This window comes from Megascapheus bottae, chromosome 19, assembly GCF_031878675.1.
Source record: "Megascapheus bottae isolate mThoBot1 chromosome 19, mThoBot2.hap1, whole genome shotgun sequence".
Lineage (NCBI taxonomy): Eukaryota > Metazoa > Chordata > Mammalia > Rodentia > Geomyidae > Megascapheus > Megascapheus bottae.
Window position 1 is genome coordinate 11,379,344 of NC_143527.1, and position 240,506 is coordinate 11,619,849.

Genomic DNA, 240,506 nt, shown 5'->3' on the forward strand with positions numbered 1-240,506 from the left:
CAATGAAATTGGGAAATTCCTTTGTTAGGGAGAGCACATGAAAGGTATGTTCCTGGAGGGTGCAGGGAGGGACAGAAAAAAACAGCATTTTCTTTATCTCTCCTTAGGAGATCTGGTCCTGAGCTGCTTTTTGAGCTCAAAAGCAAGCAAGGCCTAGATGTTTGTAGAGTTTAACATTTTAAATGTGTTAACCTTAAAAAAAAAAAAAAAAAAAAAAAAAGGACTGTTACAATGTTCTATCCTAGCACAATAATTTTAAGATTTATAGCAGGGTAGCCAACAAAAGGAAAAAGAAAACAAGCTATTGTTTTCTTTTTAAACTCAGGGAACATCTACATATTTCCAATACCAGTCTGATGAAAGAAATCATAACCAAGCTTCAGAAAGAGAGGAAAGGAAGATATCTGAGGATCTTTTGTTAGTGACTTCATAGATTTTCTAGAACAAAAGCACCTCTTTCTGAACCTCAGTCTGAAAGCACCCACCTCTCTCCACAACCCAACCCAAGCAAAGACCCATAGGGGTGAGAGTTGAGCTCAGAATGGGGCATTTCTCCAGAGGCCCCCAGATATTTGAATGAACAGTTGGGCCGTGACTAGACCCATGGTTTTTTGAAGCTTAAATACCTGAGAACTGACTTTATCCAAAGATTACCCTTATCAGAAGGAAGAGAGGGTGGGGGAGGAAGGCCTGTGGGTGGGTGGTTATCTGAGCAGTACTTTAGGAATCCAAGGAGAGCTACAAGTATGGGGTTTGGGAATAACAACCAAGAAATATTTCCAGAAACTGTACCCAGTGGAGAAATCTGTGTCAATAATCCTTAAAGCCTTCTTAGCCCTTTCTAGCCAGGATATCTCTCACAGGAACTGTGTTTTGGTTTATTTCCCATTTTCCTAAGTCCAGAAGGGAAAGAGGAGAAGCTGAGAAGTTATCTTGGGAAAAGAACACCACCAGGTTTCTCATTTTGAGGGCCACCTATCCTAGCCAAAGGTCTTTGCAAGGAGCTGGGGAATCGATCCCTCCTGAAAGAGATATCATGCATCCGCGGGTACACAGACTGCCTGGCCATCATTCCTGGCCAGCTCAGCCTCCAGGTGACCACTGGGAACTATCTACAACATTTGGCACAATGTTTCACTTGTCACCTAGTTGATGTAAACTAATTAACCCACGGGGCATTTGAAAGTAACTAAGTCTCAAGTGAAGATTTGCTTATTTATTTGTTTATTGCTACTATAGCTGATACAGGAGTGCTTTGTCTTAGTTCTGTATTCAGGATGTATAACTTCAGCCTGGAGCTACTAAGAATATTGACAGCTGGATCTCTCACTGCAAATTACCTTAGTCACTGTCTTGTGACATTTCTTAATTGTATCACCCTTCCCAAGGAAACAGGCAGGGTCTGACTTAAAAGATAGAAAGGCACCGCCTTCAGCCTGAATTTGAGCCAACTCTGAAGGCCAGGAAGAACCAGAGCTCCCAGCTCCCTTGGTTCCAGCCTCAGACACCATGGCATTATGGGTAATCTTGTTTCAAATCCTGTCTGCCTGAGTCCTTCAAAGGTGAGATTACTCAGTTGTTTCTCTTCAGGTCATTCATGCAGTCATATTCATCTGCTCAGTGACTGCTCTCACTATTGAAAATGGAGTTTGTACCAGGCACTAGTGACTCACACTGGTAATCCTCGCTACACAGGAGATCTGAGATCTGAGATCTAGGATCATTGTTTGAAGCAATCCTACACTGGAAAGTCTGTGAGACTTTTATCTCCAATTGAGCACACACACACACACACACACACACACACACACTTTCTTACTCAGGTAGTAGAGCAGGAACTACACCCAGGCTCTGAATTCAAGCCCCAGGACTAGCAACAAGCAAAACAATTAAAACGTCAGTGCCTGTGGCTCAAATCCTAGCTACTCAAGAGGCTGAGATCTGAGGATTGTGATTCAAAGCCAGCCCAGACATGAAAGTCCCTGTGAGACTCTTGTCTCCAATTAACCACCAGAAAACCAGAAATGGCATCATGGCTCAAGTGGTAGGGAGATAGCCTTGAGCTGAAGAGCTCAGGGACAGTGCCCAGACTAGACCAACCAAAAACAACAACAAAAACCCACGATGAAACCTCAAGCTTCTTCAGATGATTCCTAAACGGAGTTGCCAGGCCTGTCTCTCTTCTAATTGCAGGTGATAAAGTGTTGCCAAATGATAGGATCCTGCAGTTGCTCCAACCCAGGAGGTAGAAAATCCATGCCCTTTTTCCATTCTCCCCATCAGCTTTTTTCTTAGTCTTCTTGGCACGCTTGCTCTGTTCATGACCCTTCCTGGATCAAACAGCTTAGTCCCACCTGTGCGCTTCTACAGATTCCTGATGGAATCACACCCCTGCCCAGGCACTGGGATTTGAACTTTGGATCCCGAGACAGCTCAGGTTTGTTTGGTCAGCTGATACTCTACCACTTGAACTGTGTCTCTAGTCTGACATTTTGCTTGCTACTTTTTTTGTGGGTCATGGAGCTTGAACTTCGACCCTCAGATTTTAGCCTCCTGAGTAGCTAGGATTACAGGTGTGAACCACTCGTTACTTTAAAGATGGTCTAGTAGATACTTCTGCCTGGACTAACTTAGAATCACATGCCTGGCATCCTAAGAACAGGGGATTACAAGCAGGAGCTACTGGGAACCAGACACAAATCACACACTCTTTTCACCCAATATTTTCTGTCAATAGCCCTTAAGCAGCTAGAATTTGTATATTAAATGTGGGATGGGGGCATAGCTCCCTTATGGTACAGTGTATGCTTGGCATATAGGATGTCTAGGAGTGGGGCCCTGGCATATAAAACAAATAAAACTGATCCAGTGCTCGTGACTCACGCCTATAATCCTAGCTAGTCAGGAGGCCGAGATCTGAGGATTCTAGTTTGAAAAGAGCCCAGGCAGGAAAATCTCTGTGACTCCTATCTCCAATTAACCACCAAAAGCCATCAGTGGAGCTGTGGATCCACTGGAAGGCAAACTTTCCAAGGACAGAATCATTGTGTGTTGAACTCATGCCAGTAAGCCCCATCATCCAGTGTCTGTACATCCAGCCGACTCTGAGTGTTGAGCACTGAAGACAAACAGTAACTGGAGTTAGCCCAGCAGTGGTGGAGAATGGAAGTGCTAGCTGGACCATGGTAATCCTGCCACATTCCCATCAGGAATGGTCTCTTTGGAAATTGTTCAATTGCAATGGAAATTCCAAGGATGCAGATATTTGCCTTCTGGTCCAGATGTGAGATTAAGACCATCCGTATTGAGCCATCAAACCCCCTGGCAAATGCCAGCCCACAAATTCCATTAATACCAGTCAGAATGGAGCCATAAATTTGCCAGTAAAACCATGCCCTTCCCCCCTTTTCAACACTGCTCATCCATCCCTGTCTCATTGACAAAGTTGTTACCCTCTCCCCCTTAAACATCACTTTATTTTCCTTTCTGGAGCTGCCATTCCTTCCCCTGCTCTAGTGAGTTCTGTGCCTTTAAGCTAGGAAACAAAACTAAGACTATCAAATACTGTCCTCAACAGCAAGTCTTTAAAACACTTGGGCACATGGAGGGGATAGCTGTGGCAGTTTCATCTGATGTTCTGACAACTGGGTATTGTTAGTTCTGATTCGGTTACTTAGGGAAGACTTTTGTAATTCTCTCCCAATCACTCATGTGTATTTACTCAGCTAAGTAATTCCTTTGACCCATGGCATTCTTCACGTGAACAGTTTCCACAGGCAGGAAGCCAGAAAGACAGTGAAAGCCCCATAGACACACCTCTTTCTTCACAGCAGAAAATAAATGTGTCTTGCCACCATTTGAATGTTAAAGAATTTTCACCTAGAAGGATATCAAGGTTGCTTTTTCTTCTTCCTATTCCACATCTCTAGAGGGACAAGGAAAAAAAGAAAAAAAATGAGAGATATGCCAAATATCATTAGCCTCTATGCCAATAAATTATCCTGTATGCTGTGTGTGTAAGTATTAGAGCTTTAACTCAGAGCCCTGTGCTGTGTGTGTGTGTGTGTGTGTGTGTGTGTGTGTGTGTGTGTGTACTAGGGCTTTAACTCGGGGCTCCATGTTGTGTGTGTGTGTGTGTGTGTGTGTGTGTGTGCTAGGGCTTTAACTCGGGGCTCCATGTTGTGTGTGTGTGTGTGTGTGCACTAGAATTTGAACTCAGGACCCTGTGCACTCACTTTGTCTTTCCTCTCAAGGCTGGCATTCTACCACTTGAGTCATATCTCCATTTCTGGCTTTTTGTTGGTTCATTGGAGATAAGAGTCTCAGGTACTTTTCTGCCCTGGCAGATTTTGAACTCATGATCCTCAGGTCTCAGCCTCCTGTGTAGCTAGGATTTTAGGTGTGAGCCACCAGCACCTAGACATTGCTATTGTTTTTGTTTTTAACCTTAAAATTTTCTTTAAATCAGTGACTTATTCCGAGGGAGTAACCGTGAGCAATGTATATCTTAGTATATCCAAAAGTCAAGGTGCAATACCAACAGAATATGAGAAAAAGGAAGTTAACTGGGAAAAATAACTGAAACCCAACAAGAAAATTTCAAGGATCTCAGAACTCCCCACCATTAGGGGGAAAAAAAAGAGGGGAGGAGAGGTCAAAACAGGTGCAATGCCCAGGGGCTGGATGAGGTGGGGCTGTGGCTTGGAAATTGTATACATAGAGCTGGTTTGCACTAAATTCCCTTTTATGAAATTTCTGTCTGTTAGAAAATACTTAGACTTTGCCAGAAAACCAAGCAGATGTCCAGGTACAGAGAACAAAGGAAAGGTTTACTGCCAACCAAGGATTCAGCAAGACCCCTTCTCACAAGAGAAAAGAAGCACTGCCTGTTGTTTAGAGTGATCTATATAACCTGCAGGGTTTAGGGGGTAGAGACCCTGGGGTGGATGTGAGAACTAGGGGCTTCATCATGGTGGACTAGGATTTATGACTGCTGCCCAAATGGTAGATAAGAGTATCTATAGCTGCCTATGCCTGAAGGTCAGCTGCCCCAGAGAAATACCATCTCAAGGTAAAGGGGGTAGAAGCTAGCTATTTACTGCCTTAATCAAAGGACCTAGTGTTGCCTGTGTAGGGAACGCATTAAACTATGGGAAAGGATAGACCCTGGGCCAGCACTAATTATTTATTGCTTTAACCAAATGGGCCTAGTATTGCTCGGGAAAGGGACATGCTAAACTACGGGAGAGGAAGCCACTGGGCTTACACTATCACTGTCTAATATATATTTTCTGTTTAATATAGCATTCTTCCTTCCTCCTTCCCTGCTGTTTCCTGGTATTGGGGATTGAATGCAGGGCCTCACAAATGCTAGATAAGAGCTCTAGCACTGAGACACATCCCCAAACCATGAAACATTTCTTCTTCTTTCTTTTTTGCCAGACCTGGGGCTTAACTTGAAGTCTGGGCACTGTCCCTAAGCTTCTTTTTGTGCAAGGCTAGCACTTGAGCCATAGCATCACTTCTGGCTTTTCTGTTTATGTGGTACTGAGGAATCAAATCCAGAGCTTCATGCATGCTAACAAGCACTCTGTCACTAAACCACATTTCCCAGCTGAAATATTATTTCCTTTTTTTTTTTGTCAGTCGTAGGCCTTGAACTCAGGCCTGAGCACTGTCCTTGGGCTTTCTTAAGGCTAGTGCTGTACCACTGGAGCCACCGCACCATTTCCAGCCTTTTTCTATATATGTGGTACCAAGGAATCGAACCCAGGTCTACGTGCATGCTAGGCAAGCAATCATACCACTAGGCCAAACTCCAGGCCCCCGAAATATGATTTCTAAATTAGTAAATCTCCAACTTTAATGGATATTTCCTCCCCCCCCCACCCCCTGCCCCAGTATCTGCAGCTTTGAGAACTTTTTAATTCCTTCAAGTTACAGTCCAAGTTTATATTCTCAGCCTTTTTTTTGGCTCAAGTCCCTGGCAAGCAGCACTCCTTGTAGTTCTTCAGTATTTCATTGCATTGTAAGATGAATCCAGTCAGTGAGATACAGAGAAATCACATTTTGAGAGGTTGAACTGGGAGTCTTTATTAAAAGGCCAGCATCTGGGGCCAAGGGTTTGGCCTAATGGTAGAGTGTTTGCCTAGCATGTACAAAGGCCCAGATTTGAGTCCTCGGTATCACATACATAGAAAAAGCCAGACGTGGTGCTGTGACTCAAGTGGTAGAGCTCTAGCCTTGAGAAAGCCCAACGCCAGAGCCCAGACTGAGTTCAAGCCCCAGGACTGGCCAAAAATAAATAAATAAATAAATAATAAACGGCCAGCATCTGGAGACTTCAGTCACAAAGACGTTCACCACCCACCCCACTCCCCATACACTTAACACTGTTGTAAAACTGAGCTGAGAGAGCACGAGAGGAAAGAAAGAGCAGAAAAGCAATAGCAACAACCCAGATCAACCCTAAAGAAGAGCTGAAGTGGAACCCCATATTGATCAAGGCAGAGCAGGAGACAGCACACAGCACAGGAGGCCTGGCATAATGGCACCTGCCTTCCTCTGACCCTAAAATCATGTCTAGTTGGGGAGTAAGGTCACAGGAAACTCCAGTCTCCCAAGTTCCAGGCACAAGATTGACAGGTCCAGTAACCTATCATCCAAGTACCTGCCTCTGCCAGGTATACCCATGACCTGGGGGGGGGGGGACTTCTCTGCCTCCACCAGGAAGGCAAGATGGCCCTAGTAAAATACACCACCCTAACATCCATCACGTGGCCAACATGGCACTGGTTAGTGTCAGCATCCCTACTTCACTTCAATTGTTGGAAGAAAGTCGTGCCTGAAGCCTCACACCAGGATAGTCCCTTAACTGGGGATTCCAACTACGGAAAGTCTTCCACCACTGCCTGGCCAGCTCTCATGGACATAGTGTAGCTTGGAGCTCTCTTTCTCTGATGCCCAGTGACATTCTCTATTTCCTTGCTGGGTGCATTTCTCTTGAAGATTGCCTTTCTTGTTTCTTTTCCTCACTGATATATGGTAGGCTCCCTGAGGGCAGGGCTTCAAGTAAATGCCTAGAATAGGCAAAGTCCCCATAAGAGTCAAAGCCTCAGCCAAACCAATCTAGACATTAATCTAAAGGAAGTTAGTAGCACATCCAAAGAAAGAATCTGTCCATCAGAGGAAGGTAGGTTGGTTTAGAGCACCCGGAAAATAAACTCCAATCAGAATTCAGCTTGGTCTCACTGAAGGTCCACAACCTTCATAAGGCGGGCAGGGCCAGCTGGTAAGACAGGTGTGGCCAGCACCGGAAGGATGTGGAGGCAGTGAGTCACCTCCTGCCTCTTCCCCACCCCCATCCAGATCCCTGGAAGCTGCAGTTCTGCTCCCACCCACAGGGATTGCCTAAGAATAGCTCCCACGTGTTGGTTCCCTTCCACATGGGGCACTGGGCTGTACCCCTCACTGCCTTTTGTCCTTCTACACACCAGCTTCTATCCATGGAAGCCTGGAAAGCAAGAGAGACCATGCCCAAGGTCAAACTGCAGATGCCAAGAGAAGCTGACCCCTGCCTCAACAGCTGCAGACAAATAAGCTGGACTAGGCTGCACATCCTGGTCACACGAATTTTTCTGGACACTTCCTAGGAAGTAACTCTGGTTGTCTGCTGCTTCTGCTGGGGAGGGGGGGGTGGAGTGTCCATCTCACATGGAGACACTCTCAAAGTCATTCTTCATGTGCCCCCCCCACCTTCTGAATGCGTGAAGCCTCCCGGGTGCTGTCCCTGAGCTTTTTCACTCAAGGCTCTACCACTTGAGCCACAGCTTATGTGTGGGGGGTGTTTAGGGGGCTGGGGGAGGCATTAATTGGAAGGAAGAGTCTTATGGAGTTACCTGCCCCCGCAGGATTGGAAGCAAAACCTTCAGATCTCAGCCTCCAGAGTAGCTAGGCTTATAGGTCTTTAATACCCTCACCATTCCACATTTGGCAGTGAAAGGGGCAGGCAGTAATCATGACAGAACAATAGGGCTACCCTGAGAATGACCCCTGCCTTGCAAAGGAGCTGCTTGTCTCTTGGAAGAGACCAAGAGAAGGACCTGAAGGCCTGCTTTAGCAGCCCAAATATAGTCACGTGCCCTTGAAAAAGTCATTTAACCTTCCAGAAAATCATATGCATAATCTTGGAAACAGGAAGGACTGAAACGCCAGACACTTTGGGGACCTTCTCTTCCCCCACACAGCCGAGACCAGTGGTTATCTATGCATGGGTAGGCAGCCCATGTCTGATTTTAGACATTTCCCTTCAAATTCATGATGGACGGAACAGCAGGGATCAGAGGGGTTGTGCCACAAGGAAAAAAGAAAAAAAAAAACACGCCTAAGGGTCGTGACCCACATCCTTCACTCCCATCTCTGCTTTAGCTTGCCTCTCCCCCACTCTTCAAACACACGCCCAAGCCTCATTAAAGACTGCATTAGGTGCAAATGCATGGAAACATATTCATGATTATTCAAATGAAGCCCAGTAAAAATAATCAGGGAGGCCTTCATAAATATTCATTGTCACCCTGCTAATCATCCTGCATCTCACTAGAGGGTGTGCCCCATAATCCTGCTCCCTTCTGCCCTCTCTCCTCCCTTTGTCTGCGATTATTTTTTTTTTCTCCCAGCCTAAGCCTTTCTAAGTCTTCCTAGGTCCTCACAACCTCATTCAGGGTGAAGGATATTTCTGGTTCTGAGCCCAAGCTTGCTTTATTTAGCTCCCTCAGAAGAGAGTCTACCAGAAGGTTATTCTTTTGTAAAATGTGTCTGATTGGGATTCAACAGCTTTGAATTCTCAGGCGTCTGCACTGCGCAAAGGAAGAGGCTAGGAAGGCCTGTACACAACAAGGGCCTCAAGGCCCAGCGTTGCTGGCGTGAGGACCACCCAGAAGGATGGCGCCTCACAGCTCTGTGCGGGGTAGGGACAGGGAAACCGGTCCATAATAACATGCTGGATAAAATGCTCCTAAGCAGATGTACAAGGAAAGAGCCCTGAACACTTAGGGAGCAGCTGGCACCAGACGGAGCCTGGAGATCTGGAGAGAGGACTGGGTGTGGCATTCAGAGTCTCCCTGCCAGCTTCCTACCAAACCATTTAGACTCATGATGGTTTCTTGTTTGTTTTACAGCACTGAGGATTGAATTTACAGGCTGAAGGCCAGAGCCTCACACACGCTAGGCAAGCACTCTACCTCTGAACTACAGCTCCACACACCCTGTGGACATTTTATCAGTATTCAAGTTATCTTTCCTTTTCTTAAGCTGACATTGGTCATTGATTGCATCAACTGTGCAGGAAGCTAGAAAAGAACTCTGAGTTTAAAGGAGATGAGGAGAAAGATCCCTAGAAGATTGAAGTGGCCTAGCCAGTGGTTAAAATCTGAGTTACTCTGGAGACTGAGATCTGGAAGACTAAGGGTCAAAGCCAGACTGAGCAGGAAAGTCCACAAGATTCTGTTTCCAACATAATGAAAAACCAGGCTAGAGACCTGGCTCAAGTGCTATAGTGCCAAGTAGAGCTGGCTGAAGGCCTAAATTCAAACAAGAGACTTTATTGCAAAACAAACAAAAGACTGAAAGAAATTAAGCCTTTATCTTTCACTCCTTTTTTTTTTTTTTTTTGTCAGTCTCATGAGAGGTTTGAACTCTGGGCCTGGGCACTATCTCTGAGCTCTTTTCCTTAAGGCTACTACTCTACCATTTTGAGCCATAGCACTATTTCTGGTTTTCTGGTGGTTAACTGGAGATAAGAATGTCATGTACTTTCCTGCCCCAGTTGGCCTTGAACCTCTACCCTCAGATCTCAGCCTCCTGAGTACATAGGATCCTAGGTATGATCCATTAGTGCCCAGCTTTTGGGGGGAAAGGAAGGCTTTGTACCTGGGCTTGAGCTCAGGGCCTGAACACGGTCCTTGGACTTTCTCAAGGCTAGAGCTCTACCACTTGAGCTTCAGCACCACTTCTGGCTTTTTTTCTATGTATGTGGTGCCAAGGAATCGAACCTGGGTCTTCATGTATGCTAGGCAAGCACTCTACCACCAGGCCAAACTCCCAGCCCTGGCTTTTTTTGTTTTTAATGATTAATTGGAAATAGTGCCTTCTATTTTTTTTTTTTTTACCCAAGGTGGTTTTGAACCACAATCCCAAATAGCTAGACTTACAGGCATTTGAGGAGTGTGTGTGTGTGTGTGTGTGTGTGTGATGGAGAAGGAACCTTCTAAAAGTTAGGAACTTTGGAAATTCTAAAATGGAGATAAAAATCACAAAATTAAAAGAGAAAATACAAGATAATAACAGTTACTACATCTTATAGGCCCAGAAAATATGTCTATGCTTTTGATAGTAGATACCACTCAGTCAAATACAGAAGTGTCATTGCTGTATCTAATTTTATATAAGAAACATTATACTTTTCAAGCTTTGTGAGGTTTAAGGCAAGTCTTCTGCTGCTTATGGTTTGACTAACAATTGCTTTTTTTTTTTTCTCATCAAATAAGAAGCAAATTGTTCCTAAGTATCAAAAAAGGTATAGGATGAAAATGAATTGAAAATGGGTTCTAAAGCAATATTTCCAGGAGTTTCATTTGTCATCCTTAAAGGCCTGAAAATAAAATAGCTCTTCAAAAGAAATCTGTGTGTATTCCTCTTCTATTATGCCTGGAGAACACTCTGAGGCTAGAAAAAAGGATTCTGGGTGACAAAAACCATTATCAATTTTTCATGGTTGATTTGTTAGTGATTTCAGAGAGAGAGAAATAATATTACTTTCTAATCCAAAGAGGTCTCATACCTCATATTTGCAACATTATTTCTTAAATCAACATAGCTTTCTCTTCCTACAAATTGTCTCAAAAACCGGGAATCACTGGTTTAATTTAATGAGATTTACACAAAGGGAGTTGTCAGTCACCAAGGAAGCAAAGCCAGCAGAGCTGGGGTTTCGTGATGATTGTGCTTGAATTGTATTCCATTCCTGAAAAGAACCTTCTTAATTACAGGGTTTTGGGGTAGGGGAAGCAGGTTTTGAGAGAGAAGGGCCTGTGGGGTTGGAGTCTTTTATCTATTTAAAAGGCTGGCAGGTGGGCCCACTAACAAATTTTAACCCTGGGACTTGGCTTAACCCTGGAGAAAAAGTGTTTTATTTTCAACTCTGTACGTTCTGCTTCTTCCCTTCTGTAAATGGCTAGGGCTCTGAAGGCCTGGGGGAGTAGTTGAAGGGCCAGGCTGGGCCAGGCCTGCTTAGAGGTGGGGGAGACCCCTGTGCACAGGTCCTGCAGATCTTCTCTTAGGTTAGCATGCTGCCCTGCTCCTGGCTGCCCAGGGCAATTTTGAAGCTGGTAGACATTAAAGCCTAGTACTCTCTCCTGTCACCACACAGTCACTGTTTTGTTTTGAACAGGGCTTGATAATTTCACTCATCTGAATTTTCTGTTTAAGCATCTTATGTCAAATCAACTTAACGGAATTCATTCTAGAAAGCAACCCAAACTGGTTAGTAACGTGCAGCACAGAATTAGATCTTAAGTTCACATAAGCAGGCTGGGGCCTTTCCCCTGGTAAGCCTGCTTGGGAGAGTTAAGGGAGCTGGGCCACCTGTGTGTGTGTGTGTGTGTGTGTGTGTGTGTGTGTGTGTGTGTGTGTGTGTGTCTTTGTGCATGCACACACACTTAGTACTCTACTGGAGCTTGAATTCAGGGCCTCATGCTTTCACTAAGCTTTTTTGCTTAAGACTAATGCTCTACCATTTATATAGCTATATATCATGGCTTTATTTGTTGTTGTCAGTCTCACATGAGGCTTGAACTCAGGGCCTGTGCTCTGTATCTGAGCGTTCTTTGCTCATAGCTAGCACTCTGCTTTGTCCTTGGTCTTTCCTCAAGGCTAGCGCTTTACTACTTTAGCTACAGCACCACTTCCAGCTTTTTTTTTTTTTCCCAGTCCTGGGGCTTGAGCTCAGGGCCTGAGCACTGTCCTTGGGCTTTCTCAAGGCTAGAGCACTACCACTTGAGCCACAGCACCATTTCTGGCTTTTTTCTATGTATGCCGTACCAAGGAATCAAATCCAGGTCTTCGTGCATGCTAAGCAAACACTCTACCACTAGGCCAAACTCCCAGCCCCAGCTTATGGCTTTTTGATGGTTAATGGGAAAGAAGAGTGTCTTAGATTTATTTCCCTTGGCCTGGCTTCAAACTGAGATCCTTAGATCTCAGCCTCCTGAGTAGCTAGCATTATAAGTGTGAACCACAGGAGCCCAACACCCTCTGGGGCTCTTGTTATCTCAGATTCTAGCCTTTTCCACCATTCATTTTAGTTTTAATTAGGTTTATTGAATATAATTTACAGACTGCTTAAATGTTTCCCCTAACTATTGCTTGGACCAATGTATGTAATAGACATACACTCATCAGTGCAGTATACAGAAGAGCCCTAAATATCCTCTATACTCTGCCTGGCCATCTTCCCTTCATCCCAGCCACCAGTGATCTTTTCACAGTCTTCATAGTTTTCCCTTCTCTAGAAGCCATGCTGAAAAGGCCATATATTGTCAGAAAGAACAGCACAGGCATCACACAGTATGTAGTCTTTGGAGATTGAATTCTTTCCTTTCATAACAGACCTGATTTAAGTTTAAGCCTTGTGGGGATTTTTTGTTTTTGTTTTTGGTCGACTGTGGGGCTTGATTACTGTCCCTGAGTCCTTTTGCTCTACCACTTTGAGCCACAGCTCCACTTCCAGTTTTCAGTTGGCTAATTGGAGATAAGTCTCACAGACTTTCCTGCCTAGGCTGGCTTTGAACCTCCATCCTCAGATTTCAGCCTCCTGAATAGCTAGGATTACATGTGTGAGCCACCAGTGTCTGGTGCTTGTGCTCTTTTATCAGGAAGTGAAAATCTTTTCTAGAAAACTCTCAGCTGCTTTCTGCTTGTGTGTGGTTGTCCCACACTGACAGCCATACCTGCAGGAAACTTTGAGAGAGTGGTTAATTAACAGTATTCTCCTCCCCATATTTGGATGGGGACAATATAAAAATCTCCCTCTTGTATGTACATATGTAGTTCCAAAAGGGCATGCATAAAGAGTTCACATATGTCACACAATTTAGGATGCTAGCATCATGAGTTGAACAGTTGCAAATTGAATTTAACCAAGCAAGAAATTCAGCAATGTCCCAGAAATGAGATGCCTTGAATTTCCTCTGTTTTGAGATGACATTTATACAGCTCATTAAAAAGCCATCAGATCTAAGTATGTATTATTTGTAGATGCAAATAAGCAGTCAGAAAACTCCAAAGGTAACACTGAGCACAGCCAACACATGTCTGTTTCCACCCAATAAAATCTGATGTGAATGGATGACCTCAGGTCTGCCATGCTCCAGCCATGTCCTGTCTGTGAGCTCAGCCCTGGACTCACAGATATAGTATTAACATTCTGTAGCAGCTGCCTTGAGAGTTTATATTTCTTCCTCTCCTCCGCTACCACTAGTGTGCTATATGAAAAATTCATATATACAGTAATGAGATTAAAAAAATTAAAAACATACATGCATTAGGACAAAACAAACGCTTTACTCATGTTTTCTGAGTGTGTGTGTGTGTTTCATATTTCACACTTGGTTTATCGCTGACCTGTACCTCCAGTTTGAGGACCAGGTCTCAGCAAATTTGTTAGGAAATATCTGGTCACTTGGGGAAGTGAATGGAAAGCACAGAAATTGTGGGACAAAGGATGAACTAATTGCTGCAAATGAACTATACAACTTGCTGGGGAGGGGGTGAGTCAGGAGGGAAAAAAACAGAGAAAATGAGAGAGGGTGACACTGTTCAAAAAGAAGTGTATGGGACTGGGAGTTTTGCCTAGTGGTTAGAGTGCTTGCCTAGCATGCACGAAGACCCAGGTTCGATTCCTTGGTATCACATACATAGAAAAGCTAGAAGTGGTGGTGTGGCTCAACTGGTAGAGTACTAGCCCTAAGGAAGAAAAGCCAAGGACAGTGCTCAGGCACTGAGTTCAATCCCCAGGACTGGCAAAAAAAAAGAAATGTACTTATTACCGAACTATATAAACTATAATCCCTCTGTATATCACTTTACAATAGTTTTTTTTTAAATATGATTATTTCTGGATAAACTGATAAAAGTCCACAATCCAAAATGTTTAGAGCTGGTGTCTTTCTTTTTTCTCTTTCTCTCTCTCTTCTTTTTTTTTTTTTTTTTTTTTGTGGGTCAAGGGGCTTGAACTCTGGGCCTGGCTGCCATCTCTTTTCCTAGTGATTAATTGGAGACAAGAGTCTCAAGGTCTTTAGTGCCCTGGCTGACTTTGAACCGTGATCCTCAGATCTTAGCCTCCTGAGTAGCTAGGATTATAGGTATGAGCTACTGTGCCCAGATTGAGAGCTGACGTCTTTCAATTAAAAAAAAAAAAAAAGGTTTTTGTGTCAGAAGCAGGATATAAACTCAGGGCCTACCACTCTTGTTCAGCTTTCTCTGTTAGTGTTGGTGCTCCATTATCTGAGTATACCTCCAGCCCAGTCCAGTTTTTGTTTTTGTTTTTTGTTAGCTAACAGGAGATGGAGTCTTTCTGCTGGGCTGATATTCAACTGAGATCCTTGGATTTCAGCCCTCTGAAGTAGTTAGGATTACAAGAATGAGTCGTCAGAGTCTGGTTTGTTTTTGTTTTGAAAAATATTATCCGAGTGGGTGGTTATATTCTGCATTTCCCTATTGTAGAAGTAGGTAGATACCCGTATACGATTCTTAAAACAATTACAAACCATAGATATTCTCTGCATTTTACAGATAAAGAGGTGTCAGCGTAATAGGGATTGTCATCCTCTTGCTGGGAGACTGCTTTAATTCAGAGTATATTGGTCTAATTCCAACTTTGCTTTAATTTCCCATGGGTGTGGTAAAGTAATAGGTGTTTTGACTTTCTGTAAGCATGGATTCAATTAAACACGAAATCTAGCAATGCAACGGGGGGTCAGAAAAGCAGCTCCCTGACTTCATCTACTAGAAACATTTTCAAACACAGAACAGGTTCACTGAAGGCATTCCAGCCAAAAGTACTGGTTGCTTTGAGGAGAACAAACAAATCTAGGAAGATTTAGTGCCAATTTTCTTCCTAATGAAAAGGAAGTGGCATAGTGGAATGTACCAGTAGCCTTCAACAAGACAAAAGATAAAGAGACACAGTTGTTTTGCACACAATTGGATCCAATGGATATTTTTGACAAGTAACAAGAATTTCTAGGGATAGACACAATAGTTCGTTTTCCTTGACAGAGAAATAGTCTCAATATAAAGAGAAAAATTGCCAAGTGCTGGTGGACCATACTGATTGGGGCTAAGATCTGAGGATTATGGTTTAAAAAACTTGCCTGGGCAAGACAGGTCTAAGAAGCTCTTAGTTCCAATTAACCAGCAAAAAGCAGGAAGTAAAGCTGTGGCTCAACAGGTAGAATACCAGCCTTGAATGAAAAAGCTAAGCAAGGTAATGATTTCAAACTCCACACAAAAGAAATGTCCCCTGTGGATGCCCAAAATTCCATCTTACTAATATTTAAAAAGATATTACTGAAGGAAATTTAGCTGGGCACTGCCTATAATCCTAGCAACTGAGGAGGCTGAGATCTGAGGATCATGGTTCAAAGCCAACCTGGGTAGGAAGGTCCATGAGACTTAACCACCAGAAAACTAGAAGTAGCGCTGTGGCTCAACGTGGTAGGTGCTAACTTTGAGTAAAAAGAGCTCAGGGCACTGCTCAGGCCCTGAGTTCAAGCCTCACAACCAACAAAAAGAAAGAAAAGATTGAAAAATGGCCTTCTTCCCATTCACCTCAACTTTCAGACTGGTAACATGGAGATACTGGTAACAAAGGACTGACCAAGGAGTGGAGAGAGGATGGCTTGGCCCAAGGAGGCAGTGGAAAGATGTCAACTGATTTCACTGACATCTTTGGAAAGGAGAGGATGTGCAATCTCCATCCATCCTTCTAAAGGAGATGCTGTTGATATCTCCCCTTAACCCTTCAGTCCACCTTGAGCTCATCCATAGATCGGAGAGATAGTTCGCCTATACCCCATGGCTTCTTGGCTCAGGCCCTTTGTCTCCCACCCTGCAGGCATATGCTTGGCCAACACACACACAGCTGCAAATGCTGGTGGGTTAAGGCTGCCAGAAGCACTGTGAGCAAATAGGCCCTTGGGGACATGGCCAGGGGTGAGCACATCCTTAGTGTAGTCAACCCCCCAGCACTACTGAAAAAATGAACAATCCAAACAGGATGTAGGACTTAGTGGATAGTCCCCCAGTTTTCTTTCCTTCTAGTTGAATGATTCTGGAGTGAGATCTCTACCAACTTCAGAGGGTACCCAAAAAGATCCCAGTTGTCCACAGAAGTAGGTCTACCTTTTAGCACTCATGTGACTCACTCCTCCCCTAGTCACACTTCCCCATCCGCACACAGTGCTTCCTGAAATCATCTCCCAAGCAAACCACTAGCACCTGGAGGGATCCCTAAACAAAGACACCATCCTGTAGGTCACCCAAGCAAATAAGAGCGGAAGGAAATAGAATGCTTGCTTTGCAAAGACAGCTCAAAACTAGCTCTCTGTTCCCTAACCATCCTCCACAGAATTTGGTATTTGCCTATGTCAGGATATGTGCAGGTCATGCTGTGTGGGGTGGAAGATTGAGGGACAGGGAGGAAGCAAAGATGATCCCTAGGGCGGGGGGGCGTAGTCTAGTGGTAGAGTGCTTGCCTAGCACGCATGAAGCCTTGGGTTTGATTCCTCGGTATCACACAAACAGAAAAAGCTGGAAATGGTGCTATGGCTTAAGTGGCAGAGCTCTAGCATTGAGAAAGCCCAAGGACAGTGCTCAGGCCCTGAGGTTAAGGTCCAGGACTGGCAAAAAAAAAAAAAAAAGGTGATCCCTAGGTTTTAGACCTGCACATCTTGGAGGGATGATGGATGGAGCCATTTGCTAGGGAATGCTGGAGCAGGAATAGTTTATTGTGGTTCCAAGCTTATAACCCTGGCCACTCAGGAGGCTGAAGTCTGAGGATTGCCAGTTCAAAGTTAGTCTGGCAGAAAAGTCTGGGAGACTTATATCTCCAATTGATCACCTAAAAAGCCAAAAATGGAGCTGTATGTCAAGTGGTACAGTGCCAACATTGAGCAAAAAAGCTAAGGGACAATGCCCAGGCCCAGAGTTCAAGCCCAAGTTCATAGGCGGGGGGGGGGAGAGATAGAGATAGAGAGAGAGAGAGAGAGAGAGAGAGAGGAGAGAGAGAGAGAGAGAGAGAGAGAGAGAGAGAGAGAGAGAGAAAGAAGAGAGAGAGAGAGAGAGAGAGAGAGAGAGAGAGAGAGAGAGAGAGAGAGAGAGAAAGGGAGGGAGGGAGGGAGGGAGGGAGGGAGGGAGGGAGAGAGAGAGAGAAGGAGGGAGGGAGGGAGGGAGAGAGGAGAGAATTTCAAATGGCAAACAGAGCAGTTATCCTGAGGAATAAGTTCTATATAATGTACAGGTCACCTGCCTGCCATTGGGCCACACCTAGCTATGGCTCTGGAAGAGAAAAAGCCAGGAGGATAAAGCCAGTTCATACAGAGCTTACCAACTTTGGGTTTGAAAAGAAATAAACAGTTATAAGAATTATCTTGGGGCCAAGAGTTTGGCCTAGTGGTAGAGAGTTTGCCTAGCATGCGCGAAGACCCAGGTTCGATTCCTTGGTGCCACATACTTAGAAAAAGCCAGAAATGGTGCTGAGGCTCAAGTGGTAGAGCTCTAGCCTTGAGAAAAGCCCAAGGACAGTGCTCAGGCCCTGAGCTTAAGCCCAGGACTGACAAAAAAAAAAAAAAAAGAATTATCTTGATCTTGGGCCCAGGAGGTTGGACTAGTGGTAGAGTACTTGCCTATCATGCATGAAGACCTGGGTTTGATTCCTCAGTACCACATACATAGAAAAAATCTGGAAATGGTGCTATGGCTCAAGTGGTAGAGCTCTAGCCTTGAGAAAGCCCAAGGACAGTGCTCAGGCTCTGAGTTCAAGCCCCAGGACTGGCAAAATAAATTGTCTTTATCTTTTAGACACACATTAAAACATTTGCAGATGAAATGATATAACATTTAGGCTTAGCTTTAAAATAATTCAATAATTCAATAAAATGGGAAGTACTAAGATCATCTTAGCTGAACTACCATTCCAATAATTGGCTCATTGAGCCTGACCAGGTATAAGCTGCAGCAGAAAAACTCTGAGCCCTCAGAGTTAGAAGAAGGTAGCTTTTAGTTCAGAGACGATGAGCAAAGTATTTATTTCTGTGGCCTCCATAGTCATTATCATGAGGATCAAAAAAGAGAACATGAATGTGAACCCACATTGGAATTAGAAAGCACAAGAAAAGCAAGCCATGCATGGTAACTGGGGACTGAGCTCAGGGGCTTGGGTTTGCCAGGGGCCAGTCCTTCCCTCAAGCACTCATCATTGTTATAGCTGCTCTGGTCTATATGGTGCCACCTCAGCTAAGCCAGGCAGGTATTACTTTCATTACCGAGTGTCACCTACTAGACTATTTTACTTATACCATTTGTCACTGAATTAGTAATGATTCGATTTGGCTGTGAGTGACAGAAAACCCCAAATAACAGTCACTTAACAAGACAGACAAATTGAAAAATAAGCAATCTGCTCCAAGAAATCTTCAGGAACTATTTCTTATGTTCCAACATGATGACAAACACCTCTCAAGCATCCAAATACAGGGAAGGACAATGAACAAGAGGAGAAGAAAATGGTTGCAAGCCATATAAATTGCTTCCATCTGTCCTGTAGTCCTGGACTTGGTCAAGAGAAGCCAGCAAATGCATCATTTCTAGGTGGCCACAAACTCAACTAAAATTTTTTTACTATCAGGAAAAATGAGAAAAATAAATATTGCTGGGAATTGGTGGTCTCCATAATATAATATGCTCCTGAAATTCTCTGGACTCTGTAGTTACAAGAATCAATCAGTAAGATGTTGAATAACTAAGTGATCTGGCAGGAAATACATTTTTTTTGGAGGGGGGGTTGTCAGGGGGCTTGAACTCTGGGCCTGGGTGCTGTCCCTGTGCTCTTCAGCTCAAGGCTACCACCCTACCCTTGAGCCAAAGTCCCACTTCCCCTTTTCTAGTGATTAACTGGAGATAAGAGTATCCCGTTCTTTAGGGATGAGCTGGCTTTGAACCTCCATCCTCAGATCTCAGCCTCCTGAGTAGCTATGACTACAGGCGTGAGCCACTGCACAGACTTAACAGGAAATATTTGACGGATAGATATAATTTTATATTAAAAGTGATTTTAAAATCTTGTCTCCGAGTCCACAGGTTCCCAAGTGAGCTGCAACAGATAAGTTTACGCATGTAACTATAAAAATATTAGTACATAGCTGGCAGTAGTGTACATATATAATATATATGTTTATATGTAATATAATATATATGTATGTAATAGGTCAGGTGCTGGTGGCTCACTCCTGTAATATAGGTTACTTTGGAGGCTAAGATCTAGAGTATTGTGGTTTGAAGCCAGCCCTCCCAAAAAGTCCACTTCGGCTCTGTCCCCAAAATAATCTGGAAAAACCAAGTGGATGGCATGGCTCCAGTGGTATAGCACCCAGCAGAGTGCAAGGCCTTCAGTTCAAACCCCAATACTTCTTTATTCTATTATGATAATTATCATAATAGAATAATAGATCCATGAAAAGCAGCAATTCAGACGCCTCCTATGTCGCTTCCTCCATGTTTCAAATCAAGGCATCCATTGTTTAGAAGTCTTGTTTGAGGCCCCTCTCTGCATAGAGTCTTACTACTTCCATGTTTTTCATTTCACCTTTAAATAAACTGTTTATGAGAGAGAGAGAGAGAGAGAGAGAGAGAGAGAGAGAGAGAGAGAGAGAGAGAGAGAGAGAGAGAAGGCACTACAGTTCATGAAGCTCATGCTTCATCCTAGCTACTCATGAGTCTGAGATCTGAGAATAATGGTTTGAAGCCAGCCTGGGTAGGAAAGTCCTTGAGACTCTTATTTCCAATTAACCACAGAAAACTGGAAGTGGCACTGTGGCTAAGTGGTAGGATGGTAGCCTTGAGCTGAAGAGCTCAGGGATAACACCCAGGCCCAGAGCTCAAGTCCCACAACTGACCCCCCCCCCCAAAAAAAGTTGGAAATGGTGCTGTGGCTCAAGTGGTAAACTACTAGCCTTGAGAATGCCCAAGGATAGTGCTCAGGCCCTGAGTTCAAGCCCCATGACTGGCAGAAAAAAAAAAAAGCTCAGGGGCAGTGCCCAGCCTCAGAGTTCTCAGAGTTCAAGCCCCAGGACCAACACAAAAGAAAAAAGAAATATTTTTATCTGAAATCATAAAGGGGCCTATCATTCTGGAACAGATAGAAACTACCACAAGGGAACAAAAGTTACGTACGGTCTGGGACCTTAACCTGTTACCCATCACAAGCATGCTTTCTGTAGCTTTGTCATGAAACATGAACTCAGGACAAGAATGTTGATGGACTAGAGCTGTTCTGACTCACCGAGCTAAGACTAGTTGAGTGTGAGAGGGTGACACAATCTCAGACAAAGGCGAGGAGAAACTGTTCAAAAGGAGAGAATTCGCCTCATAAAATGTACTTGACAAACTCCCAGAACGAGCTCAAATATTAGGCAGTCGAGAGCTCATCATTTGTTCTGAGTCAGCTTAAAAAAAAAGAAAGAAAGAAAAAAAAAGAAAAAACCCTCTAAGTCTGGAGATGACACTATGAACCACCTGGCGATAATACCTGTGGGCTGTGGCAACTGTTACCTAGGTTACCCTGCAGGCACTCAAAGGCCATTTTTGTTAAAATACTAGCTTTTTGCCAGAGCCTTACAGATATCTGATGCACGGCTAAAATGAAATAAAAGGCCTGGCATCTCTGTCTTCATAGTTTGTCTGTTTGCTGTCTTAACTCTTGGGTTGTCTGCACATAGACTTGTGGATCACTTCAAATGTTTAGAAAGATTACAATGAACGGTTAACTTGGCCTCTTTCCTACTGGAGTAGATTCACATTTCACCCACCGCACCCACTGCTTCTTGGCAGTAATACCTAGAGTTCTTCAGCCTTACTGTAAGACCCTGACAGATCTGCCCAAGAAGCGGGGGCACTTACACAAGAGCATGGCAGCAATAAAAGGAGAAAGGCAGAACTTTCTGGCTTAATTTTTCCCCCTTGCTCCTCCAAGCCCTAAAGTCAGGATATTTGTATACAAGAGGAAAAACATCTTTTGAAACCATGTCCATCACAAATGGGCAATGACCAGACTTTAGCTAACCTAGAAGAATCAATAAAAGCCTGCTACATCTCTGGCACAGATGGCATATGCCTATAATCCTAGCTGCTCAAGAAGCTGAGATCTGAGGATCACTGTTCAGAGCCAGCCCGGGCAGGAAAATTCATGAGACTCTTATTTCCAATTGACCATTAGAAAACTGAAAGTGAAGCCGGGTGCGTGGCTCACAGCTGTAATCCTAGCTACTCAGGAGGCTGAGATCTGAGGATCACGGTTCAAAGCCAAAGCCAGCCTGGGCACTAAGAAGTCTGTGAGACTCTTATCTCCAACTAATCACCAGAAAACTGGTAGCAGTGTTAACACGTGGCCCAAGGGGTAGGACTGTACCCTTGAGCTAAAGAGCTCAGGGACAACACCCAGGCCTAGAATTCAAGTCCCATGACTGACCAAAAAAGAAGAAAACTGGAAGTGGAGCTGTGGCTCAAAGTAGTAGAGTGAGCTAAAGAACTCAAAAGGGTCGGGAGTTTGGGTCTAGTGGTAGAATGATTGCCTAGCATACACGAAGACCTGGGTTCGATTCCTTGGTACCACATACACAGAAAAAGCCAGAAGTGGTGCTGTGGTTCACATGGCAGAGCTCTATCCTTGAGAAAAAAGCTGAAGGACAGTGATCAGGCCCTGCGTTCAAACCCAGGACTGGCAAACAAACAAACTCAAAAGCCTGCTGCAAGCAGTAGCAGGGGCCTTCTTCGTCACTGCGGTGTTCCTTCGGCTAGTGGTGAAGATGGCCAGCTTAGACAGAAGTCTCCACAAAGGAGCCTGGGCCTATCTCGTTTGTGATAGACAGCTTAGGTAATTTTCCAAGCCACAAGATTCCCCCTGTTACTCACAGCACTCCCCAGAGACACAGGAGGAAGGAATGCTGGGCTTTGTTCAGCGACAGAAAGTAGGGATGCGAAGCCAGTCAAGGGAGAGCCTGAATTGGAATTTCTAAGGGAAGACAACTTCAGGCTACACGACCCATGTGGGATTAGATGGGTTTAGTAAGTTCAGCAGGCCTTGGGCTGCAGTAGTGGTTGCTGGTTGGGGTCTGGATTTGACATGAGTTAGGGTAGAGGAAAACTGGTTTGGTTTGGGAGTTGAACAGGAGTTTGTTGGGATGGGCTTGAACTGGGGGCCTGAGAACTGTCCCTGAGCTTTTTCAGCTCAACCACTGCCGCCACTCCAGCCACAGTTCCACTTCCAGCTTTTTTTTTTTTTTCCTAATTAATTGGAGTTGAGAATCTCATAGACTTTCTTGCCTGGGCTAGCTTTGCGCTACAATCGTCAGATCTCAGCCTCCTGAGTAGCCAGGATTAAAGGTGTGGGCTTGGCCTGTAGTCTTTATTCCTAGTAACTTGCTACCCAGCAAGGACAGTATAGTTCCAGACCTAGAAGTTCCCCTCCCCCCATGTCATTATATCATGGGATACAGAAAATAAGAACCAGATTAACACAAAAGTTAGAACACATGGAATTTTCATCCCCAGGAAATGTGTTCATTATCAACGGACAAAGATCAGTGGTGGCTCCGACTGGAACAGTGATTTGCAAATTTGCTTGTTGGCAAGGAGATAGCAAGGAATGACTGAAAAAACAAAACAAAACAAAACCCAACAGACTTTGGAGTTCAGCTTGAGCTTAGCTCTGCTTACTCCCATGAGACTTTGGGAAATAGGCAAACGACCTCTAAGACTGGGTGCATTCATCTACCGAAGCAGTCATTGCTATGCAGAAGTGTTGCAAGAATCAAGTGGGGTAATATGATATCACGGAGTCTCCATTGCTCTGATTAAGCTGCTCCTCAAAAGAGGGGATGGCGCTGATGGCTCACGCCTGTAATCCTAGTTACTCAGGAGGCTGAGATCTGAGGATCAAGTTCAAAGCCAGCCCAAGCTAGAAAGTCTGTAAGTTTCTTGTATCCAACTAACCACCAAAAAGACAGGCAGGGAACTGTGGCTCAAGTGGGAAGAGTTCTAATGTTGAGCAAAAGAAATCAGGGACATGCCAAGGCCCTGAGTTCAAGCCCCAGGACTGGAACAAAAAAGAAAAAAAGAAAAGGATTAAAACTGAGAAATGACAATGCCAACAAAGAGCCAAGTTAGGAGGTCTCATCTGATAGCGCTAATACAATGCTATCCACCAAAATTATTATCCTAAAACACCATATGGAATGAAAGTAGCCAGACTTTTGTCAACTGTTATTTTTCAAAAAGTTAACCATAGTCTTGCGAATTTTTGTTGTAACGGTTTGGATCCTTCTCTAACACATTCATAAACCTAACACATGAAACACAATTTTAGACAGAACTTTGTGTGTGTCTATACACCAAACCTAGGGGTTGAATTCAGGGCCTGGATGCTGAACAGTGTGGCTCAGCTCAAGGGGAGTTTGTCAGTCTAGCAAGCACAAGGCCCTAAGTTTAATCCCCAATATTGTCATGTGCACACACACACACACACACACACACACACACACACACAATGTGTGTCACACAATGTGACAAAGATACATTTGTGTGTATGTATTCTGGAACTATGACTTGAACTCAGAGCTTAGATGCTCTCACTTTACTTTACCTCTCTTTCTTTTCTTTCTTTCTTTTCTTTCTTTCTTTCTTTTCTTTCTTTCTTTCTTTCTTTCTTTCTTTCTTTCTTTCTTTCTTTTTTGCCAGTCCTGGGGCTTGAACTCAGGGCCTGAATACCATCCTTGAGCTTTTGAGCTTTTTCCTCAAGGCCAGCACTCTGCCACTTGAGCCACAGCACCATTTCTGTTTTTTTCTATGTATGTGGTACTGAGGAATCGAACCCAGGTCTTCATGTATGCTAGGCAAGCACTATCACGAGGCCAAACTCCCACCCCCCCCCTTTCTTTCTTTCTTTTCTTTTCTTTTTTTTTTTTTTTTGCCAGTCCTGGGCCATGAACTCAGGGCCTGAGCACTGTCCTTGGACTTTCTCAAGGCTAGAGCTCTACCACTTGGCCACAGCACCACTTCTGGCTTTTTTCTGTGTATGTGGTACCAAGGAATTGAACCCGGGTCCTCGTGCATGCTAGGCAAGCACTCTACCTCTAGGCTAAACTCCAAGCCCTCTTTCTTTCTTTCTTTCTTTCTTTCTTTCTTTCTTTCTTTCTTTCTTTCTTTCTTTCTTTCCTCCTTTCTCTCCTTTCTTTCTTTCTTTCTCTCCTTCTTCCTTCCTTCCTTCCTTCCTTCCTTCCTTCCTTCCTTCCTTCCTTCCTTCTTTCCTTCCTTCCTTGCTTTCTTTCTTTTCTTTTTTTTCTTGCCAGTCCTGGGGCTTAAACTCAGGGTCTGGGCACTGTCCTTGGACACTTTTTTGTTCAAGGCTAACACTCTCCCACTTGAGCCACAGCACCACTTCTGGCTTTTCGTGTGTTTGTGATACCAAGGAATCAAACCCAAGGCTTTGTGCATGTTAGGCAAGCACTCTATCACTAGGCTATGCTCCTGGCCCTCCCTTAGCTCTTTCTTTTCCAGGCTGGCTCTCTACCACTAGAACCACAGCTTCACTTCTTGGTTTGTTTTGATTTTTGGTGGCTAACCATGATCCTCAGATCTCAGCTTCCTGAGTAACTAGGATTATAGGTGTGAGCCACTGGCACCTGGCTAAGATACTTCTTATGGTTAGTTTTCTTGCTCCTTAGGACATTCTCCTTTTTTCTCTGTGATCGAGAAGGCATACTTCAGGGTGTCTTTCCAGAGGTATCACGTGGACTTCTATTCATCCTGTTTTCCTTGGAGCTAGCCTTGCCACCTTCCTGAGAGCTCTAGAACTGGTTACGTCTATAATCCACCCATGTTCATTCCACCGTTGGATGAGAATCACTTTGCAAAGAATGCTTTGATTTGATAGCCCAAGGTCATGTGGATTGAAAGGAAACAAGAAAGTCATTAAAGTCCTGGCTATTCATGGAAGAAAGAAATTTGAAATAATTCAGATTTTTAGAAAGGATGTGGATGGTTGCAGTATTTTGAGAATAGATGGCTTTTGAAGGGTAGGAGGAGAAAAGGCAAAAACCACTGCCAGGAACAGATACTAAATAATATTTTGAAACTAACCACATGAAAGACTAGAGATAACCTCATGGCTTCACTGATTTTAAGGTATCAAGATGCAAAGCAGATCTGGTGAGGAGTTTATATATGTGGCATTTGTTTTGTTTTGTTGTTTGGTTGGTTTGCTTTCTCAACCTAGGGGAAGCTAAAATACAGTCACTTGGGTTTACAGTCTTGCTCACATCTGCAAAAGACTGCATGGGTGGCCTGTCATGGGTGGCATTCAGAAAGGAAATGAAACAGTGCTGTTGGTCATAAAGTTTTTATGTTGATCCTGGGTCCTGCAGAGCAAGCAAGTACGGAAAGCCTGTATGCATGCAGGAGGGGTTCAAATTACCATCCTGACTGGTAGAAACATGTTTCCTGGTCTTGAAAGAGTTTCTTTTGAACTAATGAGTTTTTAATTCTGTACATTAAAGAATGACTAATGCTGGTGCATGATGGCTCATACCTGTAATCCTAGATGCTTAGGAGGCTGAGATCTCCTAAGGATCAAGGTTCAAAGCCAGCCCAAGCAGGAAAGTTCATGAGACTCTTTTCTTCAATTAACCACCAAAACCAAAAAATAACAAAACACTAAAACTCACTGGAAACACACACACACACACACACACACACACACACACACACACACACACACACACACGCATGTGCGCGCACAGCAAGGGGTGTCTAACTATAAAGGTTGGCAAGTCAATCTACTGGCCAGAACAGGGCACCCTGTTTGAAAAGAAACTCCTATCTTCTCCCTTTTCAGATTCTTTACTGTGCTTCAGGCCTCTCTACTTTTGGGCAGGTTGAGTTTTGTTTCTTTCATAGTTTGATAAACAGTACCTAACATGAAATGTACTGTTATTTTTTCCTGTTTTTCCTTTGGTAGTGCTAGATATCAAACCCATGTGATTTGCCACTGAGACATACCCTCGGCATCCCGGCATGAGCCACTGGCCTCTGACAATTTCCTATCTTTTTAAGGTTCAACAGTATTTAATGGTACATGCAGACCCTGTGTCGTCTATCAACTTACCCATCAACACACCCTTAGATTGCTTCCACCCTTGGCTGTTGTGGTTAATGTTGCTATGAACACAGATGTGTGAATGTTGTCACACTGCTTTTCATAATTGCTGCTGGCAAATCCAGCATGATGGCACACATCTGTAGTCAGTTGGAAAGTTGAGGCAAGGATTTCTTTTTCTTTAGTTTTCTTTTTCTTTCTTTCTTTTATTTATTTTTATTTTTATTTTTTTTTTGGCCAGTTCTAGGCTTGAGCACTGGGCCTGGGCACTGTCCCTGAGCATTTCAGCTCAAGGCTACTACCCTACCCCTTGAGCCACAGCTCCACTTCCCATTTTCTAGTGGTTAATTGGAGATAAGAGTCTCTCAGTCTTGGGGCCGGGAGTTTGGCCTAGTGGTTAAAGTGCTTGCCCAGCATGCATGAAGACCCGGGTTCAATTCCTCGGTACCACATACATAGAAAAAGGCTGGAAATGGTGCTGAGGCTCAAGTGGTAGAGCTCTAGCCTTGAGAAAATTCCAAGGACAGTGCTCAGGCCCTGAGCTCAAGCCCAGGACTGGCAAAAAAAAAAAAAAAAAAAGAGTCTCTCAGTCTTTAGTGACTGGGCTGGCTTTGAACCACAATCCTCAGATCTCAGCCTCCTGAGTAGCTAGGATTATAGGCCTGAGTTACCGCACCCTGCTGAAGCAAGAATTTCTTGAGCCAAGGACTCTTGGTTAGCATAGAAATGCCTCATAAAAAGGGAATAAACATCCATTGTAAATAAAGTAACAGTATTCACAAGGCCAAAACATGTTCAGCCCTTATTGTTATTATTAATTATGTTGGTTGTGAGGCCTGAACTCTGGGCTTGGGTGCTTCCCCTACCTAAGCTCTTCAGCTCAAAGCTATTGCCCTACCCCTTGAGACAAAGCCCCATTTCCAGCCCTCCTCATTTTTGTTTCATCTTGATCCTAATCAGCCGTTTATGAATTTTCCTGAAGAATGATGTAATAGTGATGAGTAGCAACTCAACATGACATCACTGTGTATTACTCCTAATACACAGACGTACAAACCACAGGGGGTGATTTGGGGTTGTGGCTACATTCCTGCCAGCAATATTTCCCAACTTTCCTGGGGGTTCGCTGGTATCAGACTTAGCCTCTGACCACAGGAAGTGGGCAAGTGACGAAGCCAAAACAGTCAGGCTATTTTTCCTGGGAATACCAGTCTTGAGCCAAAAAGGTTAGCAAGAGGGCAAGGTCCTGAGTTCAAGTACTAGTACTAGAACTCACTGAACATAAAAATGATCTATTTTATCATGGGACCCTCCCTTTCAATGTGATATGATCACAGTTTTAAAAACAGGCCACAACCAAAGGAAAATCTGTTCTCATTCCTCTGTATCGCCCTGTTTCTTTCATTCTGACTGGACTCTCTCTTTTAGAGGGGAAGAAGGACAGATTAGAAAAAGGAAGCTAAGGAGAAATGTCACAGGAAGGTCTAATGATGTAAAAATGCAGCCAGTTCCACGAGGGCGTCTGGTTTGTGCTCCTCAAAGCAGATGCCTGTGAACAGGAGTGTGTTTCTAATCCAGGGCTTGGTTTCCTGTCTTCAGAGCCTGGCAGAGGCTCAAAGTAAAGGCCCACTAGGATTGGAAAGTTATTCCTATTCAAATAAAGCATAACCATGTCTGCCTTTCCCACTGTTCACTTCTGTGTTTTCCTCCAAGGAGAGCATGGCGAGGGGTGGGAGATTCTCCACATTCTCTCCCTGAAAACAGCTCTCATTTGGGCAACAGCTCCCAGAGCCCTGAAGGGCTGCTTTGGGTCTGGATGCTTCACTACAAAGGGTTTCAAAATGTGGTATTACCCTTCTTTTCTCTGAACCACATCAAAGTGCCCAGATTGTTTCCTGTCTCAGAACAAAACTCTTTAATGACAAGAAAAAAAGATAGAAAAAAAGAAAAAAAAACCCACCCAGAAAGCAAGCAGTCAACCCTATCAGAAAGTCACCACTAGTCTGAATTATGACAGATGATCCACTTATGTCATCTCTACCCTGTTTTGAAGTTCATACTTGAATACAGTAAGCATGCCTTAATATGTGTATCTAAGACAGAATATATTATTCTAGTCTTAAAAACGCTTTTGGAATTTGGATTCATAGCTAATCTCCACTGGGAAGTTCAGTAGTAGCTATCAAGTATGCAGCATAACTATTTAGCAAATTTAGCTGGGAAAATTTTATGAGATTCTTATCTCCAGTTAACCAGCAAAATGCCAGAAGCAGAGTTGTGGTTTAAGTTGTAGAACATGTCAGCTTTGAGCAAAAAAAAAAAAAAAAAAAAAAGTGAAACCAGGTGCCAGTGGCTCATGCCCATAAGCCTAGCTATTCAAGAGGCTGAGATTTAAGAATCATGGTTCAGTGCCATCCTGGGCAGGAAAAATCCATGAGACTCTTATTTCCAACTAACCTCCAGAAAACTGGAAGTGGCACTGTGACTCAAAGCACCAGCCTTGAGCAAAAATTGTTCAGGGATAGCCCAGAACATGAGTTTAACCTTATAATTGACCCAAAAAGCAAACAAACAAAAAATAAGTGAGAGATGTAGGCACTGAGCTCAAGCCCTTGGTGCCAGAGTTCATACCCACAACAAAAATAAATAAAATAAAGCAAATCAAAGCAAACAAGATAAAGAGCACTATGAATGCATTAAAAAATCCTCTGGGGAAAATCTTTTTAAAATACTGACATCTGGAATCTTCCACAAATTATGGTTTATGTTTTCTGGAAAGCTACTTCAAATTATTTTAATTGAAGTGCCTGTTCTTTCTGATTTACCTAGAAATGTAGCTAGGTTATCCTGACTGTAAAGGAGGAGAAAAGCAACAATTCAACTCAATTATCATCTGTCCATCCATCCGTGTGTGTATACATGCATGCATGCATGTATGCATCCATCCATGTATGTATCTACCCACCCATGCATCCATCCACCCATGCATTCATCCATCCATGCATCCATCCATCAATCCAAAACTTCAACAAAGCATCTCCTGAAACACTTAATATATGACAGATACAATGTCTCTGCTGTCAAGAGACCTAGGTTGGAGAAAAACAATTTTTATTTTTTGCCAGTCCCGGGGCTTAAACTCAGGGCCTGAGCACTATCCTTGGGCTTTCTCAAGGCTAGAGCTCTACCACTTGAGCCACAGCATCATTTCTGGCTTTTTCTATGTATGTGCATGCTAGGCAAGTACTCTACTACTAGGCCAAACTCTTGGCTCTCAAAAATAAATTTTAAGTATTAGCCATAATGCCACAATAACAATAATCTCAAGTGATAAAAACAATAAAAATGACTACAGACTATTTTGTTTACTTGTCTGGTGTAATAATTCACACCAGCAATCCCGGCATTTAGGAAGCTAAGTCAGGAAGATTGTGAATTCAAGGCCAGCCTGAACTACATAGTAAAACCCTATCCCAAAAATGAAATAAAGGACTGTTAATTCAGCTTAGTGGTAGAGTGCTTGCCTAGCATGCATGAAACCCTGGTTTCAATTCCTCAGTACCATATACATAGAAGAAACAAAACAAAACAAAAATAAAGTGCTGTGGCTCAAGTGGTAGAGTGCTAGCTATGAGGAAGAGAAGCTCAGGGACAGTGCCCAGGCTCTGAGTTCAAGCCCCAGGACTGGAAAGAAAAAGAAAGGGAACAAAAAGAATATATTTCTTAATTCTTGGGGAAAAATATATGTGCAGGTTTGTTTGTTTGTTTGTTTGTTTGTTTGTTTTTCTAACCTTGCAAGCTGGAGGAAGAAGAACTAGGAGAAAGAGGAAGAGGAGGCAGAGGATGAGAAAGAAGAAGAGGAAGACGAGGAGGGAAAGGAGGAGTTGTAAGTCAGGGTTACTGGAGATGTAGAGATTTGATGACCACAGACATATCAGAGCTCAAACAACAAAGAAGAGCACATCTGAAGGGAAAAAGAATTATTCTGCTTCTGATTGTGTTGAGTTGGCAGTGTTAGTAAAACGTCTAGGAGAGGAAAATGAGAGGTTCATATAGAGATATAGAACTCACACCTGGAATTCTCACTATCAAGAGGCTGAGATCTAAGGATCTTGCTTCAAAGCCAGCCCCAGTGAGAAGGTACATGAGATTCTTATCTCCAATTAGCCATGGAAGAGCTGGAAGTGGAGGTATGGCTCAAGAGGTAGTGTGCCAGACTTGAAAGGAAAACACAAGGGAGAGTGCCCTAAACTCAAGCCCCAGTCCTGCAAAAAATAAGTAGCCAGGCACAGTGGCTCATGGCTGAGATCTGAGGATTGAGGTTCAAAGCCAGTCCAGGCACTCAAGACCATGAGACCCTTATCTCCAATTAACCACTAGAAAATGGGAAGTGGGGCTGTGGTTCAGGGGTAGGGTGGTAGCCTTGAGCTAAAGAGTTCAGGGACAGTGCCCCAGCCCAGAGTACAAGCCCCATGACCCCCCCAAAGTAAGTAAATAAATATATAAATAATCAAATATAAGAGTTGCAGGTTATCCCCTACCACATGTATATAGGACACAATGAAAACCTGGCTCTAGCCAGGCCCGGGTGGCTTGGGCTACTCAAGAGGCTGAGATCTGAGGATTGAGGCTTGTAGCCAGTTTAGATTTAAAAATAATGTTTGAAACTCTACTTCCAATTAATCTGAAAAAATATTGGACTGAAGAGGTGACTCAAGTGATAGAATGATAGATATTCAAAGAAAAAAATCTATACATGCTGAGTAGTAGTGGCCCAAGCCCGTCATCCTAGCTACTCTGGAGGCTGAGACTTGAGAACCACAGTTCAAAGCCAGCCTGAGTAGCAAAGTCCATGCAACTTTTATCTCCAATCAACTTCTGAAAAAATAAAGCCCAATGTAGAACTGTGGCTCAAGTGGTAGAATTCTAGCCTTGCGGGGGAAAAAAAAATCAGGGATGTCACTCTGACCCTGAGTTCAAGCTCCAGAACCAGCACACAGGACGGACACACACACACACACACACACACACACACACACACACACACACACACACACACACACAGTCTGTTACTGAGGTAGGAGAACTGCAAGACCAGCCTGAGTTACTTGCATAGCTCCATAGAAACATCCTATCTCAAAACAAAGAAGTAAGACTTAAATAACAACAACAAAAAGGTTAGAGTTGCCATGATCTGGAGTCCTCATATTCCCACCAGACTCACTTGTCAGCTCTAGACATGGAGCCTCCCAAAAGAAAGGTGACAAGTGATTAGATTGGTAAAAGATAGGGTAGAAATGGAGTATGAAAATTGATGTTTGCCAACTGGAGCGCTGATCTACAGCAAACCTAAGTGATGAGTAATGTTTGCTTACAAAGAAACCTGGATTACCTGGGGTGGAGCTTAGGAACCGGACCAACAGACAAATGTGCCTATTAGATGCTTTGGCAGGGGCCATGGCAAGAGAAAAGCTATGCTAAGGATACCTGTGCCTTATTAGTACAACTGGCTGTCTTTGAAATAGGTGCATTCAACAAAACATGGTCATATTTGTCAAACAGGATGCTTGTCATCTTTATGCAAGATACTAGGGAATCTGTAGAATAAAAGTTAATGAAACTAACTATCAGCTAATTAAAAAATTACTACGTGCAATGTCCAAGTAAGCGGGAAGTAGAACTGTGGTAGAGAAACAGAGCAGAAAAAAAACCGAAGTGAAAGCTCGAGAGCCTGAGTTCAAGCCCTAGGATCAACACAAGAAGAAACAAAGGCTGTTCATAGATGTGGAAAGTGGAGCATACATACTGGCTCTCAAATATGGAGGTCGTGACTCCTGAGCTCCTGTGTCACTGGGCTCTAACCTGCTCAGATGGCTCAGGAACTGTTCAATCTACTGGCCGTGGAAAAAGAGTCATTAGGAAATTGGTCTCCCAGCTTCCCCAGGGCTCTGCCTCTTCTCTGCCTTGTCACCAGGCTCCTGCTGGCTTTCTTCACGCAGAAAAGTATGAAACTCATGATAAATAGCTGAGAGAGGTTACAAAATTGACCTTGGAGGGCAGGAAAGCGAAATCCTCAATGGCAACGTTCAACGCATAGAGCTCTCTGTTAGAGAAAATCTAGAGAGTGTGTATGTGTATGTGTGGAGGGAGGGTGGGGAGGGGAAAACAAGAATATGAATAAACATCAAAATGAAACAAATTTCTAAATGAGGATCATTTCTCAGATGTATTCCAATTGTGTGGGGGAGGACTTTGAAATAATAAACCAAAGTCTAAATTAGGAGGACTGGCAAATGTAGTAATTTCTACCTAAGAGGCTTTGTGTCCAAACATGTCATTTGAGATCTCAGGCAGACAAAGGAGAATGTGCTAGAAAACAAGGCCACCATTCAGACTCCGTCCTGGGCCATTGAGTTTCCTTTCTAGGCTCAAAACATTTTCAGTCACATTAGGCACCAGCTTCAAACCTGGTGGGAAGCAAATTTAAGTGTTTCTTTTAGTGGCAAACAATGAGAATGCTGTAGTTCACAAAAGAAAGGAATTCTATCGCTCACTGTTGGCAGACCTGGAGTCTCAGTAATTAAATCTGACAGTAGCTTGTACTCTGAGATGGTGATGTTTTAAAGATGTCTTTAGACTGGGAAATCTTCTTCCAAAGGAAGAGAATGCTTCCATTTCATTACTGAGCACAAATTCTCTCTTAAAAAAATTGTCAGGGGCTGGGAGTTTGGCTAGGAGCAGAGTGAGTGCCTGCCTAGCAGGCACAAAGACCAGAATTCGATTCCCCAGTATCACATACATAGAAAAAGCCAGAAGTGATGCTGTGGTTCAAGTGATAGAGCTCTAGCCTTGAGAAAGCCCAAGGACAGTGCTCAGGACCTGAGTTCAAGGCCTAGGACTGGCAAACAGAAAAAAAGAAATTGTCATCTGTGGATTTTGAACTGGGCCTGGGTGCTGTCCCTGAGCTCTTCAGCTCAAGGCTACTGCCCTATCCCTTGAACCACAGAGCCACTTCTGGTTTTCTGGTGGTTAAGTGAAGATAAGAGTCTCACAGCCGGGAGTTTGGCCTAGTGATTAAAGTGCTTGCCTAGCATGCATGAAGACCCAGGTTCTATTCCTTGGCACCAGGTACATAGAAAAAAGCCGGAAGTGGTGCTGAGGGTCAAGTGGTAGAGCTCTAGCCTTGAGAAAGTCCAAGGACAGTGCTCAGGCCCTTTGCTCAAGCCCAGGACTGGTAAAAAAAAAAAAAAAAGAGTCTCACAGACTTTTGTGCCCAGGCTGGCTTTGAACTGTGTTCCCAGATCTCAGCCTTCTGAGTAGCTAGGATTACAGGCATGAGCCATGGCACTGTCTCCTTTTTTTTTTTTTTTAATTATTTTTCCTCCTTATTTTTTTCCTTACATTTTAAAAAGATATTTTTTAAAGTTGTTATTATAAAGGTGATTTATAGAAGGGGTTCAGTCACATAAGTCACTAAAGATAGTACATGTCTTTTTGGATAATGCCATCCTGTTTTTCATTTTTTGTGTTGGTAATGAGATTTGAACTCAGGTCCTCACATTCTCACTTGGCTTTTTCACTTTAGGCTAGTTCTCTACCATACCTATATTTATGGCTTCAATTGATTAAGTGGAGATAATAGTCTCATGGACTTTTCTGCTCAGTTGGCTTTGAACGGTAATTCTTAGATCTCAGTCTCCTGAGTAGCTGGTATTACAGATGTGAGCCATCAGTATCAGGCTGTAAGAAAAATGTTTGTTTGTTTGTTTATTGTGTCAATACTAAGGCTTGAACTCAAGTCCTGGGTACTTTCTTGAGTTCTTTTGCTCAAGACTAGTGCTCTACCACTTGAGCCACAGGTCTACTTCTAGCTATTTTTTTTTCTGGTAACTAGAGGTAAGTGTCATGGATTTTCCTGCCCAGGTTAAATTACGATTTTCAGATCTAAGTAACTAGGATTACACATCAGAGTCACAGGCACCCAGCTGAAAAAGTGTTTATATATATGACTCTTAGGTGGTTGGCTCTGTTTGCTATTGCCCTGTAAAAAAATTTCATAGACATGAGTTGTCTTATCCAACTTTGACTCACAAGCTGATAGTTCTGGATGTCAGAAATCCACACAAGCTCAACTGGGTTCTTTGCTCTGTGCCTCAGAAAGCTGAAACCAAGATGGCAGCCAGGCCAAGTCAGGCCCTGGGGAAGAAAGAATCTCCGAGCCCCTTGACATGGTTGGAAAATTTCGTTCTTTGCATCTGTATATAAGCTTGAGGCCTTATCACTTTGCAGGGTGAACGCTGCCACAGAAATATCCTAAGTACTGGGATTACAGGTATGTGTCACCATGCCCGGTGGTTTCATGCTTGTTTTATGACCAGAAATCTCCCTACTTTCCCAATCTCTACCCACTTCTTAGCCTCTGAGTCCCATCCTTCCCCCTCTGTGGGGGAAGGTAGCTTGAAAGTCTTTCTTCTTCATGGATAGGCACGAGAGTATCCACACCTCACTCCAGACACCACTTTTCTGCTAACTCACATCTTCGGACCTACCGCGTGGGAGTCACCAGAGATCAGTTCTGGTAAAGAACAGTCAGTGGACTGATGAGTGAATGAGCTGGCAAATTTCAGTCACCCGTGCTTTTCTTCTTTCTTTCTTTCTTTTGTTCTTTCTTTCTTTCCTTCTCTCCTTCCTTCCTTCCTTCCTTCCTTCCTTCCTTCCTTCCTTTCTTCTTTCCTTTCTTTCTTCCTTCCTTCCTTCCTTCCTTCCTTCCTTTCTTCTTTCCTTTCTTTCTTTCTTTCTCTCTTTTTTTTTTGCCAGTCCTGGCCCTTGAGCTCAGGGCCTGAGCACTGTCCTTGGGGTTTTCTCAAGGTTAGAGCTCTACCACTGGAGCCACAGCACCACTTTCAGCTTTTTCTACATATGTGGCAACTGAGGAGCTGAAGCCAGGTCTTCATGCATGCTAGGCAAGCCCTCTACCACTAGGCCAAACTCCTGGTCCTCATCAGTGCTTTTCTTTGTGGTAGTTTTCTTTAGCTTCAGGGACTTATGCTAACTGGTTAGCCCTTGAGCTTTAGTTTTTTTTTAAGTAGGTCTCTCTCTGTCTCTCTCTGTCTCTGTCTCTCTCCCTTTTTGGTCAGTAATGGAGCTTGGATTCAGGGTCTTAAATCAAGGAAAAAACAGAGGGCTAAATACTCCTTGTTGCTAAAAATTAATGAGCTATTTCCCCTGCGGTGCTTATTACAGAAGTCATTAATAAAGTGGAGCTGCTTGAGCTGTCAAAGACACTGCCCCTGCCCCATTGTTCAAAATTCTGTTTCTTTTCAACAATATTTTATATATATAGAGAGAGAAGCAGCGCATTTAACTAAAAGCAATGGTGGAAACCCCGGGGAGATGCAGCTGTCAGCCAGCTGGGGCCGGCGCTCTTGGAGGATCACATTAATTCCATCTCTTTCTATCTTGGCAGTCTCTTCCCTGGGAATTGGGTTGAGGAGTGTGCCGGTGAGGAAAATGTCCCTGCAGACTCCTGTGAAGTGGACAGGGGGCAGGGGATGAGTGGAGGTGGACTATGCAGACGCAAGAGGGGAAGAAACCCAGGCTCACTGAACTGTAGCCATTGAAGATGGCCATTGAATCCTGCCAGTTAGCATCTCTAAAGTCTGTTGAATGGGTGGCTAAGACACTCATGGGTTTGTATGTATGTATGCATGATGTATGTTTGTGCGTGTGTGTATCTAGGTGCTATGGCTTAGACCCAGGGCTAGGGTGCCCTCCCTTAGCTTTTTGCTCAAGGCTGGTTGGTGCTCTACCACTGAGCCACATTATTTTGTCCCCAAATTCCTGTTTGTTAATTAGAGATATGAGTTCCTTGGATTTGTCTTCCTGGGTTGATTTTAAACTGCAGTGTTCAGATTTCAGCTTTCTGATAGCCAGGATTATAGGTGTGAGCCACTGACACCTGGCTTGCTTGCCTATCTATCTATCTATCTATCTATCTATCTATCTATCTATCTATCTATCTATCTGACACAGAGTTTTACTGTGTACTCCAGGATGGCCTCTTGCTGCAGCCTCTTGTGTAGCTAGGATTATAGGAATGGGCCACCATACCCAATCCCTTCCTTCCTTCCTTCCTTCCTTCCTTCCTTCCTTCCTTCCTTCCTTTCTTCCTCTCTCCCTTCCTTCCTTCTTTCTTTCTTTCTTTCTTTCTTTCTTTCTTTCTTTCTTTCTTTCTTTCTTTTGTTCGTTCTTTCTTTCTTTTTTCTTTCTTTCTTTCTTTCGTGGATCATGGAGCTTGAACTCTGGGCCTGGGCGCTGTCCCTGAGCTCTTCAGCTCAAGGCTACCGCCCTACCCTTTGAGCCCCAGCCCCACTTCCACTTTTCTAGTGATTAATTGGAGATAAGAGTTCCACTGACCTTAGTGCCCAGGCTGGCTTTGAACCTTGATCCTCAGATCTCAGCCTCCTGAGTAGCTAGGATTACAGGCATGAGCTACTGCACCTGCCCAGCTGTGATGAAGGAAAGTAAGATGACAAACAAAACAGGCTTGTCCTAGACAATTCTATGTCCAAAAACAAAAACGAAACCAAATCCCCCCACAAATCTGTCATTGTCAGGTGCTGGTCAGTCATACCCACAATCCTAGCTATTCAGGAGGCTGAGGATCAGGGGTCAAAGCCAGCCTAGGCAGGGAAGTCCATGAAGCTTTTATCTCTAATTAGCCTCCAAACAACTGGAATCGGAACTCTCTTCTTTGGGGCCTTTCCTCCATTTCTCTATGTTAAGAAATTTTCCTGAGTCCCGTCTTTCCTGGATTCCAAGGTGATTATAAAAATGATTACCAAGGGGCCGGGAGTTTGGCCTAGTGGTAGAGTGCTTGCCTAGCATGCACGAAGACCTGGGTTCGATTCCTCGGTACCACATACATAGAAAAAGCCGGAAGTAGTGCTGAGGCTCAAGTGGTAGAGCTCTAGCCTTGAGAAAGTCCAAGGACAGTGCTCAGGCCCTGAGCTCAAGCCCACGACTGGCAAAAAAAAAAAAAAAAAAAATGATTACCAAGAAAATGACTTAGAACAAAGAAGACACAAAATGGAGGTGAGACATCAAGCTTTTCTCCCGCTTGTAGTTAATTTGTGGACCTAAGTAATCAATGCACTGATTCTATGATGACAATCCCACCCCAGTGTCGTCTCAGTGGACAAGATCCCAACTTATTATCTCGAGTCTTTGTAAAAAAGGTGTTTCTTTGATGGGGTTCAGGACATGCTTTCCTAAAATGTACATCAGTGAAAGAATTTCAGAAAGAGAATGTCAGGAAGGTCTCTCTGACCTTCTCCCTCCTCTGCCCTGAAACAGGCTAGAAAACCCACGAAGGATGTTCTGGACTTTGAAGTGGGTCATAGATCTTCACATGTGACATTCCCACCAGCACAGGGGGAAGATTCTAAACCAAGCAGGCCTTGCTGATTCCCCGGTTTATTAGCATGAGATCACACTGTGGTACTTAATCATATTTTGTCACAACTGCTCATTCTTCATTAAAACCATGTAGATGCTCTGATTTAATCATTTCTTGGGGCTTTTGTGCCTTAGAAGGTACCTATATGTTATAAACTTTAGAATGAAGTTTGCATGCTTTATCAGTCTTTTGTTAGGAACTCCCCATTCTTGAACATAAGATATGTAGACAAAAGATACACCCCTTTTTTTGTAGTGGGACTTAAGCATATATATATATATATATATACACACACACACACGCATAAGTATGCATAGGTTTATATGTATGTAGGCAAATATAATATATATATATTATATATACATATATATATAATATATATATATGAAGTGTGTGTGAGTGCCAGTCCTAGGGCTTGTCTTCAGGGCCCTGATCATTGTTCCTGGTTTGTTTGTTTTTGTTTTTGCTTTTTTTCAAGGCTAGTACTCTACCACTTGAGCCACAGTTCCACTTTCAACTATTTTTGTGGTTAATTGTAGCTAAGAGTCTCAGACTTTTCTGCCCAAGCTGGGCTTTGAACCACCATCCTTAGATTGCTAGGTTTATAGGTGTGAGACACCGGTGCCTGTTTTTTTTTTTTTTTTTGTTTGTTTGTTTTGTTTCCAAGTACCTGGGATTGAACCCAGAGCTGGGAGCATACTAAGCACACTTCATTCTATATCTGATCCGGAGAGACATCTTTAAGTCTCTTTGATTTAAAAAAAAGAAAGAAAGAAAGAAGGAAACCATACACCTCTGTTTGTGCAGTAAATGCTGTGTACAAAAATATCCCATGACATTTTCATGACATACAACAAGGATCAACGAACTTTGGCCTTAAAGGGCCAAGCAGTCATTTTCTTAGACTTTGTGAGCCACATATGGTCTCGGTTACATATTCATTTTATTTTCTTTACAACCTGTAAAAAAAATGTAAAAGGCATTCATTCATAGCTTGTGGACTGTATATAAAATAGTCTGCATACCAGATGTTACAGATGCCTGCTTTCCACAAACAAGTATTTGCCTCTGAGACCATTTAGTATTGGCTTCGTTCTCACTAGAACGTTGGGTGCGGCCATGTCCTTGCTGGGCTAGTAAGTAGAAAGTCAGTCAGCAACTGTGACCCAAGGATAAGCCTTGGGTACTCACAGGTCCGAGAAGGATGACAGACAAGTGGTGAGCAAACTTGAACTTCCATCTAAGGCTGGCTGGATCCAACCTCAGGCAACCTGTGGTATCACACAAGAGGACTGACTACTTACTTGAAAGCACAGTGGGCCGGGGGGTATAGCCCAGGATGCATACTCAGCAGGCCCAAGGGGCTGGGTTTGATCCCCAGCACAGCAACATAAAGGGATGAGGAGAATGCCTAAAGAGGGGGAATTCTGTAATTGCAGCTCTGTTTTGTTCCAGAAGATTTTAAATAAGTATTTCTCAAAGTGTGGTCAGTGACCTCACCTGGATTCCTATCAGAGTCCCCTGGGGGGGGGGGTCGCTACTTACGGACTAATGGAGAAAAGTTAGCAATGAGTATTGTTTGTTTGTGTTTATTTATTTATTTATTTATTTATTTATTTATTTATTTATTTTTGCCACTACTGGGTCTTAAATTCAGGGCCTGAATGCTGTCCCTTAGCTTTTATTTTTGTTGTTGTTGGTCATGGGGCTTGAACTCTGGACCTGGGTGCTGTCCCTGAGCTCTTCAGCTCAAGGTTACCACCCTACCCCTTGAGCCACAGAGCCACTTCCCGTATTCTTGTGGTTAATTGGAGATAAGAGTCTCACGTTCTTTAGTTCTTTAGTGTTTGGGCTGGCTTTGAACCGTGATCCTCAGATCTCAGCCTCCCCAGTAGCTAGGATTATAGGTGTGGGCACGTGCCCAGTTGTCCCTTACCCTTCTGACTCTGGCCTAGTGTTCTGATACTTGAGCCAGAGTCTACTTCTAGCTTTTCGCTAGTAAATTGGTCATAAGAATTTCACAGACTTTTCCAGCCAGGGCTGGTTTCAAAGCACAATCCTCAGATATCAGTCTCCTGAGTAGTTACACTGCTTCTAGTCCCAGTGGTAAAGATGGAATCTAGTACCTAAGGCATGCTGGGTAAATGTTTTACCACTGAACCCCAGCTCCAACCCCCTGTCTCTGACATTTTACCAGTTCCTTGGTTTCTGTGGATACTAGCCACTTGGGGGTGGGGCCTTACTTAGACATGTGGCATCTGTTTTTAATCTTGTCACATCCCCATCAGACTGGTGGGACCATCACCATTTTTTAAAATATTTTAAAATGTTTTTCATATATTTTTATTGTAATTAATGGAAGGGTTACATTATATTTGCCAGATAGAAGGTGCATTACTTCACATACATTGATATCCTTTCTCATGTCTTGGTCCCCATTTCCCTCCCCCCCCACCCCCACCCCTCATCTTGTTTTCCCCGTTCCCTATCCAATTTCAAATAACCAAATACAAATATATCCAATATATCAGATAACAAAGTGAGATACTGTAACAATATGAGATAACCAAGGGACAGCAAAAGAGATGAGAGATAACATAGTACATTAAGAACAACAATCACTCATTATATGGCTTTTGTTTCTATATCCTGACCATCACCATTTTATATCTGCGTTTACATCGCTTCCCTTGGGGTCGCATGACTAGTGAACACAGAGAGACTCACCTTGTGATTCTTAGATGTCCATTCTCTGCTGGCATCCTTGATTTGGCTGGCAGTTTCTTTCTTGGAATAGGTAGTTATGCAAATGAGTCCATGTAGTCCGTCCTAATCAGAAGAGCTTAGTGAAGCAAAGCAGAAATCCAGTGTGGGATGTAGGGATTCTAGAAGCTTCCCTCCAGATTACAGGCCAGTGACAAAATTGATAAGCTTCTTTTCATTCCTGGGACTTTGGAAAGGAGAAAAGGAAGGGAAGGGTCAGTTGGAAAACAGGCCCAAGACAGAAGGGCTGAGTGGTCATTCCCTGCCTCACACTGGACACATAGCCTTTGAAAAAAGACTGGGTTGTAATAGTAAAGAAGAGGCCATGCCAGGGTGGTTTTGTTGAGCTGCAGCCTCTATAGAGGACAGTGATCCCCTAAGATCCCCTAAGATTGCATCGTCCACTGACACTGCCGTCGTCTTCATTACACAGCCGTATACATCTACAGAGATCAATGACGAGTTGTTTTTTTTCTTTCAGAACATATCCTGGAAAGAATGTGACACGTGACACACACTTGTGCCATAAACTGGGAGTCTCATAAAACTACAGAAACTTATTTCTCTGCTGGCACTTGTGGCTCATGCCTGTAATTCCAGCGACTCAGGAGAATTACGTTTTGAAGCCAGTCCAGACGGGAGTCCCTGAGACGCTGATGTCTAATTAACCACCAAAAAGCTAGAAGTAGAGGTATGGCTCAAGTGGCAGACATGAGAGGAAAAAGGGATAGTGCCTAGCCCCTGAATTCAAGACCCAGTACTGACACCAAATAAACATATGGAAGAGATTTTTATATCTATCTATATTTCTCATGGTCCTGTGGGGCTGAGGGTCAAGGGCAGGAGGCCAGCAGGGTGAGTTTGGACAAGAAATTTCTTTTCGGTTGTGGAATATGTCTTTTCTCTGTCTTTATGATAGCAAGAGAGCTTGCTGAGATCCCCTTAACCTTTCTGTCATACTGATTTTCGTTTTTCTGGCAGTACTAGGATTTAAACTAAGGGCCTCTTACTTGCTCTATCATTTGAGCCATACCCCTACTTCTTTTTAAAATTTTTATTATGGGTCCTTATGGTTTTGTCCATGAGTGGACTCGGGCAGTCTTCCTTATGCCTCTCAGGTATGAGATTACAATTGTACACTCTCATACTTGATTTGTTGATTTAGATGGGAGATCATTAACTCTTGGCCTTTTGCAGCTTCAAACCTCAGTCTTCTCCATTTCTACCTAATAAGTAGCTAGAATTATAGGTGGGAGCTATCTACATCTATCATCTACCAGTGCTGGGGATTGAACTTGGGACCTTGTGCTTGCACAAATGCTCTACCACTTGAGCCACATATCCAGCCCTTATTTTTCATTAATTTCTCTCTTCAGTTCTGGGGCTTGAACTCAGGGTCTCTTTCTTGGCTTTTTCTCTTGGCTGGCACTTTACTACTTGAGCTGCACCTCTACTTCTTGCCATTTTTTTCCCCTGGTTAATTGGAAATAAGAGTGTGAGGTTTGTCACCTTGAGCTGGCTTCAAACCTTGATTCTCCTATCTCAGCCTTCTGAACAACTAAGATTATAGGTGTGAACCACTTTGGCCCAACTTACACTGGATTTTATTTTATTATTTTATTTTTGTGCTGGAGCTTGAATTCTGGGTCTGGGTGTTGTCCTTGAGCCTTTTCACTTAAGGCTAGTTCTTTACCATTTGAACCCCTGCTCTATTTCTGGCTTTTTGGTGATTAATTGATAATAAGAGTCTTACAGTCTTTTCTGCCTGGGCTGACTTCAGACCACAGTCCTCACATCTTGGCCTCCTGAGTAGCTAGGATTACAGGCATGAGCCACTGCTGCCTGGTGTCTCTGCTTTTTAAAGCCAACAACAAGAATAAAAGCATAATGCTCTCCTAACAATTGGGTGCATAAATACAAAGGTGTAAGCAAGTGTTCAACACAGCAGAGCGGATTAGTGACTGGAACATCAAACAGTGATTTGAGTGTAGCAAGAGTAGGAACATTTACCACAGATTGGTACTGTGAAAGAGCTTTGCTCTCCCAAGCCAACCCTCACTCTGAAGCCTAGGGCCAAGCTCCATCATGGAAGTGGAGGGGTGGGGGATTAAGATTCAACTGGCTAATTCTGGGAGCACAAACATCCCCTTCCTCACAGGTGGACTCGGTGCCTCTGGAATGGCCAGCAGACACTCTTTAGGATGTCTTCTTTTCCAGCCTTCTGAATCAGATTCTGCTGCTTCTCAGATTTGGTTTAAATCTAGCCTGGAGAGAGAAGTCCATGAAACTCATATCTCGAATACACCAGCAAAAATTTGGAAGTGGTGTGGCTCAAGTGGTAGAGTGCCAACCTTAGTGAAAAAAGCCAAGTAAGAACTTGTACACATGTATACACGCACACACACACACACGCACGCGCGCACGCACAATTACATAAGAGATATATATGAACCAGGTATCCTAATACCTTTCCATGTCCATAGGCAAAGCAGACATCACATTTGGGGTGGAGATACTGTCTGAGTGTACCCTGGGGACCTTCACTTCCTCTCCAGCTCCCACTCTAGCAAAAATCCCTCTCCCTTTGAGTGAGGCTAGAATCTGGGTTCACTTCAGGATGACAGTGCCCTGCCATCAGTGACTCTTCACAGAGTGTTGGCTGGAGCAGGAAGCTAAGAGCGCTTGGCTGGTTCTAGACTTAGGGTGGTAGGGGGGGGGTGGGGACAGGAGCCTTGCCTGGCTCTGGTATTCTGGATAAATGCTCCTAGGCCTCTGGGTTTATTTTCAGCCTCTGATGTTGATCCCGAGGGTCTTCTGACTCCAAAAGCACCATGAATCTGCTCTGAATGACAGTGTGTATCAGCAGACCCACCCCCACTGCGCAAGCGCACAGAGGACAGGGTATATACAGGGCTCACTTAAAGACGGAGACCTTAAGCCCTGTGAAACCAGAATGACAGTCTTTGAACTCAGCCCTCGCCTCCCAGCTGTGTCCTCTGTGCAGGCCCAGGCCTGGAGCAGCAATGCAAAGTTCAAATCTACTGCAGAGCGCATTTGGCAACCATTAGACAGCTCCTGACCTCTGCCCTCCGACATATGACCCCAAGCTGTTCTTCCTACCATAGAGACTGAATGTGCATGCCTGGAACCAAAAGAAAAATTGTGTGTCCTGTTTTTTGGGAAAAAGACATGAACTTAAAATACAATCTTCAGTAAGCCTTTTTTTTTTTTCCTTTTAAGTAATTGGGATAATTGTCTTCATGGCTAAACAAACAACAAAGCAAATCTTTTAACCTCCTGTTCAGGGTTGTAAAGGGGCCTGCATTTGTATTTCCTTTTTTTTTTTAATGACCCTAGACTGGCCTCTCTCTGCCGCTGTACTGGGGCCCGGCACAAAGCCAGGCTAATCACAGAGCACTTTCGGAAATGAGGGTCTTGCATGGAATTTCCTCAACACGCCCTCCACTGTGGGCAAACTCCTCACTGAGCTTCCCCTTCTGGAAGGCTGGGGGCCCAGCTCTGAGCCAGGCTGATGAACAAAGGCTGGTTTCTCTCCGTCTTCCCCAGAGCCTGCAGTGCCTGGCCTTGTACACAAATTCCGTGAAAGCCACTCTACGCTCCCTTCCTGGTCCTGGGGCTGTGAAAAGAAAATAAATCAGGCCTTGCATATTTATGGGGAGTTTACAATGTGTAAATCTCCATGGGAGGGGGGTGGATAAAATATTGTATATTGTGGACGGGAGCCTTGCCCTCAAAGAGCTTAATGTTGGGTTGGACAATCATGACAAATCACAGCAAGAGGGAAAAGTCAAATCTGGTCTGTGGCAGTCATCCAAACCATCTTGTGACAAATGACACCTATAGGCGCTTGGTGAAATATGTGTTCTATTAGCCAAGACAGGGGTGGCAGAGACTCTAAGATGGCATCTTGTCCCAACAGAGGCTGTCATGGAGTCTGTGATGATCTTGACAAATAGAAGAATAGAATAGAATAGAATAGAATAGAATGATGCAGCCTTAATCGTGATCTTCAGATCTCAGCTCTCAGATCTCAGCCTCCTGAGTAGCTAGGATTACAGGTGTGAGCCACCAGCTGCTTCTCTTTTCTTTATCTGTTTGTGTGCTAGTTCCAGGGTTTGAAATCAGTGCCCTGCATCTCACTCTACTGAAAGTCTACCACCTGAGCCATGCCTCCAGCCTTGCATTTTTCTGATTACTTGAGATAGCTTCACAGACTTTTCTGCCCAGGCTAGTTTGAACTGAGATTCTTCAGGACTTAGCTTCCTGAATAGCTGGGGTAACAGATATGAACCCCTGTGCCCAGCATTTCTCATTGTTTAGGTCCCAGCTAATGTGTAGTAAGAAACCCTGCAAAGCTATCTTGGAGAGCCCAATGGAGACCCGAGCCCAATGGCCTGGCCTGGCACAGACTTGCCAGCTCTGTGGGAAAATCTGCTTCAGTCGGCTCCTCCTGCCTCTGGCCCAGGCCAGCTAATGTTACTGGGGTAAGGATGAGCCACCCTCGCCAAGGTATACTCCAGTGGCAGTATTACAAGGAAATAAACAACAGTCACTCCATTTACACGTCTGCTTGGTTCTCAAGACAGTTCTCTGAAGAGGCTCTGTTATAATCATCCCCATTGTATGGATAAAGGACTGAGGTGGAAGAGGTTATGGAAATTAGCCAAGGTCAAAGGAAGAGCCAAGGAAAGTCTTAGGGTTAGAGGTGGGGTCCTGGGCTTGGTGCACCTGCTGATCTGGCAGGGGTTCAAGGCATTCAGGAGGGAGTTTTGTGACTCAAAACAACAAGATGGCTGGATCAGGATCAAGTGAAGGAAAGATCCATGTTCTGTGATAAGACAATGGTGCTTTATTTCATAATGGTCTGTGTGTGTGTGTGTGCATGCGTGTACTTGAACTTTCGGGGTTTGAACTCAGGGCCCTGCCCTCTCACTTTACTGTTTTGCTCAAGGCTAGAATTCTACCACTTGAGACATACCTCCACTTCCGGTGTTTCGGTGGTTCATTGGAGAAAAGTCTCATGACTTTCCTGCCTGGGCGGGCTGCACGTGGTGATCGTCAGACCTCGGCCTCCTCAGTAGCGAGCATGACAGATCTACAGATCGATGTTTTTCTAGCAGAGTGGTAGGATGCCCAGACCCAAGAAGGGTTAACAGAAGATACGCTCTAGAGGCAGATGGCTCAGCATGCACAGAGCTGGCCAGGAGGCAAGCCATGGGGAATTGTGGCCTGGAGTGGTGGCCAGGGGAGCAGAAAGGAACATGTGGCCAGACCTTAAGAAACCCCAGTGGGAGGCTTCCACCGTCAGCAACTCACAAACATTTGAATCTGGTGTCTCAAAGGAGATTTGGTTACATTGGCAACATGGAGCCAGTTGGGAGAGTATTGTGCATTCAACTGTGTGTGTGTGTGTGTGTGTGTGTGTGTGTGTGTGTGTGTGATAACTAGAACAGAACAGAGGAAAATCAGTTGGGTTGCAGACATGCTGAGACTACAGACTGTCCTCAAGCAGACTGTAGTCCCACACTCTGTGTTCTACACACCTGCACTGGTCACACAGCTAGGCCAGAGTGCACACCTGGCATACCAAGGGAGAACCACCCAGCTCCACAGGGAGAAGCTGCTTCCAACCCAAGCAAACAGGCGTAGTCACACATGCACACATCCATCCAGCCCGCCTGCCCCCAGGTACAAACCAAAGAGCAGGGAAGGCTGTTCTTGCTAAGTCATAAAGCACACAGTGAGTCATTCCCGTAACCCCAACTACTCAAGAGACTGATCTCCTGCTGGGCCCTGGTGGCCGATTCATATCTCTAATCCCAGCTTCTCAGGAGGCTGAGATCTGAGGGTCGTGGTTTGATGCCAGTGCAGGCAGAAAAGTCCTCATGAGGACTGGAGCTTGGCCTAGTGGTAGAGTGCTCACCTACCCTGCATGAAGCCCTGGGTTCAATTCCTCTGTACCACACACACAGAAAAATCCAGAAGTGGCACTGTGGATCAAGTGGTAGAGTATTAACCTTGAGAAAAAAGTGTCCAAGGACAGTGCTCAGGCCCTGAGTTCAAGCCCTAGGACTGGCAAACAAACAAACAAAAAGAAAAAAAAAAGTCCTCATGGAACTCTTATGTCCAGTTAACCACTCAAAAACTGGAAGTGGCACTGTGGCTCAAAGAGGTAGAGCTCCAGCCTTGAGCCAAAATAGCCAAGCAAGACTCTAGGTCCTAGGTTCAAGCCCCAGTATTGCAAGAAGTTTTTTTTTTTCTTTCTTTTTTTTAAGGACTGCAATGAATAAATGGATAAGGTGTTTGGGACTGAGAACACACGCGTTGTATGAGTGAGGGGACACTTGTGGGTCCTGGCGTACCCAAAGGGTTGCAGTAGATCAGAGCGGGATGGGAGAGTCCTGAGAGACATGCTCAGCTTAGTATCCCAGGCTGGGAAGAAAGATGATCACAGCATGACACACTCCTTGAAACACACAATGTTCAATGAGCAATGAATATTCCATTTTATGAGTAACCACAACTTACTAAATCCTCAGATCTCAGTCTCCTGAGTAGCTACGATTACAGGAATGAGCCACCAGTCCCCGCTTGTTTTTAAGATAGGGTCTTAACTACATAGCTCACGCTGGCCTCAAACTCAAAGTCCTCCTACCTTTTCTCTTCCCCTCCTCTTCCATGCCAGATGCTGGGTGTATATTACCATGTCTTGCTTTGGAGCTGATTCATGAAACAACCACCAGTGTCTTAAGTCAGAGACTCACTCAAATCAGGGGACACCTACGAAATACCATTCCCTGAGTCCCACCCAGGGTCTCACTGAATCCTGGAGGGGTTGCTTAAGAATACACAGAGGTCACTAGTGCAGTGGAGGAGAGCTGGGGAAGATAGCTCTCTATGTGTCTGGTCGAGTGACTCACACCCATCAACGGGCCAGAACTGGTCATAGACCACCACCAGAGAAAATGCCAGCTCTCCCAGCAAAGCAGCCATTCTGGCTGTGTGTGTGTGCCATCTGGGGTGAGAAGCACTCAGGCCTGGCTTTGGTGGCCCTGTCCTGTACTGGACAGCAGAGCTGGGGCTTTTGATTGACAGCAGGCAGACAATTGGGTCTGTGGCTTCTGCTTCCGCTTCCGCTGGGCCAATGGGAAGCTGCTCCTTCCCCAGTGGCCTGGCTGGCCATGAGGGCAATGTGATCCCTGGCTGTCCCTAGGCTGTCTGCGAGGAGCTGGGGGGCTGGGCTGCTGCAGCTGCCAGCGCCCCAGCCACGGGGCCTGGCTCAGCTCCATTGTGCAGAGGCCCTGCTGGGAGCGGCAGGGGGAAGGAAGGGAGGAGGCAGCGTTTCCAGGGCCTTCCCTTCTCCGAGGTGGAGTCTGGAGGCTCTGGGGACCTCTTGTCTTCCTGGGCAGAGCAGGCCAGAGGGCGCCGTGTGCACAGAGCTTGCTATTTGTTGGCTTGTTCTGTCCACGCAGCTGGGCGGAGGCCTGAAGGCCTGGCAGCCTTCTGGGCCCTTGTGCTGCCCAAGCAAAACTACTTCTAGACAGTTCTGGCACCAGTGGCTCATGCCTGTATCCTTGCTACTCAGGAGGCTGAGATCTGAGGTTCAGAGCCACCCCAGGCAGACAAAGGATGACTAAGTTCAGTTAACCAGCAAAGATGTGGAAGCGGAAGTGTTGGTCAAGTGGTAGAGCACCAGCCTTGAGTGAAAACAGCTAAGGGAGTGTGCTCTGGCCTTGAGTTCAAGCCCCCACCCAGTATTAGTGCCCAGACTAAATACACAAAAGAAGACAAAGCGAAAATTTAAAAATCAAACCAACCACTGTTCAGGCCTGGGACCAGTGGCTCACACCTGTAATCCTAGTTACTGCAGAGGCTGAGACCCAGAGGATGAAGGTTCAAAGTCAGACAAGGGCAGAAATTACCAAGGGACTCTATTTCCAAAACAATCAGCAAAGGGCATGATGGAGGTATGGCTGAAGTAGGACAGCACCAGCTGAGCAAGTGTGAGGCCCTAAGTTCAAAGCCCGGTACCAGATAAAATGAGGATGATGATTAAGTAATAATAATACATCATACAGTCTTTATAGCATCTTTGTTTTCTGAGCGCCTCCTTTTTCTCCACCTCCTCCTCCACTTCTTCCTCCTCTTCCTCCTCCTGGCAAGTCCTAGGGTTTGAACTCAGGGCCTGAGCTCTGTCCTTGGGCTTTTTCTCAAAACTAGGGCTCTACTACTTGAGCCACAGCACCGCTTTCGGCTTTTTCTATGTATGTGGTACCGAGCAATCAAACCCAGGTCTTTGTGTGTACTAGGCAAGCACTCTACTACTAGGCCAAACTCCCAGCCCTTTTTGAGCTTCTTGAAGGCCTGCCTCCTAAGTCCTCCCTATAGCAGTGACTCAAGCCTTTATCCTCTAACTGCTCTCTATACCCTACCTGGCTGGGGTCCTCTCTCCCTCTCCCCCTTTTCTCTTCCCTCTCTTCCTGGCCTCATCTGACTCACATTCTTTCTTCCTATTCATTTTCCTCTCCTGTTCCAAAAACAACGGAAATCTCTTTCCAGTGCCAGTTTTCACTCAGGATAATAAAAGTACATGTTGTCCTGGTCAGTAAAACTATCCAGGCTGAAAAATGTGAGCAAGCTTCATGAACTCAGAGATGCTAGATAACACACAGTGCACCGGCTTTCGTTCATGCCTTGGTACTTGCAGAGTTGAGCTTCCATACCTACAAAACAGCGCCAGCACAGCAACCACCCTTCTGACCACACTCCACGAAAAGATGCTAATGGGCCTTACAAATGTGGCATAATTAAGTCACTTAAAAAGAACATCGTTGAGCCTGGTGTGGTGGCACACGTCTATGTCCCAGCGTTTGGGAGATTGATGAGATCGGTGCATACAGGAGGATGTTGAGTTTGAGGACTACACTGAGATTCCACCTGGAACAAAAGAGGAGAGAGAGGGGGAGAAAAGGGAGAGTGAGAGTGAGAGAGAGGACTCAGGAAGGAAGGAAAGGAAGGGACAAACCAACGAAGGAGGGAAGGAAGGAAAGAAGGAAGGAGGATGGGAGGGAGGGAGGGAGGGAAGGAGGGAAGGAAGGGAGGGAAGGAGTGTAGGTCTTCTGAAGGGGCCCATGGCTGTTTTGAGGGATTGCCACAGTGCCATTCTCCTGGGGACATTGCTTTAGCCTGCATGATGTCATGATAGTCTGTGTCACGCTGAGGTGACAGTCCTCATGTTGAAGGCCTCATCACTTGGGATGTTAATGGCACAAAGCCTGTGAGCCCAAATCGAAGCCCTCCTGGAACCTTCTTGCCCCACCCCCTAGATAAAAACATTCCATTTTTTTTTCCCACAGGAAGAACCTGGACCCCTGGGCCAGCTGATCTTTCCTCAGCTCTCCAGCTCCGCAGTCCCCTAGCTGCACAGGCCCACTGAGGAGGAGGGTTAGATCATTTATTTGTCCTGGAACAGGAGTGCAGAGCATGTGCTGAACCTGTGTTCTAAGTTCAAGCCCAGCACCAAGACCAGGGAAGGGAAATTTAGGTGGGTGAAGCAGAGTGCCTGGGGCTCAGGACACAGGCAGACCGGTCTTTGACCTTTCTGCTTTGTGAAGGTGTCTATGTCATCTCTTACAGGACTCACAATCATCAGGACTCCCAGTAAGCTGGCGCCCTCTGGTGTCCACAGATAGAAGTACAGCCAAGTTCAGTAACACCTAGGATCACCTAGCTGTTTAGATGGCAGAGACAAAGAGATTAGTTTTCTGTTGTGGCTGTTTTTTTAAACTCCTGCTAGCACTGGAGAATGAACTGAGGGCTTGGGCACTGTGCTTTAGCTTTTTCACTTAAGGATGACGCTTTCCTAGTTGATGTACAGTTACATTTCTGGCTTTTCTGGTGGTTAATTGGAAGTAAGAGGCTCATGGACTGGGGCTGGGGGTTTGGCCTAGTGGTAGAGTGCCTGCCTAACATGCATGAAGACCCAGGTTTGAGTCCACGTATATAGAAAAAGCCAAAAGTGGTGCACTGGCTCAAGTGGTAGAGAGAAAATCCTGGGAAAGCCCAAGGACAGTCTCAGGCCCTGGGTTCAAGCCATAAAACTGGCAAAAAAAAAAAAAAAAGAAAAAAAAAAAGAAAAGAAAAGAAATACTTTCCTTCCTGCCCAGGCTGGCTGTGAATCATGACCCTCAGATCTCAGCTTTCTGAGTAGTTACAGAGTCTAGATTTGAATCGAAAGCTCTCACCAGAATTAACCCAAAGCCTTTTCTGGACCCTCCCTCTCCCTCCCCCCTTCCTGCGCATTCCCCTTGCATGAGGCTGGTATTATACACGTTTTGTTTATCCCAAGTCTCAGGAGGGTTGCTCTGCAGCCCAGTGCACTGTGTCCAGGCTTCTGAACATGGCTGCAGGTGCTTCTTCTCTATGTGGCTTTTAATGGCTGTGAAGCGGGGGGGGGGGGGGGGGGGGAGGGGAGGGGGGACAGCAGGAACTGTGTGTCCACACCTCTGGCTCCTAGGAATGGCTGGGCTAGAGTCTAGGCTCCTGAGATGTATTTACACAGAGACAGGATGTGGGTCTCTCCCCCACCCCCAGTGGTGTCAGGGACAAGGGAAGTGAGACCAGCACAGAACTGTCAGAGAGCCCACAGGCAAGGACTCGTCCTCAGGTCACCTTAGCCAGAGATCTCTTTGCTAATGCATGTTCCAACAAGGAAATCTGTGCAGTGGAGAGCTGGGGAGCCACAGCGCATGCCTAGCTGCGGTTGAGAAGCGCAAGGGAGGGAGCTGAGGAGGCCCCGAGGTGGGGAGGCTGGGTATCTGAGGACCACGCTTTTCCCAAGGCATCCTGGGAAATCATCTCTAAGGTGTTATTGGTTCTATGACTCTTTCTGGACTTTTGTTCCCTACAGCTAGTTTCTGCCCAAGAATGAAAGGGAGAGATGGGTGATGGCTAGAGGAGGGCGTGGGGGTGACTTGGTACAGGATGAGGAGGAGGAAGGCTGTGTACTTAGCTCACAGGTGGGGGTGATGGGGAGCATACTGTCTCTTTGCCCCATGCATGTCACACATGAAGCTCACACCACTTGCCACATATGACACACTTATATCACACACCTCACATGCATATACCACACATACGCACACTGTACACCATGTACGCACACATCATATGTGCCACATGTATCACCCTACACGCTGACATACACACACCCACACCACATCCACACACACCAGCTCATATTCACCACAACCTGCCATGCACCTTTGTTGAGGAGAACAATGACGCCACCTGGTGGCTATTTGCACACACAGCGCCCTCCCTTAATGGAAGAGGTCACACGAATTGAGTTCCATACTTATTTACTCAGGTTCCCCACAGTTTAGAGTCCCTGATTTTTTCTCCAAAATGATCCAAACCAGAGATGCGCTTGTAAGAAGTGGCTTACAGTATTCCAGGAGCATCCTGGATGAGTGGGACAATGATCAGAGCTGTCTTCCCAGCTTCCAGAACTCCCTGCCCTGGGAGCCTCGGTACTTCCAACGCTGTGCTTCCTGGGAGTGAGAGGAGGCTGGGAATGGGGAGGCCAGGAATGAGAGGCCAGGACCTGATTCCAGCCCCTGTCTGCACACTTTTAGCTTTTGTTTTAAGCTTAAATCTTTGTCTGTTTGTCCGTCTGTCTGCCTCTCTTTTTCCTTCTTTCTTCCTTTATTTGCTTTTGTGCCAGAAGTGGGGCTTGGACTCAGAGCTTCTCATTCTTGCTTGGCAGCTCCCCCTCCTCCTTCCTTCCCCCTCTTCCTCTCCCTCTCCCTCTTCCTCTCCCTCTTCCTCTCCTCCCTCCTCCTTCCCCTCCTCCTCCTCCCCCTCCTTTTCCTCCTTCTCCTTCTCTTCCTGAAGGAGTTCAAGTCCTACTATTAGTACCAGCACACACACACACACACACACACACACACACACACACACACACACACACACTGAAATGGATATTTAAGTGGATCCAATAGGAAGTGAGAAAATCCCAAGAGGACAGAATCCCCTTAGCCCAGAAGTCACATACATTGTCTGCAAAGCCTGGCCTTGGACTTAGTTGTACCTGGAGTCCTGGACCAGGTTGCACACCGTAGCTCTTCCTGGTCAGGGGCTCTCAGAGTCCAGGGGACAGGGATACCATGTAGGCGCCATGCGCAGGCAGGCAAGCGTGTACCACGTGAGGAGGGGGGTTCACAGGGGTGTGCCCCACTTACTCATAAAACACCCAGAAGTTCCCCAGCCACGTAAAGTAGCCAATGGACAGTCAAGTACCACTATCTAGCTGTTACCCAGAACCAGATGCAAACATAGTCACGGAGACAGGATCTACACCACCATTGATATAGAAACACTTCCATTCCCCGGCACTCAAATAGCACGCCCTTACCTACACACAGGAGAGCAGCACAATTACAATGAATAAATAAAAAGAGGAGGAGGAGGAGGAGGAGGACGAGGACGAGGAGGAGGAAGAGCCCTGTCCTTGGACTTTCTCAAGGCTAGAGCTCTACCACTTGAGCCCAGCACCACTTCCAGCCTTTTCTATGGGTGTGGTACTGAGAAATGGAACTGCATCTTTGTATATGCTAGGCAAGCACTCTACCACTAGACCAAGTTCCTGGCCAGCCCTACCACTTTGGTCCTCTTCCAGTTTTCTAGTAGTTAGTTGGAGATAAGAGCCTCACGGGAACTTTTCTGCCTGGGCTGCTTTCAACTGTGATCCTTAGATCTCAGTCTCCTGAGCTGCACAGTTCAATTTCAAACTTTTAAGCCCTATTCTTTTCACCTATTTTGTGCCAGTACTGGGGCTTGAACTCAGAGTCTGACTGCTGTTATGTAGCTTTTTTTCTTTCAGGAATGGTGCTCTGTCTCTTGTTTCTGCCGTTTTGCTGGCTCATTGGAAACAAAAGTCTCATAGGCTTTCTGCCCGTGACTCACTCATGGTCTTTAGATCTCAGCTTACATGCGTTAAAAAAAAAGTCTAGGAAGACAGAAATGTTTTCTGTACTTTGGATTCTATTTTTCCTTCTTCTCTGGAAGATCCACCACCATCCATAGCTGTGTCCTTTAAAGAAAGAGACAGCACAATTTAGGATGACAGACAGAGAAACAGGCAAAAGGAAGTTCTCCCTAGAACCACCACTGTCCCAGAAAAGTGGTGGGGGATTAAGACAGTGTAGATTTTCTCAGGTCCTAGGGAGACTTCGAAACAAGTGTTGTGGGGTGCCAGTGACTCACCCCTGTAATCCTAGCTACTCAGGAGACTGAGATCTGAGGATCACAGTTCAAAGGCAGCTCAGGCAGGGAAGGCTGTGAGATTGTTATCTCCAATAAATGACTTAGAAAAACCTGGGAGTGGTACTACGGCTCAAGTGGGAGAGCCAAAGTTCATGGGCAGAGCCTAGAGTTTAAGCCCTAGGACCAGAAAAACAAGCAAACAAACCAAAACCAAAACCAGTGTTATGTATCAAGATAGAAACAGAGGGCTGGGTAGCATGGCTGGTGAGAGTGTACGTGCCATCGTGCCATCTGTCTGTGCTTGCAAACCTGTTAAAGGGGCAGTGTGAAAACTGAAGTTCAAATGGTCAGATTTAGTGTGTTTATGCCTTGCCAATGCCCGGTGACTGACAGCATTCAGAAGTAATGAACTCTTTTCCTAGGGCAGGTCTGCCCCCGTGCAGCTGTCCACCAGTCGCAGAATCCCCCAGGCCTTCTTTCCCAGCAGGGCGAATAGGTGACAAGGCTCAGTGGGAGCTCTGGTTGTTTATTATTATTATTATTATTATTATTATTATTATTATTATTTTACTTCTGTGTCTCCACCCTTGCTCTCAGATGGGCCCAGAGGTCTCTTGTTGAGCACTTTTCAAGCAGGAGTCTCTCACTGGACTCCGTGGCTTCTTTCCAGCTCTGGTTGCTGGAGTGAGGGGGGAGAAGGAAGGAATGAGCCTCTATTGTGGCTCATTCATGGCTGGCTCAGTTCCAACACAACCCAGCATCCTGGCTGCTTCCCCTAGACTTTCAGTCCTTAGGGTCCCCTGGCCTTCCTCGAGTCTCTTCTTCCTCACGCTACTGCTGAGTTCTAGAAGCACAGGTGCCTGGGCTAGGACTTTGGGAAGGTGCAGAGATGAGCACAGGGCTGCAGAGCCAATGAGGAAGACAAGCCCCTGCTGCCCCCTGTTGGGAATCCTGGTGCACAGCCATCCCAGAATGGGAGAAGCTGAGCCCAAGGCCAGACCCCACCTTCACCTTCCAGTCAGGAGTAAGGCCAAGGGATGGGAGGATGGCAGCCGTCCAGAGGAGGGAGCCTCATATCCTGGAAGACGCCCTTGTAGGTCCTCAGCCAGCCCATCCCTGCTGGGGCCCCCAGGGTTTTAGCCCTCCCTCTGTGCCTTGGCCTGATCAACAGCAGGCCATCAGTAGGTTTTTCCGACAGATGCTTTCCCTGGCTGGCCAGGTGAGCTTCATTCCCCAGCAGTTTTGTGCCTGCCTCATGTATCCCACCTTCCTCCTGTCACTGCCACCCTCCACCCTGCTTCCTTTCCAAAAACAAACCTGGAGGTTCCTAGACTTAGACTATTAGTTTCTGTCATCTCGGAATCTCTGGAGTCCTTCTGCCTCCAGGCCATGCCAGCTTGACTCTGAAGCTAGACTGATCTACTCAGAGCTTTCATCTGAGCCTGTCATATTGCCTGAGCTTAAAAGCCAGCCGATTGCCAAGAGACTCATTATAAAGCTTAGCATGAAATCCAAAGCCCTTGGGGTGGAGTTCTTTGCTTTCCCCTCCATGTTTAATTACACGATTCCCGCTCTGTCTGTCATCGTCCTGTCATTCAAAGAGTCTATGGACTTCTGAGCTTGGATTTGATCTATACTACAAGCTATCTGTTTGACCTTGGATAACTGACCTTTCTTGCCTCAATGCCTTCATCTATAAGATAAAGACAAAAATAGGAATACTGTGCTTCTGTTAAAGTGGTTAAGAAATGAATAATAGATAAAGTACTTACAATAGTGCCTGACACTTTGTAAGTGTCATTATTATCCATGGAAAATGTTGGCCACGATTTTTTTTTTGACCCCCAACTTTTACTGTCAATCTGATGACTTGAATGTTCGAACAATCAACCTGTCCAGCTGAGTCAGAGCGGTGCCTGGACCTCAGTTTGGGGGAATTTGTCTTCTAATCGACCTGATGCACTCACGGCTTAGGACCACCCCTCCCCCCAAGCCATTAAGCACTTGAGACACTCAGCATTGTCTTAGAAATCTTGGGGTTTAGCATCTACCCTCAGCAGCGGGCACCCACCACTCTAGTTAGTGCACCAGCTTACAGATGTGCAGAGCCTTTCCTGGCTATTTTTTTTTGTCATTTCTTTTTTCTCATCCTGGCAGATCCTTCTAGCTTGAAAAATCCTAACTAGACATAATTTCTCTGCTTAATTTGTGCCGTGTGTGTGTGTGTGTGTGTGTGTGTGTGTGTGTGTGTGTACTCATACATGCACACGCTGGCCCTAAGGGTTGAACTCAGGATCAACGTGCTATCCTTGAGCTTCTTTTGGCTCAAGACTAGTGCTCTACCACTTGAACCATAGCTCCACTTTCAGGTGTTTTGGTAGTTTATTGGAGAGAAGAGTCTCACAGACTTTTCTGCTTGAACTGGCTTTGAATCCTGATCCCCAGATCTCAGCCTCCTGAGTAGCTAGGATTATAGGAGAAGCCCAGCTAATTTCTACATTAAAAGTATACATTACTTCATGAATTTGCTATCATTCTTGCACAAAGACCATGCTAATCTCTATCAATCCAAGTGAGCAGTGTACATTCTTGATGATTTGCGTTTTCATTAAGATTTTTGCCTCGCGTCTTCATTCTTTTACTCACTAAGCATGCCAGGCACTACCTCAGGCCCAGGCAGACGATAGGCCCTTGATTCCTACTCACTGGTCTAGAGACTAGTGGCTGGCAGGATATCAAAAACAGCAACAACAAACCCTCAAACAAAATAACAGGACCCAGCCCCCCCACCCCGGCCCCTCATTCTATAACAACTAATTGAGAACAGTACTAGAAAAGCAATCAGTAGCGTCCAGGATGGAGAAAAGGAGCCCAAAGAGGAAGGCCTTCAGGGATGACACTAGAAAAGCATTCGTTAAATCTTAGGAAACCGAAGCCATTGGAAACTCTGGTAAGGGTGTTTTCAGGAGCAAACACTGGCAATTGGAACACTTTCTGAGTTCACCCAAGTAAACTGAATTGAGTTAATGACGTGAGAGAGAAGTGGAAGGCGCAACCATGCATGGCTGCTTCACTGGTAACCGAGAGAGCGGAAGCAGAGAGCAAGGCAGATTCTCCCACTTCACAAATACACGAGCCCTGAGGGACTGCTGCAGCTATGTCCCCGTGCAGCTGGCTCTGACACAGGCTTGTGTGTCAACTGTTAATAAAATGATATTGCTGATAATGAGGAAATGAAGTCTGGGAAAGACAAAAAGGAGTTGGAATCCAGAGTGTCTGTGGAGAGTCTTGTCGCAGGAAGAAAGGTCAATGTGGCTGTGGACGCAAGTGGGTTAATGATGAGGCGTAGATGGGTTCTGCTTCCTCCGCAGGTGGTTTCCATTTTCCTAAGAGCCGGCGAGGTTATGGCTGACCACCAGAAGCCAGATGGGAGGTGGAACGAGGGGTTTGAAGAGCGAAATGTGTGGAAGACGGTCAGGCCTAAAGTTTGGCCCATGAACAGAGCCTACCGCCAGTCTCATGCGTGTCATCTTAGCGACTTAAGAGGCTAGATCTGAGGATCACGGTTCAAAGCCTGCGGGGCACAAAAATCCATGAGACGCTTATCTCCAGTTAACTTTCCCCCTCAGAAAAATCAGAAGTGGAATTGTGGCTCAGGTGATGGAACACTAGACTTGAGCAAAAGAAGCTCAGGGACGGATCCCAGACCCAGCACACATACAAGAGAAAAAAAAAGAAAATGGAAGCCATTGCTAGGTGACTTGAAGAGTCTGGATGAAGCAGGAAAATAAAACAGGATCCCCGCTCCCTGCAGCGGCTTTAAGACCAGCTTACAGGGCCATCCCCAAACTCTTCTCACCTCCCCACTTCAGGCCCACCAAAAAGTACCAAGCATCTTGCAGGCTAGACAAATGAGCATCGCATCCCAATCACAAATGCCCCGGCTCAGCAAAATAAAATTCCCCTGAACAGCACACATGCATTACTGCATGCAATTGTCCTCATGCGAACTTTTGGGGAGAATCCTCTAATTAAGGCCTCATGTTTATGCGTCAAATACCATCCTAACAGAATGCATTGTGGGAATGGACACACAATTTAAAACCGGTTAGATAACTACCACCTGCCCCTCAACACCATCCATCCTGAAGGCCCCCTTCCGTGGGTAGCGCCTCCCCGGCTCTCTCCTCAGCATCAACCAACCTTGAATTCTCCAGGACACCACTCCTCGGGGCGGTGTGCTCTCTTACTCAGGCAGCTCCCATTTCCACTTCATTCTCTCCCTGCTCTCACTTCAACAAATCAGCGCTCCTCTCATTAAGCATGTGTTTCACTCGACTCTTTGAGATGCCAAGAACCTGGGATACCTAAGTAAGGCCACTATCCTATAACAAGGGTAGCTGTTGGTAATAGGAATATTAAGAACAATATTAAGAGTAATAGAAAGATGAACCAAGGCAAAGAATATGAATCAGGTTAAAGAAGTCAAGAGAGACTGAAATTTGAGGAAGCATTGGGCTAGCGGTCCTCATTCAGTTGTTCAATTTAAAGTCATAGTTAAAAAAAATTATTTGGCCATGGGGCTTCAATTCAGGGCCTAGGCTTTGTCCCTGAGCTTTTGTGCTCAAGGCTAGTGCTCTACCACTTTGAGCCACAGCTCCACTTTTTCTTTTCAGGTGCTTAAATGGAGACAAGAGTCTCGTATACTTCCCTTTGTGGGCTGGCTTTGAAATGTGGCTTGAGTGGGTTGCCATTTGGACATTTAATTTCCCCAGAATTAAGGCTTCAGGACAAGAACTAAGAACTGATCTCTCTCAAAATAGAAAATTGTGGCCTTTTTTTAACCCCATACAACTGTGGTTCTAAGTTTCGAGATTCCCTTCCTGCTCCCATTTCATTGGAAAAGTCACATAGCTGCAGGATTAAAGGGATATGGGAGTGGAGGAGTGGGGAGGGAAAGTACTGAATCAGTTCCAGCTATCCGATTCTTGAGCTAAACTCGTAATCATAATTTTGTGTCATTATTATGATAGGTAATGTGGTGTTTTCAAAGAAACTTGTTACACATTGTTACATTTATTAATTATGTGATCACAAAAACATATGAACAATTGTGTCTTTAATAACAGAAAAAAATGGGATACGGACCAGCAGGGGGCGCCAGAGACAGTGACAAAAGGTCCTCCATCCAAGGAAAGCTTTTTGGAAACAGAAACGGTGGATTTTATGAAGAATCCCCACCCTTACCCAGGGCTAGTATAACAATGACCACTATTTAAAGCAGTTTATTCTCTCATAGATCCCTGAAATCCAAAATAACTTTTTATTTGGTACTAGTACCAAGTAGATTCTTGAACTCAAGACTCTTGAACTCAAGAGTCTACAGTGCTTGCTTGACTTTTCTTGCTCAGTGGTTTGCTGATTAATTGGTAATAACTCCAACTTTTCTGCTTGGGCTGGCTTTGCACCTGATCATCAGATCTCAGCCTCCTCAGTAGCTAGGATTGTAGTTATGAGCCAGCAGCATCCAAGCTGGGATGTTAGATTTTCTTGAGTGCTTTTTCTGCATTTATTAAGATGTTCTACATGTGTGTTGCCTTTTTTTTTTTAACACTATATAGTTAGATCCTCTCATTGTGGACTGGTGCAGATAAGAGGGAAAAAAATTTTTTTGGCCAGTCTTAGGGCTTAAATTTAGGGCCTGAGCACAGTCCTTGGGCTTTCTCAAGGCTAGAGCTCTACCACTTGAGCCACAGCATTACTTCTGGCTTTTTTATGTGTATGTGGTAACCAAGGAATTGAACGCAGGGCTTCATGCATGTTAGGTAAGCACTCTACCTCTCGGCCACACTCCTTCTCCAGCTAAGGCTGAATGAGGCAGTTCTCTTCCTGTTTCATCTCAGAGAGAAGGGGATAGAGATGGAAGAAGCCGTTCTGTGTAGTTTGAGGCACTGGCTGTGGGGCAAGTCAGACAGCTTGAATTCCAACTGCCTCCTCTTGGGGGTGACCTCAAACATGTCACTTCAGTCTTCTGAATCTCATTTGCACTTTGGAAAAATAAAAAGTACAATATACCAGTTTTCAGGATTCAAACTCATGACCTATGCGGCATGTCCACATACATGTGTCCACACACACACTGGGAATGAGTCTGAATCATTCATTCAGTGTTGGTGTGTCCTTACAGAATGTAACCTCACTGAACGGCAACAACCTTCCATGTATTTACCTGAGTTTTGGATATAACCAACTTTATTTCAAGGATAAATCCTTTTTGATCTTAGTATAGCATCCTTCCTTTATAGGCTGCTGGATCCAGCCTGCTAGAATTTTGCTAGTGTTTTTACATCTGTATTCATAAGGGATACTGGTGTGTAGTTTTCTTGTGATGTCTTTTCTTTATTTTTCTATATCTTTATTGAAAGTACTATGTGCCTTCTGCTCTGCTTTGTTCCTCGATCTTCACATGATGTCTTTGGTTTTGATGTCACAGTAACTGGCTTCTTAGCATGAGTTGGAAAGTGTTCTCTTTCTAGGAAGAGCCTACAAAGAGTTGGTGGTCATTTTCGTGTCTGGTAGAATTCCACAGTGGAGTCATGAGGGCGATTGTCTGTGTGAGTCTGTTAAAATTAGAATGGGCTTTGGGACATAGCTACATGGGAGATGCCTGCCTAGCACTGCAAGGCCCTGGGTTTTGTCAGTCTTTTTATTACCAGTTGCCTTTTAAGGCTTCTGTTAGAACCAAAAGAGATAAGGATATTATCTCCTAAGGCTAGTAAAATTCTCAAAGAAAAACAGGCAATTAGAAGACAATGTCAATGTTTGCGAGATTCAGGTAAGTAGCTACAAAAGGCATTTCTATCTTTGTACTTTAAACAAATATTTCATCACCTCATGGTGGATTAATGAACTTAACAAGCAAGAAATTTCAGCCTTTTCTATAGAAGACACACAAGCCTCCTACCTTGCAGCAAAGTCCTGTAATTATAAATGATAGACATGCCTGCCTGCCTGCCTAATGTAGATGAACTATCCATCTACCCACAAAAGGTAATGCATCAGAAAGGTAGCAGTACGTCATAGGAACCCACTGGGCTGGCATTCTAGAGATCCCAGTCCTGGTGGCAATTCCAATTTAGATGAGATGCTTCTAATTCCTCCCACTGCTTGTTTTTTTGGGGGGCTGGGGAAGGTGTGTCATGAGAGAGGGGAGAGAGAGAAAGATCTTCTGGTATTAAAGACAATCATTTCTTTTTATAGAATTCCATTTTCATAATTTTTACTTTTTTTTTCCCCCTTCATTGGGGCGGGGTGGGGGGGCTTGAACTCAGAGCCTGGGTAGTGTTCTTGAGCAGTTTTGCCCAAGGTTAGTGCTTTACCACTTTGAGCCAAATGCTCTACCACTTTGAGCCACTGGCTCAAACGGACACCACTTCCAGTTTTCTGTGGTTAACTGGAGATAAGCATCTCATAGACTTTCCTGCCTGAGCTGACTTCAAACTGTGATCCTCAGATCTCAAACTGCGGAGTAGCCAGGCGGAAGCCTGGCTCATGGCTTTTAATTCTGGTCATAATAAATTTTGTGGTAACAGAGGTTTATAAAAGTATTTTATTTTATTTATTTATTTGGTCCTGGGGCTTGAACCCTGGGCCTAGGGCTGTCCCTGAGGCCTTCAGCTCAAGGCTACCACCCTACCCCTAGAGCCACAGCACCACTTCTGGCTTTCTAGTGGTTAATTGGAGATAAGAGTCTCATGGTCTTTAGTGCCCAGGCTGGCTTTGAACCATGATTCTCAGATCTCAGCCTTCTGTGTAGCTAGGATTACAGGTGTGAGCCACTGGGCCCAGCTTCATAAATGTATCTTAAGGTATACACGTATATAGTCATCCATATTTCATTTCCTAGTTTCAGTGCTGAGGACTGAACCCAGGGCCTCACACATGCTAGGCAAATGTTGTGCCACGGAATGGGATTCCCCAATCCTATACTTCATTCTTTTTTCTTTTCTTTTTTGGGTCGGTTATGGGGCTTGAACACTGGGCCTGGGCATTGTCCCTGAACTCTTCAGCTCAAGGCTACCGCTCTACCCTTTGAGCCACAGTACCACTTCTTTTCTGGTGGTTAATTGGAGATAAGAGTCTCATGGACTTTCATGCCCGGGCTGGCTTTGAACCATGATCCTCAGATCTCAGCCTCCTTCGTAGCTAGGATTACAGGTGTGAGCCATGGGGTCTTGCCCTATACTTCATTCTCACAGAACAAATCATCTGATTGATAATGTGTTTCGGGGAAAGGGAAACAGTGCTGGGTTATGAACTCAGGTCCTTCAGCTTGCTAGGCAGGTGCTTTACCACTTGAGCCATGTTTCTAGCCCTTTCTGCCTACTTCTTTTTCAGGTCTTGTGTTTTGTTGTTGTGTGTTTTGGGGTTTTTTGTGCACAGTCTAGGCTGGACCATGATCCTGTTTTGCATCTCCCACACGGATAGGATGAGACCACCACAGCCAGCTTCCTAGTTGACATGGGGGCTTGTTCATTTTTGCCCAGGTTGGCTCCTACCAGCTCCCCAATAGCTGGGATTACAGGCATGAGCCTAGAATGCCTTAGCCTCTTAAAAATCGACACAGAAAACAAGTTGGAGGAAGTCTGTGGTTCAGCTGAGCCGCTTCTCTTCATACACACAGCTGACTCTTCACGATGTCTCATTTTCTTTCAGGTGAGGTATGGAGTCATTAGGATAATGCTTACATACAAACACGGTCATTGTTCAGAAATCCGGAGCCTGTCGGAGAAACTGAAGGGCATTTCATCAGTCGTCTCCACTGGCACATTACTTCCACCAAACTGACAGGCGTAGTGGTGGGTGGGGTACGCGGACGAGAAGGTGCTGGGGGTCCGGCTGCAGTGGCACCTGTCTGTCGGCATGACACTGTCTGAATTGCCCACATGCGAGTGGTAGATGCCCTGGAAGGAGTCCTGCGGTGGGTGGTAATGCCCAGCTCCCCCGCAGGGAGAGCAAGTCCCATCGGACACGAGACACATCTGAAAGCAGGCCCTCCTGCCCACGCCGCGGTGCATGTCCAGCTTGGCGATGAGCGGCTTCCCCACGCTCACCTCCTGCTTCTCCTCCACAGTGTCCTCCAGCCCCGAGTACTGATAGGACAGACACACGGTGAACACCAGGTGTTCCTAGAAAAGAAGTATCACTTTATTTTTTTAATCAACTGTGATAACGCATCTATCTTGAGATATCATTCTTTCCCCAAGAGCCACAAAAACACACTTAGCTCCCACCACCACACCAAAAACGAAAGGCTTCCTTTCCATGGCCCTCAACCCATCAGGTCAGCTGCAGTGATCTTTGTGCAGCTGGAGGAGTTTAGGAGAAGCTGAGCTCTTATGAAGGTAAGTAATCAAAATCAGAGCCCTTCTATCCTCGTCCAGAGGCTGGGATTTGGCCATGTCCTCCCCTATTACCAGAGGAGGAGAATTGTACTTTCATGTAAAAATGACCTGGCTTTACACTTAAGGTAAGGGTTACAAAAACACGATGAGGCTGGGTGCCGCTGGTTTACACCTGTCATCCTAGCTATCTGGGACACTGAGATTTGAGAATTAAGGTACAAAGCCAGTTCAGGTGGCCTAAGCTGAAAGACTCGTATCCCAGTTAGCCAGCAAAAAGCTGGAAGTAGAAATAGAGCTCAAGTGGTAGAATGCAAGCTTTGTGCAAAAAAGCCAAATGAAAGTCTAAGGTCCTGACTTCCAGCCCCAGAACCAGGACACAAAAATAATAACTAAATCAGATAGTGGGTTACTCCCTTACTGAGAAAGACTTTCAGAAGACTGGATGTAATTGACTGACAACAGGTGTACTTCTTGCTATGTGCACTTTCCATTTCCTGATTGTTGACGGCATTCTTTTTTTTTTTTTGCGGGGGGCGGGGTTGTTGTTTGTTGTGAGGGCTTGGTTTGTGGGCCTGGGTGCTGTCCCTGAGCTCTTCAGCTCAAGGCTACCGCCCTATCCCTGGAGCCTCAGTGCCACTTCGGCTTTTCTAGTGGTTAATTGGAAATAAGAGTCTCATGGACTTTAGTGCCCAGCTGGCTTAGAACCGTGCTCCTCAGACCTCAGCCTCCTGAGTAGCTAGGATTACAGGCATGAGCCACCGCACCTGGCTCTGTGGACTGCATTCTAGGATCCTATAGCTATGGGTAAACTAAAAACTTAATGTGCCTGTATTAATACAAGAGCTAGCTTATTTACAAGTCAACTAAAATGAAAAAAGATTAAAAAGAAATTTTACTTCTAATTTGCTGTAGATTTCATAGAGTCACAAAATAAACTATTATTTTAAAATGCTCATGTTTAAAAAATAGAATATAGTCTATCGTCCTGATTTCTCAATGACAAACATTCTCCCAGGCTGGTTAGCTCCTGCTTAGCCGGATAGCTCCTACGTCTCATCCTAGATCCTCAGGAAGCTCGTTCCAGAGGATCATGGTTCAAAATTAGCCAACGCAGAAAAGTCCTTCCCAGCTTCAATTAACTAGCGAAAAAGCTAGGTCAGAGGTGTGGCTTAACTATGAGTGTGAGGCATTAAGTTAAAATCCTAGGACCAGCACCTACACAAAAAAATATCCTAAAACAGAGTCCTCAGGCTACAATCAAGTAGAGGATTTAATATAAAAAGGATATCTGGGAAGACAGATCAGTTATCAATGTTTCAGCTGAATACCCAAGGAGCCGCCTACCTATCCATGAGCCACAATGCCACAATCCTTGTTCAGGGTCACATTGTATTTTTTTTTTTTTTGCCAGTCCTGGGCTTGGGCTCAGGGCCTGAGCACTGTCCTTGGACTTTCTCAAGGCTAGAGCTCTACCACTTGAGCCTCAGCACCACTTCTGGCGTTTTTCTATGTATGTGGTACCGAGGAATCGAACCCGGGTCTTTGTGCATGCTAGGCAAGCACTTTAACCACTAGGCCAAACTCCCAGCTCGTCACATTGTTTTTTTATTAACAGTTATAAGCAGGAAAATACTAGCCTTTAACTTCTGCAGTGAACTGAGTCTAGTGTACAGGCAATGCTTGGGAAGCTCCTTGGATACTAAATAGCTGCCAGTTTCTTCAGGAGTTCCTTTATTTGCATCTTTTGGATCAATATCTAGGTCCTGTAAAAAAAATAAATCAGTGAAATGTTAATAACAAAACTGATGAAGGTTTCAACATTGTCTATAACACCAAAACATTTTAACACTTTTAGGATTTAATACTTATATTTAACACTTATGAGATATTTAAGTCTCTCATGAGTTTTGGCTTGAGTACAATCTCTTATCCAGAATCAATGAAACAGGAAATCGACATTCTCTGGCCATACAGAACCCTAAATTCATGTATTTAAAATGCAAAGTCAGCTCTGAAAGTCCTTCCAAACTGTGCCTTGAAACACAAACTGTGCCTGTTCTACTCAAGTTTTCTGCTGAGTAGAGAGCCACATTTGTGTTTGACTCCTGGATTTTCTCCATTTCTTACCATCACTTTGGAAGGTGCAAGATTCTTATGTTTAGAGTATTTGAGAGGAAGAGGCCCCATTGCAAGTCCTAGGTTCAAACCCTAGTACCACCAAAAATTTTAAGAATTATAAGTAAGCAACACAAAGTCGGCCATTCCTTTCTTCTTTTATATCCTCCCCACAGGTGGAGAGAGAAGCTGGTGGCTCTAGAGAGGCCCAGCACCCAGGATGATCTACCCCATGCAGGGATGGTGTCTTTGGGGGCCCAGCAGACCTATTTCTTGGGGTTCCATGCTACATCATTTGTTCTCACATGAAGTAATGTCCTCCACAAAGCCTCTTAAATAATAAAGGTCAAATTTATTTTTCACTTAGTTCTTGTTTGTCTGTTTGTCAAAGCTATACAGGAAAGAGTAAAAGTATCTATCTATTGGCTTTTTTCTATGAAGAGAAAATACATATCATGATAGAACTAAATTTATATTCTTCCTATAATGCTACCAAAACTTGAGTCTTGCCTTTTTTTATTTATTGGCCTGGGCTTGGGCTCAGGGCCTGAGCACTATCCTTGGTTTTTTTTTTCTCAAGGCTAGAACCTTACCACTTGTGCCACAGCACCACTTCTGGCTTTTTCTATGTATGTGGTAGTGAGGAATCTAATCTGGGTCTTCATGCATGCTAGGCAAGCACGCTACCACTAGGCCAAACTTCTGGCCCTTAAGTCTTACATTGTTATAGTAACTTATACTGGAAACAATAGTTTCTTTAAAAAGAAAAATTTGGGGTTGCCCTTGCCTGGCAAGTGCAAGGCCCTGAGTTTGGTCCTCAGCTCTGGGGGGGGGGGGGGAAAGAAAAAGAAAAATGCTCTTAGTTGGGTGCTGATGACTCACATCTGGAATCCTAGCCACTGAGGAGACTGAGATCTGAGGATTACAGTTTGAAGCCAACTCCAGCAGGGAAGTCCATGAGATTCTTGTCAGTGCTGGGGATTGAGCTCAGGGTCTGAGCACTGACCCTGGGCTTTCCCAAGGCTAGAGCTCTACCACTTGAGCCACAGCACCACTTCCAGCCCTTTTTATGTATGTGGTGCTGAGGAATTGAACCCAGGTTTTTGTGCATGCTAGGCAAGCACTCCACCACTAGGCCAAACTTTTGGTGCAAGTCCATGAGATTCTTATCTCCAATAAACCATTCAGAAAAAGCCACTAGTGCGGTGGCTCAAGTCGTAGAGTGCTGCTAGCCATGCACACAAAGAGATTCAGTCCCTGAAGGAATGCAGGGTATTCCATATGCTAGGCAAGTGCTCTACCACTGAGCTACATCCTCAATGCAAAAGGGGAGGCTTGAGCTGGTAGCCTGGCTTAAGTGGTAAAGTGCTTGTCTAGCAAGTGGAAACCCAGACTTCAAACCCCTGCATTGCCACACGCACTAAAGATCCTTCAATAGGCAAGAACTTATCATTGTACTTAAAAAGAAAAAGACTTACAAGTGGGAAATCGGTAACATAGGCATCACACATGATTATCTCAGGTGGTTTGTGGACTATACTTGTATAGATTATCATGACATTGGAAAACTCGGCTGCAAATCCTAATTGAATCTGAACACCACACTGAAATTTAAGGCACATACTTTCTGGAAGTTCTGGAAGAGAACAAGAAGAACTCATAAAAATTACTTAAGAGGAGTTTTCATTTACAAGGAATATAAGTACACTAGTTTTACTAGAACATTTCCAAAAGAAGATTTCATTAAAAATTAAATCTGATGGAATAAAAAAGAAATATACCATTTAAATTATTCTTTAATGACTATTTACAGTTGCCATCTCCTGTATTTCTTTCTTAATTACTGATATATTTCTAACTGTAGAGATTACTGTCCTTGTGATATTTCCTTGTTTTCTAAATTTATTTAAATGGTTTGATAACGTTGAGGATTGAACCTGCAGCCCTGCACATGTTAGGTCAGTGTTCTATCAACTGAGGAAAGTCTTAAGCCCTTCTGTATTTTTGTTTTTGAGACAGGGTCTCATTAACTATGCTTCTATTGGCCTCAAACTTGCAATACTCTTGCTTCTACCTCCTGAGCAGCTGGGATTATAGATGTGTGCCACCATGCCCAGCTAATATCCTTATTGGTTAGGGGAGAGAGTCTAGTATCTTTTTTCAAATGCTTTCTCCCGACCCTGATGACGCAGGGTCTTACTCTGTAGCCTCTACTGGCCTTGATTTCTAGGTCTTCCTCCCCAATCTGCTGAGTACTGGTACTTAAATGCAGGGTCTTGTACTCTGGCTCAGCTTTTTCTGCTCAAAGTTAAGAAGGATATTTTAAGAACATTTTTATAGGATTTCAATAAGCACAATTATTTTTCTATTAGTTTTTTTTTCTATTCCTGGGACTTGAGCTCCCCCCTCCCCCCCAGCTTCTTGAGGCACAGTGCCACACCCAGCCTTTTCTATTTATGTGGTACCTAGGGCTTCATGCATGCTAGGCAAGCACTCTACCACTAAGCCACATTCCCAGTCCTCTATTAGTTCTATTCTAATAGAAGATTCACAGTATAGATATCTGGGGACTAAAAAAAAAACAACATCTTTTTTTGGGGTTGTGGGCCTGGGTGCTGTCCCAGAGCTCTTCAGATCAAGGCTAACCCTTGAGCCACAGCGCCACTTCTCGTTTTCTGGTGATTAATTGTAGACAAGAGTCTCCCAGACTTTTTAGTGCCCCAGCTGGCTTTGAACTGAGATCCTAAGATCTTCGCCTCCTGAGTAGCTAGGATTACAGGTGTGAGCCACCATGCCTGGCAAAAAACATCTTTACTTCAGTCAATAATTAAACTTACTTTTCACTAAACTCACACAGAACTGCCCAGCGGTAACTAAGGTAGAGACTGATCTTTCACTTCATCTTCTGTTGTCTATCATTCCACACATGGGGAAAAGACAGTAATATTTATAAGCCATATTGGTCTCCATAGGTGAGCTCTACTCAGCCTCAAACTCTCTGCAGTAGGGCTACAGCTCACCCCAATGTATCAATGACAAGTTTACATCAGGGCCCAGACCTATCTGAGTCCCAATGGCGTCACCTACAGTGACAACACAGGAAAAGCTGAAGACTAAGGACTAAGACATTTAAAAAATTAATTCATTTAAAAAACACATTTAAGAACACAGTTATTTCAATTTTACTAACAGTATAAATAATGAAGCAAATAATCTGATAGGTCTAACATCAAATAAATAAACATGTGCTTAGATTTGGATAGGCTAAAAATTTGTCACCATAAAATTGGGAAGAAAGCTATTTAGTCAGAAGAAAAAGACTTCATGATTTCATTAAGTTTATTGTAGAATAATCTCACAAGACCCAGACTTTACCATACCATGAGCCTTGGCCCACTGCAGGTTCCGCACCAGAGACTCTGCAGAACAAGCCATCCCCTGAATTGGATCCGTGAGTGCTCTCTTTTCAGATAAACTGCTTCGTATCTCCAGAGCCTGTTTGCCTTTGGTAAGGTGACACTTACCCATATCTAAAAGAGAAGGAAGTAAGTTTTAACTGTTGGGGACTCATGCCTGTAATCCTAGCTACTCAGAAGGCTGAGATCTGAGGATCATAGTTCAAAGCCTGCTTGGGTATGAAAGTCCATGAGATTCTTAGCTCCAATTAACCACACAAACAAACAAATAAACAACAAAAAAACCCCAAAACCCCCCAAAAACTGGAAATGGCTCAAGTGGTGAATACTACCCTAGAGCTAAAAAAGCTCAAGGACAGGGCCAGGAGTTTGGCTTAGTGGTAGAGTGCTTCCTAGCATGTAAAAAGATCTGGGTTCAATTCCTTGGCACCACATACATAGAAAAAGCTGGAAGTGGTGCTGTGGCTCAAGTGGTAGAGCTCTAGCTTTGAAAAAAGCTCAAGGACAGTGTTCAGGCCCCTCAACTGGCCAAAAAAAAAAAGTCAAGGATAATGCCCAGTTCCTGAGTTCAAGCCCCAGAACTAGTGCATGTGAGCTCCCCCAAAAGTAAATATTATCTTCAAGACAAATTTTCTATTTTAAGTATCTAGTGTAGCCTGGCACCACTTCTAGTTCACACCTATAATCCTACTCAGGAGGTTGCAATCTGAGGCTTGCAGCTGAAAGCCAGCCTAGACAGAAATGTCTGTGAGGCTTTTGTCTCCAACTAACCACCGTAACACCAGCTCAAACTGTGGCTCAAAGAAATTGAGCATTAAGCTTGATAGTCTAAGATCCAACATAATATCTTTCTTATAAAATTTAAACAACTTATATTTGAGGAACATAATACAAACTCAATAAAACAATGTAAGAAGAAAATAAAGGGAATGATCAACAAAACTGAGAACATTAGAATTTAAGGGAAGTAGGGAAAATGCAGGGGAAACACATGCTTAGATATAGTTTACTGGCAAGGCCTCAGATTTATACTAAACATCCATTCATAACAAAAACTCCAAAAGTACTTCTATGGGTATGTAAATTATTAAAAATAATTATGCAGTTTCTGTTAACAAGTCTTAAAAGTTTATATAGCAAGATGGTTTACAGATACCTAGCTTTGAGAAAAAGAATCTCAGGAACAACACTCAGTCCCTGAGTTCAAGCCCCATGACCGCCTCCCCCAAATAATGATCAGAGCAAAAAATGGCTACAGGTATGGCTCACGGAGTAAAGGGTCCACCTGGAAAGTGTAAAGTTGAGTTTAAACTCCAGTACTCCCACCACCCCCACCACCCCCAATTACTAATCCCCAATTCAGAGTACCCAGCAAGAATAAAGGAATTATTAAGCAGAGGACCCTGACTTGGCTTATATCCCCTTTATCATTTTCCTAGTGCTTTTTCTTTTTAAAAAATGTTACCCTCTGCAACTTCATCCAGCAACACAGTAATTTTCTTGTCTTCTAATAGCCTCTCTTTCAGAAATTTCATGAAAATTCCATTTGCCAATCCAGAATGCTGGATTTCAAAAGCTTCTGCTCCTTGACACCTTAAAAACACCAAGAGAAAGGAGTGAAATCATTTGGATACAGGTAAACAGATATCTTTTTACTTCAAAATGAAGCTAAAAAGTTGAACACATAGGAGCAAAGGCTGAATAGTGATTAGTGGGACAGGAAGAAAGGGGAGAGGGGAGATGCTAGCAGAAGAGCAAAATGCTTCTGCTACACAGAAGGACTCAATTAGTACCTAAGGTGATTAATCTGTTAATTAGCTTGAATCAATCATTTCACATGATACATCTCATCACTTTGTATCCCACCAATATATATATTTATAATTTATCAATATTCAATAAAACAAACATATTTTTTAAAAGGGAAAATATTCCCTCCATCCTGGGGCTTGAACTCACAGCCTGAGTGCTGTCCCTAAGCTTCTTTTGCTCAAATCTAGCACTCTACCATTTGAGAGACACAGTTCAAGTATTAATTTATTTGGAGATTAAGAGTCTCATGGATTTTCCTGCCCAGGCTGGCTTTGAACGGTGATCCTCACAGATCTCAGCCTCCTGAGTGCATAGGATTATAGGTATGAGCACTGGTGGCCAGCTAAAAAAGGAATTCTTAAAGAAACAAACACTTGCCAATAGAATGTCCATAAACACTACCTTCCTATGGTACTCTAGTAAACGAGTTGATCTTGAGGCAGGAGTAAACGTTTTTTTGGTGCTTTGTGATAAGATACCAAGAGTAGAGAGCTAAAGTCAACTATTTATAGGTTTATTTATAGGTTTTTAGAAAGAAGGCAAATGTATGCCTAGATATCTGTGGATACCTCAAAGATGACTAATCTGCAACAAGAAGACATAAGCAAATACTAGGAATCGCAACCAAGTTTCCTTACGTGGCATATCCAAACACAATATTGGCAGTGACTTTTAGTGCATCCAAGATTGGGATGGTATCATCATAGTCATTTCTATTTGAAAAGAAGAAGGGCAGACAAAATAAAACAGGTTAAAAAAACAGGTTAAAACCAAGTTCTTACACTAAATAATGGAAACCAATACTATGTGTACACATAATTTAAAATTACAGATGCAAAATTCTTTTCATTCAGTCAGCATCGTACCTACCAAAAAGAATCCAGGGGGGCTGGGAGTTTGGCTAGTGGTAGAGTGCTTGCTTAGCATGCACTAAGACCCAGGTTCAATTCCTTGGTTACCACATACATAGAAAAAGCTGAAAATGGTGCTATGGCTCAAGTGGTAGGGCTCTAGCCTTGAGAAAGCCCAAGGACAGTGCTCAGGCCCTAAGTTCAAGCCCCAGGACTGGAAACAAAACAAAACAAAACAAAAGCCAAATGAGGTGGTTCACGCCTGTAATCCTAGCTACTCGGGAGGCTGAAATCTGAGAATAGTGGTTCAAAGCCAACCTGGGCACTAAAGTACATGAGATTCTTATCTCCAATTAACCACTAGAAAACTGAAGTGGTGCTGAGGCTCCAGGGGTAGGGTGGTAGCCTTGAGCTGAAGAGCTCAGGGACAGAGCACAGGCCCAGAGTTCAAGTCCAAAGACCGACAAAACAAGCAAACAAACAAAACAAAAAATCCCTGAAGTTACGTTTGAATATTGGCATTGGCTTTTGATGATTAAAAGCTGAGTAATAAAAAAAAATTAGTAAACTGGTGAGGAATAATCATTGGTTGTGTTCCTTAGGGATGCAATAGCAGACAAGTGGGATCCAAGACTTCAAATACCCATTTTAGATGTATTCTCTACCTTTGCAAGAGCAGGCCATGGCTGTGGTTTTGTTACTTATTGAAGGGATAGCTGCAGAGGCTGGAGGAGCCGTGCAGCAGCATTTTAGACAGCTCACTTCTTGTGTTTGAATTCTTCACCAAAGAGGCAAAGAGTTAAAATAACCACATATCCATAGCAAAAATATATTGTCCTCATCTACCTTTAGTTTCAATGTGAAATCAGAAATTCATAAATTCATATGGGTCTTAGTCTCTCACAAGCTTGCTGTAAGGTCATCAGTTAATCTATATCCAAAAATGATTTAATAAAGATTAGATGTTTTACCTTTTCCTACACATATCCAACAAGAACACATTGAGCCCAGTTTCTTTTTCTTGCATTAATTTCAATATACTTTGCACACACAGACAATTTTCGGACCTATATGGATTCGGAGCATCAACAGGGACCATAAAACTATTCCCAAAGTTTTCATAGCCATGTCCTGCATAATATAATAACCCTGGGAATAAGAGGGAGAAAGAGGGCAAGACAAGAAGAAAGGAGAAGGGAGAGAAGAGGTAAGTGTTAATTCTATACATGCTCTTAACATATACATAGCACATTTGAAAACTGGCTTACTTTCTTCAGTCAGATACAAGCATGTTTTAAGAAATAACTAATTATAGTCAATGTTGATTTGCATCATAAGTTATTTTGGCAATATTATTCACTTAAATTCTGTATTTTAAAACAAGTATCAATGTTTGTGAAGTTATGCACCTTTTATCTGGTGAATATAATGTAACCCTTCTATTAATCACAATAAAATATCAAAAAATAAGTAAAACAACAAGATGTTGTCTTAAGTATAATCTATTTCATAAAGTAACATATTTATTTGAATTGCAATTTTATCTCCTTTAGTTTAGAGAATCTTTTTTATTTTTTTGGTCATGGGGCTTGAACTCTGGGTCTCGGCGTTGTCCCCGAGCTCTTCATCTGAAGGCTAGCATTCTACCACTTAAGCCATAGCACCACTTCCAGTTTTCTGGTCTTTAACTCTAGATAAGAGTCTTACGGACTTTTGTGCCAGGACTGGCTTTGAACCATGATCCTCAGATCTCAGCTTCCTGAGTAGCTAGGATTATAAATGACCCCTGGCTCTAGACAGTCTAATTTTTATCCATGCATTCTTGGCACAAGGAAGAAGCCTAATAAATACTTAACAGATGACCATGGTAACATAATTTAAGATGCTCAATGAAATTCTTCACTAGCAAACCAAAATCATAAGATATAATTTCACACTTAACTAGAATAGAGAACAATGACAAGTATCAGTAAAGATGTATTTCTGGAGGAAATATGACGTAAGAACTTTGAAAGAGTTAACATAGAATTACTAAATGCATCAGTAATCCCACTATCAGGGAGATGCCAAAATGACTGAAACTTTGTCCACACATAAGAATGTACATAAATGGTTGTATAATATACATGTGTACATATATATGTATGTCTATAAAGTACAAAGTATATATATATATACAAATAAAACAAGTTCAAATCAGTGTAGATCTGATATTCTATCTCTAGTATTGCTAATTCACGAAAATAGTAAAAGATAGAGGACAAAACTATGCTTAGAAATGTCAAGGAAGGGGCCGGGAGTTTGGCCTAGTGGTTAAAGTGCTTGCCTAGCATGCATGAAGACCTGGGTTTGATTCCTCAGCACCACATGCATAGAAAAAAGCCAGAAATGGTGCTGAGGCTCAAGTGGAAGAGCTCTAGCCTTGAGAAAGTCCAAGGACAGTGCTCAGGCCCTGAGCTCAAGCCCAGGACTGGAAAAAAAAATTAGAAATGTCAAGGAACTAATTATTTAGTTAAAATATTCTGAAAATTAGAGAATTTTATTTCTTGGCAACATGACTTAAGGTCTTGTTTGTCATAGCTATTTATTATTTCTGAAAATAGAGGGAATACATGAAGAATTCTCCGCCAGGTGTGGTGCACGTTTTGAATGCTAGCCCTTAGGAGGTGGAGGCAGGAGGATGCTGTTTGAGGTCAGCCTGGGACTCACAGGCTTTGCCTCAACAAAACAAAATTAATGACCAAAAAAAAAATCCCTTAAATGCATTCCTCTCCTAAGAATATCTTCCTTTGGTATCACTGTGTGTAAATGCCTTAAGACAAGTATAATTTAATTGACAACTTGTGGGTGGGTACAGGAGGGAAAAACTGGGAGAGTGAGGAAAGGGGGTGACATGGCATTGTTCTAAAAGAAGTATACTCCTTATCTGACTTACATAACTACAGCCCCTTTGTACACCACCCTTTACAATAGCAATTAAAATGCATTAAAAATGTTCTGTCCACCTTGTCGGTTCTGTAACAATAAAGTCAAGTATTTGTTCACCAATCTTTACTATACAGTAGTTTTTGTAGTCAAACAAAATTTTAAAAAGTAAAATTACAAATGGCAGGTAAGAATCCCAGTAAAAAACATTTTGATAAAACAAAAAACAAAAAGTCAAGACAGTAAGAGAATTAGTTATTTGTATGAAATTAAGATCACGCCATACCACTCCTGGGCATCTCTCCTGAACATCATAACCCAGGATATGGTAAGGACACCTGCTCAGCTATGTTCATCTCTGCACTATTCACAATAGCCAAGTGATGGAAACAACCCAGATGCCCTACTGCAGATGAATGGATACAAAAAATGTGGTATACACACACACACACACACACACACACACACACACACAATGGAATTCTACATAGCCAACATACACGCTGGGAAGTGGATGAATCTAGAGCGAATCATGTTGAGTGAGACAAGTCAAGACCAAAGGAACAAAATGCACATGGTATCCTTAATATGTGGCTATTAGATCCAAACAATACAAGAGTGAGGACTCAATATTTGCATACCCAATGCTATGGACATGGTACTGGAAATATAAACACAACTACATAGACATAAGAACCTCTGACTCTATAGACATAATGTTTTATTTCATAGATTAATATGTATCTATGACATAAAAACCTTCAGCCTAATTTTACTTATGTTCTAAAATCTAAGTGCCAGTGATTGCATATAGAGATTCCCTTCTTGAATACCTGCTTGTTAAACACGTCCTTTGAAATATGATATAAAAATCAATGTTAATAAATTCTTTAATAAAAAAAGAAAAAAAAGAAATTAAGATCAAACTTACCTTTTTTTGGGGGGGGGAGGTCATGGGGCTTGAACTCTGGCCTGAACTCTTCAGCTCAAGGCTACCACCCTACTCCTGGGCCTGGGTGCTGTCCCTGAGCTCCTCAGCTCAAGGCTACTGCCCTACCTTTGAGCCACAGCTCCACTTCCTGTTTTCTAGTTTTCTAGAGCTTAATTGGAGATAAGAGTCTCTGACTTTGTATTGTCACGCTCCCCCACAAATCTGGCTTTGAACCTTGATCCTCAGATCTCAGCCTCCTGAGTAGCTAGGATTACAGGTGTGAGCCACCGCGCCCAGCTAAATTTAGCTTTTTTATGTAAGAAAAAAATTCAGTTTGACAATGTATTTACCTTGTTTTTTGTTGTATTTTGAATTCTTAACCTAGCTTGAATGATGGGAATAGTAGGCAATTATGAAAATAAAGACCAGAAACATCTCACCATATACTCCTTTGTCTAAAAGCAGCAGGAATTCATCCACAGCATTGCACATCTCATATTCTGTGAGGTCCAACAGCGAAACCACTTTGAAGTCTAGCTGCCTCAGTAGGTTGGTCAGTTCATACACATCCACTAGAGGAGCTTTAAGCTTGGGGTGCTCCCAGTAATTCATATTTCCTATCAACAGAGCAACCTTGTCCTTTGCTGCAAAAAATGGGGAACATTTAATGGAGGACTTCTATAAAGATTAAGCTTGTGGAAATGATATCACAATGTATTTTTTTTGTTTTTGTTTTTTCATTGTGGGGCTTGAACTCTGTGCCTGTCCCTGAGCTCTTCAGCTCAAGCTAGTGGTCCACCACTTGAGCGACAGTGTCACTTCTGGTTTTCAGGTGGTTAATTGGAGAGAAGAGTCTCACGGACTTTTGTGCTTGGGCTGGCTTTGAACCGTGATCCTCAGATCTCAGTCTTCTGAGCAGCTAGGATTATATGCATGAGCAACCCGGGCTTGGCTCACAATAAAAAACCTTGAATTATTTCAAGTTAGGACTTCCTCTCTCTCTCTCTCTCTCTCTCTCTCTCTCTCTCTCTCTCTCTCTCTCTCTCTCTCTCTTTTTCTTTTCTCTCTCCCTCTCCCTCTCCCTCTCCCTCTTTCTGTCATGGGGATTGAACTTGGGGCCTGGGTACTATCTCTGAGCTTTTTTGCTCAAGGCTAGTATTCTACCATTTTGAGCCACAGCGCCACTCCCAGTTTTCTGGTGTTTATTTGGAGGTAAGACTCTCAAGAACTTTCCTCCCCCAAGTTGACTTTGAACCACAATCCTCAGATTTCAGCCTCCTGAGTAGCTAGTATTACAGGAATGACCCACCAATGTTTGGCTTCTATTAAATTTCATTGCAGAATTATTACTTTATGTAGGAGACCAATACATTGAGGAGAAAAACACTGAATAATTCAAAGCCAGCTGAGGTATGAAAAGTCCATGAGACTCAATTAACCACCAGAAAACTGGAAGTAACACTGTGGCTCAAGAGATAGAGCACTAACCTTGAATTGAAGAGCTTAGGGACTGTGCCCAGGGCCAGAGTTCAAGCCCCACAATCAACAACAAAAAATGGAACAAATGAAATTAAAACTAGGCAAAAGATACTTATTAACTATATGAGAAGCGCAATGTAACTAATAAAGAATCATAATTTTATTAAATTGCAGCAAAATAATGTAATATCTAACCAGATTTTTAAAACAAATTTAAACAAGGAATGTTTAGAATTGGGTTTCCGTAAGATGAGGTTTTGTTTTGCAGAGGAAAAGGACAGGAAGAAGTCCTGTGAGCAAGCTCAGGTAAGTACAAGTAAGGGGAAACAAGAAGAGAATGGTAGGAACTTCACAGGGATTACGGGCTTCATTTCTGTAGTAGCTATTTCTTAAAACGAAAAAGCAAAAACACCATTTCCTGTTTGGGATGAGGCTCTGAGAGGTACGTGATGACTGTGTGAATGTCAGTTAACAGTTCACATTGTCCATTGTGCACCGAGCCTTTCTCAAAGTTCGGGTTTGTGGCCTCTCCTGAATAGTCCTGACAGCTGGATGCAACTTACTGCTTAATACGCTTCTGTCTTACACTTCTAATGGTCTGAAGTAGGATCAAGGGTTTGAATAAACCTACTGCCCTGCCACTGATATAAAACTACAAACCCAATTAGATTACACACAGGACAGTGGCTAATGATGAGAAACCACTGCTACTGCTCAGCATATCTACTACATTATACTTTTCATTGTCCTTTTTTATTGTCCTTTTATTTAAAATATTACACAGTATACTTTCCACTTAACAATCCTCTGTTGAACGTCAATAGCAGCCTATCCATTGTGCTTACTTCATTGAAAAATGGCATTGGGCTGTACTGTGCACTTGACGTATGTAGTCTAACAATGCATTTCTCAAATTCTATGCCCCCCGCAGAGTCCTGTATGACTCTAGTTAGGAAATAACAGCAACTTTACAGAAATGCAAGGATCCAGAAATATGTGTGGTAAAATGCATGAATCAATTGCCTATAACTCTTGTAAAACTTTTGCTTGTTTGCTCATCTGGCACTCTATCACTTGGGCTATGACTCCAGCATAGCTTTTTGCTGGTATTCTGGAGACTTGAGTCTTGCAGACTTTTATGCCTGAGTTGACTTCAAATCTCCATCTTCAGACCTCAGCCTCCTGAGAAGCTAAGATTACAGGTGTGTGCCATGGGTATCTAGCAATGTAACTGTTGATGGCTAGTTCCTAAGCTGTCTCTTGGAGCACTTTAATGATAAGAAAGGTGGTAGTTAAGTAAATCTTACCTTGTCCAATCTAGTGGTAAAGCAGTTCCTGGGTAGCAGGAGATCAGGGATGGGTTTAGAATATGGGAAAGTAGAGGCTCTGGCTGACAAACATCCATTCCAGGAAATTAAGTTTTAGAAAAGGAAAGGCAGATATTAGAGTACAGAGAAAGTGAAAGTATTTGAGGAGATAAAAAGGGGGAATAAAGAAAAAAATTTAAGAAGCAACTAAAGCAATTTATGATGGTTTTCAGGTGATAAATGCTAAGAATTTTTCTATAAAAACACTTACTGTAAGAGCCACCCACAAATTCTTGCACACCAACTATTTATTGGAAGACAGAAACATGAGCCTGTGTTTATCAGGTGAGGGTCCTGGGTTTGATTCCAGCACCCTCCACCTCGCCCCCCCAAAAGAACAGGAAATAAAATTGCCAGTTGTTTATGTGCAAGAACAATGAAACAATTTCACAAAGACAGAGATCCTAAGTATCTTCCACAGATTAATAGTATATTTTACAAAATTGGTTCTATTATGTCATTGTCTAATAATTCTGTCACATGTCCAAATGAGTTCATTTTCTTAAGCACCTGGAAAAGGACCTGTATACTGTGTGCATGTGGGGAATTATCACAATAAGAATCTTTCCTGTTACTAAGCATGCTCATTTTTAAAAAGCATTGGTCAATTTTTGGATAAAAATTGAGTATTAGTTGAGTGCCAGTGGCTCACACCTGTAATTCTAGCTAGAGGCTGAAATCTGATGACTGTGACTCAAAGTCCATGAGAATCTTATTTCCAATAAACCGCAAACCTCTTCCCCCTAGAAGTAGAGCTGTGATTCAAGTGGTAGAGTGCCAGACTTAACCACAAAAGATCAGGGATAGCATCCAGGCAATAAATTGAAGCACCAGGACTGGCATGTACACACACACACACACACAGTATTAGTATCAAATTTTATTGGCTGAATATATAGTCTTTGTTATTCTGATGCATTAAATCATTCAATCATTTGGTCCCAGTTCTTCAGGCTATTCATATTCTGTGCTTATCTGCTATGTAGCAAATGGCCCCCAGTGTAGTTAGTTCCAACTCGGAACAGGGGTACTGGTAATTTTTTTTTTTCTTTTTTTGGTGGTCATGAGGCTTGAACTCTAGGTCTGGGAGTTATACTGGAGCTCTTCAGCTCAAGGCTAGAGTTCTACCACTTGAGCCACAGCATCACTTCTGGTTTTCTGGTGGTTAACTAGAGATCAGAGTCTCATGGACTTTTGTGCCTGGGCTGGCTTTGAACTGTGATCCACAGATTGCAGCCTCCTGAGTACAGGCGTGAGCCACCAGTGCCAGGCCCATGATTCTTTTTTTATTTCCATATATCTTTTATTATAATTAATAGAAGGGTTACATTATATTTAGTTTGTGTAGTTCTTGAAATAACAATGCACAGCTTTCTGTGTAGCACTGAATGTCTTGGGACCAAATGACTGAATGATTTAACATATCAGAATAACAGACTATATATTGAGCCAATCAAATTTGATACTAATACTGTGTGTGTGTGTGTGTGTGTGTATGTGTATGTGTGTGTGTACATGCCAGTCCTGGTGCTTCAATTTATTGCCTGGATGCTATCCCTGAGCTTTTGTGGTTAAGTCTGGCACTCTACCACTTGAATCACAGCTCTACTTTTGGGGGGAAGAGGTTTGCGGTTTATTGGAAATAAGATTCATCAGATAGAAGGTGCATTACTTCACATACATTGATACCCTTTCTCATGTCTTGGTCACCATTTCCCTCCCCACACCCCTACCTCTCATCTTGTTTTCCCCCTTCCCTATCCAATTTCAAATAACCAAATACACATACATTCATTATATCAGATAACAAGGTCCATGATTCTTTTTCTAACCAAAATAATGTGGTGTGTCATTGCCAATTCTGGTTCTAAGCATTAACAAGTCCAGCCACCATGTAAAGAAAGCTCTTTAGTAAACACATTTTTCTGGAAGGTCTTACAAATACTGTTCCAGCAAACTGGCTTATAGTCTTCCAAGTTCCGAGACCCTTCTTGGTCATGGGCCTCTTCCAGCTCATCCACCTTTCTGATTCCCGAAACTGTAGATACCGTCACACTTCATGGATTTCTCTATACAATCTACAAATTAGTAGGAACATCTACATCATGGTTCTCTACACTGTACCAGGAAAAGAGACTCCAAAAATAGATCTGAGACTTGAAACATCAAACTGAGGCATCCTGATAGGGCTTCTTTTTCTTCAATTGTGGGGGGGGGTGGTGTCAGTCACTGTGCTTGAACTCAGGGTCTGGGAGGTGTTTCTAAACTCTTTGCTCAAGGCTCTACCATTTTGAGCTACAGTACCACTTCCAATTTTCTGGTGGCTAATTGGAGACAAGAGTCTTCCTGGGCTGGCTTTGAACAGTGATCCATAGATCTAAGCCTCCTGAGTGGCTATGGTTACAGGCATGACCCATACGTGACTGGCTGATGTCAAGTTTTTTGGCTTGTAATTATAATTTTCCTTATTCATGCTTTTCTTCTCTGTTTTTTTTTCTTTTTTTCTTTTTTGCCAGTTCTGGACTTGGGCTCAGGGCCTGAGCACTGTCCTTGGACGTTCTCAAGGCTAGAGCTCTACTGCTTGAGCCACAGTACCACTCCTGACTTTTTTTCTGTGTATGTGTTACCAAGAAATCAAACCTGGGTCATTGTGCATGCTAGGCAATCACTCTACCACTAGGCCAAACTCCTGGCCCTGTTTTTTTTATTTTATTTTATTTTAAAATCCTTTTTGCCTTTTATAATGAGAAGCTGGGTATCTTAGGCACATGGATTCTCTTGGAAGGACTTCCAGCCTCACCCCCTGAGCTGTTTTCCTGACAGACAGCATGGCCTTCAGTCATTTCCCCCCCCTTCTTATTAAATTATTTCCTCTTCTCTTCCCATGTCCTTTCTCACTATTAGACACTACAGCAGAGGCTTGTGTGAAGGCGAGGGCTCATCCAGGAGGTCCAGTATGGGAAGCACTGTTAATTTCTTCAGAGCTGGCATCCAGCTCAGCCTGCTGTTATGCTTCAGTGTTCACTGTGGCTGCTGGTGGGGGCAGGAAGTGCCCGGTAAGGTTAGCACCCTGGCAAGAAAGGGAAGTGGTCTTCTCTGTTACCTATCTATTACACGGTAGTCATACAGCAAGTGGAAGGTAAAACGGGAGCTTTTCAAGTCAAAACCCAAGTTCTTCTACCACACTGCTTTCATATACACACTCAAAAAAATGGGGCAGAGGACCAGCTGGTGAGACACAGCAGCAGCACGTGGGACTTAGGAGAAAGCTGGTCTGAGCACAGTAGCTCCCAGATACCTGTCCCCATTGGAGCACTGCCTCATGCTCAAGCTGCCAGCTGGCACAGCCTCACTCCCACCTGCCCCGACTCTGGCCAGACAATACCTTACGACTCCACCTTCCAGCAACACTGATCCGCTTGTAACCCACCATATCACTTATGCCTTTTCCTTTCTGCCTCAAAAACACTTTCTCACTTTCTGTAACCAGGACCTCCAGTTTAACTTTAAAAATCCTACCTGGACTTTGCCTTCCCTGACTCTCCTAGATAAAAGGTTTCTACTATAGCATGCTACATTATACCAGCCACGGTCTCATGTGAATCAATCTTTCTTTTCTTTTCTTTCTTTTTTTTTTTGTTTGTTGGTCGTGGGGCTTGAATTCTGGGCATTGTCCCTGAGCTCTTCAGCTCAAGGCTACAGCCCTACTCCTGGGCCTGGGCATTGTCTCTGAGGTCTTCAGCTCCTGACTAATGCCCTACCCCTAGAGCCACAGCACCACTTCTGGTTTTGCAGTGGTTAATTGGTGGTAAGAGTCTCATGGACTTTAGTCCCCGGGTGGCTTTGAATCACAATCCTCAGATCTTAGCCTCCTAAATAGTTAAGGATTATAGGCATGAGCCACTGTGCCCAGCTAACGTTTATTTCTTGATAGGATGAGATTACATTGAGTAATCTATATAGTTTAATAACGTATTTCTCAAAGTATATCCCCATGATTAAATGACAAAGTGGTTTCCTTTTTTGTGCCAGTCCTGAGGCTTGAAGTCAGGGTCTAGACAATGTCCTTGGACACACTCTGCCACTTGAGCCATAGTGCCACTTCTGGCTTTTTCTGTGTATGTGGTAAGGAAGAATTGAACCCAAGGCTTCACGCATACTAGGTGAGCTCTTTACCAATAGGCCACATTCCTGGCCCGTAATGATTTCTATTATAGGGCATGAATCATGTGCTGTATCTATTGATATCTGGGTATCAATCCTAGTTCAACTACTCATTATGTAATCCTGATGAAGTTTTATTAAATACAATTTTAAGTTTTCATTTGTAAGACTGAAGGAAATGTATGCATCTAAGGGGCAAATTATACATTTCATTAAGTGAAACACTTAGTTTATTAGTATTATAACTAAATATATTAAAAACTAATAAATTAGTATTACTATTAAACTCTTCGGTGACAAACTTAATTTGGACCTTGCCATGTGCATACTTACATGCATAACACATTACAGAATTTCTCATTTCTCTACTTTCTCATTACAGAAAATAGCTCTGGTTTGTTTAGAATACTGGGTGTGTGTATACAGTGTGTGTGAGGGTGGATGGGGGAGGAGTTCCGGTGCCTGGGTTCTGTCCCTGAGTTTTTTTGTCAAGACTAATGTTCTATCATTTGAGCCACAATTCCATTTCCTGTTTTTTTTTTGGTGGTTAATTGGAGATAAAGAATCTCATGGACTTTCCTACTGGGGCTGGCTTTGAACCACCATCTTATTATTAGGTATTTTTTTTAACAAAGGATATTTTGAGATCTGGGTGAAAGATAATGGAGCTGGAATACATTAAAACTTAGCACTATGTTGGACACTGGTGATTAACACCTATAATCCTAGCTACTCAGGATGCTGAGATGTAATGATGGTAGTTCAAAGACAGTCCAGGCTAGGAGTCAGTAAGACTCTTCTCTCTAATTACTGCCTTTGAAAAAAAAATCTAGGGCTGAGAGTTTGGCTTAATGCTAGATTTTTTTTCAAAGACATTAATTTATGATTGCTTGTATCAAGTCCCTTCACTTTCATGGCTGCTCAGTTCCAAGATCAAACCCTGGACCTGGCTGTCACCTGAGCTACTGCAACTGTGAAATCTCAAGTAGTACATTTCCTCTGTGGCTCTTTGTCTCCCAAGTTAGTAACCTCTCTTTATCTCCTTATTCTTTATTTTTCCCTATTTACTAATCTTTTCAAAACTATCTTCCCTATGAAGTTTGGCTAATTCCGTCAAATCCCAACTCTTTTGTTCCCTTTGGATGCGCCCTTTATAAAACTGTTGGTAGATGTGAACAGAAGGATCATTCCACTGGTTTGCCTTTTCAGTTGCTGATTTCTGCTAGAGAATTCCCATAACGAATCAGTACCAATGTGAACTCGTAATTTTTAAAAGCTGTAGTTTGACTCTGTCAGTATTCTTTCCCTTGTAGATGGTAGCTTTCATTTTCCTAAGCAACTAAACCTCTGCCAGTTCACCAGTTCTACATTTAGCCTTTACTCCTCTTTTCTTCCATCTTTTAAGTAGGATAACCTAAAAAGGACAATCATCAATTGAAGATGTCAACTTCTTTCTTTCTCTCTTTCTTATTTTGTGGGTCATGGGGCTTGAACTCTCGCCTGGGCCCTGCCCTGAGCTTTTCAGCTCAAGCCTACCACACTACCCCTGGGCCTGGGCATTGTCCCTGAGCTCTTCAGCTCAAGGCTACCACCCTATCCTTGAGCCAAGCCCCAGATAAGAGTCAGAGGTCCTTTTGTGCCCCAGCTGGCCTTGAACCTTGATCCTCAGAGCTCAGTCTCCTGAGTAGCTAGCATTACCGGTGTGAGTCAACGCGCACAGCTAGATGTCAACTTAAGACATCTTTCTATATGTTCACTATCTTCTCTTCTAATCGAAAAAAAAAATCAACATTCTTTTTTTTTTGTTTGTTTGCCAGTCCTAGGGCTTGAACTCAGGGCCTAGGCATTGTCCTTGGACTTCCTCAAGGCTAGAACTCTACCACTTGAGCCACTGTACCACTTTCAGCTTTTTCTATAAATGTAGTAGTGAGCAATCAAACCCAGTTCCTTGTGCATACTAGACAAGCACTCTACCACTAGGTCAAACTCCTGGCTCCATGTTCAACATTCTGATTAAAGCTATTTCTCTCTTTAGTTGGCCCCCAAATCTCTGACATCCTCTCTAGGAACTAGGTTCAGAAATTGCCTTCTCTTTGATGGGGTGCTCTAACCTTTCATCTGTATAGCCTTAGGAGATTGTTTCTCTAATGTAAACATCCTCCTATTTTCTCTCTTTCCAACAAATTAATTTGTATTAACTTTATCTATTCATTTTGAAGTCTTTTTTTTTTTTGTCAGTCCAGGGGCTTGAACTGTCTGAGAACTGTCCTTGGGCTTTCCTCAAGGATAACAATTTACCACTTGAACCACAGCACCACTTCTGGCCTTTGCTGTGTATGTGGTACTGAGGAATCGATCCCAGGGCTTCATGCATGCTCGGAAAGAACTCTACCACTAGGCCATTCTCCTGGCCCTGGAATAGTTCTTTATCCACTATATTATACAATTTACCCACATTTGAATCCACAGTATAACTAAGTACCTGACTTATATTAGGTAGGTACTTTTAGAATTTCACTAAGTTATCAACCATTTCTTCAGTTGTTTAATCCAAAGGACAAATATTAGATATCCTTTCACCTGATCTCCCAAGATGAAAATGTTGACTCTTTAACTATTTTTCCTTTCCATTTTATAATTCATTTACTTACTTATTTGTGGTACTATAGTCTGAACTCAGGGCCCTTGAGATATGTTCCAGTCACCCTCTTTAAATGATAATCTGCTAAACTTTCATGGCATCATCTTGTATATCTTCTTGTATTTTTTTCCCCTGTCTTTTTTCTCTTCCAAGGTTTTTTTTAACTGCACCATCCATTTATATTACATCCTAAATCTTCCTCTTTCCATGCAAACTCCAAAGCTTCTGTAGAGTTCTCCTAAGACCTAACACCATGAAAAGAGTTAATCATCACCTCTTTCTCTCTGCAAATCATGAAACATGCATATACTTCTGTGTTTGCATGATGTAAGAAACACTAAAATTATTCCATAGAATATGAAGATCTCAGAAACCAAATCCCTAATTTTATAAAGCTTCTATATTTCTTCTCCAAGTATCAATAATAAATTTGGCCTCCACGATAAAATAGTTATAAAAATTAGAAATATCTTAAATCCCTTCATGTTCATCAAAAAGCATTTCTATTTTAAATACTACTCACCTAAAGGTTGGTCAGTTGTTTGTTCTTTATTGTCTATACAAAGATAAAAAAGCAAAAACAGATGTCACCATTCAAGATATATTTTTAGAACTCAAGCTATATGGAAAACAATGAATGAAAATAGTGGTAGCACCATTAAAATAGGTCAATGAAGAGATCACTAGAGGCTAGAAAGGTGGGAGAAGAGAAAGAGTTGATAATGGGTACCTAAATACAGAAGAAGGCAAATATTATAATATTATGTGGTACACTAGAACAACTGTAGTCTACAATAACTGTACTTTTCAAAATAATTAAAGAAGCACTTGAAGATTGAATTACTGGCCACAATACTGTAAGTAAATACAAATATCCTATGTTAATTAGAGAAAAATAATTTAAAAGGAAAACACAGAATGTAGTTGCCAGTGGATTATTTATAAGGTGTTCGGATTTTCAATAAAAAATGTACATAGCATAGCTTATACTCTTATTCTAATGTTTAACTTTCTCAAACTTTGTCATGTTTTTATGATTTATTTCAATGTACACATTATTTTTTTGTACACATTATTTTTAAGGCCATTTCTGGAACAATGCAAGCTATGGCCAAACACATTAGATCAGAAGTATTATTGTGTTGAGCAATTTTCTCCTTTCAGAAAGGACTCTCCTGACATATATCTCTAAATATACTGCCTTAAAAATCATTTATTATGAGCCAAGGACAGAGCTCAGTGGTAGACTACTTGCCCTGCATGCCAAACAAAGGTACTCAGTTTAATGCTCAGTATCAAGCAAATAATCTTTTAATAAAGACTGCAATTGCAATAAAAAAAAAACAAAAAATGTATACAGCAAGGATAGAATTGGAGTGAAGGCAGGAGAATTTCTGTTAACTGACTGACAGCAGGGCAGTGTGTGTGGGGGGATACTAACAACGAACAGCAGTCTTCATTAACAGGGACACCTTGGCTGCAGCTGCTGTGCATGCTTTCTATACAGATGTCATACCTCACTGTGCCTTAGGAGGGGCACCGTTGCACAGATAAGGAAACTGAAGCAGAACGAGGTTAGGTTTGCCGGAAGCTGTGAAACAAATAGCAAATCTGGGCTACAGAGAGTAAAGTCCTGCTCACCATGAGCACCATCAGGTTTAAAGATGCTGAGCAAGAAGCAGTTCAATCCATGTGTGTCCACTACTGTGGGTAAGTAAATCTGTCTGCATGGTTAGCAAAAGAAATGCTGGGAGAGCCTAGTCCAAGCTTCCTGACATAGAATTCTCCTTTTAAACTTAGCAATTTTTGTTTTCTCAAACTCTAGGACAGTAAAGAAAGAGGGGGGTCAGATAAATTTAGAAGCTTAATGATAGGTGTATGCAAAACATTTTATGAAATAATTTCACAATGGTCAGCAAAGGGAAAGAAACAAGAAACAATATATGAAAGGAATTCAATCCAGACAAAGAGAAACAATTGCTAGGGTGGTTCTCAAGAGTACTGATGTCTGGATGATGTGTGAACACGTCTCACAGAGGCTTTGCATGAATTTGAGCACATAAAACGTTAGGGAAGTGACACACTAGTGATGGCATCGTTCTGCTTTGTCTAATTTGGTTATATATAATCAGCACAGCCCAAACTGCATTCACAATAATACGTGTTTATTAATGAAACAGGAAACTAAACACACTACTCGGGATTAAGTATGTGGATCAATGGTAGAGTACTTGTCTAGCATGTGTGAGGTGCTGGGATCAAACTCCAGTACTACACAGAAAGTAATAGAAAGGGAGAGGAAGGAAGGAAAAGGAGGGCAGGAAGAGGAAGAAAGAGGAGGAAAGGCAGGCAAGCAAACTATTTACACAGTAAGAATACCAGTTAACATGAGAAATACCAGGGCTTTCTCTAAATATAAAATGGCCTATTCATCTTCTTAATGTATTTCTCTATAATTTTACTCAAATCTATTCACAGGCCATCATGGCCTTTCAGAATGTCCATAACCTTTATATCAAAATTATTCATAGATCTCACTATTGGTATGCCTTTTATCCCAGTTAAAAACTTTTCCTTTGGCTTAGCTTGTTCAGAAATCTGTGATTAGAGCCAGCTGGATGATGAGTTCCGTGTTTTCCTGCCAACTGTCAGTCTCTCAAAGGTCACTGACCAACTTGTCTGCACAGTACCCACACATTATCTTTTCTAATACACCTCTGATTTCAGGTGAAGGCATCTGCCAAGCCACTCAGAGATGTTCTATGTGTAAACCACTGAGACCAAGGGCTTGGGTCTGACAAGCTCAGAAATGTGACGTCACTCTGTGAAATATGCTTCTCATTATGCAAATTAAAGATAATACATTTCCCCCTTTAACTTCCTTCTGATATAAGGAATAACACACACTAATTTTGTGTCTAATATTTTTCTACCCTTATGGTTTTATAATCAAGAACATTATTGCATCTCATTTATATGAAACTGAACTGCAAGTAAGTAGTAATTTCAACCCTAAATTATATTACTTCAACAAAAAACTCTAATTTGCTAGTATCATTATAGTCAAGAGTGTCTAATGTGTTGGTTGTATTCAATTTACTAATCTAAAACTAAAACATTTTGTTTGTCTTACTCACCAGGATGTCCAAAATTATTTAATTCATCTAAAATAAAATAAGATAAGATAGATTAATTTGAAATAATCTAAATGCTAATTTAGCACAAACTGTAAGAGTAAAAACAAAGCTGTTTTTCTCGAGTCATGTTAGGTTTTATAGTTTAAAACTTTCCAAATCAAATGAAGAAGGCATGCAAACAGGTAATAAATAGCGAAGGATAGTGTTGTGGACATCATTTAGGAAGCTACTGTTATTTCCATTAAATGACAAAAAGCTACATAAGCCAGGGTTGGGGTGGCTGAAGTTTGTAATCCTAGCTACTCAAGAGCCTGAGGTCTGAGAATTGAGGTTTAAAGCCAGCCTAGGGAGGAAAGTCTTATTCTCCAATCAAGTACCCAAAAAGTGGGAAGGGGGTCAGGAGCTCAAATGGCAGAGTACACTAGCCTTGGCAAAGAAGCTCAGGGCCAACGCCCACACTAAGTTTAGGCCCCAGTGTCTGTCTGTTTGTCTGTCTCTGTCTCTGTCTCTCTCCCCTATACACAGACATACACACACACACACAAACAAAACAAAATAGACTCATAGTTTGTTCCAAGTTGGAGATATTTTGGCCAATTACAGGGCTAACATAGTCAAGAGGTAGGTAGCATCTTGAAATCAATCTCTAATGATTGTTTTTTTGCCAGTCCTGGGCCTTGAACTCAGGGCCTGAGCACTGACCTTGGGCTTTCTCAAGGCTAGCACTCTACCACTGGAGCCACAGAAACATTTGCGGCCTTTTTCTACATATGTGGTACCAACGAATTGAACCCGGTCTTCGTGAATGCTAGGCAAGCACTCTTACCACTAGGCCAAACTCCAGGCCCAATCTCTAATGATTTTTAAAGAATTAATCTTAATTTTAGAACAGCAGAAGATTCACAGAATTACTGAAAGGTAATATAGATGGTTCCCGTATACCAAACTTAAGGGTTTGTGTATGTGTGTGTGGTAGTACTGGAGACTGAACTCAGGGCTTTGCATTTGTTAAGGAGGTACTCTACTTCTTGACCCATCTCTCTTGTCTTTTTGCGCTGTTTTTGAGGTAAGAGTCTCAATTTTGCCTTGGGCCAGCTTTGACTATAGTCCTATTTAGGCTTTCTGCTGTAGCTAGAATATACTTGCTCACAACTATGCTCAGCCTTTCTCTCTCTCTCTCTCTCTCTCTCTCTCTCTCTCTCTCTCTCTCTCTCTCTCTCTCTCTCTTCCCTCTCTCTCTCTCTCTCTTCCCTCTCTCTCTCTCTCTCTCTCTCTCTCTCTTCCCTCTCTCTCTCTCTCTCTCTTTTCCTCCCTCCCTCCCTCCTTCCCTTCCTTCCTTCTTCTCTTTGCCAGTCCTGGGGCTTGAACTCAGGGACTGAGCATTGCCCTTGGGCTTTCTCAAGGACAGAATGCTACCACTTGAGTCACAGCGCCACTTCCAGCATTTTCTATGTATGTGGTACTGAGGAATCAAATCTGGTTCTTTGTGCATGCTAGGCAAGCACTCTACCATTAGGCCAAACTCCCGGCCCATGTTCAGCTTTTTCTGATGGGATGGAAGTCTCATGAACTTCTTTGTATTAGTTTTCCTATTATTAACACGTTATATTGTCATTAATGAACTATTCGTGTGTGTGTGTGTGTGTGTGTGTGTGTGTGTGTGTGTGTGTGTGTGTGTGTTGTCTCAGGACTCAATCTATGATACTACACAGTTTCATTATATCTCCTTAGGTGCCTTCTTTTTTTCTTCCAATCCTGGGGCTTGAACTCAGGGCCTGGGCACTGTCCTTGGACATGTTTTACTCAAGGCTAGCACTCTGCCACTTGAGTCACAGTGCCACTTCTGGCCTTTTCTGTGTATGTGGTACTGAGGAATCAAATCCAGGATTTCATATATGGTACGCAAACATGCTACTACTAGGCTATGCTCCCAGCCCCTTAGGTGTTTCTTGATTATGACAGGTGCTCAAATATTTCTTACTTTTGACAGTTTTGAAGAATAGCTGGCTAGATATTTTGTAGAATGCCCCTTGAAATTTTTCTGATGCTTTTCTAATGGTTAGATTAATGTTTTTTCAAAGTCTGATGTGGGTAATCTTACCATGACTAATGCAATCAAACATCCTTAACATTATGGTCATCATGTTTTTGTTTTTTTGTCAGTTGTGGGGCTTGAACTCTGGGCCTGGGTGCTGTCCCTGAGGCCTTCAGCTTAAGGATACCACCCGACCCCTTGAGTCACAGTGCCACTTCCAGTTTTCTGGTGGTTAATTGGAGATAAGAATCCCATGGACTTTAGTGCCCAGACTGACTCTGAACAGCAATCCTCAGATCTCAGCCTCCTGACAGTTAAGGTGGTTTTTTTTTTGTTGTTGTTTTTTCTTTTTTCTTATTTAAAGACTAACATTATTTAAAAACTAGCATTCACAATAAATTTCAAGTGTTACCGTATTCCTAAAGTGTTATGGAGAAATAATATTCCTTTTTTTTTTCTTGCCAATCCTGGAGTTTGAACTCAGGCCTGGGCACTGTATCACCTTTACCCCAGCATCACTTCTGGCATTTTTGGAATAGTTTATAGAAGATAAGAGTCTCACAGACTTTCCTACCTAGGTTGGTTTTGAACCACAAACCTCAGACTTCAACCCCCTGAGTAGCTAGGATTGTAGGTATGAATAACCAGGGCCTGGCTAGAAATATTTTTATAGCACATAAAATCATCTAAAAGTAGAATCCACCAGTGCATGGGGTATGTGAAATTTTACTGTCTTGTCTGTAAGACTATTTTTTTTTTTTTTGCAGGGGGGTGCCTAGTGGTGGGGCTTGAACTCAGGGTGTGGGCACTGTCCCTGAACTTTTTCGTTCAAGGCTAGTGTTTCTGGCCATTTTTTGGGGGGTGGTGGTGATTACTTGGAGATAAGGATCTTGAGGACTTTCCTGCTTGAACTAGCTTCGAACCATGATCCTCAGATCTCAGCCTCCTGAGTAGCTTGGATTACAGGTGTCAACTACCACTGTGTGCCTAATATTTTTTTCCTATCAGTTTTTCCTGTCTCTCTTTAGTGAGGATGTTCCATACATTTGTAATACAGTTAGATAGATGCCTTTGTCATAGTCTGTGTTTGTCTTGGGGTCTCCCTGCCTCTAGCTTTATCAGTGACTGCTTAAAATTTATTTATTGAATCTGAGTTATATAGTCAATTTCACTGCCACAGCTATCTCAGCTTTCAGTTATCCAATTCCACCTCCTAATCAAGAAACTTTAATGAAATATACAAAATTAAATGTCCTGTTATCAGTATGTATCAATTCACCAACTGTAAAATGTCTCAGCTTTTGTAGTTTTTGAGAAAAATGCTGGATGTACATTTTCCATCTAAAATCTTTAGAACAACTTTTATAGGTATATTTTATTTTGCCAGCCCTGGAACTTGAACTCAGGGCCTGGACAATGACTTTGGTTTTTTTTGTTTGTTTTTGTTTTTGTCAGTCGTGGGTCTTGAACTCTGGGTCTGGGCGCTGTCCTTGAGTTCTTCAGCTCATGGCTATAACCCTACCCTTGAATCTAGGCCTACCACCCTACCCCTTGAGCCTCAGTGCCACTTCCAGTTTTCTAGTGGTCTTTTTCTCAAGGATAGCACTCTACCTCTTGAGCCACAGCGCTACTTCTGGCTTTTTCTGTGGTACTGAGGAATCAAACCCAGTGCTTTATGAATGCTAGCCAAACGCTCTACCACTAGGCTACATTCCCAGCCTATGATTTTTTTTTCTACGTGTTTTCCTAAAGATACTAAGGATTGAACGTAGCACCTTGCTCATGCTAAATGAGTGCTCTGCCACTGAGCTATATTCCCAGACTAGGTGTTCTGAATAGTTATTTGAAAATTATTGTTGCCACTGGAAAAAATTACATGGTAAATCATGCAGGGACACAAGCAGTATGGGAAGGTGATAATCACATGCATCCAAAGCCCAACAGTGGTATTCATTATATTCATTTTTAGAAGTCTCTCATGTTAGGAAGTTAAAAAAAAAAGTGCAACTAGGCAAGAAGGAGTAAAAGAGGGGGAGAAATTTGAGTAGGATTTCTTCACATAACTTCCCTCATTCAGGGTTAACAGATCAGGAATTCAATCTCCTTAATGTGAGAAGATTCTTGTTCACAGTTACGTATAGGATAAAGACAGTTACTATTAGTATTTTAAAATGATACTATAGAGATTTAAATGATAGGGAAGCCAGGAAACATAATTTAACATTATTTTTTTACTTTATTCAAGTAGGAAACAAGATTATGTAATAGTTTGAAGAGGCGGCAATTGAAAAAATACTTTGCTTTCCACAAACCTAAATTTAAAGTCTAATGTAGTATTCACACTAAAAGAATCCAAGTTTTAATGTTTACTCATTAAAATTTAAGTATAGTACTGTAGTTAATTAAAACAAATTACAAGTTTATGTCAAAATAGATTTTCAATGTTTTTTGTTTTTGTTTTTTTGTTTTGTCAGTCATGGGGCTTGAACTTTGGGCTTGGGCACTGTCCCTGAGCGCTTCAGCTGAAGGGTAGAGCTCTACCACTTGAGTCACAGCGCCACTTCTGGTTTTCTGGTGGTTAACTGGAGATAAGAGTCTCACTGTCTTTTGTGCCTGGACTGGCTTCGAACGGTGATGCTCAGATCTCAGCCTCCTGAGTGGCTAGGGTTACACCACCACCTGGGTTCAGTATTCTTTAAATGGTAGAGATGATGTGGTGGATCAATTTATAGACATGCAACTTCAAATATTTCTATTTTATTTCTAGACGATTTACTATTTGATAAAACCTGTATTGGACAATAAATCTGTCCTGAAACTTTAACAGAAACTGCATTTGAATTTGAGGAGCATCTTATCATGGTAAGAGGGTAAAATGATCTAAACAGATACTCATGAATTAACATTAAGATTAATTGTAAATAGTCAGGAAGTAATGGCACATGTCTGTAATCTCAGTATTTGGAAGGACAGAGAGTTTTGGACCATCCTAGACTATATAGTAAGACCATGACCCAAAATATAAAATCCTAAGTGTCATTACTAAAAAACATGCTATGAGGAGTTTTGTTCTTCTATGCAAGAGAAAACAAAGGAACAGCATGTTATTTGTCAGTTTCATAGAGTCTGAGGCAACTTATAAAACTACAAAAACTAAGACACATTATCTTACATTGAAGTAATTTCTTGGAGCTAGTATTTTTTCCATCACAGCACTCAATAGGCTAGAGCACTCTACCAATCCCCAGAGCAACCAGCATGCAGGAGACTCAGTCTCAGACCAAAAGATTATACTACCTTCAGTGCACTCCATTGCCTCATCTGTTCTTCCTTGTGCCAGAGAAAAAAATTGAATATATTGAATTTATGATCTTAGGAAGGTAGCCATTAGAGAGATAAATATCACAGAAATATGTTGTCAAACCAATACATGTGCTGACATTTACTACTAATAACATAGCTATAAACATATTAAATAGAACAAACTACCAAATTACACAGCTCATAATAGGAATTGTGAGTAATAATCATTCTTTATGTCTGTGATAGTTTGTTTTATTAATACTTTTTTCTACCAGATCAAGGTTTTTAGACTCAAAGCTTTAAAGCATACCTTTTGATACAAGTGTTCAAAATAAACTACAACATTAAAAAATAAATCAAATGAGCTAATAAAATCATATTTTGTTTCTTTCTGATCTTTGTATAAAGAAACTAGATTACAATCTTTGTGTGTATTCTTCACATTTTTATATAGGCAATATAACTTCTGGAGTAGGATAAAGAAAAACAAAACAGCTTCTGGCACTAAACATACTATTAAATATAGGGCAAAAAAAGGAGAATTCTTTTTGCTTAAACATTTGTTTACAGTTTACATCTGACTTGTCAAAACACTGAGAAATGCTGCTTACCTATGGTGATTTCCACCTTTCTACTGTCTTGACTGTCTTGATCATTATATACACGACACCAATAGGTTCCTTGATGGTCCAAATCCACATACGGAACCTACATCCACATCAGAAACACACACATTATTCTCTTCAGTTTCAATTCAAATTGGCTTAAAAGGCCAGGGGTGTGGTGGCTCATGCCTCTAATCCCAGTGACTTGGGAGGCAAGATGTAGAGGATTGTAATTTGACGTGAGATCCTATCTCAGTCAACAAGCAGGGTAAGGTGGCACACATTTGTAATCTCAGCTATTCAGGTGGCCACAGGTAGGAGGATTGAGTCTCTGCTGTGACTGACTCTGAGGAAAAATAGGAGAGTTTAGTGAAAAATAAAGCAAAAAAGGGTTTGGAGCATGGCCCAAGTGGTAAAGTACTTACCTTTCAAATGTAAGGCCCTGAATTTAAATCTCAGTATTACCACCTCCCCCAAAGAAAAAAAAATATGGCTTAGTGAAAGTCATTTTGTGTTTGAGAACATTTCCAAAAAAACTTTCAACATTTTTTTCCCCAGTCTGGGGCTTGAACTCAGGGCGTGGGCACTGTCCTTGGACATTTTTGCTCAAGGCTAGTACTCTGCCACTTGAGTAATAGTGCCACTTCTGGCTTTTTCTGTGTATGTGGTTCTGGGGAATCGAACCCAGGGCTTCGTGCATGCTAGGTGAGCACTCTACCACTAGGCCAGGCTCCTGGCCCCTCAACATTCTTTTTTTTAATCTCCATTTATTAGGCTAATAGTAAGCAAATAATATAATCATTCTAATGGTAAATTTAGTATAATATTTTTTATTTTACATAGAAGCCAAATATTAGCAATCAATCAATATTAAATCATAAAGGATCTGAAACACTTCAATACTGTTTTATAGATTAACTCCCAAGATACCACAACAAACCAACTACTTACCATGTATAGCTTTTTTGTCTCATGTGTTAATGGTGATTCGTTTTTGAACCACTGGTAGTGAGGAATAGGGCTTCCGATAGCAACACACTGTAAAACCAATGTGCTGCCTGGTACCAGTTTTTGAGACTTAGGTTCAACACAGATTTGCAACTTCGATTCAGAGATGCCATTAAAACTACCTTGAATTAAAAGAAAACAAAATTTCTAAGTTAAAAATTCAAACAAAATTCCCCTATAATTTACATAAATATATGTGCCCCCCCTTTTTTTTCCATCATGGGGCTTGTTCTCAGGGCTTGGAAACACTGTCCCTGAGATTTTTTTGCTCAAGACTAGCAGTCTGCCACTTTGAGCCACAGTGCCATTTCTGGTTTTCTGGTGATTAACTGGAAACAAGAGTCTCATGGACTTTCTTGTTCAGGCTGGCTTCAAACTGCAATCCTCAGATCTCAGCCTCCTGAGTAGCTAGGATTACAGGTGTGGCCCACTACTACCCTGCTGCTGCTGCTGCTGTTCCTCCTCTTCCTCCTCCTCCTCTTTTTTTTTGGCAGCCCTGGGGCTTGAACTCAGGGCCTGGATGCCATTCTGGGCTTTTCTGCTTTAAGGCTAGCACTCTACAACTTTAAGCTACAGTTCCACTTCCATTTTTCGGTGGTTAACTAGAGAAGAGTCTCAAGGATTTTTCCTGCCCTGGCTGGCTCTTCACTGTGATCCTCACATCTCAGTATCCTGAGTAGCTAGGATTATAGGTGTGAGCCACTGGCACCTGGCTTAGTTTTTATAATCTTTAAAAACACATCCCCTAAAAGGTGTTCCATAAAATTGCAGCATTCCCAGAAATATGAAGAGATCAAAGGGTGATATGGACATTAAAAACTTGGAAATTCTGGGTAATCAAAGTATAAAGAAATGGAAGTTATGGGGGGAAACGATAATTGAGTTATAGATGCCATGCACAAAAGCACCAGGCCAAGAAAGCTGGAAAGTTTGAAAATCTCAGCAGCAAGGACCAAACTGAGAAGTTTCGATATCATCTGTTCTGAAAGCACATGAGAAAGACAATCAAACCACATGGGATCATATCTTAATGCCTAATGACGCTATTGGGTCAAATACTATATATATATATATATATATTTATTTATACATACACACATATAAAATCTTTGACACTATCCATCAAGCAATAGATAACTTACCCCGGAAACTTTCTGTTACTTCTGTGACATCACAAACATCGAGCTGTGACCACTGGCTAAATTCAAAGGTGAAATTATTATTAACTCGACACACATAAAAGCCTGCATCTTTCACATGTACTGCATTAAAAATAAGTTCTGGTGAATTTCCATATGGAATCTGTGAAAGAATCAATTAGAACATATTAAGTGAATGATTCCATCAAAGCACATCTTATAAAACAGCGCAAAAAGTGATTTCACTATGGAGCTTAGAAAGCATGCATTTTTTTCTTCCAATTTTAAAATGTTTGTTACTTACAAAATGAACAATATCATTTTAAGAACTGAAGTACTAGAAATCCATATAGCTTTAACAAACCCACGTAAGCAGAACAGCTGCACAGACTGCATTTAGCCCTGCCTGACAACCCTACCATATATACCACTAAGTCTGCTTTCTTATCAGATGACTAAGACTAATGCATGTTTTCTTCTCTCATCTCTTTAATCCAATCCTACTTATCTCAGATATTGTCTAGAGATAGAAATCATATCCTTTTCCTGCTATGGAATCACAAGCTCACAGAAGCCTATAGTTATAATTGCCTTTTTTTGCTTCAAGTAAGATGAAGATGTGTCTTCCCAATAGAGACTACTCTGACTAAAGGTCTATGAGGACCAGTTCAGACCCCTATAGCTGGTGTGAAGATTCTATTAAATGGAAGACATACAGGGTTCAACAGATGCAGAAAGAAGCCTATGCCAAGCTTCCTTTATGACACAAAGAAGGTACTTCGAAGAAATAAGGCCGCCATTAATTTCCTCTTGGGGAAGCTTTTACTCCCAGATTAAGAAAATAAATCCCTTCTGCAGAGAATTTTTACAGCCATGAAGAAGAAAAACTTTCTGATCCTGACACCTGAATGAATAAACATCACAAACTGTCTTCTTCTCCCCTTTGAAGAAATCTGTTTGGTCTTGGCCACAAAGCTCCCCATCCCCTTCTTACTGTCAGATGTATAAACCTTTGAGAATCACGTACTAATTTATGTCTTTGAAAGGTTCCTATATGGATACCAGCACAGTTCTTTTTCCTGTCAATCCATCTCATCTGTTATTTATACATTTCCAGCACTAAACCAAACAGTGAAGAGGTTTTTCCTCCCCAGTAATCTCATCCTCTGTGATCTTACTCCTGCAATTTTCTCTGCTTTGACATCTCTCTCTCTCTTTTTACGATGCCATTGTCAAAAGCATATTCTTCTGCCCTTTCTGTTCCAAGCACTGAAAAAGCTGGCCACCATTTGTTCCTAAAATACTCCTCTCTTTTTTCCCCTTAGTATCCTCACTGGCCATTTCTTTACTTCCCTTCACCACATATCTCTCAATGATGTCTCCCTGGATTAGCCTAGCTATTTATTTATTTATTTATTTATTTTTTGCCAGTCCTGGGCTTGAGCTCAGGGCCTGAGCACTGTCCTTGGACTTTCTCAAGGCTAGAGCTCTACCACTTGAGCCTCAGCACCACTTCCGGCTTTTTTCTATGTATGTGGTGCCGAGGAATTGAACCCGGATCTTCGTGCATACTAGGCAAGCACTATACCACTAGGCCAAATTCACGGCCCAAGCCTAGCTATTTCTAAAACACATACTGAGATATGTCCTGGGGTCCACCTCCACTGCTGCATGTGAGTCCACACTACAGTTACCTCTAAGTTAAGCACAGACATTCGATATTTGATCTTCTTATGGTTCTTTGCTTCCTTCGAGCTGCAAGCTTGTGTGTTGAAAACGTAAGTCCTACCACCACTTTACTTCTTTTGCTTAAACCTCTAGTGACTTCTCACTTCCTATTGACACTCTGCTTATTTTAACAGCCTAGCTCTTTAACTCATTTGAAACAATGCCTTTGTTAACCACTTATTTCTGGCCTGGGGTTCAAGTTCTGTGAGGATAAGGACTTGGTGTATCAATTATCACATTTTAGAAAGAGGCCTGGTATAAAATAGTGGTTAATAAGTACTTGTTAAATCAGATGTATGAAGGGTAGTCTGATAAAATTTAGGTTGCTAGTGTCTTAAAATCCATTCCAACTTTTCAAATACAACACATACTCCAAATCCACTATATGCCTACCTATGACATCCTGATGCACTTTACAATTGATATATTTAATGCAGCATGTTTCTTCTATTACCTTCTCTTTAAAAGGCATTTATTAAAATAAAAGCAACCTTGCGATAGAGAAAATATGGTAAAAATCACTAGCTACTATTGCTCAAGAAGGCTGGACACAATTAATTCTCACAACACATGATAGAAATTTAAATGGCCAGTAACAGGGATCCAAAACAGAGTTATGAGCACCAAAGTCTACATATAATCTCTTTGCTACTTGCCACAGTTGCTCTACCTTAACTGTATTAAGGGACAGAAATAAAAAATTTGCATAAACCACAAATTTCTGCTATAAGATTACCTTACTTAACAAAAAAGAGATAATGATCTCAGAATGGCTCTCATTTGGTTTCAGAGTATCAGGTTTGGAAGAAAGGTGAATTACTATTGGATAGGGAAGGGGGGAAAACAAGATGATGGGCGGGAGTGGGGTGAGGGAAATGGGGACCAAGACATGAGAAAGGGTATCAATGCTTGCAAAGTAATGTACCTTCTATCTGGTGAATATAATGGAACCCTTCTATTAATTACAATAAAAATACATGGGAAAAAAAGAAAGGTGAATTACTAATAGGTTAAAAAGAATATGGAATTTTAAGATATAAAGTACAAAGGAAGGGGTAAGGGATGAAGTACAAGAAAAAAGTCCGTAAAAGTGGAGCATACATTGGGTAGCTAGTAGACTAAGAACTCTCTAGTATAAAAGCAACTTAAAGAATTTGAATATGGCTAGGCATGGGGGCCCATGCCTACAATCCTAGCACTTGGGAGACAGAAACAGAAAAATGTAAGTGTTCAGCTTGAGCTACATAGTAAAACACTGTCAAAAAGACCATGGGCAGGGGAATGTAGATATCATGTGCAATGGCCTGTATTCAATCTCAAAGATGAGGGAGGGAGGGAGCAGAAGGAAAAGGAATGTATTTCAATTTCTGATATAAATTTAGTAGTTCGTCTGGTGGTGAAGTCATCTAATCCTTCCCCAACTACAAACAAAATGCCTACTTTGTGATCTTAGTTTTACTTAAGAATGGCCTTCGCTGGGTGCTGGTGGTGTATGCCAGTAATCCTAGGTACTCAGGAGGCTGAGATGTATGGATCACATTCAAAGCCAGTTCAGGAAAGTCCATGAGACTTTTTTTTATTGTTGTTGTTGATCATGGGGCTTGAACTCTGGGCCTGAGTACTGTCTGAGAGCTTCTGTGCACAAGGCTAGTACTCTACCACTTTGAGCCACAGCTCCACTTTACTGTTTTCTGGTGGTTAGGTAGAGATGCTTTTTCTGCCCCGGTTGATTGACTTTGAATCATGATCCTCAAATCTCAGCCTCCTGTGTAGCTAGGATTACAGGCCTGAGCCACCAGCACCTAGCTCCCATGAGACTCTTACCTCCAATAAACTTACTAAAAAGTTGGAAGTGGAATTGTAGCTCAGGTGGTAGAGGGCCAGCTTGGAGCAAAAGAAGCTCAGGGACAGAACTTAGGCCTGAGCTCAAGCTCCAGGACAGGAGCAAAAAAAAAAACAAAAAAGAAGCATGGCTTATATATTTTGATATAATTCAGTTCATGCAGTTCTTGAAATAACAATGCACAGCTTTCGGTGTAGCACTGAATGTCTTGTAGTTCAGAATTTTTGATGGAGCATAGTCTGTTGTGAGGAACTTGGGGAGTGACATCAGAATAGAGTGGAGCTCGTGAGTGTGAGCACTTCTCCTCTCCTGTTTTACTGTGAGAAAATGATGGCATGACTACAGGTTTTTTTCTTTTTTTTGACCACACTTTTTAATCAAATTCATAAAATCACATTCAGGACAATAACATTGATTATTTTTCTGCTTCTCTCTTCTTACAAGGTGATAAAGAGACATTAAAAATTACCTCTTTATTCATTTTGAACCACTGATATTGTACGAAAGGATGTCCAGTTGCCCGGCAACACAGTTTCACAAACTGTCCAGCCAAGACTGCCTTTGATTCGGGGTTTACAGTGATCTTTAATCCTTAAAAAAGAAAGAAAAAGGTAAATAAATGAAGTGTTTTCTCTATATATCTGAAAACAAAACCAGAAATATTTTGGAAATTACTTGCATATATGTTTGTCGTACATCCCCCATTCACATCCCCTTTCCCATCGGTTTCAGGAAATAGCCTACCTGCAGAAGTGTTCTCTGATCTACTCTTCCTCCTTGCAATTAGGAGGGAAAGTTAAATGCTATGTATTTTTTTTTTTCAATTCACAGAATCTTTTTCTAGGCAGAAGTCCTCATGCAGTTCTCAGTGCCAGCTCACATCCCAAGGTGGTAAATGCTCATGTGCCTGGTGCTTCCGGTAAATAGATGCTCTATTAGTAATGTAAGTATTATGTCTAAATGTCTGTTAGGGGCTTAATATGTTCCCTCAAATTCATGGTTAGAAGCTCAGTGTTGCAAGGTGGAACCCAGGACAAGGAGGTGTTTAGGACCCAGAGTCTCCATCCTCACAAATGGATTAATGCCACTGTAAAAAGGCTTGTTCAGGAGGGTTGTTGTTTCTCTGTTCTTGTGTTATATGCAGACACAAAGTCTGTCCCTTCTTGCCCTGTCATTTGTGCCTGGTGAGGAGGCTGCAAGGTCTCGCAGGATATCAGAGCTTCATCTTGGGACTTCTCAGCCTTTAGAATTAGGAGAAATAAACTGTGGCTCTTAAATAAAAAATGTTAAACAATGCCATGACATTACTTAAAATAAAAAATGTCATGAAATGACAGCATTATGACTTACATTTGAAACAAAAACTATTTTGGAAGCAGAAAAGTACAGATACAAGATATAAATGGTACCTAACAAACAAATATTTTCATCTGAGGAATGATTATAAGCATCAACACTCAAAAACTTTTTTTTTGTCAGTCCTGGGACTGGAACTCAGGGCATAGTCACTGTCTTTGGGCTTTCTCAAGGCTAACGCTCTACCACTTGAGCCACAGCACCACTGAAAAATCCCAGTGTCAATCACAGATCACAGGTCCCTACCCTCTCTCCCCGTGATCTCTTTCTCAAATAAGACTTGGGATGTATGCTGTCATGTCATGAGGACTCAAAGGCAGCTTTGCAAAGACACCCAAGTACGAAAAGAAACTTGGGCCTTCTACCAACAGCCAGTGCAGTATGTGTTTGTGGGTCTCTTGACAACAGCTGTGTAAATGATCTGAGAAGAGGATTTTCCAACCTCAAACCATCAGCTGACTGAAACCGTGGCCGGCTGTTAGCCACCTTGTGAGAGCCAGTAACCTAGCTAGCATCCTTGGAGCTCCTGCTATAATAAATGGCTGTTATCTCAGCACAGTCGTTTGTGTCATCCAGCTACTTTGGAGGTACTAGGTCTGTGGATGAGTAGTATAGCAGCTGCGTAGTAGCTCTGTGTTAACACCTGAGTACCAACAAAAATTATATAGAGAAAGCAATCTTAATATATCAAAGATACTAAATTTTCTATTAAAAAAAGTGTACCAGGGCTGGGAATGTGCTTAGTGGTAGAGTGCTTGCCCAGCATGCATGAAGCCCTGCAGAAAAAGCTGGAACTGGCACAGTGGCTCAAGTGGTAGAGTGCTAGCCTTGAGCAAAAGAAGCTCAGGGGCAGTGCCTACGCCCTGAATTCAAGCCCCAGAATTGGGAAAAAAAAAGTATTTAAAAGAAAAATACATATCAAAAAGATCACAGAAATCTATGCTAAAAGTGAATAAAAAAAGCAAATAAATATTTATTGTGCACTTAGCACATCTAAGGATCTGGAGAAACTCTATAAAATCTTTGGTACTTATAATACAACCCCTCAAAAAAGAACATATCTCTTGATAAGGGAGAGGGCTCATGCTCACTAATCCTATATGGAAACAAAGGAAGGCACAATGGAATAAGTTCATTTTTTTCCCCTGAATTCTATAATACATGGTGGTAGAAACTTAGAAAACAAAGCCATCAAATTTTCAGCCTTGGTATTGTATTGTATCCATATTTTCTGTTTATACTTGTTCTTTTCATTGTTGTACATTTTCCTTTCTTCATCACACTTAAACTTGGATAACCAAAATGTGAATTATTATCTGGAAGCAAGAAAAGAAGTGGCTAGGACATAACAACACTTCAGAGGTGATTGTGTTTACAATAATATTGTAGCACTGAAGACTGGGAAACCTGGAAAAGCTTAATGGACAGGACTTACAGATCAGCCGTAATGTAGAATAAGAAAGGAGAAGGAGCTATTCATAGGCCAATGATAGTACTGGTTGATTGTCTCCAACATGAGGAACCATGCAAGGACTGGAAAGAAGAGTCAGTGTTGTGTCAGGAGGGACTGGGGGTTGAATCAAGAGCCTGGTGCATGCTAGAAAAGCACTTCGCTTGAGGTAGGCCTCTAGCTCTTTTTCTGATGTGTATGTGTGATCATTTGTGGGGTTCGAATTTTGGGTCTGTGTGCTGTTCCTGGGCTTTGTTGCACAAGGCTAGTGCTCTACCACTTTGAGCTACACTGCCATCTCTGGTTTTCTAGTGATTAATTGGAGATAAGAGTCTCACAGACCTTCCTGCTGGGGCTGGCTTTGAGCTGCAATCCTCTGATCTCAGCCTCCTGAGTAGCAGGATTATAAGCCTGAGCCACCAGTGCCCAACTTGTTTTTGTTTGTAATTAAATGTTTTATTGTTATTATAAAGGTGAAGTTCAGAGCAGTTGCTGTTTCATAAATCGGTAATGAGTACACTTATTTTAGGACCTTTCCTTCACCCAGTTTTTTTTTTAACCTCCCATCCTTACCCATAAATTGTATAGTTCATTTTTTACACAGTTTCTATTGGGTATCACTGTTGCATTTGTTCACCCTTGGTCTCTCCCCCTTGCTTATCCTCAAAAGATGGATGAACAAACAAGGCAAAAAAGGAAAGGAAAAAAATCCCTATTGTTTCCATTTCCTAGAGTATACTTCAATAAATATTACTTAATATGACCAGGGGCACAGAGGCACTACACTTTTGTGTTAATCTACTGAGTATTTTCCTTTGGCCTCACTGTGGGTGAATGTTTACCATCCTGTATAACATATCATGTTCTGATGTATTTTGGATCTAGCTTCTGCATATGAGAGAAAACATGCTTCATTTGTCCCCCTGAATTTGGCCTACTTTACTTAACATGATTTGTTCTAGTTCTATCCATTTCTCCGCAAATAACATTTTTTTTTTTTTGGCCAGTGCTGGGTCTTGAACTCAGGGCAGGGGCACTGTCCTTGGGCTTTCTCAACTGGCTCTACCAGTTGAGGCATAGCACCAATTCTGTTTTTTTTTCTGTGTATGTGGTACTGAGGAATCAAACCTGGGTCTTCATGCATGCTAAGGCAAGCATTCTACTACCACTAGGCCAAACTCCCAGCCCTGCAAATGACACTAATATTATTCTAATGGCTGTGTAAAATTCTATTATGTATCAGTACCATGATTTTTTTTGAACTACTCATCTACAGTAGGGCATCTGCGCTGTTACTACAACTTGACTATTGTGAACAGTACAGCAATAAACATGGATGTGCAACTGTCTTCACAGTATCCTGGCTTGTGATGTTCTGGGTTGATGCCTAGGAATGGTATAGCTAGGTAGTAGGGAAGGTCTACGTTTATTCTGTGGAACCTGTAGACCATATGTCCAGAGTGTTGTACTACTTTACATTCCCACCAATAGGGTTCCTTCCCCACCCCCCATTTCCACCAGCATTTGTTGTTCAAATTCACAATGTTAGCCCACCTAACTGGGATCATTTTTCTTTGATTTTAAGAGAGGGTTTTGTTGCTACTTTTGCCTGGCCTAGCCTGGAACTCACGATCTTTTTGCCCAAGTAGCTGGGATTATAATAAACTAAGTGATTTTTACATTTTAGATTTCAAATCACCATTTACAAATAATTCCTATAACCAACAACTTCAGTAGGTATTAGTCTATATCTGTCTTTATATCTCTATATATCACTTACTGTGTCGAACATCGAAAACAGAAAGGCAAAATGTGATTTGGAAATTGCCCCTGGTGACTAGTAAAGAAAAGAAGTTGCGGTGCTTCCCATTTTAATCACACATTTTTCTTCTTTCTACCTAGTGTTGTATGACTGGGAACCACAGCCAATCACTAAGCACTCTTATGAGGTGTTCACTATTGAGAATGTTAAGCAAAGATAAGGAAAGACTCTGGCACAGTAATATAGGTATACAAATGAAAGTTCCATTTTAAATGGTGAATGCACAACTTCCTGGCAAACAAGCAGATTTTCAGATAAGATCTACAAAGAATCAAGAGAGATAACGTGATTTCCTGTAAGCCTTGGAGAATGTGACTATGTATGCTGGAATTAAGGATTATGCTTCTTTACATGCACACACACAAATACTGATATTAAGCAATAAAACAAAACTTACAATCTGAAATTTACAATCACAAGAAAGGTAAATTATAACATTTCTTGATCTGACAAAAGGATTCATCACAGTTTTCTTATAAGTTCTTCTTGCTCATAATTCATTTAAATATTAATATAGTTTATAGACACTTTTCCAGAACAAATCTACTAAATATATTAAAGTGTCTCTACTTCCATCTACAATGTTTCCTCTCAGTTGCTCTGAAATTTTCTGAGCTCTCACTGAAAAGAACTTATTCCTCTTTCTTCAACTCCCTCCCTAATTACACAACTAATGTTATGTCCGCTGGGTTCCTCTTCCAAGTCAATTCACATAGCATCTACTGTGGCTAACTCTACTCTCCCACATCACGTTCTTTCCTCCTACACTGCCCCTCCAACGCTGCCCAAGACTGAACACTCCTCACCCAGCAACACATTCTCTCAGCCCTCACTTCCCCACTCCTTTCTATCTTGACTTCTTCCTTACCCTTATTCCCATCTCTCTCTTCTTTGTATTATCTTTTTGGCAATTACTGCCAATTTCCTGACATCTATGAAACAAGAAAAGTCCCTTCTAGACAAGATATAGTGTCTTACTAAGTATTTCACTTGGTTAGAAGGAAAAAATTAAAGCCCATTGATCAAAAAGGCAATGAAAGTAAGAATCAGTAAGTTTGCAAACAATTTAGAAATTTTCTAGTATTATGAAAATGACACTGAGTTCAGGTTATGGTCAGTGGCCCTAGTTTTTAATTCTACTTTTGTGAGTAACAAATTATTGCTTTGGTCAAATGACAATTTTTAGAAATCTCATTTTCTACATAAATATTTGCTGGTAAAATTTAAATGTTTGCATTTCCCACAAGTACGAAGATAAAATGTCAAGTGAAGGTTTGAAGAATGCTGAAGAATAATATTCAAAGCTGAGAACCAGTGGCTTGTACCTGTAATCCTAGCCATTTAGGAGGTTGAATCTGAAGATCATGGTTCCAGGCCAGCCTGAGCAGAAAAGTCTATGAGATTCTTATCTCCATTAAACTACCAAAAGGAGCTGGAAGTGGAGTTGTGGCTCAACTAGAGAACTAGCCTCCAACAGAAGCAGCTCAGGGACAGCGCCTATGGACAGGCCCTGAGTTTAAGCCCCAGTAGCAGCATACACACCAAAAAAGGAATAAAATTCAATAGTCTGTAACTTTCTTACATTAAAACGAACAAAAAAATAGATATGGAAGGGGCCCAGAGCATGGCCTAGTGGTAGAGTGCTTGCCTAGAATGCATGAAGCTCTGGGTTCAATTCCTCAGTATCACATACACAGGAAAAGCCAGAAATGGTGCTGTGGCTCAAATGGTAGAGTGCTAGCCTTCAGGAAGGATGGTGTTCAGGCCCTGAATCCAAGCCTCAGGACTAGCAAAAAAAAAAATATGGAAGGTTGGGTACCTGTGGTACATGCTTGTAATCCTAGCTACTCAAGAGGCTGATATCTAGAGGATCCCAGTTTGATGTTAGCTTGGACAAGAAAGTTCATTAGACTCTATTTTCAAAATAACCACAAAAAGCAAGCTAGAGGCAAGACTCAGTCTGGCAGTAGAGTACCAGACTAGCAAGGATGAGAACCTGTGTTTAGTACTACCTCCCACAAATTATGTGAAAACATAAGAACAAGTATGCTACCCTGGGTCCAATTTTTAAAAAGCTACTATGAAATTTTAAAAAAAGTCAAAAAATGCCACTGAAAGCATATGACCTTGTTTTAGCCATCTAACAGGTCCCTTGGTGAAGCATCTTTTATGTAAAGAATTATATGTCTATTTCTTGTAACTAAAAAGAACTAGTATTTATAAATCATGGAAATGGGAGCAGAAAGAAATGATTCATCCTGATGAAACCCATAAAAATGAAAATTATCTTTCATGTACCCTATTTTCTACCTCTGCTTTGAAAGTTCCTTAAGAAACTATTCTGTGATTTATATAACTACTTAAAATCAAGCCTATAAATCTTTATTCAAAATGATTTTGAAGATTCAAGAGCCAAAAACATCTTGAATTGTACATTTAAATTTATTTACATTTATGAAGAAGATAGATGTCAGTTCTGGATGCATGCCTGGACCATATAATGAATTTGATCTCATAAAAACCAGTAAGTAATAAATATTTTAAAATTCCAGTATTGCTTTGGAAGCTTAAATAATAAAGGTCTAAACATTTCCCAAAACTATTCAAAATAATTTTAGTACATTCATTTAACTTCTGATTCTGAGATTATGAAAAGAATAAGAATAGGAAAACAACTTAGTAGTGCTGGAAAATGGATACAGATATCAGTAACACATAAAAATCAGAAGCAATTGTTCTAACACAACTCAGGTAAGACTAACTCAGGTAAGACTGGCAAACCCAGCAAGAAAGAAAAGAAGCCAGGTACAGTGCTGTATGCCTGTAATTCAAACACTCAAGATGACTGAAGCCACCCTGGGATATACAGCAAGAAGGGAGTAAGAGCGAGATGGAAGAAAAGGGAAGGGAAAAGGGAGGGATAGAAGATGGGGAGAGAGGGAGGGAGAGCACCAATGTGTACACATGTGTGTGTGTGTGTGTGTGTGTGTGTGTGTGTGCAAGAAAAGTGAAACCTCAGTCCGACTGACTCCTTTCGAAAAGGTTTTAGGTCCAGAGCTAAGAAATCATAAATTTCAGCCCTCACCTTAGAGTTTATGGTAGTGACCACTAAATCTGGCTCCTAGATTAATGCCCTAAGTATTTCTCTGCTATCAAAGCACATGCTATCTGCGCATGGTGGTACATGCCTATAATCCCAGCACCTGGGAGTAAAGGAAAGAGTGTCAGGAGTTCAAGCCCAGCTCACACAGTGAGACTCTATCTCAAAAAACAGAACCTCCCAAAAAACAAAACACCACCACTACCACCAACACAAAAGCAACTGTAACGAAAATAAATACATAAAAATAGCTTGTGCTTTGAGCTTAGCCCAGAATAAAAGTTCACAAGACCATTACCTTGGCATGCACCTATTATCCAAGCTGTAATACCAAGTTAGCCTGGGCAAAAAGCTAAGCCCTAGCTCAAGAACAATTAGAGCAGAAAGAGCTGGAAGTCTGGCTCAAGTAGAGCTTAAGTATGCCCCTGTCTAGCAAGGCAAAGCCCTGGGTTGAAACTCTAATACTGCCCAAATCAGTCAATAATCACACTAAGAAAAACTTCATAGAATATATCTCAAAGTTACGTCTTGCTGGTATTCCACAGGAGCTAAATGGAATATAGAAAAGTAAATGAAGTTCCTCCTCTAGTTAGAATAAAAGCTAGTTTCTCATTTGGACCTGAAAATCTTGTTCTATGAAGAGACTGACATAATTTTAGACAGAACTCACCTTACTAATCTACTGCTAAGCAAATCTCTCTTTATAGGACAGCAAAAAATCATCAGACTTTCAGCAAAAAAAAAAAAAAAGAACTTAAATTCTCACCTACCTGGGGGATTGAGAAGCTGAAGAACTTCGGTGTGTTCCATAGCCTGCAGGAAGTCGCTCAGTTCCGCGACTGTACATCCTTTTTCACCCATTAATTTTAGTAAGCACAGGCTTGGGCTTCCCTCAGGCTCTAGTACCTTAAGAGAACACTGCTCCAGGTCCAGACAACTGAAAATGACAGATGTAATTCAAGTCAGCAACATACTTAGAATGATAAGACTGCTAGGTTAGTTGCTTCACTGTAGGTTTCATAGAGAAAAATCCACAGGTTGGCAGAGTGATGTGAAGCTATTTACATCGTGAATGCTAGTGCGCCTTCCTCCTTCTCCTCCATCATCTTCCTCTTTACTTACTTCTCCCATTCAAGCTCCCAAGGGGAGCGATGCCTTGAAACTGGATGTGGGAAAAATTTGGTCTTGGTACTGATCAAGAATTAGGCCTTTAGTTTGAAAATAAGGAAGAGAAGGACTAAAACATCTCTCTACTCTTGAAAATGGTAAAGAAAAGATGACCAAAAGTGAAGGCACTAGAATGCTAGATTCTGCTGCCTCTGAAAGGAATATGCCCTCATACCATTTAGAGTCAATACATCTTAAATAATGGCACAGGAGCATATGTATGTATGTATGTATGTATGTATGTATATATATATATATATATATTTGTGTGTGTGTATGCTAGTGAAAAAGTAAGTTTCTCAAAAATGACAATAGAAGGTGCCAGGCTTGTAATCGTAGCTATGCAGGAGGCTAAGACCTGAAGATGCTAGTTTGAAGCTAGCCCAAGTATGGAAATTCCATGAGACTCTTATCTTCAATTAGCTACCAAAAAGCTGGAAATGGAGCTATGGCTCAAGTAGTAAAGTGCTAGCCTTAAGCTCAGGGCCCAGGCCCTAAGTTCAAGCCCCTGACCAGTACAAAAAAAAAACAAAACTAGAAAAAGTCAATGTTACAGAAAAAAAAATGCTCACATCAAGATCACATATTAGAAATAATTTTAAGATTTCAATTTTTTCAAATGATTAACAAAGTTTACAAATAAAAAGGGCCATCTTCAGAATATATCTTCTAATGCCTAAGTTTACTAGGATTTAATACACAAAATTAAGTCATCTCATCAAATGCAAACAAGTGATAACTGATGTTTACTTGATGCAGAGAAATGAAAAATCAATTTTATTGTTCAAAGAACAAAGATCAAATTGAAATAGACGATTTTTCTTCCAAGAGGCATATAGGAGGGTAAGATATTGCATCTTCCTTTCATCTTATTGATTTTCTGGAAGGTACAGCCTTTCAACTAAGGTGATATATACATACTTAGCTTTTATCTTTCTTTTTTTAGTTACATTCCTGTAAGAGTGTGCTTTGAAGTGGCTTTTGAAAATTCTAATTTGGAATTGAAAAAACTCGCTTTATTACTGAAGCAAAAGGACTATTGCTTTAAAAACGTATTTTTACTTATACCTTTAGAAATACATAATCAAATGAAACATATATGCCTTTTGGGCACAAACCACAGGACTGCTTTTAGGTTTTGTTTCTCCTCTTGAGTACACTCTCTGTAATCTTTATTCATTGATTTAGTTCATTTGTTAATTATCTAAATTGTATATTTCACCTCACAGGTATTTAAGGATCCAGCAGTGGACAAAATTCTTCTAAAGTTTTCATTTTAGGGGACAGACAGATATAACGCACACCTGTCCAAGTGTTTTGAAGAAAACTAAAAGAAATCAGAGGACAGGTAAGGCCCAATAGATACACAGGGCAACTAGAGGTACTATAATCAAGAGGAGCTGGTAAACATTTACCTGTACTCTGGAGTTCAAAGAAGAGATAACTTAAAAATGTCTGTAAAGCCAGAAGACTGAAGCATAAAACCAGGAAGAGATGAAGAGATACAAAGACTAAGCCTTAAGGCACTCCAAAACTCAGAGACAGAGAAGATGGAGATAAGGACAGAACATTCTGTTACAGACTTAAAAAATCATTATTGTGAATGGATATAGAGAGGGGTTACAGTTATGTAAGTCAGGCAATGAGTACATTTCTTTTGGGGCAATGTCATTTCTTCCCTCACTCTTTCCCTGTGTCTCCCTCCTGTCCCCACCTACAAAGTGCATAGTTCATTTTCAACATAGGACAGAGTGCTACATTTGTTCATCTTTTCAGTTTTTTAGTATGTATTCTCATCCCTACTTTCAGCTGCTAGAGGATAAGATTTCTGCTGCTAAAAACAACACCTCCTATGCAGCAGACATGAAATTATGGGCTTTGCCAGGGAGGGGGGGTTTCTCTTCCATAGTCCCATTTCTAAGCACCTTGCTTACAGAACTCAGGCATTTTATAGTACCAGAAAGCTCTGACATCCTTGGAGCTTAAATAACTTAGACATCACGAAAATTATACAGATTGGGCAAGGCAGAGAAAATCTGTGCTTATCTAAACTGACAGCAGTGGTGTCTAACAGTAAATTAGTTTGGAATGGAATCTAGAGTTATATGTAGGGCGTTCCCATGATTAGCGATTCTAGCAAACTAACCGCATGAAAGGATTCATTTTGAATCAGCAATAACCATCTGAATAATGTATCCCCAGTGGACAGTGGGGATAGTTCCTACCTAGTTTGAGGAAATATATAAAGAGTTTTATGGGGCTGGGCTGGGAGTTTGGCCTAGTGGTGGAGTGCTTGCCTAGCACGCACAAAGACCCAGGTTCGATTCCTCGGTACCACATACATAGAGAAAAAAGAGCCAGAAGTGGTGCTGTGGCTCAAGTGGTAGGGCTCTAGCCTTGAGAAAGCAAAAGGACAGTGCTCAGGCCCTGAGCTCAAACCCAAGACTGGCCAAAAAGCAAACAAACAAAACCCCAACAAACAAACAAACAACCCCCCCAAAAAAGAGTTTTAGGAGGAAAAAGTAATGAGAAAAAAAAGAAACTGAAGACGCAAACATGCAGAATTTGGACCATGAGCTTGAATATTAAACAGTGACTGTAGGAAAGCATCTTACATTCCCCAGAGTCGGTTATCCACTTGGACTAGAACCTTCAACTACAATTCCTATATCTGATAAGAGAAAAAAAAAACATATTTATGATCTTTTACGGTCACTGATATCATTCTCCCAACAGTATAAAATCACTTTGTAAAACATTTTTTTTTTCCCTTACATTCTAGTTCACTCTTCCGCTTTGGTTGTCAGAAAGTTCTCAGCTTATTTAATTCCTCTGATCTCATTAGGTATGAGGCAGATAATATTCCCAATGTGAAACTTGATCCTGGTAGATTGGTAAAACTCTCCTCTATCTTGCAAAACCTACCTCCCCACTGATCAGCTTCCACAGACGAAGCTTTTGGTGCCTACAACATCTGGACCAATACTTTCCCTCCTCCCTATACTACTATGCTTCTTCCTGGAAGAGTCTTATAGACACCTTCACCAAATAGCAATGCTTATTACCAGAGAGCACAGAGCCTTTCCCTAACTACAATGCTGGTCATCTGTCCTCAAAGACAAATCCTTGTTACTATGATTAAGTCTAGAAATCTAAGAATTTATAGGCTTCTGCATTTTGTTTGCATACTCAAAACCTAAATATATTCTCCTAATATTTAGTTTGTATTCTGTCTGCTTGGAAGACTTCACTAGTTTACCGTGCGTGTGTGTGTGTGTGTGTGTGTGTGTGTGTGTGTGTGTGCATGTGTGTACGTGGGTGCAGGTCCTGGAGCTAGAACTCTGGGCCTTAGGCTCTGTCTCTGAGCTTTTGTGCGCAAGGCTAGTGCTCTACCACTTGACCCACAGTTCTGCTTCCAACTTTCTGTGGTTAACTAGAGATAAGAGTTGCACAGACTTTCCTCCCCCGGCTGGCTTTGAACTGCAATCCTCCCATCTCAGCCTCCTGAGTAGCTAGGATTACAGGCGTGCTCCACCACTGCCCGACTTAATTCATTCTTTCAGAGGTGTAATTTGTGGAAATTTGTGACCTGTGAGACTACACCAGACTAGATACAGGATACATACAGAAGAATCCAGCCCTACGATTAAGCCAAAACATAAGACTAGGTTTGGTGGCACAGGTCTGCAGTCCCAGCACTGGGAAGGCGGAGGCTGATGGGTCGGTCAGGACTCGCAGCAGAACCCACAACATAAAGAACGTTTCAAATCGTAAACTAATGACATTTTCCTAATTATTTCTGCAAAAACAACAACAATCTGTTACTGTGTAGGAATGGTGGTATCATCCACAGAAAAGTTCTGTCCTTTTCTTCTCTCGTATGGAAAAGTGTTTCATGTCAAGAAGAGAACTTGGTAACTTGCTCTGACGGTCAGAGTCCGCCTTTCCCCCTTGCCTTCTCCCTGTGAGGTGTCGATCCCCCTGGCTCTGAGGGAGGGCTGGCACTTTACGCCCTGGTGTCTACCTCGACTCCCTGCCCTCCAGGGGTGGAGGGTTTGCGGGCCGTTTCGGCCCCTTCCCTCCCACCTGAGGGGGCCCAGCTGGCATCCCCCGCCCGCCCTCCCGGGTCTCGACCGGGCTCGGATTCTCCCAGCAGGGGGTCGACACTCTCCGGGCCCGGTGCCCCCCTGCCTCCGTGCCCCAGCTCTGTGTCGCGCGCCCGGCTCGGGGTCCCGTCCCACCCGCGCCCCGGGCCGGGCTCACCTGAGCCGGAGTCGCCCCCGATTCCCCGCCAGCTCGGCCAGTCGCCTCCATCCCCGGCCCTCGGGTGCACGGTCCAAGCTCTCGCTGAGCCTCCGCAGCAGGGGCTCCCGCAGACGGTTGAGGGTCGCGCCCGCGGGACAGGCGGGCGGCGGCCCCGAGACCGCGGCCGGGGGCTGCTGTGAAGCCGGGGGCGACGAGGCCTGCAGCGGCTCCCCCCACAGAGACATGGCTCGCGCGGGCGACCCTGCCTCCCGCGCGGGGCCGGCACTCGCAGACACCTTCCGCTCGCCCCTGCCGAGCTCCGAGCTGCAGTGGCGGAAGGAAAACTCGGCGGACCTCACGGGAGGAAGCTCCGCTCCGTGCCGGTGAGACAGGTTTACCCGAGGAGGCCGCCACCGCCCCGCCGAGGGGCGGGGCCTTGGGGGGTGTGGCCTAGGCGAGGGCGTGGCTAACAGGGAGGGGTGTCGGAGGCGCGGCCTGGAGGCGGGGTCTCCACACGCGCATGCGTGCGGCGGTGCCTTCCTCCACCTCCCCGCCTCCCCCTCCACCCGGCGTGGCGCGCGCTTCAAACCCTGTGGGGCAGGAAGAGACGGGTGGTTCCTCTGCTGGAGGAAGCGGTGGAGCAACGACGCCCGGGTGGGGCGTCGGGGCTTCCCGGGGTCGTGGGAGGAGGCTGGGCTCACGCGGATCAGGGGAGCCCGCAGCTCCCGGCTGCACCAGGCCAAGCCACCCGCTCCCTCCTATCTCTTGACAGAGCGCAGGCCTAGCAGGCCCAGGGCCCTGGGTTCCTTCCCAGCCCTGAAACAAGCCGCGTAACGTTCATGTGTGGTGACTAATGAATCTTGGAAATGATTGTTTTTTAGGCAGGAACCATCTGGTTTCCTCCAGGTTAAACTGCTACCCACAGTCTCCATACTGACCACAGAGAGGATGCAGTTCCCCATTCCAGAAGGAGCCCATTTAAGAGAAGCAAAGCAGTAGAGACACGCTTCAGTCCTCACTTACATCCAAGGCCATTAATTCCAAGGAAAACCCGAGGTACTTTGGGGACAAACGCAAGCTGCTGGCGTGGCTGGCCAGGTAGTCCTGAGTCTTTCTGGGTTAAGTTCAGAATGCAGTCTGATGGCTCACAGCACAAACTGTGGATCCAGAAAGTGCTTCTGGGTACGGTTGTTATAACCTTGAGTAAGTTACAGAACTACTGAAATGTAGTTTGTATAGAGTTGTAGCCAGAGTGAAAGGCTTTGATGTACGTCAGAACAATTAGTGACAGGCACACGGTGAGCAATAAACACTAGCTCTCTCCCTTATCAATACAAATGCTTGTTTCATACTTGGCTGAACTTGGACAGCCTTTCCCAATCAGATTTAGTCTGTTACCCATGTGTGCCAAGTATGGAAATTAAGTCATTGTTGGATTCTTTTATTTATTTATTTGCCAGTCCTGGGCTTGAGCTCAGGTCCTGAGCACTGTCCTTGGACTTTCTCAAGGCTAGAGCTCTACCACTTGAGCCTCAGCACCACTTCCGGCTTGTTTCTATGTATGTGGTACCAAGGAATCGAACCCGGGCCTTTGTGCATGCTAGGTAAGCACTTTAACCACTAGGCTAAACTCCCAGCCCCTTTGTTGGATTCTTATTTATAATCAACAGGCCTTAAAAAAAAAAAATCTCCTAAGCCTACCTGATTCCATGTGTTGTTTACATCACTTATTTGAGAATAAGTTAAAAGGAAGATCTGCGTTATTTACTTTGAGACTATCCTTACTAGTTTCATCTGATACTTTCTTGATGTAGCTTAGCTGGCCACTGAATTGATGATTAACTACCTTCTTTCCACTCTTACTTCTCGGGGTGAGTGCCTACCTTCTTTCAACCTACCCCAACCCTATTTTCTACCTAGCTATTTTATAACCTCATTCATTCTCCCCCACCACCCTCATCTTATACCCTGGACTGACATTACATGTTGTGATTGGTCTAGTTCATCTGTCAATCAAATGTTAATATATCTATGATGTGATTTTCAGTTCTGTTCTAGGGCATGCTAGCATAGTAGAAAAAAAAACATGACCTTTAAAATTAGCCCTGAATATGAACCTTGATGTTGCTACATATTAATGGTATCACCTTGAGTAAGTTATTTAATTTCTCTGAGCATCTATTTCTGTTCCAGTAAAAAGGTAGAAGACAAAGCTGGGTAGTGGTGGCTCATCTCTATAGTCCTGGATACCTGGAGGCTGAGAATGTGTGGGTTGTGATTTGAGGCCACCTTAGACAGAAAAGTCTTGGAGACTCCATTTTAATCAGGGGCTGGCTTGATGAAAGGCTTAGGTGTGTGCCTGGACCTGAAGTGAGACCCTGTTCTAAAAACTACCCAGTAAGTGCTTGTTTCATACTTGGAATATGGCTCATGCAGTAGAGCACCCACCTAGCAAGCACAAGATCCCCTGCATTCAAAACCCAGTACCACTAAAAAGAAAAAAAAAAGTAGCTAACGGTATAATGTATGAAAGCAGGTGAATGTTCAGTCACTCATTGCTTGACAGTCAGAGAATACATTATTAGATGATTTTTTTGGTTGTTCATGGGGTTTGAATTCTGAGCCTGGGCACTGTGACTGAGCTCTTTAGCTCAAGGCTAGCACCCTACCACTTTGAGCCCCATCACCGCTTCCAGTTTTCTGGTTGTAAACTGGAGATAAGAGTCTCATGGACTTTCATGCCTGGGCTGGCTTTGAACCATGATTCTCAGATCTCAGCTTCCTAAATAGCTAAGATTACAGCTGTGAGCTACTGGCGCCTGGCTGATTTTGTTCTTTATATGAACATGAAAGTGTACTTACACAAAGTGAGATGGCTGTGAAATTACTAGGTGATAAGAATATTATGGAAACACATTTGTATAGATGTCTGTCATTGACCAATGAATATGTAATATGTGAGTAACATAGCACTCTGAATAGTGCTACATTCGTTTCTGAGAACAAAATAAAGAAGCTTCCTTTCTATCTCAACAATCATTTTTTTACAAAAAAAAATGGAGAAAAATTGAAAGTAGAGACCTGGCTTTAAATATTCCTTCAAGTTCATGCATGTATGTGGATAATATCCTTAGGAGTTTTTTTCTCCTTACTTGAAAGTGATCAAGATCTTTTTGAATCCAGATAATCTGCAGGAAATTGGTGGTTTCAGTCTTCAAAACCCTGCTGATGTCATCCTCAAAACACTCACAGATGTGGAAACTGACTCATAGGTTTGTTCTTATCTTTTACACAACTTGATTGTAGATGCCAAATAAAAATGCCAGACTGATACAATTCATAGACAAACAAGTTTGAAAAGACCTGGTCCAGGAATTTACCTGCAGACAGTCCTTGGATCTGTAAACATTGACAGGAAAGGAAAAAAGTCATGTGACAAAAGGCTTGCATTGTCCTGTATTCCACACAGACAGCTCTGGGCTACTCAGGCCATCCTGCCACACAAGACCACTCATATTCACATCACAGCAGCTATTCTTGCTGACATTTCCTAAATGATTAGGGGACTTTTTAAAATTTGAATTTCAACCCTGGGGTGGTCACTAAATATCCTACTACTCATCCAGACCTCAGTACTTGATATTGACCATGGCAAAGACTACTTATTTAAATTTATCTACCTAATTAATAACAGATGTTCATTGGGTATCTTGCCTACTTTGTGCCAAACTCAGTACCAGGTCACTACTAGAGGATGTTTTTGTTTGTTTTGTTTAGATGATACTAAGGTTTGAACTCAAGGCCTTGAACATGCTAGACAAGCACTGTACCTCTTCAGCCATACCCCCCTCCTCAGCCCTTTTCTGTTATAGTTATTTTTCAGATAGGCTCTCAACATTTTTTCCCCAGACAAACCTGGACCATGATCTTCCTATGTATGTCTCCTGTGTTGTCAGGATTACAAGTCTATGTTCCCACATGCAGCTTGTTGATTGAGATTGGACTCCTGATAACTTTTTGTTTTCTTCTGGCTGGTCTTGTGAACTGGTAACCCTCCTAATCTCTGCCTCCTAAATTGCTGAGATTACAGGCATCCACCACTATGTCTGGCCCTAAAGAATAATTTTTTGTTGTTGTTGCCAGTCCTGGGCTTGAGCTCAGGGCCTGAGCACTGTCCTTGGACTTTCTCAAGGCTACAGCTCTACCACTTGAGCCTCAGCACCACTTCCGGCTTTTTTTTCTATATATGTGGTACCAAGGAATCGAACCCGGGCCTTTGTACATGCTAGGCAAGCACTTTAACCACTAGGCCAAACTCCCAGCCCAAGAATAATTTTTTTTTAATGAAAGTAAAAAACCATGACTCAATAAATAGACAATGAACATATGTCAAAGATCTTACTTAATTCACTAACAAGGGAACCAGAAAGGCATCACAGCTACTTTAGAGGAGATTCCAAAGACCTGATAAATAGATAATCACATCAGAAAATGCTGAAATGAATTTTGCATCACAGATACAAAATTAGTTTTGTCTACAGTGGAGGAGGGAAATACATTAAACTACCTACTTCTCCCCCAACACAATTTAGTAATAAGAATTATTTGGATTTTCTTCCTTCAAGTGGGCTTCTATTTCTCAGAGTTGTGAAATAGGCCAGCTCAGACAATAGAAGAAGACAACTAGATAGATGAGCTAACCAGGGTACCAATACAGTTCAGTTTTTTTTTTTTTTCTTTTGCCAGTCCTGGGGCTTGAGCTCAGGGCCTGGGTGCTGTCCTTGAGCTTTCTCAAGACTAGTGCTCTACCACTTAAGCCACAGCACCATTTCTGGCTTTTTTCTGTGTATGTGGTACTGAGGAATCCAACCCATGGCTTCATGCATAAGAGGAAAGCACTCTACCACTAGGCCAGACTCCCAACCCCTGCCTTTGAGTTGACAAAACCCAGTGTCTGTTTAAGGAAAATGAGTGGTAAGTGCTGGCTTCATGGCAAAAAGTAGTTGTAAAGACCCCAAGAGAAGGCTTCTGCCACTTGGAGAGATGGAACAATGCCTGGAGACTTGGGGAAAAAAAGAACACCAAGGTGGCACAGGGCCACAAACCTCAATAAGGTGGACAAATCATGCTTAACACACTAGAGCTGAGGATACAGACAACAAAAGGACAGAGACTGAAATGAAAGATCAGATTATGTTACACCAAAGACTGAGTTGTTACCCAAGTCTGTGTCTGCCATGGGATTGTCTGTGCCTTGATGGATTATATACAATATTATTGGAAGTTGGGTCCAGGTGGCTCATGTCTGTAACCCTAGCTACTCAGGAGGCTGAGATCTGAGGATCTGAGGGTTACCAGCCTGGACAGGAAAAGTCTGTGAGTCTTACCTCCAATTAACCCCCAGAAAGGCAGAAATGGTGCTGTGGTACAAAGTAGTAGATCGCTAGCCTTAAGTAGCCTTGACTTCAGTGCCCAGGCCCTGAGTTCTAGCCCCATGACTGATTTAAGAAATAAAAAACAAAGAAAGATGTTATTGGGTATTACCATGGATAGTTTTATCTTCATTGCTATGCATTAATTTACTAGGTAAATTAATTTTGTTACAGGGATCTATTAAACATCCAAGAGTACAGTGACTAGGTCAGAACTGCTAAAGCTGATGAATGGGTGAGTTTGAGAACACATGCCTTAAGTGAGTAAGGGAAACAGAATAGTTATTTCATGTCTGGGTTTTTGAAGAGTCACTGGAAAAGCAGTGTGAGGAAGGACAAGCCTCAAGATATATCTCAGCCAGAGTGGATGGCACAAAGTATAATCCCAGCATTTGGGAGGCTGACACAGGAGGATCAAGAATCAAGGCCAACCTGCACGACATCATGAGACCCTCTACAAAACCAAATAAACAGCAAACAAAGAATTACAATATAGTATAGAGCTTGGCCAAGGCCCAAGAGTTTTGGACGCGGATAGGAAGCGACAAATGGAAGAAATATAAGAAATATTTGGATTACTTTTCACCAGTCTTGGTAATATCATCAGGTCCTACAAATTGCTAGGCATTTAAAAATGTTGTTTAAGTTTTCAGATGTCTTATTCATAACTTGTTTACTCAGGAGGAAGTGAAACAAGCATTTCTTTCTGTGTGTGTGTGTGTGTGTGTGTGTGTGTGTGTGTGTGTGTGTGTGTTGCTGCAGATCCAACCCAGGGCTCAAGCACAGGTAAATTCTTCCCAAGAGAAGAACGTGACATCTGCATGTTCTTCATGGTAATAGCAGAATTCAGTAAAGCAGGACTTAAATAGCTGGGATGAGCCCCTTCAGCAAAGACTTCCTAGGACAGGATTTAGAGCTGGATCCTGAAGGATGGAGGGCTTTGTGAGGGCAATTTAAGGCCAAAGGCGCAGGGGGCAGGCGTTAGCACCCAAGGGAATGAATATACTGAATGGAAGGAAATGGGCTGTGGAGCACTGTGGGTGACAGATAGAGCAATCTGGCAGCAGCAGACATTTGAACTCAGGGCCTGGGCACTGTCCCTGAGCTTCTTCCACTCAAGGCTACCTGAGCTACAGAGCCACTTCTGCCTTTTTCTGTTTATGTGGTACTGAGGACTCGAACCCAGAGCTTCATCCATGCTAGACAAACACTCTGCCAGTAAGCCACATTTTCCAGCCCCTTGCTATTAAATTTTCAGTGAAAGTTTTCAAACGGTAGAAAAGGAGAGCTGAGTAATGCTTTCAAGAGATAGAAGATATTCACACACACAACATGCACCCAGAGATAACATCACCTTGTTCTGTCAAATTTATTTGAGCATGAGTATTATGACAAGAGTAATACCAGGCTTTACGACACCAGTGGCATTATGATAAGAAACGTCTTGAATTACATCTAATTCATTACTCTGAAAGGAAATGGTGCAGAAACTCACATGTAAATTACTTTGGGGGACACATTTCAGCTGCAGGCAGGAGTTACAATTGAGGCGTTCTTTCTAATGGAAACGAGACACTGTTAGCAGAGTAACAATCACATTAATTCGTGTAACAGCCTTTTGGATTTGTGACAAGAACTTAAGGATCTGTGGATATAATATCCACAGTGAGACCTGCACAGAATCTGGCCTGATGACAATGGATGACTATATTCAGTCACCTGTTGTATTTAACTCTAGTCACAGAATGTCAGCCCTATAAGGACACCTTAGCCTAGCTAGCTCAGCATCTTTAGGAGAGTTTTTCTGCCTCTTCTTTAACCTCTACCAAAATACTTTTCAAAGAATGGCTTGGACCATATGTCAGCATATGAAGTGTATTAGAAAAAAGATTTTCAGGCCTGAACTCAGTCTGAACGAGAAGACCTGGGGATGAATCTGGCACAAGCCTCGCCAGTCCCACATGGATTCAGTCTATGGGAATGAGAGAGGCTCCTCCATGCTTCAGCTTCAAAATATCTTGGGTCAGTAACTTCTTGTAGATGGTGCTCAGCCACATAGAGATGACTTCCTGCTTTATGTCTATATTTATCTCTCCAAAGCTTTGAGGGGTGGAGCACATCATCTTCAGAAGTGTAGACACAGCTCAAGCTTTTCCATGTGGGCAGCATCCCAGGGGGGTGGAAAGGGCAGCAAGAGGGAGAAGTAGACAGAGGTAGACAGAGCTGATACTGGAGACCCTGGGGGAAGACAGGCCCAGTTTTTGCCCTTCTCCCTTAACCATCATATGATGACCAGAAACCAGATGATCCAATCCCTCCCCCCCCCCCACCTCACTTCAGGGTCATCTGTAACATCAGTGTGACAACAGCAAATCAATTCAATTGTTATCTGTCTTAGAGCTCTGCAGTGGGTATCTCCTGATTCTAGTGACTTAATATTGAGCTTTAAGTGGCTTCTCCTTAATCAAATGCTTCAAAACAGTTTGTTTCAAAACACATGTGAGAACAAGATTGTCCTTAGAATAAAGAGCAAAGGACAAATCAAAGAAAGCTTCAGTGCCCTAATCCTATGATTAGGTGTAGATTAGTGGATTTGTACTGCTAATCTATACAAAATGCAGTAATGTGGACTTTGATCTTTGGCTGAAAACTTTTAGTTTCACCCTGTTGTGTTTCCTCCCTTTGTGGTTAGCCGCTTGGGAGGGGATTTCCGGAGGTGTACACTCTTCGATTTGTTTCCCAAAATATTTTGCATTGTTTAGGGTAAGAGATGGCATTGCCTACCCTGTGTCCCTAGGTCTCAGAGACTCAGAGAGCCAGTATGCACTGTAAACACAGCCACATGATCATTGTCACATGACTGACTTCAGAAATCAGTTTTATAGTGTGGCGAAATGTAAATAACAAATTTTTACCATTTAACCATTTTAAGGGCATAATTCGGTGGTACCAGGTTGACAGTGTTCTAAAACCACCATCATTTCTATGATGTTTTTTATCATCTCAGAAACTGTACGATTAATTAGTAACTCTATCAACTCCTTAGCCCAGGTTTTGGCAACCACTATTCTCTTTCTTTTTCTAGGAATTTTCCAACAGTAGGTACTTTATATAAGTGAAGTCATGGAACGTTGTCCTTTTGTGTTTATATTTTTCACTTAGCAGAATGCATTAACAGTTCATCCTTGCTGCAGCATATGTCAAGATGTTCCTCCATTTTAAGGTTGAATAATAGCCCATTTTATACACGCATGCACACATACACCACACTGTATGCATGTGTTGTGCCAGAACCTTGAACTTGGACCCCTGCTCTTTTGCTTGTTTGGCTCACAGCTGGTGCTGTACCACTTAAGCCACATCTCCAGTTTGACTTCTTGTTCATTAATTGGAGCTAGAATCTCAAAGACTTTTCTACCTAATCAGGCTTTGAGCCTTAATCTTAAGGCCTCAGCCTTTTGACTTGTTAGGTTTACAGAGGTGAGCCACTGACACCCAGCTAAAGTGATCTGACATTCAGATCTTACCATGTCTGCAACAAATATATAAATATATGTACATACATATATACAATATGCATTATATATAATGTACATATACACGTATATATGCAAACAGGTTAGGATGGATATACAGCTATCTCCTATAATTAGTTCTTTTATGTGTTTGTGGGTGTGTGGGGGGGGTCATGGGGCTTGAACTCGGCCTGGGCACTGTCCCTGAGCTCTTCAGCTCAAGGCTACCACCCTACCCTTGGGCCTGGTCATTGTCCCTGAGCTCTTCAGCTCAAGGCTACTGTCCTACCCTTGTGCCAAGCCCCACTTCCCAATTTTTAGAGGTTAATTGGAGATAAGAGTCTCAGGTCCTTCTGTGCCCATGCTGGCTTTGAACCCTGATCCTCAGATCCCAGCCTCCTGAGTAGCTAGGATTACAGACATGAGCCACCAGCCTCTTATATTTAATTCTTGAAGTTTATCATTCAAACATATTTATAGTCATGATCAATTTTGAGTGAATTTTTATATATATTTATGAGGACAGAGTTCAGAGGTTTTTGTTTGTGTTTTGCTTATTTTGTATATGGATATCAAATTATTGAAAAGATCCTTTTTCTATGGAATTACCTTGGTACCTATATACTATATAGGTGATAGTTCTATATGGTACAGCACCAGTAGTGGACTATCTCAATTACTATTACTTTGTAATAAATTTTAAAATAAGATAATGAAGTATAAATGTGGTATTCAGAATTTGCTCTTTTTCATAATTATTTGGCTAATTCCACTGCATCCCTATATAAACTTTAGGACCTATTCAGCAATGCTACCAAAAATCCTGATTTTTGACATTTGTATTGTATTGAATATTAGATTAATCTGAAAAAAAACCTGCCAGTAAAAATATATTCTCATCCATAAGCATTTATCTGACCTTTTCAATATTGATAGTTTTAAAATCAGTTGCTGGTGGCCCATGTCTATAACCCTAGCTACTGAAGAAGCTAGATCTGAGGACTGTGGTTTGAAACCATCTTGGCAAGGAAAGTCTATGAGACTCTTACCTTCAACTAACCCCTCAAAAACCAGAAGTGGCACTGTGGCTCCAGAGGTAGAATACTAGCCTTGAGCGCAAAGAAGCTCAGTAATAGCACCCAGGCCCTGAGTTCAAGCCTCACAACTGACCGAAAAAAAAAAGGCAGAAACTAGAAGTCTAATAACATGAAAATTTGAGACTCCTATGTATCAAGGTTAAGGAAAAAGGAAAAAGCCAATCAAGTATTTTTTTTTTTTTTTTGCCAGTCCTGGGCTTGAGCTCAGGGCCTGAGCACTGTCCTTGAACTTTTTCAAGGCTAGAGCTCTACCACTTGAGCCTCAGCACCATTTCCGGGTTTTTTCCTATGTATGTGGTATCGAGGAATCGAACCCGGGTCTTTGTGCATGCTAGGCAAGCACTCTACCACTAGGCCAAACTCCTGGCCCCCCAATCAAGTATTTTAATACAGACTACATATGATGAAACCCAGATACTGGGAGTTGAAATTGGGAGTATCAAGATTCAAGGCCAGCCCAAGCAAAAAGTTCTTGAGAACTTCATCTCAATCAATAAGACTGGCTGTAATGGTGATTTGTCATCACAGCTATCTGGCAAGTAGAAATAGAACGGTTGTAGTCCAGGCCGACAAAATCAAGAACTCCTATATGAAGAAATAGCTAAAGCAAAAAGGGCTGGGGACTTGAGAAAACAAATTTAATATGTTTAAGGACCTGAGTTCATAAACCAGTATATGGGAGAATGTTTTGATTCGAGTTCAACTTTACTGTCTACACCTTATAGCAATATGAAGTAGTGGATAAATTCATCAAGGGATAGGACTTTATAAACAAAGAAAGAAACTACAGAAAGAGCTAGTTTGAAAAATTATTATAGTAGGAACATACATAACATAGCATTTACCATTGTGACCATTTAAAAATGCCTGTTCCAGAAGTGTGAAGTGGATTCGCATTGTTGTAAAACAGATCTTCTTTTGCCAGCTGGATGAGGGCTGCAAACCCATGTGTCAGATCATGTCCACGGAGGACCTGATCCTGGGAGAGTTGTTAGGAGAGGGAGCAGAGACCCCCTAGGCAAATATTACCAGCACTGTGCAGCAGGAATGACCTGCACATTTCCAGCTGAGCTAGAGCAACCCTGGCAGAAACTGATCTGACATGTGATTGGTACTAGGCCTCAGCCAAGAATGTGCCCAGCTGGGAAGGGCATGATCTCACTTGTGCCATTCTACACCAGTATTCACGGCCTTTCCATGCCAGGAAGACTAAAACGAGCAGATAAACCCCTTACGTACCCATCCTAACCCAAGTGAGGAGAGCAAAGAACAGCTTAAGAATCCAACGAACTGACTAAATATTCAGACTTGTTTCCAACTGACTAGATACGTGTCTTGCCCCAGCAAGCATTGGGGTCTGGTGACCAGAGGGGCGTCCATTTATTCATGAAACCAAGAAAATAATAATTGGAATTTTAGAAAGCCCCAAAGGCCTTTCAGAGAAGGAATTTTAGAGTATCTGCTATACACATACATTTTTACCTCTAAATCCTTAGAAGAAAAATCTCTCCCCATAAGGAAGATTTTTCCTTCTCCTTTAGCTTCAGAAAAATAGATAATTTAACTTTCATTGGTGTTGCGATACTGCAGTTTGGACTCAGGACTTTTCTGCTTGCCAGGCAGGTACTCTACCACTTGAGTCATGTCCCTAGCCCTAAATATACATTCTTACACGCATACTACTTTATTTGGAATGATACTATTTTCATCCCTTCACTTTTAATCACAAACTCATGTGTTTTATTTAAACACAACAAAAGTGCATCAGCATTTTCTTTCCTTTTTCTCTTCAGCGTACTACCCCTTCTATCCCTCATTTGAATAAAAAATTCAGAGCAAGTGTCCTGACTTGGGTTTAATTCCAAGATCTTTGCTTCTGATTTTCTTTTATTTTTATTCCCTCAAACCTACAATTAAAATAAATAGCAAGCTAATGAGATGAATAATAAGTCAAATCAATTATTCATATACAGACATATGTGACTATATCTGCTGTATGTATGTCTGTATGAATATATAACTATATTCATATCTATCTATGTATCTATGTATCTATCTATGTATGTATCTATGTATCTATCTATCTATCTATCTATCTATCTATCTATCTATCTCTGTGTGTATCTCTATATATCTGCCCTTCTATTTATTTTATTAGGAGATGAATGCTAGAAATTGAAATTGGTCCTACAACAAAACTGAGTTTCCTATAGTGACTTTTAACTTTTCCCTTTAGGAATTTCCAGGCTGTTGGGTAGCAATGGCTCACACTCATAATCCTAGATATACAAGAGGGTGAGATCTGAAGATTGTGGTTCAAAGCTAGCCCAGGCATGAAAGTCTAGTTAACTAGCAAAAAGCCAATAGTGCAATGGCTCAAGTGGCAGAGCACTAGACTGAGCATAAAAACTTAGGGACAGCACCCAGGCCCTGAATTCAAGCCCTACAACCAGCACCAAAACAACAACAAAAAAAGAACAAGAAGCCCCAAGCAATTAATCTACTGCTTTGGCGGATTTTCCTTTTCTTGGCTTTATCTTCTGCTTTGTGTGGCATTTGCTTATCATCATTCTCCCTCTCTCCTTTTCCACCCTCAATCTATTTCCCTGTGGTCTCTGACCTGGAAACTAATTTAAATTGCGAGGATTCCAGCCACACAGTCACAAAATCATGATTGTTTCTGAGTTCTTGTACACGTCTTAGATTTGTTGCCAAAGAGTGATTATTTTAGAGTCACTCAGTCTTAAATAGCTTTCTTCTCATTTAAAGATAAACATGGAAAACAGTACCCATCACCTGTACAGGACAATTCTTTAGATTTAATCATTTTAGATGATCAGTTTTTTGGTCTTGTCAAGGCATAATGACGCAGAGACACTGCATGCTGCTAAGCATTTTGCTTTTCAAGAGTACAGTGCATGTCACAGAGTGAAAGCCTGCCGTGTGTCCTTCTCAAAGTCGCCCACTTGGAGCTGCTAATTTTAGCATCTCTGTGTCTCACTAGAGGTTTCTTTCTAAGCTGTCAGTTTCCAGGTATCACACATTAAAATAGTTTTATAGTGAGGCAAGGCATCCACTTAAGGATGCCTTTGGATAATCCATGTTCTTTCTGGGATCTGGGCAAAATTCAATTAAAAATAATGCCCGTGTTACAAATTTACCTTGCCAACAGGAATAATTCCTTACAATTTAAAGGACTCTGGATTTCTCATGAGAGATAAGAGATTGGAGCTCTGGTGTTTTGGCCTTGCTTCTATGGCTTATGCTCAGTGAACTTTAAAGGACAATTGTAGTGCCATGTCTAAATGAACGACACATGACTCTTCTGTTCACCTCCTCTTCACCCTCCCTGAAAGTTTCTAATGTGGACTTCAAATGCCTGAGCCCCTCAACTTGAAAACCTGCTCATGTTACTCCAGCCCTTTTACTTTCTTAAGGGCAGCTTTAAGCCTGAGGTCCTGTATGGACTCTGCAAAGAGCTGTCCTCTCACTCCAGCAGCAGTCAGTGACAGCTCGTCTGGGTTTCATCAGCTGGCTGGGTCTGCCCTCTGCCAGGGCGTCCCTGGCTACGTCGACAAGTGTTACACCTCCTGCAGAAACGGCCCTCGAATTTCATCACAGTGATGCTAAAAAATATTCTCCAGCTTCAACAAATGACCTAGTACACCCAAGGGCAAGGGAAAAATGTTCTAGAACTTGCCTGAGCATGGACTTTTCCCTCTTTGGAAGACAGACATTTGCTGGAAGCAGATCCAACTCAGCTTTGACCCATTGGTAGGAATGACCCTGTGTTTGAATCTCTGTCCCGGGGACAGAGACATGCAAACAATGCCTCACATACAGCCCGGGGAGCTCACCATCAAGTCAGTCCTCCAGTAACAGCTACTGGACAGACACTACTGCAAAGTAAGTATTGGAGACTCGTGGCATTTACCTAGGAATGGCTATGCTATAGATACGGAGCCATGTACATTTTCCTAGAACAAAGAACAAAGCGTGTTGTGAATGGGAAAGAAATGAAGGCTGCATGGACTATGGGGTGAAGCAGGCTTTAACATGGTCAAATGCCTCTGGTCTCATAGTTTAAGTCCACTTTGACCTTTTATTGAAAACGATGATGATTTTTAAATGTTTATGTTATCTGGACAATAATGAAAACAGTCTCACTTATATCATGTCTGCTTTAACAACTAGAAACAAACGTATCAAATGAGTGGCTTGTAAAGGCTTTGTAAACATGAAAATTCAAGACAATTATTCCGGTGACTCCAGCCCTAGACACGTCTGCTGAAATAGTTGGGTATTTTCATTAGAAATTACGTCTTTTCCTTTGGATTGTCTTCTGACTGAAAAATCTCCCCTGTCTGGTGGACACACAGACTCTTGTCTGATGCAGGTACTGTCAGTTACTGAAAAACTGTCAGACATTTAAAAATGACTCATACAAAGCATTCACTGAGTCAGTAAATAGATACTTAAAAAATAATTATGGCAAAAAGTCAGCCCAAACCAAGAAGCTAAGGATTCATTTGTTCTTAGATTTTAACCATCACATCTAAACTTTAGAACTACTGATTAAGGGTGTCAGTTACAGACATCTGACAGCTATTTAAAAATAGATAAAAGCAAGAACAGCATTTAGAGCTGCTTCTGCTGGAATAATTTACACAACCTTTTCTTGGTGGGAAGGTAACCTTCATTTAAGCAAGACTGGTTAAGATCCGTTAACTAAGTATTGGCAAGACAATTGCTCTGACGTTATCTGTGCTCCGGGTCTAACAGTATGCCAGCCAAGGGGAAATGCAGCAAGCTTGTTATAAGTGTTCTGGATCGAAACCAAGGATGTTGTGAGTTACTTTCTGAACCAACAACTGGATACAGCCTATATGAAAAGGTACTGATGGCTAATAAACAGAGTATCCTGCTCTTCTGGAGCTTTTTTTTTTTTTTGCCAGTCCTAGGCTTGAGCTCAGGGCCTGAGCACTGTCCTTGGACTTTCTCCAGGCTAGAGCTCTACCACTTGAGCCTCATCACCACTTCCGGCTTTTTTCTATGTATGTGGTACCGAGGAATAGAACCCGGGCCTTCGTGCATGCTAGGCAAGCACTCTACCACTAGGCCAAACTCCTGGCCCTCTTCTGGAGCTTTTACAAAACCTTTTTAATCATAATTTGGAGATGTTTTAGGGAAGGTAGAATTCCTGATTACATTACCTGCAAACATTGCTTCGTGTTCATGAACATTTCTGTAGATATCAGCCTAAGCTGATGAATGAATGAAGTCGTGAGGTTCCTAATCTAGATGGAGAAGGAGGAGTCCTCAAGAAGAAAGCCCCCGCTGTGAAGCAGGATTTGCAATTGCTTGACTCCAGCCCAATTGTTTGAAGTGTCTGAATCCCAGTTTTCTTTCCTGTAAAATGGAGGTAACAGCATTCGCTATAATACAATTGATAAATATCCTCTTTAAACAGGATTAGATGACTATAGATATAGCATAATATGTATATAACATATCTTATATAACTTTCATACATTTCTTATAATGTATATAACGTAGACTGTTATTATATTAAACATTGTTATATATATTAAACACTCAGGCTTCAGGATATGATTATGAATTTACCTATGTAGAGTAGTAGAAACTAAAACTAAACCTTATTGACATTAGTGTAATGACTAAAAAAAAAAACCAGAAAGTTAGATTGAGGAAAATTCTGTACTTAGAAACAATGTGTTTGAAAGCAAAGCTTAAACATACAATTATATTTTAGAATTTATCATAAATGAATTTTTAACTGAAAATAGTTGGCAGCATGTTTAGTTTCTTTAAAAAAAATAGGTAGAGATGTATCAGCATCATCTCAGAATTCGTGTGTGTGTGAGTACCTGCTCTAGGGCTTAAACTAAGGGCGTGGGTGATGTTCTTGAGTTTTTGAGTCACTACTCCATTTCTGGATTTTTTGGTAGTTAATTGGAGGGAAGAGTCTCATGTACTTTTCTGCCTGGGTAGGCTTTGTACCATGATTCTCAGATCTCAGACTCCTGAGTAGCTAGGATTATAGCTGTGAACTACTCAGAGTACTTTTAGTATGTGGGCACCATGTTTAAACATGAGCATTTGGGATGGATGCCCTTCCATTGGCATGGAAAGGTTACAAGTTGTTCTCAAGCTTCCAAGTGTTTTAGACTCTAGAGAGCTTTAAAAACACCAATTACTGGGCTCCCCCCCCCCCCCGCCCACCGCTGCCTCCCACCTCCATCCCCTACCCCTACCCCCCCACCTGGCCCAGGGACTCTGATTCTGAAGGCTCTGGCAATTTGCATTTCTTCTGTGCTTCTAAGAGGTGCGGATGGTGTGAGGTAGGGACCTGTAGTCATGAAGAAAACTTGTATGCATTTGTTTCTAGTCACGGATCTTATCTTCTCAAAGATACCAAGGCCAGGGCCACAGTGAACGAGTGTTGAGTATTATGGAGAACACAAAATATAAACCATTTAGCTGTACCCATGCTGCAGGCAGGCAGTTTAAAACTGGGGGATGCTGGGTTTGGGGAACACATGGTAAGTAAAGCATACCATCATTTGGGGGTGGCTGGTGTGTGTGTGTGTGTGTGTGTGTGTGTTGTAACTGAGAATATCAGGTGAACCTTCAAAGGAAGCAAGCATTTGAGCTTAGGCATTGGAGAGCTGGTAGGATTTCAACAGATAGAATGTGGATAGGAAGCAAGAAAATCTAAACAGGTGCAGACAGAGATGGAATAACATGGAAATAAAATGGTTGATCTAGATTTTCACAGTTCTCCTCAGAACTGTCTTAGGGAAGCAATCTTTGATTAAGCCATCTAATTTTTAAAAGCATTACTCCTGTCAGTAACGGGGTTCTAACATAGGGTTCAATATAGACACCTGTAGTGCAGAGCCAATGGCGGGAATTTCATGGGGCTGGAGGAGTGGCTAAGTCAGTAGAACACTAGCCAATAAGCCAAAGTATCAGGTAGTGAATTTGAGTCCCAGTCTCACATCTAAAAAACAAAAGAAAAGAAAAGAAATTTCAGGAACCATGCACAGAAGGATATGTCTTCTAGAAGTAACAGAAAATTCACCCCAAACTAGATTAAACAACATGGGAATTTATTGCTCACACAGTGGAAAGTCCAAGAGGTTGGTGAGGACCTGGCTCTGTTTCTCTGTATTTCTGGAGGCTCAGCTTCTCTCTGTTTTTGGTTTCAACCTCAAGTCAGTTTTCACACAGTTTCAAGACAGGTATCACTGTCTCAAGAGAACTACCTTGTACCCTGTGCACTTTCTTTTTACTGTAGAAACTAAGTGAGGGAGGACCAAGGCTCTGCACTGATTGGCTTATCTCCTGAACTACTTTATGGAGAATGCCATAAGACTTTGGCTCAGACTTTGGTTACTGAGAATCTTGATAACTTTATACCTAGCCAGCTCAAGCCATCAGGCAGCTGAGTGACAGAAGACATGGAAGATTTAGGAGGACATGTGAAACAGCCACTTGAGGAATTTTAAATATTTTGGAGAAAGGTCCTACAATCATAAAGAAGTAAAGCACGGACAACATTTATGAGTTAAAGCTTCAGAAAGGCTTACAGTTCCTCTTGGAAAACAGTGTCTCCTCAGTGAATAAAACTACCTTTTTCTTTTTTTTTTTTTGCCAGTCTTGGAGTTTGAACTGGGCCTGGGTGCTGTCTCTGAGCTTCTTTTGCTCAAGGTTACTGCTTTACCACTTGAGCATTATTTCTGGCTTTTTCTGAGTAATTTATTGTTGATAAGAGTCTCCTGGACTATCCTGCTCAGATTGGCTTTGAACTAGGATCCTTAGATCTCATCTTCCTGAGTAGCTAGGATTATAGTCTTGAGCCATAGGCACTGGCTCCTTTCTTTTCTTTCATTCTTTCTTTCTATCTTTTTTTTTTTAGGGAGTATCATACTTCCTAAGCACATTAAAAAACACATACTCCCTAAGCACATTACTAAAACAATACAGAATGATTATTTAAAAATATTCAGAAAACAAGGTCATTGAAGCAGTTTTCTCCCTAACAGTCTAATGGGGGGGGGCTACATCAGAAGAGGTACATCGATGTGTCATTCTCTGTTGCTTCCCATTCCTTCTACCCTTCATTCAAAGCAGATAATATACTTTGCTTTTGGTAAAAACTAATTTTTTTCATATATTTTTTATTGTAATTAATAGAAGGGTTACATGATATTTGCCAGATAGATGGTGCATTAATTCCCATACATTGATAACCTTTCACATGTCTTGGTCCCCATTTCCCTCCCCCCCACCCCCACCCCTCATCTTGTTTTCCCCCGTTCCCTATCCAATTTCAGATAACCGAATACAAATATATCCAATATATCAGGTAACAAAGTGAGATAGTGTAACAATACGAGATAAGCAAGGGGCAGCAAAAGTGATGAGAGATAACATAGTATCTTAAGAACAACAATCATTCATTATATGGCTTATGTTTACATCATATTTTAAATAAAAACTAATTTTTAATGTACTTTTCTTTTCTTTCTTTTTTGCTTATGTAATAGTGAGGAATTAAACCCCAGGCCTCATGCCTGCTAGGCAAGCACTCTACCACAAAGCCACATTTCCAGCCCCAGATGATGAACTTTGAGTCCAGCTATTGAGAGATGGTTAGTTCTGCGGAATAGATCAGGGCCGAGTGCATCACCCCTGGAGTCCAGATGATTTTTATGCACAGGGGCCGGGAGTGAGAAGAGACCTGAGATTTCCCAAGTTCTTCCCTACATTTTCTTTCTTTCTTTCTTTCTTTCTTTCTTTCTTTCTTTCTTTCTTTCTTTCTTTCTTTCTTTCTTTTCTTTTTATTTTTTCCAGTCCTGGCCTTGAGCTCAGGGCCTGAGCACTGTCCTTGGATTTTTCTCAAGGCTAGAGCTCTACCACTTGAGCCTCAGCACCACTTCTGGCTTTTTCTAAGTATGTGGTACCAAGGAATCGAACCTGGGTCTTCGTGCATGCTAGGCAAGCACTCTACCACTAGGCCAAACTCTCAGCCCCCTTCCCTACATTTTCTGATGGCTAAGATTCCATAGCTTTTTACTTCTTGGTCCGATTAAAATAACCTTCCTCTAAAGAACAGTAACTCAGAATGGTCCAGAGTTCCTGTTGTAGCAGGACCAGGCTGGAGGACGCAAGGAGGTTGAGCAGATGTGGAAGACAGAGGCAGCAGCTGTCTACTGCACAATTCTTCCTATGGCATGTTTCCAGATGTTCACAGCTGTCAGCCCAGGGCATTCCGCTTCAAAGTCAAACAACACTAACCAGGAAAGTTGGTCTCATTTCAGTATTTCTCTGCAGCACCTCTACAGCAGCCTAACACGGTTCGCGTTGCCCCGTCTTCACGCTCAGGAAGAAATAGGCAGGTGTGTACATGGTTCAACTATAATGCACTAAAAATCAGAATCAAGAAACCTGAACTCCCACTAATGGGCTGCGTGAGCTTGGAAAAGTCACCAAACTTATTTCAGGTGCATTTTTCAATTTTAAAATTAGGGACAGTACTAAGATCCCACACAGGTTTCACTTAACCTTGAGCTTTCTTTTTCTTTTTCTTTTTCTTGCCTTGGCTTTAAGACTTGGAAGTTGTTTGGTACCAGTGCCAAATAGCAGAAGACAGGAGAATAAAGGAAAACTCTATTCTACTACACACACACACACACACACACACACACACACACACACACACGCACTCATGCTTGCACATGTGCAGGTTCTGGGCTTGAACTCAATGCTTAGGCACTGTTTCTGAGTTCTTTTTGTTTAAAGCTTGTGCTCTATCACTTGAGCCACAGTTCTATGTCTGGCATTTTCTTTCTTTTTTTTTCTGGCATTTTCTGTGGTTAATTAGAGGTAAGTGTCACAGACTTCTTTACCCAAGATGACTTTGAACTGTGAACCTCAGCACCTGGCTGATTTTCTTTTTTAAAGATGCTTCCAAACAAATCCAGAGCAAGCAGTATTACAGCTCTGCAGTTACCCTGTCCATGCAACACATGTGCCCCTAGACAACTGGGCACCTGGAGGTACTCGCTATTAATATTTTTAAATTAAATTTTGTTTACTAGGCAATATGCAAATTATCTGTCCTTAAGTGATGTTCTCATTTCCCTGCAGGCCCTCTCCTAGGGCAACAGGGCTACCAGTTTATTACGCAATTCTAATAGTTCTATTTATAAATACCCAGAGTATCATATATTTTTTTCTTGCACAGGTGATAGCATTGTCTGCACTTCTGTATTTTTTTTATTAAGTTAATAACATACTTGTGGGTTGGTTTGGTATCTGTGCATACAGTACTACCTTATTCTTGCTTAATGCCCATTGCTGTTAAAATCATTCAATTTAGCTATACTGTAGCCACTTTCTTACTAGTGGGCATTCAGGTTGTTTATACTCTCTTACTATGGCAAGCAGAACTGTAATGAATATAATAATGCTCATTAAGTAGTTGTCTCCTTGATGCTACTTAAAAAATTTAACTTCATTGAAATTACTTAGCACATTATGCAATTCATTCTTTTCAAGTGTTCTGTGAAATGAATTTACCAAATGTACAGCCATCATCATAGGTCAGTTGGAAAACATTTTTTGTCACTGGCAAAAGCCTCCTCATGAATGTTTATTGTTATGGTGTCCCCAGCGCTTCTTTTGCACAGTTCAGATGAATGGATTCTTAGAGGATGTGATCAATCACTTTATCCAGCTTGATTCACTGAGTATACTGAGAATGTTTTCTGCAAATTCATCCAGGTCATACAATGTATATATCCTTTGCACCTTATTGCTCAATTGTATGACTAAGCCTCGGTTTATCTGTCTATTCTTTTTTATTGTAATTAATAGAGGGGTTACAGTTTTGTTCGCCAGATATAAGGTGCATTAATTCTCACACATTAATACCCCTTCTCATGTTTTTGTCCCCATTTCCTTCCTCCATCCCCTCCCCTCATCTTTCCCCCTTCCCTTTCCTATTTCAAATAAACAAATAAACATATATACAATATACCTGATAATAAGGTCAGATACTGTAACAATATGAGATTAACCAATGCACAACAAAAGAGATGAGAAATAACATAGTACATGAAGAACAACAATCATATCCACCTATTCTTTAGTTGAAAATTTAGTTTGTCCATTCCCTAGTTGAAAATTTCAATGGATACTCTGGTTATTTTCAACTTGTGACTATTCTGAATAATCCTGCAAAGAATATGTGAAGTGTTTGGTAGAGTAACTGTTTTCTTGGTTTTTCCATCTAAGGGTGCAATTGCCAGGTCACTTGGTAAAGTTACATTGAACTTTTTAGGAAACTTCTAAACTGTTTTGCAAAATGTATGCTCTTTTTACATCCACACTAGTGATGCATAGGATTGCTGTTCTTTTCCACATCCTACAGACACTCACTCAGCTGTCTACTTTTTGTACCCATTGCAGTGGATATGTAGTGGTATCTCACTGTAGTCTGAGTTTGCATTTCCATAATGACTATTGATGTTTGAGCATCTTTTCATGAACTTATTGTCTTGTTCCTGTTTCTCACATACAACCTTAATATTATATCCAAGGAAAAGTACCCTTGGGCTGGGGGCCAGTAGTTCATGCCTGTAATCACAACTATTCAACTTCAGGCTGAGCTGAAGTCTTCTGGGGATGAAAGATCTACTAGACTCCATCTCCAAAATAAACTAGCAAAAGGCAGGGCCAGAGGCGTGGCTCCAAGAAAGGAAAGAAAGGGCATATTTGAGTTCTGACAAGCCTGAGCTTATACCTCTGCCACCTGTGGGCCATGAGCAATTAGATTTGTTACAGAAAACCTTTGAAGTTACTGAAGCCAGCTGTAGTGGAACACATCTGTATTTCTATCACTTGGGTGGCTGAGATAGAAGGCTTGTGGATTTGAGGACATTCTGGACAAGATCAGGAGACCCTGTTCTTTAAAACAATTAGAAAAATGATAGCTATGAAAACTTGCATGTCCCTACCTGTGAGGTAGGATAAAAACAACCTGAAAGATCTTCTGTGAGCATTACATGTGGTCATGTTTGTGAATGCCCAGTCTTGGGGCTGAGACACAGTAGCCACCAAAAATGTCTTTCTCTGTGTCAACCTCTCCACCCACTTTGGGGAGGGTACTTACTCTAACTTAACATGGGACTGAGTAGTAAATGACAGTGGGTATGGTGTCAAAATGAACAATAACTCAGAGGGTGAATTAAGGAACACAATTGCTGTTGGATTCTACTGGATAATCAGGATTAAACCCTTTTGTCCCCTGCAAGAGGCACTGTGATGGCTGGCTCTCAGGCCAGATCCATAAAAGCTGGTTCTCCATGCCTTGCCTGGAGGTGAGATCTCTTCCTTGATCCTCTGCTGACAGCAACCACACCATGCCACTATCTATGTGGAGACAGAGTAGCTAAAATTAAAATGTGGCATACTTGAATGTTCGAACTCACCTATGGCTTCTTACTTGCCATCCACCAATTTGAGCGAAAGGGATTATATAATTTTGTTTGTGTTAAACCTAAAGCCACTGATAACAGTCAATACCCACACAGTGCTCACTTGGTTATCTGGAAGGCCATGACGCACACTGACCCACTTAATTTACACAACAGCCAAATCACTAGATGCTAGTATTATCTTCTTTTCATAGATGAAACCAAGGCAGGAAAAAATAGGCTAGAATGGCAGAGCTAAGATTTGAAGTCAACATGGTATGAGAAGCTGTGCCTGTTATCCCCAAATCATTCTAGTCCACTAAAGACTTCTTATTCTGGAGTAGCCTCTAAAGCTAGCAAATGAAAACACTTCCATCTGATATTATTAATAAGAACAGATAGATGATGAACATGAAGCTGTCATACTAGAGATACTTAAAACACATAGCTTTTTTTTTTGTTTGTCATGGGGCTTGAACTTTGGGCCTGAGCGTTGTCCCCAAGTTCTTCAGTTCAAGGCTAATGCCCTACCTCTTGAGCCACAGAGCCACTTCAGGTTTTCTGGTGGTAAATTGGAGATAAGAGTCTCACAGACTTTAGTGTTGGGGCTGGCTTTCAACCGCGATCCTCAGATCTCAGCTTCCTGAGTAACTAGAATTATAGGTGTGAGCCACCATGCCCAGCTACTTAGCTGCTTTTAAAAGGATGGAGCCCGGGCTAGGAATGTGTCTTGGTGTATGCATATGTGTCATACTTGCTTGCCTAGCATATATGAGGCCCTGGGATTGATTCCTTGGTGCCACATAAACAAGAATAAATAGAATTAATTTTGAAAATTAGATTCAAAACTACTGGAACAAAAAAATAAATAAAAGAATGGAACCATTTAGGTATTGGATTAACAATGATTCTCCTAAATTATTATAAAGTAAAACAAGCCAGAATGAGCATATAAAATTTAATACCATATCTGCAATCAAATTATAAACAAATTACAAAATATAAATTTATTATATATACATTATATATATATATATAACATATGTGACCATCTGTGTAATGAGTAGGAAAATGACTGAAAGGTTACCAAATCCTTTCCTCTTAAGAGTGCACTGGGATGTTGAGATGGTACTTTGGGGAAGGGGAAACATTATATTTATTATTACTTTGTCTTTTGTTTTTGTGCTAGTACTAGCACTTCAACTCAGGATCTTGTGCTTTTACTTGGCTTTTTTGCTCACACTCTACCAAGCGAGCCAGGTATCCAGTCTGGCATTTTGCTGGGTAACTGAAGGTTTCTGCCCAGGCTGACTTTGAACTGTGATGGTCAGCTATCAGCTACTGGAGTAACTAGGACCTAAGCAAGAACCACTGGCACTGGCAAAAATGTAAGCACACAAATGTAAATGATCTGTACAATTAAAGGCATAAAATTTTTTTTAAAGAAAGAAACTTACCCTAAGGGAGAAATTAAAAAAAAAGAAAAAGAGCAGACAAATCAAATGACATGTGCTTTCCAGCTCACGCATGGTTTCTCCAAAGTTGTCTGTAAAGCCCTCCATGGGCCCCTCTGCTAATACCAATAATTTAGTATTGATTTATCTTCTCTAGCACAGAATGATAAATCTGCCATCAAGTATTCTCACCTTCAGAGAAGCCATGAAATATGAACCACAGCCTGTCTTAACTGTTCTTTTCCTTCCAGAGAACAGACAGTGCTTGGAAGCTGGAACATGTGGTGACTAAACAGACTGTGTGTCAGTGTTTTCACATGTGGGATCACCGTGAGGAAGTGCTCACCCAGGCAGCCATCATGCGTGAGCTGATGCCCAGTGTCCTTACCACCAACCCTGCCCCATGACAGCTGGGTGTGCCTTTTCCTTCCTCTCTGTCCAGAGCAGTGGTCCCAAGAGTCATCCTCTGTAAAGGAAGACTCTCAGAAAGGAGCATGACTCCAACCGACACGATTACCTCTTAAATGGTACATCAGGTTTTGAAAAAGAAGTCACTGTGGTAACCCACAGCCAAAAGGAAACTCATATGACAGGCAAAATCTTTCCTTAATGCCTCTGCTTACTAGTATGCAAACCAATTATGTAACAGATTCTTAAAAGGTGATTGACATACCATTCTTTTACTCTTTAGAGTATTCTCATTACAGATGAGGAAACAGACTCAACAAGTTGCCAGGTAAGTGGCAGAGCTGGATTTAGATTTATTCCTACTTTTGGTCTGCTGTCAGGCAGTGCCTCCGGCTCAGGAGAATGTTTTCTTTCTATGCTCCCAGAAAATTGTTGGGTAAGTCCCTAGATATGTGGAGAGTTGGGCTACTTCTCCTCAAAAGTTGCTCCCAGGGAGAATTGTGGGCTGTCAAAAAAGGAGAATGAAATATATCAATATACTTGACATCAAAGGAGAAAAAAAAAACAACCTCATTTATTTTCTCTACAGAAACCCTTTTCCCTCACAGGGAAACATGTTTCTTTGTTCCAGGGCAGCATGGGGAAGATATTTTAGAGTATTCTTTTGTGTGTGTGTGTGTGTGTGTGTGTGTGTGTGTGTGTGTGTGTGCCCATCCTGGGGCTTGAACTCAGGGCCTGGGTGCTGTTCCTGAGCCTCTTTGTGCTCAAGGATAGTGCTTTGCCATTTGAGCCATGGTGCCACTCCTGGACTTTTCTGCCTGGGCTGGCTTCCAACAGCAATCCTCAGATCTCAGCCTCCTGATCAGCAAGGATTATACAGATGAGCTACTGGTCCAGCTCCTGAGCTTTTTTGTTGTTGTTGTTCAAGATTAGCAACTACCACATGAGCCACGACTCTACTCCTGACTTTTCTAGAGATTAATGTCCTGCCTGGGATGGCTTTGAACCTCGATCCTAGGCTTTTTATATCAACTGGTACAAATCCCTCAGCTACCAAACATGCTTGTAAAATAATCTGGAATTTGCTTACAGTTCTGTGTAACTAATTCACCATCAACATTGCAAGGGATCCAGCCAACTCTTAACTAGAAGGCATGTGCTTTAACCAGGGATCCCTTGTGATCCAGGCTCAATCTTGGAACAATAAATAATTGGAAATGCAATTTAAGGCTTTCTTAATGAATAGCAAAAGGCCCCAGTTCACATGTATAAAACAAAATTTTATAAAATCTTCCCTCTCTTGACAGGCTCTGGAGCCTTGTGCTTGTCAATCTTGTCCTCAAACTTTTTCTCATCTAATTTCTCTCCCAGCCCAGAGGTTCCATGTATACTTGAGCACTGTTCTTGCTTTTTCATGCTAATCTGTAAATTCTTCACCTTTACAATCCCTTGTACCCATCAAGCAAGTCACTTAAGCCTTGGGTCTAAGCACAGAGTTCTTTTTGCACATGCCCTAAGGAGGGCAGGTAGTGAGTTCTTCTAAATTAGTATCTTTATCAAGGAGGGTGGGGATGCCATGCTGAAGTGATTTGGGAATGCTTTTCATTTCCAAGGACTTGCCTTGTTCTAAACCTGATGGGGAGAGAAAGGAACCATTGTGAACTTCAGCAGCAATAGAGAAGGCCTCGAAGGAGCATTATCAGGCATTCATTATTGGCAGAATGTTCTAGTATTTGAGAGCAGAATGGTCCAAGTGTGGTGTCCACACGTGGATGCGTGGGTCAGTGTGTTGGCACCCAGTCTAGAAGGGCTTTGAGCTGGGTTTTCTGATCTTTTGTTATCATCGTCATAAAATCCCTCACCCCACTTGAACGAATTCATTTTCATCTTGAATTGGGCCCTGTAAATCAAGACGCTAAAGCCTGCTGCTGAGGTGAAGGTCCTTAAACATTGTCCTCCCCTTTACCACTACTTATTCCTGTGTTTTTGTTTTTTTCTGGACTAGGACTTGAACTCAACACTTTATACTTTTGTTAGCCAAGCACTCTACTGTTTGAATCATGCCTCCAGCCCCTTTTTGCTCTGGTTGTGTTTGAGATAGGGTCTTGTATTTTGCCTGGGCCAGCCTGGACCACTGTCTTCCTATTTGTGCTTTCTATTGTTAATGGGATGATAGGAAAGTGCCACTGTGCCCAGCTATTGAGTGAGATGGAATTTAAAAACTCTTTTCGCAGGCAGGCATTGGACCTCAGTTCTCCTACTCTCTGCTCCCTAAAGGATTGGGATCGAATGCATGAGCCATGAGTATCTGCAACAGAAGACTTTTAGGTGTTGGTAAAACCTGTAATTTCCCCTGGCTACAGTCTCTCAGAGCATCAGACAACCTGGAGAAATAAGTGGGCAGAGGTTAGGGATTGGTGTAAATGGTTAAGTAGGTATTGCCAAAGCCACATGCAATGGGCCTTCCCTCTCTGCAGTACACTGGGCTTTTCCATAATTAGCTTAGTTCAAGCTTCTGTGTGGGGGTCCTCAGCACCCCCATACCCACCATTTATAGTTTCTCCCTGCCTCTTCTCTATTCTGGTTACCATACCACAGTGTGGTTCTTTCTTCTCTCTGAGGTTAGTGATGTCTGAGGCTTTAAAGGGGAAGTGGGAGTCCCCATTTTGGAGAGAGCCAGATGTGACTTTCAAGCTCAGGGTGGCATAAAGTATAAACTTAGCTAATGTGTATCTGTAGGTTGAATGAGTGAGAAGGCAGGATCCTCTGGCTTCTGAACAACCTGTGTTTTCAGACCTGCCTCAGATCTGCACCAACTGTGCCCTGTGCACCTCTGATGGCTGAAGGAATCAGATTGCATAGTTCTGAGGGCAGCCTCAGGGTGGCAGCCATTTGGGCTGTGTGATCTTCAGCAGCTGATGAATCTCTCTGAGTCTTAATGTAGCCACACCATGTGTTTCCGGAATTCCTGGGGAAGCCAGATTAATCACAGAAGACATGGTGATGTTGAAAATGTTTCTGTTTCAGATCACGTTGCATGAGAGGATGACAGACTCGGACAGGCCCCAGAGGCACAAGCTGTGTTTTTTATCCACGTTGCTTTCCCAGAAGGTCCGGGAAGGGTCTGACACTGTGCTTCGCTGCATGATAGCTGGTAACCATTCCTAGAGGAGCTATTCTTCCCCACCCCCCACCTCCCAGCACTTTTCCATAGACCAGGTTCCTTGGCTTATAAAGAAATAATGAAAACATCAGTAGGGAAAAAATACCTTGGAAATTTACTCTGAGTAATCAACTAAGCAATGAAGTCTCTGTGATTTTTAAAAATTGTACGTATGTATGTATGTATATATGTATGTATTTTAATGACTTGTTGGACTCTGTTTAATGATCATCCTCATTTCATGCTGTAGTTCTTGATTAGGTAACTTCCACGTTGGCTAATTTCTCATACAATCCACTCTCTACTTCCTGTGGCCCCTAAGGAATAGTATGAGTCACCTCACTTCAGAAAGTCTACTGAGCTCTTCAGTTGCTCTTTAACTGATGTGCCCAGTTAGCTAAGTTCACGTCCTATTACTCACTAAGTAAACAGGTTAAAAGGAGGCAAAGGGAGTCCTGTGGAGGAACAAATCAAGGACAGGAATCTCTCCTAGATTGGAGAATAAGTCAGATTTGATTGGTATCTCCAGTGGCAAAAAAAGATTGCTCATTCAAGAGAAATAAAGGCAGTAATTCAACAAGGATCTGGTATCCCTGTCTCTGGTAGGTGGTCCTCCTTTGTTTCTTAAATTCTGTATCTACCCTCAGGAAGTTAAGAGAGCTAGAAATCTTGTTTCTCCTTGATCCTCCTTTCTTAAATCCAGAGAGAGAAATGTCCCACTTGGAAAATAGCTGCCTTTTACTAACAGAAGTTGAAGAAAACCTTGTCTTCAGTCTGGATGCCAGAGCCACCGACCATGTGCTCAGCAAAGCTTGCCTCCTTTGTGCTCACGATGTCATTTAGATTGGTGGAGAGACACAGGTTGGCCTGTGTCTTTTGAGAGTCTCCATGAATTCAGACAGGCCCAAACGTGACTTCAGGTCTCCACACACATTTGCCAGATTGTTCTGAAATGTTCCGGGGGCTGTCAATTTGTGACTCATGGGGGAGGGCGGTGATAGGAAGGCTTAGAGGGTGTACCTTAGAAGTAGCAGGCTTGCCTAACATGCTCAAGGCCCTGCGTTCCCATCCCCAGCACCTTTTAATAAAATGAATAAGTTAAAAATATTCTTAAATAACAGATTTATACTGGGGTGTGGTTCAAGTGGTAGAGGAGTTGCCCAAGCTCAAGGCCCCTGAGTTCAGTCCCCACTCCCACCAAAGCAATTTAAAAGGAAAGTAAGGGAGGATTTTGAGATGAGATTTCCAACAAAAAAAGGGAGAAAAGAGAACCACTCACAGGTACAAGATGCCACTTCTCATTTCTCGATGATGGGTCAGGCCTAGGCTGCACTAAGGGACAGACATTACAACATTAGGAAACTGCAGGAAATGGTTCAGTCCTGATCAGTCTGGATGAACAGAGGGCATGGAGGCCGACGTGGCTTTCTTTCCCTGGCCCACCTCCCATACACAGGGTTGCTTTGTTTTTTCTTTTTGTACTATTCCTGAAGCCTGTACTCAGAGCCTGAGTATTGTCCCTAAATTTTTTTTCTCAAGGCTAAAACTCTACCACTTGAGCTACAGCTCCTCATCTGACCCTTTTGATGCTTAATTGGAGATAAGAGTCACACAGACTTTTCTGCACAGGCTGGCTTTGAACTCCTGAGATCTCAGCCTCCTGAGTAGCTAGATTACAGACACGAGTCACTGGCACCTAGCTCATGCACAGTTTCTTATACACTTTTTTCAGAAGCATGCATGTACTCAAAAAGAACAATTAGATATTCTCTAAACAGGAACCTAACAAAACTAGGAGATGTGGGGCAAAAATGACCTCTGTCCAGTGAGCTTTGTTCACTGGACAGCTCATTTTGAGAGAGGTTTTGCCATTTGTGTGTCAGAGACCAAGGCAAGCTGCTGCTTGTCCTTGCATATGGCTCTCAATAACTCCCACTGTTCAGGTCAGCTATTTAGGAACCCACTTGAAGGAGGAGGCAAGGAGGAAAACCCCACAGCCACCAGAAAGCACAATAATGGCACTGCACAGAGAGGAAGGGGGGCTGCCAGTATCCAGAGACCACATATGGCACAGGCTTCTCTCACTTCTGTTACCTTCCTGGCCTCTTTATGCTTTCCCCTCGCTGTGGTCTTAGAAGAATGAAGTGGTCAGGCTATTGTGTTGTGATACCTATTTGTACTCCCAGCACCCAGGAGGTAGATGGAGGAAGATCATGAGTTTGAAGCCAGCTTATGCTATACAGTAAGAGCCTGCCTCAAAAGCAGAAAAGAAAAAAAAGAGATAGGAAGAGAAGAAGGAAGAGAAAGGGACAGAGAAAGAGAGAAAGAAAGACAGAAAAAAGAAAAGGGAGGAAGAAAGAGAAAAAGGAAGGAAGGAAAAAACAAAGAAAGGAAGAAAGAAATAGAGCATTCTTACTCTATGGTCTCTAGGGATAAATCATAAATAAGACAACATTGTCAAGGCCCTGAGTTCAAGCCCCATGACTGTTTAAAACAAATAAGATAAAACAGATGAATAGGCAGAGTGATGGATTATTTTCAAATACTGGAGTTTTCTTTACGTCCATGTGGTGCATTCTCAGTGACATGGGACATAAAGAGAAAGTTCCTTGGGACACCTTGAAGACAAGAGGGGGGGAAAAAGTCCCAGGAGGGGTGAAAATCTGTTTTTTTTTAAACAAACTTAGCCTAGCATCTGACCTGGTTAATGATCACCAGGATGTATGAAACTCTTAGAGGAAAGCACAGGCCACTTTCTGTGACATCATTCATGTGGGCACTATGCCAGCCTGCAAAGTGGTACATGTCTTTCAGGAAAAAAAGTTAGCAGTTTTGTTCTTCTAATCCATTTTGCTCTTCTCTCCTCTGTACTGTAATGCACAGTGGACTCTGAGCACTGTTAAAATATAATTCTTCAGAAAAGAAAAGTGATTTCCATGCAAATATGAAATTAACATTTCAAACTCTAGAAGCAAGGTATTTATGGGCAAGTTAATAATGTTAGGATCAAATTGCTGGGTTGTGTGTTTAATGTCCTCAGGACATTATCGTTTTTGCTGGATGGAAATTTGCATCTCTGTTAGATTAAAAACCTACAAGTTAATATCTGCTTCTACTGAATCCAGCAATCGCAGTCGGTAATAACCACTGAGTGAAACAATATATGTTCCCCAAGAGCATTATTGGATGAGATTATGCCCTCATATGACATTAAGAAAAGACACCATTCATGCCTTTACCTATTGAGTAATTTTTCTCAATAGTTCTTATGATTGGGGATAGCACTTCCTATTGGTATCCCTCACTCCCAGCACAGTACCAAGTGAGACAGATAACACGCCTCTGGTCTTTACTTCATCACAAACTTACAACAATGAGAGGAAGCTTTCCATCCTTTTGTACTCCTATTTCCCATGCTCGTTCATATTTATGACTTTTTCTTCCATGAATATTTATAGTAATAAGAATAATCTTTTTTTTCCAATCAGGCCAGCCCAAGCCAGAGGTAACTTGGTATAAGAATGGTCAAGCCATAGAAGAATATGGTATTTCCAGCTATGAATTTTTTGAGGATCAATATATTCATTTGTTACAACTCTTTTGGTAAGTGACTTTGCCTCTGTAGATTGTTCAGTAACTTCCTATAATGTACCATGTTCTGGTTACTGTGCCGGCTCATGTTTGCTTCTGAAGGTCTAGTTTTAAATGAGTTGTTGGTAGCTGTTGGCCCTGGGTTCATGCCTGATTCAACTAACTGTGAGTGGAAACTATTCAAACAAATAAATTGTATCTGTATTGACCACGTATAGGCTTTTTTCCTTGCTTTTATCTCCCCAAATTCTGTATAACAACTATTTACATAGCATTCACACTGAATTAGGAGTTGGAGGTAACCTAGAAATGATTTAAAATAAAAGGAAGGATGAATAGAGGCTACATACACCATTTTATGTAAGAGACTTAGCACCCCTAGGAGTGAGAGCAGTTCTGTAACAATCTCCCCTTGGATATTGAGGAACAATTCCATTTGCTAAACCCAGTAAAGAGTTACATTTCTATAACTTGCTGCCATTAATGGAGTTAAACTTAATCTAGAATTTCATTCAAGAAGTTTAGCCATTTTCCTACTTTAGATGAGCCTTTCATTTAATTCTATTTTTTCTGGAGAGCTAAGAAGGCATGTTAGGATCTCAGCACAGTCATTTAGCCTTCCATGCATAAGGAGAAGGGAGAAATCACTGATCTGATCTCAATGAAAACTGGTAATGGAATAAGACTAGAAATCATACCTGGGGTTTATTTTAGGAAGTAGTTGTGGTCCAGTATAGTGGTGTCTTATGTTTTTCCCCCATTCCTCTAGTATCTATTTGTTTAGACAAAATCAGGATTTTAATACGGAGAGAAAATAAAACTGTCCTGGTTGAAGCTGTGTAGGGAGTCTGTGCCCATCATTCCCAATATTACATAAGACCACAGGGTCTTATGTGATTTTGAGGGGCTCGGAGTACTCTAGAACATGATACAAAGGGAACTAGCAGATGTAAACATGTCCCCACAGCTCTTGGTCTGAGAAATAATAAGACCTGGATTTGAATTTAAGCTCTCACATTTTCTTGCTACGTGACTTTGACCAAAAGAGCACTTTGCCCAATGGCTGTAATCTTGGCAACAGAGTTCAAGGGGATAAACGAAAGCCAGGCAAAAAGTTCTTAAAACCCCATTTCAGTCAGTAGCTGGGCAGTGTCATATGCTGTCAATCTGACTAGGAACGTAAGCCTTTCAAAGACTCCAAGCTAGTTATTAGTTATAATATTATTCTCAAGTTGTCCTCCTACTATCAACACACTGTCAGCCAGTGGATTTGCTCACAGCTCCAAGAAAAGCACTTTTATCTGACTGGGACTTTTGGGTCATTAACTCTGAGGCCTTTGATTTCTGGATGCTTCTGTTTCTGTTTCTGGAGGGCAGTAGTGATTTAACAAATCTAATCTGCAGTTCTACTTCAAAGTGAAGAACCTTGTTGCTGTAGTTACCAACTTTCTGCCCCTCTTTCCTGTACCTGGTGGCACCTTTCTCCATCCTCATTGTGTTCTCCTCCTCGGATCGCTCTTGTCAGCGGAACTACACAATGCTGCTGTGATCGACATGTGCCCATAGGACAAGGGGGCTTGGCAGGAAGGAAGAAGGGAAAGCCTAGAAAGTACTAGAAACATCAATCATAACATTTTTTTCCATGTAGCTTGAAAAGGGACTTTTAAAAACATTCAAAAGATGTGGGAGTTGGATGGAGAGGAGGAAAATGCAGAGATGTTTCCTACATTATGGTCCAATCAAGTAGTATTGATGTGTGTGTGACAAGAGGTAGACTCTTATGGACAAAACTTAAAGAAAGACAACAAAGCAACAGATAAAAATCTGTCCTGAACCAACCCCTGGAGAGGCAGACATTGTTCTGCAGCCAGAAGGCCCTTTTGAAGATCATAGTCACTTCTGTTGTGCTGAGAGAGGGTACAGATTACAAGTGATATGTGTGGGGGTGGGGTGGGCGCAGGAGTCCCAGAATTCTGTGAGCATCTGGTCAGAGAGAAGCAAAGCAGATCCTCTACTGTGTTTATCATCTTGGTGTTTTGGGCTAGCACAAGACCCCCAGAGTTTGAGAGAGGACAATCACCAGAACAGCACAGTCAGCTGTCAGCTAAAGCGCTCATGGAGTGAGTGCATAGGAGTAGAATCCCCTCAAATCCACATCCACCTGGAACCTCAGAATGTGACCTTGTATGGAAAGAGGATCCTTACAGGAAGGATTCATTGAGTTTTCACTGGCCTGGGCCTTAATCCCATGACACAGAGAAGCAAGAGACATACACAGAGGGTAATGTCTGCATGTATCTGCATGTATCTCCCCGAAGTCAGGGAAGGTGGAGGTAGAGATTAGGTTAAAGCAGCTATAAACCAAGAAATGCCAATGACTTCCTGCAATGACCGGGAAGGGCAAGGAAAGATTCTTCACTAGAACTTTCCAAGGGAACATGGACTTCCAGCTTTCACGTGCAGAAAGGATCAGATTACTTTTTTTCCGCCATCTAGTTTGTGGGCATTTGTTTCAGCTACTCTCACTCACACATGGTGTATTTGAGCAGTCTAGTAAGAAAAGTGCTGACCTTGGCCTACCTTGACACAGGCAGTTATTCCATAACATAGGACTGGCTCCCTGGGCTACCCTTGGAGGTATCTATAGGCCAAGGGACAATGACTGTCTCTTAACTGTCCCAGATGGGGTACCGTGCTAGCCACCTTCCATCAGTCTAACAATAAGAGAAGGTTGTCTTGTCTTGAGCTTTGGAAGTTCTAGTCCATGGTTGTCTGGTCCTCTTTACTTAGGGTCTAAGGTGAGCAGCCTATCATGGCAGGAGCACATGGTAGAGCAAAACGATTTGGCTCATAGCCAGGGAGCACAGGCAGTGAAGAGGGGGCTGGAGTCCCACAATCCACTTTCAGGACATAGGCCCTAATAGCCTAAAGACCTCCCATGACACTTCACCTCTCGAAGGCTTTACCACTTCATTCAAGGCCACTTGTATCAAGTGGCACTGGAGGACTGGTTGGGTTGGAAGCTCCAAAATGGCTTCATCAGGGGCAGGTGATGTTGCTGCTGGCTGGGTGACCCCAGTTCTCCTCCCACTGGGCTGTCCTCTATGAGGATGGGGAGCTGGCAATCTTGGGTAGTATATCATGGTAAGGAAGCTGCAGGGCCTGTTAAGGTCACCTCAGCACCACTTCTGCCACTGCCCTCAGTCAAAACAAGCCACAGGCCAACTCAACTCAAAGAGGCAGGGAAGCAGACTCCACCCACTAAAGAAGAGAGGAGCAAAACCATACAGCAGCAAGGGGCTCATAGTCAGGTGGGAGAATTAAGGGGCCACATTTTTCATTATCTCTGTTCCATCTAAGGAACGTCTAATGAATCTTTTAAATCACCTATCTCTAAATGTCTTTGTCCTGATTAAACAAAACAAAGTTAAAAGCAACCCTACCTACGATGTTGTACGCCTATTGAATAATTTTACTCAGTTTTAGTCTACTCATTTATTTAGCAAGCAGTAAGACTACTAAATATCCTTTAAATGATCTCATAGTACAATAGGGAAAGCAGACAGATAAATAGAAGTGGTTATTTTTTAGGAGTGCTATAGCCTAGTTACAAGGATGCAGTTGATTTTGTCTCACATGTTTATATTGGTAACTGTAGATGGTGTTTGGAATGGGGGTTGTGACAGTGGAAGTATCTTAGTCTGCTGTATTATTCCATACATCCTGGTGACCAGGAGACTCTAGGAATCTTGGGGCACCGTGTCACCTTCCTTAAGCTATTCTGGTTTGAGGGTTGGTTGTTTTCTGTGCCAGAGGCTTTGTCTAGCCTTCTCTACATGATCATTCTCTCTGTATGACCTCTCTGCCAGACATCTGAAAATCCTGATTTGGTAGCTGTGGATGAAGCTGCATGAGTGATGACCTGTGACTTCCCTGAAGATATCACTGTTTCTGGGGGAAAAATACCTCAAAGCACAGACCTTGGTACAATTGTCATCATGAGCTCCACTGACCAAGACAGGGTGTTGTTATTTCCTACATTGAGAGAAGACTCTAAAGCCAGAATTGGTCTGGATTTCAATCCCACATCTATAGGCTCTGTCACCCTAGGAAAGTTAGTTGATGTCTTTGTACCTGAGTTTCTTCCTCTGTAAGAGGAGGATTTTTATAGTATCTGCTTTCCAGGATTGCTGTGGAAACTCAATCAACAAATGCAAAGAATTTAGAAAAACTCAGTGATAATAGGAAGAATAACAATAGTAATTTTGAAAGTAGAATTCCTTTTTTTGCCCCAGGCCCCAACTCCTGGACTTCTACATTTTAGGCCCAGTTACTCACACCTATGTGCCAAATAAAAAGATATGGTGAAGGTCAGAGGACAGCTTATTACATGGCACACATGCCATGGGAAGACAGAGAACTTCAGCCCAGCATCAGCTTTCTTTGGGACAAAGACATGAACTACAGGTTTAAACAAGGCACTAGGGGGAGAGGGAGAGAAGCATACATGGTGGCTCCACATTTCCAGACCCAGGTTGGACTAAGTGATCATTATTTAAATTTTTGTCTCTGGAGGGCTTCTGGAGATGTTGTTAGCATTTTATCCTTGAGCTGAGTGGGAACAAGCGTGTCCCTATTGTTGGAATGTGTGGTCATCTTGAACTTTTCTCTTTTCTCTTTTGAGGAAGTTTGTACCTTTGGTCACACGATGATAAAAAGGAATTATTGCCTGTCTGGAAGGTAATTACCTTTTGTCACTTTCCTATCTTTCCTGGAACCCAAAGTGACTGCAGGAGGGAATAGCTCAGATCAAAGGACATGGATACAAAATAAAGGCTGGGTGCCTGGCTTTTATCCAGCTTTTAACTGATTTATGGGTCCAAGTAAGGAGTCAGGGTTTTGGCACAAAATCAGCTGTTACATTACCTGTTACAATTTCATTTAATATGAGCCTTAAATATGTGTGACACATAGAAGTATAATTTTGGAGTTCTTGAGTGGGTACATGCCTACAATCTTAGCACTTAGGAGGTCAAGGCAGGAAGATGATGAGTTTGAGGCCAGCCTGGAACTCATATTGAGCTTATCTATAATAATAATAATAATAATAGTAATAACAGTTTGGACTTGATTAAAATAGGACAGTTGGGAGGTAGGGAAGATTCTGAGAGTAATAACATTTTCTCTCTGTGTTCTTTCCTTCTTGGGAAGTAAAATGTAATTAACATATTTGCTTAAGAACTCACTGGGTGAAAATAAAGATGACTGACTGAATCTTGCTATGTCTTGGCTAAGCCGCAATGCTTTTCATCCAAGTCTGGAAGCGTTCATGTTTTGTGAGCTTAAGTAGGTGTAACAAGTCTTAAGGATGACGAGGTGACCCTTCCGGCACCTAGAAGGTCTCTATGTTCCCAGCATAAGGCTGTGGCAGGCTTCTATGTCATTCTTCCTAAATTCACTCAACAGGCATGCATGGTGGCATTACTCACAGGAGTCTGAAGTCCTTCTTGAATGAGTCTTGAGGGTTCCCAGAACCCACTGCTTATCATCACATTCCTGTTGTGACTTTGGCAGTGGGGTCTCAGAAAACCACGCTGTTCCAGCAGGCATGGGGCACTTTCCTTTTCTTTCGGACAGGGATTTGGTAGCTACTCTCACAGTGGTGCCCAGGCTCAGAGCAGGTAACAGATTGACCTTCCCGTGACCTTGGGGCATCGAGGGAGCATTGCATCCATCACTGAGACTAGATACATATTAACTATTTCTCAAAATTGTCCCTTTCTTGAGCACCTGGGACCCTGAGAGTAACTCAGGAGCAATGGAGAAGGTGCTGGACCTCTGTGAGCTTTTGAGGATTGAAGAGATGGGGCATCTCCCTGACACAGAGGCCATAGCACTCTAGCACTCAAGAACTTTTGGCTGACACCTGTCCAGGTACTTGACAGGGTGAATGGCATTGAACCAACTCAGGCCTGTGACAAGAAGGGCTTTGCCCCAGGTCCTTAAGGACAGGGATAGGACTGAGACTAAGGTTTGCTCGACAGCTTGTTTCTTTGTCCTGAGCTAACCCAAGTTTTTCCCTTTAGTGTTATCAACCAAGGGCATCTCATGAAACTAAGTCCCTCATTGTTGCCCATCCATACCTAGGAGCTTCTCATGATTCTGTTCCTTCACTCTGGTGGCATTCTCCGTGACTATGCCTTTTCTTCTGTGCCTCTGCCTACTCCTGCCCCAGGGTTCTGTCACCTAGACATTCTGACTTCCATTCTACAAAACATATGATGTAGTTCCCTTCTCTCCATATCTTACAGCATTGGGCAGTCCCAGTACCTCCTATACGAGAACTCCTAAAACAGCAGTCAGAGTCAATGCCTCAGCTGGGCTTTCATTCACATGGGAACAAAGGCTGACACTGAACCTTCTTCAGATCTCTTCCCTCTTGGAGATAATAATGGGAGTGGTCTGTGAGAGGGGATAGGATTTGGGTGGTCTGATTCTACTTGTCTTGTCAGCTTGGGCTGCTCTAACAAAACCCTCTAGACAGGATGCCCTGACAACAAAACTATTCCTCTCCATTCTGAGTGGTGGAAGTCTCAGATCAGGTCAGGGGACAATATGGTCAAGTTCTTGTGAGGATCTTTATCCTGGTTTTTCGGGAGGCCATTTTCTCACTGGGAAAGGGAGGGGATGTGGAAAAACGAGAGCTGCTTGTAAGGGCACTGATCCTGTCCTGAGGCCACTACCCTCTTAACTTCATTTGAATCCAATCACTTCCCCCAAATTGCATCCCAAAATACCATTACATTGGGGGTTAGAGCTTCAACATATGAATTGGAGGCCAGTCCACTTCCCCAAACATGGAAAGTACAAAGATTGGACAAGGGCCCATTGGTTCCAAATTAGGGATTCACAACTCTCTGTGGAGTCAGATGTGGATGCTTCCAGGGTTCAGTTTGGAGTCAGATTGCCCAGGTTTTCAAGTCTTGACTTGGTTTTCAAGTCTTTTACTAGGGCAAGTGACTTAGCCTCTGCCTGCCTCCATTTCCATACATATCAACTGGGAACACTATTAGTATCCACCTTGCAAGGCTGAGTGAACATTGAAGTAACACACATAAATAAGGAGTTTTACACAGTGCCTAGTGCTTTTATCAAAGACTGGTGGATGGTAACACTAGTGGATGATATCCTGAGTCGCACTGTAAATTGTTAGATGCACCAGGTCATTCTTGGACATGGCAGTATGAAACTAGGGTCAGGATACTTGAGGGGAAGTGTTTTAGAGAAGATGGAGTCAAAACACATCTCCAAATTCTTGATGGGAATCTTAGGGCCGAGTCTAGAGCTGGTGAGGAATGACTCTTCCTTCTGTAAAGAAGGCAGGCGGAGGCCAGGGATGTGGCTGTGGCAGGACTGATTGACATAGGACTCCAGATAATCATGTCATTCAAAACTTGAAATATGAACTCAGTTCTGAACTATTACTAATTCAGAGATGCTAATCAAATCTAATAACATGCTTTCCATGGAGGCACTCTCCTCATGTTTAGCTCTCTTATGTACCTGAGTCGTCTGCACAAAACCAAGTCTCTGACCAGCCATCTAAAGTAGCATTGCCTGTTCCCAGTGTACTCTGCCTTCCCTGGCTGCTATTTGACTTACACATAGTATGATATTAAGTTAAATGTACATGTTGTGTACACTGCAGATATACATGTGTGTTACTATATAACAGACCACATATATGTAAAGTATTGTTTGATAAGCATTAACACATTTCTGTCCAATGGAACCATCACAGCAAGTAAGATTACAAATACATCTTCAAAAGATTTCTCATTGGTTGTAGTAGTTACACATCCATAGTCCCAGCTACTCAATAGGCTGAGATGAGAGGACTATGGTTTGAAGTCAGCCCAGGCAAACATGGGAGTCCTTATCTGAAAAACAAAAGAAAAGCAAAAGTTCTTGCAAGGGGCACAGTGGTACATACAGCCCTACAAAGTGTGAGACCTTCAGGTTAAACAAATTCATGTCCTTTAATACTCCCACCTTTCCTGCCTCTGTCAGATAGCATTCTGTGACAAGGGAGTAAGGAGGACAAGCAGACAGAAGGAGGTGATACAGGAGAGAAAGAGAAGGAGGAGGATGTGATTAATACCTGGGGAGAATGTTCTTCACTGAGGAAAAGGATGGTAAGGGAAGACGTCTGGAGACGTCTGAAAAGTTCAAGGGGTGAGAAGAAGGAAGATGTTGTTGGTCAGGGCACTGGATCAGGACTTGGAGGTTATTTTGAATGAGATGGGGACACATTGGAAGGTTGTGAAGCAGAGAAATGATATCTTCTGGCTTCATATTGAAAGCAAGACTCTCGCCATCATCCACTGAGAAATGAGCACTGTAAGGAGACTCTCAAGCAGCTGATGCAGAACCTAAAATGAGGTGCTGATAGCTCTGGCTAGGAGGGTTCTGGAAAAGGTGGCTGGAAGCAGTCAGGTTGTGTGTGACAGGCATTACTGTTCCATTGGATGTGGAAGGGGATGGAAGCCAGGCTCCAGGATTGGGAACAGAACAGCTGGGAGAATAGAATTGTGGTTTTTGAGGAGAAGCAGTTTGAGTAGAAGTGCTGCAATCTGGTTAGAGGCTTGAGGGGCTCTTGTTCTCAGAACAATGCTACCTGGCTTTTCTAAAGCAGGCTGGGCCCTTGGCTGGTGATTCTTGTGTTGCCGCACTCTGGGACTGCCCGCTGGGTTCATCCTTCCCTGTCCAGCTCTCAGCTGCTGGGTCTTTTCTAGCTAGAATCACAGTTTCATTTAGGAGGTTTGCTGTGTTCACAATGTTCCTTAAGACCATCCTAAACTGATTATCTATTCGGTGCTGATAGTGAGATTGTTTCTAAATACTTAAGGGGTTTGTTGTTGTTATTGTTGTTGTTTTTCTTTTTGCTAAAAGGGGTTCGGCTGCTTATCTATCTTTTAACCATGATGCCACATTGACTGCTCTGAGAATTACATACAAGTGAAATGCAAAGTAAGCCAGCCTTTTGTTTCACTTCCACGTGAGGTCCTGAGCCTTTCTTGGTGACTTCTGCTAAGAAGCTCCTGCCCGCCCACTACTCCTGTCCTCAAGGTCCTCTCCCTAGCTGTACCTTCTGAACTCCTACCCCAGCTCATTACTTTACTGACCCTCCTATGTGACCTGCTTATTCCAGCTCCATTACATCTGCCCCAAATGCCCTCCTGCCCCTAAGCCAGAGCTTAATCCCTCCCTACTGGGTTCAAGTTTCCCGCTGGCCTAGTTCCCTGTAGATCCAGGCCACCTTGACCTCTCCCCTCCTAACCACCACGAGTGCTCCCTGCCTCAACTTGCCTTTTAGGGTTTGATGACACTCAAGGTTGCAAATCACACACAGGTCCCCATTGAACATCTGAAACCGTCTCAGCAATGTTGACAGATCCTTAGTCCAAACTAACTTCTTGTTAACTTTCATCAGCCCTATGCCATGTGCCAGGAATATATAGTTGTTAATGTGACATAATAGAGACTTCCTGCTTATGCAGAGCCACAAAAATGGAGACCAATAGCCTTCCCTCCTCACCTTTGGTCCACAGTGTAAACTGTAGAGAATGTCTTCCAAATCAACATACATTCTGCTTTGCAGTGAACTGGAGCCTGACTTCCAACCCCCCAGTAGGAGTTGAGAACCATCTCCCTGCCTGGGTCTGACAGCTCCTGGCCCATGACAATACCTCCTGGTTCACCTGGCCAGCCTTCGTTTACCTGACCCAAATTCTCTGCCTGTTGTCTTGGAGTATTGAGAATATATATCCCTTTTTGTTCTAAAGTGTCCTGGTTAAACAGTAAATAATGGAGTTGTATTACTTCTCCTTCATATTCCAAATAAAAGGGCCTGGAGCTCCTCCCACTTTTTGGCTATTCATGATGTGATTGGCTCCCTCGTGGACTCCGGGTGCAAATCACTTTTCCTATCCAAATCATTCCTTGTATGTCCTACATGTGCTTCAGATGTGAAGTTCCCCTGGAAGCTCCCCTTACGGTCTTGCTCTCCATTCATAGTCCCTATAATTGGCATGATTTTTTTTTGTCAGTTGTGGGACTTGAACTCTGGGCCTGGGTGTTATCCCTGAATTCTTTGGCTCAAAGCCTATCCCTGGAGCCACAGTGCCACTTCCAGTTTTCTGGTGATTAGTTGCAGATAAGAGTCTCACAGGCTTTAGAGTGCCCGGGCTATCTTTGAACAGAGATCCTCAGATCTCAGCCTCCCGAGTATCTAGGATTACAGGCAAGAGCCACCGCGCCCAACAATTGGCAGGATTTTTAATGGCCCTTGGCAGAGACAGTCCTATATTGTAGTTATTTTATTACCATTATTGTATTGGACACTCCCAAGGAAAAGGCCTCTGAAAGAAACATCTTTATCTTCTATACAGAGGCCAACACAATCCTTATCTTTTCTTTTTATCCTGATCTTTTCTTAACATATCTTTAATTAGGTAACTTAAAGTCACATTTTTCTCAGACCCAACATCAGTAATAAATAAATAACATAACGTAACATAATATATTCATCAGGAAGACAAAGACTATTTTCAAGGATTTAGTACAGAATTACACAAGTGATTGAGCCAAGCAGTCAACAGTGAGATTACCCAGAAATTATCATCAGAAGGAAGCCATAATCTCTTGGGATACAGAGACAAAAAGAGAAGAATAACTAGCAGTTCTGGGTAACAAGTCACGGGCCAAATGCTGGGCACCTCATGAGTGTTCTATGGAAATCTGAGCTGCCAAAGATGTACACTTATTCCCTGAAAGGCTACCTGAGCTGGCTTTTCCTTTCTTCTCAATTTTCGATCTCCTCCATTTCTTTGGTAAGTTGTAATTGGAAGTTGGAGGCCACGGAAGTCATGGAGTTGCAGCTTCAAGCAGTCAGCCTTGATGATATAAAGAACAGTGGCAGAGCTGGGAATATGATTTAGTAGTAGAGTGCTTGCCTCGTATGCATGAAGCCCTGGGTTCGATCTTCAGTACCACATACACAGAAAAAGCTGGAAGTGGAATTGTTGCTCAAGTTGTAGAACACGAGCCTTGAGCACAGAAAGGTTCAGGCCCTGAGATTAAGCCCCAGAACCAGCCAAAAACAAAAAACAAAAAGTACCAAAGTACAAGACAGTCAAATAGTAGGCCTAGGCATATTCTGAGGTCCTTGCCATTTTCTGATGTATGAATAAATTACTGAATAAACTGGTAAATGTACAAGAGATCTACTTCTTTGTCTTGAAAGATATCTGGTATTAATAGAAAATATGATCAAGAAATTTCATTCTTTTTAAAAAATGTTTGATTTCAATGGCAAAGATAGCTTTTGGGGTTTATAAAAAACAAAGCAAAATGAAACAAAACAAAGTATTGATAGAGCCTCATGATACACAGTGCTTAGCATGCCAGTGCCAACACGAAAAGAAAAATCACCAAAGCCTCTCCTATTTGTTCAGGTTTGCTAAATAATCCCATTAAGGTCAGTCAGGCAGGTAATAAAAATAGATACTGAGCCTAAGAAAGTGTTATGACCTTAACCTGGTGCTATGAAGTAGAAAGGTCACAAATGTGATCGTGTAGTTATTTCTGGAGTCCTCTTCCTCTCCCTTCAGCATGGATAGGCAATTCGGACAGTGTACAGCCACTAGAGGCTTCAGCAGCCTCTTTACCTCTGTGCTCCTGGTTGCAGGATAAAGATCCTTGGGGATGGATCCCTGACATAAGTCTCCTTTCCCCTTTGAAAAACCATTGATTAAGTCATCTGCCTCAGAGGGTGGCATGAATGATTGCTCAGAGCCACACAGCCCCTCCTCCTGGTGAAGGCTCCTCCTTCCTCCAAGGTCCAACAGCCAGGCTGGGCTGTGAGAGGACAGTGTGGTTCCAGATTTTCTTGGCTAGTAGCTGCAGTCGGTGGTTCTCCACTGTGTTTCACAGACTTCTAATGGTTCTTTATGGCCTTCTGGGAAGAACTATTAGGTCCAAACCATTTTTATAAAAAATACTCAGACATAGCTGCTGGTGGTGGTGGCTCAACTTATGATCCTAACTGTTCAGAAGGCTGGGATTTGAGATTCTTGGTTTGAAGCCAGCCTGGGCAGACAAATCTGGCAGGCTCTTATCTCCAATTAACCAGCAAAAAGCCAGAAGTGGAGGTGGGGCTCATCTGGTAGAGTGCTAGCCAGCCAAGAGCAAAAAAGCCGAGGAAGCACTTGAGGCCCTGTGCTCAAGCCCCAGTACCAGAACACACATGAGAATACACACACACACACACACACACACACACACACACACACACACACAGACGTGCACACGCACGCATGCACGCACACACGCACACACACACACAAAGTCTCCCAAGGCCATACTTGCGTGTCTCTGTTGCTCACAGATGGTGTTTTCTAACATTTTACCTGCTTTTTCAGTTCAGGATTTTGCTAGCTAATTAGAGATGGAGTCTCTCAAACTTCTGCCCATGTTAACTTTGAACTTATATCCTCCAGGTGAGAATTACTGGCATGATCCATCAGTATCCAGGTTTGGTTTTTGTTTTTTTTTTCCCATGGAGGGGGGTCTGTTGGCAGTACTAGGGTCAAATATTTGTCATAGTATAAAACATTGCTGAGGCCAAAATGCTTTAATAATCTTTAGGTTAGACTAATTGTGGGGGCTTAAAATCAAAAGATGCCCTGTTAAGTAATAACACAAACCTTGATTACTTTAATAAGGAAGTTATTAATTGAGAAAGAATCTGGAAAATTCAATCAAGCCTTTCAAAGCAGGGTAGAGGAATGTGAACTCAATTAATTGTTTAGGGAATTTCTTTTTTTTTTTTTGCCAGTTGTGGGTCTTGAACTCAGGGCCTGAGCCCTGTCCTTAGCCTAGAAGTCCGTTTTATGAGCTGCCTTTCCCCTGCCAGTGTGCACAGCACCACTTAACCAAGGGCCGATCTGTGGTTGCCCTCTAGAGAAGTTCATGTCACTCTCTACTTTCTGCTCTTAACCTAATGCAAGTCACCAGTATGTACTCTCCACCGGTTTGCCAACTGACTGATGATCTGTGCTTTCTCCTTTGCCTTTCTGTTCTGTCCACACAAGTTGAAGTACAATTAGATATCTGGCAGGAGGTGCCTAGCCTAGAAACTCAGGAAAATGTAAAGTACTAGGGATTTTTCTATAGTGTTCTTTTATGTCCCTTAGAAAACTCTTCAATGATGCTAAATCTCCAAAAGAGAATCAGAAAGGTTCATGAAGGGAATGATACATATAATGTGGAACTGCAGACAATGTCACTTCAGTTGCAGATTCATTTCTTAACAAGAGATCTCAGCCTAACTAATGAGAATGCTTTGGGTTATTTTTCAAGTAGGGTCTCACATTTTGTCTAAGCAAGTCTAAGCCATGATCCCCTATTTTTGCTTCCCACACAGTGGGTTGACAGTCCCATGCTACCATATCCATCTTTTCTGTTGAGATAAGGTCCCAACAGAAGGCCTATAGTTGTGATTCTCCTGATCTCTACCTCTGAATTAACTAGGATTAAAGGCATGAACCATGGGATTCTGACATGGTGTGTGTGTGTGTGTGTGTGTGTGTGTGTGTGTGTGTGTGTATGCTGATACTAGTTCACATTGAACTCAATGTGAAGAAATGATAGATGATGCTCTACCATTTCAGCAACGCTTCCGTTTGCAGGTTTTTTTTTTAAAACCAGTTAGTTCAAGATAAGAGTAATGGAATTTTCTGCCCAGGCTGGCTTTGAACTGAGATTGGTACAATTTCAGTGAACAATTGGTATCTGGTTGACCCTGAAATTTAAGTGGAAATCTCTAATGGATCTTCTGCTTGCATCTTGAGACCAGAAGTTACTTGATCTTGGCATTTTCAAGTCCTTAGAGAATATATAGAGCATAGAATTTATGCTTTTCTTTTTGCCAGTCATGGACTTGAGCTCAGGGCCTGAGCACTGTCCTTGGACTTTCTCAAGGCTAGAGCTCTACCACTTGAGCCTCAGCACCACTTCCGGCTTTTTTGTATGTATCTGGTACCAAGGAATCGAACCCGGGTCTTTGTGCATGCTAGGCAAGCACTCTACCACTAGGCCAAACTCCCGGCCCAGAATTTATGCTTTTTATGAAACTCCCTCATATTTGTTTTCTTACTGGACTCAGAATAGATTGTGAAATGGAGAAGAATGGGCACCATTTCCACCTTAAAATTTGCCTTAAATTTCAGTTTCCTGGTGTCACTGGCTAGAGACAGAGTCTGATAAGATCTGTGGATCATGGCTAAGTTTGGCTCATGTGGATTATGACTAAGGAGGCACATTACCAACTAAATGAGCTGTTAGGAAAAATGGAATGAATCTCTGACATCTGAAAATGAAGCCTATATGGGCAAGCCCCAGTGGTTGAAGGCTTGTGAGCATATACATGCTTGAGAAAGCAAAGGTTTGCTTCCAATGAGGAGAGAGAAGACAAGGAGGATAGTAGGTGTGTAATATTCACCCTTCCCCAGTTCAGTAGCTGGTTGTGTTTTATGCAGAGAGCAGTCAAAGATAGTGAACACCTAAGCATTGCTTCCAAGTCTGAGCCTGACCCACCGCTCCTGCCTGTTGACTTCTGCGACATCAGCAGTAGCACAAAGAGGTCAAATGGGATAAGTGAGAATGTAACTTACACGAGGGTAATAAGCTTTTATTGGGACTGAGGCAAGGTCTTTACAGGAAATGAGTCAGTAAAGCAGGGCAAGGCCAGGCTTCATGTGGCTCCAGTTAGAAAAGGGAGGAACCTAGAAGTGCCATCCCTCCTGGAACAGGGAGTGTAGGTTCAGTCTGATCCAAACCAAGGCCAAACACCTGGCTTGATCTGTGTTAGTCAGGATGACATGTGGATGTGAGTTTCCAGCCAATAAGACCCAGGGCTGGGATTTAGATCTTTCTGTGACATTAAATCAAGAAGAAAGTGACACTGGCCTTCAAACACATAATCCTATTATGGTTTTTATAGTCTCTTGGCAAGAAATATAGCTTCTTCACACCATTTCAAAAGGAGCGGCTGTTGACACATCCACCATGAGACAGAATGCTTTAGTTATTTGTGCACAATGTGTCACTCGAGAAAAGATAATGCTTTTTCAAATTCCCACAACATAAAAATGACTTTAAAAGGCAAGAAGATATTAGAATCTCCAACATCTCCTCCATTCATCTAAGAAATCCACAGCATTTTCACTTCGTGATCAGACTGTAGAAAGCTGCTGGGGAAAATTCTGAGAATATCAAGGGTTTGGCACTGGGGGGAAAGCTGGAGTCCAGGGAACAGCAGCCCATTTCCAGAGACACCCCAGAACTGCCTGAGCCTGAGGCCAAGTGAGAGCCATTCCCTCCTAGGCTTTGACAGGAGCAATGCTGCTATTCAGCTGCAGACTTACCTGTATGCCCTCTTTATCCTAGCTGTGCCCAGAGCGATGCTGCTGTTTATCAAGTGTCAGCCAGAAACGACCTGGGGATGGTCTGCTGTTCTGCTTCCCTGGAGGTGGAGTCTGCATCGGAAACCCCCCAAGTTTCTCCTGCCCTGGGAGGTGGGGGGGCCACTGGGTGGCCACGTGAAAGAGACACCGATGAGGAAGAACATACGAGGCAGACCCATGAGAAAGAACAGCCTTGTAAGGAAGGAGAGAGTGACTTCCCAGAGACTCCCGCGTCACCTGATTCCCCCCTCACCAAACTCAACCTCTTACACGCCCCCCAGGTATCGGCCAATCATGACATTTGCTCATGGGGCTCTGAAAGTCCCCTCCATGTTAAAGGAATGAGGCCAACTGCAGAGACTTATGATCCCAGTAACACAGAAGAAATTTCCCTTCCTTCCCTTCCTGAAAATGGTGACCCCCGGACAGTGCATTCCACAGATGATGGCCCAGGCGATAACACCCCTAGTCCTCCAAACCCCAAAGCACAGAAGTACATCAGCCTCAGCCTCCCACTGTCAGAGGCAACTGCAGGCATTCACCCGGGTGACAGCACATCCCCGGACAGCAGGGAGTTCCTCCCCCAGCCCCCCAGCGAAGACTCCGACAGTGACTATGAACTTTGCCCAGAGATAACCTTAACCTGCACAGAGGAGTTTTCAGAGGATGAGCTGGAGTATCTGGAATGTTCCGATGTTATGACGGATTACTCTAATGCAGTTTGGCAAGGGAGCCTGCAAGGGACTGGGCATGCTTTTTTATTAGAAAGCGGTGACGAAGAGATGGAATTGGGCGAGGGTGGCCTGGGTGGGTGTGAGCATTTCCTCAGAGAAATGGGTTGCGGGCCTCAGGTGTCGGGTGGCAAAGAGTCTATGGACACCACCCCTGGCCTCTGCAGTAACCACTCACAATCCCAGCAAGTGTGGAGTGGGAGCAGCGGAGGAGCTGTCTCCCCAGGAGGAGGGATGACTCTGACTCTGGGCCCTCACCAGGATGGAACAGGGACTCCGCTCCCCACTGCTTCTGACACTGCTGAGAATGATTGTCCAGGGATTCAAGGAGAAGCCAGAGACCAAGCAGAAGGGGAATTCTCCAGTGACAGCCTGCTAACCATGGAGAAGGCAGCAACAGAGGCAGAGGTGAAGCCTTTGTCTGGGGGGTCAGACAAGGCAGAAATGAAGCAGGGTCTGAAGAGTGGGGTGGAGGAGAAATGGGAAAAGCATGCAGGCAGCAAGAGGGGCACCCAGAGACCCAGCAAGGGAGGGTGCCCCAGAATGAAGGGAAATGCCAAGAAGCAAATCTGGAAGGAAGTCTCCCCAGAGGGAACCCTAAATCCCTCTGTCCAGGAACTCACAAGTCACCCCCTGACCCAGAACAATCAAAGACAGACTCTGCACACCAAGGCTAGACCTGCTCGCCGGAATTCCCACATCCACATCCCACCATGTGCTACATCACCCCCGACAGAGCAAGACTCACTGTCCAAGGAAGGGGATCCAAGTTTCAAGGGAGAAGGGGTGCAGGTTTATGACTTATTCGAGTCACAGCGGTTTCCAGAGCAGAATGATCATCTTCAGGTAAGTTTCATTTTTCAAAATTATGAGAGATGGTGGCACAGTGGGGTGGTGGTGGGGTGGGTGTGTGCATGGGTGCGTGCCCGCCCGCGTGTCTTCATAATCCTGATTTCTGTATCATAATGTAAATAAAAATTAGTCTCCCCGTACCAACTATCAAGGTACTTGCAAATGACAGCTGCTATGGCTGGTGCTAGGAAGGAAATCTGGTTTTAAAAAAGACCCAGATAAACCTTGAGCCTTCCTAATTATAGCAAAAGACTGATAGATGGGAGAAGCGCTAATGGTGGACTCTGGGCAGCTGGAAAAAGAAACCTGATATTTCGTCTACTGCATGTGTTTTACTAGGCGATGCTCGCTATTCAGAAAGTTTCTCAAGCAAATGTTTTGGGTATAGCCTTTAAAGGAGAAAAACATTTGTTGGGGTCCTTCTTCAGATACACTGAAAATAGTACGTTTTGGCTTTATCAGAATTGATAGCCCAAAGGGAAAAGGGTGTCAAGTGGGTCTAATTGACTTGCGGGGTTCGCTTTGTGATTCTGGAGAAGGCAGATGAATCTGGTTGCTGGGCTGGTGGCATGTCTTTTATTTTGCTTCTTGTAGACCACAAAGTCTCAGAAAGGCAGAAAAATCCTGCCGGGCAGAAAATATATTTTTTCTTCACTGATTTGTGGTGTTTTAAATGTTCATTTTAAAGAGATGAAATTATTTATCAGAATAATTAATGCACAAAAATGCTTTGTTTTGCACACTATTTAATTTTTTTATATTCAAGTACTCCAAATGAGCTTTGAACCAATGCTATACTATGGCCAAGATTGGATTTTTTTCAGAGATTAGTAATCTAAATGTTATTTGTGAATCATTTTTACTCTGCTTCATGTTTCCTTTCTTCCAGTTTTGTAGTTGCAATCCAATATTACCTTTACAGAAGATTTTCTGAAAAATATTCCCCAAGGCAAAATTATTGATCAGTCTATGCGAAACCAGAAGAAATTGATGCACTGATTTCTAAAGACTCTACTATAAGAGAGCTATTCTACAAATCTCCAGAACCAATCTAGCTTTTGACAGAGTATTTCTATTTATTGTTCAAATTAATTCACATAAAGCCACACTCATACTTTGCCCCCCCCCCAAGGCAAACTCCTATTTCTTTCTTTAAGCATACCGCTTAACAGTGCACACATTGGTGACTGCAGATATGTTCTTACCATATATTTTGGTCAAATACTGACATAAAATAAAGTGGTAGTGTAAATTTTTTTCCTATAGATAAGTATAGCATTTCCTCTTTTATTCAAAAAATTATTTTCCTTGGAAACCTAAGTGCTTCTTCACAGTTATTTTATCACTTAGAGAGGGTTTCACTGGCACAGTTGTTTTTATTATTAAAGGTTGGATGGAGGATGAGGTAAAGTAAATAGTCTCATCATTTACTGGTAATGGAACTAAATAAAAGGAACAGCCCTTACTGTGCAATCTAGCAGAGTTCCTATGGAACTCACATCTCATTCATGAGTAAAAACCCGTCCCACCTTGACCTGGGCTTTGTGTTGTAAAGAGAATGATTATCATGAACACTCCTGTTCAGAAAGCCAAGCAAAGGGCTGGCATTTTCTGTAGGGAGCAGGACCCTATCTCACTGTGCAGGTCAGTAACAGAAATGACCTCTCACTCAAGGGACAGCCAGAAACTTCAATGGAAGCCAGGCATTCAAGAGCAGTTCTCTATAGCCTTAAATTGGAAATGGGATCTTTATATCTGTAGTATTTCCTTTCTTTGGACTAGAGCAGAAATATTTTGCCACAGCGATAGGTAGGTTTGAAAATGCAGTTTTTTTAATCTGTGCAAAAAGTTACTATATGATTGTTAGACATCTATATTTCATATACACTATAAAGTATGATTAAAGAAATAGCAAATGGGTAATAGTTGTTGCAAATTTGATAAAGAAATGAGAAGAGAGTGGCATGGGAATTAAAGAAAACTTTTTTTTGTAATTTTGGGGAGGAAGGAAGAAAGGAAGGGAGGGAGGGGAAGGGCAAGGGTGAGGGGGAAGGGAAGAGGAAGAGAGGGGAGGAAGGTGGAAGAAAGGGAGGAAAGAAAGAAGGGCGGAAGAAAGGTGCATATTTCATCATTAAGTCCAACAATAATTTAAGCATTTATTCTCAATCCTAAAGATTTATAATGGTTAAAGATCTTAATTATGGGTAATGTTAAAACAAATCTACTCTTGAATCTTGCCTGACTCACTTACCTTGGGCTCTTTTTGTAGAAAATGGCCAGCAGATTATCTTTAATGGTTTGTCTTCATCTGCATATTGCCTTTAGCCTTCTGAGAAAAAAATCCATATCTCAGATTTTTACCTTTCAGCCAAGACTGTTTTGCAGAATATCTATGCCCCTGGGTGTACCTACTTCCTGCCGTCCTCTCTCTCTTTACAATGCAAAGCCATCTTGTTACCATTTGTCCTAAAATAGTACTTACCCAACCTAGTATTGGAAAGCCCCCAGTTTCTCTACATTTATGGAAGATTCCAAAGCTAATTCCAGTTTGGGAGTGGAAAACAGAAAGGGTACCCCAGGCGAACTTGAATCCTCTTCAAGAGTCACACTGCCAACTCTTCACCTTGGTTTTGAGCTTATTTTTTTGATCCAACTCAAAGGCAAGGCCTGACAATCCTCTCATCTTAAATTTCTTTCCCTAGCCACACTGGGGTAAGATCATCTTTACTCTTAAACCAGAGGTGCTATGTCTCTCTTTTTGTATAATTGGTCAGCTTTATCCCAGAGAGATATTCATTTTTGTTCGGGATCTCAGATTGTAAGTATATAGTATGGGGATGCATTCTCCAGTTCTGGGAGTTAAGACTCTTCCTGACTAAGAATTAGCACTAATCATAAAGGATGAATTTATTCCATGTATATGTCAACCAATAAATCCCAAATGACTGGGATAAATAGTGCCTGCTACACAACAGACACTGGGTCATTGAGTAACTGGTTGTAAAATATAAGATATATGCCTACAACAGTATGTTTCTAATGATCACTGATCACAGCTGCTTCACAGTCTATTTTTTTGCTTTTCTTTATATATAAGATGCTCTTGTCAACTCTCCATGGATACCATGTGCTTCCTTTGGCTCTTTGGGCCCTTGCTCTAAACTACTGATAACTTGTGAATGTTGACAATTTACATACACTCTTGGCTTTATTAAGTGCTTTATTCCAATCTCTTATAAAATGCTGCCGAAATCCAAGATAGTCTTACCACATTTGTCCACTCACAACCTTCCACCTTTTTGCCTTTATCTACCCCTGAGAAGCAAAGCAGGTACCCATGCCAGTTTTCTCATCTGGAAAGCAAACCATGTTCTCAGGTGCGTGGTGTACAATGGCCATGCTCTTTTTTAGAATACTTTTGCCAGTCTGTGACCAGATCTCCTGGTGCATCAAGGCCAAGGTTTTGTAGGGCGCTCTTGTCATCCCTACCAGAAATTTCGTCTTCCAGAGAAACCCATAGCCTTCTTGCCTGCATTCTTCATACTGCTACCCCTTCCATCTCATCTTTTTCTTTCTATGGTTTCAGAAATAAATGATTTATAAGTTTTAATCTTGGTACAAAGCTGAGTAGTGTGGTGCAATCTCGTGCCATTTAGTTTAATCTCATGTGGCAAACACAATCTAGTGCTTCCACAATGACAACTGTTAAAACAATCACTCCAGAGGGCAGATAATCCAGCCCTCTGCAACGATGATAATGCTGACAGGTAGGGTAAAGGCTTCCTGGCTCATCTCTCCCAGCACGTGGCAGTCCAGCCTCCTGTCAGCACCATTCTGGCTGACCCAGAGAGTAACACCAACATTTGTTTTGTGTTTAATCACAAAGCCTGCTGTGCCACTTCTGTCAAATATCATTAACCACCCTCGGTGGGCAAGACTAGCTAATGTCCAGGCTCACTTAGGTACTTGGTTGGTGTTAAAGACTCAAGTAAAAAGTCATTCAGTGTTTAAATCATCAAGGAAAAGTCAGAGTCTCAGGCTGTGAAGTCTGTGGGCCAGCTAGTAAGTAGAATGAGCTCCCTGTGCCAGCTCTACTGGACCAGCATCTGCCTTTGGACCAATGTTCACTGAACTTTCAGCTTTGTTCAACAGAATGCAAGATCTTCCTCAGATCTGAACAGATCCCAAGAGGGCTGGCATGTAGCTCGTTGGCAGAACATGTGCTGAGCACATGTGAGGCCCTGGACCTGATTCCCAGCACTGTGTAAAATAAACAAGCAAGCTCAAGCATTGGTCGGATCCCTCACTACACCTGGGGTCACCTGGAAGCTGTTTGACCTCCACCTCCAGATATCTCCATGATCCAATCTACTGTGTGGCTTGAGCCCTGAGCACTGCAAATGCTCCCAGATTGTTCTCTATACCTCCAAGACGGGTGGTCCTGGTTGTACTTCAGAGCCTCTACATACACACATCAGCAGTGCCCTGATCATGCCCAGTCATTCTGCAGCAGGCCTCAGCATGTGTGCCTTGGTGGAAGCTTTGTTCTATTCCAGCAAATCTGAAGCATAGCTGGGTAAGAGTCTGGAGCTCATATGGAGTGGATGCTGGAGTTCTCCTGAGGACTCTACATTCCACCACGTAACCCAGACTGCAGAGATGGTTTCACACACCCTGTGTGGAGCCCTTCTCCAGCAAGTTTAGTCAAGGGATAAAACGTAAGCTTATTCAATACTCACAGTGGCAATGGATATTCTTTGCCCTTAAGAGATAAAGAATTATCTACACTAGTGATATACACATTCCTGAAACTCCTCACATTCTGGAAAATCGCACACTCAATATACCCGGGCTTTAGGGGAAAATCTCATTCCTTTCAGGTCCTTTAGGGAATAGATCACTTTAAAACTAGAGAAAGATAAAGCAACACAGGTGCTGAGCAGCTTGAGTTGGCAGGGGGCTGCCGGGGAGGATTTAAAAATATACCGTCAAGTGTAAATGCCACCACTCTGCAGTTAGAGCAAGGCGAAGAGGGCTGAGGCTGTGAAAACTGAAGTGGATCTTTGATCTGCTGCTGGGATGGGCCTGGAAGGCCACACACCTGCCCTTGGCCACGTAGTCCTGCTGTTTAGGAGCCATCTTTAAATAGAGGCCTGTATGTTGGGAGTGGAGTAGGAGAACCGCTCTATTTTGAATTATGTTTGGAGTTTACATCTTGAAAGGACCCTAGCTGCCAAAGCAACGCTGAGTTAAAAGCTTCTTTTTCTTCCTGCTTGCAATTCTATCATTTAGTCCAGCTATTCAGATCCCTTTCTAGGAAAGAACTGGATAGGAACCAGTACAGCAACCAACAGCAGCTCCAGTGTTAGTTCCTGTAAGAGAGACATCATTCCCTCATAGACTGATTTCACAGTGCCAGCTCACTTTTGATATTCTCCAGCCCCAGTTCATTATGTGAGTTACAGCAAAGACGCTGCTCTGAGGGCCCAAAGGATCTACTTTGCTTTCAGTCTTCATAGCAGTTTCTGTTCTTTTTTTTTTTTTCAAGTCCTAGAGCTTGAGCTCAGGGCCTGAGCACTGTCCTTGGACTTTCAAGGCTAGAGCTCTACCACTTGAGCCACAGTACCACTTCTGGCTTTTTCGATATATTTGATACCAAGGAATCGAACCCAGGTCTTCATGCATGCCAGCCAAGCACTCTACCACTAGGCCAAGCTCCTGGCCCTTCACAGCAGTTTCTTAAAGTGAATGCCTGCATGTATTCTATCCAGATCCCCTGATGAGATAGACCTGTAAGTTCTATTCCAGCCTTGTTGAACCTGAACAATGATGATGATAATTATGATGGAATAGTAGGCCTTGAACTCAGGACCTTACTCTTGCTAGGTAGACATTTACCACTTGAAACATGCCCCTAGCCCTTTCTGCTTTTTTTATTTTTCCATTAGTGCCTCTCTTTTTGCCAAGGATGGCCTGGACTTCAATTTTCCTATTTACTCTTCCTGTATAGCTGAGTTGATAGGCACATAAGGTTTCTATTGGCTGAGATAAGGTGTTTCAAAATTTTTGCCCTGATTGGCATCCAACCTTGATCTTTCCACTTGGACTCATGAGTACCTAGGATTATATGCGTGTTTGTATTTGTGCCCAGCTAGAACCTTCATTTTTTAATAAGCTCTCTGGGTAATAAGATTTAGAAACCATGTGCTTAATTACATAGCCCCAAAGTAACTACTGCAACTGAACATGGTTCTATAAAGAATTGGATGAGTTTGGACCCAAAAGGATGTTTAGGGCATGTTAAATTGAATCCTTAACCCTAAAAGGAACAATACCCTGTCCTAATCTGTATATTTCTTTGCTTTCCAGTTGGCTTTCCATAAATGCAGCCAGTTCATCACCTGTCCATGCAACTGAAATAAACACAGACCTGATTTATTGTAACTAATCCAGAACAGGTGTGCCACTTGCAGCTGAGTTTTATTTTGAGGACTAGTGCAGTGACAGGAATTTTGGTGGCCAAAGGGGAGGCTGGGGAGAGGAGGGTCACTTGGCTATGAGAGTGGTTTGTGTCCGTATTACAAATCTCTCACCCCTATATTCAACTGGAACTGGGTGACAGACATGCTTTGTTGGCTTTTCCTTTTCTATTCTGCAAGATAAATTTGCATATGTAACACAGGATGGAAAAAAAGAACATCAAATGAAGCAATCTCTGTTGAGACAAAGGATAGCAGAACAGTCATCAAAACAGTGTGGTTATAGTCTCCACCAGACAAACAGATAAACCAAGCTGAATGAAGCCTACAGAATCAAAGGGATGACACTGATCAAGGCGCATTATACTCACAAACTAACAAGTTGAGTTGAAACCCCTTTGTACAACTACTTAAAGACAATGGAAAAAAAAAAGTAAATCCAATACTGGAACTGGACTAATGGTAAAACTAAACTTCCAACATTTAGGGAAAGTCAACATCTTTAATGCTGATACAATCAGCCATTATTAAGAAAATATTCTCCTTTGGTTTCCAAGGAAATAGTGTGTCCATTAAACAGATACTACACTGTATAGAAACTTATTGAGGATCTGGAGGCTCTAAAATGGAAACAATATTGTAAAACATAGAACCAATGAATATGGATAAAAATTTACTTACTGACATTTTTCTGGAGCAACATACAATAAGACTAGTGTACCAGATGGCTTGATCTTTCCCCTCTCACTACAGTGAAAGTTGATTAATAAGTAATGTATTTGAACTGAATGTATGCACCATGTGAAATTTCCTCTCTTGAAACCCTATGAGTGTGGTAGTATTAGGAGGAGGGATTTTTGGAGGGTGATCCTAGCTAGACGAGGTTATGAGGATGTGGTGGCAATTAATGTCTCCACTATAAGAGACCCTGGAGAGCTTGTTCCTCTCTGTTTTCTGTGTGAGGCCACAATGGGAAGCTGCACATCTAAAAGCCAGGGAAGAGACCATTCTAGAAGTAATTCGGTGAGGACCTTGGTGTTGGACTTCTTAGCTTCCAGAATAATAAGAAATAAATGTCCCCTTTTTAGGCCACTCAACACCATGATATTTTGTGATGGCAGCCTGAGTTTACCAAAACATAGAATTACATTCAAAACCCCAAGAAATTTGGGAGCCATTTTGCGAATGAACGTAGTAAACTATGAATGGATCTCCTTATAGTCTGTTACCTTATGAACCCAGTTTATAGTGGAGGTTAATCTGTCCTCTAGGAAACTACAATTTTTATGGACTACAATGTTGATTTTTTTGTGTGCTCACGGGGTAATACTTAGATGACAATTTGGTGATGTCTTTTTCTGACTAAGCCATAAGTCACAAATCCTATCAGTTAGTTGCATAGTTAGAAAGCCCAGTGCTGATACAATCTTGGAGGTACATTTTCAAATTACATTGAAACTTCTTTACTTGGTCATAATCTGCACTGATAGTGGAAGAAAGAGGTGTTATTATCTTTCAGAATATTCATTTAATGTTGTGTGTTCCTAGTCATGTACCAAAGCCCAATATTTGGTATTTCTTGTAATTTGTGAGCTGCCAACAAGGCTTACATAGTTAATGATAATTCCCAAGGCCCATCTGTTTTAACTAATCAGCAAAACATAAAATGGAACTGTCCCAAATTCATATACCATAAGGAAATCAGATTGTCACAGCACAAATGGAAGCTGGTAAAGATTATGACAGCGTTGAACTCTGGCTGAGAGTAAAGCTAGAATCACTCATTGAAAAAAACCATTGACTGACCCCAACCTTCAGCCTGTTTATGAAGTTACTTGCTTGCTTCTGAAGTAGATGTGGATCATGGCATGCCTAAAATTCCTTGAGTTTCCAGCACCTGAAAACTCCCACTGCCTGAGAATGCCCCTCATGTCCTAGGAAGTTGCTCAGCCACACTCAGCAGTGCATCTGGAAGTTTGGAAAGCTCTGAACCAATGGAGGTAGAAGTTGGTAGAGAAATCCCACCTTCCTGTGACTCTCATGGAATGGTTTTAAGGTACAGTTCTTCACCCGTAAAGAACTCCTATGGGAATAGGTCACATATATCCAATCACTTATACACCAGTTAGTTGCTGTTGATTTTTCCCTGTCTTACATTTTCCATCTCTTCCTGTGTTTCCTGGTACTAGCTCCCAAACAAACTTAACTGCATCCAAGTTCTTGTCTCAGGGTTTGTTTTGTTGGGGAGACTCAAACTAAGGCAACTTCCTTAAGTCTCCTGTGTAGGTTAGATTATGCGTGCTCCAGAACATCAAGGATATCCCTTGTATAAGTCTGAAAGCCCATGTTTTTATTTTATAGCATTTTTTGAGTTTTTTTTTTAAAGAAAATCTCCCAATGACCATCCAGTCCTGATTCATACCCTCTTCTGTAGTCCTGTAACTCTTTATTTTACTGATGTGAGAAACTTCCCCGTAAATCTCTCTGGAAACAAATGACACACTGGTTTGTTTCCTTGCTAGACTGTAAATTCCCTGTGGGTCAACTCTTGGCTTTATTAAGCACTGCCAGTACCTGAGAGGGAGAAGAGCTCAATGAACACGGAGTGCATGCAGTGTGCTCAGTCCACTGGTAAAAGGGATTTAGATTCAGCAGATGTGACAGAAATATAGTAAACAACCATCACTACCAAAATAAATATCTGAATCATATTGTTTTCAGTTACAAAGGTATAAATATGGAGTAGTTGTTTATATAAAGCCTTTAGTGACTGTTCTAGGGTCACTGATATTTCACATCTAGAAAGACAGATTGAGAAAATCCTCCAACTCTAGAAGAAGAAAAAAGCTCAGTTCTTTTCCCCCCCTGCAATGAAGGTGGTAGAGTGAGGCTAAGACCCCTCCTCCGTAATGGCCATGTTCCCTCTCCAGACATCACACCCAGTCCTCAGAATGTCACTACACTAGGTAAAAGGAACAAGATTAAGCTTATCAACCGTGAGATAAGGAGATTATTTGGGGTTATTTTGAGTTATGTGGTTATGATTATATCACATAATAAAAATTGTGATTTACATAATTACAAGAGAAGCTAAAGAAAAGAGTGACAAATCAAAAAAAAATTGAAGATGCTTCTGTTTGCAGCTGGCACATGACCTCTTGAGCCATGCTTCCTGCTCTAACAGTTTAGATTCATATACCAAATTGTCACAAACTTGAAAACTTCCCAAACAGAATTCTACATATTTGTGTTCCATATTTACATGTTATATTAATTGAAATTAAATAAATTTTAAATTTTAAGTGCTTGTTAATTACATCTGGCTAATGGAACTGATTCATGTAGCTCAGCTCTACATTATTATTCATTGTCATTGTAATTTTTAAAAAGCATGGTGCTGCACCCAGGCCAAAACCTTGATTTTCTTTTTTCTTCTGCAATGGATTAACACAACTTTCTTTTTCTCTTTTCTTTTCTTTCATTCTTTCTTTTTTTTTTCTTGTGGGTCATGAGGCTTTAACTTTGGGCCTAGGCACTGTCCCTGAGCTATTTTTGCTGAAGATTAGTAATCTACCACTTTGAGCCATAGCACCATTTCTAGTTTTCTGGTGGTGAATTGGTGACAAGAGTCTCCAGGAATTTCCTCCCCAGGCTAGCTTTGAACTGTGACCCTCAGCCTCCTGAGTAGCTGCACTTGAGCCACAAGCACCTGTGTTTTGTTTGTTTGGTTTTGTTCTTCAGTAAACCTTACTTAGGGCTGGAGCTGTGGCTAATTGGTAAGACACCTGACTAGCAGTTATGAAGCCATGAATTCAAACCTCATTACTGCCAAAAGAAGCAAAAAATAGACTTATTTTGTTTTTCAGAGCAGAACTGGGCAGAAAGCCTTATTTCATCTGGGCTCCCACAGGCCCAGACTCCCTCATGCTTTTAGCCACTCAAGGCTCATCTTGATGTTATGTGTTCTGTGGGTTAGGACAAGTATACAATACCATGCATCTGCTGTAGTCAACAGTATATGATTCTATTCCAAAGAAACGGGCGCACCAATGGCTCATACCTTTCATCCTGCTTACTCAAGAGGCTAAGATCTAAGAATCCGTGTTCAACACTAGCCCAGGAAGACAACTTCAAGATACCCTTTCCTCTAATTAACCAGCAACACACTTTTCTACCACCACATATTCCTAGCCATGGTCTACTGGTTTGGTACAAGTGGCAGAGAGCGGCACATGTCACCTGAGACCCCTTGAGCCTCTCAGCACTCAACACTCATAGACCTCATTTTTCATGACCAGGTCTGGCGCAGGCAGCCTCTGCTGCCAGAGCTTAGGCGTCCCAGTTGGCATTTGGCAGCCCTGTGGCTTGTTGGGCAGGCTCTACCATGTCTCTCATATCACTTTAAAAACAACATGCCATACTACCACAAGCCATCTATCAGGTTACCTGAAAGCTCCAGGACAAAAGAGGACACATTCCATTCCTCCTTGAGGTCACAGGTTATTGGCCTTGGGAAATCAAACATGGAGGAACAGGGCAGACTTGGGTGGGGATAGCTTTTTGTTATGGGCTTTCATCATGCCAAGGCCAAGGGTTCATGTTCACAGGTACAGAAAGCAGCCCAGGTTCCTCAGAGGCTGGGATCCATGGCCCTCAGGCCTCTGGGGAATCACTCAGGCCTATCCTCATGGCTTCTGACTCACAGACAGGGGAGGCCTGGAATCCCGCCTTTCTAACCAACTCCAAGGGATTTCCAGCACCCATACTTGGAGTAACTAGGGCTTAGGGCTTCCCCAGAGAGTATTGAACATGCGCACCCTTCCCACCCAGCTTCCTCCACCACGCTCAGTTGCCTAATCGCTAACCAGAGCTGACTCGTACTGAGTGCCAGGGACTGTGCTAAGCCCTCTGCCTGGGTTAGCTCATTTCATTATCTCAATCACCCTCTGAGCTAAACCCTGCTCTTATCCAGGCTCTGGGATGGGAAGTGGTGATGTCTGGCTTTCGAGTGGAGTCTGCCTGACTCCAGGCCCTTGACTCTATCTCCACATTCAGTGGCTTCACTCATTCCATTTTTGGTAAGGTTTCCTTGATTCTCCTTGGAACTAAAATAAGCTTGTCAATACATGTGAAAGGTAGGAAGGAGGCTTCTTTGTCCCTTTCCCTTTTCCCTGGGTACTTTGTGCATTTTGTAGTCTGTTCTCTGTGTGTAGTACTCATTTGAAAAAAGAATTATATATAGTCTTAGGATTCGAACTCTCAGGGCAGTCTACCACTTGAGCCACTCCTCCAGCCCTCATTTGAATAAAGTAAGGAATCATTATAAAATTAACTTTCAAAAGAGAACACACCCATGACCTTCGTAGTTGCAACCATAAACCAATTCACTGGATCTGACCTCAGGGTGGGGGGAAGGTGTCGCCCTCCATGTTGGCAAGTTAGCATCATCACAAAGGTAAAGGAGGTTCTCTGGACCCTGGCCTCGCATCTCACATTCTTTGGGAATGTGCAAACAAGATTGATCTGCAACTTCCCACCAGACGGCAACCATACATTTACCAGACTTTTCCAGACTAAGTAGACTAAAGTTACAGTGTGATGAGAAGGTGACGCTGAGTAAGAATAGTGCTATGCCACACCAGATGTGCGCAGTTTTCAGGCAGTTTGGCTTTGGTCTAAATGGCAATGTACAAAGAAGTTGCTCTTTAATAGAGCAGTTTATGAAGATGACCCAGTAATCAGGATCTCCCCTCCCGACCCACTCTTTTCTTCATATCTCTTAATTCTGAAGGCTATACATTGAATTCTCTTTATTCATCCGGCCCTCTCTGCTTGACCCTACCCAACCCCCTTTTCAAGTACCTGTTTGAATTGCAATATTCTTAGCTTTTGTGATATCACATAAAATAAGAGGAGAAAATGACAGCAACTGAAAATATTTGGACTTAACCATTATGGGTACTCTGATAGGATTCGCCCACCAATGCCATCTTGTAAACTTAAGCTAACTACTGTGGTTATGAACATGTGAATCATAACAAATATTCTAACATAGTATAGGTAGATTTATTACTTTCAAATCCACATAGCAAGTGAATCTAATTGCTAAGAATATTTTTTGTTTTGCAAGTCCTAGGGCTTGAACTCAGAGCCTAGGCATTGTCCCTGAGCTTCTTTCTTGCTTAAGGCTAGCTCTCTACCAGCTACAGTATCACTTCTGGCTCTTACTGTGCATGTGGTACCCAGGACTTGAACCCAGGGCTTTGTGCATGCTAGGCAAGCACTCTACCACTAGGCCATGCTCCTGGCCCCCAAAAAGAAGTTTTTAAAAAGATGTTTTTGTCTATTCAGTTTTTACGGAACAGATGAGTTTCCAATGTAATTAGTCAAAGCTAAGGATACTCAGGTTAGAATATTGTGTTGTGGGAAAGCAAGGGTCAGTTTATTTTGAAAATTGTATTTGCTCTCTTCAAAATGTTTTTGGACAACTCCCACCCATCCCTTGAGGAAATAAACCGTTCAGGAATCTTCATTTACTTCACATATGTATAACATGTGGTCTTTACCCTGTCTCTCTCACCATTCTTGTATCAATGGAAGGAATATAAGCTGGTATACATAACAACCAAATAGAAACTACTAGAATAAGCTCAGCCCAATACTCAAGGGTAAAAATAATTATTATACTCTACTGGATGGCGGGTTTGAGCCACACACTTCACAGAACATAGAAATAGTGTTTCTGAGTGTTCTGGAGATCCTGATCCCCTATTCCACAGGGGTTCCAAGATGCTCAAATGTGTTATTGGTTTATGGCCTAACTGCTGAGATAGAACTGTCACCCTGGTCTATGTGACCTCAAGTCTTCTTCCTCCCTACTCTTTCTGTGATGTACCAGAAATCTGCTATCTGTCCTGCAGTTTCCCATGCAGAATGTCCTCTCTGGCTCATGTTGCCTCCCAATGGGAAGCCTCTGTGGACAGCCATAGCCCAGCTCCTCTATATTCTCATTCATCCTCAGGCTAGTGGTTTCTCTCTTCTCATGAAAGTCAGACTTGCTTCAAATCACTGAGTGTCAAAATGTGTTCTATGTCCCAGGGTTGGAGAAATGAGCAAAGCCAAGTTTCAGCCTTTAGGCCACTGGTTTGCTTGCTTAGTGGGGAGACCAGCCTAAGCACACGGACATTCCATGGAGCACATATCAATGATGCATACTATACAGACCGTATACAGCAAGTAGGCCTGGATACTCTTTAGAAAGGTCAGATTCTCTAAATATTCTCACTATTCCAAACACCCTGTAAGTTCCCCCTGAGTTTATCTGAGAGCCTCAGAATCTGGACTGTAGATTGGTTTTTCTGCCAACCTGTCCCCTGGCAATGAAGAATAATCTTTGCCTCTTCTTGAATGGAGACAGAGCCCAAAAGTAAGCCAAGGAGAAGAATAAGCATATCATAACATCCTTCAACAACAAGGCGATAGGAAGAAAGCTGTGATGTGTCACACCTCACGTAGAGTCTCCTGAGATTCCTCCAACTCTAATTTCTGGGCAGTTGTTCCACAAGAACCATCTTGCCCTCAAGAGGACTCATGGAGCATAACACAAACGAATGATGGGAAGCCAAGAGGTTGGAGGCTGTTGGTAATACTCATCGAGTATATGAGGCCATTACATTATACCTTTTGGAAACCCCAGAAACTCAGATGATTGGCTCAGAGAGATGTAGAATGATTTGGAGCGTGAGCATTCAAAAGAAACCCCATGTCCAAGCAAACAGGCCCTCCAAAGGGAAAGCAAGGGAAGGCCTGTCCCTGGTGCCTCACTGTCTCTTCTTAATTACTTTTATCAAGAGGGTCAGAGGCCAGAAAAGGCTGAGAAGAAACATGGAGGAAGGTTGCAGAGAGTTGATCTGGCAGCCACTCCACTGTCACCCTTCTGCCTAGATTCAGATCATCTTGACTCTCCTGTGTTCTGTGTACTTCAAGGTTCACATCCTTTATGTGTATCATGTGCTAAGATGGTACTTGTCAACCCTGGCTCATGCATGCTGAGCTGGTTAAACTAGTTAAACTACAGGCAAGATTCCTGGTATCTCTGAGCTGCTGAGAAAAGTGAACACAGAAGTCTGTTGGCCTACAGCTTATCCAAAGGACTGAGGCCAAAGAAACACTTGATCCTAGAGACCCCAGACAGGATCCAAGAAAAGCAGAGGATGAGGACATTTGTTCCACTGCTGGGGCGGGGCATGCTACATCTCTAGTAGCCAGCACCCACTCAGAAAGCTTGGGGAAACAGTTCCGTGCCTCTCTTTTAGCTTCTGGTGATTGGAAGTAGCCCTTGGTGTTTCTTGCCTCATAGCTAAATCATTCCAATCTCATCATTAGGTGCTCTTCTTCCTTCGTATGTGTTCAGATTTTCTTCTTATAAAGATTCTAGTTGCTAGGCATCAGTGGTTCATGCCTTAATCCTAGCTTCTCAGAAGTGTCTGAGATCTGAGCATGATAGTTCAAAGCCAACCTGCGCAGGAAAGTAAATGAGACTCTTATCCCCAGTTAACTACTAAAAAGCCAGAGATGGAGCTGTGGCTAAAAGTGGTAGAGCACTAATCCTGAGCACAAAAGCTTAGGAGACAATCCCAGGCCCTGAGTTCAAGCCCTAGGATTGCTACCAAAAATTTTGAAAAAATAACAAAAAAGATACCAGACATTGAATTAGGACTTACTCTGCTCTAGTGTGTGTGTGTGTGATGTCATCATGATTATATCTACAAAACGCTGATTCCAAATAAGGGGGGATGTTCACAAGGACTAAAAAGTTATGACCTGGACAAATCTTTTGAGAGGGGTACAACTCAATTCACTTCATTCTTTCATCTGATCATTGTAATAACTTTCTTTCTATACCATTAACAATCTTCTCTGTTGGTAGAACATGTGCTGGCCTTAAGTGCTACTGTTACCAGAATATAAGTTTCAAGAATACAGAGATTTTGCCTGGAAGTCAAGGTTTCTCCACAATATAGGACAAGGCCAAGAGCAGAGATCTTTGGGAAATAAAGCAATGAAAGAATTAACTACATAGGTAGCAAATGAATCCATTCTAGAAATCAGATGACCTTCTCCCATTCTGTGCTATCTCTATTTCAAGGTATGGTACAGTCACCCCATGCCCAGCCTGGATGTAATTCTATGAACTCTGAGCAGACAGACCATGGGTCTGATTCATCCTTGAAGACCCAGCACAAACACAGTTACCTATTTGTGTAACTGAAGTAAATCCCGTTAAAAAGGCAAGACAGAAACATGAAGAAAATGACATTCCTCGCCCCTGTACTTGATGGCTGCCACTACTTCTGCAGAGGTGGAGTGGGGGTGGGAAGTGAAGAAAGAGGTAAAATTGCAAATTCTGTAAGTTCCCCTTTCTGCTGATGCTTGAAAAACAATCTTTCTGAGTCAGCACAGGTATTTTGATACTATCTTAAGATTTGGGGCATTTTTTTCTAAAGTGATGGCTTAAAAAGGAGTGCTTTCATGTTTCACATGAACCTAAATGGAGTTGGGTGGGAAATGATCATTGTGAGAACTACTTACCTCTAAGTCTTCCAGATTTCTAGCTCAGAGTTGGAATCTAATAACAAACAGAAGGAACTCCAGCTCACTGCCTGTGCATGAGCAGGTAGAAACACATCAGGACCAGGCCAGCTCAGACACGGGTTGGTCTTCATGAGGATAACTCAAGGTAGCTAGTGCTGACAAAAATGATGTAGACTTTTTATGGACTGAGTTTGAGAAGAGCATCAGTCTCCCTTTAAATGTCTTGCTGCTGGAATACTATTCTAGATCTTTCTCTTCTCAGGTCTATACCACTTAGTCCAGTTAGAAAGTTTCAGTAAGGAATGAGGATGGAAAAATGGGTGGAGAGCTGGAGGTTGGCCATCTGAAGAAAGAACCGTAGTGGATTGCCTAGTGTTTACTCAAAATGTATATCCACCCAGGACTTCAAATGTGACCTTATCAATAATAAGGTCTTTGCAGTTATAACGAGTTAAGACGAAGTCATACTGGATTAGAGTGGGCCCTAATCCAGGAACTGATGTCCTTATAAGAAATTGAGAGGACACACAAAGGGAAGACAGCCATGTGAAGGCAAAGGCAGAGTTCGGTATGATGCAACAACAATTCAGGGAAGTGCAAGGATTTCTGGGAGCTACCAGAAGCTGAACGGGACTAGGGATAGTCCAGTCTTTCATTTAGGCTGTTGACCTCCAGGACTGGGAGCATCAGTGCATGCTGTTCTAAGTTATGCAGGCGTGGACATTTACTACTGCAGCCTGAGAGAAATATACAGTTGCTAACAGTACTTAGAAGAAAACAGCAGAAGAAAAAAATTCCATTTCTTCCTCTAGGACCATCTTCCAAAGCCAACCTTACTTCCCTTGCAAAGGTTACCATGTATGTATGTGATGAGATGGAGATGCTGGAGATACACTAGGATAGAGATACTTGAACTGTGGAAGGCAAGAGATGCAAAGAAAGATGTTTGGTTTTGGTTTTGTTCAGCAGGACAATAATCTTTCAGAGATTATTGGGCTTTGTTGGGCTTTGTCCAGAGAATGGTTTTCTAACTTCTTTCTTTTTTCCTAGCAGAGAGAGTCTTAGCTCTACACAATCAGAAAATGAGTGGAGTATTTGGTACCTGTCTGCCCAGCCAGTGCAAGGCTCTGAGTTCAAACTTCAGAATGGGAGAGGCTCTGGACTAGTGGAAGGGGATGTCTCATCTCCATTTGGAGATGCTGAGAGGGAGAACTGACTGAGATGTCAGCGCCTGATGGGAAGCAGGGTGGACAGGGCCTAAGTGTTCAAGTTGCAGGATGAGAAGCAGGCTCATCCCCCAAAACCTGTGTGTGAGGAAGGCTCCTACCCTGAGAATACGAAGTTGATTCCAGAAACAAAATATAAAGGATGACATTTACTCTCACCTCTGAGATATATTGTGGGCCATCACATACAAATATTGTCTTAGTATGTATCATGTGTTCCTAGCTCAAGTCACAGCATTGAATCCAACAGTTTCTTTCCTCCTCAGCTCAGAGTGCTTCTCACATACTTCACCTTGAACTTCTTTACAGATAATTGTTTTTGTTTTCATCAACAACAAGAAGGTTTAGCTAAGGGGGTGGCTCAAGCTATAAAGCACTTATTTTTCTAGTATTCACAAGCTAAGTGGTTCAATTCCTAACACCAACGAATCAATCAAAGCTAAGTGTGATATCTTTCTCTTTTTTTAAGGTAGGACAGATCCATTAAAAGGAACTCCCCTTCCATTTTTAGTGTATTCTCTCTGTGGTCCTCTCCCCATTGTATCCTTCATCTTTAAAGAAGTGGAAGTGGTTTTACCTGAACTCTTCCATGCCCATTGTAAGTGTACGGCTCTGTGCCCATCCCATGGAAAACAGCATGGCAATCCATCAGTTCTGGCGCCTAGAGTTGGTATGGCTCTGCTTGTGTCTGCTGGGTAGTGTATGTTTGAAACTATCTGTGCATAGCCTTTTAAAGAATAAGGAGGACACACACCTTCCCATCTCTCTACCCAAAAGACAATATAGACTTTGACTTAGAGCAAACAAATCAAAGGACCAGTAAACCAGACACCAAATTATTAGTGTTTAAGTGTTTTAGCTACATAATAACCCAAAGCACAAAACCTTGTGCTGACTGGTAATTTTCTAGGCAGGAAAGCAATGTGTCAGCAGGAGTAAGAGAGAGGGAAAGAGAGAGGATAGATGGAGAGAAAGAGAGAAAGGAAAGGGAGAAAAACCAACCCTGAGGATTTAGAGCTCTCTTGTCAGTCTCCTGGAGTAGATATGTACTCTGTCCACCACCAAATTAGTTTGTTCCCCTCATTGTTTGGTAAGATCATCCATAGTATGCAATCTGCCTCATATTTATGTTTATATTGAGGTTTTTTTCCCCAAACTTCATCATTGTACATGTTGAAGCCCATGCTGAGTAGGTAAAACATAAGCATAGTAACCGTGTCAAGTATTTCCTGTTTCTAAAGTTTACAAGAACTTGCTTGGTACAAAGTATTATTGTCAGTGCAGTACAGTAATTGCTACTACCTTGGTTTTGATTTTGCTCACTGATTCTAGAAACTGTACAGAGAAGTATTGATTTGGAAACACTCCCCTAGAACCTGATTAAGATTGAATTTTTCCACTTACCATCCAGTCTGAAATGGACAGTGAAGTCTTAGTCTGTGGGAAGTAAACAGTCATTCCCATCACCCCAAGCTGGTAGTCTAGAGCATCCCGAAGCTTTGTGAGCTCTTAGGACAGGATCATGGATTCAATGGAATCTGGAGTCCCCTGAAATTAGCTACTATGATACAGGCAAAATGAGATTTTCTGGAAAGAAGCTGTAATGTTCCTTAATCTCTTCAGAGCAGAGTGCAGCCCACCAAGGCTTAACAAAATCAGAGGCACTTGACCACGTGATCTTCTATTATATGATGGTGATGGTTTTCATTGGCTTGGACCAGCTCTTTGCGCCTCTGGAATGCTGAGGGTCAGTACTAGGGTCCAGATGCCAACCCAGTGTAGACTACTAAAACAGCACTCACGTACAAGGCAGGAAAAAGCAAAGAGATGTGAGAGGCAGAAGAGCTAGACAGGAACCCAGATATCACCTGCTTCGTGTGTACCCCTACTCCAACCTACAGTGTCTCCCCACCCCTCTTTAGTGCTGCCCTGGCTCATTCCCGGATTATCTGTGTATGGCAGTGTGTTGTGTCCTTTCCCCTAAATGTTCTCAGAGTTGCTAGAGGAGAATAGTTTTGGGGCCTAGGAAGGAAAATTCACTTCCCGATGAAGCATGAGGCTTCAGCCCCATTTTAGTGTTTGTGTGGTCTGCTTTGCAGCAGGTCATAGAACAATGAGCTGTTGGGACCAAGAGAACCTTTCTAACACGTTTGCTTTACTGTGGAGAAACTGACTCAGGAAGATCCTGTGATTTTCAAAGCCATTTTCCATCTAGCAGTAGATATGAGACCAAATTTAGGTTTTCTGGGTCCCAATCCTTTTTTCCATTGCTCTAGTCTACTTTCCTTTCCTACCTCCTCATCCAAGTTCTGGTCTCTTCAAAACAGACGAAACACAACACCTTTCCTCCTCCTCCCTCCCCTTCCCTGGCACCCTTCTCTCCTTACAAGGGACTATCTTGAAACACTGGGTGGAATTCCTAGCCCTGTTATTCCTTGTGTTTGCATATCCCTCGTTGCACTTCTCTAGAAAAAAAAAGGACTCTCGTCACATTAAGCTAATTTTTTGTACTTACACTGGGGCTTGAACTTAGAGCCCTGTGTTCTTGCTTGGCTTTTTCACTCAGGACCGGTTCTTTACCACTTGAGTCACACCTTCACTTCCCACATTTTTGCTGGTTAATGGAGATAAGAGTCTCTTGGATTTGGTTTCCCCAGGCTGGCCTTAGATTTCAGACTCCTACTTAGGATTACAGACATGAGCCACTGACACCCAGCCGCAGCCAATTCCTAAATGCAGAGTAACTGAGATAGATACAAACAAGGAAAGGAAAATGGCTCTTTTGTAGACATATTGTATGGGAGAATTTGCAATGGAAGGGTCATCTCCTGTGTTGGAATGGGCAGTGTTTGTCTCCTAAAACCCCACAACCCAAAGACCTCAAGTCCTGCCTTTCTGTGCCACTATGAGCATTAACTGTACAAAGGCAGGTAGAGCACTTGACACAGAGCCCACCAAGTGACAAGGACTCGCTTATTAACCTTCTGGTAGAAGAACTACCCAGCATACATGGCATAGGATACACCATCAGCAAGAAGCTGATGGCTCCTGCCTCATGCTCTTCTACAAGTTAACCATACCTGCCTATACCCAACCCACTACAGAGCCCCCAAGGCCCTGGGAAAGGAATGAATCATGGAAACCTTATTATCTCCCAACAAGAGGTCAAATGTATTTCACAAAGTAGGACTTTCCCAAGAAATCCAGACAGGTTGTGACAGCAGTGGGCTGAGGGTTTCTGGTCTCCCCAGAGGGAGTGGAATGAAGTAGAGCTGGTCAGGTGTCAGCGGAATTCAGGGACTGGGGAATTTCCATGAGTATCATGTAAAGCACCCCCTTTGACTTATGTTATTTTAACTTTCAAAGTCTTTAAGTGAAGGTTCTTTCTGGACAGCCAGGCAACTCCTAAAAATAAACTCAAGTTCCTGAAATATTCCAGTTTGCCTTTAAGCATTCTTTGGCAGGAGACGAGGCTATCTGTTTTCAGTTTTGCTGCCCCAGGTGGTATGGATTTGATCTATCGAGTGACCAGATGACACTGTGCCTGCCATGAAGGCTCAGCAGATACTTAGCAAAGGTTATCTGTGGACAAGACCATGGGAGCACAGGATGATTGAACCTGGAACCATCTCATTTAAACATTCTTGGAACATCAGGGGAAAATTGATGATGTGGAGACCACCATGAAGGACAAAGTGAACCAGTTCTGATAAGGAGGAAAGAATATTAAAAGACTCCTAGGCAGAAATTGGGAGGATTGAAGTTCAATGCCAGACCAAGCTAAATGGTAAGACTTTTATCTCAATAAACAAGATGTGGCGGTAAATGTCTGTAACCCCAGGCATGTGAGAAGTCTATGGCAAACCCTGCACAAAATGACAGACCATATGTTAGAACTAAAACTAAAACTAACAAAAAAGAGCTGGAGACATGGTTTAAGTGGTAGAGCACCTTCCAAATAAGCAGAAGGCCCTGGGCTCATTCATTAATATTGTCAAGAATGAACTAATTAAGTAATAAAGTAAAGGTTGTTGGGGAGAGGCCATCACCCTGGGTAGGACATGTTGGTTTCTGAAAATATTGCCCAGCTAAAGCAGAAGTCCAGGTGCCTTGATTCTGCTGGCCCTGGGTGGTATAGTTGGCCTTTTGAGCCACGGATTCTGTCCTTTGGTGATCTAACTTCTCATATTTCTCCATCCCCCCTCCCTGCCTCTACTTCAAGTTCACCTTGCCCCAGGCCCTTTTGATCCCTTGGCATTCTCACCAGGCCAGGAGATCCCTTCCCAGGAGCCACACCTCCTGCCCTTGGTGACATTGTTCCTCTCTCTAATCCCTGTCCAGAACAGCCCAACACCTCCAGAAGGCTCCAGGGTGAACCTCACCCGCCCCTGTCTTCATCCCTCTGCAACAGGCTTTTCTCATAGCCATTGGAGATTTTGATGCTGTTAACAGAATGATCAATTCTCAGTGGTTAAAACCTAAGGACCTTTGTGTGTCACAAGAAGTCTGAGGTAGAAGATTTCCTTGTCAGTCTAACAGCTCAGTAAAGCCAACAAATCCCCAATGTCTTTTGTCCCAGCCACAGATAGCTGAGGTGGCTTTTTTTTTTTCCTGTGTGGGTTGTTCAGGACTGGAAGATTACAGTTGTAACATCATCCATCGCTTCAGATGAAAGGGAGGAACGGGGGCGATGGTCTAAGCAGGCCCCTCCCAGAGTCCATGCATTAGAAACCTTCCCAGACTAATTTGTTAATGGTATTTGGAAGTACTTAAGGTTGGATGGAGTCATAAGGATGCCCCCACAATAGTCATGGCTTTATTGGAGGAGGAGGAGGAGGAGGAGGAGGAGGAGGAGGAGGAGATGCCTGCACTCCCACACTTACTCCATCTTACCATGTGATGCCTTCTGCCATCTTCTGTTACAGCAGGAAGGCTCATTCCAGATGCCAAGTAGATCTCTGCCCCCAGATGCCAAGCAGATCTCTGCCCTGGGCCTTTAGACTTTCCAGACTCCAAAAAATGTGGCCAGACAAGCTTATGTTTCTGGACTTAATGTTTAGTTATAGCAGCAGAAGATGGACTAACACAGTCGTACCTTACATAGGAAAGCAATGCTTCTGCAGGAAGTCCCTGTATAGCTGGTTAGCCTTGTGTTTCTGCTTTAGCAACACAGGCTGCTGGATGGGGGTGTAGCTGCCCAATCTTCATATTTGGCACCAGCAAGAAAGGGATGTGGAATTAGTCAGCCAGTGGTATGGCCATAGCTTCCTTCTCTACTCGGTACAGAATGTCTTGAGATGCCCTGACATGTTCAGGAATTCTCTAAGAATTGATAGGAAAGATGTTAAGGGCACAGCCCCTGGTTTGGGCACTGCAGGAAGACTGTCGTTACAAGAATGAAACAACTCAGTGGTCACTTACACTCTGTCCCAGAACCATGCTGTTTGCAAAGTACCATCCATTTTTACCATTAGCAACTTGTCAAAGTCTGTTCTTTATCTTCTTCACGCACACTTGTGTGTTTCACTGGACTTACAAGCTATTTGAAAAGACGGTTCTTATCCCTTACCATCTTCTCTCATTGGTGACTCCAATTAGCATTGTGATCTTTGATGGCCCTGACCGCACAACCCTGACCATCACAGCATGGGCATACCTGTCCAAGGTGGATGTACTTAGGAGACAGAGTGTGGAGCAAAGCCAACAACCAAAAACCACGTGTTTGTGGGTGGAGTCAGGGGTAGAGCGAATGGGATTTTAGTTGGAAAACGGCATTTGGGAAAGGTGTAAGCTTTCAAGCTTCATAAATAATTATATATTCAACTTCTCAATTATATAGGATATTTTCCTACAATTATTCACCGCTTTCTTACAATAAAAACATTAAATTTTAACCAAAAATTTGTTCTGCCTTCAAAACCAGGTTTGGAAGAGTTTCTCAATTTTGTTTAACGCTCCCTCTCCTTGTACTGATTCATCTGTTTATTCATTCAGCAAAGCTATTCAAGGCCCTTCTGTGTGCTAGGTTCTAGGGACTCAGACCTGAGTAGGGAGAGTCTCTGCCCTCAGGACCCATGGAGAAGCAGATAGATGGACAGACAGTCTTGTTGTGTAGACAGAGGATCATTTTGCTCTCACAGCAGTCTCTCAGTTCTCAAGGTCTAGGTTTGCATTATGGAGGAGTTTATGATCCCTCAGTAGATAAGATTTATTCTAGCATCTCTGTTTAGAAAATCTGGGTTCAAGGGTGAGGGGATGGTTCAGTAATAGTGAACTCACCTAGCAAAGAGAAATACAAAAAAAATGAAGCTGGGTTGAAGCATTATAGCCAGCTAAAAGTGACTTTAGACCTTACCTTAACGTTTACTAGGATCCCAGGGAGATTTCTAACTCCTGAACATCGTGTATCAGTTCTCAGCTTCGAGTCCATCTTTCGACACACACTCATGGTGACAGAATTCCATTTTTCCCTTGAACAGTCTGCCCATCCATGAGTCCAGAACACAATGCATATGTGGCCTTACAAACCCAGCCTAGTGCGTTTTTTCAGTCCACTGTATGTAGAGCACTGCCGGACATGGCTTCTCTACCCTAAAAGCTTCCTGCCTATAGCAGCATCTGGATTCCTTCCATGAGCTCGGCGTGGTCCATACATGGCTAAGGCCAGCCATGCACAGAGCAGTTTTTCCCTCTGCATGCCCCAGCCCACCACACCTGGTCCACATAGTCTAAGGCTTTAGTCTGTGCCCCTGTCAGTGTCTAGACTCTACTGTATGCCTGTCACTGGATGAGACCATCTGGTCCCCATCAGTACTTGGGAGGGTTATCTACCAGTCACCCAGCAATTACAGACCAGCTCTGGTCTGGCTAAATCAGTGACTGGCTCTGCTACCTGGTGGTCTTATCACACCTTCTCCAAGAAGGATTGAGTCTCTTCAGGGTCCGTCCACCCTTCCTGTTACTTTCCATCAGCGAGGCTATCCACTTCCTTCTGCCTTACATCACTTTTCCATCACAGTTCCTATTCTTGACGTTAAACTTTCTATAAGTAACCAGCTGTGTGGTCTTGTCTCTTGATAGGAGCCAGGGTATTTGGTTCATTAGTAAAGAAGAGCAGTAATATCTTTTTTTTTCAGATTTATTTCTTGGGTCAAATGAGGAAGCCCCCCAAAAGCCCACGGCTCTGTGGACTGGGATTGCTCTAGTTCCTCTTTGCCTTAGCCACCATTTTCTTTTTACAGAGAACATGAGAAACTAATGTCCCTGAATGCCTTCTGGGTACCAGGCATTACACCACCCACTCTGCAGGATAGTGATGACATATATGTAGGTTAACCTTAGAGGAAAAGACAGAGAAGCTGTTGAAGTTACCTGGGAAACATGTGCCACAGTAGATTAGGCTGGGCCATAGGCTCAGGCTGCCAGCCACAGTCTATATACTGCTCATAATGGTGGGCTTCCCCCTGGAGCCCCAAACACCCCTTCTCTTCATCAGAATGAAAACAAATTGCCTACATAACAAACCCTCTTCTCCACTCACTTGGATCGAGAGCAGCCAAGCAGCAACCCAGCCCTTTGATGGAGCTCTTCCATCGTGACTCAACTGAGATCCACTCTCCAAAGTAAGTTCTGACTCACTGGACAGGTGCGTCTGTGGTTACCCACTCTTAAGAGCTGGCCTTTGAGTGACACCTGTAGTCTGCTCTTAAGACTGACACTGTTAGCCTTGATGAATAGAGATTGAGCTGTTAAGATTTCCCATTGGTTGTGATCCAATCAATGGGATTTCATGCCAACAGTGGACCAATGACACAGCTTGTTGCTTGAAACTTATTTCCAAAAGTCAGTCATCTTTGTGTGCTCACTGAAGCTTTCTATACTCATGTAGTATTCCATAGATACTACATGTTTGCCAAATGCCAAACAAGTTTGCCTGGTCAAGGAGTCACCATATGCCATTATACTGGGGATTTACCTGGGGTCTTAAATAGGAATTCATTTTAAACACAAGAAATGGAAGGAGTGGATATATCTCAGCAGGTGCATGAGTGTTTTGTAAATCATGGTGCCCTATGATGCTAGTCTCTTTTCAGGAGCATTTGATTATGCTGATAGACTAATCAATAATGATTTTTTAAACACTGCAGCTTTTTAAACAGAGTCCTTTGGAAAAATTTGCCAAGGGCCAGCAGAGAATTCTCTAAGTGGTAGGTCTTCTATTAATATTAATGACACTGCGATGCTAGACCTTTAAAGAGTGGTAGTGATTTGGGCAGGATACAGAAGGCCTAAGAGAGGGTGTGGTGTTTGAGGTACATAGGCAGAGAGTTACCCACACTTTGATTAGTAACTAGGCAAGTTTGTGCCACAGTTCATTATATTTATTTGGGTTTAAATCTAGCCAGATGCCAGTGACTCACACCTATAATCATAGCAACTCAGAAGGCTGAGATATAAAGATCAAGATTTAAAGCCAGCCTGACCAGACAAGTCCAAGACTCATAATCCAATGAACCAGCGACAAGCTAGAAGTGGAGACAGAGCTCAAGTGGTAAAGCACCAGCCTGGGGTTCTCAAATCCCAGTATAAACATTAAAAAAAAATCCTAAAGGTTTTAAATTAGAAGAATATTCTCTCTGTGTGTAATGGTATTCAGGTACAGGAGGTAAATCATTTTGTGGGACAAAGATTGCCTGTGACTATTTTACAAATAGTATATATTTCGTTTTTTACTGAATTCTTTGGCACCTTGTTTCTTACTTGCTAGAAATTATCTTTCTTGTTTCCCATTTCCATCTGAATATGGTAAAGAAGAAAAGGGGATCTAGAAAGATAGTAACTGGCTTATTTTTGCCAGTTCTGGGCTTGAGCTCAGGGCCTGCGCACTGTCCTTGGACTTTCTCAAGGTTAGAGCTCTACCACTTGAGCCTCAGCACCACTTCCAGCTTTTTTCTATGTATGTGGTACCAAGGAAACGAACGCGGTCTCTGTACATGCTAGGCAAGCACTCTACCACTAGGCCAAACTCCTGGCCATGCTTTGTTTTTTTTTTAAAACTATAATTTGAACCAGGGTGCTTTTGGCTAAAAGTCTTTCTCCTTCTCCCTCTTCCCCTACCCTTTCTTTCTGGTACAGAGGCTTGAAATCAAGGCCTCATGCTTTCACTTGGCTTTTTCTGCTCAAAGTTGGTACTCTACTAATTGATCTCCACTTCCTGATTTTTGCTGGTTAAACAGAGATAAAAGTCTTACAGATTTGTCTGCCAAGGCTGATTTTGAACTGCAGTCCTCAGATCGCAGCCTGAGTATCTAGGATTACAGATATGAGCCACCAGTTCCCAACATAGAAGTGTCTTTTAAATAGGGCTGCCAAAGCTCAGAGAGACAAATGGCACGTTTTCTCTCGTATGTGAAAGTTAATCTAAAATACAATTGGACATGAACACTTATACAGGACTCTAGGCATTTACACACAAAAACAGTCTGACTAAAGAAGGATATTAACGGAGGAACCCAAAGAACATTAAAATACCCCGAACATTTAAAATACGATTTATTGACATGAATTCCGGGAGATGGACGTTGTTGTTAGTGGTAGTGGTGACATTTAGTTTTTGCTTTTGAGGTTTTGGGGTTTTTTAAAATTCTTTTAGGGGAAACAAGAAAGGGTGCAGAAATGGAGGAAGGGTGAACAAATGCAGTCATGGTATTGACGTAGAAATCATGTAGAAAACGAACTGTGCAGCTTGGAGGCAGGGATGGGAGGGAGAACTGATGGAAAGCAAAGGAAAGGGTGACATTGTCTAAAAAGAAATGCACTAATTACCTGACTTATCATATGGTCGTCCCTGTGTATGACACCTTAATAATAACAATCAATTATATTGAAATAAAAATAAAATAGGGCTTTCCAAATTAGGAGCAGATGAGAATCCAAACTCCTCCAAATATAGTATATCTACAGAGAGACTTTGGGAAAGAACTGTCTCTGAGGTTATGCGTTTCATTCTTGATTCTTTCAACAAATTCTAAGCACCTACTATGTGCTTATCACTGTAACAGACCTGGAATACAGCATAGACTGGAAAGAAGACACTGCAGAAGATGGTTGGCCTGATGGATTTCTCTATTACATTGTGTTCCCCTAGAACACTTTCTAGTACATAGGTGGCACTCAGTGTTGACTGAATCAATAGATGACCCTAAGCCTTTGGAGGTTTATACTAGACTTCTTATTGTTTCGTTAGTATTTTACTCAGCAAAACCTGAGTTAAATAGATTTCAGGGTAGCCTGAAAGGCTAAAATCAGGACTTCGGAGCCGCTGTGCGCATGGGTATGTCAGTTCTGTCATGTTACATGATGGGGGGAACTCTACTTTTCCCCTTCCTAAGGCCAGTCCTCTGCCCCTACATGTTGGAATCAGGCTCTCCAAAGCAGCAGTCCTGGAGACAGCAATGGAGTGGCTTGGCAAGAATTAGCACCTCTTTCTTTCTCCTTGGAAGGACACAATTTTGTTTTGAAATGATCAACAGGCAAGACAAGAATGTAGTCAAAGAGAAGAGGGCTTCCCTGATCATACAATATTCATTAAGTACCTTGAGGAGTTCACGTTTCAGACTGAGTCCTTTCTCTTCCTTTTGTTCCTCTGTCCCTTCCTCCTTTACATCTCTCCTTCCTTCCTTAATTCCTTCCTGCTTGCTTGCTTTCCTTTCTTTCTTTCTTTCTTTCTTTCTTTCTTTCTTTCTTTCTTTCTTTCTTTCTTTCTTTCTTTCTCTTTCTTTCTCTTCCTTCCTCCCCCTTCCTTCTTCCTTCTGTCTTTTCTTTCTCCCTTTCTCCTTCTCTCCCTCCCTCTCTCCCTTTTTTCCTAGTTTTTCTCTTCTGTCTTTTCTCACAACCTATGCAATCCTGAATCCCCTACTTTTCATGAACACGGTTGCCTTTTTAAAGGCTGGGAGGCATTCAAGATGTTTCTGGGGTAGAGAAAATGAAATCATGGTTGCTCCATTGTTTCTTCATTATTTCATTAGAGGCAGGCTCAAAGAACCAGCCTCTCTGTTACTAATAACATTATTAACCAACAAAGTTTTTTTTATTGTTACCTTGTTAAGTACTGCGTATTTCACTTGTAAACTTCATGTGGCAGTCATCTTTCTAGAAAGATGCATGAAGCTCTTCCTGTGAGTTATTTGATCAACATTTCCATTGAGTTCTGTCTATTATTCAATAAATCATTAAATTAATGTTGAGTAAGGGTCTCCTGGACCATTGGTGATTGAGTTTATAGTTCACTAGGGAGCATTCAGCGATTCACGTTCCTATTTTGGTCATTTCTGTTCCTGTTCTTGTCCATTCTTATGGCAGTCATGGAGGATTAGCACTTCTGGGACTGTCCTATTGTGACTGTCCCAGGAGCAACTCTATTAACGCCACTTTCCACCTTTCTAGGTGCAAATTCAAGAGAGAGGTTCTTCCAGCCAGATGCCACCTTCCTCAGATCCTCCTGAGGAGAAGTCTCCATCCACTGGGACCACAATGAATTTCTTCTCCAACTCAGAAGGGACTTACAAGGAAGAGCCATCACTGGCCCAATACCTGGAGTTGGAAAACTGTACTCAAGACCCACAACAGACAGAAAAACAAGACAGAGAAGGCAGTGCACCTAGCAGGTCCTGGACAGACCGAGGACATGAGCCGAACATCCCGGAAACCAATGATGAAACTATGTACCCAGCTGCATCCTCAGCACCTCTCCCCCAGTATGCCAGTGATGCCTGCAATAAGTCCAAGGCTCTGTTTACTGTTTCCCACAAGCCCCTCGAATCTGCAAATCCATGCTGTGAGCCAAGGGGCAAAGAAGCCGTAAGTGTGGTGGAGTGTTTTGAAGCTGGTGACCAAGGAACATGTTATGATACCATGGATCCTCCTGCTGGAGCACCAGTAGATAAATATTTGCCTCAAGAAATTTGCTCCATGGACTTTGAGCAGCCAGAAGGTCAAAGCAAAGTATGTGATTTATGTCCTCCTGATGACAAGATACTGGCAGTTCTTCCTCACACACAAGCTTCTGAATGTCCGCAGTCCACGTGTGAGAAGAGCAGGGATAGAAACTTGGCCACAGCCCCTGTTTCGATCAGTGCTTTCACCTGGAACATGTCACGGCAGCCCAGCGAGGGTGTCACAGGGGCAAATCTAGCTAAGATGAAGGACTGCCCCTGCATCTTGGCTTCCACCATGCAGGAGGGGTCGAACCCCTGTTTCTCAGAAGGGCTTGGAGAGATCCCTCCCTTCTCTTCTGAGAACAAATCCTTCCTACACCTTAAAGAAGGAGGCAATGAGACCCCCAGGACCAGTGCCCTCTTTACCGTGGACACACCAGATAGGCACGGTTCAGTGGTGAAGGTCCCACGAGAGAAGCCAACAGCAAGAACTGCTAATTCTAAGTGTGTGCAGGGGGCCAGGGAGACTGAGAATATATCCTCTCCTGCCGTTACCCACATGGTCCACCCTGCTAGATGCCACACTGTTTCAGTTCCAGAAGATAGCCAGATAGACAGTACTGAGGACGGTTCACCTGAGGCACCAGATGTAAACCACTACCAGTTTCCCTCCAGTGGAGAGTCAGGGCATCTTTTAAGTAGTTCTACAACTGAATCCACAGAAGAACTGCTGTGCCTTACCTCTAGTGTTCTAGAAGTCTCTGGTCTAGAGGGAGAGGAATTGTGTAGCAATCCCCCTCTTCAAACTGATGACCAGTCTTTGGATGAGAGCCAGATGGGGTTTGGAGCAGACAACAGGCGCTTTGAAGAGGATTTCCAAGAAAAAGGAAGTGAAAGGAAGCAGAGAATCCAACCAGACATCCTTCTCTATCATACTTCTCTTTCTGCACCTGATTTCCAAGAAAGTTTGTCTCAATCATCTGCTTCACAGAATGAAAACAATGTGGTGCCCTCGGAACTCTCCCCAGAAAATTCCAGGGAAGAGACAGGGTGTGGCTCAGGCCTGGAACCCAGGGTCCCCATGGTAGCAGAAGCAGCTATGGAAGAAAACATCCAGACACTGAGCAATGCGCCATCTCTCTCTGAAATCTTCCTGGGGGAGTCTCAAGCCATGGGGCTAGGAAATTGGGAAACAGCTAACAAGGTGAAGATTATAACCCTAGAGATTCCGGCCTCTGAAATTTGGCCATCAAGCCAAGTGACAGATCCTGAGCAAAAAGAGACAGAAGCTCGTTCCATGGACATTGGCATGTCTGATGTTCTGAGAGCAGATGCCGCTGTGGCAGAAGCAGCCCCCTGGGGGATAACAGCAGGAGCTCCAAGTCCTTGTGCCGAAATGACCCCAGTCCTCCCTAACAATGGGAAAATGGGCAAAGGTGACACACCAGCCAGCATGATATATTGGAGTAGTCTTTCGTCCCAAGATTTGAGCAGACCCAGGTTCCTGGAGTCATCTGTGGACCCCGTGGAGATAAAGGAATTGCGTGTCCTAGACTCCCTATCCCAACCTTCAGAAACTGAAGGGAAGGGAGATGCTAGCAATGTGAGTCAAAAGCAGGAGGAAAAGCAGCTCAGGATGGAGAATTCTACTTTCTTTAACCAGTGTCTGACCTTTCCTAACATCTGGGAATCCTCTGTAGATCCTGTTGATGAGACAGGTGAGATGGAGTGTCCCAGGACTGAGAAGGCAGTGGGGGCCAGTGGGCAGGGGAGTGCATCCACTGATGGAAATCTGGGTGTGAAAGTCCAACCTGCCCTTCTGCAAGTTCTGTGTTCCCAAAACAACAAGGAAACCATTCCAAGTGAAAACAGAATCAGCCAAGACCAAGTAGGCAGGGAGAGAGAAGAGGCTAAACCAAGGCAAAATGAAGCAAGAATAAAACTACAACCAGCCATTTGGCAAGCCCCAGGTTCTGAGGAGAGTTTGAAAAGCTCTTCACAGAGAGGCAGCATAGGCCAAGTGCAAGAAGGCAATGACAAAAGCTTAGAGGAAGCTGAGCAAAGCAAAAAGAATAAGACTGAATTTCTTTCCCCTTCCTCACCTCTTCCTAGTTGTCTTACAGTAATGACTCACGCACCTGTTCAGGCTAAAACTCACTTCCCCACAGGCCAAACTTATGGCGGATCTGCAGATGACTTTTCTGAGCCCAGAAACCATCAACATGTATTTTGCAATGCAGAGAGAAGGGGAACTACAGAGGCCGAGTGTGGGAAACATGTGCCCTCTTGCAGGGATCTTACGCCATGGCCTTGCAGCTCATCTCCCCAAGGAAACGTCACACACTTTTCAATAAGTCATAGCATGGAGGAACTGAAAACACAGGAGCTTCAAATTGGGGAAACCAAAGCCCCAAGTTCATCTGGCTCCCCTGCAATAACCTCGGCTTTCATTTCAGGAGAATGTGAGTCCAAGAAAGCCCCTGAAGTCCTACAGGACCCATGTGAAAAGGGCTCCAGCCTGGGAAGTGGGGAAAAAATGAAGGAAATGGAGAAGTCTACCCATGTGGCTACCCGGATTAGCAAATTACCAGGGGTCCAATCATCAGTGGTGAGGTCAGAGGAGATCAAGACGAAGCAAGAAACTTCAACAAGTGGACATCTAGCTGAGGGAGTAAAGAAGAAAATTCTGTCCAGGGTGGCAGCCCTGCGGTTGAGATTGGAAGAGAAGGAAAATGTCAGAAAGAACTCAGGTCTTCCTAAAAAAATGCCTAAGCTTGAAAAATCATTATCACGCACCACTGAGAAAAAAGAACCCAGAAAGGCTCCTTGCAAAAGAGAAGGAAAAGGTGAGGCCCTGTTGCTTTCTGTCACTGAAGCTTGAGTTTATAAGACTCAGTGTGAGGTTCTTTTGTCCTGCTGAGTCCTTTGCAATTCAGGTGAGCATCCACCAAGTGAGAATGATGCCGTAACTATGGCCAAACAGGCCCACGGTTCTCATGTGTGAGTCAACTTTGGTCTTACTGAAGGGCTTGTTAAATTGGGATTGCAGGCCACACATGGCAGCTCTTGCCCTGTATAATCCTACCTGCATAAGTGACAAAGTCCGTCACAGTTTAAGATTTTCTTTTATCTCATTTTTTTTTTTCAGTTGTGGGGCTTGAACTTAGGGCCTGGGCACTGTCCCTGAGCTTCTTTGAGCAACAGTGCCACTTCTTGTTTTTGAGTGGTTAATTAGAGATAAGAGTCTCAACATGTGGGCCGGGAGTTTGGCCTAGTAGTAGAGTGCTAGCCTAGCATGCACGAAGACCCGGGTTCAATTCCTCCATACCGCATACATAGAAAAAAGCCAGAAGTGGTGCTGAGGCTCAAGTGGTAGAGCTCTAGCCTTGAGAAAGTCCGAGGACAGTGCTCAGGCCCTGAGATCAAGCCCAGGACTGGCAAGCAAAAAAAAAAGAGTCTCAACATGGATTTTTCTGTCCCACCTGGCTTTGAACTGCAATCCTCAGATCTCAGTTTCCTGAGTAGCTAGGATTACAGGTGTGAGCCACTGTGCCCAACCACTTACTTATTTTTTTGCAGTCCTGGGGCTTAAACTCTAGGAACTCTCACTTGTCTTTTCCATTCAAGTCTGGCACACTACCCCTGAGCCAGGGGACTGGCAAAAAAAATGTTATGCAGGCATTAACATACGTCATGTAGTACCACTCTGATCAACGCCACCCTTTCTTTTGCTTTTCCCCAGTTTCCTTCTCCTGTCCCTGCCCAAAACCTAATGTACTTAGAAAAAAAATCTCAAAACTGTTTCAGTTCAGGGGGAAGCATTTAGTTTGGAACTCTTCTCCATGATCATTGAAGCGGACAAAAGGGTGGTTTAGAGAGTCACTGCTGTGTAAGAGTGGAACTGAGCTCAGTGAAACCTTCACAAGTAGTGAGAACTGCCAAGGCAGAGAGCAGAGCCTCCTGAGAAGAGCTGGCACATCAGTAGGAAGCAGGTGCCTAGGGCACAGGACCATATCCCGAAAAGGCCCTGCTGGACGCCTCAGGGTAGAGACAACCAAAGACTTACCAGGACCAGGCCAGTCCAACATGGCAGGGGAGAACTCCCCAACGCCACCTGGGCTGTGGAGAGCACTCAAGATGCATCCTTGAAGACTGACACCGCAAGGTGCTGGAAGGGGCTTTAAGGAAATGGCCTAGATGGCAGGTAGGCCTTGGTCAAGGCCTTAGATGGAGCATCTGAGACTGCATGGACCTAAACAGTCTCAGCTTGGCAGGAGCACCGGGGCCAAATGAACAGAAATGAGGTTTTCCTGCAAGCCTCAGTTGGTCTCGGTAAATTGCACTTGGCTTCTATCATATTGGATAATTGAAGCTACTCTCTGGTTGAGAGATTTGTTACTCATCCAACTGTCTGCCTCTTCCTCAGCAGAGTTGGCCTTTAAATATGCATCCTGTTGTCTAAGTGTCTGCTGAGACCAAAGAGAAGTGGGAAGCTCATTCATTACACAGATTTTTTTTTTTCCACTGTAGTGGAATGAGCAGCAACTGTGTAAACAAATCTTGTCTTATTAATATATCTGGCCTAGCTGGGGATTATATAATACTTGTGATGATTACTTTGTGTTACAGATGATGTGAGGTTATGGAACTAGATCGTAATAAATTGCAATCATGTTTCCAGTAATTTCATTTCTTACCAATTTGTTCTGACCACTTCCCACATCTTTGGCTTGTTCTAATGTCTAGGCTGCCACCTAGAGGCTACCCTGTGCAATTACACACTTGCGCTGCAGGTCAAGCTCTCACTCACACTGACAAAATATATAAGGCAATCTATTGATAGTTAATGTTTATAATCCCAGAAGTTTAGCATGCAGAGGTCAGAAGGCTCAATCATAGCTCAAAACAAAAACATGAGACCCTATCTAAAAAAGTAACCTAAAAACAAAAAAGGCTCACATAGCAAGGCTCTGAGTTTAACCCTAGTATCACAATTTTTTTGAAGTAATATTCTCAGGTCTCAGACTAACCCATGAGAATTTCAACCCATGAGAATTACTATTGCATTCCATGAAAATGCCTGTTGCAGTGAAGCAGACCCTTCTTTTGTAAATGAAATTGATGTTCATCAGAACCACTCTAATCTACGAGGCCCTCTTCATGAGTGACAATTGTGACCAAGTGGGGAAGATACGTAAATATTACTTAACAAGTAACTTGTTGCTCATTTGCCCTTTCTATTTAGGGGGTGTCACCACAGTTACCTGAATAATCAAGATTTTATTCTCTCCCCTAATCCCAAACTTTGATTTTGACCTAGACCATCTAGATTCAAGCCCCTCTGAGTTCAAACTCCCCTACTGTTCCCCCCAACCCAATAAATCTCAAGTTCTTATCTCATTTGAAACATTACTGACTTCAACCAGGGAATTTTAAGTAATGAAAATTGGGAGTTTTCTCTTGAGTATTTTCTTCATTTTCCTACTATTTTATTTTAAACCCGACACATTTTCTTGTAGACAGTTGCCTTACTCACAAAGTGAAACTATTATTCCTCTCCCTTGGAATTTTTTTAAGAACGAAATGAGATGAAATGAGAAAGTCTTTTTTATGCCTATGCTGACCTGCAAATCTATTTCTAGCTCCAATATTGTTGAAAAAGATCCAAGCTGAGATGTTCCCTGACCACTCTGGAAATGTAAAGCTGAGTTGCCAGTTTGCAGAAATTCATGAAGATTCTACTATCTGGTGGACAAAAGACTCCAAGTCAATAGCTCAAGTCCAGAAAAGGTGAGCTACATGCTGTTGGTCCCTTTCACAGCTGTTTGCTTGTTCATTTCTTAGTGTCATTGTAAACAGAAAATAATCCATTACAGGAAGTAAAAAGACAATTTGAAGCAAATATTCTGTAACCACAGCATCCAAAAAGAGTACAAATCAATCAATACAGAAGTCTGGACAGGGTACCCAGTGAAAGGTTCTCACTTTGGCTCTGCTACCCTTGAATTCTGCGTTCTTAGCAAGCCACAGAACTTTTCACATCAGAGAGGTATGTCCAATAATATTCTAGTCGGGGGCTTTGTGGTCACAAAGGACTGTCTTCTATAGGTCTATAAATCCTGTTGTGGAGTACTTTCTGGTTCCTGAATTTCCATGAATCTGACAAAGGTCAAGTAAAGCTAAGAAGGCATGCATGGGGTTTCAGAAAAGTAATAGCTAGGGTAGATAATTGGCAACTATATAGAAGAAAGGAAAAGCAGTTTATTTCTGGGTCTCTGGGATATTAGAGGAGACTGGGGAAGGGACAAGAATGTGAATTATGGTTTAGAACACATGGAATAAACCTAATGGATCCCTAAAACACTTCTTGTGTGGTCCAAAGAAACTGTTGAACTTCAGATTCATCCAACACATCCTAGAAACAAATCTTCTTTGTGGAAATCAGCATCATCCAAACACCTTCCAGATGCTTATTTCTGCCAAAAAGGGTCAAATTTGGCTCCCAAATCATGGCAGATACTCTTATCCTCTTGATCTGGTCACAAACAGAGTTTCCAGTTTTCTGTGCAATTCTATCAAATACATCTGCTTGGAACACGTGTCTAGCAAATATTTCCCAAATGTAACAATGAGCTATAGATCCACTTCTATGAACATCACTCTAAAAAAAAACCTAAATGAATCCTGATAATATAATAGCCAGTTGGCCTAAAATGTCACCCATTTCCCTGCTATATACACAGGCTTGAAAAGAATTATAATGGAGGAATGGTTTGATTTTTTTCCCTTTCATTTCTTTTTTAGTATATATTAATTTTAAAAAGGGGTTTTATTGCAGTGGTTGGATTTTTAAATCACAGAGGGTTCCTGGAGCTTTATTTAAAAGTTCTAATAATTGTCCATTTTAAATATTTTCTGAAGCTGTCAGCCAAGAACAATGAATCCGCATTTTCACTGTTCTTCTATTAACCAGCCTTGCTCATAATTCAGAATTGGCACTTGAATTTTTCAGGTTCCTTTTGTGTTTGAGGCATATCCACAAAACCCAGCCTCGCTCTAGGGAGCAGGCGTTATTAGAAAGCATTCAAGGCCTTTACATCCTTAGCGATGTTTACTTCATCACCAAGCAATAGCTTACTTGAACCCACGTGCTGTGTGCACAATAACACTGGAGACTGTCTAGAGTCATAACTCCTTTGTATATTGATGGATCATTTATGATCTTCAGATAGGTTTTCAAATACTGGATCAGTTCTCTCACCCTTGTTTACGAATGAGAATGTTCTTTTACATATTTCTCTGTGAACTAGCTCATTATCTAGTGTTTGATAGCTTCCTACATTATAATGAAATAACGTAATAACTAACTTATACAGAGGGTTTGCTTTGGCTCACAGTCCACGTTCAAGCAGACTACCAGAAGAGCCCTATGCCCATGCAAGGGACAAGTAGCAGTACAAACTGCTCACATCTCAGCCAGGAAGCAGAAGCCAGAGGAATATACCCACAAGGCATTTTCCCCGAGTGAATGGTTTTGCTGACAACTGAGCAAGACCTTAGAGCACAGGTTACATTGCTACTACTGCTGCTGATGATGATGATGATGAATGACCAACCAATGTTGTGGACAACCAGCCAATGCTGAGTGGCTGCTGTGAAAGGCAGACTCTCATTGAATGGCCATGGGAAGGACAAGTTGAGGATGTCTCAGCCCAGTGTGGGGAGCGTGATGGGGGCACTGCCAACTCCCCCTGCCCCCGCCTGCCTGCTGGCCCCCTCCTTAGCACTGGTGATGGACCATGCATCTGTCCCTCTTCCTCTAGCCTTTTCCTCTTGGCAGTACTCTTTGATTGTACCTTAGCATAGGCTTCTTTTATACTTCTCTCCCCAGCTACAAGGTATCCCTGTCCAGCTCTCTCTCTGTCTTGCTAGGTTCTCCCCAGAAAATAAAAAGGTTTCAATTCTTGCAGGATAGCAGGATGTGAAACTGAGCTTTGCCCTACTGGTTCAGAAGGCATAGAATCACCTGGTACTTTACCCAGTCTCTTTGCCATTTTCTGTTTGTCCATCTCCTCCCAGGCTGGGAAATCCACAAGGACAAGGACTGGGCCTTTCCCATCTGCCCAGTACTCAGCACATAGCATCCCCACAGGGACATAAAAGGGTGGTTTCTTTCATAGGGACGGCCTACCCACACCCCTGCTGCCCACACAAGACTAAGCCTCTTGTAGAGCATCACATGCCGTCCTCCTCATGACCCATCTAACCCATGATCTTGCTCTTTTCAGTCAGTTTCACACACTAGGAACAGGGTAGTATCCTGAAGTTCACCAACAGAATGAATCCAGGCCCATCGGATTCTCCAGCCTTTCCTGCCAGAAGGCTTACAGGGAAAAGAAGGACTAAGACAGACGAAGGTCTCTGGCCCAAGAGAAGAATTGGTGGGCTTAATGGAAGGTGTTCAGGGGGCAGCTCTTCCACTTCAATATCTTTCAAGGGATATTGACAATCCCCTTGACAAGACATGTTGTGCTGGTCTGTGGATCTCTGGAGAAGGATACCTCACCTCCCTCTGGTAGCATTTCACTGCTCTGCCAGGAAATCTTAGAACTGGACTTATATTTACTTTTTTTAAAATTTAAAACATTTTTATTATAAAGATGTACAGAGAGATTATAGTTATGTAACTCAGATAAAGAGTGTGTTTTTGTTTGGACAAAACACTCTCTCCCAGTTTTTCCTTCCTGTCCTCACAAGTTTAGTCCTTTTCAACAGTGTCTACACTTTGTCCTTCCATTTCTATGCCCCTTACTCTCCTAAAGACAGATAAATGAACTAATAAGACAAAAAGAAAAGAAAAACAACAACAAAGTAAAAGCCATGTCCTGGAGTTCATTTCAATAAATATTATTTTATCTGATCAGAGGCACGTAGGCACTGCACCTTTGTATTTCTCTCTTAAGAGTATCTCCTCTGGTCTCACTGTGTGTGAATGCCTAGAGACCTGAATAATTAATCATGCCTCAATGCATTGTAGGTCTAGCTTCTGCATATGAAAGGAAACATGCACTGTTTGTCTCTGAGCGCAACTTGCCTCACTTAACATGACTTACCGTGACTTGTAGGTCAATCCATTGCACCAATGACATATATTATTCTTTCTAGTGACTGTGTAGATTTCCACTGTGTATAGGTACTACATTTTTCAGATCTACTCATCTTCACATCCACTTTTTTGCTTGTTTGTTCTTACCAGTCCTGGGGCTTGAACTCAGGGCTTGGGCACTGTCCTTGGGCTTTCCTTAAGGCTACTACTCTATCACTTGAGCCTCAGCACCACTTCCGGCTTATCTATGTATGTGGTACTATGGAATCGAAGCCAGGTCTTCGTGTATGCTAGGCAAGCATACTACCACTAGGCCAAACTCACGGCCATCTTCACATCCACTTTTAACCCTGCATTTTAGATATATTTGGAGGCCGCACCAATGGAGGAAGTCTTGAAACCCTTGGGTACATTCTAGAGACTTGAAAAACCAACAAGTAATGAACACTTTTTTTTTAAATCAAATATTCAAACGAGACAAAACCAAGATGAGTGTATACCCAAAGGTATACATACACTCTGTACTTTTTAAGCAAAATTCACTATGTAGAACACCACTAGAATATTATTGAAAGGCTTTCTTTTTGCTGCAAAGTAAATTTTTTGTTTGAATTTTGAGTAAAGATTGCAGCTCTAATCATCGTAATATCCTCAACTTGAGGATAGGAATCAGAATGTACTAGGGGAGGCAACATAAAGAGGTCAAGATCATTTGTTTAATTCTCTCAATTGTCTCATTTCTCCACTTGAGGATATCACTTGGAGTTCTCTCATTAGATTGTTCTGATAGCCAAATTGAGACAATTAAACAAGATACCTAATACCTCCCAAGGGCTCAGTGCACATTAGCTGTCATCATCATCATCATCAACAACAACAACAACAACATTATCATCTTCACCAACCACTCCCACTGTTAATTTATATATTCACATCACAATCTGGAGCTTGGTACCATCAGGTCATTGGATGGAGGGATGGGTGTATCATTTTAAAGCTCTTGTGAAGGACACAGTGCCTCAGGTGTGTGTTCTTACTTATTCAGTGACAGAAGGATCTTGCTTTGAGGCTTGTCAGGGCAAACTTAGGGAGACCTTCTTGCCAAAGCAAACTATGCATCTTGTCAGATGTCTGTGGTTCTAGCTACTTAAGAGATAGATGTAAGAAGAATATACTTCAAAGTCACTCCTGGGCAAAATTAGTGCACATCCTATCTGAGGATCAAACCAAGAAAGGCAAAAGACCTAGCTCAAGTTCAAGGCAAAGCCTTGAGTCCAATCCCCAATATCATATAAAAAGGGGAGAGGGTCTCCAAAACCAAGAGCAGTGGTACATATCTGTAGCCCCTGCCACTCAGGAGGCTGAGGTAGAAAAATATGTTGAGCCTTCGAATTCCAGAGCAGCTTGGACAACATAGCAAGACACCATCTCAAAAAAATCACCAAAAAGAAGAATCCAAGTTATAAATTCTTAGGTTTAGAAAGAGCTCCTCTCCTGTGTTCCTTTTTGTATCTGTGTTTAGATTGAGTTGAACACCATCAGACCCCCCTTACACATACAATATGCAGCAGATTCTGAGCAGAGCTGTTTCTGACAGTTCCCCAAATTCACAGCTCTACTTCTTGGCTCTACTGAAAGCAGTCAGTCAAATGCTCCAGCTGTGGAGGAGATCTTGCCCCTTAGGAAGCTGGAAACACCAGGCCAGGGAGACATTTGCTTCTTCCTCGTCAAGGCATCAGAACTCTAGAATGATGATGAAGCATGAACATGTTACTGTGTCCCCTATAGTGCAGGAGACAACTCCAGTGTGTCCTTGGCCATTGTTCAAGCCGGGCAGAAGGACCAGGGCCTCTATTACTGCTGCATCAAGAACAGTTATGGAAATGTCAGCGCTGAGTTTAACCTCACCGCTGAAGGTAAGCCTACATTTCTTCAGCTGTGAGTGAAAAGCCTGGCCTGCGGTGGCACACATGACACCCCTTCTGATACCAGTCTCTTCTCTGTCTCCTAGTGCTCAAGCAGCTGTCATGCCTCCCGGAGAGTAAAGGTAAGTCAATGTAAGCAGAGGAAATGGGCTCCCTCAAAACCTAAAACAGCTCCTGGAGAGAATGGTAGAACACTGTTTCTGTGCACCCAGTACTCTCAGAAAGGCCTGGAGAAATGAGCATAAACGCCATTCCCACATAATCCTAAGGACTACCATCCCGGTCATAATTTCATCAAGCTGCAGATACCGAGTTGGCACCTGGAGGCTGTGCACTTAGGAACATATGGAGTGGGAATTTGGATTTCTTGGTTTGGATTTTTTTTCCTTTAGACATTAGACATGTGTGCATGGGGTTTTCCAGATCCTGACATGCACACAGCATGTTTTGTTGCTTCTATTTCCCTTTCAATTTGACTAGCTGAGCAGACAGAACTAAGTGTTGGGAGTGTAGCTGTGTTTGATTGCATGCTTGTGAAGATGAAAGATGGGTTTTTATACATTCTTCTGGCACATCTGGCAGCACTACAGCCTAACAGCTGTGCTCTTAAACACTGGGGCAGCTGCTGGACCAGCCGGTGGGCCATGCATGGTGGGATCCATGTTGGTCCTATCTTTCCCCTTAGGGACAGCTGCTCACTCCATGCTGCCATGCCCACCAACTAGGATGCTGGGAGAGACCCTGATTTGTAGAGTTTCTCAGTTTCTAAAGTATAAATGCTCTCAGAATGAGCAATTTCAAGCTACCAGTGTGATCATAAATTGTACAGCTGGGGAGAGATGTTCCCAATTAGCTCTCAGGAACTGGACTTAGTTGGCTCCATGAACCACTACAGCCCCTCCTCCCACAGGTAGCAGTGTGAGACCACTGGTCACTTTTAGGAGAAATAGGGGAAAACTTACAATGCAATTGGGCTAACTAAAAATGTATCTTTCCTGGAGTGGTGGCTCATGCCTATAATCTTAACTACTCAGGAGGGTGAGATCTGAAGATCATGTTTCAAAGCTAACCCAGGCAGGAAAATCTCTAATACTCTTATCTCCAATAAGAGCACACACACACACACACACACACACACACACACACACACACACAGTCCTCAAAGGAATCAAGGTGCAATAATGCAATAACACCCCTCATTTAAAAAAGTAAGAATGCAGGTAATGCCTTAGCATCAACCTAACAACTATTTATCCCAAGCAATAAACTTACATGCAAGCTTTTCATAAACTCACTCAGATGCTAAATATTTGCCATCTGTGTATCGTGTACTAATACCCCATTTCTACTCTGTATACCCCAAAGTGAAAATTTGTAAGAGTTCCCTTCCTTTTTACACTTTAGAAAGAAAAAAAAAACCTGAGAAAGGTTTTCTGTCCCATCACTTTCATAGCATTGATTGGCAGTCCCATCTTAGTTATTTATGACTTTAGGTTTGAATAAACTCATTTCTCAAGGCTTTCCAAACCAAGAATGAGACCACATTGGGAATAAGTGATGGATTGTCAGGTATAAATGATGCCACCATAAAAATGCAAAATACAAAATGGTGACTCCAAGTGCAGAATTTTGGTCTGGATCCTAGATCTCATCCTCTCCAGCTTCTGCCCCTGAGTGTTTGAGGGTCTACATTTCACTGGCTCATCAGACAAAGGAGAACACCACTGTCCTGGCCCTGCCTTAGGTTCAGGTTTGCTCATTTGCTTGGTTTTGCTTGTTTGTTTGAGAGCAGGTCTTTTTATGTCACCTAGACTAGCCTGAAACTCACAATCCTCCTATCCTTCTGCCTCTGGACTACCACATTCTACTGAGAATTACTTTAATTGCCTGTTTGTATTTGTAAGAATCTCTTGCTAAACACCTTATTTATTAAATCCTCTATAAGAGGAACAAATACTTTACAAACCAGTCTCCAATTTTTTTAAAGGAACTAATAAAACCAAGCATGTGGGAGAGCCCAGAATAAATGAGAAGAACAAATCAAACACAAAATGGCCTTGCTTAACAACATGACATTTTACGAATATATTTGTGGCTTTCTTTTCTCTGCCTCAGAATGGTCTTTGGTGTCTGTATCTATACGATTAGGATTTGGTCATTATTAGGAGTAGCAAAAAATACTTTAGTGAGATGTTCTGACTTCCCAACGCTCATTTGTAGGTGTTTATTTGCTTGATTCATGTGAGTTGTTTCTGGTTCTCCCAGAATTCCAGGCTACATGAAGTAGCCTGGAATGTGAGACCTGGCAATGTGAGGCCTTTGCAAAGAAAATTCTCCCCAGCCTGAACCATGAACTATCACCCTCCTGCCTTTCCTAAGAGTCCCTTTGATATTCTGTGTTCTTCATGCCCAGTCATTCTTCCAGAGAGGAAACTGACAAAGAAGGAAAGGAAGGAAGACTTCTTGTTGCCATTTTCCACTTTAAAAGAAGATAATTCCCTCATTAACAGCAGCACTGTAAGAGACATCATTAGACAGCAGGTCGTTTGCGAGAACAGTCAGAGCAGTCCTGAAATTTATTTTTACACGGTTTCAGCCTGGTTAACTAAAATATTTCTGTTGGAACTAATAGACAGGATTGTTATACCACATAGAATATTGATCTGTGTATGTGAACACTTGCCTGTGTGTGTATTGCTGGGATGGAGTCCAATACTAGTACATACTAAACAAGTACTCCTCCATGTCGGCTTCTTAATTGCTAGAAGTTCTGCAACACTTTTGCTAAGCAGATATATCTGAAGATTACATATTCCAATCCCCCCCGGGTCTTTTGCTAACTGTTATGAAAAGATTCGGGCCATCTTGTGCATATCCTCTTCCTTCTAACAGTTTCTAATTGCTCACCCAATTTTTCTCTTTGAATATCTTCTACTTTGTGTGTCTGTGATATTGGGGTTTGAACACAAGGCCTTACACTTTCTGGTCTGGACTTGTACCATTTGAGCCAGGGATCCAGCTCTGTTAATGATTGTGGAGATAGAATCTCACAGACTTTTCTGTCTGCCTGGCCTCAAATCTTTCTTTAGATTTCACCATTCTGAGTAGATAGAATTACAGGCACAAGCACCAGCACCCAGCTTCTTTCTGCTAATAACTAGGCCTACATAGTAATCAATGCTTTTTTTTTCCATGCTAAGAAGGATTGAACACAGGGCCTCTGTCATTGCTAACCAAGTGCTATCCCAATGAACTACACCTCTAATGTCAACAAATAGTCTAATGAGAGACTCCATCTTCTCAGACTTTAAACAACCAGTATCAGCTACAGGCTGCTCTGAAAACATGATGTTTTCACATCATGTGACAATATTTCACATTCGGTAAACATTCTGTATAAAAACATGAAGAGGATATTCACATGATTTCCTTCTCCTTTTAAATATTCAGGAAGATATCAGTTATCATCACCTATAAAGAAGATGTTTTTATAAACCAAAATTACCTTTTTACGTCGAAAGTCATCTTTCCCCTTCTCTCATCAAATCGTGGGTCTGATCTGATCTTTAGCCAAAAACTAGCATCCTCTGCCACAGTTCTGTATCCATTCTGAAAAACAGATGCTGAAAACTTGAGAAAACCCTTCTGCTGTGTCTGTTGTGGGAGTTAAGTATGGTTTCTCCCCCTGGTTTGTCCATGGCGGCACAAGTTGATCAAGGATCAGGGGTGGGAAACAGTCTGAGCAACGAAAGCTGTATTATGTTTCAGGATGTGAAGAGATTGAATTCAGCCAGCTCATCTTCAGAGAGGACTTCCTCAATGACAGCTACTTTGGGGACCGCCTGCGTGGCCAAATCTCCACTGAGGAGCTGCACTTCGGGGAAGGCGTACACCGTAAAGCCTTCCGCAGCACAGTGATGCAGGGCCTCATGCCGGTCTTCCAGCCTGGCCATTCCTGCGTGCTCAAGGTGCACAATGCCATCGCCCATGGGACCAGAAACAACGCTGAGCTCGTGCAGAGGAACTACAAACTCGCTACCCAGGTGGGTTGCTGTGCCCAAAGGCACATCCTAGAAATACTTGCCTAGCACATAGTAGGCCTTGGATTAGATTCCCAGTAGAAGGTTCACTGAAAGGAGACTACCACATGGTTCTGTCAGAAAAGAGTTTATTGGGAAAGAGCAAACTGCTTGCCCAAGATGGAGACAAAGTAGGGAGAGAAGAGCAGAAGAAACTGGGAGGGGATTTGTGGTTGAGAGGGATTATATAGGGAAAGGTGGGAACTTGTGACCACAGCTGATGCAGCAGTGATCTCAGAGCCTGAGGAACCTCGCACTGTTTGAAGGAGGCGGGACTGCGGTGGTTCTGGAAGTAATCTCAACAGAGGAGGAAATGACCTCAGAGTCTAGGGTCCTTTGCTAATTCAGTGAGGTGATTTACAGTCAGGTGATTACTGGTTTCAGGCAGGTGGTTTCTGATAAGGCTACTTGCTGTCCTTCATGAAAAGAAAGGGAAAAGGGGCTGTTCTCCTGGGCAAACCTAGCACTCAGCATCCAAAAATAGTTTTTGTTTCTGTGACTCCAACAAGGGAGACATGTCTGGGAATTCATTAGCTTGACTTATTTTGGGAAAAAAAATTCCCCTGAATTATCTTGCTGGACAATATTGTTTGAATTCTTCTAAACACTTGACTTTCCCATTCATTTGGTGATTACAGGAATGCTATGTTCAAAATACTGCAAGACACTATGCCAAGATCTATGCTGCTGAAGCCCAGCCTCTGGAAGGCTTTGGAGAAGTGCCAGAGTAAGTGTGTTGACCATGTCTTGTGTTGTTACCCCTGACCTGCTGGGGCCTTAGAAGATCTGGAGGGTCAGAAAGGTAAGAAGGAGCCATATAGGTCAGAAATTTGATTTGATCTTTCTATAAGCACCATAAAGATTTACAAGTGTTTTACTGTCCTCTTCTTATTTGGTTTCCAGAAGCATACAGATAAGGCACTTAAATGTTCTTTAAATAAATGTGTATGTGGATTGATGAATGGATGGGTGGATGCTATCTACCACGTTACATAAAATTTCCTATAAGCTTACACAATAAGCAAACACAAGCAAACAAGAGACCGTCATAATTAGTGCTGTGATGAAACTAAACTGTAATGGGGGGACAGGAAGAATGGATTGTGTATGACCAGGAACATAGTAGCATAGGGATAAAGTATGCTGGTTACTTTTATCCACTCATAGCGCAAATACTTTTGCCTTCAGCATTTTAGGGGAAGCTTATGTTTATTGGTCAGTTTGTCCTGTTGAGGTCATATTTGCATGCTAAGTGGAAAAAGGGCCTTTCCACTGTTGGAAATTCCAGGCAGAGCAGCCATTTATATATCAGTAAAAATTGAGAGGGGAAAGAAGAAAGGACTTCTGTTAATTCACAAAATGAGGAAAATGTTTTCATTTAGTAGTGTGTTGAAGAGACCATAGAGCAAGTCTAATACTTTTTACTCTTTGCAAAAAAAAAATCTTGATAGACTTGTTTGATACACAAGTATTTGTCAGCAACTTTCAGAAAAATAAACTGCTATAATGCAAAGGAAAAGATACGATTCACTCTCTGTTAAAAACACTGAGCCGGGCTTGGTGGCTCATGCCTATAATCCTAGCTACTCAGGAGGCTGAGATCTGAGCATCCCCTGAGATCTGAGGATCATGGTTCAAAGCCAGGAACTAAAGTGAGACTCTTATTTACAGTTAATCACTAGAGAACAGGAAGTGGCACTGTGGCTCCAGAGTTAGGGCAGTAGCCTTGAGTTGAAGAGCTCAGGGACAACGCCCAGGCCCAGATTTCAAGTCCTACAATTGACAACAACAAAACACTGAGAAGGCCATCTGGGATGAGTTAAGCTTTGTGTAGAAGCTTACGTGTTAAATTTCTTGAGGCGTTTTAACAGATGCTCCTTGTAAGGTACGCTGGAAGGGAAAGAAAACCCACCACATGGCCAAGGCAGAAAAAGAGTTTATTGGGGGCGGGAGGGGGAAGAGCAAATTGTAGCCAGTACAAGATTGAAACATGAGGAAACAGAGAGGAAGAAGAAAGAGAAAAAGAACAAGCTTGAGGGGTCTGGTGTTGAACTGCATTATATAGGGAAGGCGGGAGGTGGGATCACAGCCGATGTGGAAGTGATCTCAGAGCCTCGGGAACCTATCACTGCCTGAGGGAGGCGTGAGCAGGGCAGTTTGGGAAGATCTCAGTGGAGGAGCAAGTGACCCCAGAGCCTGGGAGCCCAGGAGCCTTTGGGGACTCACTGTCAGGTGGTTAACAGTCAGGGAGGTGATTACTAGTTCCAGGTGAAAAGGAAGCAAAGGCTGAACACATTACATCATTGCCCCGCACTGAGCCAACTGTGCCTTCCTGAAGGGGGTGGGGGTGGAGAAAGGGAAAGAGGGGAGTGTTGGGAGTATGGAGACTGAGGTGGGGAGGCGGAGTGGAGGGGTGCACCTGCAGGTAGATTCATCACCACTGAAGTCAACGGGGCCACTGCCCCGTCTAACGTCCAATGAAGACATTTTTCGGTCAAAAACGATTTTGCCTTTCTTACAATGGGGGAATGTGTGCCTTTGTGAATGATTATAGCGTATAGAGAGGTAAGTAGTGACTCTGTATCAGGATCCCTGTCTCTGTCTCTGTCTCTCAGCTACCCTGCATTTTACCAGCCAAACCTCCCCTCCCCCTCCACCAGCACACCACACTTCTCTGAAAGCCCACAATTCTGCCTTCCAGGCCTTGCATTCCTGGTCACCCCTAAGTTTACTTCCAGACAAAGACACAGGCCTGCTGCATTCTCTTTGATGGTGGGATCTTAAAAAGAAAACTTCACTCCATACTCCCTGCCATTTCTGCTTTTGAATTCATGAATATCAATGATGTCGCATTGTCTATGTAAATGGAGTCCCACTGGGCAGAGACCAGGCTAATTAAGACAGTGAATAATGCCAGACTTGTTTCTGGCATTTTCCCCCTCAAAAGCTTCAGAATGAATAACAGCTCAGACAAATCCTGAACCCTCTTGCTTGGTAGAAAGGGTCAAACCAGAGAGAGTCTTCCAGAGGGCTCCTTGAATCCTGCACAAATCACAGCATGTGGCAGATGGAGGCGTGGAGGCCAGGCTGCTTTGAGGGGTATTTGACAGGGATATTGCCCCAAGTTTGCCCACTCCCATCTGGCTGTGCTTTGAATTCCTGTAAAAAGGGCCTTCAACCTGGAAGGTGAAAGATGCTCTAAGACCTGAGCCCCTTGCTTGTCCCATTTAGAATGCTGTTGATATCTTCGGCTCTCTCACTCTTTCCTGCAGGTCTCTTCTTCCTGTGTTCACAGGACTTCTGTGACCTCCCTAAATACAGTGGCAGTCCCTCCCCACCCCTGTGCCACATACCTATCCTCACTTCACTGCTTTCGAGCACCCAACCCCTCTCCTGGCATCATTCCTTTATTATTTGTCTCCTTCATGTAAATGCAAGATCCATGGTGCAGAGCCTCTATTTTCTTTATTGCTGTTGTGAAAGAGTGTTCGGCACATAAAGACTGCTGAGTGAATATTTGTTGGTGGAATGAAAGGAAATAGGATGAACAGATGGATGGGTAAAGGCAGATAGAAAGATGGGTGGGTGGGTGGATGGATGAATGGTTCAATGGCTCATTGTCAACACCAGTGAACTATAATGAACACATTCATTTCTACATGAGCAATTGAAATTCATTGTGAGTAGGAATGTCTAAACTACTTAAAAACAAAAACAGAAATGAATCTTATTCATTAAATAGCAACTACGATATTAGCCCAAATCTAATGGATGAGTTGGGGGGTATGGCTCAACGGTGGAGTATTTGTCCAGCATGTGCAAGGCCCCAGGTTTGATTGCCAGCTCTGAAAAAAATAAACAAGAGAGAGGGGGGTGGGGGCAAAGGGAGGGAAGGGAAAGGAAAGAAAGGAAAAGAAGAAGGGAAGGAAGGAGGGAAGGCAGTAGGAATTGATCCTGCCACTCCTTCACACGGAGAGGAGAAGCCTCGAACTTCTCTCCCCATCAGAGAACTTGATGTATGTTCATGTGTGTCCTTCTTGCCAGGATCATTCCTATTTTCCTTATCCATCGGCCCGAGAACAACATCCCTTACGCAACTGTGGAAGAGGAGCTGATCGGTGAATTCGTGAAGTACTCTATTCGAGATGGGAAGGAAATCAATGTCTTGAGAAGAGAATCAGAGGCTGGGCAGAAGTGCTGTACCTTCCAGCACTGGGTGTATGAGAAAACCAGTGGCTGTCTCCTGGTCACAGACATGCAGGGTAAGAAGCAAGGATGTACACTAACTCCAGGGATGCTGTGGGCCCGGGATGAGGAAAGAGGGAAGGAGGAAGAGGAGGAAGAAGGAGTGGGCTGGATGACTTTAGCAGCTTTTCTCCAAAAAGGTGCTATAGTGTCTCAGGAGCAAGATTTGGCGGAGCAAATGGATTACTAAAATCCAGCTGCTAGGGAGATAGAGATAGGGACCATAATCTAAGCTATCCCAGGCTAAATCACAAGACCCTCCCTGAAAAAATAATGAAAGCAAAAAAGGCTGAGGATGTGGTTCAAGTGGTAGAACACTGGCCGCCTTAAATTTAAACCCCAGTGCTATCAGAAAAAAAAAATTGGGGGCTGGGAGTTTGGCCTAGTGGTAGAGTGCTTGCCTAGAATGCACAAAGACCCAGGTTCGATTCCTCAGTATCACATACATAGAAAAGGCTAGATGTGGTGCTGTGGCTCAAGTAGTAGAGTGCTACCCTTGAGAAAACCCAAGGACAGTGCTCGAGCCCTGAGTTTAAGCCCCAGGACTGGCAAAAAAAATATAAATAAATAAATAGCCTTCCCATTACAGTGGGTAACTGGAGATAGGCTTTATTTTTACACCCTCACTAGCTACAAACTTAGACATACATAAGAAAATCCAGATGTATCAAAAGCTAAATTGAGGCGAAGTGTTTTATTCTCAATAGATGGAAAGATCTTTAATAAAAGGCGAAATATTTACTGGATTCTAAACTCACATGATGTATTTATAACCTGCTTTCAATGTCTCCACAAATGATTGGGCATACCATTTCTTGTATGAAGAGCGGTTGTCAGAATTAGATGCCAGGAACAAAGCCACCATCCCTAGGTATCCATGGGCCCAAATCCTCAGTGCTCAAGTCCCTTGTGTGAAAAGGCACTGGATATGACGCAACCTATGCACATTTTCCCACACACTGTAAATCATCCCTATAGATTTCTTTCAATGCCTAATATAAGGCAAATGCTATGTAAATGCTATGTCATATTGTTTAGACAATAATGGCCAACAGGTCCACATATGAACAAGCAAATTATATTTGGAATATGTTCTTTCCTTTTCCCTCTCCTTTTATTTATTTTTTTTTTTGTAGCATTGGGATTTGAATTCAGGGCTCACTCTTGCTACGAAAATGCTTTACACTGGAGCATGCCCCAACTCCTTTTGTTGTTCTTTATTGTAGGGGCACAATGTTCCAGGGCTTTTTCTTTGTGGGTTTTGTTGTTGTTATTGTTGAGGACTACAGTCTTCCTACCTTTCCCTCATGTGTAGCTGGGATCATAAATAAGAATCACGAGGCCCTGCTGAGATGGAATCTCGTTAACTTTTTTTTGTCCCAGCTGGCCTCAAACCATTCCCTTCCTCCCCTTCACCTCCTGAGTAGCTGGAATTCCAGGTGTAAGCCACCACACTTGGTCAGATCTGAGGATTCAGAACCCACAGAGGCTGAGGCAGGATCAAATGATATCTCATTTCTATGGGGATACCAAGAAACCATGCTAGGAGGGTGAGAACCAGCGATGAGAGGAGGGCAGGCAGCCAGCAGAGTACAGGGGTCAACAGCTGGCGACTGCTCTGGGCAGCTGGAGCCTCCTTAGCTGAGAGCCTGCTGCTAGAGCGCATTTCCCAGAAGGTCCCTGTCCATGGAGCACAGGACCCCAGAGAGCCATCCATCTGCCTCCTTTAGCCTCAGCTGAAGGCCTCTGGGGCCAGTCCTTGCCTTCCTACACTGGCCCACCAACATCTGGATAAGCTCTGCTGGGCAAAGCAGAGTGGAGAAAGGTCTTAGGCAAAGAAATGCTGGTGAGAGGTGAGCGTGGAGTACTGACAGCTGCTGCATTAAGTGTGTCCCTGTTTCTTTGAGAAAGATCTAAACTATGCCATTGTGTGCCTAGCAGATGTCAGATATGGTCCCACACAAGGACAATAAACTCTAGCCCCAGCTGCAGGTTTTGTTTCTGGTCTGCTGCTTCCTCAGCTGTCAGCCTTTTGGGCAAACCACCCAGTTCTTCATGCTTTAACTCTCTCTACTTTGAATTGACAAGACTTAATGAGACACTAAAACATTCATCACAACATTGCCACATCATAAAACATGTTGGGTTTTTTTTTTAATCTCCTTAATTTGAAATAAGGATAGACTCACAAAAATTAGCAGAAATATACAGAGGTCCCAAATGTACTGTTTACTCAGCTTTGTCTGATAATCACATCCCACATACCTATGGCACATAATCAAGACCAGGAGGGGACCATTTGTTATAATATAATTAATGACATTACATTTTTGTATACATTCATTTTTGTGTGTGTGCTGGTCCCTTGGGCTTGACCTTAGGGCATGATGTTCTCTCTTGCTGCTTTTGCACTCAAGGCTGGTATTTTACCACTCGGGCTACAGCTCTACATCTGGTTTTTTGGTGGTACTTGGAAATAAGAGTCTCATGAACTTTTTTTCAAATTAGGATCCTCAGGCCTCAGCCTCCTTAGTAGCTAATATGTTATAGTCTTGAGCCACTGGTGTTTCACGGCCTGTTTCCTCTTTGCAGAGACTTTTTGCTGGAAAGATAAAGTGCATGCATGGGCGTGTACACATACACACACACACACACACACACACACACGCACATACACACACACTTTCGCACATACTATGGCCTTATCAGGCAGCCATTTCTTCTGTTCACTTTATGGCTGTGCAGTTGTGGATTCCTCCATCTCCTTTCTCTGTCAGTTAATTTTGCATTAAATATACTTGTCTACTGAAAGACAGCCTCCTGGAGCTTCATGCACAGCTAGTTTCGCTTCTAGGCACTGGTAAACAAGTGTAGCAAAATATTACATCTCTCAGGAACTGATGTGTATGCTTAAATGTGTTGGTGAGGGGTTTCATAACAAGATTTATTTACTCTCTGCTGCTTCTGGGCCCATTTTTTAAATTACTGTCATCATTGTGGCAGGGGATGTCACAGTCATTCTCTAAGCAATGTCTCCACTTTTATAGTTTTTCTGAGACACTGGAATTCAGATAAAGGCAAATCTGAAACTCATTCTTCACTTTTCTTAGGTTAGATATCTGTCTGTCTGTCTGTCTGTCTGTCTGCTCTTTTCTGGGTGCATCTGATTGTTGATTGGACTGTGTCAGAGATATAGGAAATCTGATCTTGAACCAGAACGTGGGCCCTGAAAGGACCACTCACCTTTTTAAGAGCCACTTGCCATTCCAAAGACCCACGAGCTCACACTCTGGGAACTTTCTCCCAATGCTGCCTTTTCTTCTATCAGAAACAATCTCAGCGCAATAGCTGTAACAATAATTCACCCTGTTAGTCCCTGTTAATAGCCTTTTCTGGATGACGGCGAAGAAGTTACTAAACCAAGATACGAAAGTGTCCTTTCAAAATGATATTCTATTTTTCTAAGCTGAAAAGAACAGCTGGTGATTATTAGAGGCAAGGGAGAGCAACTGCCCAAGTTCAAGTATCTCTTGCCAAATAACTTTCTTTTTTAATGGACTGTTATATAGATTAGATCTGTAATTTTAAAATACGACTTCTCATGGATCAAGATGTCCAAAGAGAATTTTTGCAATTTGGAGTCTTTTTCTTTTAAATAGCATAACCCTTATAATAAAAACTATGTGAAGTATTTTTACATAGATTCAAGTTGTTAACAGCTTTGAAAGAATGAGAAGAATTACTTACCAAGTGTAAAAGAGGCTTTAAAAGGGCTCACTGGCACCTCCATGTCTAATCCAGTTCTCAGTGCACTGCTCAGGGCTTCTGTCTGATTAAGCTATCTGAATAATAGCACGTCCTGCATTCTGGCCACGCTCCAGATGAACACTGCTGACCCGTGGTAAGCATTCAGCTCTCTCTTCCTGGGCTTAGGGCAGAAAATTATGGAACTAGGTTACCATCATATTGATTCCCAGTTGGCTTTTGGGGAGACCTAGCTCCTTCTTCCACAGGCCAAACTGGTTTCTAGGCCATCTAGCACCTCAGTAGCCACAGCACCTACTGGTGGCAGGAGTTCCAGTACTTATGGCCCATTTAAGGCCAGTCAGAAGTGAGATAGTTGTCAGGCAGCGCAGGCCCTGGCAGGGTGGCGTTTCTGGCATTACTGATGCTGTGTCTTGAGAAGAGAGGTCAATGGGTTACACAATGGGTTACACGAGTGGTACCCACCTGATGGGAGGCCCATGCCAGAGCTACTACCTTAGGAAGAGAGTAACAATAGAAGGCTACGTGGTTGGGAGAAGAAGATACTAGAAAGGCAAGAATCCCAGAGAGGCGCTCTTCCTTCCTGCCACACACGGGGGAGGTTAAGGATGCAGCTGAGACAATGATTATGGCCAATTTTCTACTACAGAAGATAGTTTTACTCACATCAGGAGACAGGCAATCCACTCTCCATGCACCTCTGTATACCTAGTGACTCCTCTGCCTGTCCCAGGGGCCCAAAGACTTCTTGAACTCAGAATTCTACTGAGGCTGCCTGTAACCCTGCTGAAGCATGGTCCCACGTCCTTTCAGGTTGGTTCCCAGCTCCTTCCACACGAGCTGTGGTTCAATGGCTAGCCGTTAGGACACGTGGCAAAGGATCAGCTCATGAGTTTGGAAGGTCAGTTCCCTAGGGCAATGGCCTAGAGTCTACCCATAGTTCCAGAGTGTTTCTCTGGATCTGCAGATAATCTAGAAAATCAGGTCACAATGCAAACTGGGAAATGCAGCTGCCATCATGCAAATGGGAAATCATATATCTGAGCTGAGCTTTGAACTGAGCAAATGTCACCTTGTGCTTTCTCACACTTGACATTGACCACAAAGCCCATGCTATTTCTTCCACTGTGCAAGGGCTTTCGCTCTTAGCGAGCCTAAGTCAGAGCATTTCTGGGAGAGAGCTCTTGACAAAACAGCAGGCCTCAGTGGCACCACAGGCAGTGGTCTCCCTCCTCCCTCCTTTCTTCTTCCTCCCTCCTCCCTCCTTTGGTGAGAAGAGCAGGACAAATCTGACTCTCTATGCAATGGGCTGCATGTCTGCAAGGCTCTCAGCATCCACAGAGAAGCCTCGGATGGACAGTGGGGAAAAATGGCAGAATGGTCTTAATCTACCCCTTCCCTGAGATCTTTCCTCTAGATGATTCTTCCTGAGGATCCCTGCGTAATTCAAACTGCATCTTTGCTCTCTTCCCTTAGGTGTAGGCATGAAGTTAACTGACGTTGGCATAGCAACACTGGCTAAAGGGTGAGTAGAGCGAATGGAGTGGGTGTCATTTAACACTGGGCTTCCAGCAAATGCTGGCTGATGTGGGCAAAGTGGATTTCTCGTTCTTCCTGTGGAGAGCAAATGTTCTTGGGATGAATTCAGTTCACTCCTCTCACTTGCATAAAATATTTATGGACTTTGTTCTCTCAGGGCGACACATTTGTTTCCTAACGCTGATGCAAACAAGAGCTCTTGAAAACACAATCCAAGATTAATTACTCACAGGAGAGCTGTGGAGGGGGGGGAAATGCCACCATTATGGAATGCCTTTTAACTATGAAATTCCATTTTTCGACATTTAACTTTTCACTATTAAAAACTTCTTTGTTTTTAAGATTAAAATTAAGAAAACAAGCATTTTTTTTGCAGTTAGGAAGGATGAATGCACTTACATTTTCCCCCCTTTCATTTCTGTTGACCAAAAAGTACTTTTGGCGATTTACACATGCCCATGAAGCTGCCCGAGAGCTGTGGAAGGGCTGTGATTACTTGTTGCCAGTAGAGCTCTTGTTCGTGAATTTAGCGTAAGGTGTTGCTTTGCTCAGGTGACTGCTATGACAACATTCTTTCCAGTTATCTTTAACACACTAACCCTACTTACTTGGCTCACTGAGAAGAGCCAGCTCTTCATGGTGCTTGAAATTGTGCTGTAGTTGCCCTTCTCCCACCCCAGGGTTCTTCCCCATGCCAAGAACATCTGTAAAGAGGAGAAGGGGCAGTGGCTGCTAGAGATGACTTCTTTTAAAATGGAGGCTTTATCGTTGATTCAGTATGACCGACATATCAGGAGACGACTTGTGTTGACTGTTTGTTACTCATGGCTGCCATACTAGACTCCTGGCGAAAGATGCCATCAGGCCAGAAGGAGAAGTGAGGGCAGAACACTTAAAGATGACCTTTTCAAGAAGGAATAAGGGGGATATGGTAAGCAAATTGAGGACTGGCTAGTTGGAATCATTCAGCAGCTTCTTGGGCATCAGGGTTATCTTTCTCCATTCACCTGGTACCTGCCCTGATGGGGGTAGAAGAGTAGGGAAATGGTGGCCCAGAATAAGAAGCCTAGTTGAGGAGCCTCAAGTCTGGTGGTTTACCTGGAGGTCTCATGTTTTAGAAGGTGGCTCATTGAGCATCTCCAGGAATTCACTTGTCTGGAAATGAGCAGTGAGTGTTTCTGGGCCCCGTAAGGCCCCATATGTCAAAGCATCAGAAATACAGAAAACACAGTGTCATGAAGCTTATTTTGCCATACCAGGAATGACTCATCCACATTAACCTTCTGGATATTCAGTCCATGCAATCAGTGATATGCTAACAAGTACACTGACTTTCAGCTTTCAAGAAAAGATGGAGAAAAGTGGAGCAATTTGGAGAAGTGCGGAGGGACGACTCTTTAACTCAGATACTTGAAGTTCTCATGGAGTTCTGATTGTGCTGTAGAACCCAACTATTTGATATAATTCTTTCTGAGAAACTGTCCCACAATTCTGTGCTGGAACTACCTCCCACACTCAGCCCCAGCGTGGACTGGAGCACAATTGCTTCAGGGAATTTGACCTTGGCCTTGTGAAAGGAGCATGTCAAGGAGGGGTTCTGACATAGTGGGGAAAGCAGGGGCTTCAGGCTGTCTCCTTTTCTCCTGGGTGAGCTTTGCCTCTTGATGTTATAGGTATTTATTCTGATTAGGCAGGTGGTGATACATCCAAGTTTCCCAGGGCAGTGCCGCTTTGTGCCAGATGACCGTGTATCCATCCACTTTAGTGTTGGTCCCAGGGAAGTGCTCCTATCTAGGAGATAAATGGATGGCACCCGATTTACAAAGGACCCCAGCGGAATCTCTGACTGAGTCTTTAGAGACTCCATGCTCTCTGTGGGTTAAGGCAAATCTTGATATCAGCCAGACCTTATCAGAGTCTGGCTTCCTATCATCCCACCTGTGTAGACATGTGCCTGGATGTTGTGGTACTGATCCACAGAATGGCAACACCTGGACTTGCCCAGTTACCCTGCGTCCAGACCCAGAAGCTCAGTGTGAGCCAGGTAAATCCGAGCTTCCCATCTCATGCCTCAACCTGATACAAGGCTAATTTCATCCCATTATCTAATGCAACTTCCTACCAAAATAAAGCAGAAACCTACTCCAGAAGTTCCAGAAACTAAGATGAGCTTAAAAGCATGGTGATTTAAGATATTTTCTAAAAGCACATCAACAGCTTCCAGGAATCCAGACAATCTGAAAACTTCCAATAGTTGCTTTCTCCCCAACCTAATATAAAAAGAAATCCAATCCTTTGGTTTCTTTCTCAGCTTTAATGTGACTTATCTGGCCTGGGACAATTGCCCAAGGCACATTAGAGGAAGCAAGGCGCCAAATGCTGTCTGTAAAGTATTAGTACTGACTGTATCCCAAGAAAAGACAGGGAAGGAGAGGGAGGTGGAAGAGAAGGGAATTCTGCAAACCTGACACAAGGGGAAATGACTCCTATCATAGAGGGTAAGAAATGGTTGAGGGGTCCCTTCCTAGGTTCCTTTGAGTCTCTGTGCATGGGATGAATCCCATTGGCTGTGCCTACTAGGCTTCAAGACAGAGAAGGAGTAGGGCCAGCTATCACTCACCGGAGGGTAAGGTCTCACTTGAGTGAGAGAATGAATGTAGGGCATGTGGCTAGGCAACCAATTCTCCAATAGAGGGAGGCAACATTTGGTTGAAGAGACTCTCCAGTGAATGCCATAACTTACAAAATGGCAGTAGACTTAGAATGGAGTCAAATTCAAAAGCACTTGTTGACAGGAAAAGAGCTGTGCAAGTGGGACACCAAGGGACAAGAAAAATAAGGAGAGGAAAATGTGGCAGGCAAAAGAGAATTTGCAGAGTGTGTAGGAGAGGAGATGGGCGAGTAGAGACCAGTTAAACCTGTTCTCTTGATCTTCAGCCACCTAGTTCATTCATGATGGAAGAATGAAAGAGTGGTGAGTCTGTAGAAGGTTGGCCCCAGTAGCATTTGACTGTGGGGAAGGCACCATTGTAAATAATGTTTGGCACTATTAAAAAATTCCCATGTTCCAGTTTGCACTAAATGTGACCTGCTTTGTTTTATTTTTTATTTTATTTATTTAGTTATTTTTGCCAGTCCTAGGACATGAACTCAGGGCCTGAGCACTGTCCTTGGGCTTTCTCAAGGCTAGCATTCCACCACTTGAGTCACAGCACCACTTCCAGCTTTTTCTATATATGTGGTACCAAAGAACTGAACCCCGGTCTTTGTGCATGCTGGGCAAGCACTCTACCACTAGGCCAAACTCCTGGACTCTGCCTTGTTTTATAATGCAGTCAACAGTTGTTCTTCTGTTTCTGGAGTAACTAAGTTATTTATAACCCCATGAAAGGAAATAAGGAATTGTCATGACTTACTCAATTCAGTTCAACTTTATTTGCTGTGGTCCTCAAAAGTATGTATGGGGAGTGATATGATTGTGTTGTACATCTTGTATGCCTCAAACTAGGTGCTGGTGGCTCATGTCTGTAATCCTATCTACTCCAGAGGTTGAAATCTGAGGAACTCAGTTCAAAGCCAACCCATGCAGAAAAATCTGAGATACTCTTATCTCCAATTAACCAACAAATAGCTGAAAGTAGAGGTATGGCACAAGTGGTAGAAAAAATTAAAAATAAAAAACTAAGTGAACACAAGGTTCTAAGTTCAAGCCCCTGTACCAGCCCCAGTACCAGCACACACATACAAATAAAGCATCATGTACCTTAGTGCCTTTCATGTTAAAAAAAAAATCAGTTGTAGGACTTGAACTCAGGACCTGGGTCCTGCTCCTGAGCTCTTTTTGCTCAAGGCTAGCATTCTACCACTAGAGCCACAGCTCCACTTCCAATTTTTGAGTGGTTATTTGGAGATAAAAGTCTCACCAAGGTGGGGGTCCTGCCCAGACTGGCTTCAAACTGCCATCCTCAGATCCCAGCCTTCTGTGTAGCTAGGATCCAGCTGCTCTCCATCTTTTAGCAAGTTCAAGCACAAAATATGTGAATACCTAAGTATGATGTTTTGTCATCCAGCAATGCATTTTTGTTAGTTCCAGCTTTGATTCTGTGTTGAGGTTACTCAGCACTTAGAAGTCTCAGAAGGAGACAAGAAAAAAGTATCCAACCTTATAACTGGATATAGGGAAATTTAATATAATGATCCCAAACCAAGGCATTCAGGCTCTGCAATCAATCGTGGAGTTCCTGGAAAGAACGTGAGATTGTAGTTCAGCCACCAGAGGGCAGCAGAGCCAAGACTTTGCCCTGTAGTCTTTTTTTTTTAAAAAAAAAGAAAGAAAGAAAAGAAAAGCGGATTCACATTGCTGAACTGCAGGGAAACAAAGAGAAGAATCCTGAGCAGATTTCTTCCAGTCAGTAAGCACTAAGCCAACATAAAATAGATTTGAGTAGCCACTAAGGACACCCTTCAGTACTGCTGCCAGCCAGCACTCTGCACTTGGATACTTGGAAGACATGAAGCTTCAGAGTAAAGGACAAATGTCAGGCCTGCCTCACATGGGAAGCTCATCCCTGAGACCCTGGACAACATTGTGAAGGGGTGAAGGGTGTGTTCTCTGCACAGGGGCACAGATGAGTTGACAAGGACCCATATATGTCCACAGGAAGACACACGGGTACCTTTATTGGTGCTTGGGCCTACCTACCAGCTGTAGCCCGCCAATCCCTGAAGAAGAGGGAAGATTCAACAGATATTCACATTCATGCCAAGTTTCAGAGAAAAGGATTTTCCCTCAGAAACGAGAGAAGCCCATGAAGCCCTATGTACCTGCGGTAGGCAGAGTGGAGAAATGACAAGCTGTCCCTGATACAGAAGTGCATGAGGAGAGGCAGGGTGAAAGACACTGGGAAGGTGACAGTAATGATATCTCCTCTTTGACACTGCACCCCTAGAAGGCTTGTGTGTGGAGGGTGGTGCTAAGTACCCTAAAACAGAATTTCCCATGTTCTCTCTCTCTCTCTTTCTGTATGTAACATTAGGGTTTGACCCTTTAGACCCTTATCCTTTCTGTGCAGAGATACCAATACCTTGGACCCTCAACATCTTTTGAATGTGTCTCACAGTGTGACGAATGTCACGGCAGTGCTTGAACTCAGACTGGGTGCTGTCCCCGAGCACTCTATCACTTGAGGCACAGCTCTACTTCTGGCTGGCTTTTCTAGCGGTTAATTGGAGATAAGAGTGTCATGGACTTTCCTCAGATCTCAGCCTTCTGAGTAGCTAAGATTATAGGTGTGAGCCATCAGCCCACAGCCATGGGGTGGCTACAGATATTTTAGCTACATCACCAATGCCAGTCCTCCTGTGCCAGTCTCAGGCGTGCAGGTGCAGGTGCAGGTGCTTTAACACCCCAAATATCTGCTACTCTTACCACTTCCCTTGCACTGTGTGATCAGCCATGTGATCATAGAGCTTTGTCAGCCCACTGGCTGATTTATCTGGCCTGATCTTGTTGCTCAGGAGGTCTGAGAACCCACCAGAGAACAACAATCGTTTCAACCATCTTGGCAAGGCTGACATTTTCTAGTGACAAGCTGAATATGTGGCTGGAGTCTCAGAGCCCAGCAGAGCCAGAAAAGCTCATCCCTCCACTGGGCAGAAGTATCATGGCTGTGTCCTGGCCCCTGCCCAGACAGCTCACAAAGGAAAGCTCTGTTGAAGTAGCTGGAGTGGGGACCATGAGGTTTCTCCCAGTCCTAACCAGTCCGTTCCCAGGACCGGAGGGACTCACAGATCAGCCCCTCTTCATTTGTCATAAGCCTCCAAGGGACAAGTCTGAACAGAAAGAATATCTGGAGAGGAGCCCGATGAGCTTGGGAGTTCCCTCTACAGGCAGGGTGGGAACAGAAGGAGAGAGACAGAAGGAAGACAGAGGAATAGTGGAGAATCAGGACAGAGCCTGAACACACAGGATCTGGTGAGGAGCTCAGAGCTGTCCAGAAAAATGTTATTAGTACCTTTGGGAAGGTCTAAGCCAGGTGTGGTTATGGGAAGCCAGACCACGGGGCAGGAAGTACTTTTGGCCTCCTCATTTACCTCATTTCCCTGCAGGAGAAAAACTAGAGTTCCTTTTCTCCCAGCTTGAATGGCTGTCAAAGAAGAAAATGCCAATGATGGTTTCCATGGAGGCAGCCCAGGCTGTTGCCTATTCTGAGGCTGAGAAAGGAGTCATAGGTCTGGATGATGAGGGCAGAGAGTGCATAGAAGCTAGAAAGAGAATGTCTGGGAGCCCAGGGAAAAGGGCTGGCTGTGTTCTAAGAGAGAGGGACCATACTAGTACTTGCTTGGCCATCCTCTGACTTGGCCTTAGATAACTGTGAGAATAGACTGTCTAAACAAGATGGGAAGGGAAGGCCAGACACTCAAAAGCTAGTAGGTTCAGGGAGAGGTGGTGGTGGCCAGAACAGGGAGCTGTACAGCCTATGGTCAAAGCTTGCTGAAGGTCACCTGTCCGAAGAGAAGGTCACCACTACACACTGTGAGCACACAGTTTGACAGAAACACAGATGTGTAGCCTTGCACAGTCCCCACTCCCATGTCCTCTGTGACTTTAACAGAAGCATTTCAAAGTGACTGGGACAATATGATTTCCACGACCACATAGCTAGAGAAAATTTGGGCTTGAGTGTTATAGGAGGTTTCGTTAGTGTGACATTTCTTTTTTTTTTACAGAAGATGTGGTTTTGGGGGTTTTTTTTTCCAGTCCTGGGCTTGAGCTCAGGGCCTGAGCACTGTCCTTGGACTTTCTCAAGGCTAGAGCTCTACCACTTGAGCCTCAGCACCACTTCTGGCTTTTTTCTATATATGTGGTACCGAGGAATTGAACCCAGGTCTTCGTGCATGCTAGACAAGCACTCTACCACTAGGCCAAACTCCCCGCCCATACAGTGGATGTTTTTTAATTGGCTAAGGGGTTGGGAGAGAGATTATATCGCGTTTCTCATAGAATTCACACCACAGGAAGTTGTTTGTTCCCCAGGCAGGGAATGAAGCTTAGTGGAAGAATGCATGCCTAGTGTACCCAAGACTCCAGATGTCATCCCCAGTACTGGGGTAGGGCTCATTTGAGGCATCCTGTGGGAGTCTTCTTCCTTGGAACACATTTCGCGAAGTGCTGACTCACGGGAGGAAAATGATGCTGAAGTCAGTGCACAACTGCCTTCCTACCACTCTCTTCTCAGAGTAGAGAGCGTGGATGCTCTGAATGTGCCTCTGAGCCTGGAATTGCACCATTCCTAGTGCCAGATAAGCCCCAAGCTATCTCTCATCTGTCAGGCAGGCAGCCTGGATGGTGACACCCTCTGGGGCAGGGCAGCCCTTCTCACACAATATTGTTATGAGTTTTGTGTCTATTCTGCAAGATGGCTGCAAGATAAGAAGTCATGGAGCTCAATAAATCCTTCAGGTTTCTTGTAGAATCTGCCATACAGCTAGTGTCTATCCATGAAGCATGAAGAAATGAAGGACATTAATAGAATTTCAAGAATTACTAGATGTTTCTAGAGTAGAATCAGTGCTAGGATCCCTCCTTTTATAAACACATGACATGAAAGCTCTTAAGATGCATAAGTCTTGCCCTGAGTTTATCTTATACTCACACACATGCATGCACACATACACGCACACATGCACTCACACAAGCACCACAAACTTAGAGGCCTAAGATAATCCAAGTTTATGATCTCATAGTTCTGGAGGCTGGAAGCCTGATGACAAAGTGTTGATGGGTTTGGTCCCATCAGAGGGTCTGAGGAAATATAGTCTATGTCTCTCTCCTAGCTTCTCCTTATTGGCTTGCCGGCATATCACTCCAAACTCTACCTCTGATAAAACATAGCCTCTCCCTCTCCTGCCTGTTTCTTTTCCTCTTGATTTATTTAGCTACCCAAAATATTGATTGAGGGCCCACCCTTACTCCAGGATGAATTCATCTGAAGTAGTTATTCCTGCAATGGCATTATTTCCAAATAAGGTCACGTGGGGAATGCAGGCCAACCCTGCATGCCTGTCTAACAAGGAAACTCGGTGGTGCTCACAGTAGAGATTCGTGGTCACTCTCAGTCCTGAGAGCAACAGATGCCATGTGTGTCATGTAATGGGGGGCAGGCAAACTGTGTTTCTTCACCACTTGGAAAGAGAAGAACTTGAAGAAATTGGACTCATCCCCTCTGAGTAAATCTGTTTCATTACCCCAGCAATACAATTACACTGTGCTATTTTTTGTTTTCTTTCTAGGTAAGGGCAGTGGTCATAGGAAGGATGACTAGTCTGAGGGAATAATAGATCAAAGCAGAGGCCTAATGCCCTGGCTGAGACAGAGACCAAAACAAGAAAGAAGTGACAGTCCCGATTCTGTAGTGCCTCACAAGGCACAGGGACCTTTCTGGGAGGTCACAGGACAAATGAGTTATTTTTCCCTGCAGAGAGGAGATGTCTCACGATTTTAGAGCCTCCAAGGACAGCCTGGCTCTGCTTGCCAGGCGCTTAGACTGGAAGCTTTCCCTGCCCATGATATTCTCTTCTTGTTGGGGATGCTGAGGCGTTGGTGAGGGCAGGGCAGGGGGGGGGAATCCTCCCCTGGCAGTGGGGGGGGGTGCAGCTGTGCTGTGCGTGCCTGCCCCTGCTGAGGAAGAAGGAAAAACACAGTCGGCCCAACACTTTGACCTTTTCTAGAGTCTCCTGCACAGAAAGATAGAGATGTAAAAACAACACACTTAAGCAGTAGAATTTTCCCTACTCCGCTATATGCAATTTTGTCTCTGGCTGACTTTTTCTCCAACAAACCATTTGGCTTTTAGAAATGGTGGCATTTTTTCCACAATGAAATGGACTGTGGGATTCTGGGGGTGGGGGGTGGGCGGAGCAGCTCCCTAGCAGGAAAGAGAAAAAAGCAGGGCTCAAGTTGTACAAACTTGGGGCTGGAACTGTGAGCTCATGAGGTAGCTTCAGAAAGTGGGGTGGGGGGAAAACTTTCATTCCCTGAAAAGCTTAAAAACTGGCCTTGGATCCAGGGGAGAAATGACATGCCCTTGTGCTCATTCCAGGCACACCGTCATTTATGATTCCTCTCAGGAAACAAAGGAAATCTGATTTCTTCAATCCTATTATGACAGAACTACAGACTTCCTGTTGCCAATTTGTGCCTGCCCTATTAATCAGAAATGACCTGAACTCCTTTTCTCAGCAGGGTTGGTCTCCTGGGTGACAACCTGTGGAGCAGCGTGAGGTGTTTGGCTTCATGCTTGGTTGTTTACGTCATGAAATTCTTAATTTTTGAACAAGGAGCTATCTTTGCATTGTGCACTGGGCCCTGCAAATTAAGTCAATGGCCCTGGATGCCAGGCCCTCACTTGTCCCTGTCTGCTGGTCTCAGCAGGGAGGACCCTATTAGTGGCACCAGTTATTATATTGACCATTGTAATTATGACATGGCCAACATCAACTGAATCTTTTCTACTAGACTAAGTGGTTATATGCATCTGCCTTTCATTTTAGTCTCTCAACAAGCCAGTGCTGTAGGCATTCTCATTCTTCCCATTTCACAGAAGAGAGCCAGTGTCCAGGCTCACTAACCCAGCAGTGAGTCTCCCCTCAGTGCTGCAGGCCGCTGCGATGAGCTGACACCTGTCTGCTCCTCTAGACAAGGAGGCCACGAGCTCAGGCCTTGCTTGTTCTCTGCTCTTCTTGTCACTGCTAGAACAGTCCTGCGACTAGGTGTTCCACAGAGAAGGGTAGGAAAGGAGCTGCTGTCTCATTCTCCTGTGTTTCTGTATTGTTGAGGACTCAGCATTGATTTAGAGCCACACAAGAAGAGAATACTGAGCAGATGCAAAGTTTAAAAGCTTAAAACTTAAAAACCATTGGGCTTGTTGTCAAGCATCCTGTAGGTATGGAGTCCCACCAGGCTAAGTGTGGAACTGCATTATGAAGAGCAGCTGACCGCCATGCTCTTATGGCAGGGTCTGCTGAGGGCCGAAGGACAGGCAACTCTCGAAACACGAGGCTACAGCATGCTGCCCAGACAAGGTGTGAGTGGGCTCCGGGGCGAAGTCAGCCAAGGCTGCCTAGAGGAGGTGAAGGAGCTGAGAGTGGTCAGCGAGTGAGACTGAGCGAGAGAGGGGAGTCAGGGTATCCCACGGCTCAGGCAGGGAAGACTCTTAGAAGGGACATATGGCCAGCTGGCAGGGTGGCAGGCAGGGTGAGGGAATTTGTGTTTATCCTAACAGCAATGGCATTTCAAGGGGAGATGGCATGACTTGGCTTTGCAGAAGCCAATCTGGTATCGTGTGGATGGGGCGTGGTCAAGGGGGACGCAGGTGTGTGGGGGCCGTGCTTCTAAGGAACCGAGTCCAAGGACTCTAGAATCTCTGCCAATCAAATGAGCCTTCCTGTAGAGAGGACAGCTGGGATATGCCACTCAAACAGATGCCACTCGTGGAGGACAGCGTGGCTCCTGCCTGTATCCTCCCTTGCTCTGTAGAGAAGTGACTGCAGTCAGTGCACATGGTGGCTGGCAGAAAGGCCAGGGTCATTTCCCCAGTGCTACAGTAAGCAGCAGTGCTCTGCCCGAAGCCAGGAAGGCCTGAGCCTGCCACCTGCTTTCTCAATGGCTCTTGGTCAGCTGCAAGTGGAGTGGGATTCTTGGGGACCGGAGCACATGTCATCTAAGAGGCCTGCTAACCCGCCACGACTGGTATGGGAAAACACAGTGAACCCCCAGTTTGCATCTTAAATGTCTCAAGTCAGAGTAACATGGGCTGAAGCTACTTCCAGGGCCAGAGGTCAGATGGCGCCACCTAGAGCCAGCTGGAGAAGGAAGTGCACATTCCTCTCTTAGGGGCAGGGACTGGGGAGTGTCTTGGCATGAGAGACACTGAGGATTGCCTTCCCATTTTGTCTCTTGCATCACCTGACAGTTTTTGTAGATTGAAGGGTCTAAACTAATTAAGTCCTTCCAGTTCCAAAGGTAGAGAATTCAGAAGTTGTGCTCATACTGGGCCTTGAACTCTGGGTTTTATACTCTTGGCTTTTTGTTCAAAGGCTGCCTGTCTATCTCTTTAGCCATGGCTTCACTTTTGGCTTTTTTGCTGGTTAATGAGAGAGGAGTCTCTTGGATTTGTCTGCTCAGGCTGGCTTTGAACCTCGACCCTCAGATCTCAACCTCCCAAGTAACTAGGATTATAGGTGTGAGCCAATAAGCCTGACAAGACTTTTTTTTTTCAATTCAGAATATTTGGGTGGGCTAGGGATGGCTTTCAGTGCATTTAAAAATTGTCATCATCAAGGGCCCAGGAGTTTGGCCTAGTGGTAGAGTGCTTACCTAGCATGCACGATGACATAGGTTCGATTCCTCGGTACCACATACATAGAAAAAAGCCAGAAGTGGTGCTGAGGCTCAAGAGGTAGAGCTCTAGCCTTGAGAAAGTTCAAGACAGGGCTCATGCCCTGAGCTCAAGCCCAGGACCGGCAAAAAAAAAATTGTCATCATCAAAACAAGTTAGTCACTGTGGCTAAGAGGAGGAACCAACAATATGCTGAAACATTATAGCTGAGAGCAGAGAAATCCTGCTATGATCAGACTTCACAGACCTTCGCTGTATGTTTTCTAGGATTTCAAGGCCTTATGCATGCTAAGCCTTTACTGTAGCTTTTCACAGAGGGTCTTACACTTCTTTGTCCAAGCTGGCCTAAGACCTTGGTTCTACTATCTCTACCTCCTGTATAGCTGCAATTACAATGTGCACCCTGACACCCAGTGCCGTAGCCCCCCCACCCCAGTGCCTCAATGCTGGGGAATAGAACCAGAGTCTCACGTACCTTACCACAGAACTACACTCCAGCCCTGCTTATTTATTTTGTTTTATGTGGTGCTAGCTTGCAAAGCAGGGGCTGTACCACTTGAGCCATGTCACCAGCTCTGCTCCCTCACTGCGCTATAACCTTTGCTCATTGCTGTGCGTGGCAATGGGTCTTTGACTTTGCTAAATTCCACCATCTTTGTGTTTTCCTTTTATTATCTTTTTTTTTAACCACATAGCCATTCTTGCCTAAACTGCAGTATCCTTTTCTCCTTCCAAATGTTTCTAAGATGATCGTGACCTATTTTCAATACTGTTTCCTGTCACCTACACTTACAGGTACAAAGGATTTAAGGGCAACTGTTCCATGACGTTCATCGATCAGTTTAAGGCGCTACACCAGTGTAACAAGTATTGCCACATGCTGGGGCTGAAATCCCTGCAGAACAGCAGCCAGAAGCCAAAGAAGCCGAGCGTCGGGAAAGGCAGAGTTCAGACAAACTCCACACCAGGGAAGAAGCCAGGGCCTGGAACCCCAACAGAGAAGAAAGCCTAGTGCATGCCACCCCTTAGTCACCAGTGGCCACCAGCTAGCAGCACTCGAGCTGTGAGTGGACATTTATGGCTGCAGAGGAGACAAAGACACACAGCCTGCCCAGTGTGTGTGGCAAGCTTTCTGCTCTGCCTACTGTGCCTCAAGTGGTTTCCATACCATCACCTGCCATCTGCTGCCATAACTATAGGACAGGACTCGTGACCAGACTTGTGCAGAGACTCAGCTGTTGGCCGTCTCAAAGACAGTCTGCTCTTGGTTAGCTGGCTAGCGTTTCTAGCACCCTCATGTGGTGTGTCATTGGTGTATTTGCACATGGTTTGTTGTCAAGGACTTGGTGCTAAGCACCCATCCCTAATCCTCCCCACCCCAACCCCTCACCATTTCTAGGCATATCCAGCTGCGATGTGAACAGAACTCATGAATGTCAAGTTGCTGCAGGAGTGTCGACGTGTCTGGTGTGGCTGGAGGTGGCTTCTGAAATGGCAGACCATCTCCCTTCATTACTCACATAGCCAATGATAATGTCCATTTGTTAAATCCATAAACAAGAAATGTAACATGCACATGGCATTCTTTTGGAATTTGTGCCATATTTCACATTCCCCCTGGATGTAGCACCTGATTTCTTAAGAGCTTTACTGAAGTGCAAAATATTTGCATTAGTGTTTTGTCTCATTCTTATATTGTTATTAAGATTGGGCTACTCTCTATTTTACTCCCTAAACCCAGGGATGGCTGATGGAAGATGTGTGCTAACTGTGGCAAGGGTACCCCAGCTCACAAGGACTCCGCCCTTCTTCCCTGCCTCACATGGGTCTCCTTACCTAAGCCTCCTCTTCTGTGCCTCCTGATATGCCACTCCCAAACAAAGCAGAAACCATGGCAAAAGTCAGCCTCTATGAGCAGATGGCAGATGTTGGCCTAGGATTTTCTTGCCTTCTTTAGCTGTGTGTGTGTGTGTGTGTGTGTGTGTGTGTTGAACTCAGGGCCTGGGTGCTATCCCTAAGCTCTTTTGCTCAAGGTTAGCACTCTACCACTTTGAGCCACAGTTCCGCTTCCAGTTTTCGAGTGGTCAATTGGAGATAGTAATCTCATGGAGACTTTTCTACTTGGGCTGGCTTCAAACTGTGATCCTCAGACCCTGGCCTCCTGAGTAGCTAGAATGATAGACGTGAGCTACCAGCACCTGGCTTCTTTAGCTTTAATAATGCTATTTTTCTCTGTATAGAGTTTTGATTAAAAAGAGAACATCTGCCTATTATCTGACTACATATCAGCTGGTCATTACTGATCTCTTCTGTTATCTAGATAGATGCTGACCATCTGTCTATCATCCATCATCTCCAGGTCAGTGTGGGGGTAACCATAACTTTCTTGACACAGTAGCTTGCTTACTTTGGCAATAATAATTACAAAAATAATATCCATGTCTGGGTTTAAAGAAGTATAGAAAAGTGGAACATGAAAAGTCAATGTCATTCTGGAGCCCTCTTCCCCTCTAGCGGGCTTTTCTTTTCCAAAAAATCAGATCTGAGTCTGGGACTTGAACTCAGAACCTGCCACTTTTGCTCCTGGGCTAGTGCTCTATCAGCTGAGTTTTGTCTCCATCCCTCCTGGCTGGCTTTGGATCCTCACTTTGAAGAACAGCTCAAGGACTGTTCCTGGATTCTGTGCTTTGCCATCAGCTTAAGATGCAAAGCACATACACTTAGGCCTTTGTTTTTCAAAGTACTCATGGTTCTTGTAATTTGGTTTCACCAGTTTGTAAACACTTAGTGGCTCTGAGACAGAACAGGTACGGCAACAGCAGTGGCTTGTCTCCTTGTGGCTGCCCTGGGGATCAAGGCTCTTCCATTTGAGCTGCTGTGGTGATGTTTGTCTTAACCATAGCCCTTGAGGATAGCCTTCATGTGCCTTTTGTGGCCAACTAGCCAGCCATCAAATCCCTGTCTTCTAAAATAAAGTACTGTTTCTTGCACAATCAAATAATAGGTAGGACGTGGAGTGGGCTTTCTTACCCCATAGGTGAGAAATGCCCGGCTTCATTGTTGTGATTGTATAGTTCTAATAATCCAGGTTTTTTTGGATTGTCTCATTGGGCTCTGTAAGTGTGCTATATTAAGACAATACATACAATGGACACTTAATTAGGACTATAAATACACAGTGCTAGGGTGGCCTTGTGGGTCCAGCTGGACTTTTGTTCCTTCCTAATGCCTGCAGGGTAGTCACAGACAGAATTGCCTCAGTTCCCTAGGGAACTTGACAATAGAGCTCTGTGATTGGAGGGTCACAAAAATGGATGGATGAAAGCTTCCTGAAACCAGGTTTAGTTCGTCACTAACATGAATGGCAGGGAAATGAGGATTTCTTGCCAGCGGGCATCCTGTTTTGGAGAGGACTCATACTGGCTCTGGGGATGGCCAACTCATATTAATATTTCATGTTATCTTTTGTCCCAGTGCTTCCCTACCATGCTTCTGTGGAGCCTCATAACAGCAAAAGATTTTGACATGATTGTCATAAAAAGAACACCTAAACAAGTAACAATTCTTTTTCTAATTATAAACTGCTTTTTTATTATCATTATCATTCTTCCTTAAGCGGTTGTACAAAGGAGTTGCCATTTAACAAAGCAGTTTATGAATATAATATATCTTGATCAATGTCACCCTTTTTAATATTCTCACCCATTCTTCCCTATAAAGTCCTCTTATTAAAAACTATGTTACATTCTAATGAGTGTGTGTATGTGTGTGTATGAGTGCACATGTGTCTGTGTGCATGAGTTGGGCATATGTTCAACTGGATGCCTCTTGGAAGAGGTTGCCAACAATCCGGTTTGTTCTGGTTTGTTTTCCCTGTGTCTGTTTTGCAGTCCTGGACCACGTGTGCCAATAGGAACAGAGCAGCCTTTCTCCCCCAGCGAGATCTGCTGATGCCACACAGGCTTCACTAGTTGGGAAAAAAAATCAAAGGGGCACAGAAAATCTGTCTCCAAGTATAAGAGTGCCTGCTTCATTGCTGTGGTGCTATGAAATCTGTAGAGCCTGCTTGTTCTAAGACCATTTTGTAAAAGCTGGCAAGCAAGATAGCAGCCAGGTTCTTCTGTCTGACCCCACAAACCAGCCTCCAGTTGATGATTTTACATGCAAATATATACAAGCGCTGATTGTGTCAGTGGATCAAGATTTTTAAAAATTCTCTTCTTTATGAAAAGCCTAATGATCCCCAAAAAGCATCTTCCCTTTTTTTTCTCAAACTCACTTTTGATTTTATGTCCCCAAGAAAAGCCAGGCTGTTGACTTCCATTTTAGGGTATGGAAGTATTAGACAATTCTATTGAGCTAGTCATTTCCATCTCCCTTCCAACCCACCATATTTCCCCTCTCACTTTACATCTAAACAGAATGAACAGGGGAAGGCTTCCTGCTCTCCAGCTGTAAGTTGGTCACTTTACTTGGGCATCTGTATTATTTCATAAGTACTGCCATAATGGAGTATGATAAGTGTTAAGGATGTAAGCAACAGGAAGTCACTATTCCACAGTTGTGAAGACTAGAAGTCCTGGACCGTGTTGTGGCAGTTACCTCCCTCTAAAGAGTCCCTGGTGGACCTGTTACAGGCCTTTCTCATGGCTGTCAGGAAGGAGTTTCTTGGCTCTTTTATTTATTTATTTATTTATTTATTTATTTATTTATTTATTTATTTATTTATTTATTTGTGGGTCATGGGGCTTGAACTCTGCCTGGGCACTGTCCCTGAGCTCTTCAGCTCAAGGCTATTGTCCTACCCTTGAGCCAAGCCCCACTTCCAGTTTTTTTAGAGGTTAAGTGGAGACAAGAGTCTCAGGTCCTTTTCTGGCTGGGCTGGCCTTGAACCTTGATCCTCAGATCTCAGCCTCTTGAGTAGCTAGGATTACAGGCGTGAGCCACCTCGCCCAGCTCATCTTCCTACATCCACATCCACGTGGTTTGCTCAGGACAGGAGCCCAGGCTAGAGGAAGTAAAGATTGCACTTTAAGCCCCTCCAGCTCTCCATCCTCGATAATATCACATGAGAATCTGGCCCACTGGGATTTTCTCTGGTTATCTCGGAGTCTTCCCCGCCCCCGCCACAGCCAACCCCCATCATTCCTGAAGGAAGAACATATTTGGGAGCCCAGTTCCCATCTCCAGCAGTTTAGGGACATCCCTCTCCTCCTCAAAAGCTTGAAAGGAACCCTTTGTCATTGGTAGCACAGCTGACCCAAATCCCAGTGCCCAGGACCCTGACCACTGGCTTCTCCCTGTCCCATTCCTCCCACAGTGTGACTCCAGCATCCTAGTGGGAAATGTGTCTTCAGAGCTCTCTGATCGATTGCTGATAAAATTGCACTGTTATTTTTCAGTTGAAACCAAAGTTAAAAGAGGCCTCAGAATCCTCCAGTAGCTTGACATCTCAGAGTAAGTAAGGGTCTCAGCAAGATCCTCCAAAATAGCGCAAATCCCTCTTCTAGCTCCTCTCCCATCCCTTGTCTGCTGGCTTTTCTTAGCCTCCTTTTTTAATCCTGTCTAGAGCCATTATCATCATGCCACATAATAAATGTTTTATCTTTTTGTTTCATTGCAGCATTATTTTTAATTGTAATTAATAGAGGGATTACAGTTAGATTTCCCAGATAGAAGGGTGCATCATCCTCACTGAACCTTGAACCTTGATCTTAGCCTCTTGAGGAGAAAGGATTATAGGCATGAGTCACCAGCACCTGGCTACAAGTTTTCTTTTTGTTAATTGTCTGTCTCTTCTATATCAGAATATTAGTTCTCTGAGGCAGGATTTTTTTTCTGGTTCATTCATCCCTAGAGAATACCTGGTCCATTGAAGACCCCTGGATCTCTGCTGCTCACTGGCTCTGACCATCCATATTGGCATTCTTCAGTGGAGAGCCACAGCATCCTGTCTCAGGTCAATTTGGTGGGATGAAATTCTTAGCTTCCTTTATCCTTGGCATGGGAGTATTAGACTTCAAACCTTTTCAAGCTGGAAGTCAACCTGAGCAATAGGTATGCTGGCTTCAACCCACGCCAACTGAGCTCCAGGCTCCATTCTAACCTTTACCAGTTATGGGAGTTCAGACAGCTACTTAATCTCTCTGAAATCTACCTGCTCTATATGATAGATAGACACAATAATACCTACCCTGCAAGGATCTGAGAATTAATTCATGCATACAAAAAACTGAGAGGGCATTCCATAAATATGTTATGATAACTACTAAGTTTTATGTTTTCTTTAGCTTGACAAATGCCTGGATCTCTCAATATCTATGCCTCATTCATCTTAAAGGAAATGAGTTTCATAAATCAGTGCACAAGTCACAAAGGCAAAGGGGAAGAAAACAATATAAAAATAACTACTTAGAATCAATCGCCTGCAACTATAAATTGTATTTTTTTGTTGTTGTTGATTTTTTAGAAAAGAAGAAATCCTATGGATTTATGTAATAAATTTTTTCAAGGCTTGGTTTTCAAAAATCATTCCATACTATTACATTGGCCCCACTAAAGAGGAACTTATTAATCCCAGCTCCCCAGGCTCTGGACCAATTAAGGGTTTCTACTGCAGATCTCTCAAAAATCCACTTGAAGCACCACAGGGCCCAGGTGGCCTGAAAATGATGCAGGGTTTGTTGACAGACACATGTGCATCTTCCTCACTGGGTTTAGATAAGCATGGCTTTGATCAGTGGTCCTTGCAGCTCCCCTCTTTTCTTTCCTCTCTCATCTTTCTGAAAGAGCAGAATTTGGAGCAGAGCAGCAGAGAGATAAAGGAAGGTAGACAAAAGAAGAAAGGAAGGATAAGAACATCCTTGGGCGATAAACAAAGGAAAATTTGTCTGGTCTCAGAGGTATCCCCATTCTGAATAAGGAGACCAGGGGACAGGCCTAGGGAGGGTCTTCATTGATGGGTCAGAAAAAGACCTGCTTACATAGGCTCCGTGGAGTGCTAGGGGCATAGCAGTCCCCAGACAGGGGATAAGCTGGGGGACACTAGCATGGAGCAAGATGAAGGCCAGAGAGTAGGTCATCTGACCAGCACCCAGGCACCTCAGGCCAACAAGTAGGAGAGCAGTGGGAAAGTAGCAACTTGTGTTTAGAGGGGCTCAGGGACAGGCAGGGGGACCTGGAGTGACCCGAGCCTTAGGCTGAATGTTTGTGTTTCTCCCAAGTTTATTTACTGAGATTCCAAGGCAATGACGGTCTTAGGCGATGGTGTTGGGTGATGGTGTGAGGTGGTAGTGTTGGGTGATGGTGTTGGGTAATGGTGTTGGGTGATGGTGTTGGGTGATGGTGTTGGGTGATGGTGTGAGGTGGTGGTATTAGGAGGTAGAAGATAACCACTTCCTGCCAGTGTGGCCCTTGTGGTTTAATTAACATCCTCATAAAAGAGGCCCCAAAGAGATCCTCCCATGTCTCCTGCCTTGGGAGACTTCATCTAGAACACCTTAGCCCAGCGCTGGCGGCTCATACCTGTAATCCTGGCTACTCACGAGGCTGAGACCTGAGGCTTGTGATTCAAAGCTGCCACAGGCAGACAAATTCATGAGATACACACACACACACACACACACACACACACACACACACACACACACACACACGCACGCACTCCAAAACCCAAACCAACCATAGCAACAACCAAAAAAGGCCTTTCCTAGGAACTAGTAGCCGCCCTTCATCAGATGAACTTTCTGGTGCGTGGCTCTTCGACTTCTGGACACTAGACCTGTGAGAAACAAATCGTCATGAAGCCATAGTTCATGCATGGTGTTTTGTTATAAAGGCTGAACAGACAAAGACACCCAGAGGCAGATGGGAGAAAGAGGACTATGGCAGAAACACAACTAGAAATCTCCCTTCCCAAGTCCACAACTGGCATTCTTGAGGCAGACTTCTGAAGGCATGGAGCTGGCTGAGGGGCAGCAGAGGCCAGGGGTGAGAGAGCCCTGCACTCTTGGGCAAGTGGATGAGTTTCAAAAGTGGAGTACTGTTTGCAGGTAAGCATACATTTCTCAGAAGTAACCGGCCACAGGAAATTTGGCTCTCCATCCTTGGTTCGCTTGGCCTGGCGAGCTCCCTGGAGGGGTCTTGCTTGGTCCTAGCTTATGTCTATATTCACAGCTTGCTAATGATGCCTCATGAGACGGTCTTGAAGATCAATACGGTCTTTCCCTTTGTTTCCACATCTGTGTTATAGGAAACGAATCAATCAAACCAATCTCCCCAGATTGAGAGTTTAAATTAGATGTGGTCTCAGGCCCATAAATTATCCTTGGCCCCCTAGGGATGTGCTTGAGAGGAAGCACCGCCCCTTCTCAAAACGGGAGAAGGACTGAGGTGGAACCGCTTAGCACTGCCTTCCTGTTCTACACCCTCCCCGTTCCACATTCTGGAGACGGGGACATTCCCTGGGTCGTCAGGCTGTGGAGCAGGAGGGGTTCTGAAACCTTCATTAGGCAAATCATTAAGGCTGGGTTAAAATGTCCTGGAGAAAGTGAGGGCCAGTCATCCACATATGTGAAAATTCTGGACATTATCTTTGGCTCTCACGTCAGTATTTCCCTGAGAACAATGATTTTTAAAATACAAGTAAGGCAGCTTAAAAAAAACTGGAGCCCCCCCTTAGTTTTTAATCTTTTACTTGGTGTGTTCCTTAGAAATTTCTCTCAACTCCTAGATCTCTACTTGAATTTCTATCCCTCCCCCCCCCCGCAACCTCCTGTAACCCACCAAAAGAATATTCCTTCAGCCAGACATGGTGGCTCACCCTTGTAATCCTAGCTACTCAGGAGGCTGAGATCTGAGGATCGAGGTTCAAAGCCAGCCCGGGCACTAAAATCTGTGAGACTCTTATCTACAATTAACCACCAGAAAACCGGAAGTGGTGCTGTGACTCAAGGGCTGTAGCCTTGAGCTGAAGAGCTCAGGGACAATGCCAACAACAACAACAACAACAACAACAACAACAACAACAAAAACCAGTCTTCCTTTATCTTGGCCAGATCCTATAACACAGGGGGCATCAGAGAGCACTGGCATGGGGTCTATCCCAGACGTTCTCACAGAAGTGGTCTGGTGTAATCCGGGTAATTGGGAGTTTGCACCGAGTTTTCTTTACTTTGGATTGGGAGCGTCCAGTCAGGGCTGTGGCTCAGGAACAGCCCTCACTTACATTCAAGTTGCACATACTATGGACACAGTGTTGGATGACCATCCTGACCTCCACCGGCTTGTCCTGACGCAGGATGGTATTTGACAAGCAGATCCCATGCCTGACACCTGCCTCTGCCGGTTTATCCATCAGCTTAGTGTCAGCTAAGCACAACAGACCCAGGGTCCTAGAAAAGTGAGAACACATTTAGAAACCCATCTTTCTGCTATAATCCTAGCTTGTAAGGAGGCTGAGATCTGAGGAGTGCAGTTCAAGGTCAGCCCGGGCAGAAAAGTCCATGAGACTCTTAAGAGCCAATTAACAATCTGAAAGCCCGGAGTGGAGCTGTTGACTCCAAGTGGTGAGTACTAGCCTTGAGCAAAAAATAAATAAATAAAGCTCTGGAATGGCGCCCAGGCCCTGAGTTCAAACCTCATGACTGACCAAAAACACACAAACAAAAGGTCTTTCTGGAGAAGAATCCTACTTCCAAGCTTATTTTCCTGAAATCTCTGACTCTACTCAAACCTGAGTTACAATAGAATTGGATCACACCCTTCAAAGAATGGGGTTAACCAGCTGCGGACCACATGACTTGAGGTCAGCGGACCAAAGCACTTCTTAGTCACAGAACATTGTACCTTCCCTGGCCACAAATCTAGAAAGATGATATTTTTGCCTCTCAAGAAACACATGGTTTACAAGTGCAGACAGGGTACCTGGAGCTTCCATCTTCCTTCTCATTCTACAAGCTTTCTAGCAGTATGGTTCTACTGGGTCGTGTGGAGATACAGAGATGAGAGTCGGGAGGTGGCCTCTTCATTCCCTGGAGCTCTCGTTCTTCCAGGTGCGGATGATGCTACCCAACTTCGATGGCAATTCAGAGGAAGCAGTTCAGGCATTTCATCTTCCTCCATGTGAGATTCCTAGCCCACTGCTCAGAATTGTACCTTGGATGTCCATAGAAGATGCCATCTCCTTGGAAGGGTGCTTTTGGTGACATAGTCCAAAGACAGGATTGAGAAATCTGCAGGGATAATAAGGCCAGAAAGGGGACAGTTAAAGAGACTGCACAGACAATCTGTGCTGAGTTCTCTATATTCTTGGGGTTCCACTGCTATCACCCTCCAGCAGGCCTCGGGGGCCTCTGGTATATTTATTCTCTTGACATGCAGAAGGAAATAGAGAGTCATGTCTGGGTTGCCCATTTAACGAATTTTCCAGGCTGCCTACCTAGAAGATGCTTTAACAAATAGCCAGTCATTTCTGGTTATATGCGTTTGTTTTCCTCATAGCACATTGTCAGCATTCATCTTCAGACAACTGAGAAGCAGATCTCAGGGTTTAGTCTCTGTACAGACACACACAAGTACACACACATATACACAAACAACTATATGCCCTCTATAGCCGCACACCCAGTGAATGGTTCTCAATGCATAGCACATGGATAGTTGACTCAGAGGTCACCCCTGTTTGTGAGGAGCTGGCTGCATCCCCACACTGCCAGGCCCTTCTCGCAGTTAGCCTGTGTTGAGGTCCAGGTCTGGTGGATGCGTGTCACTCTCTGGGGATTTTGCTTTGCCTCTTTTGTCCCATGGCTGGCACACCCAAGCAAGGGGGAGAGAAGCTCTGTTTTGCATCTGGCTGCAGTGTGGCACCACGCAGAAAAGCAAGGCAGATGTGTTCCAGGGAAGACAAACAGCCCAAAGAAATGGGAAAGATGCTAATTAGTTGTTACCTGGGTTAAAATGAAAAGGAAGAGCCTGTTGCCTGGGTAGAACAAGATTTGTTTGGGGGTATTTAATGGATCAACACTCAGCTGAATAATCTCTTCCACTCTCTTTTCTCCTCTCTCCCCCAAGCCTTTGAAAATGTACTTCATCCAGATCAAAGCCCATTCTGCTGCCAAGGGAGGTCCCTTTGGAATCCTCAGCAGCAAACCTGAAATCCTCTTGACCCACCACTGTGATGTGCAGGAGCAAGACCTACCGCTAGGGAGCAGCACCCCAGGTAAAGCTCAGCCCCAGGCTTCAGAGCGCAGGGGCATGTATCCTCTGCCCAAGGCCAAGGTCAGAGCTATGACTTTCCCTGGTTCATAAAGAAAGTGGGGGTGGAGGGGAAGAAGAGGGTGGTTGTGTGAGAGAGAGCCCAGCTGAATGAGATTTTAAAGGTTTTTACTTGGCTCCTTTGAGAAATTAAAATTCTTCATGTGCACTAATATCTTCTCCCTCCAACCCCACTGGCACACACACACACACACACACACACACACAAGACACATCTGCCTGTAGTCATTTGCCAAATTCATGCTTCTTTTCATGAAAAGGGATACGTGCCCTGTGGGCATTTGGTTGCATTTTGAAATAGGAAAATCCCCACCAAATAAATTCCAGGTTTATAGTTCCACTGTTCTCTGTAGGGACTCTTGGGGATTACCTTGGAAACATGAAGGTAACACAGCCCCAGTCAAGGTGAAACCATCTAAGCCGTACTTGCCAAGGTCAAAGTTCTCTTTCATGGGCTGCTGCAGAATGCCAGCTGGAGTGCTGGCTTCTTATTCTCAGATGGCATTGGCTTCTTTCACTCTGGCGTCCCTCAATCTGTTTCATAGGCCCTATAGCCCCTAAGCTGTCACATGCCACCTGCCCATGTCCTCACTAGACTGGCAGCAGCCAGCTTCGGAGAGACTAAAACATCTGTGAGTTTTCAGTGTCCCCCCAGTGAGTGCATGCTACCTGCATCTTGCAGGAACACAGATGGATGTTGGTTGAATGAATGAGGCAGTGAATCAATGCTTGAGTCTCCTGGCTTATCTTTCAACCTGTGCACTGTGTGGAAACCTCCCAAGTACACCAAAAATTGCGGTCTGATCCATCTTTTTCTGTGAGCTTGTATGGGTTGGACCCTTTTCTTCTCTTTCAGAAAGCTTTGAAACTGAGCCACTCAGGAGGCTGAGATCTGAGGATCTTGGTTTGAAGCCAGCCCAGGCAGGAAAGCCTGTGAGACGCTTATCTCCAATCAACCAGCAAAAAACCAAAAGTAGAGTTGTGGCTCAAGTGGTAGAGTATCAGCTGTGAACATAAAAGCTGGGTGTTGGCACCCACATCCTGAGTTCAAATCCCAGTACCAGCATAAGAATGAAAAGGAAGGAGGGAAGGAAGGAAACAACCAAGCAAGCAAGGATTCTTGAAAGGAAGTTGTATATTAAAGAGAAAAGTCTTCTGAGGAGGGTACCTACTATCTGTATATTTCTTCCTTGAGCCTGTCCAGAGGGAGGGGCAGCTGAGGGACAGTGAAATGATTGTCCGGGGGCTTGGGTGTTCTGTGACCCGAGAAGAGGCAGCCATGATGGAAAGAGACTAATGGCCTGGCATGGTAAGCGTGTTATTAAGCCAGCCTGCATTGTGAACAACAACCAGTTCACATCCTCCAGGCTCCTCAGGGAAATTAAAATTGCTCTCACACACCACTGAAAAGCTTTCAGATCCATGCTCCAACCCCTCAGCAGATCCTGGGCTGCTCATTAGGCTGGCAAATGCCAAAGTAAAAGCTTCAAGGGCTTCCTATTACAGCATTGTTGCTGCAAATAAAGAAATGCCCTTTCCTCGTGACCTGGTGGCAGTTGAGACATCACAGTGGACCAGGAGGAATATTTTCCCAGTAGTAACAAAGGAAGATCATAACATCAAAAATTCAGAGTTGCTTCATTTGGAAAGAAATGAAGGGCATAGTTCAAGCCTCTTGGCTCCCTGTCTATGCCTCTGGATTGGCACCTAATGGAGTGAGGCCTAGATGTGTTTAGGCTTGTATCCAGCTCCTTATGGAGGGCTTTTCACATCCCACGAGCCCAGTACAATATCTGGCACACAGTAACCACACAACACAGGTCTACTCAGCCTCTGAAGATGGCACAAATATGAATCCAGCCAGAAAATTCTACAATACCTGGACTCCAAATTACAAGACTCAGAGTAAATTGGTTTCCAATTTCCACATTCTGTTCTCTTCTCTAGGAGGTACACGAGTGAAAAACATCTTGCAGGTTTAAGATTCAGAAAAATGTGTGCATGTATCATTGACATCTGGTGACTATGATGAGATTTCACGAACCCTTTCCTGAAGGTGGATAAGAAGTAGGACAGGCCCTGGGTGGTGATTGTCATTTTCAAAGTACATATCGTACAAAGATGGAAGGACTCATTATAGGGCCCAGGCGGCAAGATCCACAAAGCAAAGTAAGACTCAAATGGTCCATTTCCTGGAGAAGAAAACAAGGCACTATGGCTGCCTCTCTTTTCCAGAGAATGATTTTCACTGCAGGTCCAAGTGGGCCCAGGAATGGCACATCAGAAACAGCAGTCTTTGTGTTCTGTGGGGCAGGAGAGAGATGAAAACTGACCAGGAGAAGAATGGACTGTCATTAGAAATTTGGAAGCAGCAGCATCATGCTAAAGGTGCCTTTAAAATTTATGATATGGAAATCTTGCTTTCTATGTGTGCTCTCGGGAGATCAGGAGGAATATGTCTCCAGTCTTCAATGCGGAAGTAACTACCATAAGCCAATAATCATAAGAAGCCATGACATGAGCCACTGTAGTAGAAAAGAACACAGAACCTAGAATGCCCCTCTCTTTGCTCTGAGTTTAATGATGTCTCAGCAAAAATCTCAGGGCAAATGGAGCACAGGGAAGTGCAT

At 43.1% G+C, this 240,506-nt stretch overlaps 2 protein-coding genes across 3 annotated transcripts; one reads left to right on the forward strand and one right to left on the reverse strand.

Annotated features, from left to right (window-relative positions):
- Positions 1-61,581: 61,581 nt before the first annotated feature.
- On the reverse strand, positions 61,582-113,289 carry Malt1 (MALT1 paracaspase). Of its 2 annotated transcripts, XM_090353024.1 has the most exons (17): positions 113,052-113,289; positions 108,392-108,558; positions 100,363-100,484; positions 96,326-96,485; positions 95,127-95,305; positions 94,182-94,278; positions 93,565-93,597; positions 88,233-88,259; positions 85,619-85,651; positions 75,885-76,088; positions 72,560-72,737; positions 71,376-71,450; positions 70,391-70,518; positions 68,890-69,039; positions 66,988-67,145; positions 65,032-65,157; positions 61,582-63,178 (listed from the first exon to the last, which is right to left on the reverse strand). In XM_090353024.1, the coding sequence occupies exons 1-17, from the start codon at positions 113,276-113,278 to the stop codon at positions 62,750-62,752; spliced, it is 2,493 nt and encodes an 830-aa protein (XP_090209150.1). In that variant the 5' UTR covers positions 113,279-113,289; the 3' UTR covers positions 61,582-62,749. The 2 variants fall into 2 exon arrangements, with proteins under 2 accessions (XP_090209150.1, XP_090209151.1); XM_090353025.1 differs by lacking the exon at positions 93,565-93,597.
- A 2,934-nt stretch (positions 113,290-116,223) lies between these two features.
- Alpk2 (alpha kinase 2) lies at positions 116,224-228,184 on the forward strand. The gene is made up of 13 exons (XM_090353026.1): positions 116,224-116,305; positions 140,473-140,599; positions 144,097-144,211; positions 159,710-161,303; positions 190,054-193,390; positions 196,187-196,334; positions 201,439-201,566; positions 201,662-201,697; positions 205,344-205,618; positions 206,293-206,381; positions 209,699-209,916; positions 215,141-215,189; positions 227,398-228,184. Exons 2-13 carry the CDS (start codon positions 140,491-140,493, stop codon positions 227,612-227,614), a joined length of 6,315 nt encoding a protein of 2,104 aa, XP_090209152.1. The 5' UTR covers positions 116,224-116,305; positions 140,473-140,490; the 3' UTR covers positions 227,615-228,184.
- Positions 228,185-240,506: the final 12,322 nt, after the last annotated feature.

Bases quoted from the DNA above. Each gene is read 5' to 3' on its own strand.
- Malt1 (XM_090353024.1), bottom strand. From the start codon at position 113,278: ATGTCTCTGTGGGGGGAGCCGCTGCAGGCCTCGTCGCCCCCGGCTTCA. The intron at 85,652-88,232 runs GTGAGTAAGACA...ATCTTTGTATAG, and splicing joins AAATAATTTTGGACATCCTG to ACAATAAAGAACAAACAACT. The intron at 76,089-85,618 runs GTGAGTAGTATT...CATTTTTTGCAG, and splicing joins AACAACTGACCAACCTTTAG to CAAAGGACAAGGTTGCTCTG.
- Alpk2 (XM_090353026.1), top strand. From the start codon at position 140,491: ATGACAGACTCGGACAGGCCCCAGAGGCACAAGCTGTGTTTTTTATCC. The intron at 193,391-196,186 runs GTGAGGCCCTGT...ATCTATTTCTAG, and splicing joins TTGCAAAAGAGAAGGAAAAG to CTCCAATATTGTTGAAAAAG. The intron at 201,698-205,343 runs GTAAGTCAATGT...ATTATGTTTCAG, and splicing joins ATGCCTCCCGGAGAGTAAAG to GATGTGAAGAGATTGAATTC.